The 288358-nt window shown below is 40.5% G+C and overlaps 3 protein-coding genes, 2 long non-coding RNA genes, 1 other non-coding gene and 1 pseudogene across 13 annotated transcripts; 4 read left to right on the top strand and 3 right to left on the bottom strand.

Annotated features, from left to right (window-relative positions):
* Positions 1 to 45686: 45686 nt before the first annotated feature.
* On the bottom strand, positions 45687 to 174129 carry LOC116148891 (uncharacterized). Its single transcript, XR_004132466.2, has 3 exons — positions 173887 to 174129; positions 87364 to 87687; positions 45687 to 46177 (listed from the first exon to the last, which is right to left on the bottom strand). It is a non-coding gene; the product is annotated as an uncharacterized LOC116148891 (long non-coding RNA).
* Positions 147352 to 152881, top strand: LOC135318727 (uncharacterized). The gene is made up of 3 exons (XR_010377060.1): positions 147352 to 147809; positions 152006 to 152182; positions 152290 to 152881. It is a non-coding gene; the product is annotated as an uncharacterized LOC135318727 (long non-coding RNA).
* Positions 174130 to 174265: 136 nt separating the features above from the next.
* Positions 174266 to 198345, top strand: CIBAR1 (CBY1 interacting BAR domain containing 1). Of its 2 annotated transcripts, XM_031439317.2 has the most exons (9): positions 174266 to 174411; positions 174907 to 175141; positions 177388 to 177456; positions 178405 to 178506; positions 180569 to 180574; positions 181779 to 181883; positions 190557 to 190670; positions 195424 to 195543; positions 197225 to 198345. In XM_031439317.2, exons 1-9 carry the CDS (start codon positions 174386 to 174388, stop codon positions 197312 to 197314), a joined length of 867 nt encoding a protein of 288 aa, XP_031295177.1. In that variant the 5' UTR covers positions 174266 to 174385; the 3' UTR covers positions 197315 to 198345. The 2 variants fall into 2 exon arrangements, with proteins under 2 accessions (XP_031295177.1, XP_031295176.1); XM_031439316.2 differs by lacking the exon at positions 190557 to 190670.
* A 2967-nt stretch (positions 198346 to 201312) lies between these two features.
* On the bottom strand, positions 201313 to 209108 carry RBM12B (RNA binding motif protein 12B). 5 transcript variants are annotated; one of them, XM_031439311.2, is made up of 3 exons: positions 208894 to 209108; positions 205531 to 205580; positions 201313 to 204949 (listed from the first exon to the last, which is right to left on the bottom strand). In XM_031439311.2, the coding sequence occupies exon 3, from the start codon at positions 204919 to 204921 to the stop codon at positions 201934 to 201936; it is 2988 nt and encodes a 995-aa protein (XP_031295171.1). In that variant the 5' UTR covers positions 204922 to 204949; positions 205531 to 205580; positions 208894 to 209108; the 3' UTR covers positions 201313 to 201933. The 5 variants fall into 5 exon arrangements, with proteins under 5 accessions (XP_031295171.1, XP_064333033.1, XP_031295172.1 ...); XM_064476963.1 differs by lacking the exon at positions 208894 to 209108 and adding an exon at positions 206729 to 208849; XM_031439312.2 differs by lacking the exon at positions 208894 to 209108 and adding an exon at positions 208653 to 208849.
* Positions 209109 to 222112: 13004 nt separating this feature from the next.
* On the top strand, positions 222113 to 274048 carry TMEM67 (transmembrane protein 67). Of its 3 annotated transcripts, none has more exons than XM_064476962.1 (29): positions 222113 to 222339; positions 223927 to 224015; positions 225676 to 225769; positions 230253 to 230352; positions 232112 to 232181; positions 232274 to 232348; positions 237679 to 237741; positions 239222 to 239376; positions 239483 to 239591; positions 240442 to 240528; positions 240837 to 240902; positions 242624 to 242780; positions 243358 to 243481; positions 244771 to 244876; positions 247726 to 247782; positions 248801 to 248899; positions 250668 to 250766; positions 251018 to 251104; positions 252100 to 252199; positions 252294 to 252433; positions 253840 to 253980; positions 258377 to 258457; positions 258947 to 259063; positions 262025 to 262141; positions 262248 to 262352; positions 262904 to 263006; positions 264062 to 264204; positions 265142 to 267609; positions 272093 to 274048. In XM_064476962.1, the coding sequence occupies exons 1-28, from the start codon at positions 222114 to 222116 to the stop codon at positions 265220 to 265222; spliced, it is 2991 nt and encodes a 996-aa protein (XP_064333032.1). In that variant the 5' UTR covers position 222113; the 3' UTR covers positions 265223 to 267609; positions 272093 to 274048. The 3 variants fall into 3 exon arrangements, with proteins under 3 accessions (XP_064333032.1, XP_031295178.2, XP_031295180.2); XM_031439318.2 differs by having other exon boundaries at positions 271986 to 274048; XM_031439320.2 differs by lacking the exon at positions 251018 to 251104 and having other exon boundaries at positions 271986 to 274048.
* Positions 256333 to 256955, bottom strand: LOC116149018 (signal peptidase complex subunit 1-like; annotated as a pseudogene).
* Positions 274049 to 281726: 7678 nt separating the features above from the next.
* TRNAE-UUC (transfer RNA glutamic acid (anticodon UUC)) lies at positions 281727 to 281798 on the top strand. The gene has a single exon. It is a non-coding gene; the product is annotated as a tRNA-Glu (tRNA).
* Positions 281799 to 288358: the final 6560 nt, after the last annotated feature.

Genomic DNA, 288358 nt, shown 5'->3' with positions numbered 1-288358 from the left:
AATGATAGTGTCCCGAGTCAACAGGCCCTCTAGTCTGTGCAGAATGGGCAGGCTCCTTCCTCCAGGACCAGTCATTTCTCACACCCCCACACCATTAGCAGTGCCATATCACAATCTGCTGCCATTCTGGCATTTGCAACATATAAGGAATTATTTCAGCAATTCACAGGCAATATTGTCATTCATTAATATCCTAAACTCTGTATTCAAAGATACCAGATTACATTACCAATCCATTGTGGTTTTTTTTCTTCCTATTTCTTTATGTTTCACATCCCCAAATCCATCTTCCTAATCAGTCCATACAGATTGGACAGAAGTCAGAAGCTTTGTCCTATTCAGAGAATCATTTGAAACGATGAATGAGTATTATCATAATCTGGGTTTAGGGCACTATTCTAGGTGTGGGGCATGTGTTGAGGTTGGGCATATCTATAATAGAGACAAGATATTGAATCATAAACACAAATAAAATACAGACACACCTCATTTTATTGTGCTTCACTCTACTGTTCTTTGCAATTTACAGATTGAAGGTTTGTGGCAGCCCTGGGTTAAGCAGGTCTCTTGGTGCCATTTTTTCCAACAGCATTTGCTCACTCCATGTGTCTGTGACACATTTGGGTAATTCTTGCAACATTTCAAACGTTTTCATTATTATTATATATGTTATGGTGACCTGTGATCAGTGATCTTTGATGTTACTATTGTAATTGTTTTGGGGCACCACAAACTGCCCCCATATAAGATGGTGAACTTAGTCAGAAATGTTGTGTAAGTTCTGACAGATCCACCAACAGGTTATTCCCTTGTCTATCTCTTTGTCCTCAGGCCCTCCTATTTCCTGGGACACAACAATATTGAAGTGAGGCTAGTTCATAACCCAACAGTGGCCTCTGTGTGTTCAAGTGAAAGGAAGAGTCTCTCACTTTAAATCAAAAGCTAGAAATAAGTAAGCTTAGCGGGGAAGGCGTTTTGAAAGCCAAGGCAGGCTGAAAGCCAGGCCTCTTGCACCAGATGTTTAGCTAAGTCGTGAATGCAAAGGAAAACTTCTTGAAGGCTGATAAAGGATGTATAGAAGATCAAACCAACCACCACAGTCCCTTAAACCAAAGCTTAATCCAAACCAAGGCCCTAACGTGCTTCAATTCTACAAAGGCTGAGAGAGGTGAGGAAGCACCAAAAAAAAAATTTGAAGCTGGTAGAGGTTGGTTCATGAAGTTTAAGGAAAGAAATCGTCTCCAAAATATACACGTGCAGGGTGAAGCAGCAAGTGCTGATGGAGAAGCTGCAGTAAGTTATCCAGAAGATCTGGCTCAGATCATTCATGAACGTGGCTGCACTAAACAACAGATTTTCAGTGTAGCTTAAACAGCCTTCTATTGGAAGAAGATGCCTATTAGGACTTTCACAGCTGAAGAGGAGAAGTCAATGTCTGGCTTCAAAGCTCCAAAGTAGAGGCTGACTCTCTTGTTAGGGGCCGATGCACCTGGCAACTTGAAGTTGAAGCCAATGCTCATTTACTATCTGAAAATCCTAGGGCCCTTAGGAATTACACTAAACCTTCTCTACCTGTGCTCCATAAGTGGAACAATAAAGCCTGGAAGACAGCACATCTGTTTACAACATGTTTTTACTGAATATTTTAAGCCTCACTGTTAAGACTACTGCTCAAAAAGAAAGGTTCCTTTCAAAATATGACTGCTCATTGACCATGCACCCGGTCACCTAAGCACTCTGATGGAGATGGACAGAGAGACACATGTTGTTTTCATCAAGAATTCATTGTGACTTTCAAGTCTTATTACTTATGAAATGCATTTCATGAGGCTATCTCTGCCGCAGATAGAGATTCCTCTGGTGGATCTGGAAAAGTTTAACTGAAAACCTTCTGGAAAGAATTCACCATTCTAGATGCCACTTGGAACATTTGTGATTCAAGAGAACAGATCAAAATATCAACAGGAGTTAATTCCAAACCTTATGGATGACGTTAAGGGGTTCACAATTTCAGTGGAGGAAGCAGATGTGGTAGAAATAGTACGAGAATCAGAAGTGGAGCCTGAAGATGTGACTGAATTTCTGTGATCTCATGAGAAAACTTCACAGATGAGGGGTTGTTTCTTATGGATGAGCAAAGAAAGTGGTTTCTTGAGATGAATCTACTCCTGGTGAAGATGCTGTGAATATTATTGAAATAACAACAAATAATTTAGAATATTTCATAAACTTAGTTGATAACCACTGACAGGGTTTGAGAAAATTGACTCCAAATTTGAAAGAAGTTTTGTAGGCAAAATGCTATCAAATGGCATTGCAGGCAGAGAAATCATTCATGAAAAGAAGTGTCAATCAATGCAGCAAACTTCATTGTTGTCTTATTTTAAAAAATTGCCACAGCCACCTAGCGTTCAACAAACACCAATCTGATCAGTCAGCAGCCACCGACATCAAGGCAGGACCTTCTACCAGCAAAAAGATTATGATGCACTAAATGTTCAGAGGATGGGTAGCAGTTTTTACCAATGAAGTATTTTTTAATTAAGGTATCTACTATTTTAAACATAATGCTACTGCACAATTAATAGACATAACATAGTGTAAATGTAACTTTTTAATCCACTGAGAATCCTAAACATCCGTGTGACTCACTTTATTGCGGTAGACAATTTATTGCAGTTGTCCAGAACCAAACCCGAAATGTCTCTGAAGTACACTTGTGTAAGGTTTGGCCTGTTGTAACAGAAAACTGAAACAGGCATTATATGACTAATAATTGATGAGCAATCAGATGTTCAAGTGCTGAGTCTGGAAGCAATAATATCACTGGGCTCCACCTGTCCTTTCCCTTGACGTCCAGGACAGCCACGCTACTGCTCCCAGAACGAGTGTTCATTGCTCACCACCTAAGTTCCCGTTCTCCAGACCCCTGAGATCTTTTCCCAGCACTGCAAGGGGAGTGGACAGTCCTATGGATCTGATGAAATTTAAGAAATGTATAAGATCTGGGAAACTCTCTCTAGAGTGATCACTTGAACTATTAGAAATTTCTATTTTCAAACAATTTTAACACAAAAAAATCATCTTTGGGTGAATTAGGGAAACCAGTCATTCTGATTGCAGGTGCTTTTAAATAAAAGCTCTCTGCATTTATTTAACTGACTATCAGCTTTCTTAGCTGTAGTGCATAAATCCGCAAGCCAATGGAACCTGGGGAATTCTTTAAACACATATACCAGGTGCCTTGGCCTCTCAGCTTCTTATTGATGAAAACTAAAATATTTTTTCCTCTTCCTCCCTTCCATTCTTCTTTCATTTCTTTCTTCCTTTTGTCTTCCTCTTATTCAGTTTTCTATGAGTGTAAGACTTTGAGGACTAGAAAGATTATACCAAATTTAGAAAGGAAGAGGCTATAATAAATGGAATAAAATATGGTTGGTTACCTAAAAATCTCCCAAAGGAGTCACTGCTACATTGGATCAATCTCCCACATTGTTTTCAAAGAGCCAACTTCTCCAACACAGATCCTGGGGAAAGCCAGTAAGACTGACTGATAGAGAATCATATAAATGGAAGATTAGCATTGACTGGAGTCTGCATTTTAATATTACTCATTTGGAGAGTATCAGAAATATATGTACCCTGCCCTTTCCCACCCTCTTGTCAATCAGCAGTCAGACAAAACTTACAGACTTAGATTATATTGACCTCCCTCATGAACAGAGCAAGGGAGGCAGGACTTACTAATAAAATAAGTTCCCTCTAAAATGACTTAACTCTTCCATTACTTATTCAGGCATATTTATTGTTACGTTCTTCCCCATCAACAACGTTATTATCGTCAACATCTCCATGTGTCTGTATCCACAGCAAATGATGCACAGAGATGAGAGAAGAAAGCTGGATAGGAGTTGCCAGTCCTGAGTTCCAGTGTCTGTGACTCTCGTGTTTTCTGGCAGTATGCAAGTCATCTAAACACTCCAGGCTTGTTTTCATCATCTCCAGGATGAAACTGTTGGATAGCTCTCTTGTGTCCCTTTTAGATTTAATTTTCTATAATTTTTATTCTAATTTAAAACATTATCAATGAACAGAATTCACCCTGTTGGACAGAGATTATCATGGAAAAATTGATCCAGAAACTAATTCTTAAAGAATAGGAGGATATTGTTGGTCTTACTTTAAAGATGAAGAAACTGGGGTTCTAAATGGTTAAATTACTTGCCCAAAGTCAGTAAGTTTATGAGTGGTAGGATCAGTAATCGAATTCTGATGTGTTGAATGCCTATGGGGTCAAATCTGGATTTTAATTTTGTTTCTATTACTTGCTGTGTGACCTCAGGCAAGTTGCTTGAGTCTTTTGAGCATTGATTTTTCTCATTAATATAAAGGGGAATAGTTTACTACCTACATCTCAGGATTGTTATGATTTAACACATGTGAAAAATGCCTAGTTAGTGCTCAACACATAGTAGGTTTGCAGAAAGTGTTAGATTCTTCTCTGAGCTGCACCATGCTGCCCATGGTGTGCCAAAGGGAAGGTAAGCATTTGTTCTAACACTGAGTAGTTCTAGCAGCCATTGTTTATTGTAGTGTGTGGTTGACTGGGATTTAATCTCTGTGTCCTACTGCCCTCTTCTGGATATCAAACATCAGCTCCATTTGGGAATTTAGCTTCTTGGTCCTATCTAATAGAGAAACTCTAGACTGGACTCAATAATACCTACTCCAGAGATGCAAAGGAATCAATTACTGGATGCAACACTTGGACATTTACAGCAGAATTAGGAGCTAGAAATGATAAGTGATTGCTGACTGCTATACTTGGTAGGTCTAAGCTACGTTGAAGTGGCATAAAGTTCCTTTCATGCGTATGCCAGGTAGCCTGACTCTGTTTGGCAGTTCCACGTTAGCTACAAACACTAACCAAACACTAACCATGTGTGGATAAACATGCATGAGTAACCAGAAAACAAAACAAAACAACACAAAACCACTCTGAGATGAACTTGAAAGGGAACCCTAACCTATTTGAGGTTAGTCTCACCTCCCAGACTAACTGTTCAGCCATTGGTTTGAAGCACATATGTTTCTCCAAGTTTTTAAACCCTTAATTATACTTATTCACAGAAATATAATCTATTCCAACTCATTTAAACCTTTTGTAACAAACTGGTGTTTTGTATTAAGTCAATGTCCAAAAGCCCAAAGACAACATTATAAGTGTTTGAATATTTGGAAGTTTTTCTTAGGTAAACATAGTGAAATGCATCAAATGAATTACAAAATATTTGCATTGAAAGTAAGTAAGCATACCACAGGACCATTTACAGAGATTCAAAATACTGGAGTGTAAAAAGAAAAAAAGAATTTTTTTAAGTAAAAATCTTGGAGAATCAAAGTCAAATTACAGTAGAAATGCACCAAAGAGAAATTATAAACACTATGAAAATAAATCCTTCTATAAAGTGAAGAATGATTTTCTGTGTCAAATCATGCTCTTATTTATGTTTTATGACTCTATTGTCACACATTGAATGTGTCGAAGCGGGATTTGCAAAGCAGTTATTTATTAGAAAACACTTAGGACTGTCCTTGTTTAGACTTGACACTCATAGATGAGAAATGGTATTTCCAACATCACCTCATAAAGAAGGGATAGAGTAGGAGCCAATCTCAGGACTGCAAGATACTAGGCACCTGCTCTGTTCCGTTCAGGAGTACATGCACACTTTCAAGCACACACACAAAAATACATGCATGCAGACAATTCATATGCCTGTGTATTCATTCTGCAAACACTAATGGCCTACAATCAAGACCTAGTTCAAAAATGATCTTAACAAATCCCCAACATGATGAATGTCACTTTTCTTATTATTAAGAAAATAACTATTGCCTTTTCTGCATTATATTATGATTATTGTTTGTATGTCAATCACTCATCTAAACTATGAACTCAACAAAAGTATGACCTCTGTGTCTTATTCAGATTTCTGTCCCTAGCACTTAACCTGATGCCTAGAACAAAGTAGATGCTTCAATAGATGCAGTTGCAAACATGAATAACTTGTTTATAATTCTTGTTTGGGCCAGATAACCTTTCAGGCTCTCCCAGACGTGGCCTCCCGTGATTCTAACGGAAAATGCTTCTTTCCCCATCTGCTCATTCACCTTCTTCCTACTTTCTGAGAACCTTCTGAGGCAATGGTACTGAATTCCTGAACACCCAGGATGTTTTGCACATACTAGGGAAGCTAAAATGTACTAGTAAGGTGGACCCTGGCTGTATTAGTCAGCATAGATCTTGGTTAGACTGTCTCCTCTCTCTCTCAGCATCTCCTACATTCTAAGGTTGTTCATCCTTCTTTACTGATTTTGACTCAGATTTCCTTTCACGCTTTCCAGCTGGGGCTCCTTCCTTCTCACTGATGTTGCCATCCCTGGTCACAGGGGCTCTCCCCTCAGCTGTCATCACAGCTGACACAAGCACCACCACGCACGAGATGCTGTTCCGGACACTTTACATCTATTATGTCATTTTCTCCCCAGAGGTAAGGATACTGTGATTCCAATGTTAAAGGATTAAGAAACAAAAACTGATGGTGATTCCTTTAAAAACTGAAAATAGTTACCCTATGATCCAGCAATCCCACTCCTGGTCATATATTTGGAGGTAACTCTAATTCAAAAAGATACATGCACCCCAGTGTTCATAGCAGTACTATTTACAATAACTGAGACACAGAAGCAACTTAAATGTCCATTGACAGATGACTGGATAAAGTTGTGGTATATATATACAATAGAATACTACCCAGCCATAAAAAAGAATAAAATAATGCCATTTGTTGCAACATGGATGGACCTGGAGATCATCATACTAAGTGAAGTAAGCTATAAAGAGAAAGAAAAATACCATACAATATCACTTATATGTACAATCTTTAAAAAAAAAGTACATAAATGATCTCATTTACAAAGGAGAGACAGACTCACAGACATAGAAGACAAACTTGTGGTTGGGGGTAAGGGGATGAGGAGGGATAAATTGGGAGTTTGAGATTTGTAAATACACACTACTATATATAAAATAGATAGAAAAAAAAGTTCCTACTGTCTAGCACAGGGAGCTATAATCATATCTTGTAATGGCCTGTAGAGAAGAAGAATATGAAAATAAATATATATATATGTGTGTGTGTGTAGAAATGAATCACTATGCTACATACCAGAAGTTGACACAACACTGTAAGTTGACTATACTTCAATAAAAAAGAAAAGAAACAAAAACTGAAACGTGCCCAATTACTACCCCTTAAAAATAGTGAAGCTGCAATTCGGGTCCATGGCTTCCTGCTCCCAAATGCATGTTCTTGCGCTAAGCCAGTGCCTCTCAGACTTACTGCACACACGAATCATCTAGGGATCGTGATTAAAAGCAGATCTTGATTTAGTTGACCTTGGGAGGGGCCTGAGAGTCCACATTTCTCACCAGTTCCCAGAATAGGGGCCTGCTTGCCCTTCGATTCCTCTTTGAGTAGCCAGGCACTGAGCCATCCACTCTTCCTAAACTTTGCCATGGCTTCAGGCTTTGCACAACTAGTTCTTCTTGGTGCCTCCCCAGATTTGGAGCCAACCAAGAAGATAACAGTAGAGCGCAGCGGGTGGGTGTGTCATTTCTGGCTGCACTCAGCCCCTAAGTTACCTTCCCGCACAACTAACCAGCACCTTGACTGGCCACACAGAGCTCAGGTGCCTTGATGTGCCATGAAAGCACCTTCAGTCCACGGAAGGAGGGAAGGACAGTCTTGGTACTCGTTCTTCTCTGACCCAAGTCCTCCAGGATTCAACTTTAATCGTCAAAAGCGAAAAATAAATAAATAGTGCCTTGAGCTATTTCGTGATATGTCATTTTAAATATCTACTTTTAAAGCACTCGGTAGTAAAATGTAACCTTTTTTTTTTTTTGAAGTGAAACAAAAATACCGACACTGAAGGAAGATCTGGACAAGCAAATTTAATGACTTAATATTGCACGATATAAAATCATTCCACTTGAATAACTTTTAATTCATTATAATGTGTATGTGCCAATTATGCTTGATTTATTAGGAGAAGTTCAGCAGGGCTGCATCCTGATATATGACACTGGTTGCCATGGCATCCAGCCTTTACAAGGACGTCTTAAGGATCACGATGGTATGTCAAAGTGGTAAGTGTCACTTTCCATGAGTTTAATGATGGTGATAATATTGTCCCATCAAAAAAAAAAAAAACTTCAGACTCAAGGTAGAAGCCTATATGCATTTTCTTATTTCATTAGAGAGAGTTTAAAAGCAGCCAGAAGGAAACTGTCACTTAAATACAAATTCATGTGCTATGTATACATACACATATACTTCCACGCTTACATACTCATATATCACATGCACATGCGTTTAACTATTACATTAGTCACCATATTCACTTAAAGGATGAATCTTGGGGGAGAGAAGAATCAGTGAAACACAGGGATTTTTCAGGCAGTGAAACTATTCTGTACGATACGGTAATGGTGGATACATGACATTATGTATTTGCCAGAATCCATAGAAATATACAAACTGCAGAGAGGAGCTTAATATAAGTTATGGACTTCAGTTGATAATTGATTGATATCAGTTTATGAATTCTAACAAATGTACCTTACAGACAAGATAATAATCGGGGAGCTCTGTAAGGGGTGGGTGTGACTCTCTACTACCTGCTCAATTTTTCTGAACATTTAAAACTGTTATAACACAATTAAGTCTACCATATTCAAGAAATCAAAATAATAATTAGTTCATTTGTGTCCTTATTATTATTGTTATTATTTTTTAGATCCTTCATAAAAATGATGTCCTATGGCATTTTTATTTCTCTTTCCAGCCCACTTCACTTTGAATGACAGTCTTCAGATCTTCTTGAATATGTGTCAGCACATCTGACTGTCCTTTAGGATTGGATTACCGCATTCTGTTGATTCTTATTTTGTAGTTGGCTTTATTCCTTTGATAACTATGTAAGTTTAAAAAGCTGAAGATCTAATCTATCCTAAGAAAGAATAATTAGTACACATATGAAAACTAAAAAATGTGCAGTATGCTGTGTATATGTATTTACATGCAATATAATGTGTGTGTGCAGTCGAACTGTAATAATTCTACATAATAAAACTGGAAAAAATTTAAAAAAATAAAGTCTACTAGTTTAAGATATACAGATTCTTCCTAGAGCAAAAGCCCATAAATTAAGATGGTACAGTCAAGAAATAAATGGTACTGCCAGGTGAGAAATTAAAAATTGTGCAGCAGAAAATATCCATCTCACAAACTCACACTTTCTGTTTATCACTCTCCACCCGCTTTCTGTGTTGCCAGCACACACACTGTGTCCTCATGCAGCCCTGTGCTCGACCAGAGCCTTCTACCATCCTTCTGACAGGAGTCCATCGATATTCCAGACCTTGGCTTGCCTATAAAACTCTACCCCCGCCCACCCCCATGCTCCACTTCGCCGGGGCTGCTGTCCTCTCAGGAATGATGCCAAAGGGGAGAAGGAAGTATTCCATCCCAACTGCGTGGTACTCAACACATGCCTTGGTTCCCTCCAGACGAGGCCACGGCCCCCCAGCGTGGCTTAGTCAAAGATGCACCTCTTCAGCAGGCACCCAAGAAACCATTTTAGAGTTAAGAGAAGCATCTTTCAGATTCTGAGATCTGGAAAGGAGATATTTTGAAGCAGGTGAGCCATTTGATAGCTTCAAACCCACCACAACCATCTCAGGAGCTGCTCTCCCTGCCTATCGGTGAAAAAAGAAGGGAAGTCTATCTTCTACACCAAGACCAGGACATGTCAATGAAGCTCACCGCCTGGAGGGAAGACAGCCCCTCTGTGCACATGGTCATTTCACTGGGGCTGCCCTGCCTTCGTCACTGCCATGCCTCTGCGGGTTTTACAACGCTACATCAGTGACTGCCTCTGTGCCTAGAGGCAGTTTCTTTGGGTCTCTGCCCAGGGATTGTTACCGGGGCTCTTCAACTTGTGGAGACAGAAGCAGGGGAGGATTTGGTGCCAAAGAAGCAGGAAAAGAAGAAAAATTAGAGAAGAAAATTGAAGATATTTATGAGCTAATAAATTGCTTACAGGAAGTATATACAGTCCTCTTACACTTTAAAGAAAAAAAAAGCCCTTCTCCTGGATCTTTTCTTTCTGTCCATATTTCCCCTCCCCAGGATGCCAGGTGACCATCTCTGAACTTTATAGGAAGCAGCGACCCCAGTGTTGCACAGTGTTGTTCAGCGAGGAGGTCTGGGAACCAAGATCCTTGAAAGAATGATCTCCTGTCTGCAATTATTGTTATAAATGTTCCTCTGGAACTCACTAGTGGCCGTATGATCTTCAGTTTTATTTGAGAACATTCTTGGCTTGTTTTCTATTAAAGGCAAGGCAGGCAGAGAGCATAGTAAGTGAAAAGATGTTTCCAGCCGGGTTCTCAGTGAGATTTACTTTTCAGTAAATAAAGTACCCTTGGGAATAAACTGTTCATCCTTGGAGATGTATCACTATGGTTCTTATCATATCTGTCAATTCAGGCAAAGAGACAATTTACTAAGTATCCTGTTCCCCTGGAAATTAATTCTTCCGTCAACCGCTTCTACCACTTTGTCCCTTTACCTCCTAGATCAAATAGAGACCCTTGGCTTCCTCTTCAGAGCCACCCACCACTCTAGCTCCTCTCTCAGGGGCTCTCCTGCCCTCTTGACATGCTGTGCTGTGACCAGCGCATCAGCCACTTGCTGGCGGTCCTGCCTGTGCACGTGACAGCCTCAGACTCACTGAAAATGCCAACCGCCTCGTCCATTAACTGATTCCCTCCTAGAAGATGACCCAGATTGATTAAACCAAAATGTTTATTCTTTCCTGGAACACCACACTAGCTCCTTCTTGCCTGCCTTAATAGCAAGCAGATTTTTGTCCATTTTCTGTTCTTGGAATCGTCTTCTGTATTCAAAATGGATTAGCAATGAGATCTACTCGAACTATCAATTCCTACCTGTCCCAGTCCTGCCCACCAGCAAGTACTAAAGTCAGAAGACTGAGCCTTCCCTGGTGCCCAGCATTGGGCTTTGGGGTTGATAAGCAGTCATCTTTCCCTGTCTGGGTCCTTAACTCTTTGAGAGCAGACATGAGCAGCCAGAGAGCTATCAGAATCCCTGACTTACTGTTTTGAAAGCTGGATCGGAGAATGTGGCAAGGCTTCTGTCATCTCTCCCTGAAAACTGGGTCCTAACTGGCCCTGAATTAAGCAGCCTGTGGCCAGGGGAGAAGCTGGAACCAAGCCAGCAGAGTTCTGGTCAGGCCTGGTGGAAATGTGTGCTTCTTGGTCTGTTTATCACTGGAGAGTGGAGACACAGTCTTCCACGATGCCTGGGCTCCAGCAAGTCCAGCAGATCAAAAAAGGAGAGGGAGATGCTAAGTATTTCATCCACTAGCTGATCCTGTCCTAGAAATTATACTGTAGAAACAAACAATCCCAAAATCTCAGGGGCTTACAAACACCATGGATTACTTCTTGCCCATGTCCCATGGCCTGTTGAGTCAGCTGCAACTCAACTCCATACCATCTTAACACCTGGACCAGGTTAATTTATTTGGGGCACTGCCAGCCAGATGGCGGAGAGGAAAGAGACAAAGCAAATCCCATTCTAGTGTTTAAGGCTGCTGCTCAGAAGTGATCCACTACACTTCTGTGTAGTAAAGAATCTGGACTTGCCCAAAGAGCAATCTCACCTTTGCCTTATTTCTGGGAGATAATCTGCCCTGCCTCATAGAAATGTCTTCAATTAAGGCAGAGGCTGGCTATATGAACCTTAAAGAGGGGATGGATAGTCTTAAGCTGGCCATGCCAGAAAAATCAACCATGTGATGTAGTTGCTTTGGGTCAACCACCTGGGCAATTCATCAGTAAATCATGCCTATGTAATGGAGCCCCAGTAAAAACTTTGAAAAGCTCAGGTGAACTACCCTGGTTGGCAGTACTCTATGCACATTGTCTCCCACTGATGCTCGGCGGGTGACACAGCCTGAGCACAATGGAAGCCTTCCAGGCTCTGCTCTACGCATGTCTTCTTTTGGCTGATTTTTTCATCTGCATATTTTTCCTGTAATAAGCTATAACCATGAATATAATAGCTTTCCATGAGTTCTGTGAGTCTTTCTAGCCAATATCAAAACTGAGAGTGGTTTGGGGAAGCCCTGAACTTGCATCAGGTGTCAGAAGTGAGAATGGTCTTGTCTGCCTCTAACTTTGTAGTTGATGTCAGAAGTTTCAGGCAGAATCGGCAGCCCGGAGGACTGTGCCCTCAAATTTTTCACTTTGGCTGAACCCGAGTAACTTGCATTCACATTTCTTCAGCCAAAGCAAATCCCAGACCATGTTGTCTGAATCCATCGAGGCAGGGCTGCTTGGTCCTCCCACAGGAAGGAAGGATCTACCGCAGTATTTCAGGTGAGGCGTTACAAAGACTTGAACTGAAGTGGCGCCAGATGGGTGACAAGAAAAGACTAGATATGACAGAAGAAAACTAAAACCAAGAAAAAATTGGCAATTGATGAGATGTGAAAGTAATGAAGTTAAAGGAAGAATCATTTCCACGTTTGTAGTTAGTGATCTCATTCACTGAGAAGAACAGAGTTGGAGAAAAAAATGATTAATATTTAACATATTTAGTTTGAGGATCATTTAAGAAGAGGTGATTGGTTAGATTGTATTGATCTAGAATTCAACAGAGAAATGACAGCTAGAGATAGAGATTTAGAGTCCATCTCCGTACAGGGAACAGTGGAATGAATGAGACCACTAAAAGTATCTGGAATATAAAATGGGGAGGGCTGAGGATGGAATCCCAGGGCAATGCTTTCCAGACTTTTTCATGTCAGGACACATAGACATTTGTGCAGCTCACTGGACTCAGAAAACAAGGCAGCGCAGGACTGCAGGCAACCAGCCTATGGGCTCTGGCCATTGCAGGGACTGAGGGCATTTCTACTTCATGCTGACTGGGGAGCTCAGTCCAACAGAATAAACACACTTAGGAAACTGGAAAAGGACAAAGGAAACTGAGGAGTAACCACAAAGGAAGGAAATTGGAACAAATGTCATCGTGGAGGCCAGAAGAAGAAAGAGTTGTTTAAAAGGAACTTCAGAGAGGTTGGATAAAATGAAAACTGAGACATCTGAACCAGTTTTGGCAAAGAGTAAGTCACTGATGAACTGAGAGAAAGGGGTTCTGTGGAGAGGTGGTGTGGAATCAAGATTTGAAGGGGGTGAAGATCAAAAGTGATAGGAAAAAGATAAAGCATTAGAGACAACTCTAAGCCAGGGCTGAGAATAAGAAAGACATTGTGATGGCTAGAGTTTGTCATCAGCTGCCGGGGGAGTTGTTTTGAAAGGAGCAACACTTGAGACTTTCTAAAAGAAGAAGGCAGAGTACCAACGGAAGAAGTGACGTTTACAATGGAAAGAGAGGGCAATGATTTACAAACAAGGGCACTCAGAGGATGGGCCCCAGAGCCCAGACTGGCAGGAGGAAGGACAGAGCTTGACTTGAAAAATAAAGGAGGATTCAGTAGAGCAGATGTAGTTGAGCCATGGGTGCTGGGTGACAGGCATGTTCGACTCTCTTCTCCCTGAAATAGAAGTTTCCACCACCTGCAGAGTGTGAAAGGCACAAGGCAGGACCTCAGGAAATATTATCAGCAAAGACGCGCATGGTGCTTCAGGGTGATGGCCCATGAAACTGGGAGTGTACAAAGCCTCATACCTCCTATGTGTCTATACACAAGTGAAGTCAACAGGGATTATGTTCAGAAAATTAATCAGCCTGCAAAAAAAAAAAAAACTGTCCTTTTTCACTCCATCACAAAGCAGTCCCCTAATTCATTGCCTCCATTTTCCTCTTCCTGCCCCACTTCATTTCAAATAAGTTGGCCTTCTTGTTCCTTGAACCTGATACGCCTGCCCCTGACTCAGGGCCTGTGCAGAAGCCATTCTCTCCATGCAGAAGCCCCTTTGTCCAGCCTGGTATGACATCCTCCCTCAATTTCTTTATACCTTCACTAAAACCTCATCTCATTTTAGAAGATTCCTTGTTCAACTATCGAAATTATGCCCTGTTCTGTTACTCTTTATTTTTATCCTGTTTCATATTTAAGGTTTATCCCCACTGACATGTCTTTTTATATGTTTGTTTGCTTTAATGTCCATTCCTTCCTCTAACCATGACCCTAGAGATAGAACTTTGTTTTGTAACCTGTGGCACCCCAGTGTCCTGGAGCATGCCTGACAAACACAGAGCAACCAATACCTGCTGATTTAATTTCTTCTCTTTTCTACCTTGTATCTTCTTTGGTGAAGTTCCTTCTTTTTTCCCAGTGTTCATGTCTTTTAACTTCCCTTTCTTTCCATCAGATGAGGAAAGGCTCTGATCTCAGATAACTGTACCATAACTGCTTGATTCCTCTTCAGTGTGACGACTTGGGGACAATGTAGTTTCTTAAGTATCAGTATACATTTCAAAATTTTACTTCTAATTGTGGACTAAAATGTTTCTTTCCACATTAAAATAAATTTCAGCATCATAAGCAAATATTCAGAAATATTTTTAAACATAGGCCTTTTAGGTTGGCTAAGGGATGAGGGAGACAATGGGAGAAGTCTCTCTCTTAACCAATCCTGCCCTATTATGCATGATTTGAGATCCCTTTAGCTTATGGTCCCCTATTCCAGCTACAACTGGGCTCCAAACACCTTCATGCAAGAATAACCCGACAGAGCCTTGCCTCACGTCACACGGTGGGCCTCTCACCTCACATTCCCGGCTTTCCTCGAGATGCCGGCAGGCTCTACTGGGCATCCAGGAATGCACAATCAGAAAACTGGGAACAGTTTATAACCTGGGGGTAAAACTTCAGACAAAGAGAGATTAGAGCCGGTGGATAACTCCTTCTCCCCCTTCTGTCTTTGCTGTGGGGTTTTGCCCAGGATGAGTCATACCTCGAGTCTCACCCAATGTGACTTAGATGATAATTAGATGCGACTTTGGACTTCAGCCTTCAGAGTTGATGCTGGAATGAGTTCAGACTTGGGGGCTGTTGGGACAGAATAAATGTATTTTGCAAGTAAGAAGAGCATGAACTGGGGGGTGTGGGCAGGGCAGAATGCTACGGAGTGGATTGTGTCCCCCTAAAAATCATATGTTGACACATCCCCAACGTGACTGTATTTGGAGACAGAGCCTGTAAAGAGGTAATTAAGGTTAAATAAGGTCATAGGGGTGGAGCCCTAACCCAATGGGACTAATATCCTTTTCAGAAAAGGAAGAGGCACCAGAGTTTCCTCTCTGCCATGTGAGGACGCAGCAAGAAGGCGACCAGGGAACTCTCACCAGAATCCAATCCATGTTGGCACTTGGTCTTGGACGTCCAGCCTCCAGAACTAGGAGAAAATAAATTTCTGTTGCTTATACCACCCAGTCTATGATATTTTGTTATGGCAGCCCTAGATGGCTAATACAGCCCCCAAGGAAATTGTGCTAAAATGTACTCTATACAACTTCTTACACGACAACCATGTGCTCAAGCAGTCGGTCCCATCAAGAGGCAACCAGATTGATAACACACATCATTTTAGCTCTCAACCCTTCCCCACCTCACTCTCTCTGGCCCTCATTTCTGTGCTTCATGATAACATCTCCTAGCATCAGACCCTGCTCTCTGGGAAACCAAGGCTAAGACACCACCTATATGCCAACGACATTCAAATTTGTATCTAAAATCCACACCTCTCTCTCTCAAAAACTACAGAGCTGTATAATCTTCTGCTACTCAACATCACCGTTTAGATGTCTAATAGATGTCGTAAACTCAGTAGGACCAAAATTAAATTCCTGATCTTTTTCTCCCAAATTTTCTCCACTCATAGCCTTCTCATCTCAGTGCATAGCTCCTTTCTGTTTAAAGTTGCTGAAGTCAGAGTTCTTGAAATTATCTTTAACGTCCCTTGTTCTCTCACATACAACATTGAATCCATCACAAAATCTTGTTGGCTTTACCTTAAAATATATCCAAGTCCAGTCACTTTCCACTGCTATCATCCTGATGTGAGCCACCATCACCTACTGCCTGGATTACTACAGTAGCCTCATAAATGGATTCTATTTCTACAATGGTTCCCACCCCTTACAGTTTGTTTTTACCACAGCAGCCTTAGGGATTCCTGTTAAAGCATCGGTTAATACAGCATTCCTCTAATCAAAATCCTGCAGTGGCTCCTCATTTCATTTGGAGTAAAAGCCAAAGTAGAATATTAACAAGGCTCTCACAATAGGATACCCAGGACAAAACGGATAAGAAATAGCACCCTATTTCCTAAGAAGGGAAACTATCTTTTAACATCCGGTTATTAGGAAAGGACTCATTTAGAAAGTGATATTTGAACAGACCTAAAGGAAGTATTCCAGGCACAAAGACATCAAGTGCAAAGGTCCTGAGGCAGGACATTGCTTGACATTTGCAGAAGCACTGAGACACCAGTACAGCTGGAGGGAGTCAGCAAGGTAGAAAATGTCAGGAAATGAGGTCAGTGGGGTAGCAGGGAGCCAGATCATGTAGGCTCAATTGGAGAACCTTGTACGTCAGTGTAAAGATTTTGAATTTTGCTCTGAGATGGCACCTTTGAAAAGTTTTGAAGAGTTGAGTGACAGGACCTGATTTGGGGTTTCCCAAAAGTACTTAAAAGGATTACTCTGAAATCTGGAGTGAGACGGGACCATGGGGGACAAGGGTAAATGCAGGGACACCAGTGAGGGGAAGGGTGCTGTGATCTAGACAAGGGCTAATGGCTTGAGCCAAAATAACAGAGTGGAAATGAGTTGGTTTTTTTTTAAATCATGTTCAGATTTGGAATTTATTTTTCAAGAAAGAACCAACAGATTTGTGAGAAAAGATCCTGTCCTCCTTGTTCACCATGGAATTCCCAATGCCTCGCACAGGTAAGTGGCGGGTAAGTGCTCTGTGCCGTCTAGAATTTAGTATGAGGTCATTATCAGCCTTACCGAGCCATGCTGTCTTTTTAAAAATCCAGGCAACTTTTGCCTATTTCTGGCACTCTGCCATCTTCGTCACATTTTCTTTAATTTCTCTTGGACAGCAAATCTGAGAAAACATCTAAACATCTACAAGTTTACGTGTCTCCAAGAAAACATTTGTACATATAATTCCTCTGCATTATCAGGAATGGAATTCCTTTTAAATGTAGGTAATTTCATTCTGTGTTCCTTACTTACCTTGAACTTCTGTTTACTCTTAGCAGTACTTTTTGCTTTTCCTGCTTGCGCTGAGAATGGAAGCCATCTGCAACACTGTCTAGGTTAATATGACTTTACTATTCACCCGTCTGCATTAATATGATTTTAAGTTCCACGACAATTCTGCCAGGAAGTTTTCCAAGAAAATGAAGTTGCTGTGTTTTTTGTTTCAAGACATTCTGAAAATCCATCTCTTCCAAGTAATGAACAACTACTACCCTCATCAGTTAATAACCCCTTCCCCAGACAACAGGCCTCCCAACCAGACGCACTGCAGGACCGTTTCTCCTTCAAAATCCACCTGGCCATCAATCCTGAACAATTACACCGTGAACTTTGCCTGGGCCCAGTCAGGCCCCCATGTTCAAAGACCTGTTCTTAACTCAGAGCCCTAAGACCCTCATAAACATCCCTCTTTTACCTTCTTTCCGCTAAAACAGTTGTTTTCCTTACTGCTTTGTTTTACTGAAGGTGTCTTTTCAGGAAATTTTAATAGCTGATGGATTTTATTGTTTTTTAGAGAATTCAGAAGCCAAATAGGACTCCAATCATTTCTATTTCCCTCTATCATTTTAACACTAAATTCCTCCAGTAATAGGCCTATTTATTCTCTCTTTTGTTCCAAACGTAAAAGGGAATCTTTTTTTGTTTTCTTTAGACATTTTTCCCCCTCAATCTTAGTGCCTTTGGGGCTTTTCCACCATTCCACACATCGTTTCTTCTTTCACTTCTAACCTTCACCTCCTCACCTTCCAAGGAGAGAAAATAGTTCCTGCATCTCAGGAGAAAGGTGAGATTAAGCAAGATATGATTTGTGAATACATTGTGCTCTGAAAATATCAGGGCAAAGTCCTCCTTCATTTTCTCATTTCTCTTTGCGTTCATCTCTATGTTAGTACCTACACGTGGCTCTCTCTCTTTCACTATAAACCTCGAAAAAGTAACAACTGTTAGCCTTTTAGCTGTCTCAAACCTCAGCAGAGCGTGTGATCTAAAGTCGTTTCTTTGCTACAGAGGGTGGAGAGGAAGGAGGCCAGACTGGGCAAAGGCGAGCCAATCAGAAAAAAGAACAGGCAGAAAGATGTCAACAAGCTTATAAAGTTGGAGACCTGAAGGCAAGTGGACAGGTGCTGAACCAAGGTTAGAATCAAAAGTTCAAGTCCACACCGGGAGGCAAGTGGCATTCATTAACTTCTGGTGAGAAGCATCTTGTCATAGAGGGGCCATGTCCCCACAAAGGGCAGACGTGTTCCTGAATTGCCCTACCATCGTCAGGGTCCACATTTCATTTTTATATCTTCTTTCCTCTCCTGAGCATCCTTCCCTCCTGTGATCTCTGGCTATAAAAATCATTATGGGGGAGGGTATAGCTCAGTGGTAGAGCACATGCTTAGCAAGCACAAGGTCCTGGATTCAGTCCCTAATACCGCCATTTAAAAAATATATAAACCTGATTACATCCCCCTTCCAAAAACAAAAACAAAAACTATTATGTAAACTCTTAAAAATTCTCTTTCTAACCTTAATACCAGGTCCAGCTCTATCCAACATTTTCTTCCTTTACCATTAGGAGCTCCAAGACAACAAAGCTGCTTTCTCAGAATGTCCCACAACAGGTGACGGGGAAAGAAATCAGACTCACAGCCACTAGAGAGCAAAAGGACTGTGTCTAACAAGTACTTAATGGACAGGGGGCTACGTAATGTCTGAGCCTCTTCATTCAGCCAGAGGACGTCCACCTACTCTGGCCAGCATTCAAGCTGCTCTGGACAAGAAAATGTGATGCTCTTTTCCTAAGGGGCGTTTTAGTACCCTCAGATCACAAGAGCAAATCCATGTCACCCAAAGATGCTCACATTTTTAGAGGAGTGCCATCTCTGTGAGATGATGCCCTCTCACTTTTATTTCTGAGAAAAGTAAATAGTAAGAAGAGTATGTTATTAGAAAAAGGAGCAGAGGGAATTTTTTTTTTTACTCCAAACACAAGAAATATACTATAGAATTTGCCTTAACTTCTTTTTAGTGGGGATGCTTTATTTAACTGTATTATTTTGAAATCAGAAACCTAGCAGTGAAACTAATTATTTACCTATATATGCATACACACAAACAAATATGCAAATTATCCGAGCCTCTTAAAACACTTTTCTAATGGATTTCTCAACAGTGTTTCTAATCAAGTATTGAAGCTCAGATGCCTCTAGGGATAAGGCAGGCAAGATGTTAACTGTTAGGGAGCAGTAAAGACCCTGGCAAACCTAAGAGTATGGGCCCTGCCTTAAAATATTCAAATTTAGTTTTTACCAGCACTATTTTTGCTAATTAAAGCTATCACTTGCCATATTCAACAATGGGATCCAAGTTTGTCATCTCCGCAACTAACCTCTGTCAAGACTCCACATTCTATTTCTCTGTTATCTCTGTTGCTCTAAATGAACCATGAAAACACCTCGCTTTTGGACTTACATACAGACAAACTTTATTGGAGACACATCATCACAATGTCAGTTCTAATCTCTGGCATATTCTCCACTTGTGTCTTTAAGAGTCAGAAAAAGCATTCTATTAGCTGGTCTCCAAAATATTATCTAGAGACATACTCAAGTTGGTCAAGTGACTAATAACAATAACAATAACAGATAGCTTTTATTAAGTGCTTTTTCCATGCTAAACATGAAATTGTAGCTCTCTCCACATTTAATAAATAGTCAATAAAGGCAAGATCTGAAGTATGTCACAATTCATCTGACTCATTATGAAAATACATACTATATTGCATGGGCAACAGTCACTACCCTCTATAGAGCAGCCAGTTTGCAATTAGCTGTTGAGTGTGCATGTGGGAGAGAGGCAGAGAATATGATACAAACTCCAGGTAATTTTATATTTCATTGTGTGAATGTGTGTTGGAACAAAAAGCTGACTGGTGTGTAGTTTTACCCACTACACATACAGTTCTCATTATCATCCAAGATCTTTCAAGAGGCTTTGCAAAGACATTAAAATCCTATTTTTTTATGTTAACATACTATTTAAAACTTCTTTCTCAACTTAACGAAATAACTAATGAAAGGTATTTTCCCTTAATTAATGATTCTGATTATGTGATAATATGTGGGACAGGAGGGTAGAGGGCAGGGCACAACCATTGAAAGAATGACACAGCCATTGAGGCTAGAACATAAACTGGTTAGAATCAACTAGGTCCAAGATGGCGGAAGATTCAACTTCCAGTAGACCTTAAGTATCATTAAATGCTCATCATAATAATATTAGCCTTGCAGATAAGAAGTACCTAACATGTACTGATGCCATGACACTTTCGATCAAGACTAAATAAGGACAAAAATCCCTCCTCCCCTTGGGAAGGTGGAGCTGGGATGAAAATCAGGAAATACAATCCCAAACACTTCCCTTTCCAAAACATATTCCACTCACTCATTCTTATGCCCCATATAACCAGCTTGCCGAAGAAACTCAGTGCAGTTACTCATCTGAGTCTGCCTTCTTTCTCCTTGAGAGCGTCCTATCATTTAGTAAATCCTCAGTTTACTTTCTTGACCTCCATGTCTCATCTCTGAATTCTTTTGCAATGGAGACAAGAACCTACTCTCCAGTAACACATGTAGATTTGACAAGTTAGAAGTGAGGCAGGTGACTAAATTGTTAGCCCTGCCATGGAAAGTTAGTCTAGGCTGCAGTGTCCTTATTAGTAAGGATTAATTATTTGAAACAAACATGCTAAGTAGCAAGTGGATACAAGTTTGTGTTGTCAGCGATTTGTGAGTCACTCCTTGACAACGGGGAATGACTATTCCAATACAACTTTAAGGACATTGAAATTTAAATTTTATAAATTTTAATGTGTCACAAAATATTACTTTTCTTTTTCTATTTTACAATCATTTAAAAACATAAAAACATTTTTAGCTCATGGACTCTCCACAAACGTGCAGGAGGACAAATCTGGCCCACAGGCTGTTTTCCTGTGTTAACAATCCTAAAACCTAAATGTAGGTTTCTCTTGTGGATTAAGAAATTCAAGCAAGAGACAATGAGATTAGTATGGCTTCATCCCTTCCCCTCCTAGCATTGTTTATATTAACTTCCCAGCACGATCTAAGGAGAGAGGGGCCCCATCCTCTTTCCACTTAACCATTGGGCCCAGCAGAAACCCTCTCCACCCTGATCTAACTCATATCTTCTTTCTCATTTAAAAAGGTTAAAATATGACCTAGGATTTACCCAGTGTAATTGTAAAGTTAGACAAGTGTTTTTGAGGAATAATTAGCATATGAAAAAGAATGCTCACAGTACGTTAAGTAAAATGATCAGAAAGCCACCCCATATACACAATATGATCCCAATCCAGAAAGTAGAGTTAACTGTTGCTGATTAATTTTGAAGGTAGTTTGAATTTTGTCTATATTGTTGTCGGACTTTTCAAAGACTTAATTCATTATTTATGAATAAAACATATTGTGTTCTTTGTTTCCTTTCTAAACATCATCCAAACCCTTGAAGCTGATCACCCTCCCTTGCATGGCTTCCATTAACTCTGATTTTATCTTCTGACCTTAAATCCCAATCCTTAATTCTCATCCTCTGTCTAAAAATAGAATCTCTAACAAGAGTCACTGTAAATAACAGTTGTGGCTCTGAAAGCTGCTAGACTATTCTAGAGAAGTGAAGTCTTGTTAAAGAGGGACTTTGAAAATCATTTTGTCCTTGTCTGTGAATGGCTTTATTATTTAGCCAAGTTACCTGATAATTAACACAGATCGACCAATTAGGCTAACATTAGTGTCCGCTGATGCTTGCTCTGAATCCTGGCTTTTCTGTTTAGCACAAATTAAAGCCTATTAATTAAATAAATTTGAATGCCAATAGATAAAGCATGGCAAGAATTGATTCAAAAAATACTACATTCAGTGGGTTCGTTCATGCTTCCTTCCTAAATTGATATGAGTTCAAAAGGAAAGGGAGGGCATCAGATTTGGTTACCCATATGATAAAAAGTTAGAGTAGGTCGGAATTTGTAGAACTGAAGTAAAACTAAGCAACACACTCTATACTTAGAGGACCCTCACCCCACACTCACTTCTTAGGCCATGTAGATAGAAACTGGATAGAGTTCAGATGCATTAGCTCGTTGCTTTTCTTAAGCCTTCATTTTACAAGCCCTGTGTTCTTGGGATGGTGTCAGACAGCAGGGAGGGTCAGAGTATAAACCAGCATGATAAGCTAGTTTTAAACGTGTGACTAAAGTTCACTTGATGTGTCTCAGATTAAAGGTTTAAAGCCCTCTGCCGACTTGTTTAGCCTCAGCTGAACGGACAAAAGGAAATTTCAACTCACAACTCTTTCACGCTTTCTCTTGCATGCATTCTTTCTTTCTAGTGGTAGAAACACCGCCCTTCTGACTTTGTTATGACTCACCAGCTCATTATTCTCCGCAACGGTCATCTTTTCTCTCCTCTCACTCAGTCAGTGAATTACCAGCACAGCTCTGATCACGTTAGTCCCTTGTTCAAAAATCCTTCATGGGTTCCCCTCTGCCTCCTGAGTATATTTTGAAAATAAATTCAAGATTTTTGACAGTTGGCCCCAGCTTTTCCAGACTGTTTTCTACTCTTTTTGTATGCATAGCCCAAGCTCCGTATTTCCCCAGATGTACCCTGAGCTTTCTTTCCATTCTCTTCCCTGTTGTGTTAGATAATAATAATAATAATAATAATAATAATAATAATAATAATAGCCACCATCTATTGAGTCTTATCTAGACCCACAGAATTTTCTAGCCATTTTACATACGTTATCTCACTTTATCCTTGTAACAACCCTACTAAAGCAGGTATCACATCTTTGCTTTATAGATGAGACTTGGAGAAGACAAGCAACTTGCCCACAATCACCTACACACTTTTAAGTGGTGGAATTCGGCTTCTAGTACAGGCCTCTGAATTATATGCACATTCTCTTAACCACGTCATTACACTACCTCCTTCACCTTGCTCCTTTCCAAATATCCTTACCGCCCACTTCCACATAACCCCACACACACATACACGTGCGTATGCAGAGAAATTCTACCCATTTTACAAGAACAACCCCAAAAGCTAACTACTTCGTGTATAAAGTCTTTCCTGATCCCACCTCTCCTGCCTTAGGTGTTCCCCCTCTTCTGAAACTCCAGAATATGTCTTTTCTGCCTAAGAATCCCTCAGGTTTCAATAGCTCATGATCTCAAAGTAAAATCATTTATTCTTTAATATCAAAATTATAATGACTCCAAATCCTGTCCTGTGAATCACAGGGAGTCAATTTTCTTACCATATGTAACAGAAGAGAACAAATCTGACTCCATATTAGATCTGTTTCTTTGGCTTTAACCCTGTGCCCTGCTTTCTAGGCTCAGTCTTGCTCGCTCTGTGCCTTTTGTAAAACAATGTTGCCTTTAGCCTGAAATACACAGGAGAGCCTCTTCTCAAGGCTCTGACCTTTAAGGATATTAACACTTCTGCACTTATATAAAGATAACAAGTTTTAGAATAGAAAATGACATTTGTTTTGTTTGAGGTTTTACAGGGCACCATGACCTGACCCACATGGGCAGCTACAAGAACAAAGAATTCCTACAACAAGAAATTTGCAACAACCAACCACACTCTCTCCACTTTTTAGTATGAAAGGAGCCTGTATTCTGACTCAAGCAGGATGGTTTTCCAAGATATTGGTCTGCCATCCTCTCAGTCTGCTGACTTTCTGAATAAAGTCATTACTCCTTGTCGCAACACCTCGTCTCCCAATTTATTGGCCTGTCGTGTGGCAAGCAGAATGAGTTTGGACTCGGTAAGACATATGTACCTTCTGGGGACCCCCAGAGAATACTTACCCCTCCAATCTATCTTGCGACCTGCCCCCATCACTTACGATCTGACTTACTGCTGTATCTGAACACTCCTGGGGTCTCTGCAGGGTGCTTTCTCTTCCTGTAGTGATTTGTTTCAAGCCTGGACACCAGTCCACATTGTTAACTTTCAACTCCCCCCAAAGAGACCACTACGGAAAACTACTGACTGAGCAAAGCTAAGATTGTTAGACCTACTGCAGTAGTGCAGAACTCCTTGACAGCATCTTAGTAACATCTCCAAGAGGGAGATAAGAAGAGGACATTTATATGATTGGGGATGTGGTTTAAGGGAGAGTCTTTTAAGATGGAGAATTAATTGAGATTAGACAAGTTTTACGACACAGTAATTTAGGACTGGTGACTACAGTAACACTCATGTCTTGAAGCAAGTAGTGATGAATAAACTATTATCTGATAAGTGAACTATTGCCTAAATGAGCAATCTATCTTCCTGATAGAACCATTTGCCCATGTGACCAAAATCTTTGCCCAGATAAAGTAATCTGCAAGGATTCCCTGAAGCAAGCAGTAAAGTTATGTACTGGTTTACAGTTTTATCTTATTGAGGAAGAATTTCCTAGAACAATTAGGTCACGCTGACACAGGGTGTCTCACTTCTGAACATCTCACCAATTCCGGATCCACAGCTAGACTCCACTACGGTGTGGAACACAACATTTTAAATTCTCATAGGACTGTGGAGGTATGGCGCAGAGAGCCCCCCTTTTTGCTGCTAATAGCAGTTACCCTTGGAGCCCACAAACCCTAAAGCCAAGTCACCACAGAGTCACTGTTTAACCCCCACAATGAAAGAATGGAAAGAATACAAAGGTGGAAATTGAAGACTAATGGGCAAGGTAGCATATCGGGGGAGACTAAAGCAAAATTACTGATTTTTCGGGCATCTATCGTGTGTTGCCATGACACTGTGTTGTTGAAGCTTTTGTTATCATTTTTCTGTTTGAAGCTCTCTGATAGCATTTCCCAAGTGAAGTCTCCCCGTTCACGTTCATTTATGTGGGAAGCCCCAATAGGCTGAAAGGGAACATTGAGGTCGAGTGATCTACTCAACACGTGATGATCTGAGGACTCTCACTGCACTGCAGGAGCTCCCATGCCCTCTTCTCCCTCCAGTCCTGGGCATGTACTTCAATGTGACATTTTTCAGATTTTAACCACTGAAATATCCCTAATGACAGAGAGCAGACGTTTACCTTACTGCTGGTAATATTGCTACTTCAGGGAAGAGAGCCACAGTTAAACTGGGGTTTCTAAACACCACCCCCATGGCCACTAAGTTTGAGAGACACAGCCTTATGTTTATCCATCTATTTGGTTTTGCTCTGAAAGGTTAAGATGCCGTTATTAGAGCTTTTGACATAGTAACTGTCCCCCAAGGTGGAGTTCGTGAGAAACTGCTCTATGGAACACTGACTCTCCTCCCTCTGTGGTTGGGATGTAACGCCAGCTTGGTTTTATTTTTAATATTTATTTGACATTATTGCTCACTGCCGTAAACACAAGCACATGTACACACACACACACACACACTTTTCCGATTCTGTAGCCTCAGGCAAGCCAGGCTGGCTGAAATTCATCTACATGAAACCCCCCCGTGGAGCAGCACAAACAGGCATCACCTTTCGCCCTGTTCCTGCCAACACGTCCTCAGGGGCTCACAGAGGTGAGCGGGGTGAGGATGAGGAAGGATTAGGTGGTGGGGAAAGGGGACCCTAGGCCTACCCTCAAGACCCTGAAGGCCATCTACTCAGAGGCCCTCCAAAGCCCTCCCAAGGGTTAAATCAGCCCGGGCCTCATGTTTCTGGCTGTAATGAAGGCTGCAGAAGTCCTAGAAACATCCTCACCACTGTCAAAACGAATCTGCTAAGTGGAAAGTTTGTGGCAAGCCTTGGGTAGCTCCAATCTGGAAGCTGGTTTCCATTTAGAGAAAATGGAGCTGTTATTCTTAAGCAGAGAGATGCCTATTGTGCGGGTAATTGCAAGGGGGCCCGGCTGACCTGGCGATGAGGTGGTGGCGCTAATACCTGGAGGCAAGGGGCGCTGCCGGCAGTGAGAGAAGAGGCCCCAGCTGCCAGGCTGTAATGACTGTCCTATTTGGAGGCAGAAAGGTTTGTCTGGAGCAGCTGGTTTCTCTCCAAGTGACCTTTTAGCATTTCTGCTTTTGCCGTCTGACAGATGTGTCAACTCAATAATTTCCAAAGCCCCTGAGTAAATAACCAATTGTGAGCAAGGATGACCCAAAGCAATGGCAAAATGGCTGCACGCGGCGAATTATGGAGCATAATGCCGACGGAAGGAAGCGGGAACATTATCAGAAGGGAAAAACATTTTAGTCTTTATTTTTGACTAAATGGCTTTACTACCCACACATCAGTTGTCTTTGAAGGCGGGGAAGAATAGGGAAATGTGGATTGGACAGCAGGGCTTTGTGGTGGCTCTGCCCCTGTCGGGCTCACATAGGCGGAGCGTGGGCCTCAGGTGGCATCTGGATGCAGGGGATGGACCAGCGCTCTCCCTCTCGGGCAGCTGGGAGGAAGGACCGGAGGCCAGGGCTAATTGGCTTTGTGAATGACTGGGGGGAGGGAGGTGGGCGGTGGGGAGGGAGGTGGGCGGTGGAGAGGCAACTGCATTCAGACCAGATCTGATGGCACTTGAAGTCTGGCGAAGAGTTTTCACAGTCAATGCAGGTGCTGTTATTTGGGAACCAAGGGGCCAGGGGGCTTGGAAGCCAAAGCTGAAAGGATCCAGTGTAGCGGGAGCTGAGCTTCATGGGAGTCCGACTGCCTGTCAGTCCTCCAGGGACACACAGAGCGCCCTCGCATAGAAATCTGACTTATTCAACATATTCCCCCTGCACTCCCCTACTTTCTAAACCTTCATCTACGCTGCTAGGGACACCATGGGACTGTTAGGCAGTTAGATGAGTGGGGACAATGGGCAGATAAGGTAGAGGAGAGGGAGGATGGTCCAGAAGATGCTGGTGTGCCCACCTGCAGCATAAAGGGCTTTACTTCCTCTAAATGAGCACCAGCAAGAAGCCGGTTAGAACCCAACGGCCGCAACTGAATGGCAGCAACAAGGACCTAACTGAACATGACCCAGTGCTCATTGTAATATAATTAACATGGTGATTTAGGCCCCTATCATGGGTTTTTCTGTGTGCATCACGGGTAAGGACATGCGCAAAAGGGGACAAGCCTGACTAAGCACTCCAGGGACAAGAGCCACCAATCAAAAGACCACCTCTAAGCGAGGGTATGAGAGAAGAGGGCAAACAAAGACCACTGCTCTCCGCCCTTGGATCAGCCCACCTCCCATTCCTGGAGGTGTGCTTTCCCTTTGCTAAATAAAACCTTTAAAATCTTTCACTGCACAACACTTCTGTCTCCTGTCTGAATTCTTGCCTTTTGAGTATGACAAGAACTGGGATATTCTCACTTCCCCTTTTGGGGTAAAGAAACTATGCTGAGAAGAGCCTGGCCCAGACACCGAGCCTACCAGGGACGATGCTTCTAGAAGCCTATTTTCTAAGACATGGATGTTCAAAAGTTCTTTCAATCTTCCTACATTGAAAGTGCTTGGAATTTTCTCCACCACCCCCTCCCCGTTTTTAAATGAGTTACATAAATTTAAATTAAGCTGAATATTGTTCTTCGAAGGCAAATCTTCCAGAGACAAGCCATTATTAGGAGGTACTTCGCGTGGTATGCACAAGCAGTGGTGTGCTGACACCAGCTCGTATCTGCTTGTGAAAACCAGTATCAAATGGTCAGGAATTTTGCAGACTGATTTTAAACCATTGGTAGCTTGACATTGGTCATAGTGGCAGTATTTACATCATGGAAATCAGCAGCCATTGTACACATCAGGTCTTCGTTTCCCTCAGAGAGCTGGTTGTCAGACACTTAGCAGTGCACCATTGGCTCATGTGACTCTGGGCATTAGAGAATGCTTCCCGTGGGCCATGAAGTCCAACCTCCTCTCTCCGCTTCCAAGATTACATGTAGATTCTAAACTCAGTTACTAGCAGAGCTGAGGTTGATCAATTCCATACAATATCTGCCCATTCATAAGAGATTTGAGAAATGCTTACGGATTATGGTTATGTTCTCTAAAACAAAAATGTTGCCTATACATTGAAGTAAAAAGGCCTCGAAGCAGCATACAAAGGTCTCCATATTTGGCCTCACTTCTGTAACCTTAGTCTGACTGCTCATCAAAATATAACGTCTGCTCAGTTTTGTCTGATCTGGTCCCTGAAATGCCCAGAGCACTCCATGCTCATTCCTGACGTCAAGCCTTCGCTCACTTACGGACTCCCTGTCAAAACCTCATGCCTCTGTCCTACAACCTAGTTAAGCCCATGCCTTCTTCAAAGTCCAGCCTCACCCCACCTGCCCGAGCTCTTCTCTATCCCACAGTTTCTCTCCCTTTACCTACAACTTCCGTGGCACTATTTTGCTGCTACCTCTCACTTTGACTCTTAATCATACAATACACGACTTTGCATTTGCACTTTGCTCTTCTCCAGGAGAATGCCTGGTCCACACAAGTGGAGAATTACTTCTTTGAGGCCAATGATTTATATTATGTAAGGTGGTAGAGATCTTCCTCAAGAACTAGCAAAGCACTATCTAAACATATGCTAAGTGTTTAGGACAGTGATTCTCAATTGTCTGAATACGGACCCTCTAAGACAGCATTTAGTAGATACTTCCGTCTAGCTCTCAACTCTCAGAGATCTTCATTGAGTTGATTTGTTGTGTTATAAAAGCTTCCAAATAGTTACAACTCCACCTACTTTATTGCTACCCAGTCCCGAATCCCTGGGTGATTCTAACATACAACTATGGTAGAGAACCATGACTTAAAAGATGTATGGATGAATGAATGGATAGATGGATGGATGGATGGATGGATATAAAACTAAATCATACAAAATAATTATCAGAACTTCTTTTTTCACCATAGTTGACACACAGCTAACTGAAATACAATGCTATGATCTTTAACACTCTCTACCATGAGCTCCTTAGGAACAAAGAATAAGTCGTATTCATAGCAAGATCTCCATCTACCACAATGTCTAGCACCAAGCAGATCTTGGAGACATATATATGATTGCTGTTTCCTGTTTATCCATTTATATTCCTTCTGCCTCACCAACCTGCCTGGTAAAACCTTCCAGATCTCAACTTAGATGAGAGCAAAATAAGAACGTTGTTGTGTTTTAAAGCTATATTTTTAATAATAAGACGAATGGAAAAGTTAACTGCTTGATGAAGATGATGAAAGAAAGAAATCAGAATGATTATCTTTCTGGTTTGCTTCCATTTTTCCTCCATGAAGGAGAATGATATTCAGGCTGCAATGGATGAAGCACAAATCTGAGTAGGGGAAATAGTAAGAGAGAGCCTCGCAGCTTTAAAATGTGTTCAAGTCCAGATGCATTACATCTAAGACAATTAAAACAATTCGCAGCTGTTATCACAGCTGCTGGTGTCCTGGGGAAAAAAAAAAAGTCAGAGGGAATGGGAAAACTGCCAGAAGCTCTCAGCTAAGCAAATGCCTCAGATTTCAGAAGGCAGGATTTCATAATCCAAAGCCAGGTGAGTTTGACTTTCACACCTGCAACATTCTAAAGTATATTCTTCACTAGGTAATTTTTATGCACTTAGTAGGGAAAGAGGTGATCTCCAGAGGCCAGAATGAGGTTGCCAAAAATAATTCAGTGCAGCCATCTTTATATGGTTACAGTAGTAGAAGGAGGGTAGATGGAAAGAATATCAGGCAAATTTCCTTCAAACCCCAGTCATGATTGATTCAAAAAAAGAAAAACTGTATTGAGTCCCTACTACGAGCTGGGTACCACACAGGCCTTGGGGATAACATGCCCAGCAAATCACAGTTGTTGCCTTCAAGGGGATTTCAGTCTAGAGGGAGGGATAGAAAAGGAAACAAGGTCCACCGTCATGCGGTAAAGCATGGGTACAATGAAGAAAGATGAAAGGAAGTTCTTAGATGAGGGAAAGCAGTCTAGGTGACTGGCATCTCAGTGACGATCAGGACAAAGAGAAATGAACCGGGTCAGAACAGCTGGGGACTGGGGACTGAGGGCCAAGAACTGCCAGGCAAAGAAAGCAGGAGGTGAATGGCTTCAGGTTGATGGACGGCCTCCTGGCTTAAGGAGCTTCCAGAAGTTCAGGGAGACTGGAACATAGAATTCAAAGTGTAGAGTGAGGCATAAGAGAGAAAGGGAGGAGAAACAGACAAGAGTCAGATTCAAAAACCATCGCTAAAGAGTGTAAGCTTTATTCTGAGAGTCATGGAGAAACTTTGAAAGGTATTAAGCCATTAATAATTAATGCCCATTGATTTCACCAAGACATTTGACAGTCTCTCATAATGTTATTGTGGGTACAGTGGAGAGCAATGGTCTGGGTGATGATGAAGTAGGTGAATTTGTAACCATTTGGAAAACTGTCCTACAAAGCATCAATGCATAATATTGTTAGCAGAGAGAGAGAGAGAGAGAGCTTTGTTAGCCTTTTTCTGCACTCTTTCCTTGATTCTGTCTCATCAAGAAATGTGTCAAGAACTGGGGCAAAATCTATTTACAGAAGACACAGAGCTAAGAAGGCAGCAAATGTATTGTTCAACATCATCAAGATGCCAGAAGCTTTCAGCAGGACAGGATGAAGGACCTCACCCAGCAAGATAAAATTTTAAAGTGCATTTATGTTTAAAAAATAATCTATTGAAGAAGAACAAAATGGGCAAATCCCCATTTTATAGCACTTCATGTGAAAATATAAATTCTAAGGTTCAAAAAAAGCCTGTAATATGAGAGAGCCTGGTGACCCCCCTGCTAGGGTTCTTTTAAAAAAGACTCTTGGTGATACCATTGTGTCTGGATCAAGATGGGCAATGGCTCCACTAAATGCCACCAGCTCACATTTAGAGAACTGTGTCCAGTTCTAGAACCTGATGGCCAATGTCAAGATATTTGAAGACCTGGAAGCCATATGGTGTAAAAAATGGTATAAAGATACATGTGAAAAGTACAGAGGCCCTTAAATTTTTAAAAGAGTAACTACAGAAGATTAAAATAAGATCACTGAGAAGTCAGCCAGAAAGAGAAAGAGAAAGAAAAATAACATGTGATATCACTCATATGTGGAACCAAAAAAAAGAAAGAAGAAGACACTAATGAACTCATCTACAAAACAGAAACAGACTCACAGACATAGTAAACAAACTTATGGTTACTAGGGAGAAAGAGGATGGGAAGGGATAAATTGGGAGTTAGAGATTTGCAAGTATTAACTACTATATATAAAATAGATAAACAATAAGTTTCTTCTGTATAGTACAGGGAACTATATTCAATTATCTTGTAGCAATATAAAATGGAAAAGAATATGAAAATGAATATATGTATGACTGAAGCATTATACTGTACACCAGAAACTGACACATTGCAAACTGAATATACTTCAATTTTAAAAAGAAAAAAAGAAAAACAGGGCTACTGAGTGAGACCTCTATATAAGGGAGACAGTTTTAGAAAAAATTACATGGGAGATTGAGGGAATTGTAGGGCACTGGATGACTGGAAATTTAGAATTTGTAGATGGAAGGGGCAGTCTTATGGTTTCTGATCTTCCTATCAATGGAGAGGTTTACACCATCTCTCAGAGGTGTTCATTAAAGATGAATATGTCTAGTAATGAACCCGAGATATCGGAGCTGTCCACCCAGTTTGCTGGGAATATTTGAAAGGGAATTTTTAAATTGGAAGCAAGGTTGGACTCTTCCCACTTTGAGACTCTGTTAAGCCATTTATCATAGCCATTATCTACCTCTGTGTCACTAAGGGACTGAAGGAGGGTAACGCCCTAGACCAGTTTTGCCACTTTACCTTCGTCTCTGCCTTCTTCAACTCAGTAGTTGTCCTACAATTTTAGGATATGATTCCTCCTTCTGTTGGATATTCTTTTTAAAAGGTCCCAAACATCTCTTCATCACTTTTTCTATTTTCTTAAAACTCAGGGCACGTCCATTATCACAGATACTGTGGTACAAATGAGCAAGGGCATCAAAGCCTTGGGGATGAGTTTCTCCTAAGGAATTTTGACACAGGATCCAGTAGTTCCTCTTTGTCCATCTCAGTCAAGAACCACGAGTGGACTTCTCTCCACAAGGACCATGCCACTGTGTCATACACTTTTTGAAAAACAGGTTTATAACACAGTCACCTCTGACCTGCCCATTGGAGCATCAGTTCCAGTCCAGGAACTGGTACCCTCCATACCTTTGTCAGGGCACACTTTTCACACAACCTCTTTTCATGCCACTTCCATAGCCTCTTGCCTCCAGAGTCCTCTTTCTTTGAACATTTTTCAGTGCTCAAAACTACCGATAAACTTCACTTTGGGCTCTGAGGGTAATCTCCCCATAACTATGACCTTGTATCCATTGTGGTACAGACTACAATCGTCAACCACTGGTTTTAAACAGCTTCACTCTATAACCTCCGTCCAGCCTCCAGCCCCTTTCTCTCCTCCTGCGTTTCCTCGCTTGCACTCCTGGTTCTTCCAAGAAAGTTTTCTGAATAATCCTGCATGGCATCTACCCAACACCATGTTCTGTCAAATTGTATTGTCTTGATAAAATTCCAAAAACTGGACCCAACAGAGATTACAACAGACTTTTCATTCCATCATGACAACATACTTAAACCCTTCTTTCTCCTGGTAATCTTAATATACAACCCCTCCCCTCCATCACATGCAATACTGTATCTTCATCAAAGAAAAACAAGTTTCTTCAAAAGGAGAATAGTATTTTCTCTAATTGTTCTTTCCCTGTTTACCCCTCAGTCTATCACGGTCTAGGTTTCTGCCAGAATTATTCCACTAAACTGGCTCTTACAATGGTCAGTAACATCCTACTGGTTGACAAATAGGATGGACACATTCCAGTGCAGTTGTTACTTTTATCTCTTTCCAGCATTTGTCCTTTTTGACCATTCCCTTCTTTTTAAAATTCTCTTCTGCCTTAACCTTCAAGGTTTCCTCCTGACTGACTGATTCTTCTCTTTAGGTCTCCTTGTCTCTCTGTAACAGCCACTTAAAAATTGATCTTCACCAAGATTTTACTCTCAGCCCTTTACTTATCTCATTCCTCATGCTCTCCCATGGGTAATCTCGTCCAAACACAAACTTCAACTGACGCTTGCAGATGGTGACATGTGACCTCTAGGCTCACATCTCCACTTGCATATGCAATAGGCTTATGGCTTCAAACTGACCAAAACTAACCTCATCATTTTCCCTGTCCCCAACTCATCACACACACAAACACACACACACACACACACACACACACACACACAAAATGAGGGGAAAAGTCCCTTTATAAACCTAAATTGTCTGGTTTTCTTATTTGGCTTTAACTTTCTGCCACCCCTTTGATTCTGACAATGAATGACCAAGACACAAAATTATAGAATATTAAGAAAATTTAGCAAATAGAGACTAGAAACTTTATTTTCAAAAAATGCACAAAATCCAAGTCAGTGTTTCTTCAGATTTCTACCATTATTAAAAGAAATGGAATTATCAGAGTAGCTCTAATCACATGCAGCTACCTGTTCACAACTGATTTTTTTCAACAAGCAAAAATTTGGGGTCCAAATTGGAACAAACACGCAAAACTCTGGGACTTCAGATATTCGGCTTAGAAAGGGACCTTGTGAACAAGCCTCGCACGCTGAAGCTCACTGGATGCCTCCTACCTGGGCAGTTTACGTGACAAAACGATACAAGCTGCTGGGTTTCAAGAGAAAAAAAATCTTTAAAACTCTCCTAATGCTTTTTTCTGTAAACACAGGTGAATTTGTTGTCTGAGGCACCCTTCTTCCTTCTCACGGGTGAGGCAAAAATCTTCACTGAGAAGGTCAGCATCTTGTCTCCGCTGTGAACCCTCAGATGGAGGCTGCCACCATGAAAATGAAGTCATGAAAAGGAAATCTCAGAGCAAGACTGCACACGCCAAAGTATCGTGCACCGCAGCGTCACAGGGGTGCATGCCTATTATTCCACACCTGGTGCTATGCCAGTGCAGATTCTAGAGCCAAAGAAATACAGTCACTTTGACAAAGCAGTATTATTGGTTGGATGCAATACATTTGCTTGAAATTCTAGTAACTTCCCTGCATAGAATATTCACCCACCTAACATCCTTTCTTTAGATGAAATCTTATAATAGCAAATCTGTGATTATATTTCTTATTTTCATTTTTTTCCCCAAGAGCATTGTTGGCCTCTTCTGTATAAGAACTAAGAGTGCATATATCTCCATTAGCATTGTCACCCGGGTTTTATAAAATCATATTACAAAATGTGGGTCAGTGATCACTGAGTCATGTAATTTATCAAGACAATACCCAGATGCACTGTTTGACATTCATTCTGCAGGGACGCAATCTACTGGTATAAACAACTCTGCAATGCTTACTGTTCTTCAGAAGCAAAGCATTTACAACTGGGGGAAAAAAACCAATACCCATAGCTCTACTATCAAATATTTAATGTCCCAATATTTTATAAGATCATCTATCAGTGAAAACTGACAGCACAGCTCCATTTGGTAATACATCATCTCTTCACTTTGCGCTGCATATTACGTCTCCAGATTCAGAGTTTTCTAACCAAAAAGCACTTTGTCTCCTTGCCCAATCCCCTGATTTACTAAAGAGGACACTGAAGTACATAGCACAAATCAATGTTAAAGGACAAGTAAGTTGCCCAGTAGTTGGTGATAAAGTCTAGAACAAATGTTTCCATGATCAAAAATTCAGTAAATACCAAGTTCAATTCTTTCAAATTTTGTGTATTACATTGTTTCTCTAGTTTCTTAATCATACTGTTTAGGATAGAATTGATTTCCTAGTCCCTATACTAGAGACAGAAAATAGAATGGTGTTCACCAAGGTAGGGGCAATGGAGAAGAGGAAGTTATTGTTTAACAAGTTTCAGTTATAAGATGAAAAGAGTAATGCAGATGGACGGTGATGATGGCTGCACTGCGTTACTGTATTTAATACCACTGACCTGCACACTTAAGACTAGGAGTTTGAAATTTGTAGATACTGACAGGCATATGTAGAATAGATAAACAAGATTATACCGCATAGCACAGGGAAATATATACAAGATCTTTTGGTAGCTCACAGCGAAACAGAATGTGACAATGAATATATGTATGTTCATGTATAACTGAAAAATTGTGCTCTACACTGGAAATTGACACAACATTGTAAAATGAATGTAACTCAATTTAAAAAAAGTAAAAAAAATGCTGATGACATGTTACTATATATAGAAAACCCTAAAAGGTCCACACAAAAGCTACTAGAGCTGATTGAAGAATTCAGCAAGGTAGCAGGTTACAAAATTAACGTTCAAAAATCAGTTGCATTTCTTTACACTAACGATAAATCAACAGAAGAAGAAAGTAAAGAAACAATCCCCTTTAAAATAGCACCCAAAGTAATAAAATATCTGGGAATAAATCTAACCAAGGAGGTGAAAGAATTATACACAGAAAACTATAAACCATTGATGAAGGAAATTAAAGAAGACTTTAAAAAATGGAAAGATATTCCATGCTCTTGGATTGGAAGAATCAATATTGTTAAAATGGTCACACTGCCCAAGACAATCTACAGATTTAATGCAATCCCTATCAAATTACACAGGACATATTTCACAGAACTAGAACAAATCATAATAAAATTTATATGGAACCATCAAAGACCTAGAATTGCCAAAGCATTACTGAAGAGAAAGAAAGAGGCTGGAGGAATAACTCTCCCAGACTTCAGACAATACTATAGAGCTACAGTCATCAAGACAGCATGGTATTGGTACCAAAACAGACATATAGACCAATGGAACAGAATAGAGAGCCCAGAAATGAACCCACAAACTTTTGGTCAACTCATCTTCGACAAAGGAGGCAAGAATATACAATGGAATAAAGACAGTCTCTTCAGCAAATGGTGTTGGGAAAACTGGACAGCAGCATGTAAAGCAATGAAGCTAGAACACTCCCTTACACCATACACAAAAATCAACTCAAAATGGATTAAAGACTTAAACATAAGACAAGATACAATAAACCTCCTAGAGGAAAACATAGGCAAAACATTATCTGACATACATTTCAAAAATTTTCTCCTAGAAGAAATAAAAGCAAGAATAAACAAATGGGACCTAATGAAACTTACAAGCTTCTGCACAGCAAAGGAAACCAGAAGTAAAACAAGAAGAAAACCTATGGAATGGGAGAAAATTTTTGCAAGTGAAACCGACAAAGGCTTGATCTCCAGAATATATAAACAGCTCATACGACTCAATAAGAAAAAAATAAACAACCCAATCCAAAAATGGGCAGAAGACCTAAACAAGCAATTCTCCAAGGAAGACATACAAATGATCAAAAAGCACATGAAAAAATGCTCCATATCACTAATTATCAGAGAAATGCAAATCAAAACTACAATGAGGTATCACCTCACAACAGTCAGAATGGCCGTCATTCAAAAATCCACAAATGACAAATGCTGGAGAGGCTGTGGAGAAAGGGGAACCCTCCTACACTGCTGGTGGGAATGCAGTTTGGTGCAGCCACTATGGAAAACAGTGTGGAGATTCCTCAAAAGACTAGGAATAGACTTACCATATGACCCAGGAATCCCACTCCTGGGCTTGTATCCAGAAGGAAATCTACTTCAGGATGACACCTGCACCCCAATGTTCATAGCAGCACTATTTACAATAGCCAACACATGGAAACAGCCTAAATGTCCATCAACAGGTGACTGGATAAAGAAGTGGTGGTATATGTATACAATGGAATACTACTCAGCCATAAAAACCGACAACATAATGCCATTTGCAGCAACATGGATGCTCCTGGAGAATGTCATTCTAAGTGAAGTAAGCCAGAAAGAGAAAGAAAAATACCATATGAGATCGCTTATATGTGTAATCTAAAAAACAAAAACAAAAACAAACAAACAAACAAAAACAAAGCATAAATACAGGACAGAAATAGAGTCACAGACAGAGAATACAGACTTGTGGTCGCCAGGGGGGTGGAGGGTGGGAAGGGATAGACTGGGATTTCAAAATTGTAGAATAGATAAACAAGATTACACTGTATAGCACAGGGGAATATACACAAAATGTTATGATAACTCAGAGAGAAAAAAATGTGACGATTGTGTATATGTCCATGAATGACTGAAAAAGTGTGCTGAACACTGGAATTTGACACAACATTGTAAAATGATTATAAATCAATAAAAAATGTTAAAAAAATAATAATAATTTATGTTATGAGTATTTCACCACAATAAAAAGTTTGTAAGAATGAAAGATAAAAAAAAAAAACTGTTAAATTAGATAATAGTTCAGTTTCAAGCTGAAGAATGTAAGTCACTTTCCAAGATACTTTTGGTATCCTCCATGGTGACTTAAGTTTAGAGGATTCGTGCAAACAAATCAGAGGCTCAAAGCAATGGTCTGAGCAGGATGTGTGTGTTCAGCCTCCATCATGGATGAGTTTTCCAGGCTGACGTCCCTGCTCTGATTCTCTTAAAATATTGGCGTGCAAATAGTCCAAGGCGGGCCTCCCACCAGTGCTGCAGCCAGCCACAACAGTGAACTTTCAAGCAAGTTTAAAGTAGATCATTCATTTGCCTAGCGTGCAAGGGGACTTTAATAAAGTTGCTTTCTCTCTGAGTTTAAAATTGTACCACTTTGAAAGCTGAGTGAACTCTCTGGCTCTGATCTCTTGTTGGCATCAAAATATGGCCCCAGCCACTGAACAAATGGTTTCATTAACACATTATTGGTTATATTTGTCAGATTGTTCTTCTACTAAACTCAAATTAAAACCGAAGGGGAAAAGGTAGTTTTGTTTCCTGTGGCCTTCTCTTCACCAGATGGAGGAAAAGGAAAATAGTTAATTAAGAGGGAAGAATGAAGAAAAGCGGAAGCAATTATATCGTGTGGTCCTCCAGCGCACGTGTGGCCAAATGCCGATCCTCAGAGAAAGGCACTCAGTGGCTTTCAGATCCGACCGGACAAAGACAACTGGCTCCGTGCCAGGAAAGAGACAGCAAAAGCTCAAATTCTATGGAACATTCAGGAAGAGTCCTCACTACAGGATACCCCGGACCACTCCCACAGCATAGCAAGCGTGGCTCTCCACCGTCAACCCCTTCTTGGCTCTTACTAAGCTGTGGGTTTCTCTAGGGAGAAGTGACTAGGCACGTGTGAAGTTTGTTTTCCTTCATTAATAGTGTCACTGCTCCTCTCCTGAGAACCTGTTGCTCCTGCTGCATCTGCCTTAGAGCTCTGCTCAGCCCTCTTTGTCGCTGAGGCGTCAGCTTGGAGCATTACTCTGACACACAAACTCCACGAACCCAGACACGCTCGCAGTGTATTCGACTGCTTCCCGGGAAAAAAAGGCACCCAGCCTGGCAGATGGAGACACGTGTCCTAAGATGAATGAGCTATGTACACCAAAGCTGTCACCAAAACCCCAGACTATAATTCCAGTGTCTGCCTCGGTGGTTAATGTCTGTAACTACGTGGGAATGCGTGTGGCTGAAGCCCAGCAGAAATAAAAATCAGCACACCTTCTTATGTTTCTTGAAACAGCAGTTCAGGAAGTAAAGACTGTATAGTGTGGACCTGGGTAAATTTTCACACATTCTTATAGATGCATGATATTAAAGACAAACTTGTTAAATAAAAGAAATACACTTGAGGGCATCTTTTGATGAATAAGGATAAAGAACTTCCTCAACAGTTAACAAATACATGAAAGCATCGTTCATATACATCCAGATTGCTGGATCCAGATTACAGGCCAGTGCGGTGCCGGCCTTGGGGCACACAGGTGAACAAGGGGCTTACAGGCTGGTAGCAAAGGCATATAATACAACATGCACATAAAGAGTGATGGCGCTGTGGCATCAGGGGGCCTACACTAACTATAAAGGGTCTTTCTGAAAAAAAAAGTGATAGATCCAAAGAATTTTAACTTTAAGCTTCCTGTAGGAGCTGCTTTCTCAAGTTTTGGTATGGATGGAAGGAAGGTTTTATGTCTTCAATAGAAAAAAAAATGTAGTGGTTTTCAGAAATTAAAAAAGCAATTTTTAAAAAAGGAAGACATTCTCAACCAGGGTTCACACAGTTCCCAGGGAGAGGGGGGTTAGTCTCCATTCAGTCAATGTCAGAAAAAAATGTACGGCAGCCCTTCTCCCCACACCCACTCAACGGCATCCCCAAGGGCTTCTCCACTGCTGGTGGGCTGCAGCCTCTCCTAGCCTCCTGAAAGACCGCTCTCTCTCTCTCTCTCTCTCTCTCTCTCTCTCTCTCTCTCTCTCACTCTCTCTCTCTCTCTCTTTCTCTCTCTCTCTCTCTCTCACACACACACACACACGCACACAATTACAATGACAATTAGTCACTGCCATAAAATTACTGGAGACACCGGTCATAAGCACGTTGCCAGAAAAGCTGTCATTCCTGGTTCTCCACGGATGCTGGGCTGCTCCAACTACTGTCTTTCTGCATCAGGTAAAAGTCAGAGCCCAACGGGGCAAACAGGCAGAAATACTGGGAGGCTGTATTGTTTTGAGAAGTGTTGCTGCCTGGAGGCAGCTGACAGTACAGGAAGCATTAGTCCCAACCGTCACCAGAGGACACTCAGCTATGTCTTCTTCGCTCACATTTTCACACAAACCCCACTCTACAGCATCAGCTTGCTCGCTTGCACAAAAAACTGGGATTTCAAGCCAGACTGGGTAAGTACATATGAAACTAGAAAGTGTAACACTCACTTATATTTCAATATCACTTTTTGTTGTATTAGTGGAATCAAAATGTTAAATTGCACTATACTATATATGATGATTTAATAAGGAAATTCTCTGTTATTTAGAAAACTTTCTTCTGGAAATCATTGTTGCTGCATGGACTCTCAATCAGAGGGGGAAGTCAAGGTAAAATTCACTGGATATGAGAAGGGTAAAGTTAACGATGATTAGTAGAAATGAAATGACTTAAATTTGAAATAGGTCAGGGAGACTTTATCAAAGAAGACAAAAACTAGGGAAAAGCCACAGGCAGAACTGTGAAAAATGTTTCGTTCTTGTGACCGTGAAATTAAGGCTGGTCAGTATCAGTGTTTAAGCTTCTCCAAAGAGGCCTGTTCCCCTAGCCGTTTCCCCAGAAAGCAGGGTCCTTCCCCTCTACCGCTCGTGAGATTATTAGAATGAAAAAAATATAAACATCTTTAAAAAATAGTAATGATAACCAAAGGGTCTGGTTTTAAGCATCTTAAAGGGAGATCCAAGAAGGAACTCTGGAAGGAATTTTGCGGTAAAGAATGAGGTCAGCAAGGAAAAGAATTTGAGTTCCATATTCCAGAGCTCCCGGGGTTAATTCAGCATGGACAACACATCACGTGGTTTCACAGGCATGCCGGCTTGCCCACTGCCCCCCGCAACAGTAATGCTGCTAGAAAGGAACCTTGGAAGAGTGGGAGGTGACAGAAAACTCGTTTCCCTGGCACCTTCTGAACTTTGCTTTAGGACGAGAGCAGTCCTGGCAGAGTCTGCTGCTCAGCTGGGTCTCCTCCTGTTACTGTCCGCTGCTGCTGTCACAAGGGCGGCTCGCTGTCCCTGGGCACCATGTACGCGTCAGGCAGAGACAGGTTTTACCATTTCCATTGTCAGATGGGGACAGTATTAAGTAACTCAACCAAGGTGACTCAAAGCAGTAGGTAGAAGGGCAGGATTGAGACCCAAGCCTGCTAGCTGTAAAGCCCATGTTCTCAAACTCTGGACTGCAAACCCCTGCTTATTAACATAGCTGCCTCATTCCCTTATGTCTTAGAAGACCTACACTGCTGACCTCCAAAGTATGGGGCAAGGTAATCCACTGTTTTGAGTAAATGAAATATTAGAACTTCTTTAGAAAGTATTAGAACATCTTTTTCTATTCGTTTTCAATCAAAAATCAGAAATGGTTACACCAATATTTAGTCTACAGGTTGAGCCTGGTGCCCGAGTCAGCATGTTTGCTGGGCACTCAAATACAGCACGTGTGTGTCCTGGAGGAAGAAGGGGGTGCAGAGCGGAGCCTTCCCTGTTCTTTTCCTTTGATATGCTGCAGCATCTTGTGGCTCACTGTACCTAGGTAGACACAGGTGATGTTTTAACAATGAGTAAAAAGTAAATGCTTTTTTAAAAATTTTGCTTAGGAGAGCATTTGGAAACTAGTTCTTTGAAAATGTTTGCATAGTTATAGGTTAAAGACATAATTTGTTTATCTTTCACCTTTCTGGTCACTCCAGCTCTCTCTGCCCACTCCAGCTCTCCCTGCCCACCTCTTCCCGTCCAGCCCCTGCTGGGCGCACGGACCCCAGCGTTCTTCAAGGAGACGTGAACTGACAGCATCCGGGCTGGGATCTGCTTGGGTTGCTTCTTTCTTGCCTCCCATCCCAGGTTTTCCCATTGACTTGGAAGGCTGAAAGGCTACGAGACCCCACTGAGCACTCACGTGAGTGCGACCCAAAGTGAGCTTCTGAACCATGGAGAATGGGAGTTAGACAATGCATTTCCACCCTTTCTTTCCCCAGAGGGACTGTCCTGAGAAACAGTCATTTACACAGCCTTTGGGAAGACCATCTCTCAATATCAAAAATCAGCCATGCTCCATACAAGACAGCAGCCAACTCAAGAATACATCCTTGACAGGCTCTCCCTCTCCTTGCCCTTCCCTCCTGCTCCCTGGGATCTTACAATTCCAAACAAAACCCAGGTTCTGCCTTCTGGCAAACCCAGGTTAAGGTGGGATGTCCCCTCACAGTCTCCCTTACCTGCACCAAAAAAAAAAAAAAAGTAGAAACAAAATATTATGACCAGTTTCAACATCCTCAAAATAATATATCAGTTGGTTTTAATCCCATTTGTTAGAATATAAAAATGCACCTCCTTCCAAGGAGTATGCAAATGCAACTGATTAAATCAGGAATGATAGGAATTTTTTTGCAGAACTGAAACAATAACAATTAAAAAAAAAAAGCCTTTGTACAAAGGATGGATGATTAACAAATGCACATTATAATTAAGGGCAGCTAATGACGTGCCTCCTCCACAAGGACCCAAGTATGATTGTGAGGCATCCTTTTCAGCTAAGAACTTAGAAAAAGATCTTTGAATAGCTGAATCACAAAGTGTACGCCATGATTCAAGCCAAAAATAATGAATGTATTCAATCACATTTATGAAAGCAAAAATAGTTTATACTATCAATAAAACTAAAAAATTAATTTTAGAAGTGAATAAATTAAATTGAATTAATTTTAAAATATTTCATTCTTAGTTTTCATTTTTATTCTCTCTTTTATAGACATTTTATGATTCGTACCCATAAAATTTTAAATCAATAAATAAACATATATTGGGATGAAACCTCAAAATTATTTTATTAATGGGAAGTGTGTTCAAAAAAATGTTTGGAGACCACTGACATAGATTGCCTGCACTTAATTCCTAATTCTGCCTCTTACTTCCTGTGTGACCTTGGACAAGTTACTTAATCTTTCTGAATTTGCCATTTGTAAAATGGGAATGATAATAATATTCACCTTGTAAAACTGCCATGAGGACTGTAGGTAAAAAGCTGAGCAACGCACCTGGCACACAGCTAGGAACACACAAATTTTTATTATTATTATTATTAAAATGATGTTAATGCAAACACAATATGTTCTTTACTTGCTTGACAGAAAGACCACTAGCCAACACAGGCGAAATACTGTACAGGGGTGCTTTCAAAGGCTGGAGTAGGTGTCCCTGAAAATAAAAATGCCCCTAGAAAGGGTGAAAAGCCTTTCAGAGAAGAAAGTCTTTAGGTGTAAGAGTTTTACAGATCTGGTCCAAGCCATTTACAGTTGGCCCTCCGTATCTACAGGTTCCACATCCAAGGATTCAACCAAAGGGGGATCAAAATTTATGGGCACACTTGCATGTCTTCACTGGAGAAATGTTTAAGATTTCTGCCCATTTTTCATTGGGTTTTTTTTATTTTTTTGTTATTGAGTTATATATATAAGCTGTTTCTCCAATGAAGACATACAAATGACCAATAAGCACATGAAAAAATGCTCAATATCACTGTTAGAGAAATGCAAATCAAAACTGCAATGAGGTATCACCTCACATCAGTCAGAGTGGCCATCATTAAAAAGTCCACAAACAATAAATGCTGGAGAGGGTGTGGATAAAAGGGAACCCTCCTACACAGTTGATGGAAATGTAGTTTGGTGCAGCCATCATGGAAAATAATATGCAGATTCCTTTAAAAACTATGTTATAGTTACCATATGATCCAGCAATCCCATTCCTGGGAATGTATCTGGAGCAATCTAAATGCCTATTGACAGATGATCAGATAAAGATGTGTTTTATATATATATATATGAATATTACTCAGCCATAAAAAGAATAAAATAATGCCATGTGCAGCAACCTGGATGGGCCTGGAGATTCTCATTCTAAGTGAAGTAAGCCAGAGGGAGAAAGAAAAATACCATATGATATCACTTATTTGTGGAACCTAAAAAAATGAGACAAGTGAATTTATTTACAAAACAGAAAAGGACTCACTGACATAGAAAACAAACTTGTAGTCACCGGTGAGGAAAGCGCTGGGGAGAGGGATAAATCGAGAGTTTGGGATTTACAGATACTAACTACTGCATATAAAATAGATAAATAACAAGGTCCTACTATATAGCACAGGGAACTATATTCAATACCTTGTAACAGCCTATAATGAAAAAGAATATGAAAAAGAATATAAACATACATGTATAACTGAATCACTATGCTGTACACCAGAAATCAACACAACATTATAAACTGACTATACTTCAGTTAAAAAAAAAACAGTATAGGAACACAAGAAAATCTGAGAATATCCATCCCCAGTTGGCTGAATCTGCAGACGCGGAATCTGCGGATACTGAGGGCTGTACTAAGCTGCTTTATACAAGAGACTTGAGCATCTGTCAATCTGTGTATCTGCAGAAAGCCCTGGAACCAGCCTCCCATGGATACAAACGGAGGACTGTATTTTACAAATAAGAAAGCCATGGATCAAAGGGGTGGGTTCATTTTCCAGGCATATGAATGGTAAAGCAATTTCTATCTTGATTCTGAACAAAGTTTCTTGGCCAGAAAATAAGGCGCTCGCTTTACTGCAGTCAAAAACTTCTACACCGGCACCTTTCCCTCTCTGAAGTCTGCCAATCACAGTGATGAGAGAAATGCCATTTGTAAAATGGGAATGATAGTAATATTCACCTTGTAGAAAATAACACACAACTTAGGGATGACAGCTCTTAAGGATGACCGCTGTCATGTTCAAATATGGTACCAACTCCAGCCATCTGCAACCCAAGTGTCTGGTCTGTGAGTAGAACCAGAGTCCATTACCTTCCAAGGCATTATGTATAAAGTAAGCTAAGGTAAGTTTGCAACCCCCAACACTCTCTAATGCCTTTCTGCCTTATTTCCCTCCATTACAGTTATCAATAACTTAACATGTTCTGTGTGTTGCTAATGTACGTCCTTTAGTGACTGTCTGTTCCACTACAGGGCAAGCGCCGGGGGGCAGGGATTTCTGTCTGTTTCCCTTTTGCAAATATTTGTTGAGTGAATGGATATGACCATCTGAGTCATTCCTGCCACTTTGGCTGTTAACCTTTGGCTTCTCTGAATATACAGAGGCACTGATTTCCTAAATTAAATTTCACATAAGTTTCCTGGACACCTGATCATGTAGAATTGGTTCTTCTACAAATAAGCATCTGATTTCAATGATTCAATTAAAATGTACCATGCAGTACATGTGAGCTAATGCCTACGAATTCTACTAATGCCGGCTAAAATATTATTTCCTAAGGAAAATCATCCCTAACCCTTGAGACAAGGCAGTCTCCATATTAATGACTTTCATTGCACACAGTACTTTTGGTCATGTTGCACTTACCACAAATGTAATTAAATAACTATATTGTTCAATGACTATTTTTCTTGCTAAACTGTAAATTCCACTGAGACAGGGACCATCTTATCCATCACATATTTTCAGGACTTAGCAGAACCTAGCATATAGTAAGCACTCAATGAGCACATGCGAAACAAATGAAAAGCAGAAATTAATAAGTATTCCACCTTGAATAGATAGTAGGGGGGACAAAGGATATAAGCTATAAATTTGGTCCACCAAGTCATTCAAGCAAACTCTAGAGAGCTGAGTAATTATTCCTTCGAATGAAGCCAGTTCCTAGTTTTTGCATCTAAAGCTGATGATATACAGTTACTTCTAGGAAGATATTTTCAGTTATTTCTTCTACATTTCCCAAATCTTAATATTGCAGGCTTAACAAGGAAAACTTCAATCTCCCAGGAGTTTTGCCTTTGACCCCAAGTGGATTGTACTGTCCAGGTTCCTGGTTTCCTTCCAAAATCTGTATCTGGTTTTAAGATAAATTTTCCCAAATAAGCCATAAACATGATTTTGATGGTCAAAGAATATTTTCATTTCAGATGAATAAACCAGAGGTAGTTCAGACTTCTAAAATTTGTGACCTATGTACCTGCACATACTTGCATTCATTTCCAAGTTTCCGTCACTGCTAGCTTGTAGGGTGGAATAATATCCTTCTTTCTCTTGAGCTTTGTTCCTGGATCCTAGGAGAATAAAATAGAAGCAAACTAAACCAAGCTTTCATGTTAAAGAGATATATAGGAGCAAGTTTCACCCCCTACCTACGTACACATGAACAATTCCCTGCCAAAATAACACTGTGTTCACCTTGCAATATTTTAGAATTTAAGAATTCACAAAAGATTTAACACCACGGTGACCTTATTTGGAACCAGACAGTCTGGAAAGAAGGACTGATCCTTTTTGTTCCTGGCAGTTCACAAACTTACCTGAGAATTTCAGAAATATAGAGATGCAATAGAATAGTATACTTGCTATGAGTGAAGAAAAAGAATCATGTTTCAATCTAAGTTAACAATTATGTATTTACTTCACACCATATGCTGGCTTTAAAAGACTTAAGAGTTTCCTCCCAGAACAGAAAGGATTTTCTGCTGGGATAGCAGTGGTTTGACTATGAGCCACATACTTTGCATTTTAAGCAGAACTACTTTACTCTTTGACTAACTGCCATGAAGGGGAAGAAATGAGACTTTTTTTTTTCACAAACAGGAAAAGTGGAAAAGAGAAAGAGATCTTGAGAGGACAGTCTTCTTATTGGCACAATGTATAATCTAGTCCTTTCAACCCCAAAATGAGAGAAGCATGAAAGTTTAATACATCCCAAAATACTGAAAGTAGGGAACTTGGAATGTGATGTGAGAAACTGACTAGAGCAATGGTTCTCTGCTTTGCTACACAGTGAAACTATTTCAAGAGCTCTAAAAACGGCCTGATGCTTGAGACCCACCATTAGGGATTCTGATGTAATTAATCTGGGTGTGGCCTAGGCATCTGGATTTTTCAGAGCTGATCTAAAGTGCAACTAAAATTGAAAACTATTATGCTAAAGGAATTACTGAGGTCCAAGGGTTCACAAGCCAAAGAACTCATTAATACCCAAGAGTCTGAGAAAATAAGAAAGATGTGAAGATTAAAGTAAATCTGGTTCTGTCACTGGGACCTGTCTGGCCAAGACGGTGATGCTCAGTGCATCTGAAAGATGGCGCAACCAGAAATTTCTGCTAGGGAGCCAGGGCCCCTTCCTCTAGAGAGCCTGGCCTCTTTTTTGGGTCCCAGGCTCATTTAGAAAAGACAAAGCACAAGCTGGTTGGTAATAAGTAGAGCAGCTCTGTCAAGGCTTTCATGGTGGAAGGCAATGAGACAGCCCCAGCTTGTTTTAGAGCTGGTCCAGGCTTAGCGGTCACTCTGACACCAGAGTGAGAGGTGGGGGTTGATTTTTTTTAATAATCATCTCTTTAGCAGTCAGACTTTCTTGATGATATCGATGACAAATATTATACCCAGATCTTTCCACCCATTTCAGATTTTCTAGAGCAATGAGTAATATCTCTTTTGTAGATCACAAGTTGTCTAACTTTTACATATACACACACACACACACACACACACACATATATATCGCCAAACAGGGAATGTTGGTACCTACTCAAGAGGTAATAAAATACTAAAGAAAATGAGACAAGAGTAATTAGAAGAGAAGTCCTAAGACAAAGACCTGGAAGATTAGAAAGAACAAAAAGAAAGGGTAGATTATCATGCTCCCATGCCTTAAATTAACTGTCAAATTCCTAACACTGAATATCAAAGTATTTCTGAGCACCATCTAACGTGTGCCATTCTATTTTAACATTATGCCTTTACGATCTTCTTCAGTGTTAATGGTATCAATGGCCTTATATCCAGAAGCCGAAGTGGGGTCTCTTAGAGGTTGTGAACAACCTCCTGAGGAAACCAGACATCCTAAGGGCTGTCCCTGTGACTAGGTGGTTGAAGAGAGAGTAGTATTTTGACCCACAGCAGAAGTGAGGCAGGATGGGGTGGTTTTTAATCGATTCTGCTAGGTTTAAAATTATATAGATAGACTTCATGTACTCAAACATGAACAGTACACAATGGGTACAGCTAAGTGCACGTTATCTGTTGCCACAGTAATGATGTGAAACAAACCGAAAGACCTCAGCGGTGTTTAACAATAAATGTTTACTGCTCGCATGTCTGGAATGGTTGGCTAGATGGCTAGATGCCTCTGCTTCTCTTGGCTGGGCTTGTTCGTATATTTGTGTTGGCTGTCTGGGAGCTAATCTAGGAAAGCCTCAGCTGGGGCATCTGGAGCAAGTCAGCTCTGACCACATCTCTGATCCTGTCGTTGTGTCTTCCTCCAGCAGACAGGTGGGCATGTTCTCATAAACAAGACAGAGGGGCAAGAGCAAACAATGCACTTTTTAAGCATCCATGAACTTTTAAAGCATCCATGCACTTTTCAAGCATCCATGCAATTTTCAAGCTTCTAATTGCATCATATTCACTAAACTCTCATCAGCTAAAATAAGTCACATGGCCCGGGCCAGTATCAAATAGGTGTACACTAGAAAGTTACACAGCAAAGCACATGGACATGGGGGCAGAAGGGGTAAGGAATTGGAGCAAATTGGTAATCTACGGCATCAGATTACCCGGTCTTATTTTAGTACAATGATAGGCACTGTAGGAGGTTCAGAATTGATATAGTGCCTTACCTTTTAAATATCTTACAGAAATGTATTTTCAAAATGTGGACCATGACCCATTAGTGGGTTGTTAAATCAATTTAGTGGATTATGATCAGCATTTTTAATGGGATGGAGTTGAATGGAACAGCAGAATAAAGTAGAATAGAATAGAAGAATAGAATAGAATAGAATAGAATAGAATAGAATAGAATAGAATAGAATAGAATAGAATAGAATAGAAAGTATCAGAGTCCACCACCCAAGGGGAAGCGTGTATAGCTCAGTGGTAGTGTGCATGCCTAGCATGCATGAGGTCCTGGGTTCAATTCCCAGTACCTCTGTTAAAAAAAAATTAACAAATAAGTAGACCTAATTACCTTCCTTCCAGTAAAAAGCATTAAAAATTTTTTTAAAAAGCCCCAAATCTGCCATCCATAAGGTTAGTATTGTTTCATGAAACCTTTGACTGGAATAAGAGCATGTACACAATGCTAGTCTTAATGGAAAATATATCTCTTATTGTAGATTTTAGACAGAAATTTGAAAGTCACTGCTTTAAAGCATACTGATCCAAAGTAAAATTCTGATTTGGCTTCATCCTTCATCCTCCCTGCCATCAATGGGACTCACTGAATGATGAGCTCTGAGCAAAAGAGCAAAACCTAGGTTTCCATTAAGCAGCATCCAGTGAGTAAGAAGGCATTTTGGTGGATGAGTGAAAGTTTACCTTGTTGGTATAAATCATGGTCTCAGACTTCAGATGAGCTTCCATATTGCTGTAACAGCCTAAACTAATGCATAAGAAAATATTCTGGAACATCACTAAGTTGCATGTGTTATAATCAGATGATAATTGAATGATGAGTTTGAAAACAGCATTAAGATAAAAATAACTTCCAAATACATACAGATAATCCTCCCAGAAGAGTGATTTTTTTTTTTTTTTTGGAGCTTCTGCTTTGTTTGTACTTAGAACTTAACAACAATCCTGCAAAGAGGATATGATGGTTATCATCCACTAGCTATGTGACTTGGAGTGAAACTGAGCAGGACCCTTAGGGACCCTCTCTGGTATACAAGTCCCCACCCTCTGTCCTTCATCTCTTGAAGTAAAAAAGCTTTGTTTCAGGCCTCCCCTGAGCCAAAGGGTGGGCTCAAGAGTTAATGATTAGGAAAATGTGAACAGGTAGTAACAAAGAATAGCTATTTGGCTGGGAAACTAGAAACAATTTAAACAATAGATCAGTCATATAGCGAGTCACAGGACCTTTAGCACCTCCCTGAAGGACATAGATAATAATGTCTGATGCACATTCCCAAGCTGATTTTACAGAAACTAGGCTCCTACCAGATGGAAATGGCTGACCACAAGCATGTAGCCTCCAGGCCAGGTGGGATCAAAACGTTGATGATGTTGACTTATCACCAACCAATCAGAAGACTGTCCATGAGCTGATCAGACACCCTGCAACCCACAGCCCCAATGTTGCCTTTAAAAACCCTTCCCTGAAAGCCACTGGGGAGTTCTGAACTTTTTGAGCACCAGCTTCCCCTTCTCCTCGCTTGGCACCCTGCAATAAATGTACTTTCCTTTGTCACAACCCAGTGTCAGCAGATTGGCTTTGCTGTGTGTCAGGCAAGCAGATCCAAATCCAGGTTTGGTGAGAGGAGCATATTGCTTACTCTCTCAAATCCTTATTTCCCTAAGTGTAAAAATAGTACCATAATACTCAATCCACAGAATTCCTGTAAAGTTCTTGGCACAACATAGGACCTCAGAAAAAAAGCTAGTTTGCCCTTTATTTATCTTGGTAATTTCCACAACACCTAGCAGGGTATGGAGCACATAGTCGGTGCTCAGCTAGTCAGCTTACAGAAAATGGATTGTACTCTCTAGAGTAAGGATATTTCCTTTGGGGCCACCTGGTCCTCTCTGTCAAGAAAGTCTCCTGTAAAGGCAGCAGTTCTCAATAGAAAATTCATCTCCCCATCTCAAGACTGAGAACAACTGATTACTCAGCCTCCTTGGAATGTTTCTTATTTCTTTAGCCACCACTGATACTCTATGAGATTATCTCCTTCCTTCTTGCCTCCTCAGCACATGAGGGTGTTACGACCTTTCTTTAGCTAGGGCTCTGTGGTTCTTCACTGGCATTTGATGTTAAACCTTCTTCTCACTCATGTTTTCTGTATATGAAAATATATCTATGGAATTTTTTTTGTTTCACTGACTGTCTTCTTTTGCAGAGTAATAGTATAATTTTGAAAGGTTTCATTTCTTTAAGAACTCAAATGAAAATAGCATTGAATAATAAATAAAATTTACTATGATTGTTCAATAAAATTTATAAAGAAATCAATATATTTTTAAAAGGTAAGTGGTAAGGCAAGCCTCTTTACTTTCTTTAAAATACTAACTTAACTAGTTAATATATCATTTTCCTTACACAGTCTTTATATCTCTTTGCAGTATCACACGCTTCCAGATTGCCTTAACATTATAATCATTCTCTTTAAAAGCCATCTGATGCTGATTCTATCTGTTTCAAGTCAAATAACCACATATGTAAAGAGAAGTGTTTCCTTTTGATATGGGATTAATAATAACTCACATGCAGCTGGGTCCAAAATAAGGCAATCATTTTGGAAGTGAGGATGCATTTCTAAGAATTTCAGCGTCCAAACGAATACTAGAGATAGGACTTGTTCTTACACAGTAAATGGTTCTGCTCCCTAATAAGACAGACCGAGCTTGCCTTAGATACATATGTTACACCATCAAATTCATGTGTATGTATGAAATACATTGCCCTACTTGATGTTATTTGCATTATACATATTTGTTTTATCCTTTAAAGGGATAAAAAAAGAGACCTGAATGCAGGAATGGGAAATTATCCTCCCCAATGTAATGTATGGGAGACCTGGGCTAGAAGATCACCACAATTCTAGGGAACAGTATACAGTTGAAAAGGCCAGTATTTAATCAAAATAATTTGCAGTCACGGCTAATTCTAGTAGAACCTCAGCTTTGGCAAATATAACATTTATGGTTTTGAGCACTTCAAAGCGATGCTAAAATTCCAGAACACGTCATCATTTGTCGTGTTATTCATACATTAATTTGAACTGCACATGTAGTAATGTGGAGATTTTTTCCTTAGTGTTACCTTTCAAGGCCACCCCTGCTTGTCATTGTACTGCTTCCGCCATTCACTTTTGGCTTGCCCCATATACCCATATACCAAGCCCACCCATCCATAAACCACCCTCAGGTTTATCCTTCTCCTTCAGCTGGTGGTAGCGACCCCCTCCCCATCTCAACCTCCTGCCAGGTTTGAGCAGGGACAGGTGCTGGTGCAACCACTGTGGAGGGCATGGGGTGGTCTAGGCCCCTCATGCCCCCTGGTCCTCAGCCTTGGCTAGACCATGTCCATCTTAGAATGGATCACTGCTGGGTCCACTCAACTTTATAACTTGATGTGTCTAATAGAACCCAACTCATAGTAAGCAGTTCCTGATGCCTGGACACTTAGATCTGCTAGAGTGTATGACCCAAACGACAGAGCTGCTCACACCACAGTCTGAACCCACTGCTGAGCCGTCTCCTGTTCCAGGACCGTCTCAAAGCTGACGGCCTTTGGTGTCACATGATACATGGGCTGGAGCAGTATTCCTACATACTGAATGTGTTCCTCCAGTACCTGAATAGGCCTTGTGGGCATTGTGCCGACTTCTTTTGTGATAGTGGATGAAGGTTGAGACAAGTTGTCTTAAATTTTGGAGATGTCCCAGCATGGCCCCTGGACCATTGGATCCCTGAAAACTTTGCCCAAGTGGCAGGTCCTAAAGTCTTTGTAGAATTTATCTTCCACCCTGGAGACTGAGGACCAAGGTCCCCAGCATGCTCATTCTTCTTGCACATCCTGCCTAATCAGCATGATATCAACAATGCAATAAATCAATTGACATTCTGCAGGATATCCCAACAGGCTTGATATTTTCTGACTATATTATGGCAGAGGCCCAAGATTTAACACAGTCCTGGGGCAAAACTATAAATCTATATTGTTTTCCCTCCCTCTGAAAGTAAACCAGTTCTAACTTCTTCCCTGAAGGGAAAGAAAACAACCCCATTATCAAATCAATAGCTGCAGATTCTGTAACAAGGCCCTGCTAATCTGCTCTAGCAAACTAGATCCTCTCTGCACCCAAGCCCACTACTCGACTGAGTATGTGGTAGTAGGCCGTGGTCATTCTCCAAGATCCACCCAGTTTCTTCAGGGGCCAGACTGGTAAATTAAATGAAGCTACGAGGGGGACCACCACCACAACCACTACACCCTTGAGATCCTTAAGAGTGGCACTAATCTTCACTCTCACTCTTATAATTTGATATTGCTTTTTATTTGCTGTCCTGGCTGGGGATGTGGGTAGCCAGTTTCAAAGACTTCCTCTTGGCGCTCCCCACTATCGTAGCTCCTACCCCACGGGCTAAGGATAAACTTCCAAGTCTGCCAATTCCAATTACATATCCAGGAACTGAGACGAAGGCCACCTGCTGTGCCCACAGACCCCGTGGATCCATGGCAAGCTGGGCTTTGGCCAGGATTCATTTATTACATGCTCTTCTGATACCACAGCTCTAACAGTGGGACCATAATGATGCTTCAGGTCAGATCCTACGCCTGTCAATCCCTGAAATGTCCTAATATTTCCCTTTCCCCATTGGACAGCCACTCAGATAAATAGCCATGGGTCCCACTGTGGAAGGGCTGGAGGAATCATTATCATGTTTACTACTTGCCACGGTGCTGCGGAATCCTTCCCAGCGGAACCCAGCCACCTCTTCAGGCACTGGTTTCCAGATCTGAAAACTGGGAACAGGATTGTGACTTTTTATTGGGGTGACCACCCTCAGTTTCCTGCTCTTTTATGATTGTTTTCTGTGATTAAATGTATGTATTGAGCAGTATCAGCTTTGACTCCTCTTCTCTGTTGCTCCTAACAGTGTTATTTATATTCTGTTAACTGTCTCTCTGCAATTCTCTGTAGGTTAAGCCTCCTTGGCTGCCACTCAATCCTGGCAGTTGTCCCAAAAATTGCAACCCCCCTGGCTTCTGGCAGTTAAGTGTAGCCACCTGGCCTCTACAACGTGGGAGTTCCATAATCCTCGTTAGTACCAATGAGCCAAGCCCTGTGACAGCCTCTCCTACCATCAGCTTTTGCCTACAGAAGAAAGTCATGAGGAAATAGATGAAGAACACCTGAATAATACGAAACAGAGGCTGTTTATCCAGAGCTCACTCCAGCGAAGGAATCAGCCGCCATCACTCATGTTTGGCACAGACTCAAAGGCAGGCAGGGGAGCGGAAAAGCCTTACAGTGAAAAGTAAGGGAAGACTTTGGGTGTGTTCTGATGGCAGGCTGTCTGCGTGGGGAAGCTGGGGGCACGCTACCTCGGAGGGCATCTGACATGACTGCTTTAGGGAGCATATTTGGCTTTGGTGGTTGGCCCTGAGTTAGAATCAAGCAAAAATAAGGAAGCTGCCCATTAGTGGCTAAGTCCTGACTATTCTGGGTCAACCGAGGCAGAGGCTGTGGTTGTGAGTACTTGCACATTCAGTCCCTCAGCCACCACTGAGCTTCCTGGTGGTGCTGGTGTCTCTCTAACCTGGGCTTGGTGTAATCCCTGGCCTTTTCTATGAAACACACCTCTCAGATGTGTTTCTCTGGCCTTACATAATCTATCTAGTCCAGACTACCCACCTCCCAGAGCATTTTAAGCCCTTCTTCCTTCATCTGCCATACTAATTCAGGGACATTGTTTTCAGTGGGCTTTGGGGGTCTTTTCAAGGGTATTAAATCCATTTGGGGAGAATGTCCCCAAGTTCATAAACTCATTCTTATTCAGGCTTATGTTCCAGACCTCCTGATCAAACAACCTCAAATCCAGCCCCCTGGGTACTCCCCAGCTCCCACCAGTCAATGCTGGCTAATTCTTGCAGCTCCCTTTCCTCTTTCCTTATCAGGCCCAGCATGTCCCCAGCTGGGTTTTGCTGCAACTTAACCCTAGTTATCAAACCAGTGGTCAGGAGGAGAGGTTAGGGCTGATCCTGAGGGGGGAGGCCTATTGCTTTGCAGAAAAGATGGTCCCCACAGTGTGTTCCCACCAGGGGAGAATACCATCTCTTAATAGGAAGGCGTGGGCCACCTCTGCAAGTCTGAGGGTTCACTGGGATATGGAGAGTCAAAGTCCTTGGGGGCATCAATCCAGATGTCCTCATCTGATGTGTCAGCATCCCAGGTTTTCCCAACCAGAACCCTCGTCTTGGTATAACAGATCTTTCATTTATTTTCAGTCATCTTGGTACCTTGGCAACTCTATTAAATTCTGAGTGTGGTCTTCAGCTTGTTCTGCTCCTGCACTGCAGGAAATAAGGGACTTTGCAAACCACAGGCTTTCCGGCAATATTCAATTGTTTGTTAACTGCCCTCGGTTTTTCATTATGCATCTGTAGGTTATCAGTGCAACTTGGTACCAACCAGACAATTCCACTAACTTTTAGAAATTTGACTGCCACTTTGTGCCAGAGTATCTGTTGCCCAACTTTCACTGGATCCAGTCCCCAAAACACACTTCACCTCCTGCTTTCCTGCCCCAGTCCTGCTACTGACATCAGTTGGGTCCTCTGGGAAGCAGACACCCAGAGGGAGGTAAGAGTGTCAGAGCAGAGCAGATAAGTGTATGGGATACAGAGGGGAGGAGGAAAAAGTGGGCATGAAGGGCTAAGTATGACACCTGATGAAGCCTCAGCCAGCCCAGGCAGGAGCTCCCGGGGGAGGAATGTCCTGCCCGGGACAGACAGGGCCAGGCCTTGGCTGGGGGGCTGTCTGGGGAGCTGAGGTGAACCTGAAGTTGCTATGAGCCCGAGAATTGTCAGTTACCTGCGCTTCCTGCAGCTGCCTCGTGAGTTTTCTCCCAACGGTGATCCCAGCAGACCTCCATGCCACCGCATCATCCAAGTCCCAACATTTGTATTTCCCTTGTTTTTCTCGACTTTGTGGACTCCAACTTCCAGACACATGTTCGTTAATGGCAGATAGACTTCTCTGACTTTTTTAATTTGATGGGAAAAAAACCTTGTGTTTCCCCTATAAACATAATCTTGGCTATTGGTTTCAGAGATTCTTCATCATTCTAAGGAAGTGTAGTCTATGTATAGCTTAATTAAGGACAGTTAGTAGGAAGGAGTGCAAATGGATGTTCAACAGGTACTAAGATTTCCTTTTTTTGAGCTGTTGATGTAATACTGCTGGAGTTCTTAGCCGTCTGGATCTTAGTTCTTGCCTTCTAGTTTCCCTGATTTCACCTTTTTACCTGAGTATTCTCTAAGAAACACCTCTCTCTCTCTGGTCCTTTCCCTAGTCAGGTTTCTCTAGCCCACAGCACCCAGATCTCAGTAGCTACCTGCTTGGGTGTACTCCTGTCATTAAAGGAATTCAGTAATTGATGCTCTTTCTTTCTTGTTTTTTTTTAAGCTGTTACTTTCACCCTCTGATATAAGAGCCCTAGACCTATCTATAGCTCAAATCCAGTGCCCCTACTCATTAGACTTTATTCAAATAATGCCTTTATGTCATATGCTGAGAGTTTTCCCCATCACAAATTCTGTTCTACATTGTAGGTGCCAATCCATGCAAAATCTTAATCACTTACAGTATAATTTATATAAAATAGACCAAAAGAATAGTCTGCTGTCAGAATACAAAGACAGCCTTCTATCTTTTCTTACCACCCAGCGATTTTCAGAATAACCTTTCAAAAATCAACACTACCTTGCCCTTTTATACTACACGTCTGGATGTCTCAGATAATGTCCTATGGAAAGAGCACAAACACTTAGAGATAGCTTGTCTACTATGCACAGTTACTACGGTCTGTTTCTTCTGTTAGAGAAAGTGGCTAAAATAATTTGAGACTTGTGTCATCGATTACTCTATTGTCAGGCTTTGATTTTATAGACAGGAACCATTTTTGGGTCCAGTTGCATCATCTCAGTATTGATCCCTGGCTTTTAATGGTCCTTCATCAGAGCCTTTACTGTAACATCAAAAAGGATGGATCAGAATGGATGGGAAATGGGCACTTGACAACAGATTCAGCTCCAAATGGCACAAATGACCTAGACCACCTACTCTTTAATTTTCACCCAAATCATTTGATAAATTTTTTGTTAACCTGGTTACATGATCTCCTGTCATAGCCACTTCCTTTATGCTGATGACATAGTCCTATTATCATTTTGTGAATGGCCTCAAGGAGCCACTAAGCTTTTTTGGACAATTACTACCATGAGGAACAGTTCAGTATCAATTAGACCAACACTAGGATTGCTGCTTGGCAAACACTCTTCAGCATCTTGATACCAAATACAGAGCAACTCTATGAAAATACTAACTCATTTCATTATTTAATGGAGAATTTTACAATTAACTCATCCAAACAGGCTCATTGGAATACAGTCCCACACAAAATTAAACATTCTACAAGTCGTACTATACCAGAGACAGAATACAATCCAAATCGGAGCTTGGCACCAAGGCCACACTGACGAGGGTGCTGGGGATAGAATTATGCAACAGACAATGTCATTGCTCCGTCCAGGCAACCTCAGACCCTTCCCACCATTTCTAAATGCCGCATGTTAGTCAGGATTCTCCAGAGAAACAGAACCAATTGGATGGATGGATGGATAGATAGATAGATAGATAGATAGATAGATAGATAGATAGATAGATTATAGATAATAAGGATTTGGCTCATTTAATTATGGAGGCTGAAAAGCCCCACAGTCTGCCATCTGCAAGCTGGAAATCCAGTGGTGTAATTCAGTCTGAGTCTAAAGACCTGAGAACAGGAGAGCTGATGGTATAAATCCCAGTCCGAGAGCAGAGAAGATGAGATGAGATATCCCAGCTCAAGCAGTGAGGCAGGAAAAGATGAATTTCTCCTCCTTCTTCCTTTTGTTCCATTCAGGCCCTCGATGGACTGGCAATGCCCAAGTTGCATAATCTTGGGGAGGGCAAGTACTTTGCTCAGTCCACCCATTCCAGCAATAATCTCATTCAGAAACCACCTCACAGGTACACCCAGAAATGACGCTTTATCTGGGCCCACTGTGGCCAGTCAAGTTGCCACATAAGATTAACCACCACACCACCTCCGAAGGACTCTTCCTGAGAGCCTAACCTTGTAACGGGGAAGAACAAATCTGACTCCATATTAGATCTGTCCCTTTAGCTCTAACTCTGGGCTCTGTTTCTTGTGCTTTATCATACCAGTTCTGCATCTTTTGTGAAAGAATGTTGCCTAAAGCCTGAAATATACAGGATAGCTCATTCTCAAGGCTCTGACCTTTAAGAGTAGAACAATTTTCCATTCACACAGAGATAAAAAGTTGCAGAACAGAGATTAACATTTATCTTGTTGGAGGTTTACAGGAACATCCTGAACTGACCTACATGGACAGCTGTAAGAACAAAGAATTCCTACACCAAGAAGTTTGCAACAACCAACCACACCCCCTCCCCTTTTAGTATAAAAGAGCTTCAGTTCTGACTTGGGTAAGACGGTTCTCTAGGACATTAGTCCCCCATCTTCTCATTCTGCTGGCTTTCTGAATAATGTTGCTATTCCTTGCCCCAACACCTCATCTCTTGATCTATTGGCCTGTCACGTGGTGAGCAGAACGAGTCTGGACTCGGTAGCAACCTTGCTTGGCCTCCTTCCCTGCTCTGCCCTTCTTCTCCTTCTCCCTTTCTTCCCAGGACACCTCCTTAATAAAGCACTTACATACAGACCCTCATTGTAAGGTTGCTTCAGGAAAACCTGATTTAAAACAAACTGTTAATAGTTTTCTATCTGAAGCCGGGTTGGCCCTGGAAAATGGGAGGCTGAGCTCACAAGTAAGGGTCATATAGCACCAGCTGTGGGGAGAAGGAGGGAGAGAGAAGTTGGGAACCCAAATGAGCCAAATGATGTCTCTGATCGAAAGCCAAGAGGAGAGAGTTCATATTGGAGAGGGAAGTTAACTGTGCCTCCTGGATAGCAAGAATTCATACATTTCATTATCTTATTTTAAAAAGCCCACGATCTCAAAATAAGCACTGTAAAAAGCCTTCCAGCTGGCTAACTAAACACACGCACTAACATCTCTTCTGCCACAATTCAGGCTTTCTGGGACGCAGACTCAGAGATGGAGGTTAGCATGAACAAGGTTCTCTAGGGAATACTCTTGGAGTCAACACCTGTGGAAGGGAAGGAAAGGGAAGGAAAAAACAGAGGGAGAAGCTGGGCTGGGTGGATTCTCAAAGAAGGCTTCTACCTACCCCACAGGAAGCTCTGAAGCTGGGTGGTCCTTCTGAATTGCAGCAAGTTGGGTGAAAACGTTAAGCCTTGAATTGATGAGTCATGGGTTGAAGGCTCTCCTAGGAAGGGGACCAGTCTCGGACAGCTGGAGGCATAAGCCCTCCAGTCCTAAATGGGATCCTGACAGCACATATAGCATCCCCTACAGCCTTCCTCACAGAATCCTATTGAAATAAGAGGCAAAACAGTTTTTAAAATGAATTTGTAGTGAATTCAAACAAATTTGGAATATCAGGAGAGATGCCTCTGATAAAACTGAACCAGGAAGACTTTCTGGAATAAATGTGTGGGAAAGGATTGATTGAATTGCCCCATAGAACTAAGGAACTGAAGGGATATGCAGGTGTCAGACAAATATCCCAAAGAAGCCCCAAGACACCTCAGGCAGAACCCTGAACAATCCCCACATCAGAAGCAGCAGTGGCTGGGGGAGGATGCACGTCACAGGCATCGAGCTAGATAATTAACTGCACAGTCAAATGACTGAGCCAGCCTCACAGCCTCCAAGAACCCAGGGAACCCAAGTGCAGAAAGCAGTTCCAGCAAATGAATGGGGTCAGGAGGTAGGGGTGAGGAGTGAGTAATAAACTGAGTTAAATGCTGCCAGAGATTAAATAAGGACCGAGAAATCCACCACCCCATTTTATAGGTAAAGAAGTGAAACAAAAAAGTATTCAATGACTTGACCAAAGTTTCACATAGCTTCTTTAAGAAAAAAAAAAAAAACACTATTGAAATATATTTTACATTTTATAAAATTCATCCCTTTCACATGTACAATTAAATGATTTTTTCACATGTACAATTAAATGATTTTTAGTAACTTTACCAAGTGGTTGCAACCATTACCATAAATTTGTCTAAGAACATTTTTATCCCAACAAGATCCCTCATGCCCATTTACAGTTAATCCATCCCACCCCTAGCCTCAAGGAGCCATTAATCTACTTTCTTTCTCCATAAACTTATCCTTTCGGGCATTTCATAGTGAAACCGCTTTCTCTGATTTTTTTTTTCCACAAAGCTGCTTCCTGTTTTTAGGTTGCCGGGCCATGGGGACTGTGCCATGCTCAAACTCAGCCCTGGCAGACGCACACCACGAGGACTCCATCCACAGCAGGACACGAATGAACTCCACGGTGGTGTCACTTGGGTTTCAAACTAAAATCTCCAGAGGCAAGATGAATGGAATCGATGTAGTTAAGTCCAGAGATCAACAGCTGGACCATATGTCATACTAAACAAGTAGTTGTCATTGTGATTAGTATCCACAAAACAATGGCTGACGTAACCCTTCTACTTTCTGAGATTATAGCAAGTTATTTAATTTCATTCAAGTAAGAAAGAGGTTCCTTATTTATAAAATTATAACTGTTCATAATTAACTTTAAATTATAGTGAGTATGAAATCTATGCATTATCATTTTAACCTGACATAGAAAAATGTAATAATAAAATGTGGTTACAACTATAGACTGGTAAAGACTAAAACTGCTCAGCATCCTCCTTCTGTACCTCGTCCTCCTGAATCCTCTGTATCGAACACTGGCATCCCCATCCACCCAGCCACCAGGCTAGATGTCTGAGAGGTGTCCTAACCTTCTCCATCGCTCTCGTGCCCTCCGTCCATGCGAGCAGTCATGAGGTCTTCCCTCTCCTCCCTCCTCACCATCCTACTGCACCTGCCACGCCCAGCCCCAGTCACATTTCCCCCAGACGCCTGCACAGATCCAGGCTCATCATTTGGCACCGTCTAGCGTAGACGCTAAAGGATCTGTCATGATCTGGCCCCGCCCCACCTCTCCAGGCTCCGCTCCCACCACTCCTCACCTTGGATGTGAAGTTTCAGAAACACCAAAGCACTTGTAATTCCTCACACACACTTGTTTTTACAAACTGTCCCTTCTGCCTAGAGTCTCCAATACTACCTCAGTTTGCCCTTTCAGGTCCATAGCTTAGTGCTAAACTCAAGAACTACTATCTCCAAAACGCCTTTCCTGACCCCCGAAGGTGGGTCAAATCCCTGTTCCCTGATTCCTCCGTCCCACGCATGCCACATCGTTGCATTTCTCACTTTCTACAGCAATGACCTCTTCAGATGAAGTTCCAGAGTAAGACAGTCCCAAATTCACATCTGACTCTGTCACTTACAAGCTTGTGATCTTGAGCAAGCCCCTTAGGGTCTCAGAGTCTCATTCTTCTAATCTGAAAAATGGGGTCACCAAGAAGATTAAATGAAATGAGGCACATACAGTACTTAACACAATGCCCGGCAAATTGTAAATCTCAGAACCAGAGCTGTCATTACTGTGAGTGTCTTCCCTTGGTAGATTTATCCCAGTTTACTGGTGGGGCGTGTGTGCCCGACACAGAGGAGAGCTCATGGTGCATACTGATTCAGTGGATCCTTGGACAGATGAGTGAGAGGATGGATGAATGGGAGCACCGCTCTTTCATTGATTATAATGGCGGTGGTGTCCACAGGGTTCCAGGGTTATTTCCTTGTTTCTCCGGCACATCACACTCATTTTTCTGTGCCTACCTAAGCTGTCTTCTTACCTCCCCGACACCCAGCTGCAGCCATCCTTGGAAGCCTCTCCAAACTCTGGGCAGGGGTGGGGCAGACCACACCCCTTCACACAGCACTCAGCTACATTTTTCTGAATGTAAATGCAAAGTTTTCTGAATGTAAGAAACGCCTTAGAGAAATAACCTTAGTGTTTTGTTTTTCTTCTCTTTCTGGAACAAGGAACAAGAAATATAGGTAATAGAGTTGGGGGAGAGAGAAGCCATCGCTTTTCTCAGGGTTGAAAAGGACAAGTGACTATAAAAATGAGAACATTCAACCCCCAGCTGAGAAATAAAAATGGAGAGAGGGCCCTCAGGCCCAGAGAGGTCGCCTGTGTCCTTCCACTCCCCGCCTACTCGCACGTGGACAGGAGGGAGCCCAGAGCAAGCCGAATGGCTCTCCTCCCCGAGGGGGAGGGCCCTGCTGCTGCTGGCCGGCCGGGCCCATCCTTAGGCACTGGCATCTTCTCCTGACAGCTCTGTAACAGGAGGGAGGGACACCCAATCTGGATTAACATCACATATTTACTCATTCCTTCAAAATATAAAAAGCATAACAATTCCAAGAATTTCCCTTCCAATCTACAGTCTTAGCAAACACATTTTTAATGAGATAACATAAATCTCGCTATGTAGCAACTTTGTGTCTTCCTTTACCAGTCAGCCACCCAGCCTGTTTCATACAAGGCATCACACTCTGTCTCCCAGTGTCTTGGGTTCTCTCAGTGAAGCCCAGGAGTAATATAAAATACTATCACTAAAAGCATATGTACACTGTACTACCCAAATGGGGAGATATTTCCTAGTGAGCAGTGAGGACCATTTTTCTTCAGTTTTCCTAACAAGCTAAAAGTAAAAACAAAGACACATCTATACGTACCCTAGACCCATCCCAATAATCAGAATGCAACTGACAGTCCCCAAATTTTAGAGGTCAAAGAACAGATTTTTTTCCTCCTTTTATTGTCTTTTCATTTAGACAACATCCAAATTCCTCCTCTAAGGCACTTAACAGAATTACTAAAATTTCAAACCACTGTAGAGAATATATATCTGCACATACGTATGTACATGTATGGGTGTGTATGTACATGTATATGTATGTGTTCATACACACACACATAATTTCCTCGAAAAAAAAACCAGTTCATTTTATTAATTAATTTGTTCAAGATGGATAGACTGAAGGAAAAGGGGGAAAGCTGGGACATTTTGCTCTTGCCTTTCATCCTCACCCAGGACATGAAATGGGGCCTCAGAGAGACACAGAGTGTTGGAGCCAGAAGTTCCCTCATCAAAGGGCAAACTCCTTTCACCACTGATGAAACTAGGGCCCAGAAAAGTGAAGTGACTTCCCAAAACCACACGGCCGGTTGGCAGAAGAGCTGTAACACACCCATGTATTCTAGCAAGACGAATCCTGGGAGACATGGGCTTATGCAATATTGGGTAGAGAGAGATGCCAGTCTGCCTCACACGTGGAAGAAAGTTCCTTAAAACCTTCAAGACAGAAAGTTCCAAACTCAATAGTCTTTGGACCTGACCATGACATAGCAAGTGGACACCAGCAGCGATGCTGGCAGGGGTAAGTGAGCAGAGTGTGTGTGTGTGTGTGCGTGTGCATGTGCATGTGTGTGTGTGGTGTGAGCACCAGCACAGCTGGGAGTGGGCAGCTCTGCCCCATGGATGTGGTCATGAAGGGCATGTCTTGCCCCAGGTCTTCCTCTCACCACCGTTTTTCTTCTTTCTTCTCCTCTTACCCTCCCAGGTACCTGCACTGCCCGTCTCTGCTCCTGGTCTGCACGTGGTCAGTCCAGTGACTGGTCACAGTGCAGTGACTTCAGTGACTCCAACAACTAAATCGTATCTACTGTCCACTGACATAATTCATGACACAATGGCCTCATGTTTAAAAGACCTCTTCAGTCTCAATAAAGGGGGAGGAGGGCAGGATCATTACATCATGGGATATGATACCAGTCAGCTCGTCAGCAGTAACTTTTGAGAATCCACTGTAATACAGTGGCCTCATCAGTTGTAGAAAACAGCAGCAGCAAGAGGCCCCAGTGGGCACTTGGCTGACACTTGCCCCGAGGTCACACTCTGGAGGTCACAGAGAGCCCCGAGGGGACGGAGAGGCGGGGAGGTGGGGGAGAGGGGAGGGGAAGGGCGAGCATTCGCTGCAGAGCTCCTTTGCCCAGGTGACAAAATGGGAGCTTTATGCGTGCAACCCCAATGTCAATCTGAAGCAAGACCGGGAGTGAAACAGCACAAATTCCTCCATCCCATAAAAGCGCTGCTTATGACACACACGAAATTAACAAAATCATTTAAATGTATTTGACGTTTAAAGAATTTCAGTCACAAAATTTCAATTTCTCTGTTCTATTACAGGATTTTTTAAAATGGATTAAAGAAGTTGCAATTTAAGGAAAGGTTAGGTTCTGTCATTAGCCTACAAAAGTTTTCAGAGAAAAATGATGCCTCTCAAAACCAGTCACAACTAGAGGATATATTTATTCGTCAAATCTGTACATTGTAAATATATACTCCTACATTACTATTCCTGCACACAATACATTTTTTACTTTAGTAAGAAATTGTCATGAGATCATTAACTCCTACTTATGGCTTCCAGATGTGATAGAGAGAGAGAGAGAGAGACAAAGGGAGAGAGAGGTGGTGGAGGTGGATAGAGATAGACAGATAAATATGAAGGAAAGGCAAAGGGGCAGATTTTTATTAAATGAAAGCTTAACTAAATGTTTTTCTTTGGAAAAAAGATAGATATTAGTCATATAGTAAAAACCCTTAGACTTCTGATCTAAATTACACTTAAAATATCTTTGTGATGGAAGAAATCTGCACATATTGAGGTATGGGAACATTGGTTTGGCTTATATATGATTTGGCTTGAGCATTATGCTAACTAGAACAGCCTGTCTTATAGTCAATGTAACATACGTTATACATCTGCTTTAATCATTTTTAAAAAAGAATGCATTTACCAGATTGTTTAGAATGTCCACTTCGAAGATAGTGATAAATACCCCCCCTCCTATGGCACCAAGGCTAGTAGCTCCTTCAAAGATGAGGTTCCCTTCCCGACACCAAGGTCATGCTGACTCACTGTACATGAGCTAATCTGTCTCTTTTGAAAACCTGGAGGAATGTGCCCCTGTCATGTATGATGTTTGTTCTTTGTTCTTACAAGTATCAAGCATCCAAAATGGAGCCAAGTGGCCATGGTGGATATGGTTTCAGGCACATTCCTGCATCACTGAGAACTTGAATTTTCTGAACTGTATCAAACTCAAGGACACCACCAGCCATTTTCAAAACAGTATCTGCTGGCAGCTGCCAGTTGCAAACTTGTGGTCTCAAGGTCTCCACTTATAACTATGCAACCATATTGGACCCCAACCAATCCTTGCTTAATAAACACCCTTAGTTCTTGCCAGCACCAGTCCTAATCCTTGACAAACAACTCATGTATCTTTGTACTTTTTGCCTATATAAACCTTTCCCATTTTGTAGTCTGGTTGAACACAATTCAAGTGCTTTTGAATCTGTGTCTCCCAGGCTACAGTCCTCGATCTGGATTGAATAAAATTATTTTCTACTCCTCCTATAGATGATTTATTGATTATTTCCATGGGTGTTTGTTATAAGAACTTGATAAACAAAGGTATTGAAGCCATTGTTCCTTAAAGTTCTATGATCCTAAGAAATATTTCCAAATAAACTAAACTTTCAATAATGAGTATTTCATTTTTCTACTTTGTACTGAAGAGCAGAAAGGGAAAAAAGGTTAACATTCATTGACAGCTACCTGATACCTAGTGTTAGATACTCTACAACCATTATTTACTTAATTTTAAAGTGGTTCCTTGAAATCAAAATTAGTATCATTTTGCAGTATCTCCATATTACTATTCAAACATTGGAATTAGAAACCAATTTTAGTGATTATAAATTTTGCAAAATAAAAATATATTTTGTTCACCAACCTAATGCCCTTGGTGGTTTTCTGTATCACTAGAAAACACCAGAACATTTGAAGGTTTTGCTAAACATTGTATCAAATTGCAGACAATCCACTGTGACAATAAACGAACTACAGCGCAAACAAGGACTGAAATTTCTGGCTTAAGGTTGCAGGGGTCGGGGAGGGACTGACTTCTTTTTTCTCTATTATTTTTAAAGTAATAAAAGCCTATTAATATAAAGTGACACATTTTAGTGTGAGAAATGCAGGCTGTGCAAAGCTTGAGGGTCTCACTGTACTGACGACAGACCCACATTACACAGATGGAGTTCCCTTCCTTACTCGCTTCATAAATGTTAAGAGTAGCATTCACAGCTTTCTCACTGTAGATGAGCACCTGGTAACGCGATAACCAAGACCTTCAACTTGTGTGTTTCCCTAGGGTTGGTGTAAGTAAGTTAGCAGCCTCAATGTGACAAGAGTAAAGAGTTTTCATTGAATACATACATCCCCATAATTGTAGCACATTCTCCGTGGTTGTTCTCAGCACATGGTTGGTTGGTAGTTTTTGTTCCTTCTTCTTTTTTTTTTTTTTTTCTTTTTTGTTTTAATTTCAAGAAAAACTAATGAGTTTCCAGAAGCAGTGTGAGTGCTTTGGGGCTGAATGTGATTTAAACCCGGCAGTAAAAGAAAAAGAAGACAGGGAAGGTAGCTGGTTAATTGACCTTTATTGTGCCTTCTGGTTCATTTAGAAATGGAAATTAAATTAACGTGATAATTCAGTCCTACTGTGTTAAGGCTGCTCTAAGCCCATTAAATTTTATGGCCATTGATTTAGCATTTTTTTCTATTAACTGGGTTTAATTTTCAAAATTGTCACGCAGGTTCTGAAAAGTGGTTCATCCACTCTGGTTCTTCCACGTTACTAATGTGTAGTCTTTCTCTAATAGTACTCACTTAATTATTCAAGCACAGAGAGCCCAACTGCCCTCAAATGCCTGGATTAATTTAGAAGTTAACCCCATTGAAAATCTTTTTAAGGAGCAAGGAGAGTTCAGGGATAGGAAAAGTCAGTGAAATTTCCTAGTGCCTACACCTAATTAAAGATTGTACCTTAAAACTAATCCCGACAAAAGGAAATGTTTTGGATTTCTTTTTGTGAAATCAAGAGAGCCAGGAGAAGATTTTGTGTTGGTGTTTCTCTTTTTGCAGCTTCTTGATAACATGAAAATCTTTTAAAATGAAACCATTCCTTGTATTCCATTTAGGTCCCCAAATATCATTTTAGCTACTCTTTTAGAATTATCACCAGTCAAAATTTCTATTTTTGAACTCTTAAAAGATATTTGCTTGATTTTCCCTTTAACCGATGTAGGTCCTAAGTTTATAGTTGTCAGTATTGCAATGAGCACATTTTTAGTTACTAACTCAAATATTAGCTTTGTTTTGAAACCTATTGAGGTCTAAGGTTCAAAAAGATTCTCTACTTTAACCTCATAGTATTTTTAAAGAGTAGAAACATGATAATTTTACGTTTTTGATTCTTTACCACTAAACAAAAAGAAAGTAATTGATAGACCCACAGACCCACAACCAGAACACTAGGCCTGTGAACCTCAGTTTGTAAATTCAAAGCAGTGGATAGTGATCCCCTTTTTTTCACTAAATTGTCAACATTTTTTTCAATTATTTTCAGATGGTATGTTCAGTGGGGTGGAAAGGGATACATCTGGGAGTTTAAGATTTGCAAACGTTAACCACTATATATAAAAAAAGATAAAAAAACAAATTTCTTCTGTAAAGCACAGGAAACTATGTTCAATATCTTGTAATAACCTTTAATGAGAAAGAACATGAAAATGAATATATGTATGTATCTGCGTGACTGGGACATTGTGCTGCACACCAGGAATTGACACATTGTAACTGACTCTACTTCAATTTAAACAATTAATAAAATAAAATAAAATAGCTCAATTTTTTTTAATGCTACATTGTGACTGGCTTGTTTATAGTAGATTCTAAATGGCTGTTTTTATGTTTGCTTTGATAACAAATGGCAATCATAATTAAAGACCCTCAGAGCATCGGAAGATACTGCAATTGGAAAAAGGCATATAAATACTTCACTCCCTTCTGAGCAAAGTAAACCAGGTTCTTCATTGTCTAAGCACTATCGCCTTGCATGATGTTTCCACTCCAAGTCAATGTTTTCACATAGTTACATACACTTTCTTGTTTACTGAACAGCCAGACATGATGCCTAATAGAAAATGCTGACCTATAAGAAGAGGTGTATGGAGAAAAGAAAGATTATTTTCTTAAAAGCAAAAAATGAGATTATGAAAAAGTGCTGGGGTGGAGAGGATTTAGAAGCACCTGCTCATAAAGGTTGTGGAAGGAACCCATTTGGAAGATCTTCTGCGGTTCCCGGTATTTAGTAGAGCATCGTGCACCTAGTAAGATGTTCAATATATAAATTTGACAAGTGCCAACACTTAACTATATAGCATTGACTGTGTGCCCCACACTGTTCTAAGGATCTTATACACATTAACTCATATAATCCTCTCACAAGGGGCACAACTATTACCCTCCCCATTTGACAGATAAGGAAACATAAGTACAAAAGGGTTAAGTAACTTGTGCAGGGATTTGGACCCATGCCATCTGGCTATTACCACCTGCATTGAATGACGGCTAGACTCTTGTGTCTGTCGACTTCACTCCTTCCCACTCACCAGCCCTGGTGTGTTGGATCATTTCGGACTCAGCCCTTGTCGTTTCTCGCTTTCCTGCGCACCTCTGCCTGACACCCATCCCTCACATCTGGCCTATCTTAAATCCTAGAGTCCTGGTCAGTTTTTATTCCCTGATCATGAAATAGAAAGCCACTCCCTTGAGAATTTATAAAGTGCTCAGCTGTGTTAATACTTCAAAACTTGAAGCTCCTGACCTCTGCTCTGAGGGTAAGAAACAGGATGAGTGTGGAGGAGGGAGGGTGAGAGCGAGTGCAAAGGGGAGAAAGCACTCCAGCATCCTCTTCCCGTGTTTCTATGGGTTTGGGTTTGAAGGATTTGTGAGAGTAGCTTTCGGGTTCTTTCTCGGGCAGCGTGCCTGCAGCGGGGGAGGCGGCAAAACAGAACTGATTGGCCTTTCCCCTCTTCCCCGAACGTGCGCCTCGCACTCACCGCTACCACAGTGCCGACAGCGCTTTATTCTTTACATTGCTTCCCAAAATTTAGATTCAAAGAGTGGTTGATAAGGACTGTAACTGATTTTAAATTGTATCCTCAAGACTTTGAATAATGTCTGGCTCATTAGTGTTCAATAAATGATTGATGACTGAGTGAGTTAATGAATGTCTGAAGTAAACCAGCCTTCACCAAGAAGCATAAATGAGAGTAGAGATTATGAGCTTGTTATATTTTTTCTAAAAACAAAATAAATTTTGAGGAATCATAACAATATCAATATAAAATACTAACGTTTACTAATTTTACACTTAAGAAGCAAGTTTTTATCGTTTCTTAAATGCAGAAATTTAAGGGAATAATCTGCTCACCAAATTTCACATCATTCAGATCGACTTGCTCTAATTCCAGCTGTGTCTTCCAGACCTATGTAGCAAATGTTACCTGAGTCTTCTCTTCAAGCAGAGCCCTTTTGTGACATGTGCTCTGCTGATGCCTAACCTGAGGGACCTGAGGCTGTACCCAGTCTTAAGATGCCTGCTTGCACTTTATAAGAGTGTGGGGATCCATTTCCCTCCTTCATGCAACAAGAGTTTACCTTCTATCCAGTTTCTCAGGGAACAAACTACACTTTTTTCCTCACAAATTATTTACAATGGTTTGGTGTTTTGAATTCCCCTCAAGACTTTCATAAATTCGTTCCCACTCATAACAAAAAAAAAAAAAGGAAGAAAAAGAAATGAAGTATCACCTTACACCAGTCAGAAAATCCACAAACAATAAATGTAGGAGAGGGTGTGGAGAAAAGGGAACCCTCCTACACTGCTGGTGGGAATGTAGTTTGGTGCAGCCACTGTGGAAAACAGTATGGAGATCCCTCAAAAGACTAGGAATAGACTTACCATATGATCCAGCAATCTCACTCCTGGGCATATATCCAGAGGGAACCTTAATTCAAAAAGATACATGTACCCCAATGTTCATAGCAGCACTATTTACAACAGCCAAGACATGGAAACAACCTAAATGTCATCGACAGATGGCTGGATAAAGAAGTTGGGGTATATTTATACAATGGAATGCTACTCAGCCATAAAAAAAAAAATAAAATAATGCCATTTGCAGCAACATAGATGGACCTGGAGATTGTCATTCTAAGTGAAGTAAGGCAGAAAGAGAAAGAAAAATACCATACGATATCACTTATATGTGGAATCTAAAGAAAAGACAAACAAACTTATTTATAAAACAAAAACAGACTAACAGACATAGAAAACAAATTTATGGTTACCAGGGGAGAAGAGGGTTGGAAGGGATAAACTGGGAGTTCAAGATTTGCAGATACTAGCTAACATATAAATAACATATAATAGATAAACAAGTTCATACTGTATAGCACAGGGAACTATATTCAATACTTTGTAGTAACTTATGGTGAAAAAGAATATGAAAATGAATATATGTATGTTCATGTATGACTGAAGCATTATGCTGTACACCAGAAATTGACACATTATAAACTGACTATACTTCAAGAAAAAATATATATATACAAAAAAAAAAAGAGAGAAATGAAGGAAGGAAAAAAAACAAAAAGGTAAACCTTAAATTTACACAATAGCACATGTCAAGTATATTCAACTTAAAAAAGGAAATGAAAAGAGTCATCAGAAGATTTCTTACATCCACTTCTAATTCTGAGGTGGTCTACTTTATACTTGTCTTCAGAAAAGTCATCCCCTTTTTCAATAGTACCATAATTTTCAAAGAGTGTCCTATCTTAGCAGGAGCAGAACTCTAAAAATTTTTACAACTTGATCCAGCTTCCTAGAACCAAACATTTACTTTATCACTTTGTTGCATATTTTAAATGGTTATTTAGACAGAATATGTATTTTCTTCAAGCAGAGTTATGTAATTATATGATAAGCTTCTCAAAACAGAGTCCTAAAAGAAAACCTTGTCTCTATGTCCTATACAGCATCTGGGTGTCACCAAAGTCCTGAGCAGAACATGGAGGCTGCAAGGACAGAGCAGAGGAGTAGCTATTTCAAGAGCTGGGTCAAGCTGAGCACATTACTTCTTACATTATAATCACTGAATCAAGGAGAAAATTCAGTCAAAGCGTAATTAAGAAATAGCCAAATTTGGAAGCCAGGAGAAAACAAATGATGCATCAAACTGGAGGATGAGGTGAAGGCATGCATAGATGAAAGAGAAAAAGTCAATAACAACGGAAACTAAAAAGAAGTGTTACTGAGTCCAAACTTGTTCTGCTTGCCACATGACAGGCCAATAAATCAGGAGACGGGGTGTTGGGGCAGGGAATAGCGACTTTATTCGGAAAGCCAACAGACTGAGAAGATGTCAGACTAACGTCCTGGAGAACCATCTCCCCCAAGTCAGAATCAGGCTCCTTTTACGCTAAAAAAGGGGAGAGGGTGTGATCGGTTGTTGCAAACTTATTGGCATTGGAATCCTTTGTTCTTGCAGCTGTCCATGTAGGTCAGGTCATCATGTTGCTGTAAACTTCCAGCAAGACAAATGTTATTCTCTGTTCTGCAGCTTTTTTATCTCTATGTGAATAGAAAATGTTCTACCCTTAAAGGTCAGAGCCTTGAGAACGGGCTCTCCTGTATATTTCACACTATAGGCAACATCCTCTTACAAAAGGTACAGAGCCAGCATGCCTAAGCACAGGAAACAGAGCACAAGACTGGAGTCAGAGGAACAAACTCAATATGGAGTCAGGTTTGTTCCTCGCAACTACAGAAGCAGTGACGTGAGTGTACATGCATATGGTTCCTAGCTCTACCCACCAAGAGGGCCTAGAAGGAGTGCTACCCAGCATCAATGAGCAGGACCAACTCCCAGATCTTGGTGTCATTCATACCACTGTCCAATGAAAGGAACCATGGGTCCTTAGAAAAATGGGTGATTCTAGGACTGGGACAGAATATACAAAATGAGACTGGAATATCTTGAAAAGCCAGAAAGTAAAGAAGCGCTTGAAAACAAAAGGACAGGAGCACAGCAAAGGGACGGAGAAGCCAACTGAAAGAACTCCCAGTTGCTAAAGCTGGAACAGTTGAAGGAACACAGTGAAGAATATAGTACCGGCTTATAAGCCACAGCATAAAATATTCATGGGTTCACACTAACATTAAAAAAGGACTCAATAAATATATAAATGGAGAAGAGACAAATCTCCCACACAGAAGAATTCTGAGTAATTTATGTAGGGACTCCTCCCTTCAAAAAAGTGAAGCTTAACAGCCACCTTGTGTGACCTATATTGAGTGACCTGCTTCCAAAGGGCAGAGCATAAGAAGAGGCGGAAAATGACTCTACAGTGGGGAAACCTGGCAAACATTCCCTCAGCCAGGTGATCAAGATTAATACCCACAGTGATAAATCGTGTTCATAGTATGTACCCTGGATATTATGTGAGGAGAATGGCACCTTACCTCTGAGGTCTTCCTCTCAAAATCCTACCACCACAGTTTGACCATGAGAAAAATATGAGAAAACCCCAAATTGAGTGCCCCTCACTTTACAAAATACCTGACCAATGCTCCTCAAAACTATCAAGGTCACCAGAAACAAGGAATGCCTGAGAAACTATCAAAGGAGGAGGAAGCCAAGAAGGTATGTGGACTATGTGGTTCCTTGGATGGTACCCAGAACAGAAAGGTACGTTAAGGGAAAATCAGTGAAATCCAAGTAAACTGGAGAAAAGCTAGTTGCAAAGCCAGCTCCTTAGCTGTGATGGGTGTACAAGACATTAGCAGCAGGGAAACCTGGGTAACAGGGTAGATGAGAACTCCCTATACTCTGTGCAACTTGTCTGTAAATCAAAAATTGTTCTAAAATAAAAAGTTTTTTTTAGATTCCACATATGAGCGATCTCATATGGTATTTTTCTTTCTCCTTCTGGCTTACTTGACTTAGAATGACAATCTCCAGGTCCATCTATGTTGCTGAAAATGGTGTTATGTTGTTGGTTTTTAATGGCTGAATAGTATTCCATTGTATAAATATACCACTTCTTCTTTATCCAGTCATCTGTTGATGGACATTTACGCTGTTTCCATGTCTTGGCTATTGTAAATAGTGCTGCTATGAACATTGGGGTGCAGGTGTCATCCTGAAGTAGGGTTCCTTCTGGATATATGCCCAGGAGAGGGATTCCTGGGTCATACAGTATGTCTATTCCTAGTCTTTTGAGGAATCTCCATACTGTTTTCCACAGTGGCTGCACCAACCTGCATTCCCACCAGCAGTGTAGGAGGGTTCCCTTTTCTCCACAGCCTCTCCAGCATTTGTCATTTGCAGATTTTTGAATGATGGCCATTCTGACTGGTATGAGGTGATACCTCACTGTAGTTTTGATTTGCATTTCTCTGATAATTAGTGATAGTGAACATTTTCTCATGTGCCTATTGATCATTTGTATGTCTTCCTTGGAGAATTGCTTGTTTAGGTCTTCTGCTCATTTTTGGATTGGGTTGTTTGTTTTTTTCTTATTAAGTTGTATGAGCTGTTTATATATTCTGGCGATCAAGACTTAAAAAAAAAAACGAAACAGAAACAGACTCATAGACATAGAATACAAACTTCTGGTTGCCAAAGGGACAGGGGGTGGGAAGGGATAGACTGGGATTTCAAAATATAGAATAGATAAACAAGATTATACTGTATAGCACAGGAAAATATATACAAGATCTTATGGTAGCTCACAGAGAAAAAAAATGTGACAATGAATTATATATATGTTCATGTATAACTGAAGAATTGTGCTCTACACGGAAATTTGACACAACATTGTAAAATTATTAGAAATCAATAAAAAATGTTAAAAAAAATTTTTCAAAAGCAATAAATAAAAGGAAGTATTAAGGAGCAAGGTACAGGTGTAGAATTATACACTGAAGACCAGCACCTAAGTACCTGAAAACTGGGCATCCTTCAGATATTTCTTTTATATCAGTCTTGGTGCTTCTCAGTGGGTTAGAAAAGATGCATGAAGTAGTTAAATTGGCCTGGACACATGATGGCTCTTAAAAATACATATTGGTTGGTCATACTGCAAAGTCAGCGACAGTGCATAGACACCTGTTATATTTTTGACTTCCCATATCACTTCCTTTTGCAAGGAGTCCAACCTTCCACAGGTGCTTGCATATGACCTGAGCACCTGACCAATCAGAGTGCCCTATCACCCTGGGCACCGTGGTTTTGTAGCAGAGAAAAGCAAACCTGACTCCGTATTGGATCTACTCCTTTAGCTCTAACCTTTGTGCTCTGCTGCCTGTGTGGAGTCATGCTGGCTCTGCACCTTTGTAAAAGAATGTTGACTATAGGCTGAATTATACATAATAGCCCTTTCTCAAGGCTCTGCCTCCCAGGCTTGGCCTTTAAAGGTATAACACTTTTCATTCATATAGAGATAAAAAAATTGCAGAACAGAGAATAGCTTTTGTCTCGTTGGAGGTTTACGTGAAAATCATGACCAAACCTACATGGACAGCTATGAGAACAAAGGGTTATCACATCCCCTCCAGGGTCTGGCCAGCACCAAGAAGTTTGCAACAACCAGCCACACTTTCTCCCCTTTCAGTGTAAAAGAAGCCGGAATTCTAACTCCAGTAAGATGGTTCTTTGGGACAGTAGTCTACCATCTTCTTAGTCTTCTGGCTTTCTGAATACAGTCACTATTCCGTGTCCCAACACCTTGTCTCTTGATTTATTGGCCTTTCACGTGGATAACAGTTAAGGGCTAGGTCTCAGTAACAGCTGGTCCGAGGGTAAACGTGGAACCCAAAGAACCAAGCGTAGTCCTTTTCAGTGCATTGGTGTAGATACTCAGTAAACTTCTGAAACTGTGAGCTGCATTAAACTATGTAAACCTGGAGCTATGAGGACGATCTTTTCCAATTACATGGAGGAGTTCGCTAGATAAAACACCTCAGAGGAAAAAAAAGAAAGACACGGAAAAAGAGAACTTTCTAATGGCATCATCTGAGAACTGAATCCAATATGCACATAACTAGCACCACTTTTTAGACTCTCAATTATTTGAACTGGTAAGTTCCTGTTTTTCCTTAAGTGACTTTGAGTTGTATTTCTGTGACAACAAAAATCCTGATTAACAAAATAGTCCAAGATTGAATCAATGAAAACTCAACTGGTAAATCATTTGTTTATTAATTTTAGTTATTTGTATACTGAAATGCTCAACATTAATAAGAACTCTCTATTTGCCAAAGCTGTGCTGGCTCCTGGAAATAAGAATCAGTCTCTTCCTCAAGAACAGACAGTCTGCAAGAGAGACAGACAAGCAACGTGCTAGACACGGATAAATGTATCACGGCTCGCAATCAACTTTGGAAGATGGGCACTCAGAGCAGACTAGGGTGACGTCCTGAGGACACAAGATATCTGAATTGGCTTTAGAAGAATGAGTTAGAGGAGTAAACAAGCTGAGTCAGGGGTTGGGGGAGGGTGTCCGGGTGGGAAGAGGCGTTTACCAAGCAGTAAGGGCCATCCGCAGGGCACAGAGGTGTCGGAAGCTTGACTGCTTCAAGGAGCAGCAAGCAATTCAGCACAGCTGATCTGTGGGGAGAAGGAAGGAAGTGACAAGAGGTGAGGCAGCTCATGACTCTGAACTGCAGCATAAAGACAATCAGGGCTACAGACAACGGTTATGTTCTGGAAATTATCTCTATCGATGTGGATAAATGATAAGACAGTTTTAAATGTCTGACATCTCCCTCTCTTTTCGTGTCTTTCTGTCTACCTCTCTCTCTCTCTCTCTCACACACACACACACACACACACATCTATACCTGCCACATACTGTTTTCCAAGTCCAGTCCCGACTAGCTCTCAGCTCAAAATTCAAGCTGACTGCCCACAACTCAGCAGTGCATCAAGGCAAACATGGCTCCAGTTGTAGCAGACAAACTGCTAAGAGATAACTTGGAACTGATATTCCTTCTTGCACATTTGATCAGCACAGATCAATTCTTGGATCGGCACACACTTCAAATGCCCAATAACAATTTTTTGTACAAGTTTCCCTTGGATGGAATAAGACATGTATCCATCACTGTTTTTTCTCCTTTGGAAAATGTTCACTAGCTTAGCAAAGGCTTACTTACTCCATAAAGACACGGAGAATATGTTACCACTGGTTCATGAAACTCAATGAGAATTTACTAACAAGAATTGTGGCGTCCGAGGACCAATTCTAAAAAACACAGATCCGGTTCAATCCAGCAAACACCCATTAACTTCCTACCCTGTGGAAGCCACTATTCTGGAGGCTCTAGGGGTGCAAACTGAATTCCCCATGCAAAAACAAATTTTCTCAATCACGCTATGAAGGGTTCTTTACATATCAAAGTTGGCAGGAAATAGAAGACTAAAATTATTTCAAACTGTTGTTGGCAGTAAGCTTCTGTCTGTGTTAATTACACTCTGTGTTTGATGCTTATCATTCAGTCAACAGTCAACGCATTGCAGCCTTCCTGTGATTGACTAAATACCAAATTACTATGTGCAGCTTTTTGGATTTTTGAGTTTATCAAATTTATATCATTCGCAGATTTGATAATCTAATAGTTTTGGGGTGTTTCCAGTCCCAACTCCTTTAAGAAATAACTAATCAATGAGAATCTTGGATACAAATCCAGACACCCATGAGAAAGGACTTAAAAGTTTAGAACCCATTCAATTTTTTACAGGTTTTTTTAAGGAAGCTCTTTTAATTTTAAATTTGAAAAGATAGATGACTTGGGAAGAAAAAAATTGCACCATATTTTAGTATTGTCTAATTATACATTATTACATAATGCATAGACATCATCAAAAATGAACAGAATTTGGGTATATGTGCATATATGTGTTTGTAAGAGCATGAGAGTATGAGGGTGAGAGACTGAGCTACTGAGAATAATTTAAGGTAAGGATCATAATGAACAGAAATAACATAGAAAACACATGCTTCACATAGGTTAGTTTTAAGCTTAGCATTCTGTTCTCAAAGTATATGTTATATTAGGGAGATAGCGGTTAGCATCCCACAGACTGTTTACAGTCAGAGGTGTGCCGGAGCCAGCCTGTGCCAACTTGGAAGAGCCAGTTTTGTGCGTCTTTGCAGCTCCACATTCAGCAACTTACTATGGGTAACTTGAAATTGGCTATAGCGGGAACAGTTACACCACAGAAATTGACAAATCCTATAAATCAGAACTTTTTTCTAAGAGAGCTGATTGATAAAAATTTACCAGGACACAACTCTGTGTGTGTGTGTGTGTGTGTGTGTATACACACACACACACAATATACACTAGGGAATAGAAGGCCAGACAGCACTGTAATGCAGGGATTGTTTTACTTTTGAACCCTCACATTGGACATTGAACAGTTTTTCCCCTTAGTAATTATAGACAGATGATAAACAGATAATAGACAATAAAGAGGGATAACTAAACAAATTATTACTATAAAGAAAAATAAGAATAAAATTGGAATTAATAGATGGCTAATAAATGCAGAAAATTGTAATGCCTTTACTAAAAAGAAAAAACTGTCTTAATCGTTTCATAAACTTGCTTGAGCTAGGAAGACAGCTTAGCGTGCATCTAGTCTAACTCCCCATTTCACCTTTAAGGAGACGGGCTCAGAACACGTAAGAGGTTTAGCTGTAGTTACAGAACTGGACAAGTGACAAAGCCAGAACAAGACTTGAATGTTCTCACTCGGGTTTTTAATGGGTCCATGAGACCTACTGTGTTCCCCTTCATGGTATCTTAAGCTGAATTGCCAAAACAAGTATCAGTTTTTCCAGCAAATGTTCTTCATTATTAAAACAAAATACTAGCTACTGTAAGTCCTTTTAAGAGAGTAGAAATTTATTACAGATGTTTCTTTAAAGCAGACCCCCCACAGATCTTTCCAAGTCTTGACCAAAGTCCCCAGTATCTTCTAGATAGAAGGATTAGAGCACACAGTTTGGGAGGTTAGGATGATTCAAGTATTTTCTTTTATAGAATTTCTCTTGAAGTGATCACGCTTGCAGTTTCCCCCATCATTTAAGGCAAAACTAAACAGACGTGGTTTTCCCAGAGTATTAAGCTAATTTCAAACCTTAAAGAGATTAGAAGCTGCCCAGTACTATTGTAAAATATTACATTGTTAAACCACGAATGAAAATACCTGCCAGACTTATGACTAATATATGGATTGCTTGATGTTCCCTAAAACACCCTGTTCAGAGGGAGTGCTTACACACGGACGGTTTACACTTCATAAGCTGTTAGAGTGCTAGAAACCTGACCGCTAGGAACAGAAGGAAGCCGACGCCCTTCTCTCTCCCACTTGAAGATCCGTCTTATCAGGCATCGCTGATGGCATTCACTCTTTTTTCTGGTGACAAAAAATCCATTCATTCTCTAAAAATAAATTGAGGCAATAGTGCAAAAGGAACAGGTTTTACAACCAGACACTCAAGTTCAAATCCTAGTTCAGCTACTTCCTAACTGTGTAACCTTGGAAAAGTTATTTGACCACGCTCAGCCTCAATTTCCTTATCTGTAAATGTCCAGAATGATAGTGCCTACAATTAATTTTATTTGTTAAGATGAAAGAGAAAACATTTCTAAGGTATCTGATAGAATGTCTGGTGCATAGTAGATACTCGACAAAACTTAGTTCCTCACTGGCTAGGTGTTAGCGGTACAAAAATTAATACATCATCATGTTTGCACTCTAGGTATTTATGATACAGTAGGAGAAAAGATTTCTAAGTGACTAATTTCCACACAGTATAACTTGGTGAATCACTTAGGGTCTCATGAGGAAACAGATGGAACCTCACACTGGATAATTTGAAGAGGGTCGAATAAAGGGACTATTTACAAAGGTATGGGAAAGGTGAGGAAAATCACAGGAGACACTGCAGTGTCCCAGGGCTAAAACCCGTGTGACACCGCCCCTCTCCTGGGCCTGAAGGGCTAGAGGAAGAGCAGATACAACTGCCTGGAAGGGAAGAATACAACAGTGGGGCACAGAACTGACCGTGTATATCTCTTGCCAAGTCCACGTTGATTGACACTTACATTGGTTGCTTGAAATTGGCCAGGGTAGGACTATTTACATCACAGAAGTGGGAAAACACTATGAATCAGAGCGCTCCAAACTCCCAAGGTGGTTATTAACCAGTTACCAGAATATCAACCTCTGATGAGGGAAGCAATCAGCCCAGAGTAACTCCGCAGAGAGGACACTAGGGGGGAAAGAGCCCAAGTGTGTTTTCTTTCTTCCCTCTCTTCTCCTGACAATGGCCAAACCTAATCAGAAGCCAGAGGTCTAGAAATGGTACCCACTCAGGCTGACTTCTCAGGCAACTAGCAGGGTGGAAGGAATGGATAGAGGAGATGGGAAGGTAGAAACAGAAATATACAGAACATACGACAGAAGAGAGGATAAAGAGCTATTGATTTGCAGATACTAACTCCTATATGTAAAAAAGGTAAACAACAAGTTTCTTCTGTACAGCACAGGGAACTACATTCAATATCTTGTAGTGACCTATAATGAAAAAGAGTATGAAAACGAACATCTGTGTGTATATGGATGACCGAAACATTATACCATAAACCAGAAATTGACACGTTGTAACTGACTATACTTCAAAAAAAATTTTTTTTAATACAAATTTTTAAAAAGATCTATTGAAGTATCAAGGAGGAGATAATAACATTTCCTGGGGAAGTCAAGGAAGACAGAGAGAAGACGGGTCTGGAAGGGTGAATAAGAGTTACCACATGCAGAAGACGAAAGAACGCCTTACAGACAGGGAAACCTGTGGAAGGAGAGCTGCCCAGGTGCCCAGCCCTGCTGAAGGCATGATGTATTTAAGGATTAAGGATGCAGCATGGCGTTTGGGGTGGGAGCCTGGAAATTATGGAAGGTAAGTGTGGGAAAACATTCTGAGGTCATATTGAAAAGCATCTTAAACTGTATCCACTTTTTTTTTCCATCCTCAACACCACTATCCCCACTGAGGCCACCAGCATCTCTCACCTGGATGACCACCTTCTAATCCACTCTGGGAGAGGAGCAGAGAACACCTGTGGACTACCGGAAAAGGGAACGTCTAGGCTGGGGGTCAGGGCAAGCATATCTGGTGACTTTGTCTCCATCTGATGAGCTAGCTCCCTGCCATGCCACCCGATGGAAGCGAGGGGCAGCCGCCAGGGTCATCAACGGCCAAGATGTGTGTCGTCACCTGTGACGCTCCAAGATGCTGAAAGTTCAGTAAGAAGCACAATCCAAGGGCACGGAATTCGCTCAGCCACTCCCTTTTTGGAGGTCGCAGCTCAGCACTGAGCACCCCATCCTCAACATGGTGGTCAGGGAGGGTAGGGATCAGGGGTCAAAACACTAAGAGTGTCCTCCTCACGTATACAGCGACACTCTCGAGTGGTATAAACTGAAGGGCACAGTTCCCATGATGTTCTGCTGCACGGCAAATTGTCCTGAACCTTAGTAGCTAAAACAGCAATCGTCATTTTACTATCTTTGGGGGGGTCATTATTTGGGAAGGGCTTTGCTGGCTGACTCTGGCTCTGGGTCTCTCATGCAGTTACAGTCAAATGATGGCTGGTGCTGGGACAGCGGGTGGCTAGCCAGGCACCTCTGTCCTCAGGAGTATCAGGGCTTCTCCGTGAGATTCTCCACCTGAGCTCCTTCAGGCCTCCTCGTAGCACAGTGGCCGCGAGTCATTTTGGCTGCTTACATAGGGGCTCAGAGGTCCAGAAGGATTATTCCAGTGATCCACGCAGGAGCTGCATCACCTTTTACGACCTAGCATTGGAAGTCCCATAATGTCACAGTTCCCAAAGCTGTGAACCCGCCCAGATTCAAGAGAAGAGAACATAAGCCCTAACGCTCAGAGGGTCACGTTGTAGGAAGGCCATGTGGTTGGAGAGAGAATTTTTATAGCCATCTTTGGAACACACAGTCTGTCAAAGGCACCAGGAAGGTTCTCTCCCCCAAACGAGTCAGGGTACTCGACTCCCACCATTAATTTGCCATCAGTCACTATTCTCATATAGGTAAGGCCTCGTGGAAAGGGGTACAGAATATGGGCCCCAAATGGCAGCAAGAGGCCAGAAAGAGAGGAAAGGATTTTGATTCCTTGAGCAGCACAGTAAGATTTTCATTTTAGAGCTTTCACTCTAGCTGTGTTGTGGGAAGTAAACTGGAGAAAATAAAACAAAGGCCGGAAAAGCAAGTAGGATGCTGTGTGGCAGCTTTGCCTCTAATCGGTGTGTGTCTTCGTTGTCTATTTTTTTAATGAGGAAAACAGTGGCACTTACCTCATGGAGAAATTGTGAGAATTAAATACGAGTTAATATAAGTAAAGTGCTTGGTATATAGCAAGTGTTTTACACACACACACACACACACACACACACACACATCTACTTGCTGTCATATTTGTACTGTCCATGTGAGAGATAGCGGTGCCTTAAACTAAGGAAATGGAGAGATTTCAAACACTTACTGCATGGAGGGCGAGAAAAAGCAGGGCTGGGGGTGGGGCGATGAAATCAAGAATGACTACGAGGTGTGGGCCCTGAGCACACAGTTGGGTGATGACGGATAGGAGACGCGGAGGGAGACGGCTCTCCTGTCCCCGGGGGCAAGCCGGAACAGGCCTCAGGGCTTGCTTTCAAAGTGCTCTCCTTGGCTGTGAAAGCTTCACAAAGCGGACAAGGTTCTCAACTGCTCTAAGCTTCATGTCTTCACCGGTGAAAAGGAGATAACAAAACAGTGTAAATGCGCACTTAATTAATGTGAAGTTAACTCTGCGATCTCAGCAAAAGAGAGGGAATAAAAGTAAACATGCGCATGGGAGAAAAAATTTAAATTATGGACCTTCGTTTAAACTATTCTTCCCAGTGAGCATCACTCTAAAGTGAACCCGAGGGAGGGCTATACAGCTCAGTGGCAGAGCACATGCTGAACACGCACAAGGTCCTGGGTTCAATCCCCAGCACCTCCATTATAAAAAAAAAATCTTGTACATTTAAGAAATAAAAAATAAAATAAAATGAACATGATGAGGAAGAGAGGAATCTGCTATGACCCCAGCCAGTTGGGTACCACGTCTCTCCTACACTGTTTGATTATAAAGGTTAAAGGCACATCTTTTTTCATATGCTATGGCCCAAATAAAATCCAGTACAGCCAGGACCTGTCTTTGGTTACTTGACCAAAACTCCATTAAGGCAAAGAATCATAAAAATCAATCCATCAATAAAACATACGTAACTTTAATCTTTTATTTTAACTAAGAGCACAAATAGAAACCACCACGTTTGGAGATGGGTTCTTGATACTGCGTACAACCTTGACTTTGTGACTTCAAAAGGAAACAGCTGAGACAATTTTGTGCCCTTGAATGGTGCTTCTTACCGAACTTTCAGCATTTTGGAGTGTCACAGGTGATGAAACACACGTTTTGTCAGGCATACACTTAATCATTATGTTTCTGTTTCGATAGACCCATGAGTATTCTCTTCTAGGAACAAAAATATTATGTTAATTCTTATATATGATTCTTGAGATGACCTCATAGTTAATATTCTTAATGTATGTCTGGCATTTTAATATTTTTTTAAACATTCTACCAGAGAATTCTATTTGTAGGAATAGTTTGGTTACGTTAGTTGCCAAAATACACACACATGTAGCAGGAAGAAATATGAAGGATTTGTGGCACACTAGTAATCTGAGACCTCACGCAGCACGTGGTACTCACGCCCCCTGCAACACCAACATGCAGACCAGGAGACACTGAGTCACCACTTGCCGTGGCGAAGGAGTTGTTCCCGCCATCAACCCAACATCAACCCAAAGGAGGGGATGAAAAGTTCATTTTTTTATTCTAAATCTGAAAACAAATATAGTTGATAGATTATAGCTGTGAAGCAATAAAAAGAAATGCCCAAGTCCTGCCTTTGATTTAAAAGGCCTCAGGCGCAAGAAGGAGGAGACTGGTACTTATTTGCAAAGCAGGCGAGCTGGTTTTCACCCTGCCTCCCCCCCACCTTCGCCCCTCTACCCCACGGCCCACTCCCCTCTGCCATTTCAACCGGGTTCAAGCATGTCTCAGAGAGAGAGCAGAATCCAACTGAGATTAAAAGATGTAAAGAAGGAGCAGTGGGGATTTTTTTTAGTCTTTTCCACCTCTGGCCAAACTAAAGGATTGATGGGGTACCAGGGCATTCTCCTGTGATGTTTGGAATGTCTGGGGGTAAAAAAAGACTGCTAGTACATTTTTCAGATATAGGTAGAGAGCAGCAGTCTTTGCAAACCTATGCAATGCCAGGAGACTAGAAGGAAACACGAGTGTGTTGGCACTTGGGCACAGACACGAGAGGTGCTCCCGCCTCATTGGCATCAGCAATGAGCAATCCTAGGGGCCCATCTGGGACGGACCCTTCAGTGGGAAGTAGGGGGAGAATGCAGCCACCTGTGGGGCGAGAAGAGGGATGGACAGTTGCTTCTGTGTGAATCCTCCAGGGGTCGGCCAGAGCAGAATAATAGACTAAAGGAATATTTGCAGGACAGAAAATGCATGGTGACTTCTCTGCAATCCACATCATGAGAGTAACTTCCCCTCCCCCAAGTGTCACTGAGAAGTTAGGTGAGGAGAAAGGGAGAGGAAGAAACTTTGCTTGGAAAAAACACTCTTGAAACAGTTAAATATTGAACTAGTCAAACTATGAACGGGACTATGTCCATTTCTTAGGTCTTAACCAAGAAATCTGTGTATTGGAGAGGTTTTACTTGAAAACAAGCTGAAGACTCAGGGCAGGAATGAAAGTCAGTTTAGAAAGAAAGTTACTCTTTGGAACAAAAATGCAGGACCATGGAGTTAATACCAATTACATGTATATACCACACAGCGCAGGCTGATCTAGTAATTTCCCAGACACACAATTTTGGGCCTGACTACTTTGGAAGTGAGTGAATGAGATGAGTGCATGATTTAAAAAAAAGAAGAAGAATTAAAAGGAGGATTTGATAGAGAACAGAAGCACTGTCTAATGACAGAGTTTGGTTTGCCAAGAAGACCCAGAAGGCATGAGACCATGCCAGGTAATTCAAGGGTTTGAATTGTCAATCTGTTAAAGGTTAACCCCTCCTTGTACAACAGCGACTCAAGTTGATTTCTGATTCAAAATCTGAGAACAGATATAGATGGTTCGTGGATGTAAGACACTTCCCTGTCAACTGAGACCTGGCCCCTCCGTTAAGATCCACTTTACTTTGTGACAAAAGTGCCACTTGAGAGAATTACGGTAATCCAACCGGGCTGCAGCCAAAGCAGGCAATTTCGCTTCCAAATCCACCGGAGCCAATCAGGGTTTCTTTCCCTCTATATTTTGAAGGTGATAATATGTATGTTAACTATATTTAAACTATTCTTTTCAAAGCTAACAAAAGAAAGCTGCCACTCCTCCCCACCCCACCCCCTCATGAGAAAAACAGAGAAAGAAACCAAAATCAAAGAACCTTTGGCTAAAGTCTGTGAAAATCAGGCTTCGGTTAGTTGTTTTTACTGCCAAAAATCAAATAACTGTCCCCTCCCACCTCTTTACCTCCTCCTGTTCTGGCTTCTGTCCCCTGGAAATCATCCGGGATTCAAGCTTCAGCATAAACGGAACCTGGGGGTGGGGGCAGGCGCTGGGGGTGGGTGCGGTGGGGAGGGAGGAGGAAGAGGCTGCCTGGCTGGGGTCAGAATCAAAACATCTGTAAAGGCGAGCATCACCTGCGAGCCCAAACGCTGCTGCTCAGGAATGGCTCCGAAGGGCAGAGCAGAAACAGCAAACGATAAACACGCAGGTACCAGGCTGGCAGCAGGTGGAACAGGTGTGGAGAGATGGGCACCTCCAATGTCAAGGTGAAATCGGTCACTCGGATATTTTTTAGAGAAAGCTAACAGGCTGCCTGAGAGGCCCGTGCGGCTCTTGAAGTGAGAAATACTCCTGGATTGTTATGATTTATCTGAAGCCCCAGGTGTGCACTGAGCTCCATAATAGGCAGTACCTGCCAAAACAAAGAGCAGAGCCCTTGCCCTGAAGAGTTTGCCATCTAAAGGCACCTTTGGGTATAGTTACATGCCCCAAACCAGCAAGGCAGAAAATAAACACAGCACAGACAGACACCAAGGAATAGATTTTGGCTGAATGTGTCAAAGCTTCTGGAAACAGGAGGGTTTCGGGATAGTTGTGGCTCTCCTTCCGTGTTGTGTTGGATTAAAAGAGAGAGAGACAAAGGAAAGCAAAACGTTGCTGTTACCATAAGGATTTAAAGAGCTCTTGACAGGGGACAGCAATGCACTAAATACAAAGAGATGATTTTAAATAAGATCTGCAATATAATCACCTATATTTGGTTCCAAAATTAAAGGAAGTTTAGAAGCTGTCCACAAGCCAACATCATCAACACCATGAACTTCCCAAACATAAGCTGATCTTTAGAGGAACTGGTAAAGGACTGTCTCGAAGGAGCAAGATGATGGTTTGGCTCAGGGCAGCCTCTGAGCAGGGCTGGCTCAGATGGGGCACCAGGATCAGGTCCTGGGATGTCATGTGATGCAGTGGTCGAGACCAGCTTGTGGACGCAAATCAGCAGATTCTAGATCAGAGCTCTACTTGCCACTAACTTGGGAAAGTTAGTTTATTTCTCTGTTACGAGTCCTTCATTTGTTGAAAGGAAGGAAGGAAGGAAGGAAGGAAGGAAGGAAGGAAGGAAGGGAAGAAAGAAAGAAAGAAAGAAAGAAAGAAAGAAAGAAAGAAAGAAAGAAAGAAAGAAAGAAAGAAAGAAAGAAAGAAAGGAAGAAAGGAAGGAAGGAAGGAAGGAAGGAAGGAAGGAAGGAAGGAAGGAAGGAAGGAAAGGAAGAAGGAAGGAAGAAGGAAGAAGGAAAGGAGAAGGAAGGAAGGAAGGAAGGAAGGAAGAAGGAAAGGAAGAAGAAGGAAGGAAGAAGAAGGAAGAAGGAAGGAAGGAAGGAAGGAAGGAAGGAAGAAGGAAGAAAGAAAGAAAGAAAGAAGAAAGAAAGAAAGAAAGAAAGAAAGAAAGAAAGAAAGAAAGAAAGAAAGAAAGAAAGAAAGAAAGAAAGAAAGAAAGAAAGAAAGAAAGAAAGAAAGAAAGAAAGAAAGAAAGAAAGAAAGAAGAAAGAAAGAAAGAAAGAAAAGAAAGAAGAAGAAGAAGAAGAAGAAGAAAGGAAGAAGGAAGGAAGAAGGAAAGGAAGAGAAGGAAGGAAGGAAGGAAGGAAGGAAGGAAAGAAGAAGGAAGGAAGAAGAAGAAGAAGAAGAAAGAAAGAAGAAGAAAGAAAGAAAGAAAGAAAGAAAGAAGAAAGAAAGAAAGAAAAAGAAAAGAAAAGAAAAGAAAAGAAAGAAAAGAAAAGAAAGAAAGAAAGAAAGAAAGAAAGGGAGGGAAGGAGGGAGGGAGGGAAGAAAGAAGTAGAACAGAAAAGAAGATGCTAATAACACCTAATTTTATGGGAACATCCCAGTCTCAGCCCAGCACGCGGCACAGTTATTACAGCTGGCCCTCCGACACACTCGCATCCTCACCTCCCGCTCTGCACTGAGTGTCTGCTTTTGTAGCTGGGTCTCCCCAAGCCCTATTCCTGAGCCTCGGCTCTGATAACCTGCTTCAGGCGTCCTCAGGGTGGGCAGCAAGCCCGATGGAGCAGAGACGCCCCATGAAATGCCCCTCCCGAGGTCTTCTCTGTTCTTAATTTTTACCTTGGTGAAAACCCTCCCGTATTTTCCTTTCCGCGAGAGAAAACAGAACCAGGACTTTTATTTCACAATTGACATCCCTGAATCTGCGTGTTCTCATGGTTCATGATGACTTCGCTTTCAACAGTTTCAAAAATGTTTCTTTCTCTGTGACTTCGACACACTGGGATGGGTATCCTGCAGGGCAATGGCAACTTTGTCTCGCAGACCCTCGTACCACCCCTCTGGCCCTTGCCTTGGATGGCGTCCTGCCTATTTCTCCCCACTTTTCCTTCCAGGGCCTGAGCCATGGCCATTTGTTGGCAGGACCTCCTGGATGTCACCCCGCCCCGGTGCTCCATCCACCGGTCAGCATACACCCCTCCTCTTGGGATCCTCTTGACGGGGCCCTGCAATCTCTGCATTCCTTTAGGCACAGGGCTTCCCTGCACAGGGAGCCTACAGTGGGGCCTATGCTGCCAGGATCTCATGCCAGCCCGGCCACGCCATTGGTGGTCTGCTCCACCAATTCCCCATTAGCCCATTTTCAGCAAATCATTGCCCCACCGTCCCTGCACTGCTCAGTGGACACTTGTCTGATCACAGGCCGGGACGTGCCCCAGCAAGACATCTTACTCTCCTCTCAAATCCTGATCACACATTACCTCCAACATCCTCTCACTGCCCATTAGCTGCCATATGGGAGAGAATTCTGTATCAACCGAAGACAAACTTCAACTCCATCGCCTCGTGGAATGCCACATGTTGGTTCCAATGTTATTAAAAGTCATTAGCGTTGACGGAGCACTGCCATGACATTCTCTGATTGGTGTTTGCTACTTTTCCCGGTGATTGTGCCATTCCAGCCTGCTCAGCATCGGAGCAGCACAACCTCCTCGTGAACTCGACGTGCCATCTTCCTCCTTCCTCGTCACTGGATGACTTTTCACTTGGCCTTTTCTGCAGAGCAGCCCCTCAGAATATGCCATCTGGAAAAAGGGAGAGCGGAAACACTGTTTTAAATTTAAAAAGGAAAAAAATGTAAAGAGATTTCTCATCACCCTGAATTAGATTCAATTTTCCCACTCCGTCTCCACCCTCCCAGGGGCTGGCACCCTCTTCAGAAGCTGTTCCTATTTCTTCTAACTATGACTGGGGTTGGGGAGGGGGGGACAGGGAGGCAGGAAGGGAGGGAGGGAGAGAGTGAGTAAGAGAGAGAGTGTCATCCAATGCATTGGCTAGATTTGGCTGAATTGATGTCACTGCTCATTAAGGAAACAGGCAATCTGCTTCTCATTCTCATTGGAGAAAATAAATCTGCGCAGGACCCAGCCAAATAACGTGTAGCAAATGATCAATGTTATCCGAGGGAGAAGATGATTGATCCTTTATTTCTTACACCCTCTCATGCATAATGCATCAGATCCAGGATGTCCTCGCTCGCCTCAGGACCTAGCCATGATGTACCGCATTACCATGCACAACGCTCACTCTGAATTTCTAGTGACAATCTCCACATCCCTGAGCTACCAGGAGCCAAGAATGCTTCAGCATTCAAGAGTCTCTGATAGCAGCGGGATGGATTTTCAGATCCCTTCCGGGCCTTTTTACAAACACATGCATGACTCATGGAAAGTCTCAGAGACCTCAGGCCTCAATATCCCCTAATGCAAAAAAAAAAAGACTCGGAAAGATTGGTGTCTTTCTGAATAGCAGATAAAAGATTAGAAAAGACGGGAAGCTTTTGAAGAACCAACAATGAAGGAGACGGTGAAAGTGGAAAATGAACCGTGTTGACTTTTTGCAATAGTGATCAGGTTTCAGAGAACCGAGGTAATCATTTGTGATTTTGGAGGAAACTGGCTCCCTAAAAGTATTTTAAGCTGACGTTGTTTTGCAGCTTTTTCTCCACACTCATTAAGAGAATGATGGTGATGATGATGACGACAATAATGGCATCTAATATGTTTAGACACCTATTCGACAGGCTTTGCGTTAATAAGCACAGTTCACGTGTTATCTCGTATAACGCAAACTGAGGCTAACAGACCTTCGTTAACTTGCCCCAGAGTTCACGGCTAATAACCAACAGATTCCAGGAACCAACACCAGTCATCTGTACATAGAAATGCTACTATGGTGAGAATGGGGCCAAAATGGAAAAATCAGAGTGGAGTATCAAAATGTAACTGGCCATCTGCTGGCAGAAGATACAGAAAAGCCAGTGGAATGCGAAGAACTGATGAGTTTCAGCCCTTACTGTGAGGCAGTCACCACACTAGATTCTTTACATAAGTTTCAATCCTGGTAACAGTGTTAAAATGATAACCAGTCTACGGCGTGGGCAACATCACCCGTCTCCTGGTTTTTAAGCCCGTGTTTCTCAGTTTCAAACCACCCTTCCGTGCTGCGCTGGGCGCGCTGGGGCTCAGACTCCGCAGATCTCATTTCTGCTTTGCCGGCCGCTCCTGTGAGGCTCTGCCAATAGGGGGCGCCAGAGGGAGGCTGCGAGGCTGCGGGAGGAAGAAGGGTTTGATGCTTCCGGTTTTATTTCCCCGTTCTTGTCAGCGTCGTCTCAGCAGCACTGCTTAGCCCTGGCGGCAGCAGTTCATTCCAGCTTGCCGCGGTAGCTTTCTTCCCAGTAGCAAAAGTGGTTCAAGTGTGTGGTTCTTCTAACACTCGTGGAACCAGCCTCCTGATGCCGCCCTTCAGTGCCCCCAGCCCCGCCAGCCAGCGCTGCCTCCTCCGAGGTCTGCATCCAAGCTCCCAGGGCCCCTCCTCCCATCTTCTCAGTTTTAATAATTCCCACTTCTCCCTTTTGTCTCCCCAGCCAAGGGGTGGTAGCAGCTTCCTGCATCATCACCTCCATGATACCCTGGAGGTTCATTTATAACCTTTTCATTTCTCCAATCCCAGGTTAACAATTCTTAACATTAAATTCTCTCTGTTAATATAACTGGTATGGTTGCTGCCTTCTGACTGGAACCCACGTGATACAACCCTCAATTCAGAGACGAGAGTAAGTTGCTCACGTTCACTCCTGAGCTGATTAGAGTAGTTGAGGTGAACTCCAACCCCGGGGCTGTCTGGTTCTCCAATTTCCCATGATGTCTCCCCAAATAAAGCAATTGCATCCATTTCTGCCTATGTTGAATAAAAGGACACACGTGGAAAATGTACATCATGCAGATTAAAGCCCAGTAATAGCTGGACGCTGTGTAAAACGATGGCACTGCATGCACTGAATTTCTCATCAATATTTTTAATAATAATAATGACTATCCTGTATACAAAGTGGATTCCATTGCCCTGAAATGTCTTGTTCAGTGACTTAGCTTGCTTCTGTGTTCAATACAACGTTAAGTCTCTCTCCAAGTACAAGAAAAGACTGTGCAACCCTCTGCTGGTATGTACACAACACCTGGATAGTTCTAGATCTGCAAAGAAACTCTGGGCAGAGGGCAAGAAATAGGTTGTAACCAAAGCCTTCATCCATCTCATAATAAAAAAGGCATCTGAAATTTCAAAAAGGTCTTGTTGATTTGTCACTTATATCTAGCAGGACTCCACAATGTAACGACAGACACTCCAGAGGCCAGGAGAGTGGAGGATTAAAGGGCATACCATGTGCACCAAAAGCGACGGAGACCTCAGGCCCACTAGCCCAGCAGGGTGATTACTGACGCTGCAGCTACACTCTAAGACTTAAGACGGTTGATGAATCCAAAGACTAAGAGTATCAGTTCAAAAGCTATACGGATCAGAAGCCAAGAAGTCAGAAACTACTCTCAGACGAGAACATTAAGGCGTCACCAGGACATGATACGTAACAGGACAAGCGACTTTATTTGAGTAAATAGGCATAGAAATATTTGCAAGTCTCATATTATGTTAACCCAGGTCCACAGCATACATATTAAAATGAAAGACGTTCTTATGCCCCTTGAGATTGAGACATACACACACACACAGTTTCTTTCTCCTTTCTTAGAAAATTTTGCTGTTTTCCAAATCACAGTATGTCTTGCTTTTGACTGTGCGTTAAAGTAGAAATACCTATCTTTTCTCATTACATTAGCAAATGTACCCAAAGGCCATACTGCAGTGAGCCCATCTAAAACACACGACAGACACACTGTTATTTCTAGGAAGTCCTAACAGAGCCCAGGGAACACAACGTGTCATTTGACCAACCTGGTGGCCTAAACCACAGGGAAAGGTCGAGTAGGGGACTGTAGAGAGAAATTGTCACCCTCTTCCATTGTAATACTTCATTCTGAGTAAGTGCCCTTGGCAGCACCTACCACAATGTCACGCATCCAGCAGATACCTAATAAATTCTGTCTGCCTCTGACAGCGCTGCCAGAACACAAAGGCGTTATAATGAATAGTGGGGGGTAAAAAATACACAGGTGATGGCTTAGAAGTGGCTTCTCTTCCAACAGCAGGTTAGAGCAGTGAAGCCTGTTGTCGTGGCAGGGAGGGACGGCACTAGATGTGAAGACTGAAACTCCCTTGTCTTCTGACACCCAAGGGAAGGGGGGCTAGGAGGAGAGCCCCGCTTTCCTTTTAGTAGCATAAGAGTGGTCACTGCTCACACGGAGGCTGCCCTCAAGAATCCACACCCTCTGAATCTGGAGACAATCAGGAAACAACCACCTGTTGAAACCTAAGAGGTGATCTAAGTCAGCACACTCGGAGCAGCATTGTTAGTGGTCCTAAGATTTGGTGTGTAAACGTGTGGCTTCATGGACTTGGGAACCCACCAAGCCCAACAGCTAAGGGCCAGAATGTGAGGAATTAAAGTTACCACCTAACCAGCTATATTTATCTCATCTGTAAAGAAGAGAAGTATCAACTGAAGAGAGATGTGTGATCAAGGAAAAGGAAGACTGAGGAATGTGAATGGGGATTTGTCAGTGTTTATCCAGCAGTGAACAGGAAACAAACATTGTACTAAGAAACACCTATTTCTGTTACCAAAAGAGCTCTGCTTTAGGGCGCAGGGATAATTAACCGGGGGATGAGAGGCTGGCGTAAGATATAGCTGGCTAAGGACTAGAAAAGGAGTCTAAGAAGTTAACATAAGTCTCATCAAGTTGTTTTAGCGTCATGTAAGGTATTAAAGTCAAGCCTTTAAGTTATGACTGCCTTTGAGTACTTGCAGTGGACGCCACCCATCTGATTTGGGAAACTTGGGCATCACATGATTGGTAGACATGAAAAAATGAGGGAAGGGACTGTCCTGTGCTTATGAAAATGGCCAACAGAAGACAGATCTCCATACTTTCTGGACAGGTCACAGGACCTGAGAGTTAGCCCTGTTTCTTTCTGCACTTCTCAGGTCAGATAACAATCAAAACCTGTATTTGGTGGGTGTTCCTTGGTCTTCCGGAACTGACTGATCTGAACTGACTCCAGATCAATTGGTCCACAAAACTGAGAACCAGTTCCTACACATTATTGCCCAAACCAAGCCCCTCCCAGCCTGAAATGTCTGACTCGAGCAGCGCTGCTCTCCTCACACCTCCGTCCCTGCCACAGTGGCCTTGAGTCTGCCTCCTGCTAGAAGGAAGGGTTGGAAAGTGCATCTTTGCTTTGTGGCGTGTCATCAATTCAACTCCTCTTTCACGTGTATATTTAATCTCTCCAATTAAGTCATAAGCAAAATCATGAGCGAGACCATGTCCTTAATGTCTTTTTGTTATTGGTGAGCACACTGCATTCCAGGCCCCGCACGGAGAGCTTTACGCCAACAGCGCTGTGAGGTAAGCATTATTTTCTTCATCTTACACAGGAAGAAGTCAGTGCATGAGTTGTTTAAGAGAGAGTTGGATAATTGGCCTGTGATTACCTACTTTGCAAGCAACAGGGTTGGATTTAAGCACAGGGACTGTGCTGCTAAGGGAAGGCAGTGTAGTGTTATGGCTGAACGGATAAAAAGATACGCTCTCCAATTATTCAGTGTATTCTGTTACAGGTTTTGAAAGGGTATGATGTTGGTATAAGAATAGATGGTTTCAGAGAAGGGTAAATTCAGAAATAGACTCCGTATGTATCAGAATTTATTTTTTTAATTGGGAGTTTTAGATTTGCAGACACTAACTAATATACATAAAATAGATAAACAACAAGTTTCTACTGTATAGCACAGGGAACTATATTTAATATCTTGTAGTAACCTATGATGAAAAAGAATATGAAAATGAATATATGTACATTTCTATATGACTGAAATATTAGGCTGTACACCAGAAATTGACACAACATTGCGAACTGACTATACTTCACTTAAAAAAAAAGAATTTATACTCTAATGAAGCATCTTAAAACAATGAAACAACGGAAAACTCAGTAATGATGGAGAACCTGGCTAACCATTTAAGTAGGAAACGTTAAGTTTCTAACCCATGCTATGTATGGGAATGTCTGAAACATTCCAGTTAAAGATTTAAATAGGAACAGATCAATAATAAAAGTACTAGAAGAAAATATATATGAAATTAATAAAATCTTGGGCTAGGAATTACACCAAAGATAGAAATCATGAAGGGAAGCGATGGATAGTTTTGATCATAATTATTTTTAAAGTTTCTGTTTGACACAAAACACTATTAACAAAGTTCTTTAAAAGTCAGGTGACAAATGCGAGATCAGCAGAGAGAATATATGACAAAATAAATAATATACTTAATATATAATGAACTTAAAAATTCAATTAGGAAAATATAAACAGCCCAACAGGGAAAAAAATGGGCAAAAGTTATGAAGAGATACATCATAAAAGAAAGAATACAAACGGCTTTCAAGCACATAAAAGATACCCTCTCTTGTTAGTAATAAAATAAATTCAAATCGGGACAATGAACTAATGGTGTTTTTAATTTAACAGATTAATGTAGATTTTTTTAAAAACACATTTGAGGGAACTGAGGGTCTGAGGGAACACAGGCATTCTCACACAGTATTGGCATGAATGTAAATTGGTTTAATATCTTTAGGTGACAGTTTGGCTATAGCTATCAATTTTTTCCCCAGAAATTCCATTTCCTAACATGATTTGTCAAACATGTGAAGGAAAAAAGGGATTGCAAAGGTATTCAGCATAGAGTGTGTTATAATAGCAGAATAGTGGAAATAAACTAAACGTCCATCTGTAGGGAATCAGCTTAATAACTAGTGATAAATCCATACAATTGGTTACTACGTGGCTACTTAAAACTATGGCACAGGCTTAATGTATGGGCACAAAATATGACCATGGTATTCAAGTGAAAGTAGCAGATTATTAAACAACATGAATGTGATGGTTCCATTACAATATTAAAAAATTAAAGTGTATGTGTAGAGGGTAGTTTACACATGCATAAGAAACAATGTAGACAAAACACCAAGATGTTAATAGTAATTATCTTCAGGTGCTGGGATTACAACTCAAAGATACTTTACTTCTCTTTTATTTCTTCAATGTTTTCTTTTCTTTTAAATCTTGAGCTAGGAATTACACCAAAGATAGAAATCCTGAAGGGAAGCGTTAATGAGTATATTTTACTTTTACATTGAAAAGATAGGCAAAAGTGATAATACGTTACAAAAACGAAGCTTTCTCATCCTCTGAGACTCTTTTCATTAGAGCTCTCGTTACACTAGTGTGTGACTGGTTTGCTCTCCAAAGAGCAACAGGGGTGTAATCACTGGAAGATCAGGCCCTGCTTTTCAGTGGGCAGGGACCCTATCCCTACTAGACCCACTGTAGTTCATCACCTACTCGACCAAGAGTAGAATCGGGTCTCTGTAGATCTGTTTACTGTTGGCAGAATTTTTCGGATCCTGTCCAGAGAGATCATTTGAGTGAACTCCCTCTTGTTCTCTGCTCATATTGAATCTTCATTACTTCTGACCTTCATTAATGAAACTTCATCATGAAAACTTCATACTGAATAAGGTATTGGATCCTCCCCATGTATTTTGCATTTGCCTCCCAGTTGTTGATTGGCAGGTGGATTAGCAGTGAGTATTGAATTGTTCAAGAAAAGTCAAAGACTTGACCCTCAGGGCTCTTCTTATGCCAGAAGTGTCTTAAATTTAGAAGACAAAGGAAAAGTTCATAAAATATTTTGTGACCTTCAAATCTGCCATCTGCCACCCTCCCTGTTTACCTAGACATACATCCGTATATTTCAGCGGACATCATTATGCTCACCTCTCCAAGGACTCACGCAGGAAAGCCAGAGAAGTCAAAGGGAATCCTCTTTGGGGACAACATGTGTCCCTCACTTGAGCAATTACAGCCCTGTGTTCATCCAGGCTGGACAGGCTGACCTTGTCTCTTAAGTCCTTTATAAAATAACATCTGTACCTCACCCTCCTATTGCGACGAGGGAAGAGATGGATTCTCACACAGCCTGCTAACAGCTGTTTGAGCATTCCTTCTACAATCTCGGAGAACACCAAGAAAAAACTCCCAACTGTGAAGCCAGGATGATTGGAAACACCCTGAGCGCCAGATTAAAAGTAAGAAAATTGCATCAAACCTCAGAGAAATTTTTTTTTCCCACTGTTTCCCATGGAGACCCCCCACCACCACTGACTCCAGATTAAATTGTTAGAGTTTAATGAATTATTATCATGTTCCCAGAGAAAACTGTAACTTTGGACTTTTTGTTTGTTTTTAACTAAAAGCTCTGTGTACCGGCTGGCAATTTTTCCATCAATGCCAATTTAAAAAAAAAAAAAAGAATATGTTTTTCACATAGAAATGTCCCCCTCGCCTTGATCACTGTATTCTTCAGACATACTTCAACGCATTCAGATTCCAGACAAGTAACGTGACAGTTGATCTCCCGATCAGCAATTGTTACATCAAAGAAAAGACAGAGACGTAACTGAATGAATTGCACAGAGAAATGCCAGGTGCACAGGGGGAGGCAGCTTCCATTTGTGCATTTCTGTAGCTTAGGCACCTACTAAAGGTGCAGAAGAAACGAAATCTGAAAACGTGTTTACCCAGGGTTTTTTCCATTTGTTAGAAAACTCCTGCTTAAAAAAAAAAAAAGGTGCAGCATAAATAGTTGTGTGGAGAAGACTGTACAGTGAATTATTCATTCGAGCTGAGCCATTCCAGGTTACGAGATGGGAGACTTCTTATAATCCTACATACAGTAGAGGTCTGGGATGACAGACGCTCTGTTAAATCAACCCAAACTGCATTCAATTCTTCAGAACGCAGCACTGATAAGGCACTGGTAGACCCAGGAGAGAAACTTCTGAGATGAACTGTCAGGTATCAGAGAAAAGCAGGTCAGAACAGAAGCCTGTTTTTCTAAAGCAATTTGTCCAGAAGGCCAGACAAAGGGAAGATATTGTTGAAGATTCTCGACTCTGTGCCTCCAGTATGAAGACGACTGTAACAATAGGACAAGCAGCGTGTTTTCAGGGCAAAGGGAGGAGGAAAAAAATCAATCCCATGACTGGTTTTTAGAATATTTTAAATGATCATAAAAATATGATGTATGCATAGAGGCAATTCTGACAAATATAGAAAAGCAAAATAAAGAAATAACCTCTCCTCTTATTACTCAGAAATAAAAACAACCATTAATACTTGGTATAAATTATTTTGGTCTATTTTATGTGGAGATAAATGCATTTGATGGTGATGATAATCTAAAACATACATCATATGTATATATATAAAATTCTCGCTGAAATTGGATTTATATTATATGAAGTATTCATAACCTGCTTTTTTTCACTGAACATTCTAGAAGATTTTAATCATAATGTTACAATGTTTTAGATTTATTTACAATCATCATCAAACATGGTTTCAGGCACCAATATGAAGTTTAAAAAAAATCTTGACATTGGATCAAACAATTTCCTGACATAAAAGACTCGTATACCCAGCCCTAGTTTTGCACTCTCCCATGGGACATCATGAATTGTCTGGGAAAAGAAGACTAGTTAAATCACCTCTCCAAGCTTCAGTTCCTACGTCTGTAAAACACCACAGTGTTGTTGCACCTCCTTATCCTGCATCATTCAGTCCTGGAATTATCTTTATAAGCAAAATGTCAGTTAAAAGGGGACTCCTAAAATGATATAAACACACCTTAAATATTTTACAGTAACCTAAAACATATAAATGAACATTCATCAAGTTTAAGAAGTAGTGCCAAAGCCTTTTATTTTCTTTTCCTTACATAAACCACACCCAGAATGTATCGACAATGTCCAGTTTTACTTTCTTTAAAGAGGAACAGAACATACAGACACTCGTGAAACAATCTAAGTGCAAAATCCTTCTAGATTTCCCCCCACCCTAAATTTAACAGCAACTTCCCTTATGAAGACTTTCTAAACATTCAACTTCATTTTCATAAAAACAACACCTCTTTTTTCCCATCTATATATCGCCATTTTATATAATATTTACTCAGTGATTATAATTCCAACAAGAAAAGCATCTGAAAAGCAGGTTTGGGAACGAGCTAACTGATCATCTAAACCCAGCCTTCTGCTCAGGGCAGCTGAAGGACTCAGCCCTCCGGAGAATAACGCAGCGGCCTTGAGCATCCAGTGTGCTGTACCACCCATCACCACGGGGTAGACAGAGGGAAAACCTGACACACAACAGCCATGGGTGAAGTGCCCAAGGTACCTGTAAACATTAAGTGAGGCAATGCATGCAAAATACTTGGCCCAACGCTTGGCACTTCATTAGCTCTCGATGAACATTGGCTAACAAAAGAGGAAAATAACAAAACCCTTTCTGCTCTTTTGCTCACAATCATTGGTCTCTAGTCAAGTGTCAACCAAGACCAAGCAAAAAGAGCCTAGATGGTGAGGACTTGCTGTCATGCTGGAATCAGATCTCAAGGAAGAGGATCTGGTATAAATCAGATGCCACAAACTGAAAGTACTTTCCAGAATACAAGTTGTCTGGCTCTGATGAGAGGTTATCACTGGGTCCTTGGATCCCAGAGTCAGATGAAACAGTATAGACTTAAAAGCTGAAATAAAACGCTGGATCAAACAGACTAATAATCAGGGAAAAAAGAGAGTAACTGGGAACATTAAACACTGGCCGCCTTTTCAGGCCCAAACTATCTGCCTCATTATCTCTGGAATTTTTTAAAGTTTATATTTGTAAGTGGCTGTTTTGTGTGTCTATTTTTCACTTCAAGCCACGCACCAGTCACGGAAAAACACTAGTGAAGATTTCACTTTAAAAATATTATAAACCTGCATCTTCCTGGCTTTAATCAGCTTGTATCATCATCCTTCTCTATCCTCAAAAAATTCCTCTCTCACCACCAGCTTAAGCAGAACCATTTTCTTTCAGGTTTTCCCTCCAGCAAAAGGGATGTTAGCTAAAATAGGGTTTCAATGAGCTGTACTCTGAGGACATAGGGAATGCGGTGCAGAAGTAGAAAGACCTTACATTTCTATAAAGCAAAATGAACAGAGCAGACACTAATACTCAGCAGATGGAGTGTCAGCAAGGGGAATAAATAAGAACGGTGCGACGAGCACAGTCAAAATCCTTGAGAGTAAGAGTGACCGCTGACTTCTCTTGCAGATAATGGGTGCTGGAAAGACTGTAGTGAATAGGAGTTAGGTGAGTCCTAGGACCAGGGTTGTGAATGACAAGGAAGTGTCATCAAAGAACTACTGCTGAAGCTTCAGTTTGAAACACCCATTAGCAGTGGAAGAAAGAAGGAGAGAAGTCTCCTTACACGACAGTTTGCAGTGGATAACTGGACCTCAGGCCAGAGTGGGTCTTGTCAATTTAGTTCAACCTTCTTAGGGTCAGAGTTCTCTTAAATAATCTGTGGGAAAGCTCTGGACCTCAGAAGAGTTTTGAAGCATCTTGTAAAACTGCATGCACTTACCGCATGAGCCAGCAGTTGCCCTGTGGGACGTTTATTCCAAAGAAATGAAAACTTGTCCACACTGCACCTGTACAGTCGAGTTCACAGCAGCTGTATTCATAAGAGCCAAAATCTGGAAACGACTTAGACGTTTTTCAGTGGGCAAACAGCTGAACAAACTGGGGTGCAACCCTGCAGCACTACATACCGCTCAGCAATAAAAAGGAGTGAACTACTGGTACACTCTACAGCTTGGATGGCTCTGCAGGGACTCATACTGAGCGGGGAAGAAAATCAGATCTCAAAAAGTTACAAGTCATACGATTCCATTCATATAATTTTCTTGAAATAACAAAATTACTGAGCTGAAGAACAGATGAGTGGATGCCAGGGACGAGGAACAGTAGGGGGAAAGGCAGATGTGGCTGCAAACGGGGTAGCAGGGGGGATCCTTATGATTATGGACAGTTCCGTCCCTTGATGATGGAGTGGTTAAGTGAACCTGCGCACGGCACAACTACACAGAACGACACACACACACACACACACAGGTACGTGAAAAACTGGTGAATTTGCACCACCATGATAGTCAGTTACCAATGTCAGTTTCCTGGGTTTGATTTTGCACTCTAGTTGTGCATTGTGTAAGTTACCATTATTGGTCCTGAAACACAGGACCCTTCTACATATTTTTTTTTGCAACTTGCTGTGAATCTATAATTATTTCAAAATAAATATTCTTGAAAAGGCAGGTCTTTGTGTCCTGACATGGAAATATGACTTTTATATTATTAAAGTCAGTTATCAAATGGAATTGTGGTATGATCCCCTTCTGAGACTGAGAATGTAAAGAGTGAAAAAGTAGTGAAAAATGAATTCACACTTTTTACTTGATATGTTTCTGTGCTGGTTGAATTTTTTTACTTAATATTCTTCTGCACAATTTGAATTTTTTTATTGTGTGAACATATTACTTTCATCATTTAAAAAGGCAAATTAGAATAATATAATAAGATAAATTATTTTTTTAAAAGCTATACATCCTCTTCTGAAAAAAAAAATCATGTCTAATTATATACACAAGTTTAGCAATTTCATGGACCCCAAAATCCATCCACAGGTCTCTTAAAGGGTGTGTGTCCCCTAAGTAGGCACCCCTGCTTTTAAAAAATGGACGCCTGCACGAGTGAAGAGAAGTTGGGTCAGGGGACCTATTAAATATATTCTATATTCACCCTGGGATCTATTTGCTATGACACCCAGCCGCCCTCCAGTGGGAAATAAAGATTTATTTCTTTGTTTCTTTGCAAGTGACTAGATGTGGAACTCTGAATTGCAACTTTAGGAACCACACTGAGGGTGATCATAACAAACATGGAGGAATACATTAACATATAAATAACTTATTACTAAGAGCACTTAGAACAACATGAGGAAATAGGATGGTTCTCTGAGCGTTTGTTTCCTCGCCATATTCCAGACAACCTGCCAGGCACTGGATATAAGACAGGGAGTTAAACAACCTAGTTTTCCACCTAGAAACTACCGGAGGCTGAGAGGCAAAGTGATGCTCTGCTTAATGCAAGACGTCTCATCTTGTTGAGAGTCTTCGGTGTATGAACAACATGTGTACATGATACATGAGAGTTATGGAACCGGAGTGAAAATGTTTTACATCTGTCCCTAAAAGAAACAGGATACATAAGTATATGAAGAAACATCTGAAGGATACATGCAGAGAGAGAGACAAAATCCACTCTCAAATGGCTACACTCATCCAGAGCTCTTTCGGACAACCAGAGGTTTTAATCTTTTGGCTCAAACATGGCAGTAAAAGCTAGAAGATTCAATAATCCAGGCAAATGATCTCTTGGGTTTTTTAACAGAAGGCTTGGTAGAGAACTACAATGGTATATTAATGAGAACTACAATAGTATATTAATAAGAATAGGACTGGTTAAAAAAAAAGACAATGAAATATTAACATTTTTGAAGTTGAGAAGGTGCGTGGAATAGAATACGTGTGGTAAGTTACACACCTTCCAACGCCAGGCCACCTGGGTTGGAACCCAAATCTGCTACTTAACAGCTCTGTGATCAAGGGAGTTACCCAACTCTGCACGCCTCCATTGCCTCATCTGTAGAATGGACACGTGATACAAGTTGTAATGGAGGTTAAATAAGTAAGTGTTTGTCAAATAAACTTTCCAGCAAACATTTATTGGACTCAAACCAAAAGCTATGGGTGTTCAGAGGAAAGCATTCTTGAGAAACAAAGTTATTTGAATGGGTAAGGACCCTACCAGGGGGTGACACCAAGAGGTGCTCTTCCAGATGAAATGCAGGCCAGGGCAAGGCAGGGAGGTGAGAGCCGGTTTAGGGACAAGCAGGCCTGGAGATGAGCCACAAGAAGACAGAGACTGGCCTGTGGGGACAGATCACAGGGTCAGCCAAAAAAGGCCCTGCTACCAGCGAAGGGTTTGGGTCTTACTTGATACGTAATGCTAACCCCTGAAGGATGCTGAACAAAGGCGAAATGTGGCCGGTGCTGTACTTAGAAAAATCAACTCGTCCCTTGATTCACACGAGGAGACAGGGACACCAGCTATGAAACCTTTGTCGAATAAATGGTTCTACACCAGAAGTGTAAGCAAGGCCAAAGCAGGATGGCGACAGCGAAGGTGGGTAGGAGACAGGATGAGCAATAAATGAGTAAAGAGACAGAGAGACTGGGGGAAATGACGGGGCCAGGGACAGAAACAAAATGATGAAAGCAGACCCGAGAAACTACTACGTGCCCATCTGCGCAGCTGCCCCAGTTCTCACATGAGACACACCAAACAATCATAAGAAAATAACTTCATACAGAAATTGGCAAAACTACCCCTTTGTTGACCCATGAGAAACTGGGGCTCAGAAAAGTTCAGTTACCTGCCTGGGTCCTGTGGCCAGCGAGGGGCAGAGCCAGGAACTGAACCCAAAGCTCCCTGACCCCAGGCTGGGATTCACGCTCACCCCGCTCTTCCGGGTGGTGTGGGAGAAGGTGGCAGCTCCACTTCCAGACGCACAGCTGGACCCCCCAGATGACTTTTTTGAATGGGCAGTTGGAAAGGCATGAGGGATTCAGGGGGCAGTCGGAGCACAGGAGAATGGAACTCGGAAGCTTCATGGAGGTTTTGTAAGGATTCGTGAAGTCACTGGAGTGAAAATAATCAATAACAGATCATTTCTAATGATTAACTTGCACGTTCCTGGGCTGGGGTGGAGTCCTGTTTGCCTGAAGAGCCAACACAGCAGTTTTAAAGGGATTCACAAGCAGGAGAAAGCTGCTGTTCCCTCCAGTAAGCAATATTTTAGTGGCAAAACACCCTGTGAACGGTTTGTGACTACAAAACAGCAAGCATGTGAATAGCTTTTTACAATGTCACGTTCTCCCCTTCCACTTGGAAGGAGGCACAATGCCGCCATAAGCAGATACTGACAGCGCAGACGCTGGCGCTGATGCGAGCATAAACGCAGTCCCGCATCAGGAAAAAAAATCCCCAAAGTACCACGCCTGCATAAATCTTACGTTTTTATGAATCACTGCCATTATGGCAACCACACACGGAAAATTTGTGTCTTAGAATGTGAATGGATCTTTCTAGATAGTTTAGCTTGTCTTAGACTCCTCATAATTTACACTCGTCCATGTATCATATCCAAACGGGGCTTGGCTTCCAGGACTGCTCAAGGGGCAGCTGGTACCCTGTCCAGCTGGTACCCTGTCCAGTTAAAGTTCGGAAATAGAGTTTAATTGTAATCAGAGGAGCAGAATCTTTCTGATGCTTCTATTGTCATGTCGTAAACAACCGACCACAGATTCAATATTAATTTTTTCCATTTCTTATCAACAGCAGTTTTCCAGCGCCCACAAATATATTCCGCCATACAATTTTATGCTTTGTAAAAGGTGACCTATACTTTCTTTTCAAATGCAGTTTCTTTAATGAAAATATTGTAATGTAAGTCCATGCAAAGCAAATGCATATTAATATGCGTTTACATCTGTCTCGTATTAATATTCATGCCTGAATCCACATCCCTACACAAAGCCAATTTTCTGACCATCTGTGTGATGGCTGGTGGATGCAATGAATAAATTTTATTTGTGAGGGGAGTGATAAATCATGTATCTTCAGTTTTTCACCCACAATCTTTCCTCTTAGGTGCAAAAATGTTTTCCTCGTGGTTTGGAATATTTAAGTAAACGGAACAGATTAACCCTTTAATATTCCTACAGATACAGGCAATTTTATAAAGGCCATGAAAGTACAATCTTAACACCTCTAACCAAAAATAAGAAGACACTATGGGTGTGCTTGGTTGAATTTGACATCTCTGGTTCCTACGTGAGATCTAGTCTTTTAACATAATTTTCTGTGTTGTTTAAAATGTACTCTAGCTGTTTCTGAAAAGAAATTTTGAAAAGCTTCTCAATGAAAACGAGGCCTCAGTAGAAAGCGTAGGTTCCTGGAGACAGTTCTTATAACCACCAGATATCTTAAAAGTTATATCAGTTGTAACCTTACACAATGGAAAGACTTCAGACAGGGGAAGTTTATCAGTATTTAGATAATGATCTTGATACTGTCAATTTTACGCGAGTGAAATATCAAGATCTCAGTAGTCACAGTGTGTTTGTATATTTGGTGATCTTTGGGGGAATTTTGCATCCAAATCTTAGAAACAATCACCTTTCAGGATAGGAAACAAAAGCAGTGAACTAGCCTGGCAAACAGAGCCCCAAAGAAAGGAATAAATTGAAAGCCATATCACGGTAAGGAGAGTCTGAAAAGGACTGCACGCTGAAGAAAGAAGTGGCGATCTGACGGTTTGCATAATGAAAGCTGCGGCGGGCGGTCTGAGATGCTTCCTCGGCCTCTTCAGGGGTGCTTTTCTAGGAATTCTAGTTGATTGGGTTACTAGACTGATTCCAAACCCAGGGTTTCTATCTGACTTAATTTACTTTCTCTGAGTTAGCAGGGCTTTTCAAAGGTCCCTAAGAACGTCACAAATAGCACAAACTGTAACGTGCAGGTCAAAGTCACAATAAAGCTACCAAAAGCTTCCTCCTGTGCTGTGACGGCACTGGACAGGGTGACGAGGTCAGTCAGGAACCCTCAGGGCCATCGAGCTACTGTAGATACAGCCCTCATTAGCCCCTCAATTTTCAAACCACAAACGGAGCAGAGTCAGAGAAATTTTGTCTCAAATAAGTGACGGTTACCCATTGAGCCCCTGCTCCTTGTCAGGCACCATGCTGAGAAGGAGCATCCGGTGCCATGCTGCCCTCAGAAGGCTTAGCACCTCACTAGCAATGAAGACAGATTCTCCCACAAGAAGACTCTCAATCACCCATTAAGTTGGGGTGTGATAAATATGAACCCAGTACTTCAAAAGGCATTTAAAAGAAGCTGAAGTTTCCACAAGCCCAGGAAATCAAAGAGTCTCCCCCAGAAGAATTTTAAGTCAGTCTTAAAGGCTGAAAAGATTCAGACAGTCAGAGAAAAAGAGAAGTCCTATCAGACGGGAGAAGCCTTTGTAGCAAAGGCTCAGAGCGGAAAGTGTTTAGTGGGGGAAGGAGAAGTAATGGGGGAACCTGTGGGAAGACCACTCCGGTGACTTCTGAGAATCAGTGCTCAAAACTATGGGAGTGAAGGGAGACGATTTTAAGCAGTACACATGGAGGCATTAAGTGACACTGAATTATAAAGTCAGAAAAATAATCTCTGAGTCACTCTATTAATTCTCCTAATTGTCTCAAGAGAAGAGTGTCAGTTTCGTGCCAGTACTTCCTAAACCTCTCTTTTAACAAAGAGAGATCCAGCCTCAGGCTCCAAGTCTAAAGACCAGAATTTAATAAAAGAGTTTCATGGTGTTTATTTTCAGTACTACTGAAAATTTTACACCAAGTAGACCTTACCATTCTTCTATTCGTGGTGTTACATAAAAGTTCTCTGTTAAAAAAAAATATTTTCTGGATTTATTTAACTGGTTGTTTTTAAAGATAAATAAGAGAATTAGTGAATGTGATTTTAAAAAATAACTAAAGTTTGGAAAGAACTAATTGGGCAAAGTAGCTGGCAAGATGGAAAGACAGGTTGGACTCAACCCAGAAACGCCTCAATATAGAAGTTGATTGTATTAAACGACAGCCTTTGATTTCCATTCCACTTGGTAATTCTAAGTATCTCTGTTTCCCTTATTTATACACGGATATTTCTAGGGTCACATTTATGAAATCCCTTTGGGCCTAGAATTTTTTCAAAATATACCTATGTTTTTCCATGTAAATGCAAGAGGAACATTATCGAAATTAGAGGTGGAAAACACATAATGGATCACCAAGGCCCATCGCTTAGAGATATAACATAAGAGACGTAAATATAAAACCCTTCACCAGCCGCACAAGGACGCTGCTTTCATTAGATCGCTCAGGACTTCACACTATATACTTAAGTGTGATTTAGCATAATGTTGATACTTGTTTATTTTTGCCACCTGCCTATTTCACAGTGATATTGTAAGGATTAGTGAAATAATATTTCTTAAGCCTTTTCAGCTCTTAAAAGAAAATATACACTGAAAAATCAAGGTAATAGTAATAATAGTCATCATCATAATAGCCATAACCGCTCATGCATTTTCAAACATGGGCTCCGTGCTGATGGAAAGGGAAATTAGGCTGCAAGCTAGAAATGCCGGCTGATCAGCTGGTTCGAGCACAAAGACCTAGGATGGGATGACAGTGATGCTGTTTACAATTCAACGAGGTTTAGAGTAGGGTCAGGGATTCTGCATTTGTAGCAACTGCCTAGTTACTCTTACTGCTGGTCTGAGCCACACTCAGCAGAGTAAGGCCTTAGACTACATCACTCTTGCAGGGTTACATCTAAAACATATGTCACTGACTGTCAGAGGACTTAAAGAAGCATGTCTGTACACATCTGGGCAAACCTATCGCCACTGAAGACGCCTTCCCCATTTTTGCCGCCTTTGCACCCAGTGCTCTGCCTTCATTGTCCAGTCCACCACCTACATGAAAGTAGTTTCTCTCCTGTCTCCCTGCCCCACTCTCATTCCCAAGCCAGAAGTGAACTCTTTGAGAGCAGAAACCCATCATTTATTCTAAAAAAAAAGTGATCAAACAAAAACTTATCCTCAAAAATGTTGATTTCAGAACTCTTTGTAACATCAAAAAAAAAAAAAAACAGGAAAATCCTGTTTCTTATAAAATATTTAATAATGTGGGGCACACTTATGATACGGCATCAGGTTAAAAGGCAGGATACAAAACGATGTTTGGATGTGTCATCTGAATTTAAACACAGGGAGAGAGAAGTACTGAAAGTAGCATCTGTAATTAATAAACCGATTAGCATGTTGTCTGTTTTTGTTTTTGTTTTTGTTTTTGTTTTTGTTTTTGTTGCTGAGTCATCATTAGCAAGAGGATGGAAATGTCATTCTCCCCTTCCCTCTCACCAAAGAACAGCAAGGCCTGTGAGGATGGACACTCTTTTACTACAAAATGGATTGACCATCTTTGGTATTTCAGTCACACAAGAGTAAGCAAGCTGGACCCTTTGTGTGTGTGTGTGTGTGTGGTATGTGTGTGTGTTTGGACAGGGGATGACTTAAGGGTAATAGAGAAGATGGCCCAGACCCAGGGAGAGAGCTGGAATTCTAAAGACTAGGAGATGGAGGAGTCAAGTCATGGGTCTCTGTTCCCAGGCTCTGTTCCATATGCCCCAGAGGTGTGCGTGGATCTTGGAGATCTGGGGCCAGAACATCAGCCCCTTGTGATCCCTGATACCAAGGAGCCCCCAACACTGAATGGCCTGTGAGGACGGAGACCACAGCTTAAAGGTCAGAAGCCTTCCTAGTTCCCCAGGCTGTGTAAGCCTTTGGGGTCTTTTACAACCTTAAGGGAGCCATTGGCCAATCTAAGACTGGGTAGGTTAGGGGCTAAATAATATTTAATGAGCTATGGGAAAAAGAAAATTAAGGTGACTTTTTTTCTTGCATTAAACCTATTATAGGGAAGTACATATACATTAGATAGATAGACAGACAGACATGTACATGAAACACTAGAAGGAAATACTCCAAAATGTTAATGGTAGCCAACATTTGGAGGTTGGTTTACAGGCAATATTTTTTTTCTTCTTTATACAACTCTCTATTCTTCAAAAATTCTGAAAAACACCTAAGTTGCTTTTAGAATTAGGAAAAGAAAATACAAGACATGTCATTCTTTGAAGTCAAAGCACATAGCTTAGTCATCTTTTTTATATGCAGCATCTAGCCCAGTTCTGTACACACAACAGGCAGTCAAAAAATGCTAACTAAATTAAATTATAAACAATTCAGAGCCCTTGCCATAATGATAAGTTAACACAATCACCCTGGTGTGCGAGAAACAGTCCACACACATATGAAGGAAAGTACATTATTCTGAGAACAGCTCTTCTGAAAGGATCATTCTATATAAGACAACTAAAATTACCATGAGAAAAGTATTCTGTAAGCATTAAACAAACGTAGTCTGGGCGCAGGGACAGTGGGGACAGTGTCCTTAATTTGGAGCCAGGCTTTGTTTAGGTCCCCATGTTACCACGAAGCATATCCCCGTTGGTAAGTCACTGACTTCTCCAAACCTCCAATACCTCACCTGTGAATATAAGTTCTATCAACTTAAACGTGGCATTGTTAACAGCAAATGAAGTCTAGAATGTCAGAGCAATGCTGACACTATGAGACACTATACCAGACTATTTTGATTATTAGAGCATGTATTTGGTAGAAGGCAAAAGAAAGGCTAAGAATGTATTACCTATTTCTTTTAAATCATTTATCAAGTAAAAAAAAATTTGACTTGGCATCTGTCTTACGTTCCTGCCTCTTTGTCCAGGCAGTGATCTTATAAGTCAGCCTTTAATATAAGGCCAAACTAGTGTGATGAAAAACAAAGTCAGACAAAAGAAATGGAGGTTCCTTAGTGACTTCCTACACTTTACCCTGTGGTTCAATCACATAGTCATTCATTCAACAATACTGATAATGTCAGATGCTCTTCTCAGGGCTGGGGATCCAGGAGTGAGCCAGGTAAGTGTCTCTGCCCTAGTACCTCTTCTGTTTCAGTGAGAATGAAATCAACAATCCACAGGTAAGCCAACAAACAAGAAAATCTGAGATTGAGACACATGCAGTGAAGAAAATAAACGAGCCTGTTGTTACCAGCCTCCAAGAGGGTCCCCGACGATCCAGCCTCCTGACGGTCACGCGCGTGGGAAGTCCCCTTCTCCTTGTACGGAGCTGACTGACCAGTGCAGTGCGGAAGAGGTGATGGCATGTCACTTCCACGATGAAGTTATGACAGACACCGTGGCTTCTGCTCTGGTCACCCTCTCCTGCTCCAGCTCACTCTGGGGGAGAAGCCAACTGTCATGCATTAAGGATGCTCACACAGCCTACAGGGAGTCCCGTGTGGCAGCTGAGCGTCCTCAAGAGGACAATGAAACTGCCAGCAATGAGTGGAGAGTCTTAGAAGTGGGTCCTCCAGCCCTCCAGACGACTGTAGCCCCGGCCACCTCATGAGTGATCTCGAACCAGGCCACTAGCTTCTGGATTCTTAACACACAGAAAACGGGAGACAGACTATAAGTCTTGTTTTAAGCTGCTGAGTTTGGGGCAATTGGTTAGATATTTGTTACAGAACTGATCCGAGGATGATGAAATAAATGGGGCAGTGGTTTGAGAAGACCTACTTGAGGGGATCATATTTCCTCCAAGACCTGAAGGATAAGAATGACTATGCGGGGGGAAAAAAAAGCCAGGCTAAGGGGACAACCAGAAAAAGTGGGAAGGACTCTGAATGTCTGAGACGCAAACAACCTTTCCTCCCTAGTCTGAGCCTACGCCCTGGGAAGACAAGTCTCCATTGAGTCCCTCTCAGGGGCCCTGCTGCTGGCAGCCCCCACGTCCCACCGCCTTATCCACTACACGTGTGTTCTCTCCCTCCGGTGTTTCTCAGAAGAGGAGCTATGGGTTTAAAACCACACGGTCTGCCCTCCTGAGACCACAGATGCTAGTGACCGAGAAAACTCCGTGGCACCAGGGGTTCTTAGATATGAAACTCAGCCCCACCGCTGACCAGCACACGAATTCATCCCTCTAAACCTCATTTTGCTCGCTTGTTAAATCCGCCTTCCAAGGAGGAGATGAAACAGCACATGTAACACAGCACAGCCCTGGCCCACGGGAAACGCTCAGAGGTGGGCGCCGTCATGTAATTATGTCTCTTCTTTGCCTGGCCACTCTTTAGAATCAAACTGAAGATCGATGTCATCCAAAAAGCTTCTGCTGGGGGAGAGGGGATAACTCAGTGAGAGGGTGTGCTTAGCCTGCACGAGGTCCTGGGTTCAATCCCCAGGACCCCCATTAAAATAAATAAATAAAAATAAGTAAACCTAAAATAAAAGTTTCTGCTGCTCCACGTATCCCCTCTTTTGGACTTAGAGCGTATGCATCGCCAGCTGACAGCTTTCCTGGGGGCAGACGGCACAGGGGGGCCATTGCTCTCTGTAGAAGCTACAGGAGTGTCCAGGACCATTTCTTAAGCCACGGCAGGCTTCCTTTCCTTCTCTGCTGCTCCCCTCCTGCCCCTCCGCACCACCTTCTTGAGGTTGGTTCTGGAGTTGGACACAGTCTCGGCCAAACCCACGCCTTCCTTATTCCCACCGAGATCACAGGGGCCTTTACAGCACAGATGTCAGCTGCCTGATGTCCTCTTAAAACAAAACTTTGCTGAACTAAAGGGCAAAGATAGAGGGATGGTCTCAGCATTGATTTGAAAAAATGCTCAAGCATGAGTGAACATCACCCGGTATCTCGGGAATGGCAAAAGGATTCTGTCTCCCTGGCTTCCCTTTGCTTTGATTGCCTGCTTCCAGCGAGTTCTCCACACCTCTGCATTGTGTCTTCCCTCCGCCAGTCACTCTCTCCTCTCCAGCCCACATCCACGCCAGCGTGGGATGTGGCACCTTTTCCTGCTCAGTCTCCCACCAATGATCACCTCTGAACAAGGGTGTAAGGCAGAGATTGAAGAGCGACAAAGGAACTTCGTACAATCTACACAGCAAACACCTGAATGCTTATTATTAACAATTCCCATTACTAACATTCCACCAGCTCCAACCTCCTGAAATTTGTTCTCCTTCCCCAAGCACGCTGCTAATCACCATGGAGGAAAAAACTCAAAAAAAAAAAATTTTTAACACAGGAAGTTTAAAGGGTAAGAAATGTTACAAATTTCTTAGCATGGATTCTAGATGTATCATTCCGACCCTCTTTCTCAAATTGCATCAAAGCCCAGTTAACCAGAGATTTGTCCTTCTTTCCTTCTTGCTATTGACTTTCTAAAGGATTGCCTCTTTCCACAGTCACGCATCCTACGCTGGGTTGAACTCTTTATTTTCTTAAAGAACCTTCCTTGCCTTAAACTGAAGATGCAAATCAGAGCTGTGAACTATTGCCTTGGACGTGTCTACCTTCCTGCAACGTGTGATTGACACTTCCGAGCTCCTCCACAACACAGCGTCCCACCACCCAGGGTCCCCAGTTAACTTCTATAGTTCAGCCTCCCTTCCCCTGCTAGATTAGAAACCCTCTGGGGCACATGCCTACGGTTCTTAGTTTTTTGACCCTGTGCCCTCAATACCTACTCCCAGTCATAAAAGCCTTTAACGTCTTTACTGACTGACTGATTCTCGAAACCACACGGACTTAGTTTTTGCTCTTTGTAACTGACCTCATCCACATGTACCAATGGCGAAGGCGCCATATGTTAGCTCTTACATCGGACTAAATAAAGAAAAGAAATTTAAGAAGAGCTTCACACATCATCTGGGTAATTATCCTGTATTTATAATAGAGCAGACTAATGTCCCTGCATTAATAAATGACTCAAACACTGTTGCAAGGGCTGAGCATGATTATCTCAGCTTATTACTTAACCCACTCAATTAAAAAAAAATCCTGTGCTCTGATACGGCAGGACAGAACCGAAACGTTCAACTTCAGCAGGAATAAAGCTATTCTCTGCTACGGGGGTGGGGTGGTCAGCTGGCAGATTCTAGACTTGACAGCAACAGCCACAAGAACCCACGGGGAGGGTGGTTTTGTGGCCTGCTTGGCTCCTTGTCTGGCTTCCTTCCTAACATTCAAATTTAAATCCATTTAAGCCTTTACTTTAAAATCTGGCCCTGCTCCAGACTCAGGCTACAAGCTTGCCCGCTTGCCGCAAGTTGAGGAAGTGCAGAAGCCTTAAGCCAATAGTCTTTATTCTGGTTTCCAGGTCCATTCTGGCGCTGGAACCCTTGCTCCCAGACAAGTAGGCTTCTGCTCTGTAACCAAGTGGAAGTATCTTGCCCTGCAGAGAAGTCCCAGCTCCCAACCTCACTGGCAGATTTCCACCTGCAAACGCCAGGATTCTTATGACGTGACAGCTCGATCCCCATGTGGGATCCCCTGCGTTGCATGACTCTGCCTTGGCAACTCTGGAATTCACCTATCCTGTCCTTGCTTGGGTTTGATAAATCCTGAATTCAGTTTGAGCCTTTTAATGATACTTTATGCCATCTCTTCCTCCCTCTACAGACAATTCTCCCCATGTGGACCGAAAGTGCTCAACCCTTACATCAGGGCTTCCCAAATTTTTTATGTACTGGCACACATAAAAAAATAAAATCTGGTCTTTTTCAAGATGTATTTGACATATAACTTTCTATTAGTTTCAGATGCACAACATAATGATTTGATATTTATATATTTTGTGAAATGATCAGCACAGTGAGTCTGGTTAACATCCATCACCTCACTTAGTTACAGCAATTTTTTTTCTTGTGATGAAACTTGGAAGATCTTCTCCTCAGTGACTTTCAGATATAAAGTACAGTATTATTAACTATAATCACTGACTGTATATACAAGATTTGTTCTTAGTCAGAGGTAACTGGCCCAGGGAGGGTCCTCCAGGCACCCCAGACCCTTCCCCAGCCACATTCCCATTGAGGGGACCAGTATTTGGGCACACTGATAATCCATTTATGGCCAGCCTGCATGCCTAGTCTTTGGACAGCCTGTTCTTAATGGGCTAGCTGGCCCCTGGGTCCAGGGTTCTAATAGTTTGTCTTTGGGTGAACTTGGACTGTCAGGCTTTCCTATCCTTTAGTCTTGATTTTCTCTGTAAAGTAATAATGTTTCTATGTTGTGCATCAACTCAAACAAAGGTATGAGGGATGCAAGTATGGAAACTTGAATTTTACTCTAATCTAAGTTGCCCATTCAAAAAGCCTTCCAGCTCAAAAGAATGAGAACCCCAGAGATAAGGCAGAAGGCTTGAAAAACAAGCCTCCTCTCTTTTTTCCTACTTTCCATTACTCTGTTTCCCACATACATTTAGTATTATTACATTGTGTACCTTTAAATAATTACTAGCTCCCATTTGGCACCTACTCTATGCCAGGCAATGGGCTAAACTCTTTCCAGGCATCATCACGTTGATTCCTCACATCATCTTTGAGGAAGAAATTATCCCCATTTCACAGGTGAGCAAACTGAGGCTGAAGATTAAATAACTTCCCCAGGAAGTACTGACCAGAATTTGAACTCAGATCTGTCTGACTCCAAAATCCTTGCTCTTAAGTGAGATAAATCACATAAAGCATCAGCATTGTGCCTGACATATTGTAGAATAATGGATATAAAACTTATTCCAAAGACTCTTTTTGAGAAATATCATACCATTGACAGATGACTGGATAAAGAAGTGTGGTATATACATACAATGGAATATTACTCAACCATAAAAAGGAATGAAATACTGACATTTGCAGCAACTTGGATGGACCTACAGAATACCATATTAAGTGAAGTAAGTCAGACAGAGAAAGACAAATATGATATGATATCACTTATATATGGAATCTTAAAAAATGATACAAATCTTATTTACAAACCAAAAATAGACTTACAAACATAGAAAACAAACTATAGTTACCAAAGGGGAAAGGGAAGGGGAAGGGTAAATTAGGAGTTTGGAATTAACAGATATGCACTTCTATATATGAAATAAACAACAAGGACCTACTGTACAGCACAGGGAACTATATTCAATTTCTTGTAATAACATAGAACAGAAAAGAATCTGATATAATATATATATGTATATGTGTAACTGAATTGCTTTGCTGTACACCTGAAACTAACATTGTAAATTAATTATACTTCGATAAAAAACAAAATTTTTAAAAAATTATATTTCTTTATTTTCTTTTAACTAAATTAAATCTGACTTCAAGTCCCTATTCCACAGATCATCATGGAATGGGGTGTCCCCTCTGTTGTTGTGAGACAAGTCTCTATGGGTCTTTTTTTTTTAAATAAATTTCTTTAGGTTTATTCTGTTATTTGGGGGTTTGGGGGGTAATTGGGTTTATTTCTTTCTTTATTTTAAGAGGAGGTACTGGGGATTGAACCTAGGACCACGTGTATGTTAAACATGGTCGCTACCACTTGAGCTACACCCTCCCCCTCTGTGTGTCTTTTGTGTTTAGCAGAGCTACTAAGTGCCCTTTGTTCCAGATCATCTTTTCAAAGATATTTCTATAGCAAACAGCCCTGAAACACGGAGGGAGTATCTCCCTCCAGAGCAGAGGGCGGGCATGCTTACTGCCCATTACACAAGACTGGCATTCCCCAAGGTCAGATTTCCTGTCCTGTAATATAACCCACTGCCTGAGCAGGTATCATCTGGCCCTCCTCGCTTCACCCTACAGGAGTCAATGCAAAAATGGCGATACTCCAGCCACTAGGATTGCTGTGAGTAATAAACTACCCTTCATCTCTGATCCAGGAGTTTAATGTCTTCTGCCAGCATCCAGGAAACAGTAATAAGTTACCAGCTTGCAAGTAGGATCCGCTCTCAGACCCTTCACAGTTCTTAGAATCCTTCACTCTCTAAAGTCTCACAGAAGCCTGGGAGGCTTATATAGTGCCCAGAACACAGAGGCAGACCTTCAGTTGCTCATCCATATGGTCACAGCAGGTGCTTTATGGCCCAGGCTCAATCTGTCCAGAGAGAGACACCGCCCCCAATGGTCCTGAGTCAAAATAGACCATGGAATCTTTGCCTTGATGAGCAAACCCTGCCCTAGGGTCCAGCCTTTGTATTGCCATGCCCCCCTGAGGCTCCACTGTGAGAGAACATGGGGTAGGCCGGTCTCCTCTACACCGAGACCTTGCCCGTCTCAGAGGATCTCTTTTGTCTCCTGTTCTTCCTTCTCTTTTCTCTCTTCCTACCTCTTTCTCCTGATCTCCAGGGCACGTCAACAAGTTTAGGCTTTCACCAAAGACAGGAAGAGAAGTTCCCTTCTGGGCCAAACTCCCCCCAAGGTAAGTGAACCCAAGGAGTGGCCACCTTCTCCTCTTGCACAAGAAAAGCCAGACACAGCTCACGTCTCAATAAAGGACCCTGCCGTGGCAGTAACCGCTCCGTGTGGTTAATTGCGGTTCTGTTCACTCAGTCTACCAGTAGCCTCTCTTTACCCCTTTTTTGTATCTTTGGCTTCAGGTGTAGGTAGGAAATATTTCTCTTGGTCTCTCCCTCAATTACATTGAACTAGAGGAACAGAAACCATCTTAGCTTTCTTTTTTCCAGTCCATCAAATTAAGAGCAGATCAAAAAGCACATGAAAAAATACTCAATATCACTAATTATCAGAGAAATGCAAATCAAAACTACAATGAGGTATCACCTCACACCAGTCAGAATGGCCGTCATTCAAAAATCCACAAATGACAAATGCTGGAGAGGCTGTGGAGAAAGGGGAACCCTCCTACACTGCTGGTGGGAATGCAGTTTGGTGCAGCCACTATGGAAAACAGTGTGGATATTCCTCAAAAGACTAGGAATAGACTTACCATATGACCCAGGAATCCCACTCCTGGGCTTGTATGCAGAAGGAAATCTATTCAGGATGACACCTGCACCCCAATGTTCATAGCAGCACTATTTACAATAGCCAAAACATGGAAACAGCCTAAATGTCCATCAACAGGTGACTGGATAAAGAAGTGGTGGTATATTTATACAATGGAATACTACTCAGCCATAAAAACCGACAACATAATGCCATTTGCAGCAACATGGATGCTCCTGGAGAATGTCATCCTAAGTGAAGTAAGCCAGAAAGAGAAAGAAAAATACCATATGAGATCGCTCATATGTGGAATCTAAAAAACAAAAACAAAAACAAAAACAAACAAACAAAAACAAAGCGTAAATACAGGACAGAAATAGAGTCACAGACAGAGAATACAGACTTGTGGTTACCAGGGGGTGGAGGGTGGGAAGGGATAGCCTGGGATTTCAAAATTGTAGAATAGATAAACAAGATTACACTGTATAGCACAGGGAAACATACACAAAATGTTATGATAACTCACAGAGAAAAAAATGTGACAATGAGTGTGTATATGTCCATGAATGACTGAAAAATTGTGCTGAACACTGGAATTTGACACATTGTAAAATGATTATAAATCAATAAAAATGTTAAAAAAAATTAAGAGCATTATCTGAAATACCACTGCAAAAAATTAAATAAAATGAGGAGGAGGAGGACGATTAGCACCCACTTTGTCACCCACTTTTGCTCTAAAAGGATCCTTGGCAGTCTTCGGATTTTGCCTTATTTGCAACCAATTAGGTCTAAGCTGATATCTCTTAACCACTGATTTTCCTGAAATATTTATGACAGTTAACATAGCTGCACTGGCAAGGTTCCCTACAGGTGCCAGTTCTTCTGTTCTCCCAGCTTTAAATCAATCCTCAATTCTCTTGGTCCCTGAGCAGCACTGGGTATGGGTTAGCAATTGGTTTTAATGACACAGTCCCCATCTACCTCTCCTACAAGGTGCGGGCAGTGCATACACCCTTGGGGTTACAAGCTTGTCTAGTTACAAAGAAATGTGGCCCTAGTTATATTTTCAGAGGTCCCACATAAATAATTCTTGGCTGCAAAAGAAGCAATTGAATCATCTCTCTCATGTTTCATCCCCTGTTGGAGCTCTGGGGGTGGTAAACTCCCACGTGCACGAGGGCAGTCCTTGCCTGCTTTCTTCATGCTGTATCTCCTAAGCCTAGAACAGTGCTTTGCCCATAAAAGCGTATTCAATAAATATTTGCTGACTAAATGAATGACCATGTGAAGAAATAAATATACTTTATTAAGAGCTAAAAGATTAAAACATCCTTGGATTCAGGTCCCAAAGTGGAAATACTGCTCTTTTAGTTTCCTGTGCAATCAGCGCTTCAGTAAATTGTTCCCTGCAAGTGTGGCACTCCAGGAGGGTCGGGAGAAACATTTCCTCTCCTTATCAGCAGAACAAAATTATTCGCCACCTGAACCCTGTAAATACATGGGTGCCTTCCTTCCAGTTTTTGGTTAGTGTTATTACGCACTGTGTTCCCCAACTGGAGCACCCCCGGCAGTGTGTGTGGGGTCCTCTCAGGCACTGCAGGACCCAGCACCACTCCTGTCCCCACTGAATGTCAGAGGTGCCGCCCAGTGTGACCTCCCAAACACTCCCACTTATACCCAAGCCTCCCCTTCAGAACCGATTCGAAATTTTTATCAGCTGAGACATACCTAGGATGCCCCTATTTCCCTAAAGACGAAGTTCAGACCTAATCAAACCCGGTCCAGTCCTTCACGACTTATCCTGTTGCCAGCGGCGCTTTTGTTCCCTGCCGTAGCCCACTAACCCTTGCCTCCAGCATCGCCAGTCTACCAGCCGCTGCACGGACGTGCCTTGTTCTCCCCTGCCCCTGTAACCTGCCCTCGTGCTGTTCCCTCTGCCCAGATGGCCTTCCCATCAAGGCCTCCCACATCCACCCAACTGGCTAGTGCTCAGCCTGCAAGGACCGCTCAAGGATCTTCGTGCTTTGGCTGCGTGTCCTGACGAGTGCCCCCTCTCGGCCACCACTCAGAGATTGCATACCTGTTTGTTTCAGTGTCAGTCCCTGCCCCCACCACTAATCACTGGCATCTCTGAACAAGGCTAGGGGTTGCTGGCTCCTCGGAACCCATCAATAGTCCCTGGATCTGCTTATGAGAATATTCTCCTTTGTAAAATCGGTTTCTAATATCTTCAATTCAGAAGCAACGCCTGTCAATCCCGTCTTTAAATCCAACCCCACTAACCCATCCACTCTTTGGACCTCTCCAGAGAAGTTTAGGAACACAAACAATGTTTTATTCACCTTTTTGGTTCACATAAAACTAAGGATTAAAACCCTTGTAGTACACAGCTTACAGATTATGCTTCCCCCTCCCCAGATATTTCCTATAAAGTATTCAGTCTTATATAAAATATTGTGATCCAGAGTCTAGAAGAGATTTAAAGGGCGCATTTTCATCCTAATTCATCATGCACATATACAGTTCTTTTGGCTGCTGTCTGCCTTGTTTATGCATTTGGACATGTTTTATTCATGTTCCTGTGTATAATTGTCCACGCTTATGTCACACAACCCATTCAAATGCCTAAACATTATAAATACACATATAATTTTATACTGCTTGGGATTACACAGAAATTAGATGTGTCAGGGTTTTGTGTATTTTGATGATGTGACACTAAAATAGTTGAGTCCGTAAGTTCAAAACGTGGAGCATATTAATCACTTTGTTACAGTAAAACGCACAGATGCCGCAGAATAATAGCAGTCTGTGTGATTGCGCTAGCAAGTTTTATTAGAAATGTGTGTATTTTTCCCCCAAAGCCATCTTCATCTTTTGCCTTCCATGTAAATTTGGTTGGGGTTGGGGGAAGACTCCAATCCTCAGTGTCATTTTCAAGGAATCACACGACCTGAATGGGAGATATTTTATCACATTAGTAATCATATTCGGACAAGTTTTTTTGGACATGGGAAATTTCAAATTCAGCTCAATGGCTGTAGAACTAAATCAGGTCACAAATACGACTGCACTGGTCCAATCACACAGTAACAGCCTCTCCATACAGTGCCTCTGATTTGATATCGCTGCCTGTTGTAAATTAGCGTGGAGTTTTAAAGAAAATTGTGTATTTGTTTTTGAATACACAGTGTATTTTCTTCTAATTACATCCTGATCACATTTCACAGAGGAAAATACATCTGGCCTCTCGATGGCATAAAATGGGTATTTCCTCAGGGGTGTATAAAGCGTATATAAATCTCAGCTCCTGCCTGCAATTTGCAGAGATGCTAACACACAGGTCACTTGCACGCTGATTTTTCTTTGTGATTGGGGAGCAATGCTTGCAAGCTCTCTGCAGCGTAATGAGATCATGGGCAGTTTGGCTTACATGGATGAAGATGTAGCTCTTCTGCAAGTCGTCCCTCCGCCCCTAGACCTTAGGTTCCTACATTGCCTTAATGGACCAGCCTCCCATTGCCATTTATTTGGGGGGAAAAAAAAAAAACAAAAGCAGTATTTCTTTTAGTTTACTCAGACTGAAAGGGAAAAAAGTCATATATATGCATACAGTTGTGTGCTCCACAGATGATATTAAATAAATACATTATGGTGGCTTTCATTTTTAATGGCTGGATTTTTTTTCCTTTGATTGCCTTCACTAATAAAATTGTAGTCTGTAGAAAAGCACCCTTCTGGATAATCCATTGTCTCATTTTAACTCATTTTTATCAAGGAATTCCCCCTGTAGCCATCTCCACAGCTAGCCATCAACGCGCACATCTGCCCGCAGTAATGACCACTCCTGTGTACATACCTGACTGCCATCTAATTTAGACCTCACCCATAGGACACTAATGCAATGTCTCCGGGGCCAGCTAAATTCTAGAATGTTGGCACATTGCAGTTATCACTTCATTTGGTCTTTGGAAGTGAATTAAGGGCGCCTGAGGTTGAAAATAGGTCACTTGCTTGTGCTGGGGGCCCTCATCTTACCTGTGTCCAGGCTTATGTGTGTTCTGACAGAACTCCACTGCAGCTGTGGCCGAAATAAAAGACGTTTCTAGCCAGTCCCTTCCACTGTACCAGTACAAACACGGGTATGTTAGTGTGATTACAAAGAAACATAATTTGTATCAATAAATAGGCCATTTACTAAAATTTGTTCTATCTGACCTTTATTCCTCTTTGATCTAGTTTCTTATTTCTATGAACATGTCCCATTTTAAAGGGCTCATTTAATTAAAGCAACAGAAATTAAAGGAATAATTTCCAAATTCTTATAAAATGCATCTATCTCCCTGTGTCCAGACCTTGAACCATTCATCTTTTCTACTAAATTGTAAGGCACTAGAGGGAAGGGGCCACAAAGGGACACTCTATTCTATACTAAGGTGGATAGACCATCAGAAGACATTAGTAAGGACAGTCCTAAAATGACACTGAAAGGATCCACTGAACGACTGCATTACTGGAGATGAGAACGGTCAGGAAGCCATCACAGTGATCCAGAGATCACGATGCCTTGACTAATGCTGAGACTGCTTCCAGAGATATTTTGGAAAGAGAAGTAACAGGACTTGGATATGGACAATAAGGGTCTAGGAATGAGGCAGACTTTGGTTTTAGCTCTGACCTAAAAAAATCTTGGAAGTCATCAGTCTCATCCTTAAAGAGAAAAAGATGGACAAGCTGAAAATCAGTTACTTTTCTAAGACGCACCATAGAACAGAGATGGCAGGGCAAATGGCCTTCCTGAAATCTAAAAAAAAAAAAAAAAGGCGCACCCCAAGCAATACAACAACCAAGATCTGTTTCCCTGGAGCAGAAGCCACAAGAGCCATAAACTGGTAGGAACACTTAACTGACAAAGTGCTGGAGGCTTGGCGCGGACTAGGGTAAGAGCGTAGTTTCTGGAGAGCCATCGTCGTGCGAGGAAGAGCCCTTCCTGAGCTTTCCCTCCAGGAACCTCACCAGGTTCTCACAGTGAGAATCTGAGAAAGACCCTCTCCCCCTCCTGGCCCTGGCGGGGGGAAGAGAAGGGTAACCCTGTGAAACTCACCCTGAGACATCTCCATAACAAAGGCCTGCTCTCCAGAGGAAAGGACTTCACTTGAGCATAATTTTGAATCTTTTCTCACCCAGGGAAAGTAATTCCGTCCCCATTCAGCCTCCTCAAGTCTTCCTGCTACACTTAAGGGGGGAAAAAAATCCTGTGTTCATCAAAGAGCCAGGCTTCAATGAAATAGATTGGGAAAACTGTAGCCTGGGAATGGGGCAAGGGGGCAAAAAACTACCAATGGGGGAGGGACAGAAACCCTTGTGAAGCCACAGCCTTGAGACATAGGCTCCCTACGAGCCTATGACTGAGACTTAAGCAGATTATAGAACACCCCCCTCCCCCACACCCTACCACTGCACGAACGGGCTCCAGTGTAATAATGCCTGATTGCAGTTAAAGGAGGTGCAGGATGCAAATTCTCTTTGAAGCCTCAAAGCCAAAAGAGAGAACAAAAACAAGGACCAGAGGAAACTGAAGCCTGTGGCACCTGCAACTAAAGTAAAGATTAAACACAGCCCAACTCCAAGCCAGATTAACATAAATCCTTCCATTAAGTGAGACCTATTTCTCTCAGTTCCTGTTTCCCAATACAACATGCCCAGCTTTCAAGAACAAACTACAGGGTGTGACAAAAGGCAAGAAAAAGTAGTCTGTAGAGAGAAACACCACCATTAGAACACACTCAAATATGACACGGATGTTGGAATTATACGGGGAATTTAAAATAACTATAATTAATATTTAAAGGGCTCTAATGAAAAAAGTCGGTAGGCAATATGCAAGAAAAGACGGGCAACATAAGCCAGGAGTTGAAAACTCAAAGAAAGAACCAAAAGGAAATGCTAGAAGTCATAAACACATTAATAGAAATGAAGAATGTCTTTGACCGGCTCATCAGTAGAGGGAGCTGAAGCCCAGTCTCAGGAGACAGAGCAGACAGTGTTGGCATTCATCAAGAAAGCAAAATACAGGTGGAAGAACCAGCTTAGACCAAAGATGATGTTTACCACTTTTGACCTGAAAGAAATGGTTTCCAAAGTGGTGGGTCACAAATGTTAACAAGTGGAGGTGGACTAAAAGAGGACACTCAAAACAGAAGGAATGGTCAAAATGTCAAAGAGCAGTTAACAGCAATGAGCAGTAAAAGTGCACATTGGGTTTGGCATTAAGCAATTATTGGTGATTAAAGCCACAGCGTAAGAGCCAGGGCAGCTTCCATGGCATGTGGGGCAGAACTGAGTTTTCAGAGGGAGAAAAGTCAAAGGGAGAGAGAGAGCACATGCAGACAGCATGGGTTCCTCCTGCAAAAGCTTGGCAAGGATGAGGTGTGCTGGGGAGGAAGGACAGCAGACTCAGGGTGCGGAGGTGGGAAGAGTCTCTAACAATGGGAGAGGTGTGAGACTGTTCGTAAGTTGAGCAGAAAAATGTTAGATATGTGAGTAAGAAAGAGAGAACAGATTTAAGGAGTAAAGATTCAAGGTTAACTGGTGGAACTAGGATCCTAGATGAGGAGGAGGAATCACCTTCAGGAAGAAGGAAGGGCGGCCATCTCTTCCATCGAGAGATCGCTCTTTCGTGACAAAAGGAGTGAAATAAGGATATGGACACAAGTTAGTGTGCAGATGCAGGTGGGGGCAGGAAATTGAAAGAATTCCTGCAGACTGCTTAGCAGAGAGGTATTATTCTGTAGACTAGTCATTTTCAAACACTTTCCATCTTGTTCTTGATTTGAGTACACCCCCAAAATATGTCTATTTATTTATGTGTCACACGAATGCCACTGTCAACCTTTGTTTAACTAAAGCTTAATATCTTTCCGAATTTAGATAAAAAGGCATTATATACTCTGTATATCACTTCCGTTAAGATCATTATGGTCCCTCCCTAGAGTGTACATCTTAAAAGTACCAGTCTGGTTATAAAAAAGGAACTCAGCCACCAAAATCCAAACTCTTCTAATTTAGTTTCTGAGTCAACTTGACCCCCTACCTGGACTTCAGTGCTCTTCTCTTGAGCACTCATGCCCAACTACCTTGGAAACCACCCATTGGTCCTCCAGCATCTATGCTGAGCCAAGCCACATCTGCCCAGTTTCCTATTCCAGCTCCCTCCCCAGGCAGGACTCTTGAACTCGGCAAATTTATGAACAACATTCAGAGATTCACATCATCTTAGTTGGAGCCATTCCCTCCAATGTCCCCTTCCTGCACGTCATGCCTGAAGGCAGTCCCCACTAGGTCTGCCCTGGACTCGCTGACAAAAGCCAGCAATTCCGAGCTAGTCTACAGCAGTCCAGCATTGCTAGTTGAGCTTTGCTGTCAGCTGTCACTTCTCTCTTCCATTAGTATGATTTTGACTTGCAACCTCCTCTGCCCTCGTCCAGTTTGCTGCTGCTTAGCTGCTCTGGGCTGAGGACAAAAGACACCTGAAAATGTTGACGCTTGAATGCTGTGTGGGAATCAAAAATAAGAAGTTCTGAGGGGCCCGGCTTTTGTGCAGGGACATGAGTCTCCTGCTTCGTATCTTCAAGGCCTCTCCCACTTACTTCTTTGGGTCAGAGCTGTGTTCCAGACTGCCCTCTGTATACACGATATATCCCCATTTACAGCTTGAGTGTTCTTAAAGCAAAATAAATACCAGCCTTCTTTACGATGCCAGCATCACGATCAAGCTGCAGCAAAATGAACACTTCATTGCCCCCTAGGAGCTGGAGAGAGGGAAGCTGTTCAAATGCAGTGTATTCTCCATCTTGCTTTAGCAAAGAAAAGTGTTCATAAAATTAGTATAAATGGTCACAACTTATATACTTATGTCGTCCTTTAAGCTTTTATGCTGGAGGTGGTCCTAATTCTTCCATCTCTTTTCACGCTGTATAATATGAACCAGTCCACAAAATTGATGACATCCTTCAGGTGACCCCGACTTGGTGAAATGCAGAGAAGAGTTAAGGAAACAAACCCCCGCACAGCTGATTCCCCAAGAGTGCCCGGCTGCAGAACGGGGTCAGGCGTCTGGTAACTGCTCCATCTGCACCAGCCATCCTCATTGCCATTATAAGCCGCAAATGGCAAAATCAATAGGGAGAGATGAAACTGGAATACAAAGAGGACTGAAACTGCTACAAATCACTGCTCTACCCTGGGAGGCCCGAGCAGAAGCTCCTCGGAGAGTTTTGCTGAGAAAGTCTCTGCTATTCAGCCAAACTACCAAGCTTCACCTCCAGGACCTTTACTCCCAGGTGGACGGATAGGTTCTGGGTAGCTCCCCAAGCATCCGGGAGGGAACAGCATCGCGCTCACCGAGCTTCCGCAGGCCCGTTTCCAGCGAGACCCCACGCACAGGGGGAGGGGGAACAGCACAGCTGCTCTGCTCGGTGATGGCCAGTCAGATGCTCGTCCCTAAGCCTCCAACCAGCAAGCTGGGGGCCCCACGGGCAGCCAACAGGTGTATAAAACAGAGACTGATGGGGAGGGCTCCCTCCACACGGACTCGCCTCACTCCCCGAGCAGTTAAATTCCCTCTCGCTCTCCAGGGGAGGGGACCTCCCCCAGGTTGATTGCTTTCCAGCTCCCCGCTGCTCTCGGCAGAAATCTTTCAGGAAATATCCAACTCTCTCTACTCCCATACGCATTTTTAATTCTGCCATAACCCATCCATCCATTTATTCTAAATATGTAACAAACTTTTAATATGTGCCAGGTATTTTTCCAGGTGCTGAATCCCTGTACATCCTAGATAGAGAACAGAAAAGCAAATAGATACGTAGTGAAAAAAAAGAAAGAAAGAAAAAAGCTAGGTGCCATGAAGGAAAATCAACAGGGTTAGGGAAGACAGAGCAACAGAAACAGAAAGGCCTTTCTGGGGAGATGAAGTTTGAGCAAAGACATGACGAGTAAGAAGGAGCAGCCAGGGGCAGATCTGGGCAGATCTGCTCGAGAGGGAACAGCCAGGAAGCACAGAGTGTCCAAGTGAGAGGCCCCAAGAGGGCACCGCGATGCAGATTGATCCGGTAGTGGTGGAAGAGAAGACAAGTGGTTATGTTCGGGACAGGTTATGAAGCTAGAGCTGGCAGGACCTACTGAGGGCTGGGATGTGGGGTGAGGGAGCAAGAGAGAAGTCACAGAAGACTCCGGGTGGTAAGCCTCAACACTTGCATATGTGGGGGTCCTCCCAACAGAGATGGGAAAGAGAAAACACAAGGATGGAAGATGGTCCTCCATACACAGATGCGGAAGTCTGAACACAAAGATAAGTGGTGATCCTCCCAACAGAGACAGGGAAAAGAACACACACAGATGAACAGTGATCTTTTAAACACAAGTGAGGGAAAGAGAATGGAAGGATGAATGGGGTCCTCCCAGCAGAGATGAGGACGACTCAGGGAAGCAGAAATGTGAGGGAGGTAAACAAAAACCATGCTAGACCTTTGGATTGAGGTTCATCAGTTCCCACTACCAAGGGAATTGTAGCTATTAGAGTTCTGCTACTTTCAAGTACATTCATAATATAATATTTCTATCACTGGGAATTAACTGAATGAAGAACAGAGAATGTATTCTGGGTCCATTATATGCGCATCACACAAAGATGACCAGAAAGAGTGAGAGGGAACAATGAGATGAGGTCAGGGAGACAGGCAGGAGACAAATCACGAAGGCTTATAGCTGTGTTACAGCGGACAATTATTTAACCCTCTTGGGCCTCATTTTAATCATATGCAAAATGGGGATGATGATAATAATACCTACCTCAAAGAGTTTTAACGAATTATGATTTGTAAAGTTCTTACTTAGAACAATAAATAACACACAATTAATATTATGGGAAAGTTTTAAATTTAACAAATAAGTAAAGTTTTGGTCTTTTGCCCAAGCAATGGGAAGAAATTAGCAGGGAATAACAAGATTAGATTCTCCTAATGAAAAAAATAATAATAAATGAACATTTAAATGCATTTTTTTGGTGGTAGATAAAATAGTAATGAAGATCATGGCATCTGTGGTTTAGAGGTCACAAAGGTAATATGAATACATTCCTTGTAAATGCATTTAATTAGAGCTTAGTGGCCAAAAAGATCTCAGGCCTACAAATTGTGTATTTAGAAACCAAAGTTTATATACACGGTATCTTCCCAATTCTGGACATGGAGATTGTCTCCAGAGCCCTTCCCAGGTTTTTGCAAATTCTCAAAGGCTTGTTTTTGTTCTTCTTAGATATACTTGGGTTACTTAGATATACTTAGATATACTTGATGGCAACTGAAGTGTTTAAGAGGTGGAAAGTGCAAGGGAAGGAAAACTCAGTGGCCCTGGAGAGGACTGTGGCTAGCCACACTCTCTCTCTGACTAGTTATTCCAGGCAACCCCAGTGTCGGCAGCCCACTCACCCAGCTGCTGGTGCACCCATCCAGGCACCACCATCACACTCACATACTCCAGAGAGAGCACGTCTTGTTCCTGGACAGGATGTGAGCGTGAGAAGGACCAGATCACAGACGGCCTCGCTAAGACAACTACAAAGGTGAAAATGACTCCTGATTAGTTTACTGTGTAAATACAACTCTATATTCATGATTTCATTTTGAAAAACATTGTATTTTAAAACATTTTTTAAAAAACATATTCAATTTTAAAACATATCCATTAATAGTTTACATAAAGGTATTTTTTTTTGTTCAATTTTTTAAAGAAAGCAATATGTTGGCTTGTGTGTTGGACAGATAGCCAGTGGTTGTGTGGAGACTTGGAGAGGGGGAGATGGGTTAAAAGGCTGCACCTATAATCCAAGCCTGCTGACGAGGGCCTGAGCTAAACCCTCAGCCAGAAGGAAGCAAAGAGGAAGATGAACCCTACTGACTTGAGAGAGGTAGACTCAGTAAAGGTCTGAAGTTGCAGGATATGGGCGAGGTTTCCAAGCTAGGATGCTGGGGGGATGCTGAAGTCATGAAGAGAGGTCAGAACATGGAAGACGGGCAGGTCAGGATGGAGGAAAGGGGATCACGGGGTAGGCTTGGGACATGGTGCACTTGAGCTCTGTGTAGGCAAAGCTGTGCCACGGGCAACAGGACATATCCTCTTTCCTGTGTGTTAACTAACATCTCCTGGGCTCCACTCAGACCAGGGGTTCAGGGCAGTTCAACAAAGATGCATTAAGCACCTGCTGTGCTTCACACATGAAACATTGTGCAACACACACATCTTTTCATCTCATCCTCACAACTGCCTCAGCTCCATGCTGACATATGACAAACCTTTGGCTTAATTAATTTTCCTGAGGCCAGAGAGCTCTTTGTGTTGTGATCTCCCCGCTACTCCAACCCACAGCAATACTGGACACCCCACTCTGGGCTCTCCCATTCTGGGCCCATGCTCTGAGTCCTTGGGGAAGGGAAGTGGGCCTCATTTCTCCTGATGGGTTAGGAGTTTAAGAAATACCGATGCTTAAAGAAGTAAGGAACAGGGTCCCCCTAAAGGGGAGTGCCTCACCACCCCCTACCCTAGAGAAGCAGCAGAGCCTAGTGGGGATGGTTTCTGAAGCCATCCCTGCCCTGCCAAATGCCAGTGGTGTGGCCAGTGGCAGGTTAGTCAACCTCTCTATGCCCTGCTTTACTCACTTGTAATAAAGGAGTAATATTGGTACAAAGCCAATATTGCTATAGTGAACATTAAGTGAGTTAACACATAGAAAGCACTAGAATTACACCTGGCACATGCTACATACCTCATACACACAGCTGCATTATTCTGACTGTCTTGTTGGATCCCTAGAGGCATCAGTTTTACTGCCAGGCTTCTTGAGACCCTGTGATGTAACGGAAGTGGTCAGGCAACCCGGGCCCTGGTGATAAATAAGAGCTATCACTCTAATTTATGTTGTTAATGCTTCTTTTTAACTTAACATGTGTATTTTACCTAATTGAGTCCATCCATTGATTCCAGAAGAATCTTATTATTAATCTGGTGCAAAGTACCAGATTATAGATTGGAAGATTTAAAAAGTGAATCAGAAAGCTACCTGTCCAGGGTCGGGGTGGGGGTTGCTCAGTGGCAGAGTGCATGCCTGATGTGCACAAGGTCCTGGGTTCAATCCCCTGTGCCTCTGTTAAGGGGGAAAAACAATTTTTTTAAAGAAAAAGACCTGTCTAAAAAGTAGCTAACTGTATTAAGTCAACTCAAACACAGTAATTAGTTTGTCCAAACAACCAGCCAACTCGGTAAAACCTGTTTTTCTTTTTTTTTTCTTTTTGTCTAAGTTTCTTTTTTCCTCAATCAGTACAAAGACATGGTTCAGAGATGGTAGTTACTGATTTGGACGTCAATGTGGCATCACTATATTCTCAAGGAAGCTCAAGGAATCTCCCTCAGGTTCCACGGGGAAATGTGAGCCACAGGTGCGAGGTGGCTTAGCCAAAGCCACTGGGCTCATTTCCATCAGAGGTGGAAATAAAATTGATCGCTCCGACTCCAAATACAGTGAGCTTTCCACTAGAGCATACTGACTCGACACTCTGCTCCCCCATCCACTAGGTCACTGTTCAACACGCCTGTTTGATCGTGCAGCTGTATCAGTGAAAAACAGTTGAGCAGACAACACAATATACGCATTATAAATATGCCGCTATGCTAACATATTAATTACATTAAAAACCCCACACAAAACTATAAATTTAAAATTTGAGATTTTTTTTTCTTTACCTAACTAGATCATCTGGTGCACACTGGGGCGGAAGGCCCTCCCACTTTTAGAGACCACGGTTCTGGGTGCTGTCCTGGGCAGCCAGTAGAAATGGTACAGAACTGGGGATCCCCTGAGTCACCACCAAACAGCTTCTGTGACGTATCTGTATTCTCTTGTCACTGTAACTGATTACCACAAATCTAGCAACTTAAAACAACGTGTTTATTGTCTCCTGATCGCCGTGAGTCAGAAAACCAGGCACAGCATGGCTCAGGGAGCTCTGAGTGTCTCACGAGCTTGAATTCAAGGTGTCTGCAGGGCTGCGTTCCTCTCTGGAGGCACGAGGGGAGGATTCAGGTCCCTGGGGTTGCAGGACTGAGGGCCCCGTCTCCTTGCCAGCTGCTGGCCAGCGGCTATTCTCAGCTTCTAGGTTGGCATCTTCCAGGCTTGTGGCCTTTCGTCTTCAAAGCCAGCAGGGGTGGGTCAAGTCCTTCCCAGACTTTGAATCTCTGATTTCCCTTCTGCCTTGTCTCTCTGACAGTCAGGTCACTTCTCTAGAACTCAATTTCTTCAACAGAAAAATGGGGAAAACAACATCTATTTCAGACAACTGGTTTGAGGATTAAGTAGGGTAAGAGATATGAAATTATTCTGAATACTGTGAAGCAACAGATGTGAGGAGAGGTGGGAGCTGGGGGGATTAAAAAGGGGAAGGAGGGCCAGGGGAGCTTTTCTCTACATTGAAGATAATCAATATGACTCTGATAAGAAAAGAATAAGTGTCCACAGAACACTAGAATTAGGGGAAATTAAGGGAGATATTATTTGTAAAAAGCATTCTGTAAATGCTATAGTAGTATATAAATACTGCAAATTTTTATAAAATAGAATACACCAAATGAAACACAAATTAACTTCAAGGCTTAACATATACTCTGTATCCCCAAAAGGATCATAATTTAAAAAATGTAGTAGAAAAAAGTGATCACAAACCAGCACGCTACCACAGAGCCTGCAGATAGGCAAATATCATTTGGTGAAAACAAGTATTTCTTAAGCTCCACAGATACCATCACGGGGTCAGTCACTTAACTTCATTCCTCAAATGTAAAACGGGAAGAATAATCGCACCGACCTTAGGGCTGCGAGGAATAAAGAATGCACGTACGACACTCAGCACAGTGCCAGGCTGTAAATATTATCTATTAGTTTATCACTGAACTCAAAAGAATGAGGCTATGATCAATAGGTCATAAAGGCAACATATGACAACCAACAATCTATTGCTGGCTCCCAGCCCTTTAAAACAATCAAAAGACTCACATACCCCTCAAAAAACAATATGCAAAAGAATAAAAATATCTTCCAAGTCTCTGTAAGTCGTAGGCATTTTACCCATGATCTTGTCTTTTTTGCGGCTGCAGAACTTGCAGGAATGATTTAGCTAAAAGCAAAGGGTTATGTGAATTTGCAGTTTCACTGACTAGCAGTTCTGGAAGATGCTTCCAACAGGTGCACCTTCATCCCGAGAAGGTTTAGTCGGGGCTTGGCTGCCTAGACTGCCGACACCTGGTGGTTTTTATAGCACACGCTCAGCTAAGAGGAACGGCAAAGGAGAGGACCGGGTGCAGACAGATGCACCGCACTCTGGGCGTGAGTAAACTCTGCGTCCCCAGCTGCGCTTCGCACCCTCAAGTATTATACACACGGCAGCAACCGTGCCACACTCCTGGCAGGATTTCAGGACGCTCTGAGCTTGAATGCCCCCCGAGAGACCAGAAGAAAGTAAAAAGAGAGATTTAAAATATCAAATGCCCTACTACCTGATGTGTTATGTTTAACGGACGTGATTTAAAATGAAAATCAAAGGGCTTTTCGTCTCAATGTGACAGGCTCTAGGGAGACTCTTAAAATAGAAAATATGAAGCAGATCCAAGTAAAGATTCCACGAGAGAAAAAGAAAGAAAGAAAAGAAGGAAGGAAAAAGGAAAGAAAGAAAACTGAAGGGAAAGTTGGTGAAAGAACAAAAGCTATAAAGGGACAACTACGAGACTTATGAACAGCTGGAAATTCGGCAGAGACTATTTGAAAGAATCTGTTTATTTCTTCATACTGTTAGGGAGTTAGATAAGAAGGGGCACCGGGCAGATAAGGTGGAGGAAACGGAGAATGGTCCAGAAGATGCCGGGATGCCCGTCTGCAGCATAAGGGGCCTTACCTCCTCTAAAATGAGTGCCAGCAGGAAGCAGGTTAGAACCCAACAGCCGCAACTGCGTGGTGGCCACAAGGACCTAACCGGACATGACCCAGTGCTCATTGTAATGTAATTAGCATGGCGGTTTAAGCCCCTACTGTGGGCTTTTCTGTGTGCGTCCTGGGTAAGGACATGCGCAAAAGGGGACAAGCCTGACTTAACGCTCCAGGGTGAGAGCTGTCAATCAATCAAGAAACCCCCTGTGAGTGAGGATGTAAGAGGAGGGACAAAGAGCCCTGCGCTCCGCCCTTGGATCAGCCCACCTTCCAGTCTTGGAGGTGTGCTTCCCTTTGCTAAAGGAAACCTTTAAAATCTTTCACTACACAATGCTTTCATCTCCCGTCTGAATTCTCCTTTGAGCAAGACAAGAATGGAGGCTTTGTCCTTCCCCCTTTTGGGGTACCAATACAACAGACATTAACTATGTACCTACTGTGTGTCAGGCACCAGCACGTCAAAGAGCTACTCTACAGGGGGAACCAGTAAACAGAGAGAGACATTTCATGATAGGGGTAAGTACAAACAGAATGACAGGGAAAGGATGGAGGAGGGACACCGGACTCTGTGGCACCAGGGGAGAAGGACGAAGATAAACACAAGAAGACAAGTGAAGGTGAATAGAAAAGGGAGACAGGACTGCCCGCCCTGCAGCTGGGACCCGGGGAAAGGCCCTCCTCTCTGTACCTCAGTTCTCCCAGACATAAAGGAAGGTTCCTGGACTGTGTCATCAGCCCAGGAATCCTATGAATACTGTAAGCAGAAGGTCATCTTTAATTCCTCTCATTCTTTATATTCCACCGTCAATCTGTTCGAAGTGCCTGTCAATGCTACATTTAAGATATGTACTCAGAATCTGACCTCCTCTGGCCCCCTCTGTCTGTCACTATTTCTGTGGCCTGAGTCAACATCACGTCTCATCTGGACGGATGCAGCAGACCTAAGCTGTCTGCTTCTGCGCTCCATTCTCCAGAGCAGCCAGAGGGAGCCCGCCCTCCGGGAGCACAGCACTCCTCTGCTCAGAAGGCTGCAATGCCCCCACCCTGCTGCTGCCCGGCTCACAGAGGCTGCGGGATCTCTGCTCCGCCCTGCCTCCACTTCTCTTATGCCCTTCGTACCCTCCCTTCCCATTGCACTGGCCTACGTGCCATTCTTCCAACACCCTTGAAGGGATCCAGGCTTTTTCTCTCCCCCGGAAAGGCTCTGACCCCAGTTTCACTCTGCTGAAGTCCCGGTCCCCCTCCAGGCTTTCCTCAAATTTCACCTGGTCTGACCAACTCCGGGGAACTTACAACCTACCCCCACCCTCCCGATCCTCCTGATCATTTGATAATTTACTTATTTGTTTGGGGTACTGTGTCTTGTTTACCGTCTCCCTCCTGCCCTCCAGAACGGATGCTCCAAGAGGGCAGGGATACGTCTCCTTTGCGGACCACTAGCCACTGTGTCTTAGAACAGTACCTAGAGCACAATAAGCACCTTATAAATATTTGTTGAATGAGTGAATACACCTGTCTAAAGACAGATACAAAAGCAAGCAAATCACAGGATCTGCTGGTACGACCCCTGGTCACCCCCTTCTTCACTAGTGTGCAGCCCAGTGTGCGGGTGGACAGAACGCAGGAGGGCGGAAGGCTGGGCCCTCACAGAGCCAGCGCGCCAGACAGCAGGGCGGGATGGAAGAACACTGCACGGGATGTCTGCAACATGATTCTAGTTTTGATTTGGTCGCAACTATGTGAACTCAGCCTCAACTGTCTTGGTTAGAGAAAAGGAGAGGCTTGGTCAGACCAGAGAGAGGCAAGACTCTGCCCTCAGGCCACATCCACCCCACTTCCTGTTTTTGTAAATAAAGCTTTATTAGAACACAGGCATGCCCATGCATTTACGTGCTGCCTATGGCTGCTCAAGTGCCGGGCTGAGCAGTGATGACAGAGCCGACACGTCTGCAGAGCTGAAAACATGTACGTAGCTGGCCCTTTACAGAAAAAGTCTGCCAACCCCTGGGCTAGACCACCAGAGTGTAAGAGACTCTGTTTTGTTTTGTTTTGTTTTTAATTCTTATTTTCTATTGACGTGTAGTCAATTTACAATGTTAGTTTCAGGTGTACAGCAGATTGATTCAGTTACACACATACATACAGACTCTGTTTTGTTCACCACCATCCCCCAGCACTTAGACTGTGCCTGGAACATGATAAGGATTCAAAACACATTTGAGAAACTCAGGTTTCCAGGCTGCTTCACTGAGCCTTGAGTAGGTGAAACAGTCATGGCAGGGGCTGACAGAACGGACCCCCTGTAAGGCACTGTCTAAGCGCTTCATTTGTATCGACTTCTTTCTATAATCCTGACAACACTCCCAAGACAAGTTTTATTCTTCTTATCCATTTAATAGATGGAGAAACTGAGGCACAAAGAGATTAAGGAACTTGCCCTTCTAAGTAAGTGGGACAACTTGGGACCTAAACCCAAGCCATCTAATGCCACAGTTCCTACTTTTAACCGCCGCACACACTGCCTCTCACCTGCCAGAGGGACCAGGGCAGCTACTCATTGTTTTATCTGTTGCCTTCTACACATGCCTTTCTTTAAAGAAGGAATCTATATGTGAGTTTTTTAAAGCTTGAAAACCACTGAACTCAATCTAACGAAGTCACTTTAACACTCTGAAACCTAGTTTTAGCAGAACTATGCTACAAAAGAGTTAATAAAATTGCAATCTGCACCCCTGACCTTCCCTCTTCTCTTTACACATGGGGCTCAACAGACATCTCTGCACCAGTCCACTGCAGGAAAACCATCCTCTCCAACTGCAGGAAATGGAGAAGCTTCACTGCTTCTCAGAGAAAGAGTAACTTAAAAAATTAACCGTAACTTTTACGTCCATTGCACTCTCCAAAAAAAAATATAGGAAAGAACTGATTCAAAGGGACTCAGAATCTAATTTAACATTTAATTGCTTCACTTATTGTAGAAGCTTAGAGGATGAGCTGGAACAGTGGCCAACACATGCAGAATTCCAGAGACTGAAGCTGCGGCTGGTGTAGCCATGGACTGGTGTGAAATTTCACTCCAGATTCCAGGGCTACTGCTCTTGGCCCTGAACTGCTCTTACTTTTCAGCATGTGAGCATGTTTTCCAACACAGAGACATCAATAAGCCAGGCCAAGGATAATCTCTAGGTCATTAATTAAACCCTGTGTACAGGCATGAACACGGTATCATCACACGGAACATACGGAGCCATAAACACTACGTGGAACCAGCAACTATAAATTATGAGCATATAATTCCCTTGAGCTTCATAAACCATAAAAACGAAGCTCAAGTGGTTTGTGTAGTCATTCGAATCCCAGAAGGAAATACAGCACCACGATTCCAAAGTTGCTTATTGTTTATTTTTATATAATGGATGGATCCTACTTCTCAATTCACGCGTGCCCTCCTCCCACTGGGGCCATCCATCCTCTCCTGACTCTCCGTGGCAGCCGCCCCCTCCCAGCCTGGCTTCCCCCAAGCTCTCCCCTCTTCACACAAACAGCAGCCTGCAGGGAGTTTGGGGCTTCTCACCTCACTAGCAAATGTTAATAATTCACGAGAGCAGTGTAACTCTGTGAATCATCAGTGACTTCTTTTTTTCCCGTGGAATGCAGCATGCGGAACATTGCATACCACGTAACCCACTTACAGATTCAGGAAAACAATGGTTATTGATATCTAATTTCTTTGTTAAAAGTATAGTTTTAAATGATTTGTTCCCTTTCCCCTGTCTGCAAATTCCTCCAGTCTCCACTCAAAATTACTATGTCCTTGTCTTAAATCCTGTGCATTCATCTACTCATTAACCTAATGATGAGAAATCAAATATTTAGTGATCACTGACTACATACTTAGAAATGTGCAGTAATCAGGGTGTTTTCTTCACTCGAGAATATGCAATCTGGTTTTAAAATAAGATAAATAATAAAATAGAATAAAATAAAATAAAGTAAAATAAAATAAAATAAAAACACTGCAGTGGAAAGAGCATGGGAACCGGAGTCAAGTAAACCAGGCTTGTAAATTGACCTCTGCTGCTTCTTAATTGTGTGGTATTAGGTATGACACTTAAATTCTCAGAACAATAATTTTCTCATCTGAATAAATGAAGATGATACTGTCTACTTTCTGAGTTGCTGTGAGAGTCAGTAACATGTACCTCTTACTTGCTATCTGCCCTGGGGTAAGTTACATAACTGCTTGGCACCTCCATTTCTTCAGTCTGTAAAATGGGGATTATGGGTGTTCTTCTCCTGAAGTTATTCTGAGGATTAAATGTGTCAGCACATGTAAAATATGCAGAAGAGTGCCTGGTACTTCCGAAGTGCTCGATAAATGTGAGTGGCTCTGGTTGTTTCCATACACAAAGTGCCCATTCCATACCATTTAGTAGGTATTGAAAGGACTATAAAATAAGATCAGTAACAAACAAGACCAAAAAAAAATTATTTCATACCAAATTGTGTAACATAGACTAAAATAATTTTTTAAAGTAGAGAAACACTCCCAAAGAAGTGAACACAGAAGAGACTCAAACATTATACACCCATGTTAACAGCAGCGTTATTCACAACAGCCAAAAGTTGGAAGGAACTCAAGTGTCCAGTGATGGACGAACAGATAAACAAAAGATGGTACATATGTACAATGGAGTAAGACTCAGTCTTAAAAAGGAAGAAAGGTCTGACACAGGCTACAGCATGGGTGAAACTCGAACACATTATGCTACATGAAAGAAGTCAGTCACAAAAGGGCAAATACTGTATGATTTCACTTGCATGAGGCACCTAGAGTGGTCAAATTTATGGAGACAGAAAGCAACATGTTGGCTTCCAGGGGCTGAAGGGATGGGGTATAGGGAGTCAGTGTTCAAGGGGTAGAGAGTTTCAACTGGGGAAAGATGAAAAAGTTCTGGAGATGAGTGGTGGTGATGGTTGCACAACAATGTGAATGTACTAAATGCTACACTGTACACTTAAAAATGGTTAAAATGGTTAATTTTATGTTACTGACGTTGACCACAAAAAAAAAAAAAAGTTTAGAAACAGAAGAATCTGTAAAGAGGGCCCAAGAAGACCAGGAAGTCTCCGTAGAGCACGTGGCACAATAATTGCACTTTATTAAAATATAGAAAGATCTGGGGAAATGCTATGTCCCAAGCGAGGAGGACACATGAGTGAGGGTCCGGGCGGGAAAAGGTACAAGAAGAGCCCGGTCAGAGCTCAGGCTGTACTGGGGAGAGCGGACACAGAGAGGGGCCAGGCTGCAGCCCGTGCCGCCTCCCTGCCTGCCAAGTCTCACTTGCAGCCACACTGGCCAACACCCACCCTCCAGTCATCCGGAGCTGACTTCTGAATTCACGCCGCCTCTCAGGTCACTGCCCTTTCATCTCTCTTCACACACTTCCTTTGCCTTGGGACTCCCTTTTGTCCGATGACTTCCACTCCCTCCACACCAGCGTTCCAAGGTCCCCGCCTTTGCAATGCCTTGCCTGAGTCCGGAACTTCCCCTGCACTTAATGAATCCCTCCACAGCAAGAGCCGAAGCTCCTCAAAGGGAGGCCTGTATCTCTTTCCTCAGTCCAGGTCGCCGCACCACGCCTGACGCATGTCGGTGCTCAACAGATGCACGTGGAGCGGATGAGTCCGGGAGACGCTCCAGCAGCGGGGCTGAGACTCCAGGCACCGCGCACTGGTTAAGACTAGGAAGGCGAGGATGCGGGTGGGGTGGAGGAAAGACGAGCCCCAGAACAAGCACACAGAACGGCCCGGAAGGGCTGAGAGGCTGAGTTCAAGGAAGCAAGCGCGGAGGGCCACGCAGGAAGCTCTGGGGCCTGGGTTAAGTCATTCTGAAGAGAAGTTAAGGGAAAATCCTTCTTCACCTAGGACTGAATGTGGTAAGTCAAGAGCATTGATCAATTTTTTTAATAAGTTAAAATTTTCACTGTGGAGCGTTGAAAGCCTAGTTTCATTGACTGAGACCCGCAGAACCGGAAGACGAAGGCGGTTCACGGGCGGAGTTCCGGCTCCGCGAGGCCGCGCCTGCGCGTTGCGTTCGCAGGAAGGGGAGCAGGACCGGAAGTCCCGCCGAGGCAGTCCCGCACACGTGGCTTCCCAGGCTGCTACCTTTTCAACCTAATACAGCCCCCTTCCTTTGTTTCTCCCCCTTAAAGGGCCCTGTCTTCACAAAACAGAGAGGCTAGTTTTCAAAGCTACTTCATTAGAAGAACTGAAAAGATAAAAAGACAGTAGGTTCAGTTACAAACAACATTCCGTTAGAGATGAATGAATTTAGCATCCGTCTTTCAGGGAAAGAGCAACCCTGTGTAAACATCAGAGGGATGTCTTTGCAAGTCCCTGTGTGACTCTAAACAAGGGGGGGCCAGGTCCCTTACTCACCCACTCCCCACCGCGGTGTGCCTCTGGGCCAAGGCTCAGTTTGGCCTCCTGCCTGCCAGACAGGCTAATCAGAAAAAAGCCAACGCTCAGAGAACCTCCTCACACTAACAGAAGTAATCCAAGGCGCCTTCTTGTTTCCTCTTAAGAGACGCGGATTATTTGCTCCTATGCGCCTTGCAACTTTGCAAGGAGAAATTGTGGCTTCAGGTAGCAGGAAGCTCCCGGTCTAAACACACGTTGATGGTGACCCAGTTACATCAGGGAGTCATGACAAGGCAAAGGATGCTCTTATCTCTGCCTCCAGGAGATGACCGTCTCGTTATCATCCTCCCAACACACAAGGGAAACTGAGTCCGCAGAAAGTGGGCTGTCCCAGCACGTGCAGACTTCGTGGCAGGGCAGCACCACTGCAGTGCTAGGAGCACCCTTGGCGCGGCTGCATGTGGCCAAAAGGCTGCAGAAAAATACGCAGAATTGTTTAACAATCAAATCAGGGCGATGCTAGTGCTGGACTTCCTTGGGGAAAAATTATTTTCTGAGACAATCAACAAATAATTTTAGATGGGTGGACTACCCGCGGACTGAGCATGGAGATGTTCACAGAACTCATGTCATAAAACTCCAGGAAATGAAATAAAAAAGCAAGGTAAATCACCATCAGCTTATTTATGTTATTCATACCATTCTAATTGTAAAACCCCATCTAAAGATGATCATCCCAGCAGGGGGACAGAGGTTCTATCTCAGCGCTCCCCACTGTTTCCACAGGCATGTGTGCTCCTGCACCCCCGCCCCCAACACAGAGCAGCTTGCCGGTCCCCCAAGAAGGCGGCAGACAAAGAGCTGCTCTTCCCTTCCAGTCCCTGAACCCCGAGCACCGCTAAACACTAGACTCCAGGATTTTAGACAAGCCTAGGAAAGCACTCATCTCATAGTTCTCTCTCCCAGAAAACACAAACAGGAATTTTAGAATGAATTCTAGAAAGGACTCACTGGTTTCTAAATGCCAGTCCTAGGACCTGCAACCATTAAGGTGGCATTTTTTACCAGTCCAAGGGAAAATGAGAAAAAGAAAGACCCCAGCATGAGTTTTCTGAAAGATAAATTTGTCAAATTTAAAGAACTGGGCTTTTTTTTTTTTTTCTGATAATATACGCTTCCTTTATCTTACAGATGTGAATGTCATTTATTGATAAAATGAAGGTCATACATCATACTCGATTTTCTAATGTCCTTACAAAATATGATGTGTCAATCCCCAAACATTGTTTTTGAAATATTGCTAGCTGATGAGATGAAACAGATTAGGAACTGCCTGCATGTCCAGCTCCCTCTTTTTTGCTTTAATTTGGGGGCCACGGGTGCACCGCTCAGCACATGGTACACCACCGTCAGTCCATGCAACACGCCCTCTCCTGTGTCAGCAGCACCCCCGTCCCTGCTCCACACTCCTACTCCGCTCCTCCAGGTAAGCGTCCACCTCACAGTGGTCAGTGAAAAAGATAAGCAGCAGTCCATGTACATTAAAAAAAGTATTTACACACAAGCAGCATCATGTCTGTTATAAGTAACTAAACAAATCCAAGAACTTCCATCAGTTCTCTCGTTTTATGAACAAAGTAGCTGAGCATCGGAGAAGTGAAGTGAGGTGCCCTTGGTCACAGGAAGGTAGGAACCATCTTGTACTCTTTTGTTCAATAAAGTTTTTGGCCATTTCCCTAAAAGAAAATACACACATACACACTTTTTATAACTTCTGAAAGAAATAAAGTTAACCACACACATTTATTAAAATACTCATTAAATCTCAAAACCCAAATTCCCTATGAGTCTCTGTTTCTATGAGGTTAAACCGATCACTTGAAAAGTCTTGTGGATTTGACCCACCTAGGATACCACAAGTTGGAAGATGATTTTATAGGCATATTTTAATGTGACACACATAAATTCCCTTCAGGGGGTCCCCTCAGGGATCCTCAGAAGTGTTCTTATGAAAAAAAGTGGGGAGCATGTTAACCAAACAATTTGAAAACTCATTCTGGCTGCCTCTTGGCTCCCCATCCTTCTTTCCAAGCCTTGCGCCCTATCTTCCCTGGCACCTCCTTTCCAGATTACAAAGAGAAAGCATTTTCCTCAAGTCCTACCATTACTTGCTTTCTGTCTTCTGCCTTCACAATTGGCTTTAGAAAATGTCTCCTTCAGATACATCAGTGTCTGTCAGACTCCCCCATGGGCCCGTCCTGCAGAAGCCACAGGCTGGAACACAGCACAACTCTTTTTTCACACCCGTATTAGAACACACAAAGTGACTGATTCAAGGATATGCACCCAAAATATTTAATTTGTTACTTCCATGTATAAATCATAGGGAATTACACCTATTGTTACTGAGTCCAAACTTGTTCTGCTCACCAATTGGCACAACAGGCCAATAAATTGGGAGACAAGGTATTGGGGCAAGGAATAATGACTTTATTTGGAAAGCCAGCAGACTGAGAAGATGAGGAACTAATGTCCCAGGGAACCTTCTTCCCCAAGTCAGAATTCAGGCTCCTTTTATATTAAAAAGGGGAGGGGATGTGGTTGGTTGCTGCAAACTTCTTGGTGTTGAAATCCTTTGTTATGTTATTCTCTGTTCTGCAACTTTTTACCTCTATATGATGGGAAAGTGTTATAACCTTAAAGGTCAGAGCCTTGAGAATGGCTACCCTGTGTATTTCAGGCTATAGGCAACATTCTTTTACAAAAGATGCATAACCAGCATGACCAAGCACAGGAAACAGAGCACAGGGTTAGAGCTAAAGAGACAGATCTAATATGGGGTCAGATTTGTTCTTCCCTGTTACACTAAGTGTTTTTTAAAATGCTGTAAAGTAGCATCCTATTGTTACCTACCCTTCATCCACAAGACACAATACCTTAGGCTCTGATGGGCTCCCTGCCCCTTAGGTTCTGACAGAGGAGGTGGCTTCCCTGAAAACCTTTTTTATTTTATAATAGACAATAGAAAAAAGGTCCCACTCTTGGCTTAGAGATTCCAAGTTTAAACTGAAAGCCAGTAACCAATTCTATCATTTAACAGAGCCCAACAATATACCATTGCAAGTGTGTAAAGCCAAGGGCAGCCATGAACATTCACACTATCTCAAGAGCCTCAGTACTCCTTGGTTGAGAAGTGTTACAAAAATTAGGTTCTCCAGTCACCAGCCTGAGACTGACACTTTGCTTCAGCACAAGCGATATTTCACAGCAAGGATGGCTTTCCCTGCTGTATATAAGAAGACTTCCTTGCTTTAACCATTTGCATACAGGACTAATTATAGCCATCCGACTGCTTTCTACAGACCGCTCTGTGATCTCAGTGGGGCCATCCAGCTATTAAAATGCCTGTTGGTTAGATCCCTTCTTCTTTGGCTTTTCTTAGCCCTCACTCTGATGAAGTATGCTTTCATCTCTTACGTGCTGTATTTGTAGAAAATCAGTCTTCAGATACAGTACTCTACATTTTAAAAGACAAAACAGTATTAAAGTGAATGGCTTTCTCGTGGAACTTGATTCATTTACTATAGCCACATAATCCCTAATTGGTCTTTACACCAATTAGAAAAGAATGTCTGTGTGTCCATCTGCTTTGACTACTTGTTGGAAGGAAGGAAGGAAGGAAGGAAGGAAGGAAGGAAGGAAGGAAGGAAGGAAGGAAGGAAGGAAGGAAGGAAGGAAGGAAGGAAGACCAACGCCCATCTGGCCTCAAATGCAGGGTGCATGTTCCCTACCTGTGTGCCTTGTTTTCATTTCCCCTCCGGGCAGGAGCCCAGAGCTGTGCACACAAACTGACGGTCCAATTCCCCACCATTCTGAACAACCTTAAGCTAGGATGCTCATCGGACAATAAACAGAGGCACCTGGCAGTCCAGAGAAGCCCGCAGTGTCATGATTCCCAACTTGACCTGTGCACCAACAGCTTTTCCAGCATTTACTAACCATGTGGGTCAAAAGCTACATCACCAACCGCAGACAAAGCTGCAAAGTCAGCAGCAATTGGCTCTCTCTTCCAGGGGCTGCCAGGCTTCGGGACTGGTGAGTAGAAGAATGGATTGGAAGGGAATGAAACGGAATAGAATGGAATGAATAGAACAGAATAGAACAGAAGTAGCTCTTCATCCTTCCATGGGACATACGCCTCTCTGATTCAGTAGAAATAAAATCTATTAAAACAGTGCCTCATAATCGTACCCCATAGGTTTTTTTTTTTTCCTTGTCATTCATGTTACAAACAGCATGGATACCTTTAGCCTAAAATGACATGTGACTTGAGTGTCGGTAAAATGTCACACAATTCTCCCCAAGAGAAGATAAATGATTGTGAAAATAGATAGGCGTGGAGACAGAGGAATGTAATTTTCATCCTTTAAAAAAAAAAAAAAAGAGTGAAAGAGAGCGAGAAACAAAGAAGCATTGCCGGAGTCCTCAGTGGCCCACGCCAATGAAGTCACCCAGGCCGGGGTAACAGGATTGCCCGTCTCAAATCAGCTGGCAGATGTGCTGCTGCCCCCGCGTGAGCAGCGAGTGACAGCGGTGCCCTGCAGGAAGTCCTACTAAAAGGGAATTACAATAATCAAGCCGGAGCTCCATCAGGGCATGTGTTACTGCTGCAAAATTAAATACAGGAGCACAGCCCGCCTAAGGCGTGCGAAGCACAAAACCATTGTCTTAACCTTCCAAACGCTGTTCACTGAAAGAAGGGGTATCGTTTTAAAAAACTGAGACTGAGCACAGCAGCGTGACTTAGTCTGATTTGGTGTGTGTGTGCCATTAAATCACTGGCTCAATTCATCTTTGCTCTTTCTTCCTCCTGATCATCCCTTGTTGACGCTGCCCCCTCGATCCTGACTTTCAATCACGAGATTTCAATCTTAAGACTGAAAGCCAAGGATTTAGAAATGCTTCCCCGCAAAGAACATTGGGAAGAAACCATGTGTGGTAAACAGTGTTTTTAGACCTCAACAAACATATTTACACCATCAAAAGCTGTCTTGTAACTTTCAACTACAACAAACTAGAGTCTTAGCTGTAGTGTAAGCGTAGGTCCAACCGCAAGGGAATCTGGTTGGTTTAGTTAAGTCATTTTGACATGTCTGAAAAGGTCAGCCAAACTCCTTTTTCCACCATAGGGATTAGTGATTTTCAAACTTGTGTTCCCAGAGCCACGGGGACGATCTCCCACAGGCAGCCCTGAGGACCCTACCTGTCCACCTGCCCCACCCCCGTCCGCTCACCTGTCACCAGCGGATGCCAGCCGCTCCCCTTTCACCCAGACTAGCACAGAAGCCTCTTTACAGCTTTCCTTGTTTCCTCTCCTGCCCACCGCCACCTGTTTGTCACAGGTGGCCCCAGCATTCTTAATGAAACATAAACAAGTTTGTAATTCTCCCCTGCCTAAGCCCTTTTGATGGCTCTGAATTCCACTAAAAAAATTTTAATTTCCTCGTTTGCCTTAAAAGACTGCATGACCTGGCCTATACCTACCTTCCTCCAGTTCATGTCACTCTCTCCCTTACTCACAAAAGTGGCAGTTGTGGAAGAAAATACTTTTCCTTTGGTGCCTTGAAAATACCAAGCTCCTTTTCACCTCAAGGAGTGCAAACCTCAGGGCCTTTGCACGTGCTATTCCTGCTCTTCACAGGGCTGGTGCTTCTTCATCTTCAGTTTGAGCCTCCAAGTTCCCTCTTCACAGAAGCTGTCCCTCACCACCCTATCTAAGTAGTTTTCTCCCCAGTAATGTTTTCTGTCATTGTACCCTCCTGTTCATTCCTTTTACAGCAGCCCTCATGATGTGCAGTGGTCAAGTTATGTATTCAATTTACTAATGTAATGACCATACCCCCACTGGACTGAATTCCATGAGCAGTTGGTATTAACACCCATTCACAGGTTCTTTGTGAACTGTGCCCCTGCCTTATTTCACCTTTTAGCAAAATGATAATGCAATTAATGCCTGATAGCTAAATGAAGGAAGGAAACAAGAAATGAGGAAATAAATGAACAAATCAGCCCATTTGTAACACTATATTTTTTTAATGGAGGTACTGGGGACCGAACCCAGGACCTTGTGCATGCTAATCGTCTGCTCTACCACTGAGCTATCTACCCTCCCCCTTGCCATTTGTAACAAAGGCTAACACAGAGAACATGCACAAAAGGTAGGTCCAACCACTGCAGTCACGTCATTATGGCCTGGAATCTAAAGTGAAGCGAACGCTGCATAATGTGAAGTTTCCTTACGTACCCTTTCCTCCCACATCTCAGGGGAAGAGGACGAGGAAAGGGATTAGGAGTAAGACTGGGATCAGGTTCTCCCCACTTCAACCAACCTTGCCCTCTGTTTGACGGGGGTAAATCAGGGCAGGCTCCTGGGTGCGCCTGAGCCCCTCCCCCGGAAGCCCTCGGTGCCCGGGGTTAGGCAGTAATGTTTCTTTATCCGCCCACGGTCCTCCTCGCGTGTGGCTCAGGATGCAAATTCCATGCTTCCTACCCAATCCTGTGAGGTCTCCTGGAGCACATATAACATCTGGCAGCATCCTGGAAGCACACGTCTGGATGCTGCAAAGGTATCTCCATATATTACCCTCCTGCTCTGCAGGGAGAAAACGTTATTTTTGGTTGAAATCACTTTTTCATTTATCCCAGGTCAAAGGAAGTTCATTCTCCCCATTGTTCAATTTCCCTCTGCATCGAATTTTTTAAAATTTTGTCTCATTTTAAGGTAAACTATTTTTAAATGTACTATTTTTTACAGATACGTAGCTAAAAGCAAAGCCACATGATTGAGTCTAATGTATAAGAATGAATATTATGCAAACCTATATATGAAAATTAAGTCTTATTTTAAATTTTAATCCACGTGCAATGCCAATGGTTTCTGCACAACCTCCTATCACATAATTTATCAATACACTGGCCATTTTTTCAATTTCAAAGATTGTTAATTCAAATCTGCCTTCTTATTGTGAAGAAGCTCACCTACCAGAAAGTTTTCACTAATACCAAGAAGAGAGAAGAAACTGATCTATTGTGAAAATTCTAGAAGCAAGTGATGTAACACCTTTCACAAATGATGTTCACTTTGAAACTGAATGCCCATGCTCAGTTTGCAGACAAAATTATAAAGGAGCATTCTGTCACCTCTACACAGTAACAAAATTATGAAGCTATGTTTTCACCATTTGGAAGAAATCCAGGTCTTTCCATTTCTGTTTCAATAATTTGGTCAAATGCTGAGCCAACTGGACCTCAAAAGAATCATAAAGTGTGAAAAAGAATGATGATTGCAGGTCTTATAAATATTGAAGTTAAAATCAAGCCAAATGGATTTTCTTGAAAAATAATCTGTGGCACATATAATTTCAGCTCCCAAAAGAAAGAAAGAAATTTCTCTGAGGGTCTGATGTTTGCATAGAAAACTAGCTGGTGACCAATCCCAGTTCTGTTATATTTATTTCTTAACCCTATCACTTTATTTCTTTACCAATTTACACATACTTTTCTCTTTGCACATTAATTTCTTGTTCCTCTTTTTCATTTCTTTCTAAAATCTAAGAGGAAGAAAGAAGGGAACTTCGGAGCAGGGGAAGGAGTCCTTCATTCACAGTTCTTCTAGTTCATGTGATTAATAGTAAGTGCCAAAGCATTTCCTACCAAGGACGTCACTCGAAAATGGGAGCTTGGACACGCTATGTCTTTGCCAGACCCTCTCCTCCCTTTCCACGTCCTCAGCACAGATGGGAGAGGCCTGCCTTTCTCCCCACAGGGACATCAGCTCAACTTTGGTCATGATCTATTACTTCAATGCTTACCCCCTCCACGTGGGGTCTGACTGCTGCCTGCTCTCTACCTTCTTATTACCATAATTTACCAACTTTGTGGCTCATTCTTCCAGAAAGTGCCTTTCCAAGAGCCATTGAGACTAAGTGAAAAAGACATAGACTTTGGAGCTAACTCCTCCAGGTCTGACTCCTAGCTGTACAACTTACAGCTGTGTGACTTTGGGCTACTTACTTAACCTCTCTGAGACCCAGTCTCCCAGGATGTAAAATGGGAACGATAATTTCTGCTGCATTTGTTGTTAGGATATCTAAGTATAATAAGCATATTGTGAAGAGGCTTTAACAGAAGCTGACATATAATAAGTACCTGATGAAAGAAGACGGTAGCAATAACAATACTTAATATTTTAAATCTAACTTTCAGTTTCAAAAATGTCTGATCAACAAATAATGCAAACATACGAAGAGTTAATATAGCATAGTGTTTGAGAAGCTTTACATTTTTCATCCTAAGATCAGGCTTGATCCATTCCCAAAGATATTATGAAAAAGTGTTTTGCCCCCATACATTTCTAGAAAAACACTGGTTGTAAATTAGAGTGACAATACTGAGATGAACACGTTTAGAAAGAAGGCACCAAAAAAGCAGAAGTGACCCGTTAACCAAGAAATTTAGTCATTTATTCAACAAAAATCACTTCAGGCCAGCAAACCTTTATAAGGTACCTACTACCTGCTGAACACTGGGAATAGAGAGATGATTAAAACATGCTCCCACCATCGAGGAATTTCCACCCCAGTGGGGGACAGGTACCAAATTGTTTCAAAAAATGATAAAATGAGTGGAATGATGGAGGTAGGCAAGGAGTCTTAAGAGAGCACAGAGGAGGGTCCCTTCATCTAATCTGTTGTCAAAGAAATGCTTTCCAAAAAAGATGACAGCTGAACTGTCTTTCAAAATAAATCCAAATGAACTTATTTACAAACTGGAAGCAGACTCGCAGACATGGAAAACAAACTTATGGTTACAAAGAGGAAATGGCGGGGGGAGGGGGCAGAGATAAATTAGGAGTTTGGGATTTGCAAACACACACTACTATATATAAAATAGATAAACAACAAGGACCTACTGTATAGAATGGAAGGGCAACCACTGCAGGTAGAAAGAAGGGCATGAAGAGAAGCATGAAACACCAGGGTGTGTGCAGAAAACCCCCAGCAGGAAAACATTATTAGAGCATGGACTGTGCGGAGAGATGGGCAGCTAAGGAGGCTGAGCAGAGCGTGGGAGCGCAGAGTCTTGTCTGCTGTGGAAGAGCCTTGCCCTCCGCTCTCCCTGGGATAGAGGCTCGGCAAAGGGGGCCAACATGGGTGGATTTGGTCTTGAGGGGCCACTCTGGCTGCAGTGCGCAGAGACAGGCTTGGGGATGGGGGTAGAGGGGAAGGGCATGAGGGTGGGAGTAGGTACACGTTAGGCTTGTCCACGAAAATCCAAGAGAGAGATCAAGTTCTTGAGCTGGGAGATGCTATAAATAGATTCAAGAAATATGTAGAAGGTAAAATTGATAGGTTATACATAGAACCATGAAGAAATCATTAAAAATAAGGAAATATCAAAAGGTCAGCCTGACTAATGGTTTCCAAATACCAGAAGCAGTCCCAAGTACCTAAGGGACCTACGGTAACCGCAGCCCCTGATTTGCCTTCTATAAATCAGTGTTGTCTTCACGCACTACACCAGGCACAGCTGTTTAATAAAATAATTTAAATTTCTCTCACCAGTTTTTAAGCAGCACGTGGAGCTTTGGAGCTAGACACGTCGCTAGACTCCAAAGCGGCGCTCCCTTGAAACTCTTTTTGCATTGGATCCTATTTCTTTGCTACCGATTTTTAAACTAATTTGTGCAGGTATAAGACTATGTCCACACACTCAAATTATTTGACAAACTTGAATAAAATGGCAAATGTTCTTGATCAAATAATCATTTTTAACAGTGTTGTAAAAACTAAATTGACTCATTAATTCAATCAAGATGGTTGAATTAGTTGTCCTGTTGACACAGTTTCTCATTAAAAAAAGAAATGATCTGCTGTTGCACAAGAGCCAAATGTTCTTACGCACTGGAGTTTGAGGCATCAAAACACAAACAAAATTTTTAAACTGGAGTGCCTATAAAGGTAGCTTTAAGCATTAGTGAGTGATGAGAAAATTTATAATAGATTAAAAATCCATCAAAAATTAGTTAATATAAGGAACCATCCTACATTGTTGGTGGGAATGTAAACTGGTACAGCAACTATGGAAAACAGTATGGAAGTTCCTTAAAAAACTAAAAACAAAGTTGCCATATGATTCAGCAATCCACTCCTGGGCATTATATATGGAGGGAACTCTAATTTGAAAAGGTACATGCACCCCAATGTTCATAGCAGCACTATTTACAAAACCAAGACATGGAAGCAACCTAAATGTCCACCCACAGGTGAATGGATAAAGAAGATGTGGTATACATATATATCACATACAATGGAATACTACCCAGCCATAAAAAAGAATGCAATAATGTCATTTGCAGCAACATGGATGGATCTGGAGATCATCATACTAAGTGGAGTAAGTCAGACAGAGAAAGACAAATATATGACATCACTTATATGTGGAATCTAAAAAAATGATACAAATGAACTTATTTACAAAACAGAAATAGACTCATAGACATAGAAAACAAACTTATGGTTACCAAATGCGAAAGGAGGTGGTGGGGGGGTAGGGATAAATTAGGAATTTGAGATTAACATATACACACTACTATATATAAAATAGATAAACAACAAGGTCCTACTGTACAGCACAGATAACTATATTCAATACTTAGTAATAACCTAGAATGGAAAAGAATCTGAAAAAATATATATATGTATATGTGTAACTGAATTGCTTTGCTGTACACCTGAAACTAATGCAACACTGTAAATTAACTATACTTCAATTTAAAAAGGCTTAAAAATTAATTAATAGCTTTCCCTTGATAATAGCCACACTATTGAATAGAGATATTCATTTTTTAATTGAAGTATACTCAGCTTACACTGTTGTGACACTTTCTGGTGTACAGCATAATGTTTCAGTCACACAGTACATACATATATTCTTTTTCATATTCTTTGAATAGAGATGTTCTAATGCTCTCAGTATTCTAAAACATTGGTGTGTTGAATGCCAACTAGTAGTGGAATGACTGAAAAAGGTACCAGGTTTCTTTCGGAGGTGATCAAAATATTCTAAAGTTAGACTGTAGTGGAAGTTACATGGCTCTGTAGATATACTAAAATTCATTGGCTTGTACACTTAAAACAGGTGCACTTTATGGTATGTAAATTATATCTAAATAAAGATTTTTTTTTTAAAAGCCAAAAGAGGAAGCAGCATTTGAAATCACACACCAATCCTCTCTCTTTGAAGAAGGGAGAGATTTCTAACTGAACAACAACCACGGTCTCACAGATGAAGGTCACTTGAGGAGCAATCATCAGAATCCTGAAGGCAACAACAAAGTGCCACCACCACCAACAGAAAGAACACGGCGGACAGTCTGAAAAAAGATAATCAATATCTCAGCCTCAGGAATGTGAACCATTCTTGGGACATAGCGGTGGTCACGAGGCCACAGTAAGAACACAGGAAACTCACAGGCTGCGCCTTAGACATGCCAGCAGACAACGTCCAGCAGGGCAAGGGCCACGTGGGCGCTCTTCCGGGAAACAACGCGGCATCCCAGATGTGCTCCACGACTGGGATGGAAAACACACGGAACCTGAAAAGGCAGAGCAAAGGCCAAGCAGCGGCATGACCACGGCAAGAGGCGGGGAAGAGGCGCCATCACTGTGGGCTGTGACCAGGGTCATACCAGTCAGGTTGGTGTTTGTTTGTTTCTTTTTAATCTGCCGGCAGAGTCTGTATTTGCTCTTACCAGCAGCACAGTCTAAACTCTTAAGTTCTAGGGAAAATGGGAGAAAAACATAAAAAAAAAAATTTGTAAATAGACTAATTTGAATTCTAGCCTGTCAAATCTAGATGTGAAGAGAGTGAAAACATTTAAATAATTGAAAAGAGGAAACGTTTCCAAGGAAGGGCCAGTGGCCACAGGGTTTAGAAGAGGAACAGGAAAGGGAAAAGATCCCAGCAGGTCACTGGTTTTTGAACCTGAAGGAGGAGACAGACAAAAGGGGATTAAAAATACTACAGTTTGGAAGAGATAAAGGCTGGTTGGGATATTGAACTTGAGGACGGACCATCTGAGTGAAATTATTTTATCAAATCAGGATTGGTTAAGAGGAAGGAGAAAGAAGCAAAATCTGCATCCTTACCTTTGCTTTTTTCATTCTTTGTTATAAAGAACTGGGACTGGGTCCCAGAATATCTTTCAAGTCCTCAGAACTTCAGCTTTTAAAGATATTTGGTTTCCTCAAGTACGTTTAGTTAATGAAACAGTTTAAGTTTGCATTAACAAGAATTCCGATGTCTTGAACATAGACTTCCAACAACTATACCTCATTGCTGGTTAAAGCAACTTTCAAGGCATGTCCTGTATTAGTTCTGCAAGAACATTTCTTTCATGTGCTCTTCTTCTAGAAAATTCATAATTTTGCCAACGTGCCTGTGATGTTCTTTCTAACGTGTGTTGTAGAAGGATACTGTTGCAACTGCTGCTTTGTGGGTTCTGGCTCTCGAAGGTGATTTCTCCAATTACTAAGTTTGAAATTTAAATCTTGGCTTTGGCCATGGCTGTTCACAGAGGTAGGGGGAAGTTAAGACATTTTTGTTGTCGTTTTGAATGTCTAGCTTTATTCAGGAAAAAAAAAATCTACGTAATCTCAGAATTACAGGAATGTGAGGTACAGACTAATATTTGGCTTCAGATGTGCAGTTTTTGCTAGTTCTGAGAGATCTGCAGGGCATGTGCTGGTGAAACAGCTCATTCCCAAACTAAGCAATCAATCTGACAGCCACACAAAGCCATCACATCACCAAGTCAGACAAGGGCAGTGTTCAGCGTATAGACATTCAGGTAATTGGACAGTAAGAGGGAAACAGTAAAATGACAGGAGCCCGCTGTTGGAAGCGATACCAGAGATCGTTTTTAGACTATAAACTGTCCAAATTCACCATGTTTGAGAGTATACAGGAGATCTTTAAGTGTTTTTAATGCTAATCACAGAGCTCATCAAAAATTCAATTTATCTCCTAAAATATGTTGAGGTTACCCTCTGAAACAACGGCACCAAGAACTAGTTAACTTTTTTAATTAAAAAGACATTTTCCAGAAAAGCCAATGTGAATCAAGGATTTGTGAAAATCTATGAGTTAGAGACCTTTTTAATGAAAGTTAAAACCCTCTTTATTTTGATTTATGCATTTAGGCTTTTGGTTTTATGTGGCATTTGGTCAAATACCAAGAGAAAAAAAAGGAAGAAAGAACTTATATTTTTAAACATCCATTCAGTGAAATAAGTGGAATTGTATGCTAGGAACATTAGTTACAAAAATTATAAATTTATTAATGATAAGATAAATTTTCTTCAGGTTCTCCATAATTTTGCTTTCCATGAAAATTCTTAAGACATCTCCTATGAAGGTATTTTGAGATTTTTACAAATGGTAGGCAGATCTTTCTGAAGGAAGCATATTTTGGTTGTCTGTCATGGAGATTTGTCTGTCATGGAGATTTGTCTATCTGCCCTGTAAGGCTCCCTTTAGCTTGTTGGCAGAGCATTGAAAGAAAATGGCAAACTGTCTCCAGAAAACCGCTTCTGAACTGCATGCATCCTTTAAGACCAAAGAATGTCTATGGCTTGGAGAGAAAGGAAAATATACAAAAGGCATAAAAATCCAATGAGTGATACGACTTGAAAAGTTTTTTTTTTTTAATTAGAATTAGAACTTCACAGATTTAGCTGGAAGATATTGTCAATTATACAAGTTTTTTTAAAAATCCCTTTTCCAAGCAAACTACATCTCAGCACCTCACGGAGGATGGCGTGATTTAATGAGATGTCTAAGATGAGGAGCTACTTTTCCCACCCATCGGCAACGCAGTGAGAAAGTAACTAATGTCTATAGAAATATCCAAAACGAAGAAGGAATGTTTGCGGATTTTACATGAACTTGTAAAATCACTGCCTGGAAGATATGATTACAAACAAGTGATAATCAAACATTTCTAACTCTAAGGTGGTTCAATGCATAACTTGCTATAGGAGACCTGGAAACAGGACGGAGGACAACCAGGAGGACCTCTTTAAATAGTAAACCAGCGACATCTACTGTCTGAAAGTGGAAACAGCAACAAAAGTCATTTTATGCATGGTATGTGGTGAGCTCTGGGGGAAAATGGCCAGGCTGTCACAGGGGCAGTTAATTCTGGAAACCAGGACGAATCTCTGCTGCTAGGAGGATGCGTATTCTGCAGAGACCACGGAGAAGGAAGAGAAGAAAAACAGAAAGAGGGGAGCTGCTTTGGCATCCACGGTGACCTTGAAAGGATAGCTGGCCAGGATGAGTCTCTGTTAGAGAGGAGGAATGCGGGATCCTGGGGAAAGTGTGACCAGCCATCAGGATTGTTTCTCCCTGATCACCCAGCCCTCTTCATCTCTCTCCTGTGCTTTTTACTGTATATATCTTTCTTTTTTCTCTTTCTTCCTTTCCCTCTTCCCTAACTGCATCTTCTACAGATCTTTTAGGGCTGGAAATTTACTGATGATCCAAGATTTGAAAAATTGCTTCATAAATTAAGGAATTTCTGGCTTGAAGATAATACAATAAACTTTTAAGACTAGGCATATCTTTACAGACCGTCTAGCCTGCATTTAACAGATGAGGAAACTAAAGCTAGAAGTTAGGTGACCTTGGAGGCACTCTGCTGGTGAGTGACAGAACTCAGACTTGATGCGAGCTCCCCTCCTGGACTGGGCCCAGTAGGAATAAATTTTCCTGCAAGGCGGCCATACCTGCACATGTTCCTCAAAAGTTTTCCCACCTCCAGCCTATTTTTATTTGTTTTGTTTATGTTTGGCATTTCAGAGGCTTAATGAAATTATAAATTTTCCTCATGTTCTTTGAGCTATTTTGAGGAAAATCAGAATTCAATATAAATACACAGCTACAAGAGAAAATAAAATGGGCAGTTATCTCTAAGTTGATGTATCCAATGCACTGTTTCTGAAAAGAAAGAGGTTTAAGTATAAATTTTTTGTCTTGATGGTCTTTTTAAACACAATACAACCAAATGAAACACCTAGCATTTTATCTTTAATTCTTTCTATCTTCATACAACTTTCTGCCACAACTGTGTCACTCATCGCAGAATGAAACTTCCTAGAGGGTTGAGAAGTAGTCTCTACTTTTTTTGTAAAGCAAGTAGCTTAAGGTGACTTTACTGTAGAGTTTTCAATGTTAAATTTGATGAATCCATGTTTTAAAGAAGATTTATTTTCTCGTACAATTCTCATTTGCAACAATTAAACATGCGATGCCTCTGCAAGTCAGTTGCATAGAAACCAGAAAACCTCATCCTTTAATACGTACTTTATCTGCAAGAAAAAAGCTTCAGACGCACCTTTTCTTTTAATGAGATATTTCACACGTTCACATTTTGCCCCCCAGGAACACCTTGGAGGGGAAATTTTAAATGTCAAAATTAGTAACCATTGGATTGTTTTCACTGTAATCTTTTTATAAAGAAAACAAAATGACACAAATGAACTTATTTACAAAATAGAAAGAGACTCCCAGATGAAGAAAACAAACTAATGGTTACCAGGAGGGGAGGGGAGGAGGCAGGGATACATTGGGAGTTTGGAACTGGCAGATACAAACTACTATGTACAGAATAGATAAACAACAAGGTCCTACTGTATGGCACAGGGAACTATATTCGATGGCTTGTAGTAATCTGTGATGAAAAAGAGTATGTATATATATGTATAACTGAATCACTATGCTGTACACCAGAAACTGACACAATATTGCAAATCAACTATACTTCAATTTAAAAAATGAGGGGGGAAAAAAAAACAGATCAAGGTCTGAGTATTGGCCAAAATCATTCTAGGTAGAGAGGCGGACAGTGTTGGACTTTACCTGAGCCCTGTGCTCCTGGCCACCAGCGAAGGTTCCCGGAGGTCTCTCAGTCTTCTGTGTTCCGGAAAACAGCCCACAGCAAAGAACCACCCTTCCCATGGGACTCAACTTAGACAAGACTCAGAGATGCCCCCCTTGGTTACCTATGGTAAGGCTTTGCCTCAACGATGATTAGTTCAACCCCTCGTCTCCGCTGACCAATCAGAACAAAATGATTGTGAACCAAAGTTTGGTTAAACTCCTCTCCATTTTCAGGTCCCTGAATTGTAGCCCACTCTCAGCCTGCGAGCGCATACGGCCGCTGTTTATGGGGCCCTCCTGGAGAAGACAGTGCTCTCAGGGGAAAGCGTCCTCTGATCTGCTGTCCTGGGTGCCATCCTTCCATCCCACTTCCCCACACCCGGTTCTCGCGAGCTTTGTCCACCCCTCCTATAAAAGGAACGCCCTCTTGCCGAACTCATGCCTGCATTCCTAAGGTCACGGGGCTCTTTCTAAGGCAACTGTAATGTGATAGCCTCACAACGTTGTAATAGCCCCTTTCCTCCTTTGCAATAACCCTTTCAAATAAAGTCTCTCCTTACTAAGTCTGTTTTTAATTTTACAAAACCAAGAAGTCTAATTAAAGCTGAGAGAAACTGACCAAATAAAACAGATCAGGATTATAAGACAAAGCCTTCTTGCTCTAGAAGCAAAATCACGCCACGTTCATAAGGGTAACCATATTTTTCTTTCTTTTTTTTTTTTTTTCTTTGCTCCAAGATAAAATTTCAAAACTTCACGGACAGTGCTTTCTGAATAATACTTGCACTCAAATGAAGAGTGAGGGTTTTGGTTTTTTTTTTTTTTCCTTCACAAATTCTATTAAAAGTCCCAGTATTTTCTAAGTTCTGGAATATCAAGTTCCCCAAATTTGCCCAGATCCAAGCTTACCTTTGCAGAGAGAAAAAACTACTTATTTAATATTAGCTCATAAATCTTGCAATTCACTATTTTACAATAAGGTGAGAAAGCTAAACATCTTTATCCAAAATTCTTGTCAAAATGTTCAGTACTCATTTTTTCGCCAGAAGAAAAATCTAATTATTCCATGACAAAACCATACATTGTAAGCCCCAAGGCTACCGCAAATCTTCAAGACACTTCTATGGTCAGAACTGACCAATACCATATGCCATATTATGTAAACAAATATGTACCAATGGGCTCAATTGTATAAACCACAGGAGGAAACAAAAATGATGAGCTGAACAGATGTCTTAGAAGTAGAATCATTTCTCTGACAATCCAAGGGACAAAGACCTAGGTTTCCCTTTGGTCTGTGCAAACAGGTTGGAGATCTTTATATACCCACTCATCATTTTTAAAAATTATATTTATTCATATACATGAAACATTAATGAAACAATTAGTTGGCATTTCGTAAACTGAACAGATCCAGGTAAACATGAATTAATTTAGCTAGTGCCCTTCTACACATGTTGCAAAGAATCATTCATTTCCCTTGACATCAGATCTAGGCTCAGATCCAATGCCTGTGTACTCTGATTCATTTCTCCTGCATTTATGTAATGCTGCTATTTATTTATTCCTTTATTTGTTAAATACTTAGTGGACATCTACTGTGTGCCAAGCATCAGGGATCCAGTTCTAAACAAAACAGACAAAAATCTCTGCCCTCGTGGAACATGTAATCTAGACAGAAAAGGAATCAGATTAATGAGTAAAATATATAGAATACGAGGTGAATTTTTTACCAAGGAGAAAAAATAAAGCAGGAAAGGGAGCTGCAAAATGCTGTGGGGTAGGAGGCTTTTAGGCACTGGCAGGGTGTGTTTGAGTCAAGATCTCAAGGAAGTAAAGGAGCTAGTCGTGACGATATCTGGGTGAAGGACACTCTCGGCAAAGGGGACAGCCAGTGCAAAGGCCCTGAGGCAGGAACACTGTTACCTGCCTTACTAAGCACTGCAGAGGCTATAAAGATGAGAAAGCTCAAAGAACTTAAAAGCATGTAAGGGCACTTAGAATACAAATGGACTAATTAAAAGTAATATTAAGTAGTCTGTTTTCAGAGTTGGGAGAAAGATGCAAATGTGATTCCAGAGCAGCTCCGAGTCCACGGCAGTAACAGCACTGGGACAGCCTGGCAGGCAGGGTGAGGTGCGGTCCATGGAGGAGCTCAAGTCGGAAAAGAGTCAGTACAAAGGATGTGGGTCGGTGAAGTAGCAGCCCGGGGCCAGCCAGAGCAAGGACCACAGCGGGGAGAAAATATAAACATTATGTAGACATGTCAGTATATGGTTATGTATACAATGTAAGTTTATAAATATTACACAAGATGTATGTTATACATCAAATATGTTTGGACGTATACTAAATGCATCACACTTCCCTGCGCATAGAACTTTCCTTGGTTTCTCAAAAGTATATGTCAAAAGGGCCTTTTCTTATGTTTGTTATTTGGGAAAAAAGAAGTGGAGAGTTCTTTGTCAAATATAAAGCCCTATGACGGAGGTGGGAGGAGGCGGTACCCAGCGTTAATTTAGAATCCAAGAGTCCAGGTAATTATTTTTTCTCACTTCGGCAAATGATAACCATTTAGAAATATCATGAAATGTAAAGTTTCCTTCACGACCCCCTACCCTCCAAATGTAGGCTCTGTGGTGACCACAGGCCCCCTTCTCACTCTGGGAGCCTAAGCCTGGCAGGCTCAGCACAGGCCCTGGCTGCCAACATCTTCCTGCCTGCACGCCCAGCTCCCTCCCCCTTTCTTGGGACGACTGAGTCAGTGCCCGGCCAGTGCTGGGGTTGGAAGGACTCATACAAGAGGGACAGGGTCCTTGGCCTCAGTGTCGAGGAAGGGGTTCATAAACCGAGACCGGACGCTGAGCACTGGGAGAAACACTAAATCCTGCTCCTGATTCTGAAGAAATTAGCCAAGGAAGACAGTTAACCAAACGCGGCAATGACTCGTAGTGCTGAAACAGAGCAGGACCCTGGGGGGCCTTCCCAGGACAAAGCCCCCTCCCCCACCATGTCCTCCACCTGCCTTTCATCTCTAGAAAAACTTTAGCCAAAAAATAAAGGTAACTGGAGAAGTGAGAAAACGCAGAAGCAAAGGAAAACAAACAAGACCAAATAATAATAGTTGAGCACTGAACAAAGTCCTTAGTTCCCCCTCAAGAGCTATGGATAATATTCTGAGCCTTATCCTTTGATCTGGTTTGTAAATACTGAAGCCCCCACCGGGTGGAAGAAGTTAACTGCATGCTGACCAGGCTGGAGCCATGACATGAGCGGCCACCATTCAGAGAACTGGCCTCAAAGAAATGGGAACAAACCGACCCTGAAACTAAAGATTAACTGAACTTAAAACTATCGAGATGGTGCTGATCAGATGCTGATTTCAAGATGACTGTCAGAGCCGACTGTGTTGTTCTGCATGTAGCCCCTTCCTCTGCTAATACACCTCTAAAACCCCCCTTTAAAAGCTCTTGCCCACATTGATGGTGGGGAGCTGGCCTTTGGACATGAGTCTGCCCTCTCCCCCCATGGCCAGCCTCTGAAATGAAGCAAACTTTCCTTTCTACCAACAGCTGCCTCTTGGGCTTTGGCTTTCAAGCCACGAGCAGCCAGACCTGAGTCTGGTAACAGTATAAGGTGTCTTCTTTCAAGAATATTTACTATTTTCAAAGAGGTTGTTCCAAATAAAAGAAACTGACCTGGGTGGAGGCCTGCTGAGAGGGGGCCAGTGGAGCAGGGTCTTTGGACCCCTCTTCTCAGTGGTCAGGCTGGGGGTTTCAGGCCTCGCTGCAGGTAGCCCAGCCCAAGGAAGATCTGATGCAGGATCCAGCCACCTAGGGAGCAAAATTCACCTCGCGTTGTACCTTGACCCCCACCTTGGCACTGGCCGTCCTGCCTCCTTTCTTCCCACCCTGCAGTCACCCTGCCCTGCTCCAAGCGGTGTGCTTGCGTTCCTCACTTTGGATTGGTCTCTGCCTGATGGTTAGTAGAGAATTATGAATTCCCTCAGCATTAGAACTCATGTCCACCAGAATGTTAAGACTCCTGTCTCCCAGTTCCAATCCTGTCCATTTGATTTGGAGAAATAAGACGTACATCTCAGTTCCTATTAGGTTATCTAAGAATTATTATTGAGTTGTTATTTATCGGCAAATGCCCCATTCTGCTAGTCTATTTATTATCCCTTGAAAATGATCCAAAAGCACCCCCAGCTCTTCACATTCAGTATCTAACAATCATACCTTTTTACGACTCAGAAAACCTAAACTAACATGTAAGTTGGTGGTCATTTCTCCCCACACTAGCTTCACTTTTTGAATTTTTAAAAAAGATTTTATATACATAAATTTTAAGTTGCATCTCTAATTAAGAGTATGTGAGCATAAATACCCATTGTATTCCATCCTCTTGTGAAATGAGCAATTAAAATATTTGTGATGAATACATATATATTGCATTTTAAAATATTATAAAATCAAAGTGGAAAAGTATTAGGGATGCTCACATTTAGATCAAGAGTCAGATCAAGACAGTGATGTTCTTTCTGTAGATTTATTATTTTAAAGTAGTATTCTTAAATGTTACTTCTAGCATTAAAGTAATTCATTTTATTCTAAAAGCATAGACAAGCCAAGAGAAGACTTCCACTTTCTTACTTTGGGGTTTACTAACTACAATTCAGTAGTTTTAAAAGCTATCTGTAGGTTTTTATTTGCCTCTTCCATAACTCAAAAGCAGTCATTTGCTGCCCCCTGGCTGTAAAGAGATTCCTTATCTTCGCTTAAAACTACTGTCTTTAAAAGAAAAAACTACCATATATCGAAAAAGTGGAGTGGCGAATGTGGAAAATGTGTCACCTCCCACAGATTTCAGGACACTAACTAATGCTGATTAAGAACCTGGAATTTTAGATCAGACTGCCTGCCAGGTACCAGCTGTGTGACCTTAGTCCAGTGACGGAGCATCTCTCCGAAGGTTCCTGGTCCACATTAATGGAGCTTTGGAGAATAATCATGCCTACCTCATGTAGTTAGTGTGAGAATCAAGTGAGCTCATAAAGAACTTCAACCGTGTGGCTCAAATGTTGAATACTAGTAGGTGCCAGCACCAGTGAGGGCTGGAGGCCGTCCACCCTGACAGCCTGCTAACCGATCTGACCCTGCTCTACTTGTCCCTCTTGTTGTAGCGCTTACTGCCTTCTCACATACTACAGAACCAGATTCTTTATGACACCTATTATTCTTTGCCAGCATCTCACCACTAAGCAAACTCCAAGGGCACAGGATGTTTGTTTTGCTCTCTGATGCACACCAAACACCGTATCAGAGTCTGGTACACAGTAGGTACTTAATAAGTATTTGCTGTTGAATGAACTTGCTGCCATAATTTTGTTTATATCCACTGAACCTTAGACTCTCAAGGTTGCCAGGAGTCCTCAAGAACAGCGCACTCATCCACCAGCCTTTTGCTGCAGACTTCCTCTGTCACTGATGTTGTTCAAGAGGCAGGATGTACGGAATGACTGTGGCACGACTTGTGGGCAAGGAGCAAATAAGCACTAAGACAAGCCCGCCGTACAGTGTCTACACAGGAACATAATCAAGAACAGAATGCTGAGAACTGAAAATGAGACAGTGTACATCTCTCCAGGGGAGTCAGAGGCACCTGAGCTGGGGTGAGAGGCGTGCTCCAGGCAGAGAGCACAGGGTGTGCTCCAGCACAGGCACAGCCTGAAGCAGAGCCGGGAAGCAGCACCGTGGACCTGGGGGACATGGAGAAGCGCAGGGCGCTGAGGACGGGGAAGGAGGCTGACTGCCGTGGTTGCTGGCTGAGACGCCCTCAGCTGTGCCAGGGCCGTGTTTATGATTATGGGTGTTAACAGAGTTTTGGGTTCGGTTGAACCAGGCAAGGCTACAAGCTGACAGAAGAAGGACCAATGAGGGGTGGGGACCAGGCTGGCAGAGGCCAGGTTGCTATAGGTAGGCAAGCCAGACTGCTGCAGGTGGATAAGGTTGGAGCAATAAAGGAACCAGGAAATATAAACAAACGAGTCAGAGGAAATGATGGGAAAGAGGTCAAGAAGGTGACAATGGCTCTGTTCTGCATGAGGCTTCAAAGTATCACAAAAGTGTTTCATTAAGTTAAAAAGAAAAGTTTTAAGGATCAATGTGTCAAAACGACCAGCAGTAGCGATGGGGAGAGGCTGGCCAGAAGTGGGACAGCTAAAGAAGAAAAGTGCTCAGTCTTAGGCCAGAAGAGGACCCAGCTCAGTGGCCTCTCCAGAACAGCTGGGAAGAGGAAGATTCAACGTTAACCCAGGAGGGGAGGGCGTAGCTCAGTAGTAGTGTGCGTGCTTAGCATGCACCAGGTCTTGGGTTCAATCCCAAGTACCGCCATTAAATAAATTAATTAATTAATAAACCTAATTACCTCCCCTCCAAAATAAAGAAAGAAATAATTTTTTTAATTAACCCAGAGTCACTGTATTGTTATGCCTGGATATTATTACAAACTTACCATATTTTTTAAATATTTAAGTTCCCTGATTACCTAGTATAATGCATTCCACTGTGTGGACACAAGTCTTCTCAATAAGTTCTTTCGATGTCTCTGAAATCTCAAGTTAAACAGTCTCTCCTGGTATTAAGAAGGGGAACCTGAACTCAGTGACCCCCAGCTAGCATTGCAGCCACCACCCTAGTGACCAGAGAGGCAAATCAGGTGCAGAAGGCTGTCTAAACAGATTATCCTTGCCTGGGAGCACCATTCCCTGAAGGCCAGGCAGTGCGTCCAGGAGGCAAGCGTGCTGACTTGGTATACCAGAGGGCTGGAATTTATGCACTGAAAAATTGCTAGCTTGGCATTAGGCTTCATGGATCTTTGTGTCCAGTCTTCTCGCCCTGAGAGTTTGTGGTGTTTGTTACATGGCTAGCTGGTAATTCACACTACTCTGCCGCCTTGCCCGGAGGCAAGGCAGTTGTTACAGTGAGTTCAGGAAGGAAGGGAAATAAAAACCAAAATACCCTTCAAAGCAATTGCTCTGTACACAAAATGAATTATTGATTGAATTTTTCCACCTTTTCAGTTGCTTTTCTTGGCATAGTAGAGAGCTCATCACAGGGAAATGGACTTTCCTGCCATGGACTGATCACATTAAAAAATCACAGAAATGTATCCTTGATGACTTTTATTGCAGCCTCCTTAAAGGCAGGGAATTTCGACAAACATGCCATTGAGAACATTTTCAGGTTTACAGTGTGAGATGCTAGGTATGCTAGAGGTGGGGTAATTTCCAATTATTTCATATTCTTTTTGAACGAGTAAAAGTTGTGTAACACAAACAGTAGCATACATGGCTCTGCTAGATATTTTTTCTAAAGGGCAGATAGTAAATATTTCCTGCTTTTCAGTCCACACAGTCTCTGTAACAACTCCTCGACTCTGCCATCGTACCACAAAAATAGCCACAGACAAGATATAATGCAAACGGGAGAGACTGTGTTCCCAGAAAACTTTATTTACAAAAAAACGTAGTTAAGTTGGATTGTTTACTGACCCCTGATCTATACACAATTCTGTATCTTCTTTTTCTCTCTTTACCATATATCTTAGAGTAAATTTTATACCAGGACATTAGTGAGATCTCATTTTTAAAGAACTATATAATAAGCTACTATATGGATGTATCAAAATTTATTTAGCCAATCCTATATTGATTCACATTTTGGTTGTTTTCTAATTTTTTGTGATTATAAATAATTAAGGAAGTGAATTACATTTTACATACTTATTTGTGCACATGTGTGAATGTATACGTTAGATACATTCCTAGAGGTGGAAACATACAGTTTAAATTGAGATTGCCAAATGGCCCTCTAATTTTGCTCTCCACCAACAGCATAGGAGACAAAGTGTCTCATACGGCATTGTATCGGTGTACAGTTCCACAAATGTGTGCTCAGTTGTCCTGAGGTCATGTATTTACATTATCTTTACTAATTTGAAATGGTATCTTTTACAAAGACTGCCTTTAATAACAGTGAAGTAAAGTGTTCACTATCAACATATGAAATAACGAACTTAAACTCTGAATGTCAAATTTTCATCAAAGCTACTTTCTCTCCTTCCCCTCAGATCTAAGAGTAAGCAGTTTTATCCTGATGCTCTGATGTGTCAATCTACAAAAAGAACACGGAGATCAATTTAGATAAATGCGTTATCCATGATCTAGTTCTGAAAACGTCACAACTAGCTGTTGAAACCGTAAGAACTAGATCGGGGATCATGTATTTATCAGAAGCAAGTGGTAGCGAATGCATGTTTTTATTAAAGTACCACTACACTGTCTTGTTCCCTTCTAAAATGGTTCAGTTCTATGAAAGAACTGTATCAAGATCTGCACGCACAACCCTGAGACCATGTAAAAGTCAGGTCTGGTGGGAGAAGAAACCCTTCATTCGGACATGCGTCCTTTAGCAGCTGGCATTGAGCATCCAAAGCATAAAGATAGATTACGGAAGGTCATGCTAGATCTGCATTGCCCAACACACAGACACCACACTGGTGGTACTGGACTGTACAGAAGCCACTAGCCACATGTGGCTATGGGGCACTGGAAATGTAGACAGTCCAAAATGAGATTGGGCTGCAAATTACACACTGAATTTCTAAGAAATTATGAAACAAGAATGTAAAATATCTCAATCATTTTTATATTGTTTACATAGTGAAATGCTAAAACTTTGGATATAGTCATTAAGTAAAATACATTATGAAAATTAACTTTATTCTTTCTTTTTACTTTTTTAATGAGCTACTATAAGACTTACAATTATAAACATGGCTCATTTTCAATTTCTATTGGACAGTGGGGTTAGTTCATAGCAACAGAACTTGTGACTTTAGGGTATGAATTGAAGGATTAGCTGTGACTTGTGAAGACTTCAGATAGAAACAGCAATCATAAGGATTCCTAAAGGTTCAGCATGAACAGCAGATAACACAGTGCACTAGGAAGAAAGGACGTTATTCATTCTGCAAATATGGATTAAACACCAATTATTGCCAGGAACCTGCTTGGCATTCGGTAACTTTGACCTTGTCGAAACATTAAACTTCTCTGAGCCCTGTGGCTTCATCTGTATAACTGGCCTTGCCTGAAGAGAAGAGATTGGAATGAATGAACTCTTGAAATTCTTCTCTGCATCAAGACGTATGATGCCGTGTATATTTCAATTTTGTAATCGAGGTCTCTAACTGGATATAAAACTACATTAGGAAAGTTGATATCATAAATTTATAAACCACACTTTTGTACATAATTTACTGTGAACATTTCTCTCAGCATGAAAATACATTTCCTTAATGTCTAAAACATTCAATCATGTCATCAATAGTGAGCTAAAAAGAGAGATGAAATAATATTCTGTACCATATTTTGACAGTTTTATTTTGAGGCATGTAGAGTTCTTTCATTCAGTCTACTCAATACTTATGTAATAAATATACAGCAAGATGCTACACAAGACACAAACATCCCTGAGGACCATCCCTGTTCCCAAATAAATTATCTCTGTGAAAAGTCCCCAGCTTCCCTGGCCAAAGTTACTCCTGAAGGTAGATTTAGTGAGTCCATTGTTCATGCCTCTGTTACAGCATTAAACATGTGACTGTCCTTTTCTGTTTGCATTTCTGCTTCCTCCCTAGACTGCAATCCCCTTGATGAAGGAGTTATCTTATTCATCTTTGAACCCAGTACTTAGCATATAAGAGACGCACGCCTAAGGCTTGATGTGTGACTATTACCATAACCAATGGGGAAGAGGTGGACAACCTGTGCCCTGGATGTGATACCCTCGGAAGAACACACCATCAGCTACACAGTGTTTTTGCCAAGAATGCATAATCTCGGTCTGTAACAAGGAAACATTAGGCAAAATGATGAACATTCTACTAAGAAAGTGGGGTGTGGGGGATTACATTTTTACAAAATACCAATGTCAGAAAAGGCAAAGAAAGGCTGTAGAAATGTTCCATCTTAAAGAAGGCTGAAGAGACATGACAATTAAATGCAATACCTCACCCTAGACTGGATCTTTTACTGAAGTGGAAAAATTGCTATCAAGGACAGTATTAGGTCAATGGAAAAAACTTGGATATGAATGATAGACTATATCATTATTAATTTATGAATTTGATAACTTGACTATGATTATGTAAAAAAGTATTTCTATTTTTAGGAAATATACATAAAGATATTTAAAAGTAAAGTTAAAAAATTATATATGCAACCTTCAAATAGGTCAGTAAAAAATTATGCACACACACACACATGCACACATGCACACCCATGTAAACATGTGCAAAGAGAGAAAATGATAAAGCAAATGGGGTCAAATGTTAGCAATAGATGAATTGGGTAAAGGGTGTGTGCGTATGTTCCTTGTGCTATTTTTATATTTGCAGTTTTGAACTCATTTCCAAATGAAACGTTTTTAAAAGGACAAAATATATACAAATATTAAAAGGTGCTCAAGTTCACTACTCTTCAAAGAAATGCAAATTGAAACAATGAGAGATCATTATTCACTACTGGTAAAAATGTAAAGGACAGACAACATTTAGTAAAAGTGTGGGTTTAGAGAAACTAATACTTTTCTCACACACTGTTGAAGGGAATAGAAATTGACAAATCATTTTTAGAGGACAGCTTGGCACTATCAATCTACACTTTAAATCTTTTAACCCAGAGGCTCACCTTCTGGGATTTTTCCTAAAGGTTGCACACACTTGTACATATGGATAAGATGGTCACTTCAGTATTGTTTATAACAGCAAAAAACAGTAGATAACCTAAATATTCAACAGTAGGTTAATGGTTAATACACAATGAAACATTCATACTATGGAGTACTACATAGCAACAAAATAGAATGAGATAGATGTATCTTCTGTAACAGGAAGATTTCCAAGTAAATTGTCAATATTTTTAAACAATGTACAAAACAGCCTATATAATACAATCCCATTAAAAATATAAAATTTATGTCATTTTTGTTTTGTATTAAGAGAATATATATATTTCTTTTTTTAACACATTTTAAAAGATAGAAATTATATCAAGCATCTTTTAGACCAAAATGGTATGAAACTAAACAGCAATTACAGGAGAAAAATGGGAAAAACACAATCACAAGGAGACTAAACAATATGCTAATTTAAAAAATCAATGGGTCAATGAAGAAATCAGAAAATACTTTGAAACCAATTAAAATTAAAACATAACCTTCCAAAATCTATGGGTACCTCAAGACTAGTTCTAACAGAGAAGTTCATGCCAGTTTAGGCCAAGAAACAAGAAAAATCTCAAACAACATGACCTTACATCTAAAGGTGTCAGAAAAAGAAGAGCAAACAAAGACCAAAGTCAGCAGAAGAAAAGAAATAATAAAGATCAGAGAGGAAATAAATAAACTAGAGATCAAAAAAAAAAAAAAAAAAGAAAAGAAAAGAAAGAAAGAAAGAAAGAAAAGAAAAAAAATGAAACCAAGAGCTGGTTTTTTGAAAAGATAAATAAACTTGATAAGATATTAGCCAGGCTCATTAAGAAAAACAAGAGAAAGGACCCAAATAAATAAAATAACAAATAAAAAAGGAGAAGTTACAATTGCTATCACAGAAATACAAATAATCATAAGAGAATACTATGAAAATTGTATGTCAACAAACTGGACAAACTAGAAGAAATGGATAAATTCCTAGAAATATATAATCTCCCAAGACTAAAGCAGGAAGAAATAGATAAATCTGAAAAGATCACTTAATAGTATTGAAACTGAATCAGTAATACAAAAACTCCCCAAAAATACAAATTCAGAACCAAACAGCTTCATAGGGGAATTCTACCAAAGATGTAAAGAATAGTTAATACCTACTCTTCTCAAACTATTCTAAAAAAACTGAAGAAGAGGGAAAACTCCCAAATTCATCCTATGAGACCACATTTACTCTGGTATCAAAACCAGACAAAGACACTACAAAAAAGAAAATTACAGACCAATACTCCTAATGAATATAAATGCAAAAATTCTCAACAAAATATTAGCAAACTAAATTCAACAACATATAAAGAAGTTCACACCCCATGATTAAGTTGGCTTTATTTCATGGATGTAAGGATGGTTCAATATTCACAAATCAATCAATGCGATACACCACACTAACAAAAGGAAGGATAAAAATCACATGATCATCTCAGTGAAAAAGCTCTTGACAAAACTCAACACTCAGTCATGATGAAAACAAAGTAGGCACAGAGGGGACATACCTGAACATAACAAAGCCATAGATGGCAAATCCACAGCTAATATCACACTCAACAGTGAAAAGTTGCAAGCATTTCCTCTAAGATCAGGAACAAGACAAGGAGGCTCACTATTGCCACTTTTATTCAACAAAATATTGGAAGTCCTAGCCACAGAAATCAAACAAGAAAAAAAATAAAAGGAATCTAAATTGGAAAGGAAGAAGTAAAACTGTCACTGTTTGCAGATGACATAATACTATACATAGGAAACCCCAAAGTCTCACACACACACACACAAAACTATTAGAACTAATAAATGAATTCAGTAAAGTTGCAGGATACAAAATTAATATGCAGAAATCTGTTGCATTTCTATACAATAACAATGAACTACCAGAAAGAGAAATTAAGGAAACAAACTCATTTACAATTATACCAAAAAGAATAACATATTTAGAAATAAACCTACCTAGGGATGTAAAAGAACTATACTTGAAAAACTATAAGACACTGATGAAAGAAATTGAGGACAACACAAACAGATGGAAAGATACACCATGCTTATGGATAGGAAGAATTAATATTGTTAAAATAACCATATCACCCAAGGCAATCTATAGATTTAATATAATCACTATCAAAATATCAAAGGCATTTTTCACTGAACTGAAACAAACAATTTTAAAATGTGTATGGAAACACAAATAACACCAAATAGTCAAAACAATCTTAAGAAAAAAAGAACAAAGCTGGAGGTATCGTGCTCTCTGGTTTCAAACTATACTGCAAACCACAGTAATCAAAACAGTATGGTATTGACACAAAAACAGATACATGGATCATGGAACAGAATAGAGCCCGAAAGAATCAAACTGGGCTGTTGTCTCACATCATGCACAAAAATAAACTCAAAGTGATTAAAGACTTAAATGTTAGACCTGAGCCCATAAAACTTCCAGAAGAATGCATAAGAACACTCTTTGGCTTCTGTCTTAGCAATATTTTTTGGATCAGTCTCCTCAGGCAAGGGAAGGAAAAGTATCTAGAATACATAAAGAACACTTATAAGAAAGTATCAAAAAAGACAAATAACCCATTTTAACAATAGGTAAAAGATCTAAATAGACACTTCTCCAAAGAAGATATACAAATAGCCAATAAGAACATGAAAAGATGTTCAACAATATAGCTGTCAAGAAAATGGAAATCAAAACCACAGTGAGATATCACTTCATACCCACTAGGATGGCTAGAACTAATAAAGTCAGAAAATAACAAGTGTTGATGAGGATATGGAGAAACCTGAACTCTCATGCGAGGCTAGTGGAAATGTAAAATGGTTCAGCCACTTGCAAGACTGTGGGTAAGTTCCTCAAAGCTTAAACATAGCATTATTAAATGACCTGGCAATTCTACTCCTTGGTATATACTCAAGAGAGATGCAAACATATGTCCACACAAAAAGTTGTACACAAATGTTCATAGCAGCATTATTTGTAGTAGCCAAAAAGTGGAAATATCCCAAATGCCTATCAACAGATGTATGGATAAGTCAAATTGATGCATCCATACAATGAAATATTACCCAGCAATAAACAGAACAAAGTTCTAATACGTACTACAAGATGAATGAACCCTCAAAACATTATGTTAAAAAAAACCATTATGTTAAATGAAAAAGGTCAATCACAAAAGAGCACATATTATATGATTTCACTTATATGAAATGTCCCAAACAGGCAAACTATAGAGACAGAAAGCAGATGACTGATTTCCTGGGGCTGGGAGGATTGAGGAGAAATAAAGAGTGACTGCTAATGTGTGTGGAGTTTCTTTCTGGGGTGATAAAAATGTTCTAAAATGGATTGCGGTGATGGTTGTACACTTCTGTGAATACACTAAAAATGATTGAATTGCACACATTAAATAATTGAACTGTGTGGTATGTAAGTTATATCTCAAATTATATCCCAAAAAAGTAAATTAGGAAAACAAATTGTGATTACATCCATTAAAAAGGTTTTTTTCACCTTAAGGCCAACTTGATTTATCTTACAAATCTACAAACAAGTTTCTCTTGTTTCACGTGATTAGATCCATGCAGAATATCCATAACTCAAATGGTTTAGAATTGGCCCAGCTATAAACAAACAGACCAACAGAATAGACTGCCTAGACACGGGCTAACCTATTGATGGTAACTTGGCATATGAAAGAAGTAGTAAAAAAAGTCAGTTGGGATGTGGTGGGGGAGGGGAGGTTGATGAATGAATAATTCAATAAATTAATCTGGCATAAGTGGTTATCCACAAGAAAGAAGATAAAATTAGATCCTTATCCCAGAATATATACAAAAATAAATTCCAACTAAAGACCTAATATTAAAAACTTCTGCTCTGCCAAAGTTAAAACAAACAACGTGAAAAGACAAGCCACTTCTATATGGATAGCTACTCTAGAGAAAATAAAGTGCATACACACTGCAGCATATTTTGTAAGTAGGAAACATTGGAAACAATTGATATTTACCAGAAGAATGCAAACACCATCATTTATTGCTACTGTAGAACTCTCTGCAACACTAAACGTAACAACATGGATAAATGTCTAAAATAGAATACTGTGTTAAAAAGTGCGTTTCAAAAAAGTATGTAAAATATAATATGAGTTATACAAAGTTTAAAAACATAAAAATACCACAGCATTAATGAATACATACAGGTGATGGAGAAATACACAAACAGGAATGGAAAGATCACACGCTACCTTGAAGGCAGTGATTATTATGAGGAAAGAGGGACGGAGGGGACAAGGTGAAGGGGCAGGGCTTCAACGTCTCTGGAACTTTTGCCCATTTAAAATAACTTAGGCAAATACAGTAAAATCTGCCCAGTAAATATACTATAGGGGTCAGTTAATTATTTTCTGTATGTTTGATCTATTTCATAACAATTTTTTAATCAAATAATGTCCAAAATTTTAAAATGCACACAAAGACCCTACTTTTATAAGACTGCTTGTCTTCGTGCCTACTATGCACATCTGTCTATATGTGTGTGTGTATATATGTATGCGCCACTGCTTATCAGACCGATCAATCTAGAAAAGAGTTCACCTAATAGTAACAGAACATTTTCTCATAAAACATTGATTGTTTTTCTTTTCTCTTTTCTTCTATTTATTTATTTATTTTATTAATAGACTTAACTTTTTTAGAGCAGTTTCAGGTTCACAGCAGAACTGAGCAGAAATACAGACAGTTTGCACAGAGCCCTCCCCACCCACACATATAGACTCCCCTACCCTCAACATCCCTCATCAGTGTGGCACATTTAATACAATCAATGAACCAACACGGGCACATGATTATCAACCAAAGTCCATAGTTCACATTAGGGTTCACTCTTGATGTTGTACATTCTATGGGTTTTGACAAATGCATAATGACATGTAGCCACCACTATAGTATCATACAGAGTAATTTCACTGCCCTAAAAATCCCTTGTGCTCCATCTGTTCATTCCTCCCTCCCTCCCTCTCCCCAAACCCCTGGAAACCACAATCTTTTTATTGTTTCTGTAGCTGTGCCTTTTCCAGAATGTCATTTGGTTGGAATCATACAGTTTGTAGCCTTTTCAGACTGGCTTCTTTCATTTAATAATATGTCTTTTAAGTTTCTTCCATGCCTTTTGTGGCTTGATAGCTCATTTTTTTTTACTGCACATGTATTTTTTAATTTACATATACGTACTGTTCATTGTTTCTAAGAACGTTTAGAGATATAGCTTTTTAAACTTACATAGTTATCAAAGGAATAAAGGCAACAACAAAATAAGAATTAATTCAAAAAGATACACACACCCTGCTATTAACAGAAACATTATTCGTAATTGCCAAGATATGGAAGCATCCTAAGTGCACAGCAGTAGATGAATGGATAAAGAAGATGCAGCAAGCGTATGTATGTAATGGAATACAACTCACCCATAAAAGAGGGATATTTTGCCATTTGCAGCCCTTCATTCACTTTTTTTTTCCCTTCAAAAACCAGAATCAGAAACTCTAGGGTGGGGCCTCGGAAGCGGCTGATTCTCAGGCATGCTAACCCTCGAGAGAATGATGGAACCAGAATTCCGTGCCAGTGAGACCTCAGAGCACATCAAAGCCCATGTGCTTTCCTTCTTAATAATACTCCCTCTTTAATACACTAAGAATAAAACCAGTTATAGCTGATTTCTACTTAAAATCTGGTCTCAAATGAGATAGGATTCTGGTTTAGTTTCATTCTGTCCCTTTGGCTTTTAGCGCTTGACCAAGTAATTTTAAGTACTAAATTCACCACTAGAGGGCGTCCTGTATCCCCTCAAATACTGAATCTTTAAAGCAAAAATAAACAAAACCAAACAAACAGTATGGCTGTATAAACACTCTGTTTATACATTCCTCTGTTGATGGACATTTGGGTTGTTTCCCGTGTTTGGTTATGATGGATAAAGCTGCTATGAACATTCTTAAAACAAACAAGGAAACTAAAATTTTACCCGGAGAGAGGTTTTATTTCTATGTATCAGCATTAAAACAATTTGCTTCAGCTTCTTAACATGGAACAACTGTATTCGAAGTTATACTGTTGGGCATAAACACTAGCAATTAAATACAATAGACCATAGTTGGGTACTTAACTTTTTTCTCCATTTCTAAAATGAGACAAATGGGTAGAGAGTGACACTAACATTATAAAATACTACCATAATTTAAATAAAATAATCGAACTGAAACTATATTATCATCTCTAAAGTTCAAAAAAATAAGACTGGAAAAAAAATTTTTAAGACCCAGTTATGTGTACAGCTGTGTCTTTTAACATTACTCAGAGCACTTGGGTTAAAGATTGGTGAGTCTAGCACTTGGCACACAATAAATTCTCAGCAATTAGTGCTGAATAAATGAGTGGATGAAGTTAATGTAACTCTTTGCCTCCACTGGAACTTTCTTAAACTATCCTAAATTGGAGTTCATTTGATGTTACACGAAATAAGATTGTGCTGTTTTCACAGTAAGTATACAAATAATCCTGTAGTAGTTTAAGAGAAGCCACTGAAAAGTCAGATTATACTGCCTGTAACCTGTAGCAATAATCCCGAGAGACTTTGAAACCAATGATGGACTGATCACTGACACACACTCTCCTCACTCCAAATATGAAATGACATCCATTGACTACCCCCAGTAATCTATGTATGTTTACATTTGTTTAAGAACTTTGTAAAAAAAAAAAAATGCAAAATGGAGTTGGGGATGGAGGAGAGATCCTGGTACAGGGGAAAGAACATTTGAGAGGGAGGGAAGACGAAGGGCTTCACTCCAGCTCCTGCTGCCTCATTACGTGATCTTGGCCGAAGCACTTGGCCTCCCCAGGTCCCCAGCTCCTCTGCTATGAGACGGGATTGAGGAGAAAGTGTGGCCTACAAGCAAGAAAGTGAAAAGACGAGAGCAATTGTGCTGACGCATGTTTTGAAAAGTCTGTTGATGGGAGAGTAAGATAAAAAAAAAAAACAGGTATCTTGGGAGAAGCGTTCCTAGAACACATTCATCCCCTATATTGGGTGGAGACTGAAAGAGGGCAAGTCAGTGTACACTTGTTCAACAGTTACTACAGTATCTGCGTGGCACCTGCTAACAGACTGAAGGGTTACAGGGTAATAAGAGAGGGTGCTGGCTGTGGCCCATCAGCACCTTCACATGGACACCGAAACAAAGTTTGTGGTGGTTAATTTGTGTCACCTGGACCAGGCCACAGGCTGCCCAGACATTTGGCCAAACATTCCTCTAGGTGTGTCTGTAATGGTGTTTCTGGATGGGATTAACACTTGAGTCAGTGGACTGAGTTAAACAGACTGCACCCTCTAATACAGATGGTCCTCATCCAATCAAAGAGCAGACTAGGGCAAAAAGGCCGCCAAAGAGGGGATTCCTCCTGCCTGACTGTTCCAGCTAGGATCTGTGGCTTTTCCAGAAACATCAGCCTTTCTTGGATCTTGAGCCTGCCAGCTCTCGGACTGGAAATTATACCATCAGCTCTCCTGGGTCCCCAGCTTGCTGACTGCGTGGCTTGGGACTTAGCTTCCACAGTCACATGAGCCCATTCTTTATAATAAAACCATATATATGGTTTTCTGTGGAGAACCCTGCCTAATACAAGGACCAAACCCCTTAGCATGGTCAAAATGCCTACAGGACCTGGCCCCTACCCATCCCTCTAAATCCAACACATATATATCATCACGTCCACCTCCTCTACTCCAGACTCACTGGTTTTCTTCCATCTCCTCAACACACATTGTTTCCTCTGTCGTGGGGTTTTCACTCACTCACTTATTTATTCATCAATAAACTCAACTAATTATTGAGTTCCTACTATGAGTCAAGAACTGTGGTGGTATGGGAAATATAATATATACTGTATATAATATGAACGTGATAAATATAAACACGCTAGCAAAGTGCCTAGTTTCATGGAGAATACATTCTAGTCCTGGAGACAAATAGCATATAAAAAAACAGGTTAATTTCAGAGTGTGACATGCGCTTCAAAGGAAATGAAACAGGGCGACATGGTGATAATTCGGTGATCAGAGAAAGCCTCGCTCTGTGGGCGCCCTGGAAGTAGAATTCCATATGATGAAAAGAGGCCGGCCACGTGAAGATCTGAGGAAGGTGTGTTCTAACCAGAGAAAAGAGCAAACACAAAACTGACTCTGAAATGGATGTGTTCTAGGAGCAGAGACAGATACTGCAGTGATAGATCAGTTGGGGCAGTTAGGGACGGTGGATGGACAGGCAAGAAGGAGATGCAGCCTTAGTAGCTAGAGTAAGGATTGACAATTTTATTTTAAGCACATGGGGAATCCCTTTTAGTCCATTTGAGCTGCTATGACAAAAACAGCACAAGCTGGGTAGCATATAAAAAGCAGAAATTTCTTTCTCACAATTCTAGAGGCTGAGATGACCAAGATCTAGGCACCGGCAGGTTAGGTGCTGGTGAGAGTCTCTTCCTTCTCAGTGTCTCAGCTGTCTTCTCAGTGTAGCACGGCACAAGGAGCTGGGGAGATCTCTGGGGTCTCTTATAAGAGCACAAATCCCATTCACGAGGGCAGAGCCCACATGCCCTAGCACCTACCGAAGGCCCCACCCCCTAATACCATCACCTGACAGGGCAGTTCAACAGATGAATTCTGGGGAGACACAAAATTTCTAGGCTTTGCAAGATTGGCATGATCTGATCCACATTTTTGATTTTGCATTGCAGTGTGTAACTACGGACATAGAGAGACCAGTAAGGAGGCTTTGCCGTAAAGGTGAATGATGGTAGTAGCCTGGATTATGGTGATGTAGAAGAACCAAAGAAAGAAAGATTCAGGATATGTTTTGGAGGTAGAACAGATGGGAACTGCTAGTGTGCCTGGGGAAAAGACACGGTAACTGCTGGGTTCTGACTTGAACAATCAGCTGGAGGGTGATACCATTTCCTGAGACATGGAAGCTAGGGTAGAGATGGGACTGGGTTTGAGGAGAGAGCAATTTGCCTATATTGTCCCTCTCTCTGGGCTGTTTTTCCCTTCCCCTTCACCTAGTTAACCTTTTCCCAATCTTTGGATCTCAGCTCAAATGTCTCTTTTGCAATGAAGTCCCCTGACAAACTAGTCAAACCAAACTTCTGTTTTCAATATGTGCTTTTCCTTAGTACTTGCGTTACGTTGCAAAAGTGGCCACTCACATGTTGCCCCTGCTGACCGCCTTCCCACCCCCAGACTTGTGAGTGAGATCACCCTAGCTCATTCCGCCACCAGCAGACCTGTCAGCTGACCAGAAAGGTATGAAAGGTTCCCACTGAGCAGACCCAGAGCAGAAAAATCACCCAGCCCACTTAACAGAATCCTGAGTTAGCTAAAGGAGTGTAGTAAGCCACTAGGTTTTGTGTGGTTTGTGTATCAGCGAAAACTGATACAGTAACACCTACTTCAGTAGCAATTCAACATGCATTTGTCTCACTAGTGTCTATCCCTCAGAGGAGACCTGTGCTCTCACCAGACACCGGACATTCAATAGATAACGTGCTGAATGAATGTGAGGGGAGGAGAGAGGTATACATTGCAACATGGAAGTATTAGAGGTCTGCAGGAGAGGTAACGAAGGACTGGGGACATCCATTGGTCCAAACAAACTTTTATCAGTACAAGGGGCTGAGGGATACAGCCGCTTGTACTGATAAAACTACATTTCCTCTGTGTCCAAGGGCTCAAAGTGTAGCCTATAGGAGACAGTACAAAATTAACAGAATATACTACAGAGGAAGGGGCTCTAACAGCTGTATGGAAGGGGGGAGTGTAGAAGTTGTCACGAGAGGGTTCTTTTTTATTGGTATAGTTGATTCACAATGTTGTATTAGTTTCAGTTGTACAGCAAAGTGATTCTGTTTTATACGTGTGTATATATATATAGATTCTTTTCCATTACACGTCATAGGTTATTACAAGATATTGAATATAGTTCCCTGTGCTATACAGTAGGTCCTTGTTGTTTATCTGTTTTATATATAGTACTGTCCATCTGTTCATCCCAAACTCCTAATTTATCCCACCCCAACCCCCTTTCTTCTTTGGTAACCATAAATTTGTTTTCTATGTCAGCTGGCCTATTTTTGTTTTGTAAATAAGTTCATTTGTATCATTTTGTTAATATTCCTCATGTAAGTGATATCATATGATATTTGTCTTTCTCTGTTTGATTTACTTAACTTAGTATAGTAATCTCTGGGTGAAGCCAGGTTGCTGCAAAAGGCATTATTTCATTCTTTTTAATGGCTGAGTAGTATTCCATTCCACATCTTCTTTATCCACTCATCTGTTGATGGACATTTAGGTTGCTTCCTTGTCTTGGATATTGTAAGCAGTGCTGCTATGAACATTGGGTGCATGTATCTTTTTGAATTAGAGCTTTCTCCAGATGTATGTGCAGGAGTGGGATTGCTGGGTCATAGAGAAACCCTGTTTAGTTTTTAAAGGAACCTCCATACTGTTTTCCATAGTGGCTGCACCAAATTAGATTCCCACGAACAGGGTAGGAGGGTTCCCTTTTACAAGAGGGTGCTTGAGAGGAATAAAGCGTAGATGTAGCCCTAATGGTGTTTACTTGTAAGAGGAGCACAAGCAAAGGCCAATGACGTGGGTTTTCAGAGGCAAACGAAGCGCAGTCTCCTGTTTGTTATTGATCTCGGGGTATGCCCTTCCGTCTTCAGTGCCTGTCGCCGCATCAAACTCTAAGGCCCTCCACTCTGAGGGTGGTAGGGGGTGGTGGGTGTTTATCTTTGCATCATTCTCAGTGTCTAACATTATCTTTTCCACAAAGGGAGATTCGGTATTTGCTGAATAAGTGAAAAGCTACAAATGAGGCAGAAAGCACTGCTCTTCCAAGAGCCCACATTCTCAGACTCAACACAGAGGCTGGGCATGTGCGCCAGGACTCACCGCGGCAGAAGCAGAGGCTGGAGCCCGCCGGCGCCCGGCTTAGTTTCCCTCCCAGTTGCTGGCCGACTGGCTTTCCCCGCTTTGCTCGCCGTCCGGTGTGTGAGGCCGGGCACAGGACTTTGGGAGCGGGGCTCTGCGGCGGAAGGGAAGGCCCCGCAGCGGCCCCGCCTCCGCCACTCTCCAGACCCTCGCAGCGGGCGGCGGCGCACGGCTGGACCCCCAGCGGGTCGGCGCCGGGGTCCCCCTGCTCGCCCTCGCCGCCGCGCCCTCGCCGCGCTCCCGGACGCGGGCCCCGAGCGCGGGGGCGCGCGCCGCGTTGCCGTGGAAACGCCGGGGCCTGCGCGGCGGCGCGCGGGGCGGGCTCTCGGGCGCTCGGGCTCCCGGCGGCGGCTCGCGCCCCCAGCGCTCGCCAGGGCGCCTCGGAGCCCCCCTCGTTGGGCCTCTGCCCCCCCTCTCGTTGGGCCTCTGCCCAGGGGTCTCCGGCCGCGCGCGAGGCAAGATGTTGAGGCGCAGCTTGGAAAACCGGTAACAGTTCCGGGGCCCCGGCGGGGGGTTGTGGAGCCTCTCTCCGTGGGGCCTCTGCGCCGAATTCCGGCCCTGGGCCGGGGGCCTGCACCGGCCCCGCCGCGCTCTGGGGCCCACCCCATGGGCTGCGGCGGACCCCAGAGGCCGCCCCTCCACGCTGCCCGGGCTCCGGCCGCCGCCCTGCCGCGGGCGGTGCAGACTCCTGGGGGCAGCCGGGCGTCCAGGCCGCGCAGCCCCCAGCAGCCCCAGCGCAGCGCCACCGCGGGCCAGAGACGGGCCTCTTCATGCGCCTGCACCGTGGGATGCAGGGGCCAGGCCGGGAATGGGGACCTAGAGCAGGGGCATCCGCCTTGGGAGGTGGCGGGATCTTTGAAGGGTTGCGCCTTCAAAGCTGGAGAAGTGGCCGGGAATGTTGGCATACCAAATGAACGAAAAGATGAAGCCATCACATCCCAGAGGAGAATGATTTGCTTTTTGTGTCACCTTTTTCTCTAGGGACGCTCAAACCAGACAACTGCAAGATGCTGTCACAAACGTGGAGAAGCATTTTGGAGAGCTGTGCCAAATCTTTGCTGCTTATGTGCGGAAAACTGCCAGACTGCGAGACAAAGCAGACCTCCTGGTGAATGAAATCAACGTGTATGCCTCCACAGAGACCCCACATTTAAAGCAGGGCCTGAAAAACTTTGCTGACGAGTTTGCCAAACTTCAGGATTACCGCCAAGCAGAGGTAGGGAGTGAGGTCCGCGTCGTTGTTAGGAATGGGCCCTGACGTAGTGGATGAAGGAGCCGTGAAGACGTGTAATCTGCCCAGCTGCAGCGGCGAACACACATAAACGTACATTTTCATGTCGGTAACGTTTCTGTGAGTCTATTAAAGGGAAGCTTCCTGTGATTTTGCTGTTTTCAAACTAAACTCTAGGGAGTCTTGAAGTCCTGAATTTCCCCACTTCATTTGCCAACTTTTGGCCAAGGGGTGGCTATTTACAGGGCATAGTAAACTAGTAACCTTGGGAAGAAAAGGAACATGACTTGTGTCTTGTGCGCAGGTAAGAATATTTTAAAGTATGTCTGGAGATGGAAGATGTTGGGAGTGGTAAAGCGAGTGAATAAGTAATAAATGGACAAGAGAGCTTTGCTACAGCTTTCATGCTCTGGAAAGTTGGCCAGTGTTTCATTGAAAGGGGGAAAAAAAAGAGCACTGATTTATATTATGCATCAAACTAGTAGTGAAATTTTGTAGTTTTTTGTTTTGAGGCCGGGGAGGGAAGAAGGTGGTGTGATTGTTCTCCCGCTGAAAACCCATTTACTTTAATACGTCATAAGCACTTTCACTTATATTTATTATTATATATTTATTATATTATTAGGATTCAAAACGCAGGTTTAACTTGTCAGAAATTGCCAAGTTAGAGCTGCATTGCTTCCCCTGTACTTTCCTCATCAGTGCTTTTGGTCTTTTTTTAAAAGCCTTAAAACATAAATTTCAGTTATCCAAAAAAAAAAAAAACCCTCAAAAACAAAAAGAAGATAATGATCTTTTTGAACCTGTAACTGCTGATCATACAGAAATTTGCATAGTAATTACATTTAGGGGTGCTTTGAGGGGGAAATGTTGAGTTCTTGTCATATGATGTCTCTTCTATAATGAACAAGCAGCTATCAGTTATACACAACTGGGAACTTACTGTTTCAAAAATAATTTATACTCACAGATAATCCTAAAATCTCACATTAGGTAATGATTTCAGTGCCCTTTTCTAGAATACCTTTATGCTATTTATCAAATAGCAAAGTGAACTGATTTACAATTGTCCTCCTTTTTATTTCCCTTGCTTACCAAATGGTGGAGGTGGTAATGAACAGTGAACAAGAAGGTAGGCTCCAAACAGGAGAACAGAAAAAAAGACTTGGATAATCCTTACACTGAGTAATCACTGTATGGATTATTTGAAATGGTATAAATTACCCTGAATATTCATGGTTTTGATTTCAGGATTCCTGATATTTAAATGCTCAATGAGAACTTGATCTTCATTTTCCTAAAATCTTTAAAAATGAGACCCTCATATTTGTTTATTGAAACTAAACAAAAATCAGTATGAAGTGATACATACTCACTCATTGTATAGACATGAATCGTCAGCAGAAGCCTTTTCCCTGTTACGAAAGTAACACATGTTCATTTTAAACAATTAAATACATGTCATCTTGTATTACCTACCCTGAAAAAGACAATTTTAATGTCCAGCAGTCATTTCTCTTATGCTGTGTTTATATACTCGCCTTTAAAAAAATCCATTTCTTTAGTGCCTTCTGCTAATGCTGTAAGAAAAGGACGAATTACTCAAAATGTGATAAAAATTGCAATGCTTAAGATTTTAATTCTAAATAAAAGAGAGATCAACCATACAGTGTGACAGCTCAGCAACACTGAGATCATTTATCTTGTTCTCTAAGATTTGATAATTTACAAATGGCTTCCCATAAAAAAAAAAAAGAAATGCAGCTAATACCGTGGTAGTCTCTAGGCCTTTTTGCTTTTGAGGATTGTATTGCTTTAAATGTTTCCAGTATGCTATATTTTTCAGCTTCAATTTTCTTACCTGGAAAGTTGGGCTGTTACATTTCAGATATAATGCGTGTAAAACACCCATCACTCTGCTAAACACACTGAAAGTGGTAGTTGTAATAAAATCTGAGATGTCTTAAAACTTGCCCAAAAGCTTTTATTGTTACTGGACAGCTTAACAGTTTTTACTGTTTGAGTTCAGATTCTGGGTCATCAATCTCTGGTGACTATTCCTTCATTTATAAAGGTAACTGTGACATTTTAATTTAAAAATTTTTAAATGTTAATCTATATAGTAATCTGTGCACTATGTTCAAGTTAGAAAGCACAAGTTTTATTTCAGAATTTAAACTTTGATATGTCTGTGTTTCTTTTCAGTTATATTTTATAATAATTTTCAATAGGTTGAAAGACTTGAAGCCAAAGTAGTTGAACCTTTGAAAGCTTATGGAACCATTGTAAGAATGAAACGAGTAAGTAAATTCTTTTTTTTTCCTACTATTATTAGCTATTCTGGCAAAACATACGAGGTTTCCAGTAACTGTCCTTTTAATAAAAGCTACAGAATTGTGTTTAGTCATGCTTTTTACATGCTCTAAAGTGTTACTTCTTACAACTTTGAGAATAATGAAGTATTTTTATTGCACTTACTAAGTATACTACTGTAGCATCATAAAGCATCATTTGGTTTATTATGGAAACTTTAAAATATTTAATATTTATAGTCATGGACACAAATTATTTTACTAACTTAATGTAAGTGTACTTTTGTTTTAAAGCGGGCAATAAAATAAGTGTGACAAAATTTCATTCTTTTGAGGTATAATTGACATAACATTATATTAGCTTCACGTGTACAACATAATTCAATTATTTGTAAATATTGTGAAATGATCACAGTAAGTCTGATTAACATCTGTCACAATACATAGTCACAAAAATGTTTTTCTTGTGATGAGAACTTTTAAGGTCTACTCTTGCAGCAACTTCCAGAATGCAGTAGTGTTACTAATTCTAGTCAGCATGGTGTACATTATGTTACCAAAATTCTGTGTTTTAAATCAACTTTATTGAGGTATAATTTACATGTAATGAAATTCTTGTTTTCATTTGAATTTTTTCACTGAGTTCATTGAGTTTTAACAAAGGTATGTGCACAAGTAACTACCACCACACTCAAAGCTGTGTGTGTATTTATTTATAGTTTCCCACTGAAATTGTGTCATTATTTAAAAGAATACTAAACACACACACTTACACAGTCTAGGACACAGACACGCTGATCATGCAGTAGTCATGTTCCTGTGGTAGTGATGTCTGGATCAAACAAGGAGCATTCTTCCATTCTTAAAACAGAGAAGTATGTGTTTTATCTCTTAAATCAGAGATTTTCACTAACAAAAAAAAATGCCTCTTTGCAGGATGACCTCAAAGCAACATTAACAGCAAGGAATCGAGAAGCAAAACAGTTAACTCAGTTAGAAAGAACACGTCAGCGAAACCCATCTGATCGGCACGTTATTGTATCCTTTGAGTTTTGGTCTTTAAAAAATATGTTGTAGGGTATGCAGTATAAAAATAAATATGCATAGAAATTATGCATTTCTGCTTTTAAATGTGCAAAGAATGTGAATAGAAAGCTTGAAAAGAAGCACATGCATTTACAACTTCTTACAATGGAAATTAGCTCATTTTAAAGAGCATACACAGCCTAATTCAGGCCTTATGTTGTTTTCCATGATAGATATTCAAAAAATAAAATTCACAAATGCAGATGTTTTTATAAACAATACATACAAAATTCTAAGATTTTTCACATGATAGCTAAATATTAATTATAAAATTAAAGATCTATCATTAATCCTAATATATCAATGCCCTGTCAGCCCTGCGTTTAATAAAAAGAAGGAAAAATAATTTTTTTCCCTGGTAAAATTCCTTTCATCTTCAGCAACACTTCCAGCCAAAGTTCTCCAGGAGATTCAAGGGTATAATTTGGGTCAACAGCTAGACATAAAGAGATCTAGATAGGAGTGTCTGCTGTAACAAGGTTCTTCTATTAAGAATGATCATTTCTTAAACTAGAATGTGCTTTGTTCATAACTAAACAAAAGAATAGAAAATACTGCCTGGCTGATTGCCGGCAACTGGGATGGGTGCAATTGTGTAACTTCGCCCGCTGCCTCTTTTTCTTATTCCTTCTTGAATGTCTCCTTCCTACTTCCTTAAGGTTTTCCTACCCACCTTGGCCAGAAACCACATGGGAGTGGCTCTTTGGGGACATGTGAGGTTCCAGACCACCACCATTTCTGAGGGGAATCTCTTGAGCAGTGATTTGGGGCTATGCCAGTAGCCTGGTCCTCCTTCCTCTGGACCAAAGGTACATATGCCCAACCTTGTAACAAAAATGGACAGCCACAGGGCTGGGACTGCCCACCAGAGGCTGGGACAGAACATCTGGACAGTAGTTGAAGCCTAAGGTCTACAAACTGGAGGTGAGAGAGTCTGGGTTTTAAGCAGGTCGGACAGACCAGAGAATGCTGGAAAACTGACAGCCGTGGACCGAGGCAGGGGCTAGGGGATATCATCAGTTTTTCAGAATCAAGCCAGAGGTCAAAATTTTGTTTTGTTTTGTTTGGAAGAGTAGAGTACATAAAGGCAGAAAAAAATGTCACATCTGCAGTCCTGAGCGGTTGGTACAATTGATTCAGGGGTATTAGTATGGACTCTCGAAGCAGAAATGAATCTGTTCCTAAGACAGAGATGTTTCTGACTTCGATGCTCTGCTGTGGAGGAGGCAGTCTTATACCACAGATGAAGTAGGTCTGTGTGCTCACAGAGGGGAAATTGCTATGCGGAGTGAAAGGATTTGAGACTTTAAGAAACGAACAGTACTTGCTGGCGGGTGGTAGATGAAGAGGCTCACATCCCAGCTGTGACTTCTGCCTCCCTACTCTTTCCTAGCTTGGCCAACTCAACCTATCCTTCTACATTTTAAAATGAAACTGTCAATAAATGGGGAGGGAAAAGACAGGAGTCAAAAGTAAGTAGTTACAGTAAAGAATTTCATGAGTCATATGTAATAAACAATATTAGAAAAACAGTTTGCATGACAATTCTCGTTAGATAAAGGTTAACGCACATCAAATAACTGCTGGAAATGTTTTCATACTAATAAACTTTCAGAGGAGCTCTGTTTTACTCTAGAATTTCCTGTGATGAAGCTGCACTTTTAAAAATCCCAATACCAGTAATATTGAGAATTATTTTTGATTACTGGTTATGATTAAAAGTTAAGTTTGCATGGTTTTTAAAAAACTGTACAGTGTATGTAGCAGATATACACACACAGAGGTGTATGTGAAGGTTTTAAATGCTGAGTTTCTTGAGACTGTGTATCTGAAATAACCTAGTTGAAAGAGTTATTTACTCTATATTATATTTACTCTATATTATACTCAATATAGTTATAATAAAAGTACAATATAATTGCAAGTATAGAACTCTATAAGAGCATATGATTTTAATTTATTGGAGGAAATTATTCTCTTTGAAATGTATTTTTTCCTTTATGAAAAACTTCAGTCACAGGTGGGTAATAAAGTGATGTGTCAAGAGATGGATCCCTATAGTAAAACCCTTTTACTTATTTTCAATTTATGCATTTTCTTGAAAAGGATAGCAAAGGCTTAAATGTCATAACATTATGCGCGACAAAACTTTGGTTACCGCTGCAGATTTTTCCCATGGATTAACTAAATGATGATGTGACACTTTTGAGGAAACATAATACAAGCGTAGGAAATAAAAAATTATTAGAAATAATTTAATTAGAAAATTGGGCCATGTTTTTTAAAATGTCTTCATTACTGTTTAACAAAACATTTAAAAATATTTTTGGGCAACTGTTGTCCTTAAGAGATGCTTTTTTAAAGAGAAATACATGATTAGACTGGAAGTGTTCTGCACTTTAAGTTCGGGAGCCGCTAGCTATATACATGGCTGTTGAGCTCTTGAAATGCAACTAGAGTAACCAGTTTTTAAATTTTCATTTAATTTTAATTAATTTAAATGCAGATAGCTACATGTGGATAGTGGCAGTCATTGCTGACAGATCTAGATAGTATGAGTACTTTGAAGGAAAGCATTAGACCTGTCATCTAACTTACTAGTTATCTGTATATATGTATATTTATTTTTTGTAATAAGGACTAACGAAATAGTAACACTATAATATTGTTAACTTGTAAGAATAATACACAAATAGAAACCCCATGCTGAAATAAACATTCATAGTATATATTCTACATGATTAGAATATTACAGAACTAGAAACATTTCATGCATTTGAAGAACTAGAACACTGAAAATACTTAAGTCACAGGTCTTTTGGGGGAGAAAGGGTTAAAGGGGAGAGAGACAGTGAGAAGGAAAAGCAGAGTATAATAAATGGCAGAGACAGTGAAACAGGTGAAAGCAGTGGAAAATACAGAAAACTGTTTTACACTAAATCATCCAAGGGTGATATAGGGGAAAAAATGGTTTTGTATGAAGAAAGGGAAGGAATTTTGTTTTCTTTTGTTTGAGATCATGAATCATGTCACCAAATAGATTTTAAGTTCTTTATTCTGCATGTGCTTATCATATAGATCATATTATTTTATGTGGTAAAATATATTTTTGAGTGATTTATGGCAGAAAGCCAATACTGCACTGGTAACATTACCATTGTACTCAGTTGAATGGATTCTGACTTGATTTGTTTTGTATCTTTGGTTGGGGGATACTTTTATAGGCAGAAACCGAATTACAGAGAGCTACGATGGATGCTACCCGAACGACCCGGCATCTAGAGGAAACGATTGACAATTTTGAAAAGCAGAAAATAAAGGATATAAAGGTAACAAAGTAACTGTTAAGGTTCAAAATATATTTTCTAATTTTTTTTAATTTAAATTTATGACAATTTAAATTACTGATTTTGGGGGGCCATAGTTTGTTTGAAAAAGATATAAACAAAAATATATGTTATTTTCTTACGGAAACAATGGGATATGAAAGGGGCTACATCCCCAACCAGAGGCCAGATACTCAAATGTCATCACAAATATTATTTAATTGAAGGAAATTAACATTTATTATGTTTTTATGTAGCAGGCACCGTTCTAGTCACTTTACGTAAATTATCTTTTAGTCCCATGAAAGCAAGGTGGTGGTATCCATATATTACGTAAAAAAGTTAAACAGAGATAGTAAGTAACTTACCTTAAGTGTCATAGCCCAAAGTCTGAACAGTGAACCAATTATGTATTTTAAAAATCTGTGCTTTCCGTCATAATACACTATCATTAATTTTATATCATAAAACTTTCTAATACCTACATATTATCAAATAAATGAACAGTGTAAGAGTAGCTGACCACATAAACTTGCAGCCACCACGATGCAGTGTCACAAGGAGAACTGCCTTATTGCAACATATCAGTACATCTGAAACCTCAGAATCAGGCCCTTGAGCAGGTCTTCAGTGACCTAGGCATCCTGGAAAGATTTGGAAGATTGCTTGTGACCATGTTGTATTCTTTAATACAAGTCCCCTAAGGTGCCTTTTTGGCCCACTGCAAATTTTCCTGGAACAACCTTTAAAGAAAACTTTTTTGTCACTTTACAACTAGTAACAAAGAAAACATCCTGCTTTCAAAAGTTAGGTTCTTATCAGTAAAATAAGCATTTTCTGCCACTTAATCATTCCTCTCTGTAATCCATGAAACAGCCTTCATTTGCCCTTTTTTTTAAAATTTCCTATCATAATTTCAAAGGACTTCAGAACTTTTGATTTTTCTGACAGCCAGGCTCAAAGGTCTAGTTTGGTCCTGAAGATCAAAAAAAATGTTAAGCCTCTCAATTCAGTCCGCACTCTGCTGTGTAGTGGTAGATCGCTACACACAGCGCTCCTCAGGAGGCTGCCCTGAGACAAACCCTTCTACTGAGGTGGGACAGCATCATGTGTTACAGTTGCTGACATCCTCTCTTAAACTGCGGGAGAAAGGAAGATTTAGATCATTAGCTTTAATCTGAAAAATGAGATTGTAGACTTGTGGGGGATGCCCGATTCATTGCTTCTTTAGTGACTAGGGGTCTGAGTCCTTGCTCTACCACCGTTCCTCATGCCTGCGGTCTCCTCTTTTTCACGTGGCAATCCATATCTCTGATCTTTGGGCTCAGTTCAGTGTTCCACCTGCATGCTGGCCAACTCTGCCATGAGCATCACCAGTTACAAAACTGGGGCAGAGACAGTGAGTGTAGAATTCCCAGCTGCGATTCCTGCTACCTGGGATTTCCTGAAGCAGTAGGACATGAAGGAAGGGACTGCACGGTGCACAGAGACGAAAGGGCTTCCAAGCTTTCCTCTTTGCCCACTGTATCATGCCCCTGGAAGAGGGAAGTTCTGTGGTGACACCAAAAAAGGGAGACAAGAAAAAACCTACTTTTTAAAAAATGGAGAAAGATAATTCATATACCGTACAATTCATCCTTTTAAAATGTACAGATCAGTGGTTTTTAGTGTGTTCAGGTATGTGCAGCCATCATCAGTCGATTTTAGAACACTTTTATGACATCAGAGTGAGCCCTTGTACACGTTAACTTTTATCTCCCTGCTCCCCAGCCCACACCCCAGGCCTAAACAAGTATCACTAAACTCATGTCTCTGAATTTGGCTGTTCTGAACATACATTTCACATGAATGGAATCATCAAATACTTGTTGTTTTGTAACTGGCTTATTTCACTTAGCATGCTTTCAAGGTTTATCTATTGCAGGATGTATCGGTATCTCACTCCTTTTTGTGGCTGAATAATGTCCCATTGTATGGATAGTAACACATTTTATCTTTTCATCAGTTGATGGACTTTGGGACCGTTTCTACCTTTTGGCTATTATGATTAATGTAAATATTCATGTAAGTTTTTGCATAGATATATTTTCAATTCTCTTGGATATTTCTTTTAATTTCAGTTCAACCGTATACCTAGTTGAACTGCTGGTTCATACAGTAACTCTATCTTTAATTATGTGAGAAACTGCCAGACTGTTTTCCAAGTGGCTGCACCATTGTGCATTCCCACCAGCAGTATATGAGGGTTCCAGTTTCTCTGCCCCCTCACCAATACTTGTTCATCAGACTTTTTCATCAGACCCATCTTAGTGGGTGTAGAGTGGTATCACTGTTGTTTTGATTTGCATTTCCCTGCTGGTGCTTATTGGCCATATGTTTATCTTCCTTGAAAAAATGTCTGTTCAGATCCTCAGCTTTTACTTCAATTGGGTCGTCTTTTTCTTATTGGTGTTATAAGAGTTCTTTATATAGTCTGGATACAAATCCCTTATCAGATACATGTTTTGCAGTTATTTTCTTATATTCTGTGAGTTCTTTTCACTATTTTGATGGTGTCCCTTGAGGCACAAAACTTTTTAATTTTGATGATGTCAAGTTTATTTTTTCTTCCGTTGTTTGTGCTTTTAGTGTCATATCTAAGAATCCATTGCCAAATCTGAGATCATAAAGGTTTATCATTGTTCTCTTCTCACAGTGATACTTTTATAGTTCCATTTAATTTTTGTGTTATCATGTTAACTGAAGGTTAAACTTCACTCTTTTGCATGTGACTACCCAGTTGTTCCAGCACCGTTTGTGGAAAGGATTGTTCTTTCCCCATATTCTTCATACTCTTGTTGAAAATCAGTTAACATGGTTTTGCTTCTCTTTTACTGATCTATATGTCTAACCTGATGCCAGTACCAGGCTGTCTCAATTAATTAAGAGTGCTTTGTAGTTAAGTTTTAAAATCAGGGTGTGAGCGTTCTACTTTGTTCTTTTTTTAGACTGTTTTGGCTATTGTCACTGTTTCAATTCAGTACAGATTTTAGAACCAACTTGTCAGTTTCTGTAAGTCAGCTGGGACTCTGATAGGGATTGCATCAAATCTATAGATCAGTTTGGGGAGTAATGCCATCTTAAGATTATTCTTCCAATCCATGAACATGGGATGTTTTTCCGTTTACTTAAATCATCCTTAATTTCTTTTGACAATGTTTGTAATTTTCAGAGAATAAGTTTTGCTAAGTATTTTATAATTATTGATGCTATCGTAAATGAAATTGTTTATTTAATTTCATCTCAGATTGTTCATTGCAAAAGCACAGAAATGTAATTGATTTTTGCATACTGATCTTCTGTCTTGCAACCTTGCAGAACTCATTTATTAGCTCTGATAGTTTTTTGCAGATTCCTTAAGATTTTCTACATACAAGATCATATCATCTGTGAAAATGTGCATTTTTAATACAGATGCACACAAGTCTAGCGAACTCCCAGTAATATGAGTTCCAGAGATCAGCACCAGAATCTGTTAGGGTTCTGACTCTCCATTCTGTATGTCTTTTCTCCTTACCGTCAAATTGTTCCTCTTCCAAGTTAGGCCTTACTTGAGATCTTTTGTTTAAGAGACAGGCATAAATCCCATACCAAAAGCCTCAAAAATCAATCAAAAAGGGTTACATTACTGCCCCCTTATTTCTAATAAAAACAATATTCAGATATTGCCATGTTTAATTTTCAAAGTAAACAAATTCTTAGAAAGTCAAAATTATTGATGCCACTCAGATTGTGGGAGAAACAGACATAGAACATTCTCATTGTCACCTGCTATAGCTACTGCTTCAGATAAGGTTAGACCCCAGGCTCCTCCTCTCACTTCCCTGCGGGCAGACATGATAAGCAGTAGTGAGTACTGCTCGGCGCTGTAGTAATTGTGTTCAAGGTGGGGTTTGATCAACAAGTCCATCTGAATTTTGGCAGCAGCTTTAATTAGCAAGGCAGCACAGTTGTCAGGAAGAGACTTTTCAAGTCTCCATAGATTTCATAGGCAAAGAATTTGTCTTTCTGAGGAAGGTTGGTATGAACTTAATTGTATAGAACGTGGAAGAAAAAAATCACAGTCCTATTTGTTTCCCGTGTAATAGGAAAAGTTACCAGTTACACGGCATCAAGGGAATTCTAGACTTAAGAAAAGGACCATAACCAGAGGTCATTCCTGAGACAAACAGGAACAGGAATTCAGTAGTGGTGGCAAAGCTGCCATGAGCAAGAAACATTTCCAAAACTTAATTTTTAGAGCTTTATTTTTCTTATAAATATAAAATCATCATGAATTTTTTTTCATAAAATTGAGGAAAATGTAGTAATGCCACTATTCAGAAATAATTAGCATTTTGTTTTGTATCCTCCTACTTTTCTCTATGAAATGTACACAAGATATATGGTAATAACAACAAGTATTTCTTAGACATTAACTGTGTTACACATTCTAAACATTTTATATGGATTAACTCATTTCCTCCTCACAACATCCTGAGAAAGGTAGTATGTTATTACCCCTATACAGTTATGTTTAAATGGGATACTATATGTAGCATCTCTTTCCAAAATTTAATATATCATGGACATATTTGTGCTAAAAAACAAAGATACATGTTGCCCTGTTTGCTATCCTCATAGTATTTTGCTATATAAATATATTAGTTTATTTAACCAGCCCTTATTGATGGACATCTAGATTATTTTTCAATTACAGATTTCATTGAATCATTAAACATCAGCCTTTTTGCTGGTCCAGTTTTTCTTTGGGGATAAATTACTAGAAGTGGCATTTCTGATTCAAAGAACTTAACGCACTTCAAATTTGGATAGCTGTTTTTAAACTTCTGCCCACAAAACTTTAACAGTTTATTTCTACAAAGCCTTAACATGAGCACCCCCATGTAACAATGATAAGTAGCAGTATTTTTCATAATAGCAAATCTGACAGGTAAAAAATTCAGTATCATCTTAATTTGCAATTACTCCTGTTGAGGCAGAGTGCTTTGTTACATATTTACTGACACATTTTATTTCTTTACTAAATTACACTTGTCCTTAGCCTACATTTTTATTAACTATTGGCATTTTTCTTATTAATTTGTAAAAGTTCTTTATACTGAGAAAAGTTAACCCATTATACTGAAGGAAAAATGTTACAAGTGTATTTTCCCATTTTGTTGCTTATTACGAAAATTTTTGCCACTTTAAAGACTCATTTTTGCTGCCAGGTCTGTTGGTCTTCTCCGTTTTGATCTCTGCCTTGGTGTCATGCTTAGGAAGGTGTTTTCATCCCCAAGATTATATAATTGTTTGCTTGTATTTTCTTCCAGTATTTATATGACTTTTTAAAATACGTTAAATATGTTCTTTTATGCAGTTGTATTTTGCATATGGGATGAGGTAGATGTCTAAAGATAATAACTACTGTTTTCAAATGGATAGAAAGTTCTCCTACATCATTTATGGAATAGCCACTACTCCGGAGAGCTGTCATTTCCCCTTTATTTGCCAGAAATGTTAACAAGACCTTTTATGACTTTGTTATATATCCTGCTTGCTAATTAAACCAGATGGAGGCTTTAACGTTGGGATAAGGAGCAATTTCTAACTTAGCTGGTTTACTTCTTGAACAGTAAAAACAGCTAACTTGGGTTGAGCAGTTACTTAAGCCAGTCAGTGACCATGCTATATAGCTTTCTTGGACTGCATTTAATCCTGAAATTCATGACGTTGATACTGTTGTCTTCCCCATTGTACAGATGAGGAAAATAAGGGGAAAGAACAGACAAACTGCTTAATATTACACAGTTTATTTGTTTCACTCATGATGTGAACCCAGGTTTACCTTAATCCAGAGCCCATATTCTTAACGACTGTGCTGTCCTGCTTTGCAGAACACTTGCGGATGGTAGAGGATTTCACGTTAGCTCCTCCACCCCTCACCAGTAAAAATTAAGTATGCACCCAAATGGCCTTCTGGTCACACAAAATAAAATTGAAAAGGGGAAATAAAAAGTAACTCATTGATGCCTCTGTTCATGACCAAACTGACTCATTTCAGATAAGATTACATGAGATCATTGAAAGCTGTATTTATTTGAGAAAAATTATTTCTAAATATGATTGGGTCCTAGAAAGTTCTACCACCCTCTGGTGACTCACTGAAACTATTTTATTTCAAAAACATATGCTTTTCATGTTCTTTCTTATACCACTTGTCATCTAACTCTTCTGTTCCTTGCTATCTTCCTTTTTGCCTATTTTCCAATGTTTTATGAAATTCTACTGGGAAAAAAAAAAGAATATAACTGATAGTTTTCCCTCGTCACTATATTCAGGGATATAACACTCCTCTGTAATAATCTGCAGGCTCTTGAGTCAAAAATTCCAAGTCTAGGATACTAGCTTAGCAATGCCACTGATTCTCCATCACTGTGATCAACAGTATAAAAAGTTAACAAGGCCTTTCCCATCTTATACAGGTGTATAATATAGGTTTTGTCAAGAAATAAAAGGTCAGACCATAAAGGATTAAACCAAAGTATCACAAAGCTTGAGAGTGATTTCCCCTCACCTTCCAAATAGTAAATAGTAGCCATTTATTGATTAAAGATACTTCATAAAATGCTTTTTATCATTAATTGAAACTGAACTGTGAGCCTAGAAAATGCTAACAGACTTAAGGTTGATCACTGTCTTTTGAAGTAAGAGCACAGTAGATTCTCTTATCACAGATTGTGGATAAGCAGAAATAATACATTGTTCTTCAGTGACAGGCATCTACATGTTTTTCAGGGCTTACTTATGAGCTAAAGGGAATGTAACTCCTACAAATGCCACTTAAAAATTATGTTAGTTCAGAAATAACATCACATTCAGAGATTTTGGCCATCAGGAATAACTATATTCAAATTTTTGAAAAATATTTTAAATTATTTTCAGTTTTTTTGCATATTCCTCAAATTTACCACAGTGGAATAGATTTGAATTAAGCCTAAACCTACTGATCTAGGTGTAATAAGGCTGTAAATGTTTGGATTTCACTAGTTATAAATAATGTGACAGTCTATTAAAGATTTAGAAAGTCCATTTGTAAAATTACTTAAAAATAGGAATAATACCCAACTCATTCAAGTGATTTAAGTTTAATCCCTCACTTTCTGGCTAGCCCAGCTATCTTAGGAAGGCTGACAATGACAAGTAAGAGAAGTCCCAGCCCCAGTCAGAAGCCATTCTACCTCTAAGGTGTTTCTGGGTATCTGGAGATTCTTGGTGAGAATTAGAAGTTAGAAGTCCAGAGTTACAAGTCAGTTGCCAGTCCAGTATACCAGAGCCCTCTGTGACCTGTATGAAGTGACAGTAAAGGTCACTGTCAGTCACAGTTAAAAGTCTCTTATCCCAGAGACCAGTTTTGCAGTTAGACTGATGTATGTGCTTGGCAGCTCAGAACGGATACTTTCAACTGTAGATCTGTTTCCATTGAGTAGCAGTCAGAAGCCTGTCAGTATTCCCTTAAGTGTTTTTTAATCCTTAAGAATAGAGATCAGAGAGGGAAAAAAAAGATCACAGGACACTGAGGGATATCTGTATAGCAATCTTCAAGGTGCAGGACCGCTCCTATCTGGGTGGCTAAACACAGGAGAGCAGGAGTGAAGGGAAATGGGTATTTGATTGTCGCCTTCTCACCTAACTCACGTCTTCTGTCTTCCCCCTTTAAGAACAATGCTTGAGTATTTTCTGTCCTATTCTTATTCTGCCCGCTTCTCTCTACATTAATGCTCTGGGTTTTTTTTTTTGTTTGTTTTGTTTTGTTTTTTTATCTTGATAAGGGACAAGATAATTAACAAAAGAATAAGATCCTATTTTATCAACAACTTCTCTGGTTTGTATACTTCCCCTTCCTGCCAATGATCTCACCCCTGCTTAGATCATTCTCTTTGTTTATGGGCTTCCTTGTGTGGGTTGTCATCATGGTCACGGTTTGCCTGCGCTGTGTGTCTGTGAAGGAGACGGCTGGCTCCAGCAAGAGCAGCACAGGCCCATGAGTAAGCGCTGTGAGCCTGCCGAACCGGACCCGAGTCCTGGCATTCCAGCGGCCCGCAGCAGTGGGCACGGCATCTATCTGTAAGCTGGAAGCTCTGTGCAAATGGAAGGTGCCGGTATCAGCAGTAGGCGTGTCATTACCACCAAGTGATCCCTTTGTGGTTATTGGAGAGTACAGGTAACACACAGGCAGAAATATGATGGAATACAATTTTTGTCTAAAAACGTTCTTTTAAACATCATTTGGAGTTGCTAAAATGACAGCTCCAGCACTGAACTGCTTGCTTTATCTAATACAGGTACTCGGCAACAATACGTAATGACGTTCATTTTAGATTTTTTTATATCACAAATATCTGATAGAAGAGACTAAAAATAAGAGGGAAGTAAATGGTGAAATAGGAAGTATTTTGTGTCTCTTGAAGGTTTTGTTGCAAAAAATCTTTGCAACTATTTTTATTCTAGTTAATCTTTTGTACGTCATTTGCCCTGTGGAAAAACAGATACCTCTGTATTTCATAAAATGTGATGGCTACAGTAAGGAATAAATTCACTAAATTCACAAAGCTGTTTATATGATTGTTTAAATTCAAATCTTTACTTTTTTAGACTATATTTTCAGAATTTATCACTATCGAGATGTTATTTCACGGCAAAGCTTTAGAGGTCTACACTGCTGCCTACCAAAATATACAAAAGATTGATGAAGAAGAAGATTTAGAGGTAGGACTATGTGTGTCTAAGCTCAGTTCTTCTACTGATATGGAAATGTTTAAAAAAGCATTAGAGTTTGGGTAAAAATATTTTAAATTAGAACACTACAGTGGTTTATATGTTATTGTATACAGTTCCAAATAGCTGAAATTTTATGATTTTCTATTTAAGTTTTCAAATTAACCATGGTAAAGTTCCAACAGTTAATTTATTAATAGTTAGTAAAATATAAGAGAAATAAAGTCATTACACAAAATAATGTATCATCTTGACTAGTGATCTAAGTTACTTAAGGTGCTAAAAATAACATTAATTGATTTGAGCGAACATCTGAGTGTTTATGCCGTGCACAGTACCCAGGGCTCTGCATGCATTTTCTCACTCACCCCTGCACAGTCCTGTGAGGTAGGTACTGTTACTCTCCTTTTACAGGTTTAAAGGCTTTTAGAAACTTAACTTGCCCACAGCCACTTAGCTAGTAAATAGCAGAATCTGGCTTCTAATTAGTTTTGTGTGACTTAATCAGCAAGTGATGAAATAAATGTAGGTTGGTAAGTAAGCCTGTGTCATGCTGATAGTTAAATGCAAACAAATCTGACTGGCCAACTAACATTAGAGCAATTAAATATCAAAGACTGGCTTCAGTGAGCTCATCTGAAGGGTAAATGTCCTACAGTCTCACCTCCGAAAAGACAGAAAGAAAGGCAAAGTGTTTTTGCTGAAACAGATAAAATATTCAAGACGTATTTTGTCCATTTATCTCTACATGTATCTCTAGGAGTGAGAAAGGACATGTACTCACGATACTTGAATTTGAGTGTCTGTCATTTGATAATTTTGAAGACTCTCCCGGCTTTTCTTTTGCTTTATTTTTTTTTTAACTAACTTAAATATCTATAAAGAGATCCCCTGGGCATTCTCTTCCCACTACTCCACTGGTTCCAAGAAACTTGAATTCAGTAAAACCAGATTATAGCTTGGCTACAGTGAAGGGAGGTACATCTTTTGGTGTGTGGGTATGTTTTCCTGTACCAAAATCAGGTCTCAGTTTTACATCCGTTACACATACAGGATCATTTCTATTTACTGTTTGTCAGTAGATGGCTTCCTATGTGTCTATTCCCTTGAAATACTAAAGCTCAGGTTTCTTAATTTTCACTCCTTTCTATACCTTATTTTTTAAAAATATAGATTATCAAGGGTTTCTATTGGTCATTTGTAAAATAAAATAGCAAATGTTTATATTGTGATTGCTTTGAACCACCTGCTGATCTATGCATTTTAATTCTATTATTTTAATCCTCCCATCAACTTTTTAATAAAAGTACTTACTGCCCTCATTTCTATGGATGAGAAAACTGAGGCACAGTAAGGCTAAGGCACTTCCCAGAGGATCCCATGGCCGATAGGTAACAGCTGGGAGCCACACCCTGAAGTCTGACCAGAGACATAGTGTTTCTGCCCTCTTTACACTGCACTGCCAGACGTCGGGTTCTGGGTGAGTGCCATGAACTGTTTCCTGCAAAAAACAACACTTCATTGAATGGCAGGTTCAAAACTGAGCCCCCACTTTTGTGCAAGACTGGAGTCCCCTTTACAAGTATTTTAATTCTCCTTTTCCTAATACCCTTGACCCAGTACATTTCTCACTAAAAGTTCCTTCAAGCCCTTTGGACCCCAAGATTTTCCGTCTCATTCCAGAGGTCCTAGATATCCTTTTTGTCACCCCACTTCCTTTATCACTTCTCTTACCACCGTTCTTCATCAGCTAGCTAGGCAGCTTGTAGGATTCATTAAAAACACAAGGTATCAGGGCGGTGTGGGAGGTGGGTTTTTGATGGGGCACTTTCTAATGGGGCAGTTGAGCAAGTTACCTTCTTCATGCTTCAGCTTCCTCATCTCTAAAATGAAGAGACTTAACGGTGTTTACCTCATAAAATGTACATTTAGCAGCTGTTTGTTGAGCACTTGTTACATGCCAGGGACCACTGTAAGCGCTGAGGATTTAGCATTATATGTTAAGAATTGGTCCAAGTTGTCAAAAAGCAGAAACCTAAAAGGAGTTCAGACATTAAGAGAAAAAGAAAAATACTGTGTAACCCTTTAGATTTTATAATGCGACCAGTCCCATATAGAAAAAACGTGTGCTGTGAGTGTATGTGATGGAGGGTTCTCAGCAGCCTGGGGAATCAGAGAAAGATTTCTTAATCAGAAGTCTGAGGGATGAGTAGGATACCTGGCAACAACTTTCAGGCAGAAAATGCAGATAAATAAATAGATTATACAAAGGTCCTGAGGCCCAAGTGAACTGCAGGCAGAAGCTATCACTGTGATGCTACACAGAAACTGTGAAAAGGAGAGGAGAGCAGCCTGGGGAGAGCTGTACACGACCAGCAGGGTGTGATTACATCAAACAGGTACCAAGAAGAGGAAGGATCCTTTAAGTTCCTTGGAAACAAGTAGAGCAAATATGCAGAAGACAGAGAAATAGCTTGCTGTTCTTAGGGAGCAGCCCTTGCTCTCTGAGAGCTGATAATTTTGGCGGCAGCTGACTGTGTGCATCTAGTTATATCAGGAAACCATCCATCTTACCTGATTTGTTCTTCACATAAAAAGTATTGTCAAGCCCACTTTACCCTTCAAAAAATCACCTCTGTGCATTCACTTCAGAGCGTATTCAGATCTTGAGACTCACTCCTAGAAGAGATCTTGGACCATATTGGAAAATGCATTATTGCCAATAAACGAATATTCCTGTAAGCCTATAATTTGGCAATAAGAGATTAATTTTAACTGGTTTAGACTTTTATCCCAAGGCTCATATATCATTTTACATTTCCCACTCTATCTTTGCTAGAAAAGCTAAAAAACAAACCTCGTTCCAACGAACATATATTTCTTCCAGATACCAGTGAACTGAGTCACCCAGTCTTGGCATCGTACCAGTAAGCCAGGCTCCACGTCTGCGCCAGAATATAATCAGGTCCTCAGTAACCTATTAAGACCTGACTGGCATGCCTGACTTGCCCTAAAACACAAGCCTCACCTCTTGTGTTACACTTCATCCCTTGATTCCTTCTGTGTCCTGCATTTCATTAAGGTTTAAAGAAATGTGTAGACATCCCCTCGTTTGGGTCTCCTTTTCTCAAAACACCAGGATTAAGGTCATGTTAACATCATTCATTTATCAGATCACTGTCTTAAGCTGGAAGGAGTTGCAAAGATAAAACAAGGCTCCTTGCTCTAGAGGAACTTAAAACTAGTTGTGGAGACAGATACGCAGTTACGGAACAGTGAGATAAAAGCTGTACTGGGAGTATGAACAGACGGAGGCACTGACTGGAGACCAGGCTTCTAGCTGGGTCCAAGTGTGTGGTGACGTCTTTCATTGTGAAGGTGGGTCTGGAGCTACACCATCCAATACAGTAGCCACTAGAAACATGTGACTATTTAAGGTTAAACTGTAATTAAAAATGTGGTTCTTCAGTCATATAAACCACATTTCAAGGGCCCAGTAGCCACATGTGGCCTTTTTGGACAGCACAGAACAGCGAGCATTTCCACCATCTCAAAATAATTATACTGGATAGTGCAGGTCTTGAACAGAAGGTAGTGGGGAGCATGCACATTGCTGTCAGAGTCGACAGGGAATTGGTGTAAGGGGAGCCATTAAACACTGATAAGATAGAGAGATCTTGAGAGAAGGGTGTCAAAAATGGGAGAGCGGCCTAAGGGAAACCCTTTAAACATGTTTCAGGTGTAAGTAGAAAAGGAGCTGTGAAGAAAAAGGGCAGCTAGGACTTGCAAAGAGTTGAGTGATGGCGCGCAAGGGGAAGAAGTTTCAGGACGAGGTCAGTTACAATGAAGACAAAAAGACAACTTCGGTGGTTTATGGCAAGAGCAATTTCGGTGGCAGGGGAAAGCCTAATAGTGGTTTGCTGACAAATGAGATGAAGCGGAGTGCTTGAGAAGTTTCTTAAAAAGTAAAGTTATACCTTGAAGTAGGTTTTTTTTTTTTAATGGATCTTGAGCTAGTTTTCTGGAGGAGAAAATCTGTGGAGGAAGAAAATTTGTTCGTTGAAGTTTTGGCTAAAGGGAAAATGCACCTTGGAGAGAGTAATGACATTTGCTTTAAAAAAGGAAAAGAATGCCATGAAGAACTGAGGAAAAAGGGAGGGAATGTGAAGAAATTCACACCTGACAGACTTACCTTCTAGTCTGTGTGTTACAGAAATGGTGGGACAGGGAAAGACACAGACAGGGAAGGTGAAGAGCGTGCTAAGATTCAGAACTACTGCTCAAAAGAAGAAACTGACCAGCAATGGCATTCTAGATTCTGAGACTGGAATCCAATAAATTATAGTGGCACCAGTTTACTCTCCTGTGATGTTCTGTGAAAGTACTGCAATGAAGTTAAACTGATAAAAAAAGAGCTGAGGCTAGGTAGAACAGAAAGAATCAAAGGTGTGACTTAGTCTCCGCATTGGGTTACTCTTTGAAGGCAGGAACTTTTGATGTTTCCCCAACAAAAGCTCTCAAGTGATTGTTCCAGGACCCATCATCATCCTACCTGGCTTAACAGAACTTTTTAACTTTCATCTTTCAACTTAAAACATTTTTGTATTTGTTTGATTTGTTCTAAATTTACAATTAAGTAAAACTTTGTCAGGGGGTTGCTTTAAAAAATTCTTAAATAAGGGGAACTGTCTAGATTTCCATTGTTTAGTATCCATTTTATAATGTTGTTGTATCATTGCAACAGGTTTTCCGAAATTCTCTGTATCCACCAGATTATTCATCTCGTTTAGATATTGTGAGAGCAAATTCAAAGTCACCTCTTCAGAGATCACTGTCCGCTAAGTGTGTATCTGGAACAGGACAGGTGAGCTAGAAACCGTAATTTAAAGGAATTTGAGCTGTTGCCTTTGGAACTGTTCCGTACTAAGAGTGTTTCCCTTAAGCCATACGACTTCATATAACTTACCCTCTCGTGTAAAAGAACAGATTACAGTAGCTGCGAATCTGTTTTTTCTTGTATTATCTGTAGCAAATACTACTCTCTAAAGCAGAACATTTGGGAGCAGAGGTGGAAAGGACAGAATGCTAATCAAGATTTGTCCTCTGGTATAATATAAAGAGCACAGATTCTAAAATCAAACCACTTTGCGTTTAAATCCCCCAATCACAGCTTACTAGAAATTATCTTTTGCTGAACACTATCATAGATCCAGAAGCACATATCTTTAGATAAAGAGTCAATTTTCTCTTTTCTTCCATATCCAGAAAGCCTGAGTTACCTGCTATCTAGAACAGGGAGGGGTCAACCACCTTTTTAAGGGGCCAGAGAAAATACCAGGTTTTGCGGGCCAGTTGGTGTCTGCCCCAACTAAGAGCAGCCATAAACAAAACAGTAACAAATCAAAGTGGGTTGTAATAAAATTTTATTTCCAAAAACAGGAGACAAACTGGGCTATAGCTTGCCAATTCCTGCTTCAGAGAGCTATGGCCTTTTTCGTATCTAGCCTTCAGAATTTAAAATTGAGCAAAGTATTTTCCAAATACAACTTTTAGGTAAATTTGACCCAATACCTTCTATTTTCATTTGATTCTCCTCTAAACATTTATTTGCTGCTTTTTATTTATGCATCTCTCTCTCTAACCAAATTACATTTTTATTATTCTAGCACTAAGTGCCTTGCACATAAATTCCACAAATTTGTGTATTAAATAAAGCACGTAAAAAATTGACTGTTTAGAGCTAATAATGTCACCTAAGTTAGCCAAGATCTATGTAGCATTTTAGAACACATAATCCCAGGGCTTCTTGACCTCAGCACTTTTGACTTTGAGACAGATGATTTGGCAAGGGAGGATGTGGGGAGCAGTAGTACCGTTCTGTGCACAGTAAAGATATTCAGCTGCAACCCTAGCGTCTACTCACAGGATGCCAGTAACAAACACACACACACCCAGCTGTGACAATCAACAGCATCTCCAAACATTGCCAAATGTGCCCTAGGAGGTAAAAGTTTGAAGACTTTTCAGCAGTGGCAGCAGTCAGGACTTAAAGCCAAGTGTTGAATTCAGATTCACAATTCATTCCATTTAAATCATACTATTTTTAAAGTTTAGTATTTCAGCTGCCTAGTTGAAATATTCTCGTGTCTTTGCCATCCTTTTTTCATGATTCCCAAATTCTTTTTTTTTGTGAACTAAGAATTGTTTAACCTCAAATATTTTTGACCTTCATAATATACTTAGAATATACTTTTCTCAGAAAGTATTTTATGTTACTGGTATCCAAATGACTAACTGGATCAAGTGGCTAATTTCACGTTTTTATTCAAAAAAATAACATGATAAATAAATGCAAAAAACTTTGTGACTATTTCAAACCTTAAATTCATCAGGAATTTTCATTACTAAAAATTATTATTTATGGACATTTTTCTGAACTATTTGTTGTATATGCCCTTCTCTATCAGGGCATATTAAAAAGATACCAAACATGTAAAAATATTTTTAAGTTAGTATTTTTTTTAAAATATGTTAACTTTTAACAGGTATCCACCTGTCGACTAAGGAGGGATCAACAAACAGATGATGATGATGAAGAGGATGAAGACTTAGATGTTACAGAAGAAGAAAATTAATTTTCTTAAGTAAACTTTGCATTTCCATTTTCATCTTAAATGATACGGAATCCAGAATTACTAAACTGTAAAACTTTATACTGGCTTGATACATTTAACCTCAAAATGAAATCCTACTGGAAATGGAAAAATAATTAAAGGAAATTTATGCTGACCAAAAATGAAGGTTTTTTAAAAACATTACAGTCATTTCAACATACTGTCTAGCAGCATGTGATCTTTTTGTATAGGTTTCATTAAAAAAAATGTTATGTATTTAAAAATTATTTATTAATACACTCTACCTAGTTGAGGTTGCAATAGTTAGGTAGATTAAAAAAACAAAAGGTCTAACAATTCCACTTGTTCCTTTTAGGTTGACACCATGCTTGCATCACCAGAAAAGGGTCCTAGACAGTTGTTCTGATTAAATACAAATTCTATTCCATAAAGCTTTAATCAAAAAGACAAGTTTCCTTTTTTTTTTCACCTTTCTTGTCACTTTTACTACAACCTAAATTTTCATTATTTGATACGTAAATTTACTTTTCGACAAAAGTGTAATCACTCTTGAATAACAGTAACGGGACACTAGGATGTCAGTGTTTAACACACACACACGCTCAAAGCATAAATTTTAGCTTTAAAAAGCTACATTCAGCTTGATTCTGGTTTTAAAACGAACCGTCGTCGCACTAACGCATTATACATGGTAGTACAACTTTTGGAAAGCTGTAATCTGGTGGACTGTTGCCCTAAAAAACATCATGGAAAATCATAAATCAGTAAAAATTCTATACAAATTTTACCAAACTACCATCTAGTCAACAGAAGAGTATATAGTCACTCTTACTCCTGAAAATATAGAACATTTAATCAGAGCCTTTCAGCACATCTGATGCTTTTACTTCTTTGGGATGGGGAACTGTACTTTTGTTATTTTATGGATCCCAGTGAGGCATATAAAAGTTAGGAAATTTATAAAATTATTTGGGATAACCACAAAAAGCAATTATTCATAACAGAAAAATAAAGACTTTCTAGAAAGCTTTTTTGACTTTGTTATTCGTGGTTCTGTTCTTAAAGCACTGCTTCCTAAAAATAGTTCTAAGTGTTAAAATACTTTAGTACTTTTTAAGTAAGAAATTCGTAACATTTTAAAACTGTAAATAAGCTGGTATTCTTAAGAAACTGAGGATATCACTGCATTGTTCTTTTCGCAGTATTTAAACTTAGTGTTGTTGCTGGGAAAAAAAACAGGGTTACAGTAATTTCTCTTGCTGCTTACAATCACAATTCAACTTCTCTTGAGCATCAGTTGCCCTATTGTAAAGTTAAAACAGTGCCTGATATATAAAGCAATCAGCAGATTAATTCTGATATACAATGTACAGTCTGCGTACGTCAAAAAAATTCTAAGACGAGAATATTATATGTAATACTTTCAGTGTAAAATTGTTTCTTTTAGATCAGACATAGGTTGGCACACTTTTTAAAGGGTTACAGTCAACATTTTTACAATTTGAGTGGAGACAATCAAAGCTATTAGTTACTTATGTAATCTTTAAAAATGTAAAAACCTCTTTTAGCTTCCTTGTTTAAAAAAAAAAAAAGGCAACCCACTTGACTAGTTATTTGACTCTCTAGTTAACTGCCTCCATTCCTTATCTCCAGAATAGGTTTATTACGGTTATTGGGACTAAATGATATAGTTAGTTTATATACGATTACAGATCATAAACATACAGGATCTATTAAAGTTCAATAAACATTAGCTAATAATACAAAGATGGAGGTGAGAGGGTCACTGCTTAATAGGTGATATATGTACCAAGAGCCACTGCTCTTGAGCATGTTCTCAGTAAGTGATAAACTCTGCACTCCTAATATGATGCTTATCTATCTCTTGATTGTGGGATTAAGTTTACTTTCTATACATAATCTCTATTTTTCAGATACCTGTGAGACAAAAATGTTTGGCTTTAAGAGAATTAAAATGCCACTGGGTTTTAAACTGGAGAACCAATATGCCACTAGAATACCCAGCATATCTAGTAAGAAACCAATCTGGCCGAGATGACAATTGTTGGAAGTTGGGCGATGGGTATGTAAGGATTTAGTACATCATTTTCTTTTATGTGTTGGAGACTGGTGGTGTGCTGGTAAACTGGCTTTCTGAGGTGGAAAATGCCTGGATTTGCTGTATTTACCAGTTTTCATGGTATAAATACTCCTACCATGTCCAGTTTAAGTCATCAACATACCACTGCAGGCAGAGTTGGCAAGAGATGTGCAAAAATGGTTCCCAACTAGTGGAAGCCAGAGTTCTATAATAAACTTTTTATTTTAAAAAAAGTTTTAAAATATATATTAAACTGAAGATTATGGAGTAAAATTAACTATTCATATCAATCCATTAATTTTACAATCAGAATACAAAGCCTGTGTCCTGTGTTTACTATTGTGTTAGCCTCTTATCTACCACCACCATTCCCACCCCAGCCTAAACTGAGTAGTTCCGTATTAACTGATACACTATAAGCTTCATGTTAGCTTTTATTGATATGTATTTGAGAAGCGTTTTTGTCTTCCAACACATTCCTTAAGAAAACTAATCAAATAAACCATCTATATAATTTCTGAGCATTTTAAAATATAATTTCTTCCTGTTTTGTTCCTTGCGCTTCGTTCAGATGTTAAGTTTCTCATTCCCCTAGCTGCTTATAAGCTTACTAGTTTCAAGAGCCATAATGATGTGTTTTTTTAAACCAAATTTACCAGTTTATTCATTCTACTAGCAAGCAGGATATAATTAAAAACAAACACAGAAACTTCAGGTGGCTTTTTTTAGACTTCTTTAAATCACTGGAGATTATTCCAAAATACTTACTGTACAAACTGGCTAAGTACTAACAAAGTATTCCACCTCTGCAAGACCCTATTACTACATTAAATGACTGAACTATATAAACTCAACTTTTTTTTTTTATTTGCTCAGTGTGGGAAATACCTAAATCACAGAACTGAGGAAAATTAACTTTGTTTTATGTAAACTATAAAAGGCCAACCAAAGTCAAATCATGTTTGATAAAATGAACTTTCAAATTAGAAGCCAATATATAATGTTAGTATCCCAGAGAAACCTGGATATATGAGAACTTTTAAAAGTTACTTTGTCTTTTAGTAACAATGTAAGCATACTGATTTTATATTTTTAATGCTATTTTTAAAGCAACAATGGAGGTAAGAAAATATCCTTTACTCTTGAAAGTATTTTTAACATGGTTTTACTAAAATTTAAAATACCATTTAACAAAGTTAGTAGGCAAAAGTATTAAGAAGAGTCAGTAGTCTCTCTGGGTTGAAACTGGCTCCGATTTACTAGCCATGACTTTAGGGATGTTACTTAAAACTATATATATTTCATTATCTCATTTGTAAAATAAAGGTAAATAGTCTATGCTTCTTAGGGAATACTAAGATTGAGATTATGCATGTAAAACACTTCTACTGCCTAGCACATAATAAATGCCCAATGTTAGCATTACTATCAGCATGGTATAGAAAAATCAAACCAGTATTTTGTAAAATGTCTACAATAAATGCTGAATATCAAAGAAGTCAAAATTCAATCTCACAAGTTATTATATTTAGTTACTGAGTCTTTGGATAAAAAGTTTTGAAATTAAGAACCTCATTAAAAATACAAGTTATATGAATCATCAATAAATTCTCCTAGAAACACAATATATCCATTTATCAGATTCTTCCCAGCATAAGCCTGAAAGGCCCCTTGTACCTATAATTACTTTCATCTTTTAAGTATTTTCAGTAAATCTTATTAGTTTGGTTGATGAGATGTTGGAAGAAACCACAGAACTATACATAGCACTCTACACTATTATCACATAATGTTTGGTCCCTCCTATCATATTGTTGAATGTAGCTACTGGAAACCTTCACAAAAGCAGCTGTAATTTTTTTCTTTACATACAAATACAAGTTAATTAGTTGGTCTATTTGGTTGCAATTTTTTTATTTTTATAAAACTTTGAAAGTATTGAACATGGAAACTTTAAGAATCTCCTAAACTTTTTACATAAGTAAACTTCAAGTTCACAGTCTGTCCATTTTGAACTACTTATGATTAATGGGAGGCTTAACACAGTAATAACTCAAGACAAGGAAGAGGGCATTAATTATGCAGGCAGTTAGCAATGAACATGCTAACCCTGAACAATCAGTCACTGACCATTTCCTTACACAGTCTGAGTAAAATGATGCAGACTACAAAATGGAAACAAAAGTGAATATAAAATTTACCTTCCCCAAATACAGTTCTACTTTATACAAGTCTTGAGGTTTACCCATGACATCAACAGAAATGCACTCAGAGAAATAGTTCTCTCCTCCAGTCAAAAAAAACCAAAAAACAAAAAAACCATATGATTTTAAATTAGAAAAAATGAACGGCAATTTGCAAGCAAAAGAAAACCAGATTCACAGTCTAGTATTTACATTTGTTCTATTCACAGATCAAAATTAAAATGTTTTTCATTAGATAATTAAAAATAAACACTTAAAAATTGCATTTTACTGCATCAATACTGTGGGGAGGTAACTGAAGGTAGAAATGCTCTCTAGAGCAAAATTAACTTAACTTTGCGGGGGCCAACTGGTCTATCGTTCAGATCTTTAATAGCAGCCATAGCTTCGTTATAGTTTATCATGGCAACAATGGCTTCCCCTGTAGGTAATCCTTGATCATTATACTGTATTGAAACGGATTCAGGTATGATTCTATAACCATGGAAAAAGTCTAGAATTTCATTAACATTAGCCTTAAATGGAAGATTCATTATTTTAATAGGTGTTACTCTACCTGAATTACAATTTAATTTTGGATCAGGCATAAATCTCCCCTCAGGAAAACTTCCCATATTACGCTTTCCAAAATCAAACTTGCCTCCTTCTGGGCGACCAAAATTCACAAAAGGGCGATGACCTCTAAAATCATCAGGGGGGCTCCTCAACTCCTCACCAGGAAGTCTAAAATTGTCAGGAAGTCTAGGGTCCTCCTCCGGAGCTTCCCTGAGGTCTTCCTCTGGGAGCCGCCTGAAGTCCTCATCAGAAGGGCACCGGAAATCATCCTCCTGAGGACTCCTGAAGTCCTCATCAGGAGGGTGCCTAAACTCTTCATCCGGAGGGCCCCTGAAATCTTCATCCAGCGAATGCCTAAAATCTTCCTCTCGTGGGCGCCTGAAATGCTCCTGGGGAGGCCGCCTGAAATGCTCCTGAGGCGGCCGCCGGAAGTGTTCCTGGGGCGGCCGACGGAAATGTTCCTGGGGCGGCCGACGGAAATGCTCCGGGGGTGGCCGCCGGAAGTGCTCCGAGGGAGGCCGCCGGAAATGCTCCGGGGGTGGCCGCCGGAAGTGCTCCGGGGGTGGCCGCCGAAAGTGCTCCGGGGGTGGCCTCCTAAAGTCCTCCTCAGGAGAACGCCTGAAATCCTCCTCAGGAGAATGCCTGAAGTCCTCCTCGTGGGGCCGCCTGAAGTCCTCTTCAGGTGGTCGCTGGAAGTCTTCCTCTGGAAGTCGCCTGAAGTCCTCCTCATGGGGCCGCCTGAAGCCTTCCTCAGGTGGTCGCCTCCATTCCCCAGGGGGAAGCCGTCTGAAGTCCTCCTCAGGAAGCCGCCTCCAATCCTCCTCTGGTGGCCGCCGGAAGTCTCCCTCTGGGGGCCTTCGCCAGTCCTCCTCGGGGGGTCTCCTGAAGTCTTCCTTGGGAGGCCGCCTGAAATCATCTTCAGGTGGCCGCCTCCAGTCCTCCTCCCGAGGGTACCTGAAATCCTCCTCTTCCCAAGGGCGCCTTAAGTCCTCCTCAGGAGGCCCCCTGAAGTGTTCCTCCCGAAGGTGCCTGAAGTCTTCCGGGGAGCGCCTGAAGTCCTCCGGGGAATGCCTAAAATCTTCAGGAGGCCGCCTATCAGGCGGTCGGAAATCTCCCTGGAGATGCTTAAAATTGTCCAGTTGCCTCAAGTCCTCTTGCTGATGCCTAAAGTTTTCAGAAGGGCCAGCTGAGTATACTGGTAGATCATCTGAGTCAAATAAATGAGGATAATCATCTCTATCACATGACTGTGTATGGTCATGCATTCTCTCACTGGACATTGAAGAAAAATTTACACCAAACTCCTGCATTTGTACCTCGGATATGAGCCTCAACAATACCTCTGTCCCCAAGAATCTTCGCCGGTTTAAACGTTCAGCTTTCATGGCCTGTTCTTCTGATTTGAATTTCACCAATGCTTCTCCCAGACCAACTCCTTTGTCATCATAAAGCAAGTAAATGTCATCCTCAGCAAGATTAAAGTCTGCAAAGAACTTCTGTACTTCAACTTTCGTAACATCAAATGGAAAATTTCTTATATATATGCACAGTTTCTGGCCAGAGTAGCCTTCTTGAGAGTGTTTTTGTGAAACGTGTCCAAGCCTTTCTTTCTCTGCTGATGCTGGTCTTTTCTTTTCGTAACATTCAATGAACTTCAGCATTTGTTTTCTAGAAACTGGATCAACATGAACTGGACGGTACTGTAAAACAGTCTTATGCAAACCCAGAGCAGTGTTATAGTCTTTCAGAGTCTTGAACATCACAAAGGCGTATCTTGTTCTTCTTTCATCTTTATATAAAAACCTAATCTGTTCATTAGTCAGATCAGTATCTCTAAAGAAATTCCTTAAATCTCTTTTGTTAATACTTAGGGACAGATTTTTTAAGTGAACATAAAATCCAAGAGGAGAACGAGAGCGTGTTCTTCTGGGAGATTTTGAATGCGATCGTTTCCAAAAATGTCTATCATTAATTCCCCTTGGTGGAGAATGTTCTTCAGTCCTCATAGGAATGTCACCCTCCTTAATTGCATTACCTCCAAACTCAATCCACTGTTGTTCTGAGCCTTGCATTACTTCTATAAATCTTGAGCCCATAAAACTTCTATGACATTTAAGACCTCCTGAAGCATCAATACATGAAGCAAATTTTACTATGGCATCACCATTATTTCGGCCATCATGATGCTTTAAGAAAATTACTCCATCCACACACAAACCAGAGAAAAAAACACGTACATCATCTTCGTTTACTAAGTAAGGCAAACCTCGCAGAAACAAGTAAGGATTCTCAGCCTTCAATGGCCGTGTCTTTCTTGGCCTTAAATCACCATGTCCTGTACCATTAGTATGAAACCCAGCGTCTTGATTAATTGGAGAGCCATATCCAGAATTACTTGCTTCTTCTTTAACAGCCTCAACAAAATTAGATAAGCTGCCAACCCCTGATGCCCCAGATCCTGGTCGCTCTCTTCCCATGCGATCAGTTCTTTTCATTTCTATAGTCTTCTGCATTTCTGCCTTACTACTAAGAAACAGCTCTACAGATGAATCCTTGATAAGCCCTCCTGAACGACTTATGGCACGTCTTGCATCTTCATCTGTTGCAAAAATAATAAAAGCCTCCCCAACTTCCCCTCCAATTATATGCACTCCTCCATCAGGAATAGTCAATCCCGTGAAGAAGTGACGAATATCCACAGGCCCCGCAATAAAAGGAAGCCCCAGTAAACGGATGACTACAGCCATGCTGAGCTCAAACCACAGCAATAATGACCTGCAGACAGAAAGGTACACATAATAGCAAGTCTTACTTTTGAAGTACCTTATCCCAAACTAAGCTTAGTAATTATTTGGTTCCTACCTTCTGAGCATTTATAAATGAAAACAAGATATGAGTTCACAAAGATATTGATTGTATCTAATTCTTTAAAAAAAGAAAAACAAGGAATAAACTTCCTCCCAGCTAAACATACAAATAAACCAGCTACTCTGAAGAAACATTTCCTATCACCTATCCTATACAGTATGAGCATCAAAAATATCAAATCTTCTTTGTAAGTCAGCCAAGTGCTACTTCACAACAAGACCAAACTATTGTCAGACATATCTTCTACTGAAACATCAAGAGAGAGCTTTGTGGATTAAAGAATTTTACCAACCACAATGAATTTTACATACTTAGAAAAGCCATCTATGGTCAATATATAATTTCTGCTCATGATAATAAATTGCCTACCACCAGTGCATCACTGGCCAGACATAAAGTACAGAAGTCATGTGTACCTAGATGTACTATTCTATTTTACATTATTTTGTCAAGCCTCTGTGAAAAGCCTTAGACTCTGTATATCTTACCTTTTTTTTTTATTTCTTGGAGACCTGTTAATTCTGTAAAAGCAACTTAACTGTGGAAAGAAAATGAAATATAATTAATCCTTGGACCCTGCAATTGACTTTAAACAACGCCAGATTAGGATATTCATGGCAGAATTACCTATTAAAAGTGAAGCAATATAAGGAACCAAAACTAAAACCATCACAAAATGGTCATCTTTGTTCCAAGGGGAAATTAATCATACTTCAGCAAAAAAAAAAAAAGAGGTGCAAATTCCAAGTAGATATCTGCAAATCAGTCCTTGATTGGAAGTGGCAAAGGAAAAAGGTGACAGAAATGTTGTATGTTTTGATTAGAGTGTTGGTTACAATGGTATATACATTTATCAAGGCTAAATGAATTCCATCCTTAAGGTCTGTGCATTTCACTGTACATAAATTTTATATCCACTTTAAAAAAAAAAAAGACAACTGTTCTACAAGTAAAAATGACAATTTAAGAACACCAAAAATTTTCAAAAAAACTTCTCACTTCTACCCATGAGAACACCAAACATCTAGCTCATTATGTCCAACTCTCCTGCAAATCTCTTCCCTTTCAAAATATAAGACCAAATCAAATTAATGATATGATTGAACAAAACACATGTTTCAAATTCAAAAACCATTTTTAAAGCAATAAATCCAAACCAATGGCTACCATTTGGATACAATTTTAAGTTCTACATATGGAGCTCACACTTCCAAAGATGGAACTAAATTCCCGACTCCACTATAATGAAGACAAGTAGTAAAATATCCCTAAAATCAAAAATCTCAACTACTACTCCTTATCCTAAACTCCTAAAACAATTACAGTTAAAATTCATCTTAAGCCAAATAGAAAATGTTCAGATAAACACAGAATCTTATGCTAATCCATTTATTCCATTTCAAACAACTCTACATTTTACTGAGGAAACCCAAATGACAATGTAGGAAGGTAAAAATATAATAAAAATACCTTAATCTGAAATGTTTGGGGATATCAGTATTAACTACTGAAAAATCTCAACTTAGTATTTCCTTAAGGAAATTTACATCTCATACTTTTAGAGATACTCAAATATTTAATGCAGTCTTATGAAATAAGTTTTTAAGGTCTGCTAAGTTAATGATTTAACTTAGTTATAAATTTATGCTTTTAATGTGCAAATAAATGTTCTAATTCAGTACTTACACTTAAAGTCCCTCTCTTCTACAAAGTGGTGTCAGAAGACATGTTCTTTGAACACTGCAAAGTTTATCTTCCTTTGAAAAAGGTCCACAGATTAAACTTTTTAAACTACAAGCTACACTAACAAACATATCAAGAAATTAATTGGCACATTTTACACATCTAAATTATCCATGCCAAACTGATATTAAAAATATTAATGAGGGTTACTATTAAAATATTTGCATGGTATGGGTGGGGGCAGGGGGCAAATGGGAAATCTCTGTACCTTCCACTCAGTATTACTGTGACCCTAAAATACTGTTCTAAAAAACAGTCTATTTGAAAATCTGCACAGTACCAAAAAAAGAGTGTAAGTTTAGTTTCCTCAACAAACCAATACCCACATCAACATTTTAACAAACACTGTAAATGGCTTCTGGAATAGTTACCCAAATTAACGTTCCAAGACTCCTTCCTTTGCAAAATGACTTAGCCTATTTTTCACTTTTAAAGTACTTTAGAAAGCAATGTAATAAACATTATTTTGTCCCTCCTAAACTTTTTCTAAAACTTTAAAAGGTAACATAAATAAATCTACAAGAAACGCTGACATTTCAAGGAGTAATTATTGTTAAATTCAAAAAATGTGATGTAATTTATCCTCCCTAATTTAAAAACAATATTTTAGCTAAGTAGTTCCACGAGTACAAATTTATGAATTCCAATTCAAGTAGATTATATAAAATTTTTCTTCTTATTTGCCACAGCGAAATAAAACTACTGCTTAAACTTTTTTGCCCTTGAGATAGTAGGGTAATGTACCATTTGTCCTCCTACAAAAACACACCTAGAAGACCACCTCTAAGAGACCAGCTCTCAAAATGAGCACCTTTCCTGCGGTTTCCATGTTATTTCCTCAAATTCCTCAGAAAGTCTATTCTTAAAACGTTACACAAAAAGCAAAACACAAAAATACTCTAAAGTACTCTGCACTTAAAATTTTTCTTATGACAGCAACAAAAGTATTTTTGTGACTATTGCTGATTTAAAGACAGTGATCTGTTAGAACTTCTAACCTATGAAAAGAAGGAAGTGGGTTATAAAAGCTCATTTAAGGGGAAGTAACTTAAATTAGCAAGCTCATTTTAAATAATTGTGATTTTATGCAACTGAATCCCAGCTGATCACAGTATCACAAAACAACACGTAATGTGCATCTTCTAATCAAGCCTGAAAGGGAAATGGGAGGAAGGCTAAATTTAAATAGTTATTATCTCAGATCCATCTATTTTAACTAGAGAACAGTAAGTCATTTGCCAGACGTACTGAGGGACAGAACACTGCGACTATTTCTTAAAAACCTAAAGTTTTGATGAAGCACATTCAAATTCTAAACGCATGTCTTTCCCTGAAGAAAATAATCTACCCCAGTCCACAAGGATTCTTTATGACGATGTGCCTTTTATCCTTTTCTGATGCAGGTGATTAAAATAAAAACCAAAGCAATGACGGCACAGAGCCAAAGTCCCCAGTAGGAACCGTAAATGAAGACGAATCCACATGGCACAGGATTTCCCATAACATCCATCCATCCATCCTCAAACGGGGATCATCCGAAGGCATCGCTTCTATACCCAAAGCCTTTGTCCATCCTCCCAGGGGTCAGAGCTTCCTTCTTTCGCGTCAGGCCAAAGTTGCTACGTGGGATCCGATGCTGTCGCCAGACCTTCAGCCAAAATCAGCCTTCAAATTAACCTGGACCGCCCAACCTCCGTGCCTTTCCGTTACACCGTCCCAAGGGCAAACATTTCACCCTAACTCGCCACAGGGTGAACTGCCCCCAAATCTAAATGAAACACTTTGGCCCCTCTCAAGCCTAACGAGCCGGGCCTTCAGCGCTTTTCTGCCACCACTGACTACGATGACATAGCAAAGAAAAAAATACCTATGAAATCCCTCGAGATCTTCACTCTCAAGCAGACTGGGAAAGTGCACACACGACACCGCATGGAGGCTGACGGGGGAGTCGGTGCTTAGCAGGGAAAGAGGTGCACTAACGGCAGAAGCTACGCTAGTTCCTGGCGCGTCCCCGCCTTTCCCTGTTCTTCCGTCCCGGTCGCCAAGCCCCCCCCCCCGCCCCCGACGCCCCCAGGTTAACTGCTTCGCACTTGGCAATAAACACACACCACTGCTGCGGAGTCGGAGCCGCGAGGCTGGGGCGGGGGGCGCTCCTCGTCGCAGCAGCCTCCCCAGCACAGGTAGAGCTCTCAGCGAGCCTAGAAGATGGCGCCCACTCTCCCCTCTGCTCCGGACAAACGGACGTACAGTTTGTCTGCCCATGCGCTCTCCAGGCGTCACCCACCGCCCCGGCGCCCGGCCCACGTCTGCGCACGCGCCCCGACGCTCACCCGCTTCCTGTCGTCAGGGAGGTGGCGCCCGCGAGCGCGCGAGCTCGCGCTGGGGATGGCGCACTCCTGCGCATGCTCAGACTCCAGCCAAGCCGGGAGTCTCCACCAGGGACCAGACAGGGTCTGAGACAAAGTTCGGGATCAACCCGCTGCTGTGATGAGAAGCTTCAGGAACTAACAGCGGAAGTACACTGGACAAACGTTCGTGATTCCCAGAAGTTAAGAGATGCAAAAGCAGAGAAATGTTTGAGAATTCTTTTAAGCTCCGCAGATATATGTATATAATATATATATATGTTGTAAGCATCTTATGAAAGGCTCTTTGTAAACACTGAAAGGTCTGAGAAATGCGTTAATGCTTTAGATGTTCCAGGTACATTATCAACACCCAAGGAGCTTAACAAGTGCATGTTTATTCAACTTTATAAAAATGTATGAAGAAAGTGCCGTTATACAACTGTTGTTCCTACCTTCTGGCTTTTTATGAAACATGAAAACACAGGCCAATCTTGAGAGAAAAACACAATTATAGGCGTGTTCTGTGGTGCCTGCTATGTAAAAGGTGGCGAACAACTTTGTGTTTTGTTTTATTTTATTCGCAAGTAACAAAGCAGCCCAGTTGTATAACTACATAATGCATTTATGGGTGGATTCAAAGCTCACTAAGAAAACGGAAACTGTATCTTTAAAACATTGTTACAGATGAGAGGAACTAAATGAGTTTTCAAACTCTCACTGAAAAATACCCATTCTCTTTGAGAAAGAAGAGGTGGTTTAACGAGTAAATAAAAAGTGGTTCCCTAAGTGACAGCCACCATTTATTCACTTAGGCAAGCTACTTAGCCTGTCTATGCCTCCGTTTCCTCATCTGTAAAATAGGGATAATATTAGTACCTGCCTCTTAGGGTTGTGGGAAATGTTGAATGAGTAAATGTATGAGGCTATATAAGTAATAGTGACTTGTTTCGAATGTCAAAGTGATTCTATACACAAGCAGAATATGTCACTGTGGGGAGCCAGGCTCAGTGACTAGGTAGCATTTACCCTGATGATTCCCCGCACTTCAGGGTTTGATCCTGGCCTAGCAAGCTCAAGAGCTAGAACTTAAACGCTAACATTTATTGAGGGTTAATTATGTACCAGTCCCTGTGCATTATTTCGTTTCATTCTTAGAACTACTTTTGGAGGTAGGTACTGTTATTATTCCTATTTTACAAGTAAGAGAAACTGAGGCATAAAGGATTGCATAGCATGCTCAAGGTGACAGAGATAGTACCAGCCAGGAATTGAACCCTAGTGTTTTGCTTCCAGGACACTCCTTTGTAGTACACGGGGAGAGGATTCTGTCTTCTGAGGCAGCCTCCCTTTAAACGAGTACCCAGAAGCAATGCTCCAAAAATGGCGATATTGTCAATATTAATTACAAGAAGAAACACTAGTAAAGTAAACCTAAGATCAGCTCAAGCTGACCAATACTTCATTGGCTGTAAACACTCCATATGAAGTCAAATGATGAGAGAGTTGTTTGCTAAGCATGAAAACAGAACATGAGGAGTCACCTAATCTCAAAAAGTGTTTTTCAGTTAAGGGTACCTGAGAACCCCATTTTACCGGTCTTAACAAAAATAACAGCTATCATTTAATAAGCACTTACTATAAAGTTCATCTGAACAAGAATGCTTAGATCAAACTCCCTTCCTTGGACACGTCTAGACAGGTATTGCCAGTCACCTTTGTTGTTCAGAGATGACCATCCTCATTCTGTTCACACAGATTTTCTCCAAACAACAGAACAATGAACACCTGCCTTTTCTAGTTTGCCTTCTGCCTTGTTCTGATGACTATAGCATTACGATCAAAAAAAGAAAATTCCAGTCAAGGTAACTGGATTTATCTATATGGTATTCTGGGTACTGAATAGCTTCTTGAGCCTTGAGTGTGTCAATATGAAAACCTAATTACTTTAGAGAACAGAGAGAAGATTTCCGGAACAGCAAAACAGAAGACTGTACTAGGAAACACGGTAACCACACGGAGCCATGGCCACTCTGTGACTCTGCCTGGGCAATTAGTCAGCCTTGCTAAGCATGTTACCACAACTCCAGCACCGCCTCCCCTCCTGAATGATTTTGGCATCAGACAGTTTTCAGCTGCCCTTCCTAGCTCTTCAACATCCACAAAAACAGCCTTTCATCACTTGGTCTCAGACTTCCTCGATCTTCTCAACTCCAAGGACCTTCTTGCACACCCTGACTTCCATTCAATTCAGCTGATATTTACTGAGCATGAACTGTGTGTCAAGAACCTTGCTAAAGCTCCTGAAAGACAAAGGTGAAGAACTCACAGTCCTCTTTCCTCAAGAAACTCACACTACAGCGCACACATGCAGCCAGTCATCACATACAAGAGGACGTGTAGAGCACAGGGATTAAGACAGTGGGCTCTCAGATCAGGCAGAGCAGATCCAAGTATAAATCCCAGCTCTGCCACTTCATGACAAGGGACAAATTCCTTGTCCTTCAACTTCTCCATTTGTAGAGTGAAGGTGACACTGCATGGTGGGCCATTATGAGGACTAAATGAAATGATGCATATAAAGCACTTAGAACAGTCCCTAACACACATTAAACTCCAATACAGTTGTCCCTCAGTAACCTCAGGCAATTATTTCTAGGACTTCTTCAGATACCAAAATAGAGGGATATTCAAATTCCTTATATAAAATGGTGTAGTATTTGCATGTAACCTATGTACATCCTCCTGTACACTTTAAATCATCTCTAGATCTCTTATGATACCTAATACAGTATAAATGCCATGTAAATTGTTGCCAGTATGTGGCAAATTCTAGTTTTGCTTTTCAGGACTTTCTGGAATTTTTTCCCAAATATTTTCAATCCACAGTTGGTTGAATTCATGCATGTGGGACCCATGGATACAAAGGGCCAAGTGTATGACTTAGAAATCAAGAAGGCAGGCTCAGAAATCAGAACACTATACTTCCAACCCAAACTCTGCCACCTGCTAGCTGTATCCACGTCAGCTGCTGAACCTCTCTGCCTCAGTTTCTTCATCCATCAAATGAAGATGACAATAGTAGAGTTGTTGTGTAGATAGAATGATATTATATATATAAACATTAAAGGCACATAGTAAAGCACCAGGAGAGCATATAACATGAAATCTTACATGCTGCTCTGGTGGCCTGCATGCTTCTTTCCAATTTTTATCCCCTGCAGTGGTCCTCAGGGGCACATGTACAAAAGCTCTATGAATCAGTAGAGCACTATCTGGACACTACTGATTAAATAAAGGAGTTTGTTCAGTTGTGTGTGAAAGAAGTCAGATCTAAGAGACTTAACAGAATCAGCAAGTGAATGATGTGTGGTAAATCAGAACTGAACAGGACCCCAGCATTCTAACTTGGATAACCTCTTGCCTGGTGTAGATGAGAGTCTTGTCTCCATGACGAAATATGGAGGAGACTGAGATCCTGAACATTCTATGGATGCTATAGGTTACTGAAAAGGAGGCAGCAGAAAAGGGACTGGATCAAAGCCCTGAGTTTCACCGATGAAGTTCTGCCCCCAAACCTCACTGCAGGACCTGTTTCTAGTGAACAGGCAGGATCCTGGTGAAACAGGGTGTCTCCTTCTGTTAAGGCTTCCTTTCCTTGGGTTCCATCCGGTCCCAGGCACGTATAACAAAAGGAAGAAGACGACGACCTAAGGATCTACAGAGACATTCCAAAGAGAGACCATACAGAGAAAACAAAGAGAATCCAGAAGACTTGCATTGGGAAAGGCAGTCTCATGCAGCCCTTACTCGGCCACATGAGAACGGGCCCTGCATCTGGAATATTTCCTTGGCGAGGGCTAAAGCCCACACTTCTGTGGGGGTATCTTTCCTTGTTTCAGGTTCAACGAGCACTCTTTTGTCTCTGCTTAAAGCACATGCATTGTATGGCACCTGACCAACCCCATTGTTGTATCTGTCCTCTAAGGGGAGGGGACAAGGTTCCTTTCACTGCGGCATGAATGGGGTGCAGTGCCTGAGCCAATTACCTTCTGTCAGCAGCAGGGCGAGACCCAATGGCTATGGGGGACCGTTGCCTACTACTGAAGCTGATCTTGCTTTGTCTCTTCTCTGTGTAAGTAAAGTGTTATCCTATCCAGTGCTTGACTGTGTTTTGTTTTTGTTTTTGTTTTTTTTTGCAACTCCAGCACCAAGACATGATGGGCAAAAGTGTTTGGAGTATTCCCCCGGTTTCAGTAACCAGTGCTTGACACCATGCCACGTGGACACAAAAAATTTCTGTCCCTAAGGACTACGGCCAGAGGCCTCGTCATCCATTGGTCCTTTACCTACTTCCCACGGGTGAGGTGAGGGGAGACAGCATTGAGCTCCCCTTAGAGTTGAAAGATGACAATAAACTGGAGAATGAGGGAATGGAGCAAGTTTTGATTTATTCTTTCCCATTGCAACAAATGTGTATTAAACACTTATAATGTATTACACACAACTCCAGGTGCTAATAAGATAATGGTGACCAAAAACAGACATGGTCTTTGCTCCCTTGAAGCTTGCAGTCCAGGAGAGGAGAGAAATATTAATAGAAAGAACTGTTCAGTTAAATGTAAATTTACAACAAAGATACGAGTTGTAAAGGGAAATGCATGTTGCCCAGAGAGTATTTCATAGGAGGCCTGGCCTGGTCATGAAAGACAGGAAGAGAAATGATGGAGGAGCTGGAAGGAAGGGAAGAGTTAATAAGGTAAGGGGAAATTGCTGGGAAGGGGAGGAAGGAAGGGTGGTCCAGGCAGAGAAGTGCCAGGCTCAGTGGCATTTAGAGAACTGAAAGAAGACCAGTGTGAGCAGAGTGCACAGGAGTGCGCGGGACAATGAGAGGCCGCAGGAAGAAGTCAGACCCTGCTGGGGTTACGGTTCGCGTTAAAGACTTTGAGCTTTCCCCTGGAAAACCACTGAGCTGTTTTAAGCAGAGAGGTGACCTATTAGACTCACAGTTCAAAAGATGACTCCAGCTGAGGCATGGAGAATGGATTAGAGGGCGGCAAGAGTACGCACATGAAGGCAGGTTACCAGGTTATTGTGACTTCCAGTTTAAGGTGACAGTTTGAACTGTATTTACTTCCATTCCTTTCAGAAATCCTAATAAAATATCAGAAAAGGAATTTTCAGAAAAAGCAAACACCGGCAAGAATGAAAATGATAAAGTAGGAGGCACTGGCCATAAAACTTTGCAAGCAGGAGACAGATTATTTCTTCTATGAACCCAAGAGGGCGAAATTCTACATTGACAGTGGAAAAAGCTAAGAAGCAACCTGATATGCACCAAATAGATCCACAAAGGCTTAGGAGGCCTCAGTATCATCTGCTGGGGAAGAAGGTGAAAACAGAGTTAGTTGAACATCGATTTATAAAGCCCTGAGGACATGCACTCAAGACTCCTTCCTTCCAGGACAAGAAACCTGTCTCTCCCCAGTAACAGCAGAAGACTGGAAGTTTGTTCTCTGGAGAGAGTGTGACTAGGGGACGAGGGGTACATATGAGATCAGGGGCTCTATCTATAAAAGATGAGCATTATGTCAGTGATGAAACTGAATGATGAAATTCTCTCTCCCAACTGAACCTGGCAGCCAGGCTTAAATCCTTCAGGGAGAAGATTATTTCTGGGGAATCTGATCAGCACAACGTAGAGGGCTAGGGAGAAAAATACCAGCGTGGGGGGATGCTATGTGGTTCAGCCCGGGCAAATCAGCTACACCGTGCAGCCCAGTCGAGAAGCCCCACCAAGGAGCTTTCTGGTGTACTCCACACGTTACATAGATATTACACATCTACATACAATATACATCGGCAGCCAAGGGCCACCAGGTTTCTAAGGAAATCCTCTAACACAAAACATAATTTTGAAGAAATTAGGCAAAAGAAACCTTTAAAACACTATCAGTAATGTCCTCAAAGAGATAAAATATTGCATCCATGAAAGAATACTAGGATGTTATAAATAAGATGTAATCAGCAAAAAAGATCTACTAGAAGTTGAATTAATAATAGTAGAAATGAAAATTTCAAGGGGATATCTGACAGGGAAAACTTAGACAATCTCACAGAAAATGGTGCAAAACAAAATAAAATGTAAAATGGAAGAGATAATATAAGAAAGTTAGAGAAACAGTCCAGCAGGTCTAATATCTAAAAAAATTGGGTATCCCAGTAAGAGAGAATAGGAGAAAAGGAGAAGAGGTCTTCAAAAGAATAAGGTCCACGAAGTGCTCAACACAAAAGAAGACTATGAAACACCCCGAGACACATCACTGTAAAATTAAGAAAAATGAGGACAGAGGGACAGCCTAAAGCCTTCCAAAGGGTAAAAAACAAATTACACACAAAAGATTAAGAATCAAAATGGCAGCAGATTGTTCAACAGCAGTGTTAGAAACCAAAAGGAAAAGGAGCAGTGTCTTCAAAATTCTGAGGGGAACTTATTTCCAAACTAGGAATCACATACCCAAGTAAACCACTGAGTAAGTGTGAGGGAAGAATAAAGGCATTTTCAGATACACAAGGTTTCAAAAATTTACATCTTATGCACCCTTTCAGAAAGCTGCTAAACTATGCGTTCTACCCACACAAAGAAGTAAACCAAGAAAAGAAGAGGATATACAATCCATTAAGCCTGAGATCTCTCCTTAACACAACCCTGTCTTCCTCTCCCAGCTTAACAGATTGCGTATTATCTTCAGTCTTGGCTTACTGCCTCGAGGAGAGATCGCATAACACAGTGGTTAAGAACATAGATGCCTGAGGCATCAAAAGCAAAAATAAACCATTGGGACTACATCAAACTAAAAAGTCTTCTGCACAGCAAAGGAAATCATCAATAAAATGAAAAGGCAACCTACCAAATGGGAGAAAATATTTGCAAATCATGTATCTGATAAGAGGAAACTATCTGAGCTATATAAACAATTCATACAGTTCAACTGCAAAACAAACCAAATAATCTGATTTAAAAATGGGCATAAAATCTGAATAGACATTTTTCCAGAGAAGACATACAGATGACCAAGAAGCACGTGGAAAGGAGCTCAACATCGCTAACCACTCAGGAAATGCAAATCAAAACCACAGTGAGATAGCACCTCACACGTGTTACAATGGTTATTCTCAAAAAGGCAAGGAATAAGTGTTAGCCAGCACATGGAGAAAAGGGAACCCTTATGCACTGTTGGTGGGAATGTGAATTGGTGAGCCACCAATGGAATGGAAAACAGTATGGAAGTTCCTAAAAAATTAAAAATCGAACTACCATATAATCCAGCAATTTCACTTCTGGGTATTTATCTGAAGAAAATGAAACACAAACTCAAAAAGATGTATGCACCTCCATGTTCACTGTAGCATTATTTACAATAGCCAAGATGGAAAAACAACCTAAGTGTCCATCAATGGATGAATGGATAAAGGTGTGAGAGAGATACATATATCTATATAATATAATGATATACCTATATATATGTATATATAGGTATATTATTTATATATATATATATATATATATATATATATATATATATATATAGGGTATATACATATATATAGGTATATTATTTAGCCACCAAAAAAGAATGAAATCTTGCCATTTGCAGTAACATGGATGGACTTTTAGGGCATTAGGCTAAGTGATAATTCAGACAGAGAAAGACAAATACATATGATCATCATTTCACTTGTATGTGCGATCTAAACAAAATAAAACAAAACAAGCTCATAGATACAGAGAACAGACTGGTGGTTGCCAGGGGCAGGGGGTGGGTAAAATGGGTGAAGGGGGTCAAAAGCTACCAACTTCCAGTTATAAATAAGTCATGGGGATGGAAGGTACAGCATTGTGTACAGTATACTGTATATCTGAAAGTTCCTAAGAGAGATCTTAAAAGTTTTCATCACAAGAAAAAAAAATTTGTAACTATGTGTGGTAACAGATGATAACTAGACTTACTGTGGTGATCATTTTAAAATATATACAAATGTTGAATCATGTTGTACACCTGAAACTAATATAATGTTACATGTCAATTACACTTCAATAAAAAGAAGTAAATAAAATAAAATATTTTCCTTAAAAAAGAAAAAGAACATAGATGCCTGGATCCTAATACCAGTTCTTATTAGATCTCTCTTTTCCTAAATTTTCTCGTCTATCAATTGGGGATAACAGTACCTACTTCAAAGGGCTATTATAAGGATTAAAACCACTTGGAGGAAAGCCTGGCACACAGTAAATATATTAAACATATTGAAAGGAGATTTACAGTTCCGAGGAAGAATTGAGGATTTTTTTAATGATAGCACATGGTAACTAAAGAAGCAAGAAAGCACTTAAGAAAGATAAAAATTGTGGTATGGTATATGACTCCAGTGTGAACAGCATTTAAGTAGTCATAATAATGTAAAAGTGATTACTACTCTAATTGAAATTTTAAATAAATATATTAGAAAGATGTAGGGGTTCAGAGAATGTGGTAGAAAGCAAATCTTCATCTTCCATAGCAGGCAGTCAATTGATAATGCCTAAAGCTGAAAAATTAAGTTTAAAAGAGGCCATTGCAGTAATTTAGATGGGGAGAGGTTCTATTTTAGGATGGTTGTGATGGTAGAGGTTAAGAAAAGTAAAAGAATTAAAGAGAATTAAAGGGATATTTGGGCAATAAATTCAAGAGATATTTACAAGATAAAAATCAAGAAGTCTTGCCAATGGACTAAAATGGGAAGATGAAGGAGAGGAAAGCATCAAAAGTGACTCCTAGATTTCTAGCCTATATTACAGGTTGGATGATGTTGCCATTAACTAAGACAGAGGACACTAGAAGAGAACAAGTTTGGGGGTGGGGGAAGGGATCGAGATCCCCTGTTTTTGGACACCTGGACTTAAAGATGCTTCATTCCACCTAAATGGAGTTTTCAAGAAAACAGCAGAAATGCTGATTCAGAGCTCAGAAAAGTTATTTGGCCTGGATATATGTAATTGTGTGAGTCATCCAGCAAAAGTGGTCATTGAAGGTCATGGACATGGTTGACATCACCTAGGAGGAAAACCAAAGAAAGGGAAGACAGAAGTCTAGCACAGAAGTCCCTCAGGGACTCCACATTTAATAGCCAAGTAAAGGAGGCTGAGCCTACAAAGGACAGAGAGCAGGAATAACCTGAAGGAAAACCAGAAGAGTGTTCCATTACGGAAACCAAGTTCAATTTGGAACATACCGAATACGATGTGGCAGTTGTTTATACTAAAAGGTACTGGCACTACGAGCCTGGAGTCTGGGAAAGAGTGCAAGGCTCACCACACAAAGTGCCCCAACTGTAAGACCTTGATCTCATTAATTCCCCTTCTGACCACAACCTCCACTTCCGCACTCTGAATTTGTCCTTCACATTCTGTGTGATGTTTTAATTCATTAATCCCCTCACGGACTCACTTGCCTTCCCCTTTTCTTTATTAATGCCCAGGAAGGCACACCCAGGGATTCAGGAACAGCAGTAATGAATTGGAGATAAAAGTATGGGCTCTGGTGTCAAATTCTAGGGTGAAAATCATGATCTGAGTGTGACCCTAGAAAGTCATATGTGCTTTCTAAGCCTTGGTTTTCTCATCTGTAAAGTAAAGGTGATGATAATTTAGGTCCCAATTTAGGATCAAATGAGGTACTGCAATGCCTGACACATTGAAAGCAAGCAATTAGTATCAATTATTTCCAGTTTTATCCATGGTCCTAACTCCCGCCAACATATTAGATAATTCCTGTAAGTTTAATTTCTACCTTTACTTTTTTTTCTCTATTCAATAAGAAGGCTTTATTGCCCCCCAGTATTTTTATGTTCCTTTAATGTCACAGTCCACCCAGTCACCCAAATCAGAAACCTGAAAGTGAACCTTGTTTCTGCTTCTTTACTTCTTCTGTCCAAGTCATAAAATTCTCACAATTCTTCCTCCTAAACAGGCTTTTCATTCATCTTCTCCTGCCTCTCCCTTCTTCCTTTGCCCCAGTTTAGATCCTGGATTTCTGCTTTAGCCTCCCAAGTGATCTCTCCCTCTAGAGGGTTTCCATATACCTCTTTCCTAAGACTTTTTCTAAAATGCAAATCTGATCATGTTACTCCCTAGCTTAAAGCCTCAAAAAGCTTAAAACAATAGGAGGCAAATACAGGCATGCAAGAACCTTCATTTTTTATTTCTTCCTACTTTTTTAACCTCATCTCCTGCCACTGACCATACATATCATACACCTCAGGGATACTGAGATACATGTCATTCTCCAGTGTGCCTGCTCACTCACTCATGCCTCTGGGTCTGTTCTGCTGGTCCCTCTACCTATCCTGTCCTACAGTGTCTCCTCCTCTGTGATTTCTTCATTGATCTCCCTCCCTTCCACCAAGGGAGGGTTAATCCCATCTTCAGGTTCCACAGTCTCAATGAGAGCAGTTCTCTCAAAATATGTTAATAATTTGTTTCTATGTCTTCTTCTCTACTAGATTATGAGGCCCCTGAGGGAAAGCACCAGGGATGGATTCTTGTCCCTAACAAGTGTCTACTCACAGAAGTGCTCAATAAATGTTTGAAAAATCGTTGAACTCCCCACCAAAGAAGAGCTATCTTCTGACTTCTCACCTAGGACTCTCCTTCCTGGTGATCATGCTCTCTTAACTCAGTTTAGGGATTCAAAATCACAATAGTCTTTGGAGCACTCAAGGTGATTCCCATTTCCAAGTCCAACCTCTTGGCCAAGTCCTCAACATGCACATCCCTTTCTGCTATACCTCTCTACCTGTGTAGGCAGTTCATGCTCAGCATAACCAAGCTATACTCATCTTCTCCACACACTGCTCACCTTGACCCTAGGTCTTCGCTAGCCTATCCTATACCTGCTCCCACTCCACCAAGATCTAGCCCTGCAGGCAAGATCTAGACTTGCTGCCAGTTGTCAACCCTAATGATTTCTCTTACCCAGTTATCCACTCTACCTTTTTCAAAAGATTTCTTACTTTTACCTGTGTTTTTTACTGTTAGAATACTGATTTTGCTCAACTTCTCTGCTCCCCAGCCCAGGATTTCTTGATGGCTTAAATCATCTTTCTTTCTTCTTCCAACCTGAGAAAGAATGACTCTCCTCCCCTTAGATGGTCCTTCTCCCACTCTTACAACCTAGTCCTTGACCCCTTCCCAGGAGCTCAGGAGAGAGTCAGTTATTCCTCTCTTTATTTTTTTCCTCTCCACTTATAGACATATTCTCCTTATCCTAAAAAATAAAATTATTTTAGCTCAGTCCTTTCTTTTGCCATCCTCTGAAAGGAAAAGAGATGGAGATAAATTCTAGCTTCACCACTTCCTAAAGTGTAACTTTTTTGATCCTCAGTTTCTTTTTTTGTAAAAGGATACCAAAAAAGAGATAGTGTTCCCTCAAAGGACTGTTATGAAGAGTTAAGGTTAATGCTATCAAGTGCCTAGCACAGTGCACAGTGTGGAACACAAAAAATCTGCTCTTTTATTGCTATTACACAGTAGACAACGAGTAAATATTATTGCCCTGATCCCTCTCACAGAGCATATAACAGTATGTACTTTGTTAAGGAAGACTAGAGTTAAAATTCATCCATAGGAAGCTTTTGCAGATTAATCTCAACTATTCTGTCCATACCCTTTTTGAGACCCCATTAATATTTATACAGTCATATGTTTTTCAAAAATGATATTCAGATAAGTGATTTCTACTTCAAATTAGACACTCCAACAATATGGTAATTACTCAAAAATATTTTTTAGAATTCCTCTTTAAGGAAGTTTTCTCAGAACATACACATGACCTTCTTTGTCATAGATATTAGTGACAGAGTGAATGCTGGTCTTTTGGGGATGGTCACATGACAAATACTAGGTCTAATGGTGGCTAATAAAGTTATCTAACTTCCTTAGATGCATTTTTCCACACATATTGAGAATATTATATGTGTGTGGTTTTTCCTTAATAGTGATAAATCATCATTTTTCTTACAAAGTTTGTGCTTTTTTGAGAAAGCCAAAAGTCATTTAAAGCTACCAGTGATGAATAAGGTGGCTTCAAAATATGCCAGATTTTTTTGGGGGCAGGAGGAGGAAAAAAATATAACAATAAAACAAATAAAATGCAACAAAAGCAAAGTGAAATTTAACTATTAAGAAATAATTTTTTTCTTTTATGACCCAGAAACTGGCTTTGAAGGTAATTCTAAAATGTTTCGGGACTAATAGCCTCCAAGGGTGCATATTTTGAGAGACAACGTTCTATATGTGTAAATTTGACTTAAAAATAGGTTTCTGTTTTACTCACAACTGGGATAAAGACGATCTCAGTTTATATCCAAGATTTCCTATGCTCAAAACGAAGAACATAGAAACACAAAGAAAAGTCTGCCAGGAAAGATCCTTTTTTAGTGCTTGAGCCAATCTTCCAAAATTGCATATTTCAAATCAGTGTTTTTTCTTCTTTTTTAAACCAATGTATCTTGACAAATACATTTTTGAGATGTCTCCTTTAACACGAAAATGACCGAGTCTACAAAAATTCTGATGTAAATATTTAACAGTTCAATGAAACAATACTTACTCTTGATTTGGATGATAAAATCAGGTAATTTTTTCTCTGTAGTATTCTATTTCGCGACCTTTTAAACTGATTTCACGTCCCGCTAATGGGTCGTGTCCCAGAGTAGATGCAAAAGTTTAAATAGCCGGTCGCGGCTGCCACGATCCAGTTAGCTCGGGCCTAACGCACCCTGGCCTTGACCAGCCAGCTTCCCGCGGCTTTAGTAACCTAGCAACCAGGTAGCGCAGGCCGACACTTCCGGAACCCTGGCCCGCCGGTGTCCAATCAGCTCTGCAGGTTCCCCGCGGAGGCTGATGGGGCGCTGGAGACTGCGTGCCCGCTGGCGTCTGCACCATGGTGACTGGCTGCCGCGGGGCGTGGGTAGCAATGGCGGCTTGGTTCGCTTTCTCCATCGCGACTGCGACTGTATTCCTCCTGTTGGTCCTCTCTCGAGTTTCACAGGCTCAGGTCTTCTTCTTCCCCTTCCGGCAGCCGGAGACGTGTGGCCACAACGAGTACTTCGATATCTCCGCGCTCTCCTGTGTCCCGTGTGGGGCCAACCAGAGGCAGGATGCCCGAGGTGAGACGGTTCGGGGTGGGCCCTGACCAAAGTAATATTCTGGCTTTGAGGCTGCCAGACCCCGGCATCGCTGAAACACCTTTTCTTTTGCGGAAAGAATGCTTCTGAACGGTTAACCGCCCACGCCTGAGAGTGGGGTTTTCTTGGAGAACTCAGCTTGCACACAACACATGAGGTTAGGGAAAACCTGAGTCTGCTACCCCGTAGGCCGTCGCCATAATCAGTTTCTCGGCTCCAGCCCCCCGGTCTTCATCTGGGGGCTCTTTAGGGAGGTACCTGGAAAGCTGACTACCGAAGTAAGGAAAAATAGAGAAATGATCTGAGGTGCAGAGGAGCAGGTGACAGGACGGCTTGGGGAGGGAATGCAGGTTAACGCTTGTAAACTTGTTATCTTGCTTTTCAAATCCCAGAAATTTAGAGCTGGAAGGGACCTTAACCATAATCAGGTCTAGTCTTCTCGTTTTACAGGTGAGGAAACGGAAGCCGAGATGAGGTCGTAATGTCTTATTTGTCGCCTAAATTGGAGACTAGAAGAACTGCTGTCTCTTTGCCCTCAGTCTCCACCTGTGTATTCCCACTATATTGTATGTCCGTAATATAGATTTCCTTAGGACTCAGCCCTTTTATTGTTGAATATTACTAATTGCCCTTAAAATCCCTTTAAATTAAAATTAACTTTTTTCTTGAAACGTTCATCACTTGGTCCTAGTTCTCCTCACTGAAACTGCTCAGAATAAGATACTTCCCATATTTTGAAGTCTCGGATTTCTTAATCTCGATTTGGTCACCTATTGTATTAAATTTCTTCCATCTTCAAATCTGATGTATCCTTATTTAAATCATCGTATAGGGCAGGTCAGGCTTCTCAGGTGAGGAAATATGAATGAGAAAGCATCTCACAGACTCTGAAGTGTAAGGTGTTAGTTTTATAGTTATGAACCCTGATATCCTACTACATGGATTCCTATGGGTGCTCTGTCCACTTAATGCCTTCTTAGAGAATGCTGTCCTTACCTATTCAGCAAGTTGGCTAGTGATTGTCTTGTAATGTTTGCTGTCTTTCCAGAGGAAAACAGTTTTTTTTTTTAATCAAGGTTAACTTTCCTAATAGGGTTTTGCTTTGAAAGGTAAATATGAATTCGTTGAATATATGCATATGGTTAGGTGAAACAGAAATGTAAAATTTCCCATAGCAGTTAATCAACAGTTTGATTATTAGTTTAATAGTTATAAGTTAATAGTTTATTTATTCTCACACTTAAAATGGTAACAGACAATATCCACTGTGCACAAGACACATTCTAAGACCTTTACATATAATAACTAATTTAATACTCAGTTAACTCCAAGAGGTAGATACTGTTGCCCCCATTTTACAGAATTAGAAGCCAAGGCACAGAGCAATTCAGTGCCTTGCTCAGGGTCCCAGGACTTAAGTAGCAAATCAAGGTTAGAACCTAGGCAGGACTGGCACCACTGTCTTGCTCTGGGCTACTGCTTCTCAATATCTTAAGAATTATTAAAGTTTTCGTATCTCTGAGTTTTGCTTTTGTTTTCCAAGGTCAAAATTGGCTCTTTTCTTTCTAGGAACTTCATGTGTGTGTCTACCAGGATTTCAGATGATCTCTAATAATGGAGGACCTAATATCATTTGTAAAAAGTGCCCAGAAAACATGGTATGGAGTGTTTATTTAAAAAAAAAATTACTGTAGAAAATAATAAATGTCTTTATTTTTTAAACTACAATATAATGCTGTACTCTAATAATTTTCCCACAGACTTTAAAATTGTTAAGTTAACTTTGTTTTTACTAGAGTAAATTTTGGAAGATCAGTGAAATTTCGTAAACTTGGAAAAAACAGAAAGGTATTGCTTTTTAAATTTTAAAATTTTAAAATCTGGAATCCAAAAACATCACAAAGCTGTGAAAATTTGTGTGTCTTTATTTTTCCTCATAGAGTAACTGAGTTATAAAGGAAAATAGATGAGTGATACATACATAGCGAAGTTTGGAATATGTGTCTCCTGTGGTGCAGATTGAGCTCAGCATCTTAGGCTTATTGTGTCAACAGTTTTATATAATTCATGTTCATAATGATATCTAAGGTGTAAGTAAGTTCATGAAATGCTAATTCATCACTAGATAGGTTAAATAATATCTGTTGCTGTTTTGTTAATTTCATTATATCATAATTTTTGAAAAATTAGTAAATTAATATTAACTACATGTGACAATTCTTAATTAACAGAAATACATCTTTCAGTCATTTTGGATAATTAAGAGTCTTAGTGTGACAGTTCTGACTTTTATCGTAATGTTTCTTCTCATTATCTGTATTAAAAAAACAGTTGAATCTGGGAATTTAATAGTCTTTTAACAGTTATCCTAGTTGATGGCTGGTACTTAAACGTTTGATGATCATTTTGATACTTCATATTTTTAGAAACATTGATCCTACCTGAATTATCAGTGATTAAAAGCTGCTGATAGGAAATGGTACCAAAGCAGATTTATTTTTCAGTGATATTACTAAGCTATCATAATTTTTAAATAGTCCTATATGTATAAATGTACTGATAAATATAGGAGCATTTCTCGATATAGCCAGTCTTTTCAGCTAAAATTTGCAATAATCTGTGGTATTACTTTGTTATTACCATTGTTCTCTGTTAATTTTCATTACATCCATGTTTGTAAGAAAATTACTGTATTTTTACCCCAGGTTTTTCCTAAACCATATAATATTATAAGCCCAATTTTGGATGATACCATATTTTATCAGAAACCTTTACTAGTACAAACTATTAATGGATGGAAGGAAATATCCTTATAATTTAAACAACTTGAAGTATTTTTGAACCATAAAATTCACCCATTCTGAATCATAACTTAATTTTTAAAAGCTAATATATTTGAATTTTTAAAAATTAGAATAATTATTTTAGGACAGGTAAGACTAAACTGTTAGTTGGCTATCTGTTGATTAAATCCTGTTGAATTTTATTGTTTTATGTTTGTAAATGGAAAAACTGAATGACAGTATTAATTATGAAAGAACTCATTTGAACTGGAAATCATGAAGAAGAAAGAACTATTGCCAAAAATTAATAATAGTCAATACATAGTAATAATGTATAGGTTCATTTTTTAATATAAGCACAAATTGGCGATCCAGGAAATTTTTATGCAGTTGATATGTATATAATTTATTTGAATATTGACTGCAAGTTATATACTGTTGTGGCTTTTTGAACTACATGACCAGTTAAGAAGAAGAAAGTTAATTAAGAAAGGGAAAATAATTTTTTTCTTTTTTTTTCTTTTTTTTTTTTAAGAAAGGTGTTACTGAAGATGGCTGGAACTGTATTTCTTGCCCTGCTGGTTTAACTGCAGAAGGAAAATGCCACTGTCCCACTGGCCATATTTTAGGTAAGAAGTAGATTCTTTGCAAAATAATAGTGATGAATCTTCATTTGTGTTTGTTTTTGATAAAGACATTAATTGAAATAGCTTGGTGATTTCTTAATAGAATTTTTTTGTATTACTGTTGTCCAAAATTCAGTGATGTTTAATACAGCAGCAGGAATTGGGAAGAGAATAAAAAGCCCTACCTGATCTAAAAATAAAAAATTGTTAATACTGTAGAATTAGATAGATACTTCCTTAACGTAACATGATAAAATATGTGTTTCAACTCAAAAGCCAAAATGATGCTTAATAGGGAAAATTTTTAAGCATTCTTACTAACGTTAGTACCTGGATAAAGCTCACTTAGGTAAGTGAAAGAAATAGGTTGTATAGTAATTAAATAGGAGAAAGTAAGAATCAGTTAGTAGCCACCCTCTATCGAAAGAACAATCTTTTAGCAAATGTGAAGAAAGAAAAGATCTCATCTGCATAGCAACAAAAAAGAAAGAAAAAAATCCTAGGCATAAACTTTAGAAAAAATGAACAATGTAAATTAATTGAAGAAACCTTAGAATGCTGCTGAGAGACACAAAGATAGGCTTTAATAAATGAAATACATACGTTGTTCTTGGATGAGAAAATTTAAATATTATACTAAGATGTCAGCTCTCCCAATAATATCTCTACATTTAAAGGAACTCTAATAAACTCAACTAGGATTTTGTTTGTGTTTTAGGGACTATCCAAACTAATTCTTTAATTCTAAAGTTTATCTGAAACAGTATGTGAAAGGCCAAGAAAATTCTGAAAAAAGAAAGAGGAAACTTCCCCATCAGATACTATGCACATTTTATAGCTACTGTAATAACATGTATGGCTGGCAAGTGGGTAACACAGGCTGATGGATGGAACTTAAAAAAATTAAAGTAGATTCAATTCAAGTAGTGATGTGGTATGTGCTAAAAGTGGCATTTCATATTAGGGGAGAAAAGACTGATTAATAAATTGGTGTTGGGGAAACTGGGAAAATACTAAGTTGGGTTTTTACCTTATTCCTTAAAAAATAAGTTGTTTCAGGTCAGTCAAATATTTAAATATTAAGTATGAATCTATGAATGTAAATTAAAAATTAGGAAAAAAAATTTAATAGTCTTGGTGTGGAATAGGCCTTTCTAAGTATGAGAAAAAACACAAGCTATAGAAGAAAAATTGGTAAATTTGACTACATAAAAATAGTACCAGAAAAAACACTACAAACTCGAGAAAAGTTTATAATGCATGCAACAGAGAGCTAAATTCTACAAAATATGTAAAGCTTCCACAAATAAATAAGAGCAAGATGAATAACTTTTTTAAATGGCCAAAAATCATGAACATAGTTCACAGAGAAAAAATATTTAAATATTAAAAAAATATTCAACCTTCCCAGTAAGAATAATACTAAAATTTTAATTTAGACATAAATTTTGTTTTTAACCTACCAGATTATATTACCAACCTTTTTGAACTTGGACAGTGTATTTATAAGGATACAGGGAGACAGTTGTTCACATATTATTGGAGGAGTATAAATTAGTACAACCTCTCTGGAGAGCAACTTGACAGCATTTTGAAAATGTAGATCATTGTCCAGCAGCCCCCATGTAGGAATTTCTTGCCCCAGTACAGGTAAATATGTCTGAAGAAGTGTATGCATAGTTTTTTATTGTAAGATTCCTGAGACAAAAGCTTATAAACAGTGTAAAATCTGTCAAGAGAGTATTGGTCACATAAACTCTGATATATCCATACAATGGTATAGGGTTTAGCTATAGAAAAATAATACAGTTGTATAAGTATTGCTGTGGAAGGAAATCCAACATATAATAAGTAAAATAGCAAAGTATAGAAATGTTGATTTTTTTTTTAATCAGCAAATTTTTATTGATTACCTGCTATTTGATCAGCACTGTTTTGTGTATTTGGTATGCTACCATGTATGGTTTCTAAAAAAGATTATATGTGCATATATGCTTGTATATGCATAGCCTATTTCTGGAAGAATTCAAAAGAAACTGGTAACAGTGTTGCCTCCAAGGTGGAAAACTGGGTGTCTGAAGGAAAGGGGTAGAAAAGAGACTTAATTTTCACTTTAAATTCTTCTGTGCCTTTTGTTTTTATATTTATATTTATGCATTACCTATTCAAAAATAATTTTTTAGAGGGATGAAAATCCCTGCCATCAATTTATTTAAAATCTAATTAGAAGGTAGGAGATGCATATGGAACAGTAGTTTGCAGAGCAAGATAGCAATAAAATATTTTCACAAGGGGCACATATATTAAATCATCAAATGATCACTATGGGCAGTCAATGCTCTAGGAGGAAGAACCCACTTCTACCAGGGCTGTTTGGGAAAGCTGCCGTGGGGAGCAGTGAAACAGGTGGACCGTGAAGGAGTAATGGGATTTCAGAAGGTAGCGAGAAAGAGAACAGTCCAGGCAGAAGGAACAGTGTGCGCAAAGGTATCATTACAAGTGTAAACATCCAGATTTGAGTGTGAAGGGATTATGAGAATAACAGTTTGTTGAGTTTAAAGGTGCGTTGGTCCAGGCTGTGGAAAGCCTTGACTGATATGATAGGATGTTCCGTGGGCATAGGCATTTCTTGAAAGTTTTGAACAGGGGCGTGATTAAGATTAATCTGGCAGCCATCTGTTGCATTTGTTCATTCAGCAAATATTTATTAAACTCCTGTGTGCTGGGCATTGTCCAGGGGCATGAAGAGTAAGGCAGTGAACACAGTGAACAGGGACAAAGTCCCTGCCTTCCTAAAGTTTACATTTAAGCTACAGAAGACCAGAAGTAGAACGGTGATGAGGCTATTGCAGTGCTGTACGCATGAGGATATGAGGACCTGAACCAAAATTAGGGTAAATCGTACACAAAGGAGTAGATGGTAGAAGCATTAAAAGGTTGATGATAGACCTAGGTGAGTGAAGGAACATGGGAATGAGGAAAAGAGAAAAGTCAGAACTGTCTCTGGGATTTCTAAGTGGGGTGAAAGCAATGATGATACATAGATTTAAATGCTGTGGAGAGCTGAGTGTGGGCTGAGTTACTGAGATTACTTTTGACAGTCTGAAATCCCTGGTGCTAAAGTTGCTGAGAGTGAAGGCTAGATGCTAGGGGGCCCAAACAGTGACTCTGGCACTTGTGATCCCTTCAGGTTGGGTGGCAGCTGTGAAAATAGTATTTCACTGTTTTAGAGGCTACTGTTACATATTTAAAATCCTTCATGGTATGAGTTCCTTAGCACCACCCTGAACTTTTGCTGTTAATTTTTTCTGTGGGTTTGCAGTAAGGATTGGGAAGGATGGGAGAGTGGACAGAAGGAGGGTACATTTTACTTCTTGCACAGCTCCTCCCAACTCTTCCTATTTCTCTTCTTTTCTAAGTAGAGATACTGGGGATTGAACCCAGGACCTCCTGCATGCTAAGCATTGCTCTACCACCTGAGCTATACCACTCCCCCATTTCTGATATAAGAAGGAAATGCGCAGGTAGTCAGGTAGATAAGTTTTTAAAAATTATTAACCCAGAAAGTACATATCATTAAAAATAACAATTCATAGGGCTATAGGCTGTAGGAAGAACAAGTTGTTCAATTTTACTTTTGTTAAAATTATTTTTATCACCTTGGAAAAGCTTAGATCACGTGGATAAAATACTTTGAATAACGTTATGATTGAGACTAATGGTCTTGAGCCATTTTTCCCCAGTGCTGATTCTCTGTTACTCCCTCAGCCCCAAAGTAATTGCTGCCATTTTGATGTCTGTGTCTGAGCTTCTAGCATCTTTTTTTTAACCTGTTTTTGACATACAGATATGCCCCAGGAAATGCAAGTGGTAAATGTTTCATACCAAAAATACTATTCTACAATGTACTTTTTTTAGTTAATAGTGTGATCCATTAGACAGACCTACCTCGTTCTTTTTAATCCACTCCATAATATTTCGTAGCATTTTGTTATTTTAAATATTCAGATTGTTTTCTAACAAATATTACTTTGATAAATATTCTTATACACAGGTAACAAGTGTTTCTGTAGGTTAGGTTTCTGGAAATGAAATTGTGGTATTGTAGAATATGTGAATTTACAATTTTAATAGTTATCACCAAAAGCCCAGAAACTTACCAGCAGTCTATGAAAATACTTGTTCCCCATACCCAGCATAACAGGAACATACAGGTAAGAGATAAGAAAATTTTTGAGGAAAATATAATAATTTATCATGAGGATGATGATGATGATGATTTGGAAATTAGTTTCTTCTGTATTTTTTGTCTGGGACTAAGTATTACTTTTCAGTACTTTTATTATAGAAGTGCTTGACATGCCTTTTTTGCAAATAAGGTGTTTTGAGAATTATTACAATAATAATTATAAGTGGATTTTACTAAGTGTATAGAAGCTTATATGTTGACTATGAGTTACATCTTAATTGTTTCTAAATTATTTAGTGGAAAGAGATGTTAATGGAACCTTGTTGTCTCAAGCAACTTGTAAACTCTGTGATGGAAGTGAAAACTCTTTTATGGTAGCAAATGCTTTAGGAAACAGGTAAGCAGTGTGCTGGGTGCTGACTTCATTAATATCGTCTTATATTTATGTTGAATCTGTGCCTTTTCAAAGTATTTCCCTATCATGTTACTTGCTTCTCACAAATGACCCAAGGAAGGCAGATATTAACCAGTGAAGAAGCTGAGGCCCAGAGAATGAGACAGATTAGGGTTTAAATCTTGTTTCAGTCTCTTTTTAGTTGTTGGACCTTCAAAAGCTCAGTAAGTCAGTCTCCTTTTCTTTAGCATGGGGATACACCACCCACTTCATAGGCTGTTTTTACAGCTCAGAAATAAATATGTAGAGTTCTACAGAGTTAGTGCTCAGTAAAAGGTAGCTATTTTTGTATGGTGTTATGTAATTTGTACATAATCTATGATATATAATAGTAACGTTTATTTGCAGCATGCTTATTGTCTACCGGGCACTATCTTTATGTATTATATTACATATAAATATATTAATAAATGTAATGATAATTGTAACCCAGTGTCCCTGCTTTATAGCCCTATTCTCTGTCATTCCCTGTTCCCCCTTTATGCGTGCATACCTGCACCCCCCCCACACACCCTCTCTCTCTAACTCAATTATCCCTATTCCAGCTTCCTCAATTTTTTTAGAGGCCTACATGCTGACTTCCCTCTAAACACAGTTTCCTTTCCAGTTCCCAAGTTTAAGGTAGAAAATCCTTGAACAGCTTCTCGGGATCCTTAGTGTTAGATCATCATTTCTCTCAGGCTGACCTAGGTTGTGGCATCCGAATGCAGAGTGCGGGGCTGATCCCCTGTTGCTCCCCTCCCGGGCCTCCCCACACCTAGGTTGAATTGTGTCCCATGCCCCAGCCCCTCCTCCTACCTGTTCTGTCTTGCAAGTAATGAGTAGCCATATAGACGCATCAGAGTCCCCACTGGTCCAGTGCCCTCCCTCCCTCCTATATCATTCATTAATGAAAAATATAAAGGGTTTTCCTAAAATAAGCAAAGATGATGGAAAGACTTTAAAAGTGTTGGTTGGGCACCATAGCAGTCCCAAGGCTAGCCACGAAAGGTCAAAGAGTGGGAAATGGCCAACTTTCTGGGAATCCCAGCCACTTCCCCTTACACTGGTCCTTCTACTTATTAGCATATGAAGCCACCAAGCCCATAAAAAACAGCAACATGGCGAGGCGGCCGCCCCTCTCTCCCTCTTCGAAGATGGCCCGCGCTCTGTCTATGGAGTGTGAACCTACTTTTAATCTGAGCACCCAGCCCCCACACCTGGTGGCCTTCCTCTTGTCTTTCAATGTATCTCTCTGAATAAATCTACCTTCACTCAAAAAAAAAAAGTTTTGGTTGTAGGTTTGATGAGCATATATTACCTTTTTGCTTTATGGTAGAAAAATAAGGAAGGTATATTCGATATAACTACTTACAAAAAAAGATTGAGTTTTATTTATATGAGTTTGTTGGGCTTCCTTGTTAATTGAGTGACTTAACCATCTTTGCTATTCAATATTATTTGTTTTATATTACATGGGATTTCAAAAGGATATTCTCCTGTTTTTGGTTAATTTTATCTATTTATACCTTGCCTTGTAATACAAAGAGTAGTATAAAACTATTCAAATTAGTGTTAATATTTTTAATATAACACTTTATTACAAGTACTTGCTTAGCTGACTGAATCTATTCTAATCCAGTGTTTAAGAAGCAGTTCTCAATTAAATTAGGGTTTGTATAATTCATTAACATTTTAAAAATTATTTTTGTTGTGTTGACAGGTGTGTCCGATGTGAACCAACATTCATTAATACCAGCAGGTCCTGTACATGTTCTGAACCTAACATTTTAGTAAGACTAATCAAATTGATAATGTATATATCTTTTAATTAAATTCCTTATATTCTTCCATAAACTTTTTTTGTCCTTATTTGTTTATGAAGACAGGGGGATTATGTTTCAGCAGCACAGGGAATTTTCCTCCACGTATGACTTCAGCTGCACGCTACGGAGAGCTTGTGAGTATGGTTCAGTTTTTTTGTTCCATTGTTAAGGATCTTTCCACATTTCTTCCTTCAGTAATTAATTTGGGGCTAAAATGAGAAACATTTATATGTAAATCGCTTTAAAACAGAAATTATCAGTCAATAAGAAACATTAGACTAACAACTCAGCATTATAATTTATAAGTACAGTTACTCTCTTTTTTACCTTAGCTTGTTTCTTTTTCTGTGAATTTCAGAATGTTTAAACTGGAAAGGTCCTTTATAGATCCTATAAAGAATGCAGTATAGTATAGATAAGTGCACCAGAGATTCTAAAGTTGAAGCCTGAATTTACCAGTCATTACTTTTATATCTTTGGACCTTCTAAACTTCAGTCTTAACTGTCTCTAAATTGGGCATGATGACACCGCCATCGCAGTGCGTATATGTGGTAGTCACCGAGATTTCAGGATTATTTGTATCCAAGTTCCTTATTTATAGGTGAGAACATGATGACATAGAGCTTTTGCCACAGAAGCTGGTGATGACAAGGTTTGGGATGTAAAATGGGAAGTGGATGAATTGGAACTGAAGAGGTCACCAACCCAACAGGATGGGAGGTCGATGACTAACTAGGAGTTAGTTAATGAGCAGAGCTTGGGTGCACAGGCTAGGACTGGTTGCTACAACCTTCATTGAATTAATAGGATGACTAGGAGGGCTATAAAAGTAACCATGATAAGGGATCCTAGTGAATAAAGCAAAAATTCCTCTCCTCTAGTCTTGCGGGGTGACAGGCAAGTAATAAATATTTGTGAAACAATAAAATAAATGCTAAAAATAGGGGTATACATAGGGAGCTTAAGATCATCCAGAAATTGGCTCATTTGTAATAATATGCATGTCTTCTGGGGATTCTTCTCCAGTCTTAGATTATAGTGAACTTCTGTATACCATTGTCAAATTTGCAGGCCTTTGATTTTCATCTTTTTAAACATTGTTTTATTGAGTTGTAGTCATTTTACAATGTTGTGTCAAATTTCAGTGTAGAGCACAATTTTTCAGTTATACATGAACATACATATATTCATTGTCACATTTTTTTTTTGCTGTGAGCTACCACAAGGTCTTGTATATATTTCCCTGTTCTAGACAGTATAATCTTGTTTATCTCTTCTGCATATGCCTGTCAGTATCTGCAGATTTTGAACTCCCAGTCTATCCCTTCCCCACCCCCTTGGCAACCACAAGTTTGTATTCTATGTCTATGAGTCTGTTTCTGTTTTGTATTTATGTTCTTTTTTTTGTTTTTTGTTTTTTTTTTAGATTCCACATAAGAGCGATCTCATATGGTATTTTTCTTTCTCTTTCTGGCTTACTTCACTTAGAATGACATTCTCCAGGAACATCCATGTTGCTGCAAATGGCGTTATGTTGTCATTTTTATGGCTGAATAGTATTCCATTGTATAAATATACCACCTCTTAGTCCAGTCACCTGTTGATGGACATTCAGGCTGTTTCCGTGTCTAGTGCTGCTATGAACATTGGGGTGCAAGTGTCTTTTTGAAGTAATTTTCATTTTTTCCTTTTCAAAATAAGTTATTTTGCTAAAAATTCCAGTGATGTCTCTTTGTCATACTTAGTCTCAGATTACCAGTCATTTAGAGGTCGTGTTGCTTTCAGTGTCCTCCAGTCTGGAACAGGTCCTCAGTCTTCCCCTGCCTTTCTTGGACTTGGCAGTTTTGAAGATTACAGGCCTTACAATCCAGAGGGTGACCCCTAATCTTGGCCTATCCAGTCTTCCTTCACAATCAGGACATGCTTGTCAGGAAACCCAAAGAGAGATGTTGTGTTCTCAGTGCATTGCGTCACGCCAGGGCACAGGATGTCCACTGTTCACCAGTGGTGATGTTAACCTTGGTGACCTGCCATGAACTCACCATGTCTGCTTTAAAGCTACCATTTTCCCTTTGGCTAGTATTTCTGCAGAGGATTTCCAGTATTACACTTTTTCTTCTTCACTAAACCTTGACTAAATAGCTTTAGTCTCCACTGATGATACTTGCCTTTATCAGCCACTACTGTGATGGTTGCCAAAGGTTTCCATCATTCCTGCCACATTATTAACATTCTACTGTAATAAGAATTTTCCCTTCTCATTTGTATGTTTATTTGTTCATTAAGGACAGTATGGATTTGTGGGTTCCTATTTTATTCAATTTTTATAATCCAGTATGTGTATTATTTGTTTTGATGCTCAAAGTGTCCTAGATTTGGCCATTAGAAGCCCCTTCAAGTTGGTTGCTATGTCTTTTTGACATATCTCAATCATTCTTTGAGCATTTCCTTACTTTCAGACAAAACAAGATTTCCAGGCTCATCTTGTCCTTTTTCTGCCCCAGCCCTGGAATCAGCCATTTCTCTAAGAAGCTCTTGAGGATAATATTTAGAAACCAAGGTTATCATGCTTAGCAGACATAGCTAGAAAATATATGCACACATACATACATCTATAACTATTTCTGTATTTATTTTTATGTGTATTAAAATCAGTGAGTTGATACTGATACTTTCAATTCCAAAGCAATACCTCAGTTCGTTTTAGTCCTTCCTTTCTCGACAGTTTCTTCTCTAATAGGGAGAAATCTGGATCTTGTCCTCAACTTACTCACCTGCTCAGTGTAACGCAGCTGTCTTCCACACCACCTCCACATCCTCCCTCCCTCCATACTGCTATGGAATAGATCCATTGCAGGCTTCTCTGCAGGGAGGGGAAGGTAGGCAGGGAAAGGTTAAAGTTAATCTGATTCAGTTAATGTATTTCATTTAAACATTCCAGTCTTAACACTGATGCTTTCCTGAGGTCAAGTTTGGAATCCCTGACTTTTAAGTCATTTTATAACTGGTGTTCAGACTGCTTGTGTGTAGCCAGGGTATGAAACATGTCAACAAGATGTAGTTAAGATGGTGTATCTTGGCCCAGTCCTCAGCTTGGAAGATGTAAGAACTCAGTTTTATCAGGGCATTTGTAGGTCAGTCAGGATCTAAGGGACCAGTTCAAAGTATTTAAACTCACAAGAGATTAAGATTAATAAACCAGAATGCGTATTCATTAGTTTATGTTGAGACTGTAATTGCCAACTAGACTAAAATACTTGAATTGACCCGATAACATACACTATTCCTAACTAAAAAGTGTACTTAGAAAATCACAGATCATATTTTCTTGGGTGATGCACAATTGAAAATGTAATTAGTTTTGTGTGGTTTTATAAGAAAAGCATCCAGTTCTTGTCTAGGAATATACCTGACAATCAATAAAGAATTTCTAGATATATGGGTCAGTGTCTTCCCATTCCCTAAAGATTATGATCTCACATCTTTTTTATTTTTCCCAACTTTAATTTGGAAAATTTTCAAAGTTGCAGAAAAGTTGGAAAAGTAAGACAATGACTGTGTGTCTGTATTTTACTAGGTTAAGCAGTCATTAATGTTTGGCCACATTTGCCGTATTTTGGTCTGCATATGTAAACGCATACATACACGCACATGCACACTAGTTTTTTTTTTTCTGAGCCACTTGAAAGTAAGTTGTAAACATACATTTCACTCCTGACTACTCACACATTGCAACTAATCTTTTAGTCTCCTTTAGTTTAGAACAGAGGCCCTTGCTCTGTTTTGCTTTTGTGGTTTTTCTGTTTTTGCTTTTTTGGCTTTTATGGCATTGACTTTTGCAGAGTCGAGGCCAGCTTCCTTGTAGTGGCCCACAATCTGGATTTTTCTCATTGTTTCTCATGGCTAGACTCAGTGAAACATCTTTTTGCAAGAATATGATATAGGTGTTGTGTACAGCCCATTGCAATAACAAGGAGCACATAATGTCAGGATTTCCAGTTATTGGTGATACTAAATATGATTGCCTGGTCATGGTGCTGTCTGCCACTTCTCTCCATTGTAAAGGTACCATGACTAATAAGTTAGGCTGAGATTTTACTTTGAGACTATGTAAATTATAACTTTTAAATTGTCACATAATACACTAGTTTATTCACTGAAGTTTATATAATTGTACATCCATTGAATATTTAGATTTTCTGTTATTAATAGTATTGCTATCAAGGCAGGGAGGGTATAGCTCAAGTGGTACAGTGCATGCTTAGCATGCACAAGGTCCTGGGTTCAATCCCCAGTACCTCCTCTAAAAATAAATAAATGAATCTAATTACCTTCCCCCCCCCCAAAATGATAGTACTGCTGTCAACCACAGGTGTGTTTTTCCTTTTGGGGAGATAATTGCCTTAAGACAGATTTCCTAAGCATTTTCAAATTCCTGGGTTAAAGTGTGTGGATACTGTTTTATAAAGGATCGTGCAACTTTAACACCGTCACTGGCATTGTCTGTGGCTTCATTTTGCTTTTTATTTACCACACTGGTGTCATTGCTTTCCATTTTTATTAGTTTTTTGGTGTGTTATTCAACTGTCTATGCATATGTATATTTCTTACAAAATGAACATTTTTGCTCGTGCAGGAGATGAAAATAGTGGTTCATAATTTTATTTTGGATTTTCTTGGCAGCTGTGGTGCCACATTTCATATAAATTTGGATTTATTTCCTTTGTCTGTATCCAGAGAATTTCACTCCGAATGGTGCTCCACAATGCCTCATTTTTTTAGCAAGACATGCAGATAAGCCTTACAGCAGTGGTTCTTAGCCAGAGGCTTGTGTCTGCAGCTTTTAAAGCACACGTATGCCTTGGTCTCATCCTGGAGATTCTGATTCATTTGGTTTGGAATGAAGCCAGACATTTTCTGTATTTAGGAAGTTCCACAGTTGATTCTGACACCCATCATTTTTTGAGAATCACCATTTGGAGGATTTTAAATGTTAATTATTCTGCGTATCCACAGTCTCCTGTTGCTTAAAAATAATTCACAAATATTCCTTTTTTATTACTTGCCAATTTAATAAAGTATAATAACCCTAAATAAGCGAATGTTAACCAGTACTAAGTCAGGATCTAGTTTTTCTTCTTTTTTTTTTTTTTTGCCACTTTGATTTTTGTTTTTTTGTTTGAGTGAAATGAACAAATAGTTTTTTGTATTACAGATATACTTTATTTCCTTATATCTTTTGCCTGAGTGGTGTGACTTTGTAATGTAGTCCTATTTGTAATTACTGACATTGGTTAGAATTAATTCTTATATTCCCTTTAGAATCTATTTTTCTGATAACACTGAGAGAGTAATGTTTCTTCCCATTCAACAAGATGCATATTAGTGTCTTCTTAACAGTGTAAAGTTTAAGAATTTCTATCTATTTGAGCTTAAAACTAAAATTCATCTTTTTGTTTCCAGGGCGTGTCTTTAACCTCAGAATGGTTTGCAAAGTATTTGCAGTCATCAGCAGCTGCTTGTTGGGTATGTTTGAATTTTGAGAAAATAATTTTATTTCATTTCATTTTGAAGAATTGTCCTACAATTTTTTCCCCCAGTTAATAAAACTTTTCTATGTAGAGATATCTCCTTGGTCTTATGCTGTAAGAAAATCAAACCCTTTCTAGTGGACTAAAAGAGAATACTAAAGAAAACGTTATTCATTTCACATTTCATTTTACACAGATTGAACGTGTCCAGACTTACTCAGCTGAGACTGAGTGTCAGGGAAAACTGATTCATACTGTCATTTAGTAAGTGTTTATTGATGATCTACGATGTGCCAGGCCCTGTTCTCAAATCAAGTCACCTTTTTCAGGAAAAGACAGAGAAAAGTCTCTCGTGGAATTATATTCTAAGTAAACGTCAGGTGGTGCTAAGTGCTCTGAAGACAAATCAGAATAAAGAGCATGGAGAGCGGAAGGCAGTGCAGGTTTATAGAGGGCGGTCAAGACAGGCCATTCTGAGAGGCTGACATCTGAGCAAAGACCTTCAGAAGTGGAAGTGAGCCATGTAAATATTTGGGGAAAGAGTATTCTAAGCAGAGACCCCAGCAAGTTCAGAGGTCCCGAAGCAGGGGTTCTCTGGCGTGCTCGTGCTTAGGAAACCAGAGGGAGGCCGGAGTGGCTAGAGCAGAGTGAGCAGGGCAGGTGCAAGGTGAGTCCAGGGATGAGGGGAATGACCATGATAAGGACCTGGAGTTTACAGTAAGGGATGTGGACAGATTTTGTGCAAAGGAGGACGTGGTCGAGCTTCAGGTTTTGAAAGGATCACTCTGACATGGAGAGCAGATTTTGTTTGGGCAAGGACGGAGGCAGGGGGACCAATTGTTATGAGAGTATTAGAGTAATCCAGGTGGGAAAAAGTGGACCCGTAGACAAGGGTGGTGCCATGGAAATGAGAGATGTGTTTAGCTTCTGGATATGCTTTGAAGATTGAGCCAACAGGATGTACTGATGACTTAGATACGGGAAGGGAGCGAAAGATGTTTACTGCAACGTTTTTTATTTGAATAACTATAAAAACAGAGTGGCCTTTTCCTTATAGCGAAAACTGAGAAAGAAGTTTGAGGGGCAAACTCAACAAATGATCTTATTTTGTTGTTCATAAAACAAATTATTTAAACAAAATTGATTAGAGTTATATATATATATATAAAATATCTACTATAGGAACAAATTATTATTCTTTTCAAATATAATTATTCCACTTAATTGTTTTTTTAAAGTCATGCTGTAGGTTTTTAGTCTTCTTTCAATTGTTTGTCTTTATATTCTCACATAAAATTTACAATTAAAATCATACACATGTGGAAAGTGCTTTTCTATTTAAATTAGAGCACAGGAATACCCCCAAAGAGAATTCATAGAATAGGTCAAGTTAAAACCAAGCATCATTTTTCTATCACCTTTTGCTTAGGGTATTAAAGTCCACGTTCTGTTTCTTTGCCATTGTTCTCATGTAGGTTTATGCCAACCTAACATCTTGCCAAGCTCTCGGAAATATGTGTGTGATGAACATGAATTCTTACGAGTCTTCCACTTTTGATGCGTGTCGACTGTTTCAGTTTATCTTTGAAAACACTGCTGGACTGCGCACTGTTCATTCTTTTTCATTTTGGTAAGGATAGTCTAACTACAGAACCGTCATTTTGACCTAATTCAGTGCAATTACTTTCACAAATAAGAACTGTTCACTATTATTAAACAATCGTAATTGTTTATAGGAGACAGAATCTTCCATGGCTGTTCTATGGAGACCAGCTGGGATTAGCACCTCAAGTACTCAGTACTACACCTCTTCCTACAAATTTCAGTTTTAAAGGGCAAAACCAGGTACAAGTCACTATATTACCGAAAGAAAACTACATTATGATTTATAATTTTAAAGCATAACACGAATATATATATATATGTATAACTGAATCACTTTGTTCTTACACCGGAAGTTAGCACAACATTGTAAATCAAAAAGATTTTTTTTAATTAAAAAGCTAACAAGAATGTTACTAGTCATAATTACTGGTTTTTAAATTTTTTAATTACCAAATTAAATCAGCTGCTGAGGAACTGAACACCATAGAGGTTAGCTGTCGTACCTGAGTACGCGGAAACCTCTGGGTTCTGGCTGTGGCAGCAAGTAGTACACTTGTGGGGCTGGGAGGGCTGGTTCCCATCAGCGGATGCAGAGCAGTCCCTGCATTTTTAAGAAGGGCTTCCAAAGACTGGCTGGGATTCTGTGCCTTTCCTCAGGACTTCACAGGTCCAAATTCTGACCTTCAACTTTTTGCCATTTTACAATGAAAGAATAGATTATTCTCTCCCCTGCTCAGCCCCGTCCACACGCACCCACAGTAGCCAGGTTTGAGAGGAGGTTATGTCACTAGCACTGCCTCTCAATTCTGAAATAATAGCTTTTGTGCAAAAATCCAGTCCATTTAGTTAGGTGTGTTTAATCTGAGAGATACTTAGATTAATTTTGCTACCAAGTAGAGTTAGTTGAATTCAGTATATGATCTCCAGAAAAAGAAAGGTCAGTCAACAAGGAAAACATTGTGGTAGACTAGCTGTACACTCTGGAGGTCTGTCCTCTGAAGGTTGTTATAGACTATTCTATAGAGTACATTAAAGTGTTGGTAGACTCTCAGCATGTGGGATCGCTTCATTCTTGCTTTCCTTTCATCAGAACACAAAACTGAAGTTTGTTGCTGCCTCCTATGATGTAAGAGGAAACTTTCTCAAGTGGCAAACTTTAGAAGGAGGTGTTTTGCAGGTGAGTATGGTTCTAACTAGAGAATGACTAGCTTGCCTTACCTTTGACTGAGGCAGAGGTGAGGCCAAGACTAGATCATCGCTTGAATAGAGCATCAGTCGCTTGCTAGAGTTGTTTTCTTTTTGTGCTTTAAGTTAGAATTTCTTAAAACTGTTATGACTTAAAGATGCTCCCTTAACTTTTCATACCCTTGATACATTAAAGAAGTATTATAAACAGCATGTGTCCGTGTTGGGTGTTGAGAACGCTTGACTATGAGCAAAGAAGACATGTGTGAGATCCTTACCGGTTGTGCTCTTTTGCCGTAGCTTTGTCCCGACACAGAGACCAGACTCAATGCTGCGTATTCTTTTGGAACAACCTATCAACAGAGTGTAAGTCTGAGCTATTTTAGACAGTCTGTATTTTAGCCTCATTTTTCACATCAGCAATAATTGGAATAACCTTTGAATTTTTGCAACTGGAAATCTTTTGTAGTAATGAATAATTTCACTGATAGAATTCTTATTAATTTAATCAGCATGAAAAAAGTACCTTGTCATCTATAGAGTCTTAAATATTATAATCAACTGTTTGCTTCTAGGCATATAGATCTTAAAAATAATGTCTACCTCTGAGCATTTTAGAATAAGGTAAAAATATTACTTTATTTTTAGTGACTAGTAAAGTGCCTTTACTACCTGCTCCCTCTACCCTCCAGTAACAAATTAAAATGCTTCTTTTTCTCTCCCTCCATACTTCCCTCCCTCTCTCCCTGACCTTCCTTCCTTCGTTAAGGCATATTAAAACTATAGTATGGTACAAAGGAATACTATGAGTCATTAAACATTTGAAAGAAATTCGCTAGTCTACAAAAATACTTCTTGATAAAATGCATGTACACACACCACAGAACAAATTTTTCTGTGATCCCAGTTTTGTTAAAACCACAATGAAAAAGACCATCATGGAAAACAGATTGGAAGAAGATAAACATTTGTAACAGTGTGTATCTCTGGCTAGTGGGATTGCATGCATTTTCTTTTTTTTTTTTTTTCCAAATTTTCTATCATGAATGTGAATTTTCTTTTATTATCAGAATTGTCTTATACATTATTTAAAAAAATATTATTGTGTGTCTATCTTGGGCCAGGAGAATCAGCACTTGTTAAATGTCCACTGCCGTGTGCTCAGCATTTTATCATTTTTATCTCATCTGATCTGTGAAATAACTTATGTGAAATACATATTATTTGTGTTTTACAGATTAAAAAATGGTGCTCAGTAAGATTACATAACTTACTCAAGGTCTTGCATCAAGTAAATGTTCAATTAGGCTTAAAAACCATAGTTTTTCCTCTGGTTGCCTCTCAAATAGTTCACAGCCTAGTAGAGAAAACAACCATATAACACAAAAGATTGCAAAGAATGTGATGTGTTGCTCTGTAGGTGTGAACAAGGTGCCATGTTGGTACAAAGAAGGGGCATCAGCAGCTCGTGGGGGAACACAGAAGGGCTTCACAGAGTGATACCTGGGCTTGTACAGTGAACGTGAGTTTGCCAGGCAAGCACAGTGGCGAAGGGGAAGGTCAGGCAGAAGCAACATTTGGAGTGTCAGAGAGACAGATGCAGTAGCAGAGCATGTTTACAGACTGCAAGCAGGTGAGTGTGAAAGGGCTAGAGACGGGCAGGACGCAGTAGGAGACAAGCCCAGCTCTGCTAAGGGGAGCGAAATCATAAACGGCGCTGCACCCCACGAGGAAGAATTAGGGCCTCAGCCTGTAGGGTAAGCGTTTTTAAACCTCTTCACTGTGTTGTACTTACTGTTGAGAATGAATGCATCCCCTCTCCAGCTGGGTTGCAGGACGAGACCCAAGCGGTTCTTTACTGCTGGGTTTTTTTTCTCTTATAAACAGATCATATTTATAGTATGCATGTTTTGAAAGGCACATGGAAATGTATATAAACAAGATAGCTTGAAGATATTTTATAATTAAAAACACTCTTAAATCTTTACATTTTCAATTGGGATACTTTTTATTTATTTATTTATTTATTTATTTATTTATTTATTTATTTATTTATTTATTTATTTATTTATTTATTTATTTTTCAGTGTGAGATTCCTGTCTCTAAGCTCTTAACTGACTTTCCCACCCCTATATTTTATGATGTGTACCTTGAATATACTGATGAAAATCAGCACCGATATATTTGGGCCGTGCCTGTGTTAAACTTAAACCTTCAGCACAATAAAATATTTGTGAACCAAGGTAAGACATCCATTCACACTACACTTGCTCTGAGGTGAAACTAATAAATAAGTCAACCAACATAATAATTTAATAAGCCATAGGTTATAAGGTTTTATATAGCATGCCAAAAAGTAAAACAGTAAGGTTGCTGGCATATTTAGAAATTTTTGCTGAATGTGTCAGACTTATTGTTAAGAAATTGTATGATTGCTAAAAGTGTATTGTGAGAAAAATTAGTAGAACTGTCAAATCGGGGCTTCTTAAAGCTGTTCTTGAGCTGCTTTTTGGACAAATTAGCATCTTTTATTATTTTTGTTGTTTCTTGTAAAATCCTGTTTATTTAGATAATTTGCCGGGAAAATCCTTCCAAACTGATCAGTCCAAACAATCAGAAGACATTCAAGTGAGGTGGGGAGGGCTGTTGCCAGGGATTTCTTACAGCAGTAGCTGTTTTTGCAACCATTTTACCTAAAACAAAATGTACTAATTTTATGTTTTAAATTTGTTCAGTAAACCTCTTGAGAGCCATCTTGAACAATTGAAGGTATTTTTTTAAATGTCATCTTTTTTTTTTTTTTTTTTTTAATGATAAAAGACAGTAGCTCTGGCAAGTGGCTTCTGACTCGGCGCATTTTCTTGGTGGACACACTAAGTGGACGAGAAAATGACTTAGAAAGTCAGCCAAGATTAGTTCGAGTTGCTACCCAAATATCACTGAGGTAAACAGACGTCCAGGTGTACCAAATGAGGCTTGGAGTATGTGGGAAAATGTTGTAGTAAAAGCGTTTGCTAGTAATTATCAGATGAAAACAGTAAGAGCCCCCGAACTGGGCCGATACACAATGTGTCCTTAACTGTCCGTGTAGGTTGGTGTATGTTACTAGAGGGGAGGAGCTGAGGGGAGAGTTATGTCAGAAGAGCTTGAGGAGTTTTGCCAAAATTCACATTTAGGCCCGACTCTAGACCTACTGAATTAGAACGGTGGAGATGGAAGGGGGAGATCTTGGGCTGAAATGGGTGTGTTAGAAAGAGCCTGCCAGGCCATCGCAGCAGGCAGGCCTCCTCTGGCTCCCTCGCCTTTAACAGCTGCTCTTCCGTGTTGGCCCTCGTCTGTTACCAACGCCTCCCTCTTCCAGGACACTTACTGATGACCCTACCTTAGGGCCCGGCAGCCCTTGTGTGTCTTTTACAGTGTGAGAATCCTGTCTCTAAGACCTTCATTGGTGTTCCCACTCCAGTATTTTATGATGTGCCCCTTGAATACACTGATGCAAGTCAACACCATCATCTTTCTGGTGCTCAAACAGACGTTATTTTTTCACTGTCTTTTCGTTTTGATTTTCATAATAATCTTATGAGATAGGCAGTAGACAGAAGCCTTGTCACATACCTTGCTGAAATCCAACAGTACTGTTTTCAGCATCCCCTCAGTCTGCTAATGTAGCATCTAACCCTAGTGAAAACAAAATTGAAACTAGTCAGGCCTGACCTGATCTTGCTGAAACCATGCTGGCCACTGGGCTTGGCACTTGCCCTTTGTGAGTTGACAAAGTGTACATTACTAATGCATTGAATTCAGCAAAATGTACCCCACTATGTGCTGTAAGCAGTACTAGATATGGCACGTCTTATTTTGTTAAGAATTCACCTTTTTTGAAAATCAGGCAGTATTTGTCTTTCTCTAGGCTTCATGTAACACCTCTTTTGAGTAGTCCCCAAAAGTGGTTCACATTACTTCAGTGACTTCATTTGTAAACTTCATACGATCTAGAAAAAGAAAAGTTTCTAATTTGTCTCAAAGGGTATATTTGAATACAAAATTTTGACCACTTCAGATAGCCTGCCTTGTTACCATTGGTTTATGTCTGACCTTCCCTGGTTTTTAGTAACCGGTTGGTTCTGGATCACCAAGACTATCCATATCAAATTCAGAAAAAAACGATGAGTTTAATGTCTGTTTAAGGGCCTAGATGTATTTATAACTAGAAATGAATTTTCTTTTCAACAGCATCCACCTTGTACCCAACACAAAGAATGGAAACATCTACCCTCCCCTAATTACCATTGCCTATAGTGACGTTGACGTCAGAGACCCCACCAGCCAGTCTGTGGAGGTGAGTCCCGCCCTGATCAGTGCCCCTCTGTGTGTTCATATAATACTGATACAGTTTGCGTTATGGTCAAAGGACAATTAGTCCTTTTTAAAGTTTTAAATAAACACTGCACTTTATGTAGTCAGGACTTAATTTTTTTTTTTTTTTTTTTTTTTTTTTTTTTACTAACAATGGTAAGAGGTGAGTTCTTACGGATTATGAGTGTAAAAAAACAAGAATGAAGTGTTGGAGTAGACAATGTCACCAGCGCCTGGGCATCCCTGTTCAGGACCCTGGGGTGCAGTGAGTCATGCAGTGTCTGTTCCCCTCCTCTGTGGTCATCTGCCTTCTGTTAAGCTTTTGTCTCCTTGCCCAACTAAACAGGAACTCCAACTAAATGGGCATGAGTGTCCGTCTTCTCGCCCGCCTTGCCCACTTGATGGAGACACACTTCAACAGGCAGATTACTATAAGCTTTATAACTAAGAGCGCTAAAGGAACTAGAGAACATGGTTTGGACCTGCAGCTAATTAGTCTTCTGACTGTTTCCCCGACTCAACTAAACTGAACCACGAAACTGAAGTCCTCCTCTGCCTGGAAGGGCCTGTATATGGAAGCAGGACCATATACATGCTGAAAACAGGCTACACCAAAGAGAATGAACCTGGGAAAGGCTGAACCATTTACAGACAGCCCCCCCAGGCAGCTGAAGCATCCTGCTTTGAGGAGGGGTAAATGAGAGGCTTAAGATAAAACCAGAACTAATCCTCCTATGCTTTTTCCTTGCTCCCTTCCCTCCCCAGAAACATGAGAATTGCCAGGGTGAGTGTTCCTCACTTACCTCCAGGACTCACTAATAGCTTTTAATTTCTACTGTTTTACTTTTCTGGATTTTGCTGTTCTGGTTCTTCAGCCAGTGCTTTGGCCTCTCTATTCTCCTTGGACTTGTACTCAGCTACTGTTGGATTCAGGCTTTCATTAAGCAGAAAATAGGCACATAACATAACTCTTCCCTGAAAGATTTCACATCCTCATTTGTATTGCCTGATCTGATGTTGAAGTTAGTTCCTGTTGCCTGAACTTGTATCCTCTGTAACGAGAGAAGAAAATCCAGGAACACACTTAGTAACAACAGAAGACTGCCTGGTTTAAATATTCTTGGAATGATCGTTCTTGAGTAACCAAGGGTATATTTATTTTAATATAAAACACTTCTGGGTGCTCTCTTTGAATATTTTTCTTGTCCAAAATATTCTAAGCTAAAAGTCTTGACAAATTGGAAAATGATAGAAAAAGAGTTGAATCATAAAACTATACAGATGAAGCCCACCTCAAATTCATTCTAGTTGCAGAATGTACAGTTCTTTTACCATTTCTTAATTTCTCATGGCAGCTATTGCAAAAGTTCTATATTAATTTTAAGCATCCAGCTCTATCTCTGCTCTCTACCAGTCGCAAATAACCTGCCTTTCCTATTGTGCTGAGCAGCTCAAAACCATCCAGTATGAATTCCCTCAGATTTCCCTTTAATACTTCAGGACCTGTGTTCCTTATCTTTTCCGGCTCTTGTTCTTATTTCTAAGAAATAAGGACCCTTCACCCTTTGTTAAGCAAATCTTCAGCCTGTACTTACTGATGGTACTTCTCCAATATCCTGTCTCACCCCCAAACCCTCTCTTCGGGCAGCTTCTCTGCCGGCCCCTTCCTTTGCTTATAACACCCTGTGGGTTGTCCCATCTTAAAAATCAGCGAAAACAGCCAAACAATAAAATCTCCCCTCAGTTCTGCCAGCTCTTCCGCTTGCTCTCCTGCATCTTGCCTTGACTTCCCAGCCATCTCCTCTTCCATCATTTGCAGTCTGGCTTTTCCCATTTTGCTTCTCTGGAAACCTCTTTCATGAAGTTAGCAATGAATTCCGCATTCACTGGCTTTATTTCTTTAACTTGACATTTACCCAGTTGACTTTGGAACAACACGGGTTTGAGCAGCACTGGTCCGCCTAGACCTGGATTTTTTAATTAAATACATTCCGCAGCGCTGTGCGAAGTTGGTTGAATCACAGATGCAGGGAGCCAACTGTAAAGTTCTGTCTGGATTTTCAGCTGCCCGGGGTTGAGCACGCCAAACCCCTGAGTTATTCAAGGGGTTGAGCTGTACAACATTTGACTACACTGTTGACCTCGTCCTTCTTAAAACCCCCTGTTCTGTGACCTTGGGAAGACTTAGGTGTCTTTCCTCTCCTACGTCTCATGCCCCTGCTTCTCTTAACCCTTTACTGGTTTCTCTTCCTCCTGTCTCAATACAGTCATGTCCCTAAAACTGTTGTTAATCTGCCTCCTTAAGGTGTGATTGTTTAGCCATTTGCTAATTCTTGGTGCATAATATCAGTCACATTCTTCAGTTACAGAAACCTATCAGAAAAAAATGTATGATTGGTTTGGCTTGACTGCTGTTAACCTAGCTAACCTAACCTACCTCCTGATGAACCCCTCCTCCTTTAATATGTGTTCAAAAGGGACGTTTAAAGCAACATGAATAGGGGTAAGGGCATATAGCTCAAACGGTAGAGCGCGTGCTTAGCATGCATGAGCTCCCGGGTTCAATCCCCAGTACCTCCTCTAAACATAAATAAACCTAATTACCTGTCCCTTGCCAAGATAAAATAAATAATACAATTAAAAATAAAGCAACATGAATAATTCCCCAAAGTGTATCCATTTATGTATAAATAAAGGTCAACTCAAGTAATACTGATAATTTAAAAGTATGGCATTTATCATAAAATCCAGCTACAGATGTATTCTTATAGTAAAAGTAGGTTTGTGTTATTTAATTTCAGTGTGGCTAATTTGCTTTCTTTTAAATATCAGGTTTCTTTCTCAGTCAGATATGAAATGGATCAAGGTGAAGCACACGTCCAGACAGATGTGAGTTTATTTTGAACTGTTAATATTTACAGTATATTTTTAAATTTTTTAAAAAAAATTTTTATATGTACAGGGAAGTTGTCGAAATAAAAGATTTGCCATATATCCGTCAGCCAGCCTCCCCTAACGTGAACATCTTACATGACCATAGAACAGTGATGATAATCAGGGAATTAATACTTGTGTACTCCTAGAAGTAATCTGAACACTCTTTGGGTTTTACAGAGTTTTCACTGTCCTTTTTCTGTTTCAGGACCCAGTCCAGGGTCGCAGATGGCTTCTGGTCCCCTTAGATCTGTGACATTTCCTCAGTCGTTCTATGTCTTTCATGACTGACTCTGACTCTAGTATTTTGGCCCTCAGTTGGGGTTATCTGGCATTTTCCCATGATTAGATGTGGTTTTAGCACAAATGCCCCAGGAAAGATGTGGTCCCTTTCTCAGTGACTCGTATCAGAAGATACTTGGTGTCAGCATGACTTAGTGACACTGATGTCAGCTTTGATCATGTGGCTAAGATGGTGTGTGCAGAGTTGTCCACTGTATTTTTCCACTTATAATTAATAAGTTTATTGTGGGGAGTTACTTGAGATTATGCATCCTGCTTCTCGTTATTCTTTTGCCCTCTAATTAGAAAGCATCCATTGATAATTCTTGCTGATAAAAAGTACTATGGTGATATTTGTCTGAGGGTGATTTTGTACTTCTGTCATTTCTTCTACGTTTGTTAACTGTACGGAGGAGCTATCCCTTTGTCCACATTGGTTTATTTATTCAATTATTTATTTAAATCATGAATATTTATTTATCCTAGCAATTTTGATTCATTACTATCTACTTTCTTGCTCAAATTTTCCCAGATTTGGCCATTGGGAGCGCCTTCAGTTTGGCTTCTATGTCCTCTTAGCATACCTTCCACCACCGTTTTTTGAGTATTTCCTTACTTTCTGTTTACAGTATCTTTGAACACTGATGAGGGAAATTAACATAAACTCCAAAATGTTCTTTGTTCCATTTAGATTGCTTTGGGTGTGTTGGGTGGACTAGCGGTTTTATCGTCTCTTTTGAAGACAGCGGGTTGGAAGAGGCGCGTTGGCAGTCCCATGATTGATTTGCAGGTATGATCTCAGGAATTTTTTAAGTATATTTTTATCTTTTGATTGTTTTATATTCTTCTAGTAAGACACAACCAGAGGGTGAGTAAAAAGTTGCCTTGGGTTCTCCGGGGTGTGTAACTAGGAGAGGGGTGTGCTCGCCCCCACGTTGCTGTGGGCCATTCCGCACCACGGCAGTGCTGGTCTTGTTTCCCCACGTCCTCGCCAGCGCTTGCTGTCCTCCCAGCCTTTCCATTTTTGCCAATCTGGTAGGAAGAGTGGTGTGACTGTTGATTTAATTTTCATTTCTCTGATTACTCTTCCTATGCTTTATTAATCGTGTTTCCCCTTCTGTGAACTTCCTGTTTATATTCGTTGCCCACTTTTCTGTTAAGTTTCCAGTTTTTCTTGTTTATTTAAGCAAATTTTTTGTATTTTATTTATTTAAAGGAGTTCTTTTTATTTTCTCAATACGAATCCCCTTTTGGTTTTTGACGTTGAAGTTTCCACTCTGAGGGTGACCCACCTATTATTTTATCTGTGTGTTCCTTTGTTTAACAGAAACTCTTGGTTTTGATGCTGTCACATCTGAATAGGTTTTCCTATTACGGCGTGTGCTTTTAGGATCTTGTTTGGGAAAGCCTCCCCTATCTCAAGATCAAAAAGATATTCTCCCATGTTTTATTCTATTAACTTCATAGTTTCACTTCGTTTAATCTGTTTTTATATTTTTGTTTTTCTTTTATTTTTATCTGTCATTTAGATAAAAGCTTAAAAGCTTTCTAAGTTTTACATGTGAAATTCATTTAGTCCTCACAATAGCTCTGTGAAATTAGGTGTTATTATCACTCTCACTTTATACATGATGAAATTGTGGCAGAGGTTAAAAAAATTTCCTATTCATTTCATTTTTATAGCAACTAAGTCTTAGGTGGTATTTCTATTTAGCTGATTAAGAACGTGAGAAAGGCAACGTGATGAACTTGTTTGGCCGGAATGTCTTCCTGACTCCAAAGCCAGTGTGCCAAGAGGAGCAGGGCTCGAGTCACTGTTCAGCAGAGTCAGGAGAGGCTTCCCAGAGGAGTGGACTGTAAGCGGGTTATCTGCGCTTCACAAACAGTCCCTGAGGGCCTGCTCCCCGAGCGCTGGGCCCTCTGCCAGGCGCAGGGGTTGGGGGGGTGTTGCTGAGCAAAGGCAGGCGTGGTCTCTGCCCTCAGAGCTCACGAGAGTTTGCCAGAGAGAAGGGAAGAGTATTTGATGAAACAATGCCCATTTCATTCCCCAAAACATTTGGGATGAAAGTGTGGAGTGGTTAATTATTGAGTGAGTGGTTGGAACTGGCACATGAGGCTGAAAATTTAATTTTGGTCTAGGTTGTGAGGGGCCTTGTGGGTCAGGAGTCTATACTTTAGTGAGGAGTCAACTACACATTCAAGAAGGAGAGGGACACAGTTTAATTTACATCTTAGAGAGCCAGCTCTGGTGGTAGTATGGAGGATAGCCTGAAGAGAAGGGGTCCGGACTAGAAGAGAATTAGGAAGCAGGAAGCAGTTCTGAATTTCTTGGATGGTGAAAGATGAAAAGTGTTGAAGAAGACAGGCTGTTGAGAATAAATCAAAACGTTAGAACCCAAAAGACACCTGGGAAGTGGCCGCAGCTGGTCTTTCTTGCTGATCCACGGGCACGTGAACGAAGGCTTCAAGCCTGAGAAACTGAGCAGACAGTGTTTTTTAAAGTAAAAGTATAAATAGACTGAGTCTGTAACGGCTGTAATTCTCTCTTTAAATTGCAGACAGTTGTGAAGTTCTTGGTGTACTATGCTGGCGACCTGGCCAATGTTTTCTTTATCATCACCGTGGGGACGGGTCTTTACTGGCTTATTTTCTTCAAAGTAAGTGACTTCTGAGTCAGCCTAGATGCCAATGCCTGAGTGACTGGTCAGCGGTCTTTATAAAGGAACTGCTTTTATTGACGGTATTTCTGATCAAGAACGTTGAGGCAAGTCCTAAGCTCGCCATTCTCTGAGTGTGCTGTGTTGACTGAGTGCATCACCACCTTCTTCTTTCATGCTTTCCTTCAGTTTTACCTTGTGTTTAGTAAACACCTCGTGTTGTCATATTTAAGGGCATACTTTTATCACAGGCACAGAAGTCTGTCTCTGTTTTGCTACCAGTGCCGGCCCAGGAAGAACGTTTTGTTACTTTTGTGGGATGTGCTTTTGCTCTGAAGGTAAGTTTCAGAGCACAGGTTACTGAATTTAAAAGACCTGCTAATAAACGTGTAAGTCTTTAAAATGACATTGCTTTCAAATTCTTCGATGTACAATTTAGTTCAATTTTGGAAGAATGCATGAATTATTCTATTTTACTAGGAAGTCTCCTGTTATTTGTGAGAGACATTTCATTCTAAAAATCCACCTTAAATAATTTTTAATTTAATCTGTTAATTTAGAGTAAAAGGCACCAATTAAAGTGGATAAAGTGCTGAACTCTTAGCATTTGTTCCCTCTGCCTCCATGTTCCTTTCCCCCTCGTCCAGTGGCAGCCCTGCCCCCTGCTTCGTTGTCCTCTGCGTGGACGGGAAGCTCTTTACATGCCTCTGGGGTAGATCTCATCCCACTTGTTGGGGTTATTAAGGGTCTGCTGTTCCCACTGATCTGTGAGCTCCGTGAAGACAGGCATCACCCCATACTTAGATTTTTATCCTTTGTTTGATCAATAATGCACCTACTAGGAAGATGCCTTCATTTAAACATATTCTGTAAATGAAAAATATTTTTTTAATCTGAAATCTCAGTGCCAGAAATAGAGAAAAAAGTGAGAGCATTTTAAAACTTTAATTAGTATAAGCAAATTACAGTTGAAAATGCCTTTACTTATAAAGAAGTTGCATGATCTAGAGAATGAAATACGCTTTGGGGAACCTTGAGGAAGAGTCATTTATGCAAGAGTGTCAGGAGGAGGTGGTACGTCCCCTTTCGTATCCCTATTTTGATGAAAGGCAGAAGGGAAGGCGGGTTAATGTGTGTGTAAACTTTCTGTGAATGTGATGATTCCATGTTACTCGATGAGCTTCTGGTGCTCCCCTCATGCTGTGCACCTTTGTCACTTATGAAAGTTATATATTCTTGTGATCACAGTATGTTTGTTTCTTAAAGAATCAGTGTTGATTTCATAAGCAGGCTTGATGCAGATACTTTCAGGTGTTTTGCTTGTCATTCTCAGGCTCTGCAATTTTTGCATAAGCTCATCTCCCAGATTACCATAGACATATTCTTTATCGATTGGGAGCGGCCCAAAGGAAAGGTTCTTAAAGCTGTTGAAGGTAATGCAAATAACCATTTGTACCAAGAGTTTTTTGCCACCCTTGCAGAGCAGAGAAAGTGAAACTGTTTTACTCACTTTGTCTCCCCAACCAGGTGAGGGTGGCGTCCGGAATGCTACCGTTCCCGTCAGCATATGGAGAACATATTTTGTAGCAAATGAATGGAACGAAATTCAGACTGTGAGAAAGATTAACCCACTCTTTCAAGTACTTACTGTCCTCTTCTTTTTGGAGGTATAAACTGATGTAATTGTATGCAACTTATGAGTATCTCTTACATGGTCATTTAACATAATTCCAGCTGAGTTTTCATATCAGTGGAAGAGTTCTCTTAAAGTTAACATATGGTTATCAAGCCGTTAAAAAATACACATACCATGAAATTTACCATCTTAACCATTTTGAAGCGTGCAGTTCAGCGCTGTTAAGTACATTCCCATTGTTGTGCAGCCAATCCCCAGAACTCTTTCCATCTTACAAAACTGAAACTGTGTGCCCATTAAACAGCAAGTCCCTCTCCTCCCCTCTCCGCAGCCCCTGGCGACCACCATTCTACTTTCTGTCTCTTTGAATTTGACTACTCTAGGTAAGGAGTGGCTTTTAAACCACTGGTTTGTAGCAGACTCCCCTGGGGAGCTTTTGCAAAATACCTGTGCCTCCCCGCACCTCACCCCTAGAGGTTAGGTTTGATTTGGTGGCCCTGAGGTGAGCCCAGGTGTCTGTATTTCAGGAAGGACCCCCCTCTCATGATTCATACGTACTCTCACTCCTGTATTAGACCCGCCAATAAAAGGTTGGAATTTTCTAACAAATTATCATTGAACACCTACCGTGAACTGTGCTCTGTGTCAAGAGCTGGGGTGCCAGCTGGACAAGAGACACTGAATGGGCACATGCTGATGATCCCTTTACAGTTATTTCATGGGTCTGTGTAGAATTATCAGAGGAAGTATTCGGTACTGCATATGAGACTGAAATACAGAAACTATATGAGTAACAGGTTTTCTCAAGAATTAGCTGCTTAAAGCTTTAAAAGGTGCTGCATGAGAAGAAAGTTGTTTAGTCAGGTTAAGTTTGGAAAACACTTGATTCAGTGAAGTTGTGTGGCTTCCTTTGCCGTAAAACTTCCCAGAGCTTTTATTCTACGAGGGTGGAAGACATGGAGGTGCGTGTAATACACAGACTAAACTCATTTAACCATGGCTTTCTTTTATCAAAGAATGTATCTTCCTCAAAAGACATTTTGGAAAATACTGTTTTAAAGTATAAGAAGTATTTTGCACAGGGCTTGGCATATGTTAAAAACTGATGAAGTGCTGGTTATTCATTGGTAGTTTACTGAAGAAAGCTTTATTCTTTTGACAGGAATTTTTGAGCTTTGTCAGTATATGTAATAATAAGGTTGCATTTGGCCTTTAGTCGTATTGAAGAGAATACCAAATGAAATAGCTAAATATTTGTATTAAATGCTTTGCAGTTAAAATACTGGATGATTATTTTTATCTAGATTTTCTACCATTTGTACAAACTTATATGTTTTAGTTTTTCAAGGTAAGGAGTAGGGAGTGGTGTTTCATTTTCAGACTAGAGTTTTCTTTATCCATGTCTGTTTAAATTGTTTCTTTTTCTTTTTATTTCAGGTTGTGGGATTCAAGAACTTAGCATTAATGGACTCATCCTCCAGTCTCTCCAGAAGCCAGTCTAGCTACATAGCCCCTTACAGCCGTATTCTGAGATACGCGGTGTCTGCTGCTGCATGGCTAGTCATTGCCCTTATGCAGGTAATGACAGGTTGTACTTAAGCAGCGTCACCCCTCTGTGTTTCAACTCTGTTTACCTGCCAGTTATCCTCAGATATTGACCACAACCTGATTTCTGTAGCATAAAGAAGGTAACAAGAGCAACAATAATACTAGCTAATAGCTAATTCTTATGTAGTGTTACAGTCTAGGCTCTGTGTTAAAGAATTGTGTTACAACTTACTTAATGTTTATAGTAGCCCCCGGAGATTCTTTTAGTGTCCTCATTTTACGCTGAGGCACAGAAAGGTTAAATATTTGCCTAAACTCATGCAGTGAGAAAATGGCAGAACTGGAATTTGATTCCAGAGTTCATTTCTTATCAGCAGTGGGGCCTGAAGGGTCTCTCAGAGTCTGCAGCTTTCCTGTCATGGGAAGGGCTCCTTGTTTAGTTTATATGTAACGCTAGGAATTGCTAAGCCACCCTTGATATTTTTTTCTTTTTTGAAATGCAACTTACTTACATTTATTTATGTATCATCAAATCTCACTCAAATTGCCAGTTACTCCTTCTGGAATTTTTTTTGGAAATATTTATTGAAATACCTGAAACTAAAATATATCTTCTCAGGTCCCATGGCTTTAGCAGAGGATCTTTTCTATGCTTGCTTCCCTTATCTTATTAAGGTTTAAAAAAAAGAATGAAAGGAAGAAAAGAAAGAAGCAACAGCTAAAGCGCTTAGCTCTAGTATCTGCATTTCTATTTTCTTTCTCTTGTTTACAGACACTCCCATGAGTGGAAAGAGCCTTTTTGATTAAAATTTCTTTAACTTTTAAATAAACAAATGAAGGTGAGACCTCTAGAAAGAAAGGTGAAACTTACTGTAACCTGGTGAGCAAATATTTGCCTTAAAGGCTGTTTTAAAAGATCTTTTGGGATTGAAATCCCGAAATTCCTACAGAATTCAATCCAGGAGTCATCCTGTAACCTAAGAATGGGCTTTAAAATTGCATTTATTTTAGATTGGTGAGACTTGTTCAAACTTGAAGCTATAGGATAGAGCTAATGAGGGATACTTTGACAGAAAGATAGACAAACAGAAATTAGAATTTGAATTAAGATAGGATCAAAACGATACGGGGCTTGATTTTTTTTCTCTTCCAGTTTTATTGAGCTCTAATTGACACGTAGCACTGTATAAGCATAAGGTGTATAGCATAATGATTTGACTTGCGTAACACCGGGAAGTGATTACCATGATAAGTGTAGTGAACATCTATCATCTCATATAGATACAAAATTAAAGAAATAAAAAGAAACATATTTTTACCTTGTGATGAGGACTCTTAGGATTTAGTCTCTTAACAGTTTTCACGTATAACATACAGCAGTGTTATATTTATCATGGTGCGCATTACATCTCTAGTACTTATTTATCTTATAACTGGAAATGCGTGCCTTTAGACTGCCTTCATCTAATTCCTCCCACCTCTGCCTCCAGCGTCCACCTCTGGTAACCAGAAATCTGATCGCTTTTTCTAAGTATTTGTTCGTTTATCTGTCTTTTTGGAGTATAACTGACCTTCATAGTGATTTGATATTAGTTCCTGAAACACAGCAGAGTGATTTGATGTTTCTGTACATTTCAAAATGATCACCATGATAAGTCTGGCTACTGGCTGTCACCGTACTGTGGGGTTTGATGTTTATCATCAGTATAATAGTAAGAAAATACTTATTTTGTACATATACCAATGTAACTTTTTGTGGATAGACAGATTCACCTGGATGTAGAGAACTGAAAGGAAGACCATCTGGAGCTTTTCATATTTGGTTGAGTTCAACAACAGCAAAGAGCCAAATAGCAGTGGCTGAAATGGGGGGACTGTTGTCTCCCCGCCACGGGAGAGAAGAGCAGATGGGGTAGCGCAGGCCAGCACGGGGGCTGCCGTCAGGCCCAGAGGCTTGTTTCTGCTCTGCCCCTCAGGACTTCATCTCTGAGGTCACCTCATGGTCCTTAGTGGCTGATGGAGTTGCAGGGGCGGCCGGGGAAGAAGGCTCCACCCTCTCCTCTTCTTTTCTTTCCCACTGTGAATTTTTTGTTTGTTTTTCTTTTTGATTGAAGTATAGTTGATTTACAGTGTTGTGGTACTTTCTGGTGTACGGTAATCTACGCATAATGAATTACAAAACTTTAATAGTTAAGTCATATTATCATTTATGAGGCATTCTTCATGATTTTGTAGACCCGCAAGACACTCTGCACACTTGTGTTTTCTGTTCTCCATTTTGGAGGAAGATTATGAAGAGAAAGGCTAAAATTTTTATAAATCAAAACCCAGCAAAGAGAAGTAAAATATAAAGAGAACAAAATCTACCTACAGCTTAGCACAGGTGGTGTTTAGCTCATGTTTTAGGTACGAAGCATGAAACAGTTTGTCTCATCTCACATGAAACAAAAGCAGGGGCAGCACTAGAGCTGAATCATGAAAACCCCAGTCAGTTGTTGTTAGCATGCCTCTTAATTTTTCTTTCCCCTGGTTTCTTGTCTTGTGTGCTGGAGTCTTGAGCAGGTGACTGCTTGAGGGGGTGCTGGCAATAATGAGCCATGCAGGAAGTGTCAGCAAACACAAAAAAGCAAATCTGGCCTTCACCCTGTAGACAGTCCACCCGAGCTGTTTAGCCACATGCCCACAGATGGATCCAAGCATTGCAGAGAAAAGAATAATGCCCTGAAATGTCTGTTCAGCTTGCTCTGGTCACTGTAATGCACTTGTGTGGGCAGCGAGCCCAGATGCTCCGGTATGACTGACAGGAGGGGGCCCGCAGGGAAAGAGCGGCCCCAACTCAGGGACCAAGGGGCCGGGCCTGGTCCTGCGTGCAGATTGGTGGGCCTGCCAAGGGGGGGAGTACGATGGCGGCTCACCCTCTCCTCTTCTGCGAGTCTTTTGAGAAGTATCTTCCACATCGCCTTTGCCAGAACCTGGTCACATGGCCACACCTCCTGCACTGGCATCTCTCAGCTGGGCAGCAGTGTTCCCTCTCAGAGAAGGGGTGGGGGGCCTGTCACTAAGGAGAAGGGGGAAGGATTGTTGAGACACTGCTGGCCATCTCGGGCGTCACCATCTAACCTCGTTCTTTGTTTCTCACTCTGTCATTTGATAAGAAAGTATTTCTCTACATGATCACATTCTCAGATTATCAGTGTTGCTTCCTCAGGTATCCTTAAGAGTTCCTGTAGTCTGTTACAGTTCCATAAATTTGTCTCTACAAACTCTTCTTTTTTTTTTTTATATGGCATAGTGTTTCAGTCATACATATATTCATTTTTATATTCTTTTTCATCATGGGTTACTACAAGATATTGAATATAATTCCCTCTGCTATACAGAAAAAACTTGTTGTTTATCTATTTTTACAAACTCTTCTTGATTCTCATGTTAGGCTTTCTTGTTCACTCCTTATATTTCTCTAAACCCAGCTTCTTCAATTTTTAAGTGGTAGCCTTTAGTTTTTAGACTTTAGTGTTGCTGTTTTTCATGTCCTTTAGAGGAGTTTTTAAAATACGTACACAGAATATTTAGGAAAGTGTTCTCAGCATTCAGCAGCTGTAGACTCCTTTCTTTATTCCCTCCCATATCTGAGAACATTTTATGTACTAGGCTCTGTGCTGAACTCAGATACAAGGTAACAAGAACAAGGGACAGACTGTGACCAGTGCTCTGCAGGGTGCATGTGGGGAGATGAGATAGCGAGCACATGGAGGGAAGGGGAGTGGAAGTTAGCAGTGGGGACAGCGGGGACAGCTTTACGCTGGGTGGCAAGGAAATGTTATCCTTCTCTGAAGCATATCTAAGAAGATCTACAATGCATACTTTTCTCTTTTGATTTATAAAGCTTCCCTTTGTAGTACTGTTATTAAATCTATGTAAGAAAACCTTTGAAACCATTCCACTTGAATATTTAACACCTTATCTGTAGCTGAAACAGAATACTTAACATCTGCTTTTCAAGTGCTGCTCTATCAGAGAAGATTAATTTGAAAAACAGCAAAATCCTTTTTTAACGGATTTTGGAATTTAGGAGATGAGCAGAATCGCAGAACCAAACGTAGATCTGGCCATTTAATGCATTGGTTTGTCCTACAGTTTTTAAAGCCCCTTACTTCCTCCCCCTGTGTTTGTCCTGTCTTATTTTAATGACACAGGAAAGGTTTTTAAATTCAAAATAAGCCCCCTCAATGAATCTTAGCACATTCCAAAACATTCTTTTGATGGAAGAATCAGAAATGATAAGTAGGATTTTATCCCACAGGAACCGTTATTGGCCACTGTGTTCTTGGTTGGAACTTCTTTTTTCTTAAGATACTACACTGTGGCTATAAAAGCAAATTAAATCCTAAAAGCTAATCATCATGAACTTGGCTTAATGTTTCAGATCGTGTTCTTTGTTGTCTTTTATGAGAGATTTATAGAAGATAAAATTCGACAGTTTGTTGATTTATGCTGCATGAGTAATGTAAGTACTTTCTGACTTTCTCTTGCAACTGTTATTTTTCCCTTTTTAAAGGTCATGAGTACGTTCAGAGAAGCTTTAAAAGTGATTTGCTGTGATTGGATTTTTAGTCTAATTTCCATTGGTGGTTAATTCCAGAGATGGCTATAATGAGCTGCAAGCTAATATTTACTGCCTTCATTTTTCCTTCTTTATTTGCAGTTTCTTAATTATGAATTCCTTATGTTACCAAATAGTTGACTCAGCCCAAAGTCCCTGAAAAGTTTTCGTATATCAACCCTGTTTCTTCCTTCCATGGACGTATCTTCAGTCTCTTTTCCATCTACTTTTGTAAATAACCTCATTATCCTTTATTACCTTATTATCCTCTTTATATGTTTTCCAAGAATTCAGCGCTCATTATTTTCAGGGAAAGGAAGCAATTTTAAGAAAAACTTAATTTTTATTGCTTTGCAGATGAGTTGCTAATTGCTACTCCTTCTCTTTTGATAGATATCAGTGTTTCTGTTATCCCACAAATGTTTTGGGTATTACATCCATGGTAGATCAGTACACGGGCACGCCGACACTAATATGGAAGAAATGAATATGAATCTTAAGAGAGAAGCGGTATGAATGTATTTTACATCTTTTTGTTTTTTAAGTTTAGAGATGGGTTCTCTTAATCTAGGATTTGTAATATTTTTTTAAATCCTCATTGATTACTTTGGAAAGCAACTCATTACCCTGAATATTGAAAGAGGATGAATCAAATTTCATCCTGCAGTTCCTTTATGAACTGTATTTCAAAGAAATGAAATAATTCATGAGGAAATTCCTCCTGATGGAAGATAGACAGTAAAAGGGATTCTAAGTTAGAAAATCACCATTTTGTAATGACTGGTGGATTAATGCATACAGGCCACAATCATCAGTGCTTGCTAAAACAAATAAATGAAGGATGACAGGGAACTTTCTAATGAGGAATCAGGTTGACATAATCTGAACACACTGGCTCAATCCTACTACAAGTAACAATTAAGAAAACTGCCATTATGCACTTCCTGTTACGATGCAGTAAGGAAGTACAGAATATCACCCATGAGGTATTCTTGCCTAAGAAAGTTAAAGCCAAATATGATGAAGCTTCTAGATCGAACCACCAGTTTACAGGAAATAGAGGGGAATAGAGGGACAATAAGTGATACCACAGGAAGCAGTTAGCCAGATCCAGGATGGGGGATATCTTACGGGACAGATGACCTAGTGTCTCCAGCAAATCCAAGGCACAGAAAGAAAAAGAGAGGTGGTGGTGGTGGTGGTGGTGGTGAGATAGAGAAATTAAAGAAAATAACAGTCGAATACAATGTGTGGGCTTTGGATGCTGATTCAAACAAATGGACTATAAAAAAATAAATCTTTGGAAAAAATCTAGGAGATTCAATAGGCTAAATATTAAATTACATTAAAGAAAGATTAATTTTATTAGGTGTGAAAATGGCATTTTTTTAAAAAGATCTTACTGGTTACAAATACTTAAGAAGTATTTACAGATGAAATGACCTAGTATCTGGGGGTTTTTTAGAAAGAAAAAAGTTGGGAGGACAGATGAAACAAAATTGGTAAAATGCTGGTGATTGTTGAAGTTGGGTGATGGACAGTTTACTGTTCTCTCTACTATACACATTAGAAAACTTCCATAAGAAAATTTAAAAAGAAAACTATATGCTTAAGAGGAAAAACCAAGGGGATTTGTTGGTTAAGGGACTGTAACTCGGACTTGTAGGAATCTAATACATGATAATAACATCTCAGAAAGGAACAATTTGTTTGATACATTGAGTTGGATTAGTTGGTTAATATTAGAAATTACACCTGGAATGAAAAGTTAAATGTTGAAAAATGAAACTATAAAAACTTAGAAAAGACTATTTCAGACTGAGAGGTGACAGTCTAAGCATAAAAAATAGAAAGCATCAAAAAAAGGAATATTTACTAATTTTACTTTATTAATGTAGGACATTTATATATCCAACAATTATATAAATAAAAGGCACAGGGTAAAATTCTTGTGGTAAATATGGCAAAGATGTTGATAACAATATTCAAAGTCATATAAATCCATAAGCAAACACTAGGTTAAAACCTCAATGGAAAAATGACAAAATTTTGTAATATGTAAATAAATAGAAGAGACTAATAAACTTCTAAAAATATTCAGCTCATAAATCATGAAATAAATAAATGTAAAAATAACATTTTTGCTCCCTTCAAATTACCAAACTTTAAAAAAAAAAACTAACACTTCGTAACATCAAGGACATGGTGAAATGGGCAGCCATTAAACTGCTGGTCTCAGGGTGAATTTTACAAACCTGCTGGAAAGCGTTTGGTGATACGTATATACCAAGAGCTTTTTAAGAGTTCACTATCTTTGACTCCCTAATTCTGTGAATCTAACTCAAGGAAGTAATTAGCAACTTGGATAACTAATTAGATTCAGAATTTTCTTCAGGGGGGTTATTTATAAGGGAAAAAATATGGAAAAATGAGAATATTAAGTAAATTGGTTTACCTATACAGTGAAATCTTAGGTAGACATTAAAAATCATGTTTTATCGAACATTGAATTGTGTGGAGAGTTGCTCAGGATATAACACTAAGTGCAAGAGAAATCAGTGTGATCCCAGCTAATGCCATCTTTATGTATGTACCTAGACAGTGACTGGAAATGAATTATCTTAAAGTACCTGTATCTCTTGCTGTTGAGATTATAGGTGGTTTTTTTTTTCTTTTTTGTATCTCTCCATATTTTATAAATTCTTTATAGTAGTGTGTGTTTTTTCAATCTGGGGGAAAATTTTTTAAATAGAGAAGTTCACTACACATAGACTGCTTCTAAGTAGAAAGTGGCAAACCAACTGTTCTATCTGCAGATAAGGTTTAGACAAAGGAGAAGAATGTTAAGCTCTAGAGTAGGCAAAGTCAAGAGGATGGAAGCAAGAATACCTGAGCTGAACCTTGCTGCATCTATGAGAGCTGGCCAGGTGGGGTGCAGTGCAAAATGTTACCCGTATGTGGTTCTCAGCATTCAAGTCGTGCCAAAGAGACTTGAAATAGATAGATATCTGGTCCATAACATTAACCACTGGGTCAAGTATTGCTGCCTTTTTATTGGAACTAATTAAGGAAGTGTTTTTAAAGTGTTTAGAAAACGAGAAAGACCATTTATAAAAGTAGTTAGTTCTAAGACTAGACTTCCTGGCATGCATTAGAACTATAAATTAATCATAAAGAACACTGGGAATGTCCGTATACAGTGAACTTAGTATGAGGTTTCTTTGAAGTAGGGCAGAGTGAAGGAGATGCTATAAAGACCTGCAAGGGGGTATGACAAAGTAGAAATTAGTGGAACCTAGAGGGGCAGGTGGGAACTTTGGGTAATATTAGAGTCTCTTTGTCCTCGAATATAGTTCTAGGACAATTTCAATTGGCTTCCGAATCTTATAATATTAAATATTACATTTTCTTTTTCAGATAGTCACAATTTTCATAATCTTGATTTTAATTTAAACTTATTTAACTTTCCAGGAAAATCTGTGTAGCCAGAGAGGTTTGGTACCCAATACAGATGGTCAGACTTTTCAGATTGCAGTTTCTAGCCAGATGAGACAACACTATGACAGAATTCATGAGACACTAACAAGGGTTTGTATAAAGTTCAATTCAGGTATATTTTGTCAGTATTTCATGTTATTTAAATACCAGGAATGTAAGGCATGCTACATTTATCCTTGTCTCTTTTTCACATCAGAGAAATGGCCCTGCTAGGCTGTTGAGTTCACCAGCAAGTACTTTTGAGCAGAGTATAAAAGCATATCATACTATGAATAAATTTCTTGCCTCTTTCATCGATCATGTATGTATGTCAGCATTTATTTCTAAGCTAGAATCAGCAATTTTTTAAAAGTTAACCAGGAATGTCAATTATTTCTTCAGTAAACCAAGTCGGTGGACTTAGAACCCTTGTGGGGTTTTTGTTTGTTTGTTTTTGCTTTAAAAATTAATACTGTGGCTTAGAGTTAGCTTATATAAAAGTAAAATGAGATTTTTTACATGTCTCTTAGAAGATGATTACTTTAAAATATGGCAATACTGGAATTTTGTTAGTTTCCAAAATGTTATATTATTTATTATAGAAACATGTTTTACCATGGTTCTATTCCTGAAAAGCTTGTTATAAATTGATTTTCAGTATATCTAACCCTAAATATTACTAAGGGCATTTAAATTTTAAAACGTTCCCAGAGAGAACTTTGTTATAAAACCTGGTGCAGTGAATTGTCTTTTTGAAGAACAGGTTTCCTTTGTGTACTGTTCATTTTTCTTTTTCTCTCTTTCTGATTTTATACAAATTGGGATGCTTTGTTTCACTGCTGTTTTTGAAATGACTTTTGCTTTTTGTTTTAGGTTCATAAGGAAATGGACTACTTTATAAAAGATAAATTGCTTCTTGAAAGAATTCTTGGAATGGAATTCATGGAACCAATGGAAAAAAGCATCTTTTACAATGGTATCTTTTGAATGCCTTTGCTGAACTTGATAATTATTTTCCAAGTTTGAAAAAAAATGCTCTTGTGGTCATTGTCTTGATTTTATAAATGTATATAGGAAACCTAATGACTTTAGCTAATTTCAAGGAATTAACAGTAGTTTTCTGTGTCCCATTTTATTATTCATGTAGCAAGAAACAAATATGTAAAAGATAATTTTTCTACAAGAAAGTAAAAGAGCTGAATTTTAAAATCAGTCGTACACATAGGAGAGAGTAAAACAAATACGTGAAGTTTAGCTTTTATTGGAATGTTCCTTCGGTGGCACACATAGGAGACACGTAAAGAGAATAATGTTTGCGATTTGGCTTTAACATTTAATGTTTCACTTTATCCAGATTCTTAAAAGTTGCAAATATCTGTGACAGGAATAGTGACCAAGCTGGCACTTTGTCAGTAAAAAGGCACTATGTGTGTCACTTTCAGTGTGACCGGTGTAACCTCTTGTGTGGCTTGGGAAGAGTGGAAATGCTCTAACTGATGTCACTCGCCCGTGTGTTACTGAGTGCCACAAGCTGTTCCAGTCCTGGGATGCACAGCCAGCGGTCCCTCCCTTGGGCATCTTGCTTAGTAGACTATGGAAGTAGGCGTGTGATGGGAGACTGGAGCGATGCTGGGATAGAAATCCGTGCAGACACAGGTTACACTGGGTGCAGGAAGGAACGTAGAAAATTAACCAGACCCAGGGTGAAGCCATACAGGCCACACTGAAAAGTTTGAACTGGGTCTTAAAAATAAGTTGCTGTTGCCAAGCAGGAGGGTCCAAGAAAGACAGGCAAAGACATTTGTGCAGAAGGTAGAACCTAGAGGAGGTGGGAACCTTGAATGATGTTAGAATCTCTTTTGTCTCAAATGTAACTCCTATAACTGACATACAATAGCCATGAAGTATTACGGTAACTAGATTCTATTGTGCTGTTTTTAAATATCCAAACTTTATCACCAGAACTTTATCACAAGTTTATTTTATTTAAAATTTTTAATTTATATCTTATAAATTGCTTTTTTTTAATAGATGAAGGCTATTCTTTCAGCAGTGTTCTGTATTATGGAAATGAAGCCACTCTTCTTATTTATGATCTGCTGTTCTTCTGTGTTGTGGATTTGGCTTGCCAAAATTTTATTTTAGCAGCCTGCCTTACATACCTACAACAAGAGGTAAATGTTAAAATTTTTTCTGGATTTCTTTTAAAAGAAATATGTTAGAAGTAACTATTTATTTTTATAGCAGAGAGTAAATGTCTACTTTTACTAGGAGTTTATAAACATTTAGAATATGATTAACCCTGCCAAAAAAACACAAAAACATTTCAACCAAGTTCGTTCTACGCTGTCCTTCAGGGTCAGTGAAATACTGGGCTCCTGTGGAGGGCATAAGTTGCTTGAGCAAATGTGAAAGGAATCCAGCAGGAAGACATTTAAATTGCCAGTCTCCTAGAGGCCAGAAGTGAGCAGTAGTTAAAGTCCCATTCACCCTCTGCACCAGAGGTTAATGTAACAAAAAGGCGAACACTGGAGATCTAGCTCAGGGTCAGCCACTTTACCTCGTCACTGTCACATGTTCCCTTCCTGCTTGGGTGAAAAACAACTGTGTGGATGGGTGTGGAGCCTGAAATGGAGACTTCAAGAAAAGCCAAATTTGTTCTAGAAATGTTAGTATTAATATCACCCAAATATTCTCCACTATGTCAAGGAAGTACATGAGGTAATAAGATAAATTTTATTAGTTCCTGATAGAGACCTAGGAATATGAAGAAATTCTGTTCCTAACAGGTCTTTTGCTATTTCCATAATTTTTAGAGCTAGAAGAAACTTGCCTTGCCAAATATTTAAAAGTATATTCCTGTGAACATGAGAGGATTTGTATTATTATTTGTAAAAATATATTCTAAGTAAGGACATACAGTGTTTCAATATTATGAAAGATGACAATAGTCTTGAAATAATTTTATATATCATCATGGAATTCAGATGTCAAATACATGAAAATAAATAATTGAGTTATTAGCTAGTTTAATTTAGATATTTTAATTGATGTGTGTATTTAATTTCATTTATATATTTTTTATTCTGAATTGTTTTACCTCTTTTTTAGATTTTTAGATTTATCCGTAATACAGTAGGACAGAAGAATTTGGCATCCAAAACATTGGTGGATCAGAGATTTCTGATTTAATTTATTGACTAGATAAAGACTCAATTATAATCATGGCAAAAAAAGTCATGATTATCAGATTAGTTTGCCATATTTTTTAAAATTTTGTAATACAAATTATTCTATTTTTGTTTTTTAATCTACAGAAAGATTTATTTTTATAACTTGTGGATATGTAACTTGCTTTGTGGCTGTGTAATGTGATATAATGGAAAACATGAATGTTGCTTTCAGCAAAACACTTTTTTAATGATAATCAAAACAATACCCATCATTTGTCTCTGTAGATTATTTCATAAACAAGGTTTGCCTACATTTTCTCAATTGAAAAAAATTTTTGATTCCAACTTTGAGCCTAGTTTTCAATTCAGTATTTTCTTGTTTTATGTATTTTATAGTTAAATAAATGTTGAAGGTATTTTCAAGTTTACTTAGCAATTTGAAATTGTATTTGGGCCAGCTCACTTTGTCTCATTCTAGCTGCTCACCCTGCTTGGCAGTAGACTGTCCTGTTAGATTAAGAGGCATCCCGTGCAGTGGTGCATGTCCATTCCTTTGTGTGCCCGTATTATCAGGCCAATACACTCTTCCGTGAAGTACATTCATGTCTCTGATATCATTTACATTTATTAAACTGTAATGTGTGACATTTTCCCCAATATAATTTTCAATATACCTTTTTATTACTTAACATTTTTAGAGCACTCCCAAAGTTTTGCTCTTCAATTATGTTTAGACTTTATAAAAAATAAACTGTAAAATATCATGTTATGCTAACAAGGTTTATTGAAAGCAAATTTAGGCTTCATAGTTAGTAAATAGGCTTGTATTTTTTTTTTAATAAGGAAGAAATATTAGGAGTCAAAATATAATTAATGTAAATCCTGAGCCATGTGGCTAACAATTTTTTATGAAATTCTTTTTCTTCAATATACTCTTTAATAATCCCTTTTGTTGTGTACCATGAACTTGAAAGTCACCTTGTTTCAAGTGTAATGGTCATTAACCCCCAAACCTACATTTCTTACTTTCTTCTATGTTAATGCTGTATAAATACCTCAATGTAATTCTATGTAGATATTGTTTATATTTCTGAATTGAAAATATGGAATAAAACACTTGATGTTTCTCTTTCCTGTTGGATTAATGTTTATTTCATAAAATAACATTTAGGAAAATAACACTGCTGGGGCCAGGTTCCCCAGCCATTGTCAGAGTTGACTCCTTTACATTTCCCTGAATCTTGAGGATGGCTGAGGAGGAGGAGGGAAGGCTAATATGTCCATTACTTGAAACTCCAGTTTCTTAAGGGTCCCAGGACAGAAATGCCTTTATAAATGTAAGCCGCAGAGGTAAGTAAGTGTACCAGGGGGGTTTTTAAACCACCTATTCAGAAGCTTATGAAAGAAATACAGCTCTCTTACCACGTATGAGATGTTAATATTTATGTGAATGTTTTTAAGTGGAAATTTTTTAAATAGGGTCAGGTTGCTCACCTGCTGATAAATTAAGACAGAGAAAAGACGTTTGAAAAAACCATTTTAAACTAGGCTTGTACATTATTTTTATTTTGGTTAGGTTCATAAAAATGTTTTCAAGTTTTCATACGCTGTTGACTCCTATGTTTATACCGCCACAAATTAAACTTTGTGATCAGGTACCTAATTTTCTACTGGACCCATAATCTTTTGTCCATTTCTGTAAGACTGACTCATTGTACTTTGTATCTTATGTCCCTAATTTTACCTAGAAACATTTGATAAATGTTTCATCATTTCATAATGAAACCACTCTAGGTTTACCTAGAAGTCCTTTATAATATTTATAAGAAGTTCTTTACAATATTGGCAAGAAAAGGTGAGGGGAAATAAATGTAAGTTGAAGAGCAGTAAGTAAGGGCCTAATGGAAAGTGCTCCAAATTTAGTAACAGAAGCCATAGATTTGAATTAGAATTTTACCTTTTTCACTTACTAGCTTTGGGACTTTTCACCAAGTCATTTGGCATCTCTGAGCTTCATTCCACATCCTTACAATGGAAATAATACCCTTTGTTTACCACTCGTTGTAAGGATTAATTCATTAAGAAGATAGACTTACAATAGTGAGTAAACTTTGAACATTGGAATTTTTATATATTTTAGTTGGAAATATGTGCCTTCAAATGTATTTTCTATTTTGCTAATTCATTTCCTGATATTAACACTGAGATTACTGATTTCAATCACTGACCGATGAAAACCCTGGGCCTTCCTCCTGCCTCAGCCACCCCAGCCTCACACAAGGAAGAACTCTCGGTAGATGTCACAGCCTTCAGTGAAAGAAGGAGCTGTGACACGATGTTGTGTATGTGGTTCATGGTACAGATGAGGAAAAAAGGAGTCAAGAGTGGAATGTTGTCTCCGGAAGGGTGAGTTTCTTTCATTTGCTCCTTCTTTTATACTTTCATTCAAACTGCATTTCTACCTCTTTCCACTCCCGAGTCCCTCAGAAGGGTCTTGCAATAGTAGAGGGAACAGTAACTTAACCAGTAATTACAGTGGTCTGGAAAGTGCGACAGCCACCAGGGTGTGATGTGGGGAAAGCTCTTAGCTGCGCATCTGTGGTCATGAGGGCTTTGACCTGAGAAAAGTGGTATTTGATCCAAGATTTAAAGAGAAACAAGACAAGTGCCATCCAAGCAGGGAACAATATATGCTGAGATGAAGCACATGGCCTTTGGGTACTACACATAGTTTCAATACAGAACACATGTATTGTTTATGTTCTTTAAGATTTTCGATCTATTACGATGTCTTAACATGAAATTTTTTCTGGCTGGGGAGAGACTGCCCTGCTAAGACTACCCAGCTGTTACCCAGGAGCCGGCCTCGCGTGCAGACTCACCAGTCTGGAGCCGTATCTGTATGATCTGGCCCCTGCTTCTCAGGGGACAGTATTCCTCTGCCTTAATCATGCGAGGACCAGGTACCAGGCAACCAGGGAGCACTCCTGTAGCTTGGAGCCCGCTGTAATTGTTTAAGCTAGCCAGTCCTAAGCTGTACCTCGCCCTGCCTGCCTTTCCTGCAGAAATGCGGAATCTAATAAAGGCCAGGTCTAGGCTCTCCCCTGGTTCCTGTCCCTCTGCCTCCTGACCAGCACCGGTGCTCCCCCAGGTGGCTCTGTGTGGCATGGGTGCCTCCTGTTTCTCAGACCCAGGAGGATAATAAACTTTGTTTTCCTGAGCCTCTCCTGTGTCTCCTCTTGTGGCCAAACCTGACTGACTATCCCGTAAAGAACACAGAACAGTGTATTAGAGGGGTTTGGAGGGAGATGGTTGGAAAGGAAAACAGGAGCCATTTCATCAAAGGTTTTACATCCAGCCCCAGTGTAGGGAGAGTTTAAGCAACCTAGGTTTCCCAGCCTGTCTTCAAAGGAGTACTCAGTGCCCCAAAGAGCGAGTGAATGGACAGAGGGGACCTTCCGCAGTCAAACTGCCCTGCTGTGACTGATGGCCTGCGGGCTAGGAGACGTGCTCCTGCCCCCTGTTGCCCGGCCGCGTGTCATGGTTCACAAGGAAGTACATTGCCTATAAGAGAGGCAGTGAGGCAGGAAAGGGTAGTGGCTGAGAACGCAGACTCTGGAACCAGGCGGCCTGGATCCGCGTCCTGGCGCCCCCACTTAGCTGGGTCAGTTGCTGTGTCTTCCTCATCCATAAAAGGAAATAATAGTACCTATTTCACTGAGTTATTGGGAAGATTAAATGAGTTACTGTGTGTATGGTGCTTAGAAGAGTACCTGACACATAGAAAGTCCTACGTGGGTGTCAGCTAGCTGGTGGTGGTGGTGGTAGTAATAGTAAGTCCCATTAATATTTAATTGTGGAAGAAAGACCCAGATTGGCCCCTCAGAAACCTGTATTAAGATGCTGTCAGGGGTAGGTATAGCTCAGTGGCAGAGTGCACACTTAGCAAGCAGGAGGTCCTGGGTTCAAACCCCAGTACCGCTATTTAAATAAATAAATAAACTTAATTAACCACCCCCCAAAATAAATAAATAAAAATAATTTTTTTAAAAAGAGGATTTTTTTTTGAAGACGCTGTCACATTGCTAGGAATGCTAGAAGTAACAGTAGACAAAAGGCCCTGTGGGCTTTAAAACAGTAACTGCTTCTGTTATAGTTATTATTGCAGAAGAAATGCATGGCCAGTGGAATGGAGACTAGAAACAGAGCCACAGATATTGAGTCATGTGATTTATGACAAGGGTGACGTGCAGTGAAGAAAGAGTGGTTTTTCAGTGGTCAATGTGAATATCACGACGGAAAAAATAAAAGAATCTTTACCCCTATGTCACACTTAACAGAAAAATCAGTTTCAGGTAGATCTAAATATGAAAGGTTAAATGATAAAGCCTCTGAAGGTAACACTGGAGAACATGTTCCTAACGTTGGTGTAGGCCAAGATTTCTTAAGACCCAAGAAAAGGCCAACCATAAAGGAAAACATTGGTCAGCTTGACTTTACAATTTACATTAAATGTACAATTGTGCGTATTTTAGAGTAAGTGTAAATTTGCAATTTACATTGAAATTAGGAGCCCTGTTCATTTAAACCTACCATTATAAGAATGAAAAGACAGACTTCAGTATGAGAACAAGTATTTTAAAACGTGTAGCTGACAAAGAACTTCCATCCAGAATAAAGGACTCATCAAATCAGTAAGAAAAAGAGAAGACAGCCCAACAGGAAAAACGGAAGTAGGGCAAAAACTGAAGTATGCACCTCTCACAAGAGGGTGTCCAAGCTCCCAGTAATCACGTGTGACAGGTGCTCAACCTTAGTCACCGTGAGAAAGCAAAATAAAACCGAGATACCCCTGACGACCAAACCACCGAAATGGCTAAAATTTAAAACCTTAAAGTACCTACTGTGGGTAAGGAAGTGGAGCAAATGACCTTTCATACTCTGTTTACTATATAAAGTGAGGGGATGTATCTTAATAAACAAGACTGTTTCCTAAGTGTCTCAAAGCTGTGAAGACCTGACGACTTTGCTCTGTGTGGTGACGCCACGGGGACAGCAGGTGGCGGTAGAGCGCACGCAGCGCTCTCCGCACCGCTTCCCCGGGCGGGGCGCTCCCCGACTGCAGGGCCGGGGGCCCGCTCTGCCTCGCCCCGCACACGCTTCGCGACCTTGTCACAGCTCCTCGCTTCTCATGTCCCTCCCGTTAGTGCATCTCAGCTGGTGGAGAGCACTCTATACGTGATGCTGAGGTTTTTGTAAACCCGGGTTTGGGAATCGAATGCTAAAAATAGAAATAAAAGGGAGAAAATCACAAAACATGCCATGTCTTAGGGGGGAAAAAGCTAATTAAAAATCTAATGATTATGGAATCTTCACCTCTTATTTTAATAAAATACATTTTTATATTTAAATGTTTAAAAAAAATCAAACCGCTATCCAGAGTATGCAGTGCCTCGTTTATAAACACCCTAAATGGGATGCCACTGCTGTTTTCCTCATATGCCGTGATATGTGGTGCATCCTGCTGTGAAACGTGGCTCGCTATATTGTATGTTAATACTCTGTGTTATATATCTTAATGTGGCAACTTTCAACCTTCAGCAAAAGGCAATCTAGTTTCAAAAACAGTGAACTTTATTCTCTTAGATTTTCTTAGAGTTCCTTTTACTTTAAGAGTGTATTAAGCAAGATTACACAAGATGGTTTTCCACGTGTATGTGTCTTTACACGTGGGTGTGTTTCTCCCTATTTTTTGTTTACACAATACTTGTCCTTTTTAATAGTTATGCTCTTACTTTTCTAGTCTGTACCTTACATTTATTCTTTTAAGTGATGGAAGCAGAAAAAAAATAATCCCACAAAATCTTCACCTGACTGAGAGAACTCCCCTTCAAGCATATAGTTTCAAAGCAAAAAAACAAAAAATAAAACAACAAAAAAAAAAAACCCAAAAAACAAAAAAACAGAAACAAAAAGCTAAGTTCTGGATTCCATCTACTTCATATTTTTGTGCTTCCTCATTGCAGCAACCAGAGCAAGATTTGGGGGGGGGGGGTGTTTTTGTTTGTTTGTTTTGTTTTGTTTTGTTTTTTGTTTTGTCTTAGCCAGCTAAATGTGGCTCCATCCCCTGAACATTTCTCATTTTCTGGAGCCTTTCTCAAAGCCATCATTACACACAATTTCAGAGGATCGTTACCTAGAAGAGGGAGAGACCAAGCTCAGAACACAAAGCCAAAACCAACGGCCAGCCCTCCTTGGGGGAGGTCAGCTATTACTCTGATCACGTTTCACGTCGGCAGCTTCCTTTTGCAGCCACTCTGGTTGTGCAGAGCTGAAGGACAGAACTGATAAAGCAGGAAAAAAAAAAAAAAAGCTATTATTCCCCTTACGTCACTGTTGAACCTTTCTCAAACTGGCTCTGAATAATTGTAGCCAATGTTTGCATGAATTTTGATTCCCAACAGTTTAATCAATTTTGGGGTGTCATTCTATGTATCCTTTTCAGCTACTTTGTATCATATGAGCACAGCAAGGCCAGGTGCTAGGGACACTCATTAAACTGACATTTTCAGTACTTCTTTAACTCTGTATACGACTTTCACTCTGACCCCCAGAGGGTAAAGGGCTATGAGATCTTACGACCAGAGGGTCTTTGTTAGACACTAACCAAACCAGAGCTTCAGCCCCATTCTCTTACTCTGCCTCCCTTTCTCTCATTGGTTATTGTAAAACTGCAGGAAGAGCCACCGTTTAAATCCTTTTCTGGTTTTCTGTGTGCTTAGCATAAAGAGGCAGAACAGAATTGGAGCTAAGAGCAAAGGCTTTGAATTCTGAGACCTGGATCTGAATTCCCCGCTTCTCTGTTTCCTTTGTGTGTGATCGAAAGCAGACTCTTCAGCATCTGTAAGCCTGCTCTTCATTTGTAAAACTCGATGATGACTGTTCCCAGAGGATCTTTGTTCAGATAGAAGGAAATTACAGACATAAAGTTGCTGGCACGGTGCCTGGAACAGGAAACTGCACAGTGAATGCACCTCGCTGAGACTGAGTTCTTGTTTTGACAGCCACAGAGCAAGCTGGTGTGGCATGTCCACTTACTTGAATGCTTCTGTGTACACCTGAGGTGACTGGCTGCAGATGCGAGAACATGACCCGGCCAAATGACTGTGCTCCGGGGAGAGTCACGGCTTCCACTGACCAACAAGCTCAAGATGGAACACTGGGATGAGGTTGTTAACGCAAGTTAAGGCCACTTTAACTGAGTACCCAGAATAAAGGAGGAAGTAGCCCTACTGTGAGCCACTCATATCCTATTCATAGAATGGTGTCCGGTTCTGAAGTTACCTGGTTCCTAGGATCCTTGACAAATTGGATTTCATTTGGAGGGTGATGATCAGGATGATGAAGGATCTAGAGATGCCCCAGGATGCATAACAGAAGGAACTGAAAAAAGATAAATCAGGACCATAGTGGCTTTCTTCAAACATTTATCCCATGGAAGGTGAAGTTAACACCCATAAAACTCCCAACCACTGAGCTAGAATCAGTGAAAGGAAGCTATGAAACAGTGGATTTCAGCTCAAGAGAGGGAAGAGCTTTCGTATAATTTTAGAGCTGCCTGAATAATCGTGGCTCCCCGTCAGTCGGGTCTTCCTACACATACGCCTTACGGCAGCAGTCTGGGATGCAGATGGGGCGACCTGCCTTCGAAAAAGCACAGACCACATGGATTCCAGGGTCCTTCCCAAGTCTGCCACTTGGGTGCACACACACAGCCTTCCAGACAAAATCACTGCATCGACTATGTTCCTCAAGGAACTTCTGATTAACTGACTGCCAGCAGTAGTGCTTAATTCAGGGACATTTAACAAGAGAAAAGAAGGCAGTAGCTCAAACTTTCTTTAATAACCCCTTCAAGGCTCATACTCACCATCCCATAAAACTACATATAAGGGCCAAGAAGGCAAACACAACATTATTAACTGTTTAATTTTTATTATAACGAACATAATTCATGTCAAACTGGTTACACTGGTTGTTTTTTCACAGCCATAAACTTAATAGCATATTGGAGTCGCTTATAAAATTATGTGTATATTACATTTGTGCCTGTTCGAAAGAACTCAAGAAAAATATTAGAGTTTTAAGTGATTATGTAAGTTCATCCGTATCTTTGCCTTCCTGACACGTGGTTGGCTGTATTTATGGGTTATGCAATGCCGACTTCTTGGTCAGGATGCTACTCTGCTATAACAATTTCCCTAGGGGGGGAAGAGGCTCTGTTCTGTGGCAGTCCACCTGATGAGGCCGCTTCCGGGAACGCACGCATTCTGCTCCAGAACAGGCCTTGGGCAGATGGTTCTTTTTCCTTTAGGGACTGGGCCCCGTGTCCCTGCTGGACAGGACCAGCTCTCTCCCTCAAGCCTTCCCTCAACATCATGACAATTCCTTTTCTCTTCTGTATGTACCTTCTCACTAAGCACCTCAGCTCACTTCCCGAGGACTCGCGCTGCAGAACCTCAGATTCTGTCCGCCCCCACCCGGTCCCCCAAGCAGCAGGGCCTCTTCTCCCTGCGACCCCCTGGGCGCGGGCTGGTGGGCTCCCCAGTCCCACTAAGGGTTTCCACGAGAAATGCAATCACACCAAGATCTCTGTGAGGTTTTCTTTTTTTTAAATCTTCTGAAGATTCAGGGGACCCCAAGTCATGACACAGCACCCAACATCTCCCCTCTCAATTTGTCTCTGTCCTTTTTCCTCTCTTCCTCCCCTCACCTGTCTCCCAGAGTCACCCAGGAGCTCCTTGTGGAAGAAAAAGACAAAAAAAAAAAAAAAAAAAAAAACCCACCATTGCAGAGTCAGCTTTTATTTCAGGCGAGAAGGGCATTTTCCTAATGAAGGCGCGCTCTCCCTGGGAGGAAATCTTGTATCAGTAGCTAATGTTACACTTCCAGTCATCACACACAAAAGGCATTTACTCACATAGTTTCATGAATAACCAAAGAAAGTTCTAGCTCGCAGAATAATCCCATGATCTTGTACTTGAAGATTTGTTTTTACAAGCAGCTGTGCAGCAGGAGTGCAGATGGAGGGCTGGAAGCTTTCTTCAGCTTGTGGTGGTCATGGAAGCTGACAGATGTGGAAATGGAATGTTGCCTGCTATTCCAGTGAACAAGGAATGTGGCGGGTCACCAAGCCATCAGCCACCGCAGCTGCCCACCCCCACCCCCGCCGACGGTGCCCCCCACCCCCACCCAGGGGAATTCAAGATGGAGAAAAAACAGGAAACCAGGAAACGTTCGGTGGCAGATATTGGCCCTAAGTAGTTCAGATGCATATCTGACGAATAATTTCAGTGAGCCAGACTCCTGCATCTTCCCACACACAGAAAAGCATGAAAATCATTAAATCTGAGATGTCTGTTTTTTTGTGATTAGCAATCATCTTTTGATGTTAAACTTTTTTTTTTTTTTTTTTTTAGCAAAAATTCCTATATGTACTGTCTCCTCCCTTATCTCCTCAGAACAGATCCTCAAAGCTATCCGAGAGGCTGTCTCCTGGGCTCTAGTCCTCAGCAGAATCTCCAAATAAAACTCACCTCGCAACTTTCAGGTTGTGCGTTTTTCTCCAGTTGACACAGAGTGAATCAGTGTTTTCCTAGAAGCGAGCCATTTTACAGAAGCGCAAAAGCAAGAAGGCAATGGAAGGTCTTGCTGGTCCCTTTGTGGGTTTTGCCCCTTCAGCCTTTCTTGTTGAGAACAACCAGTGTGTGGCTCAGAATTCTTACAAACATGACTTATGGTTTTAAATTATATACAAATGACATTATTAGCCATGCAAAAAAATATGTGCATATACAGTAGTTGTACAGGTGAAATTTATCTGCCAATAGAGAAATTCATGTAGTATTGTCAAAAGATAAGCAGAGATTCCTTCAGTGCTGCTCAGAGTCAATTTAAATTGTTATAAAAAAAATTAAAATTTCACGGGCCTTTGAGTCCCATGCAGGTCTCAGTATTGAATCTGAGTTTTTCCCACTGCCTCTGCCCCTTTCACATCATTAGGATGCTGGGAGACCTCTGACCCTTAAGATACTGCCGTCTATCTCCAAACCACACTTCTTATGAATTTAAATATTTTTTTCTGATCATAAAAATGATACACATTCCTTGCAGAAATTTTGGGTAATACAGAAAAGCAGAAAGACAGGAAAACAAAAAATATTTTTTTCCATAATGCTATACTGTGTTTTGTAGCCTACTTAAAAAAAAAAAAATACTGCACAGACTAAACATACTCCCTTGTGGTTAAATATTCTTCAGAAATTGATTTTAACAACATCATTATTTTAAAAATGTTTTCCTCCTAAACAGGAACATACTCGGGCTAGCCCATTTATTGATCCCTTGAATTATTCTTGATCTTTGAGAGGTCACTTAGGGTCAAGTGCAAACAGTCCTTAACATGGTTTCACGGTCTGCCCCTGTTTACTTCTCCAATTTCTCTCCTCTCGTTGCTATGCCTACACTCAAACTCTAAGCACCAGACTCTCCAGACCCGGTTCTTAGAATGACTCAGTCGGTCATCCAGCTGCTGCGTCTGTCGGTTCACCCATCACCCCTCCTCCTTGAGGCTTTCCAACCTGCGATGGCTTCTTTCTGGAAAGCTCCCCTTTATTCCAGCTAACTCCCACCTCGACCTTCAGCTGTCAGCTTGAACTTCCTTCCACAGGAAGCTTTCCCTGATCCCCCACGATCAGGTCAGACACCCCCTCCTTTCATCCCCACAGCATGCCCATTTCCCCTTCCACAGCATCAATGGTGGTATCGACTTCACCTGTTTGCCTGTCGTCCACCTCCAGGACGAGGACCATATCCAACTAACTTGTTCACAAAATTGTATCCCCAGTCTCATAACAGTATGTGGCACAAATTGTGTATTTATTTACTAGCTTATTTTTAATTTATGTATTTCCCCACAAGAATCAAATTTCCATGAGTAGGAGCCTTGTCTGTTCTTTTGCTTCTGTATCTAACCCCTCCTCCTAGAATTCTTTTAACATCTTAAAGGGTACCATTCCATTTTTTTTCTGTATTTGTGGCTGTATATATATAATTTATAATATATGACGTGTGTATTGTTTTTACAGAAATAAAATGTGCACTTTTTTTGGTAACCTGATTTTTTTAACTCAACTTCCCTTGATTCCCCATAATCAACTACATATTGTGAACATCAGTTCATGTTAGTAAATAGTGAAAGGTAGCGGAATATGCCAAAAATGCTGCTTTGGTATATTGATGATTTTTAGTTGTAGACCCTGGGGAAACAGCAAATTCAGTGGAAGGCTTTCCCTGCACTCCCTTCAACTGCCTAGAGACAGAGCCTTCAGGGAACTCTCTGTGTTAAGTCCCGCCCCTGGGAGTTTCACCAACCTCGTTAGACTGACTCTTAACACAGGAGAGGAGACCAGACCGGCTTCACCACAAACCGTCCTACCTCCCACCTGCTCTTCTAAGTGTCCAGTCATCTCTCCCAAAGATCATTTACTCCCTGCTAAGAGGGCTACATCCCTTCCCCCTTTCCCTATTACTATGATAATTAAGTCTGAATTCTAAGAGCCACCTCAAGGAGGCATTCGCTTCCCCCGGGAATCTGCCTTGTATACATGTGTAGTCACATTAATGAAATTGTTTTTCTCTCGTTCATCGGTCTTTATTACATGGGTCTCAGTTAAGAACTTAGAAGAATAGAGGGGAAATTATTTTTCCTCCCCTACAATAGTCTTATGTAAAAATCTTCTCATCTCATTTTCCATTGTTGGACCTTTTGGTTATTTTCTATTGTAAACCCTTAACGAGCTCAAGACCGTTTAGAAAACCAGTCTGTGAGCAGAAAATGTCTATCTGGTGCATATACACGTGGTCACCAGAAGGTGGCGCAAGAGAGCGCTTTTCTTTTCCGCGCGGTCATCTTGTGTTCCCGGAGCTCGCCCCTCAGACGGAGGGGGGGGGGGGTGGCTCTGCCCTGGCCTCCTCTCTTGTTCTCCCTTGTAGCTTTTTACCTCTGTGCTTCTCCTCGGCTCCCTTGCCCCATCCAGGGTCTTCTTCCTCAGCCCTCTGGTTCAGATTTTGATATGCTCAATTCCCTCTGGTTTGTCCTGTAATGAAACTGGGGAGCAGATGAGGGAAGGTGTCCCTGCCCCGCTTAACCAGGATTCAGCCACAAGACCTGAGCTCCAGAAAGACTTGGTTGTGAATTTCTAACCCATTGTGTGACCAGCCCCGTTTTTACAAAACGGTCGCCCCAAAGATCTGTCCAGTTCTTTGGGGAAATGGCCTTTCAGCCAGTCCACAAACATTTATTTTGTTTCTTTTCCAGTCGCAAAGCTGAGAACTGCCATTTAGCTAAAGCTTTGCATCCATCCTGCGTCATTTCTTTAGGAGAAACTTCTAGAAAAATAATTTCTGGTTCAAAGTTTATATACTTTTTTTAAAATATGCATTTTTAGGTCTGGTGATATACACTGTCAAATTGCTCTCCATAAACGTTGTACAAAATTACATTCTTACCAGTGATGTCCAATAAGGCTTCCAGCATTGGGGATAATCATTCTTTTTGGTAGGCAATTTGTAACATCTCATTGCATTAATTTATGTTTCCCTAAAGTATATGTTTTTAAGTAACAGGTAGGCAAAAATAATATCTCATTGCTGCATTAATTTGCATTTCTCTAAAGCAAAATTTTTAAATTTTAATAATTTTAAAGTGTATTTTTCTTTTTAGCAAACCAACAGAATTTTAGGATTTTTGTCTATTAATTCTGAGATTCTTTGAGATAGGGAGACACACCAGGGTTTTTTATTGTATTTTAGAATTACATGCTACAGATAGTTGGAGCTGGAAAGAAACAGGGATCATCCAGGCAACTTTGTTGTTTTACAGATTAAAAAAAAAATTAAGGCTCAGTTGTTTAAAAAAATGTATCCGATGAAAGCCATGATAGTTGAATCAAACACAAAATGAAAATATTTTTCAGCTACGAAGCTTGGTAAACTACAGTCCTTTTCAATTTAAGAAATATTTTGTGGTGTGTACTTTTCATTAAGTTGCTCAAAAAGATGCTACCAAAAAGTACACAAAAGTAAGACTTCTTTCAAGGAGCTGATGTACAGTCGTGAGACAGTAGTATCAACAAAGTGCTTGGCAAAAAGCAGAGTCAATTTTGAAAAAGCACAAGATGAAGCTTATTACATAATAGGAAAAAATAAGAAAAAGCACTTTATAGGTGGAATGCTTTTCCATTCTGATGGGGATAAAACCCCCACATGTGACCGCAGTTATGTGTACTTCCCACTGATCTGAATCTGCTGTAAGAGGACTTTCAGGAGACTGAGTTCACTATCAGATGCCCCTATGTGGTCTTAAGATCTTATAGGAGTTCCCAAGACTCACAGCCACTTGTTTGGGAAAGAATAGTCTAATAGTCAGTCAACAAACACTCACTAAAGGTCTGTTCTCAACCAAGTGCTGTGGAGGATCCACCAAGAGCAAAGATAAGATCTCTCTGCCCTGGAAGAGAAGACAGACAACACGGAACAGTGATAAAGTCACGGTCACCCCCTCTGAACCATTGTTGGTCCGTCCTGGGAGCTGGCAGCTTCAGAAAAGCTGGAAACTGGAGACAGACTGAGGTCAGATGCCAGAAAGGACATGAGCCGATGCCAAGGCTTTGCACCTGAGAGGGACACGGTGCTGGCATGGAGCCGAGGTCAGAGAGCCAGCACACGGCCAGAGCTGGACGGCAGGGCCGGCGTTCTGGGGCAGGGGCCAGCCTGGAGAGCACCTTTGACATCAGAGGCGGTGGGGAGAGACAGAGCAAAGGAAACGCAGAGAAGGAGGCCTGGGAGAGCTTGTGCGCAGAGTATACTGTTGTGCGGAATTTCTCCCAGACCTCGTGACCAGCCCCAGGGGATGTCCCCCCGCTGGTCCGAAGGGTTCTCGAAGCCAATTCAGTATCTAACAATAGAGGTGTGTGCAAAGTGGTGGGGGACTTACCCTCTGGGATTTCTGAGATTTCTTAGAGGACATAACAGAGAGTGTGGGCTGCTGGAACGGTGGAGGATGGAGAGTAAATGGAGCAGGATCTGGCTGGGAGATCGCTTCCCACAGCCAGCATTCACTGAGCACGTTCTATGGGACAAGCAGTGTGCAAAGCTCTTCCCACGTGCAATTTAACTTAAGCCCCAAGGCAACCTCCTGGGGTAAACTCTATTTTTAGCCTCACCTCACACGTTCAGAAACTGAGGTTTAGAGAGGTTATGTAACTGATCCAAGGCTTTACACTAGAGTGTGTGTTCTAACTCCAGAGCTGGGACATAATTATACATTAAAATAATATATTATACAGTATAATGTTAAGTATTATTATTAGTAACACCAATCACTATAATATATTAATATGGTAATGTTATAATAATATTAATCATTATATAAATATAATATAAATATCTATTAATTGCTATATTAATGTATAGTATAATATACAGTGTAATTTTACTATATTAATATATAGTATAGTATTAAGTATTATTAATATTAATTACTATAATATAGTATTATGGTAATATATATTTTAATATAATGTTAATCATTATGTATTATACATTAATTACTATATTAATGTATAGTGTAGTGTATAGTATAATATTAATATTGTTAATAAAATTAACTATGACTATTAAGCACTGAAGCTTCCTGGGGCACTGTTAGAGTGGGCTGTTTTCGGTGCGCTAGAATACTGGACTTCGTCCTGTAGGCAGTGGTGGGGAATCGAAGGTCTTAAAGCCGAGGACGGCTGTGTGCTTGGTAGTGTGGTTGATATGACCTGCATGAACTTTTGAGGCCCTGGGTTCAAACACCAGCTCTAAGACTTTTTGAGGCTGCCTGAGGATCAAGATAATTTTCTGAGGCTTCAAATTCCTGTTCTAAATTAAAAATAGCAATGTCTTCTTACGGGAATGTTGTGAAACTTAAATATGATCATGCACGTGAAAGCAATTTACGACCTGCCAAGCTGAAAATAAATATTAGGTATTGTGATTTCTACTGTGTTTAAGAAAAATCAGCGCAGCCAGGGGCAGGTTGGGGGGAGCCTGGGGGGCCATTGGGATGGAGCAGATGAAGGAGGCTGAGGCCCTGCGCTAGGGCAGCGGCGGTGAGGGTGGAGAGGAAGGGCATTTTTAATGGATAATTAGAAGAGTTTACAAACTGGACTAAATGACTGATTGGATGTGGGGAGGGAGAGGAAAGGGGTCAGGATGACTCAGAGTTCTCTGTTGAGTCATCAGGTGGATGGTGATGTCATTAATGCAGGAAGAGGGTGGGCAGGGTAATGCAATCTATTTCAGGAATATTGTGCAGAGGTGGCTATGAGGCATCCAGCAAGTGGAGGTGGTGAAATCTGAGTGGGACTGTGAGTGGGGGGCTCAGAAAAGAGGTGAGCTGTGGATTCAGGTTTGGACATCTTTGGGTGTTTTGTGTGACTAAAACCATGAGAGTCGATGTGATATCCAGGTCGAACATATTAAGCAATGGCTTATAACTCTTTAAAGCCAAGGAATCTTCCCCACTCACACCCAAAAATAAATGCTTATTTTTTAAAAAATAAATGCAGAAATCCAATTTGCAAAACAGCGCAAAATAGAACTTTTCTGGTCCAATCTGGTGGCTTGCCTGGGACTCACTTCTTGGGACAGCCTCTGAACGGGCTTCACGGAGCCCCGTCTGAGAATCACCAACTTGGAGCAGGAAGAGCGGGAGGAAGGTTAATTGTCACATTGAGTCTGAAGGCAGCAGCTTACAGGAAATCAGACTGGAGTTTTCATTTTGGATTTTTTCAAAGCTACTTTGAAACTATAATTCTTTCGGAAGCCTCACTCAGTACACAGTACTGTTACTTTTTCTGGCCTGCTTGACACTGTTACAGTGCCCACCCTTGCCCGCTGGGAGTCACAATGTCATTCAAATAAAGAGCGCGGGCTGAGGACTTCAGGGAATGTCTATTTCCAAGCACGCACATTGGTTTTTCTCATCGGAAGACGGTTGTCACGTACGCATCTGCTGGGGCGTCAGCACTGAGGTAACCACATTTGTCAGTTATCCTGAGACTCACGTAGTTTCCAAATGAGAACAGTGTTAACCATTTACTTGGTTGTTCAATACAAATTATCCCAAATATTAGCATGTAAGCTTTTTTTGTAAAAGTTGGATTGATTGAACTTTTTCTCCTAATTAAATTAATTGAATCTGCTTCTTACTTCAACACTGTTTAAGGCCTTAATCCCAAATCTAATAAAAGCAGTTTGGTTTGGTTATTAAATCAAAAAAGACCTAATCACATGATAAAGAGAGACAGGAGGAAAAAGGAAAGAGGAGAGTAGGAGACCAAAATTTAAAAAAGGACAACGGGTAATGTACTGGTTTTACTGTTAAAAACAACAATGAAGAACTCAAAACTTAGAGGGGAGGTATAGCTCAGTGGTAGAGCATGCGCCTTTCATGCATGAGGTCCTGGGTTCAATCCCTAGCACCTCCATTAAAAAATAATAAGCCTCTCCCCACCAAAAAAATTGGTAATAATAGTAAGTTAAAAGATGTTATTTTAAAAAAAGAAGAAAAAACTAGACATAAAATTAAATTTTAAAAAAGCACTCGAAACTCTGTGATTTAACACAATGAAATTTATTTCTTATTTACTCAGAGTTCAAGGTTGTGGATGTATATGGTCGGCACGTGGCCATTCATCTTGGGACTCGGCCTCGGCGTCCTCACCGGGATCTTTTGCCATGTGGTGACTGGAGCAGGGATCAAAGGGAGTGTCTATGGGCCAGGCCTGAAAAGTGCACCACTTCTGTCCACGTTCCACTGGCCCGAACCAGTCGCAGGCCATGCTCGTCTGCACGAGGGGCTGGAAGTCTAGTCCAGCTGTGCGTTCAGAAGGTGGAGGAGGTGGGTCTAGTGCGCACCTGGCCAGGCTCTGCCTCACGGGAGGGAGAAAGGGTGTAGGCTCAGGTTCTGCGAAAACTAGGAAAAATGAACCCCTTATATGTGAGAAAGTTCAGCCTGATTCTTCCTCTGTGGAAGTCTTAATCCAAAGGATGGAGAGAGGTGAATGTGGAACAGCCTCAACCCTGCTGTAAATATCAGTTAATTTCTAAGTGAATTACCGTGTTTGCAAATGCACTAGAGAAAATATATATCGCTTTTATAGGTAAGGCTCCATTCTTAAAATCTTATTTCTTAAAAATTGTATTTCCAATAATGAAATTAGATGTATTTGTACTTGACACAGCTGAGCATTATTATATAAACTCTTCCTTTACAAACTTCTCACCAAAACTTCTTCACATTCTTACACCAAAAAAAGAATTTAAAAAAAGCCAGACATATACCCACTGAGTCATAGAATAATTGGAATTCTGACAGGAAGGTAACTGTAAAGCACTGCTTTAAAAAGGAACACCATTCTGTTTTATTTAAACTCCACAAAGTAGGTAAGCGCTTTATGGGTCGAGGTTTCTAACAGTCTGTTATGCAACCTTTGTTCTCGCTGCACACATGCCATTTGGTGACATCCTGAGGTCTGGGAGGCTAGGGGATTAGACCTTCTGAAAAGAAAAGGTGATTCTACATCGTGTATAAGAAAAAGCTTTGATGATTCATAAAATTAAAGCCTTTTAGCTCCTGGCAGGGGAGATTTCCCAGCCAACGTGCTGAAAGGAAAGTAAGTGGCTGTATTAAAACTCACCCCCTGATAGAACCAAAGATCCCAGCTGGCTCTTTTGCAGGAAGGACAGAGCGTTAAGCCAAGGTTGATTAGAGAATCTTGAAATGGCACAGAGTAGACGAAGACGTTTGCAGCCTCCAAGAAAGAAATAGGGTGGGTGCCTGCAAGTCCACATGCTCTGAAGAGCACGAAGATTGTTCCGGCAAACGTGTCCTTTGCATGGAATGATGCTTGAGGACACATACATCAGGCTGGTGTCCCTAACATCTGTCCCATACCACTGGCCCATGCCACAGAGGCATGTCTGATAAGGTAACTTTTGCCTCCGAAAATAAACATCGGCTTGAGAAAATGTGGTCTAATCAAACTGGACTTAGCAGAGAGCCCCGCAGAATCTTCCAACCCCTTCTTATCTTCTATTTTCGTTCCACCCAGGGTTTTTGCTTTTTCTGCCTGGAGACAGCACGTGGTAAATGTTTCTTGGTTTGTAATCAGCATCAAAACTTGATAACTGAATAACGTGGAAAGAGCTTTAGACTCAATACAAGACATTCTTGGTGACTTTTGCCCTTTTTTGGCATATCAAAAAAAAAATGCAGGGCTGTTCTTTCCTTCCCCTTTGTATACAGTTCCTTTCATGCCAGAATTCTACCCTTAGTGTATTTTGGTCTTTAACCACTCTGATTAGCTGGATGTTGAGAGACAGCAGTGAAACAGCCATGGCCCCGCGTGACGCCTGCAGGGGACGTGATGTGGCCCATCGTGACCTTCGAGGCCACTGTAAGAGCCATGTGGATGTGGAATCTATGACTTAGTAAAATAATTAATTAACTCTTCTAGAATTTATTATTTGCCTCATACAGTTGAAACGTCACTCCATTTCAATTCCCTTTCAATCCCCTTGTTAAGGAGAAAGCCTCAACTCACTGATCATTACCTGATTCTTCCTGTCACTTGCTGTTCTTTTCAAGGAGAGATCAAGTTTCAGGCTGAGCGTCCCCAGCAGGCCATGTTATTGAGCTAAAACTTAGTAGCACTTTTATTTTTAGTGCTCATCTATGTATAGCAAGCGAAACAGATTTCCCAGGTATCAAATGATGTAAAATTTTCTTTTAAAACAAATAGGTTAAATTCTAAAAAAAGGAGTCCCTTGAAGGGAAAATATCGAATGATAGAGCAAGTGGTTTGTGAATGAATTCAGACTGAAAAACACAGGCATGGTAGGAAGAACACTGATCTGAGAGCCAGAACTGGGTTTCGTTCCTTTGACACTAGCTGGCTGTGTGACACTAGCTGGCTGTGTGACACAGGGCAAGTCTCTGGACCTTAACTTTCTTATCCGTAAAAGGCTGCCACACATCAGTGCCTCTCAGCTTTGACTGCACGTTAGAATCACCTGAGGTGCTCTTAAGACTCCCAGGGCCTGGGCCACATCCCAGATCAATTGCATCAGAATCTCTGGGGGTGGGACCCAGGCATCAGTGTTTTGCAACGCTCCCAGATGGTTCCAGTGCTCATCTAAAGTTGAAAACCACTGCACAAAATGATGTAAAAGACCTCTTTAACTCTCGGTTTCTTTGACTCTAAGGTAAAACAATAGGTGATGGGGAAAATTGCATTGGCACAATCAAGGGAAATATCTTAGCATTTCATATAACCAGTCAAATGACCCAGCTCACTGCCATCATTTGTGAACTTAGATGCTCCAATATGTACCACATGCATGTTACAGTTTGATGGAGGAACTGTACTGAGGATACAACGGTGAATAAGGCAGATGTGGTCTGTCTTCACAGAACTGACAATTCAGTGGACGAGGAGCTAAACACACCACGGTGTTTCTACATTAGAGAATGATGGGGAAAAATGGGAGCACATCAAAAAACCCTAAATTTTACTATTTAAATTCTATAATAAACATCGCCAGGGCTACCTACCCGCTCACCATGATATAACACGTGCCAGACGGAAAAGCTGGTGGCTTGACAATTTCAGGTTGGAGGTTTGTTGTCTCTTGGCACACAGAAACTCTCAGATTGGTGTCGGACAGAGCCCCACAAGAAAAGCAAGAATAAAATCTTCTTCCTCTCCCTTCCTACGCAGAAGGCACTTCTGGAGATACTGTGTTGCTTGTGTAAAATGTAAAGCTTTCATTTAGAATCTGCTTGAACTCAGAATACCAATAAGATGGACCCCACATGAAGGATGAAACTAACGATGCATGTCGCCTCGCTCAAATAATAAACATGCCTGCACGCCGGCGCTCTCGCTCCTTGGCATAATGACCAACGCTGTGATTTACATAGAAATAATCAGACATGATTTGAAATCAAAAGAAACCCTTCACTCTGAGAATAACTCTTGCATTAGGTAATTTTGGTTGAAATCTGATTAAAAAAAAGAGAGAAGGACAAAACCTTGTGACTATTGCTAAATCAAATGAATTCCATTTTGGTTTATAAACGTAATGGGTGACAGTTAAGGGGCTGAGGGATCTACACGAACACTTTCAAGAAATACAAAGTTCTGAGTGGTTCTGAATAGTATCCTGGCAACCTCGACATGTTAAGGGAATTTCCTGCAGAATGTACACCGGGTATCAGCATCCTTGCCTCACGGCCAGTCCTGGGGCATTACCTGTACGTCGTATTGACTGACACAGGAGGTATGTGTGGACAAAGGGTCAGAGTCCCCAGCAGAGGAACCATGCAACTTCCCGGAACACCGGCTTCCCTTCTCCTGCCACCAGCGCTGACCACTTGGCACTCTGCCCAGTGCCATGGTATCCACGGGCCGAGTCAGCGAAGGACAGCCATGCAGGGTCTCGTGGTTCCCGGGTCTCTGTGAGTGCCTCCACAGTTAAACAAGCGCACTGTTTTTCTGCTCTGGCTTCAGATAACAAGAATTCTTTGTATGCGGAGTGCTCTTGCCAGTCCATTCAAACCACACTGACCCTGGCCTTGCTCTCTCTCAGACAGCTCTCCTTCCTCACTGTTTCTGGAATCAGCTGCACTCATCCCATGTATGCCTTTGTCTTGCTTTAATGTCTCACCAGCATCTCAATCTCAGCAAGCCCAGAGCTGGCTGGAACCGCTCCCCTGTGGCTTTTCCACTCCCCAGCCAGCGCTCCTGCCTTAGTTTCAGTTCACAACACTGGTGTTGCCATCCTCCTGACTGACTCGGAAGTGTGATGCGCTGGACTCTTTCCTCTCCTTGGTACTTCGCTTCCAAGCGTCCGTGAGCTCTGCCGTCTCCTCCTTCAAAGAGCCTCTCGTGAACGCTTCCCTCTCCATTCCAGTCCTCCCACCTGCTCTAGCCCCGGGTTCCACGTCCCAGGAAGCGGAGGCTCCTCTGACAGTCCCCTCTGCCTCCAGTATTACCCTCGGCAATCCAGACGGCATTCCGCTGGGGGACAGGTCTGCCTGTAACAGCGCCCCTCCTCTGTCACTCCCGTGTTTAGGGGCCCCGTTGCTTCCCTTCCCTCTAAGGCACAGGTAAGGATAATAATGACAGCGATGGTAGCAACAACCTCTGCCACATGCTGAGCACTTACTATGCGCCAGGCCTGGGATGAACACTGTATACGCATATCATCCCGACTTCTTACAACACCTGCATCGCAGGAGAAGGGGGCACGAGAGGAGGGACATGTTCCAGGTCTCAGGCGAGTTCCTGGGACCGGCCGCCAAGTGAGGGTCCTTGGTTTCACGCAGAAAAAATTCAAGAGCGAGCCACTAATACTGCAATTAAAAAAAAAAAAAAAAGAGTGAACCATAGTGAAGTGAAAGCGAGTTCAGTTAGAGGGATACACATTCCACAGCAGAACTCAGTCCCTCTCAGAAGGCAGAAGCAGCCCCTGGAGAGTCGTATTCCATCTCAGAAGGCGAGAGTGGCCGTGGAGGATGGTCAGTTTTACGGGCTGGGAAATGTCTAATGCTAACTAGTGGGGGGATTAGTCCAACTATTTGGGGGAAGGGGCAGGGATTTCCAAGAATTGGGCCACTGCCCACTTTTTGGCCTTTTATGGTCAGCCTGGGAACTGTCATGGCACCTGTGGGTGTGTCATTTAGCAGCTAATGTGTCACAATGAGCCTGTAATGAGGCTCAAGATCCACTGGGAGTTGAATCTTCCGCCATCTTGGGCCTACTTGGTTCTAACCAGTATTTGTCCTACCCTCATGTCTGGGTCATTCTTTTAACGGTTGTGCCCTGCTCCCTCCCCTCCTGTCTCACCTGTATAATTCTCTCTATCAGACAGGTAAGGAAACTGAGGATCAATGTGTTTAAATGACTTGTCCAAGATCTTCCAAGTAAAACAAAGCAGAAATTCAAGTCCAAGTCTAATCCCATGCTGTAAGGGTCACGCCACACTGCTTTCAAAAAGCGCACGTGGATTTCCAGTTCTGTTCTAATGTGCACCAGCTCTTCTGATCTAAACTCACCTCCTACTGCTCTCCGATAGGCCCCCTCTACTCAGTTAGGAAGGGCCAGTCTGAGTCCCTTACATATTCTGTACTAATTCCTTCCTCCTTATATTTGCCTAATATAGTCCACATCCCAGGAATGCCCTCCCTTCTAATTTCTGTTTGTCTAAATGTTCCTCATGCTTCAAGATCAAGTTCAATCTTTTCTTTGCTCTTTTATTTTTTTTTTATGATGGGAGGTAATTGGGTTCACTTATATTTGGAGGATGTACTGGAGATTGAACCCAGGACCTCATACATGCTAAGCATGTGCTCTACTGCTTGAGCTGTACCCTCCCCCCAAGATCAAGTTCAATCTTAAGCATAGACTACTTTCAAATCAGTAGAGCCCACACTGGTATTTCCCTTTCCTGAGATTTACCATATGACCCATACTCCATAATTTACTTATTCATAGTTTTGTCTCTCCAGTTAGATGTGAAACTAGAGTAGGGTGCAAAGATTATGGAAGTGCTTCACAGACCGACAGACTTGTGTTTGGATTTCATATCCTGGCTGTGGGACCTCACACGCTAATTATCTCACCTGAAGTTGAATTTCTTCATCTGGAAAGAAGATAAGAACGCTCTCCTGTAAGTTCTGCAGTGGGTTCCCAATTCACCCAGCGTCCAAGCAGTGGCCCCCAAGGTCCCACAGGATGCAGGTACGTCACCTCTTTTGCCTCACCTACCGCTCCTTGCTCACTCCTCTCTGGCCACATTGGCCATGCCATTCCTTGACCACACAAGATACGCGCCTGCCTTAAGAGCTTTGCAATGGCTCTTCTTTGGACAGGAAAGCTCTCCCCAGGTCTCTGCATGGCTATTTCCCTCCTTTCCTTTAAGACTCAGCTCAAATGTCACCCTTTCAAAGACACCTGCACTGACCACCATACCTAATACTACA

This window comes from Camelus dromedarius, chromosome 20, assembly GCF_036321535.1.
Source record: "Camelus dromedarius isolate mCamDro1 chromosome 20, mCamDro1.pat, whole genome shotgun sequence".
NCBI lineage: Eukaryota > Metazoa > Chordata > Mammalia > Artiodactyla > Camelidae > Camelus > Camelus dromedarius.
This window is presented reverse-complemented; position numbering and strand designations above follow the sequence as displayed.

Excerpts from the sequence above, each read along its gene's own strand:
- TMEM67 (XM_064476962.1), top strand. The coding sequence starts at position 222,114 with ATGGTGACTGGCTGCCGCGGGGCGTGGGTAGCAATGGCGGCTTGGTTC. Across the intron at positions 247,783-248,800 it reads AAGCACACGTCCAGACAGAT|ATTGCTTTGGGTGTGTTGGG; the intron begins GTGAGTTTATTT and ends TGTTCCATTTAG. Across the intron at positions 252,200-252,293 it reads GGTTCTTAAAGCTGTTGAAG|GTGAGGGTGGCGTCCGGAAT; the intron begins GTAATGCAAATA and ends CTCCCCAACCAG.
- RBM12B (XM_031439311.2), bottom strand. The coding sequence starts at position 204,921 with ATGGCTGTAGTCATCCGTTTACTGGGGCTTCCTTTTATTGCGGGGCCT.
- CIBAR1 (XM_031439317.2), top strand. The coding sequence starts at position 174,386 with ATGTTGAGGCGCAGCTTGGAAAACCG. Across the intron at positions 177,457-178,404 it reads CCATTGTAAGAATGAAACGA|GATGACCTCAAAGCAACATT; the intron begins GTAAGTAAATTC and ends GCCTCTTTGCAG. Across the intron at positions 195,544-197,224 it reads GTGTATCTGGAACAGGACAG|GTATCCACCTGTCGACTAAG; the intron begins GTGAGCTAGAAA and ends AACTTTTAACAG.